Source organism: Vidua macroura, chromosome 17, assembly GCF_024509145.1.
Source record: "Vidua macroura isolate BioBank_ID:100142 chromosome 17, ASM2450914v1, whole genome shotgun sequence".
NCBI lineage: Eukaryota > Metazoa > Chordata > Aves > Passeriformes > Viduidae > Vidua > Vidua macroura.
Window position 1 is genome coordinate 3,240,100 of NC_071587.1, and position 283,481 is coordinate 3,523,580.

General features: G+C 48.6%; 7 protein-coding genes across 19 annotated transcripts; 2 read left to right on the forward strand and 5 right to left on the reverse strand.

Annotated features, from left to right (window-relative positions):
* Positions 1-2,153: 2,153 nt before the first annotated feature.
* Positions 2,154-30,349, forward strand: CEP250 (centrosomal protein 250). The gene is made up of 31 exons (XM_053993149.1): positions 2,154-2,270; positions 2,874-2,930; positions 3,625-3,707; positions 4,273-4,438; positions 5,100-5,206; positions 6,440-6,652; positions 7,230-7,326; positions 7,802-7,900; positions 8,650-8,811; positions 9,103-9,281; positions 9,739-9,921; positions 10,048-10,192; positions 10,473-10,619; positions 10,798-11,028; positions 12,346-12,539; positions 12,897-13,024; positions 13,202-13,371; positions 14,100-14,279; positions 14,867-15,001; positions 15,278-15,421; positions 15,886-16,166; positions 19,045-19,204; positions 19,780-20,092; positions 20,532-20,659; positions 20,921-21,041; positions 21,642-21,796; positions 22,741-25,254; positions 26,870-27,025; positions 27,416-27,529; positions 27,660-27,710; positions 28,732-30,349. The coding sequence occupies exons 1-31, from the start codon at positions 2,154-2,156 to the stop codon at positions 29,020-29,022; spliced, it is 7,221 nt and encodes a 2,406-aa protein (XP_053849124.1). The 3' UTR covers positions 29,023-30,349.
* Positions 30,350-38,655: 8,306 nt separating this feature from the next.
* MAP1LC3A (microtubule associated protein 1 light chain 3 alpha) lies at positions 38,656-56,706 on the reverse strand. The gene is made up of 4 exons (XM_053992650.1): positions 56,139-56,706; positions 46,056-46,111; positions 40,387-40,493; positions 38,656-39,849 (listed from the first exon to the last, which is right to left on the reverse strand). Exons 1-4 carry the CDS (start codon positions 56,176-56,178, stop codon positions 39,687-39,689), a joined length of 366 nt encoding a protein of 121 aa, XP_053848625.1. The 5' UTR covers positions 56,179-56,706; the 3' UTR covers positions 38,656-39,686.
* A 4,261-nt stretch (positions 56,707-60,967) lies between these two features.
* On the reverse strand, positions 60,968-64,890 carry DYNLRB1 (dynein light chain roadblock-type 1). The gene is made up of 4 exons (XM_053993269.1): positions 64,806-64,890; positions 64,022-64,097; positions 62,558-62,725; positions 60,968-61,472 (listed from the first exon to the last, which is right to left on the reverse strand). The coding sequence occupies exons 1-4, from the start codon at positions 64,878-64,880 to the stop codon at positions 61,429-61,431; spliced, it is 363 nt and encodes a 120-aa protein (XP_053849244.1). The 5' UTR covers positions 64,881-64,890; the 3' UTR covers positions 60,968-61,428.
* Positions 64,057-161,404, reverse strand: ITCH (itchy E3 ubiquitin protein ligase). Of its 8 annotated transcripts, none has more exons than XM_053993259.1 (25): positions 127,891-127,951; positions 102,344-102,434; positions 99,761-99,899; positions 97,766-97,890; positions 96,415-96,552; positions 94,225-94,267; positions 91,890-92,059; positions 90,536-90,770; positions 89,247-89,342; positions 87,846-88,020; positions 86,922-86,988; positions 85,348-85,432; positions 83,696-83,824; positions 82,993-83,065; positions 81,535-81,606; positions 80,822-80,910; positions 79,995-80,154; positions 79,578-79,711; positions 77,275-77,415; positions 75,451-75,571; positions 74,381-74,485; positions 74,059-74,155; positions 73,622-73,694; positions 72,828-72,966; positions 64,057-64,097 (listed from the first exon to the last, which is right to left on the reverse strand). In XM_053993259.1, the coding sequence occupies exons 2-24, from the start codon at positions 102,411-102,413 to the stop codon at positions 72,867-72,869; spliced, it is 2,637 nt and encodes an 878-aa protein (XP_053849234.1). In that variant the 5' UTR covers positions 102,414-102,434; positions 127,891-127,951; the 3' UTR covers positions 64,057-64,097; positions 72,828-72,866. The 8 variants fall into 8 exon arrangements, with proteins under 8 accessions (XP_053849234.1, XP_053849235.1, XP_053849233.1 ...); XM_053993260.1 differs by lacking the exon at positions 64,057-64,097 and adding an exon at positions 69,584-71,989; XM_053993258.1 differs by lacking the exon at positions 64,057-64,097 and adding an exon at positions 69,584-72,523.
* On the forward strand, positions 156,146-167,261 carry GSS (glutathione synthetase). 2 transcript variants are annotated; one of them, XM_053993268.1, is made up of 13 exons: positions 156,146-156,214; positions 157,084-157,219; positions 158,335-158,480; positions 159,713-159,788; positions 160,589-160,728; positions 160,843-160,959; positions 161,093-161,173; positions 161,453-161,530; positions 163,115-163,181; positions 163,788-163,982; positions 164,364-164,445; positions 164,783-164,972; positions 165,631-167,261. In XM_053993268.1, exons 2-13 carry the CDS (start codon positions 157,091-157,093, stop codon positions 165,752-165,754), a joined length of 1,425 nt encoding a protein of 474 aa, XP_053849243.1. In that variant the 5' UTR covers positions 156,146-156,214; positions 157,084-157,090; the 3' UTR covers positions 165,755-167,261. The 2 variants fall into 2 exon arrangements, with proteins under 2 accessions (XP_053849243.1, XP_053849242.1); XM_053993267.1 differs by lacking the exon at positions 156,146-156,214 and adding an exon at positions 156,373-156,400.
* A 447-nt stretch (positions 167,262-167,708) lies between these two features.
* Positions 167,709-199,259, reverse strand: ACSS2 (acyl-CoA synthetase short chain family member 2). Of its 2 annotated transcripts, XM_053993027.1 has the most exons (19): positions 199,085-199,259; positions 198,676-198,871; positions 182,300-182,391; positions 181,708-181,811; positions 181,364-181,436; positions 180,504-180,579; positions 179,490-179,604; positions 177,919-177,957; positions 176,063-176,200; positions 175,649-175,819; positions 174,105-174,238; positions 173,743-173,875; positions 173,279-173,335; positions 172,923-173,003; positions 172,299-172,407; positions 172,090-172,158; positions 170,792-170,968; positions 169,985-170,059; positions 167,709-169,470 (listed from the first exon to the last, which is right to left on the reverse strand). In XM_053993027.1, the coding sequence occupies exons 1-19, from the start codon at positions 199,206-199,208 to the stop codon at positions 169,343-169,345; spliced, it is 2,091 nt and encodes a 696-aa protein (XP_053849002.1). In that variant the 5' UTR covers positions 199,209-199,259; the 3' UTR covers positions 167,709-169,342. The 2 variants fall into 2 exon arrangements, with proteins under 2 accessions (XP_053849002.1, XP_053849003.1); XM_053993028.1 differs by lacking the exon at positions 177,919-177,957.
* Positions 199,260-205,929: 6,670 nt separating this feature from the next.
* Positions 205,930-234,644, reverse strand: SOGA1 (suppressor of glucose, autophagy associated 1). Of its 4 annotated transcripts, none has more exons than XM_053992843.1 (16): positions 234,244-234,624; positions 226,240-226,464; positions 224,520-224,678; positions 221,942-222,004; positions 218,105-219,322; positions 216,995-217,114; positions 216,706-216,831; positions 216,150-216,380; positions 215,892-215,999; positions 215,449-215,616; positions 214,196-214,447; positions 214,000-214,071; positions 213,559-213,629; positions 211,871-213,317; positions 211,634-211,775; positions 205,930-210,724 (listed from the first exon to the last, which is right to left on the reverse strand). In XM_053992843.1, exons 1-16 carry the CDS (start codon positions 234,373-234,375, stop codon positions 210,696-210,698), a joined length of 4,563 nt encoding a protein of 1,520 aa, XP_053848818.1. In that variant the 5' UTR covers positions 234,376-234,624; the 3' UTR covers positions 205,930-210,695. The 4 variants fall into 4 exon arrangements, with proteins under 4 accessions (XP_053848818.1, XP_053848816.1, XP_053848817.1 ...); XM_053992841.1 differs by having other exon boundaries at positions 216,995-217,111; positions 234,244-234,444; XM_053992842.1 differs by having other exon boundaries at positions 214,000-214,065; positions 234,244-234,444.
* Between the last annotated feature and the right edge of the window lie 48,837 nt (positions 234,645-283,481).

Consider the following 283,481-nt stretch of genomic DNA (forward strand, 5'->3'; position numbering starts at 1 on the left):
TTGTAAGAATTCAATATCTTTAAAAGGTTGTTTGCTCTATCAAGCTTGGCTGAGATTTGCAAACAGATTTAAGAGATGGAACGTGAAAGAGCAGGAGGTTGGACAATGTGATTACATGGGCATTGTCTTAGTAAATCAAATTAAAGCATGATCATTGATATATTCAAAGAATATTTACATTTCTGAGATTAAAAAATCTTAGTGGGCTGGACAGAGCTAGACAGAAGGAAAAAGGAAAAGCAAGCAAAACAAGGTGTGCAAATTAATCTCTCTCTTTAAAAGAGGCTCTCTTGAAGCAAACAGCATCTCAGTGCTTGGAACCGAGTGCACTGAGCCCCACAGACCCCAGAGTGGAATGCTGACCCTGAACAAGACCCACAGACTGGGGGGTTCCTATGAACCCTACACCAAAGTGGAGTCAATCCAGCTGGCTAAACTCAAACTCCACTGATATGTTCAATATGTAGCTAGAAACCCTCCTGCTGGTGAGGCTCTGGACACAGTGGAAGTGGTGTTCCAAGCCTCTCACTGCTCACCACTAGCCAAATTTCTGTGCACCCTCAAGTGGCCAGGTTCATGTAGCCCACCTGTCCTTCTGAGCCTGTTCTGTGACAGCAGCTCCTCCCTCACACGGTGTGAGTAGGGATTTGAAAAGGGAGGGCCACCTGCGTCCCTGCTCCCTGGAAGTGCCTTGCCTCCTGTTCTCCATATCCTGAGGTCATGCCTACATGAGCTGTGACACCTTCTCAGACAATCTCAGCCCTCCTGGATGTCCTGCATGGTCTAGAGGAAGGGATCACTCTGGGGAGCCAAAGGAATATTTCATAGTGTTGAAAACACTGCCATTCCCTGAGGATGAGCAGCTCCATTGGAAATGTGATGCCAAGAGTTAGAATTTGCTCTGTGCTGCAAACTTGCAGTTGAAGCTGAACATGGAAGTCTTTATAGTGATCTATCAGGAAATTCATTGTCCTTTCCCAGGTGGACTAATTTCCAGAAAGGACTTACAAAATTGAGTTAACTCCATATATTAGGCTATTTGCTGTCACATTGTTTTGCTTATTGAAACTAATTATCATTCTATTTCTGTGAGGATTTAGACCTCTGCACCATAGCTCTTGGGCGACTGTTTTTTAGAAGTGTGAAGTTATAATTTAGGAAGGGACTTAACAGCTCTCTGCTTTTCAAAACAAAAGACTGACACAAAACCTACAGATGTTGTAATTAAAACTCGCTGGTCTTGGGCCAGAGCAAAACAAATGTAGTGATGTTTCCACTCCCATGTGAAGGTGGCACAATTTAAAACACTGTGCTACAATGTTGTGATGTTAAATAAAAATTGGAAGTCCAAAGAAATAATTGTGTCATTGGTTATCAAGAAACTTGGCTACATCTGCGAACAGTAGTGAACTACAAAGCACAGAATCATAGAAACATGGAATATCCTGGGTGGGAGTGTTATTTTTGTTTCTTGATTCCAACAGATGTACCTAATTAAGTGGATTTTTTTTTCCTAATTTTTGCTACCTCTGCCTGTTACCAGTTAGAGAAATTCAGCGTTTGTTTCAAACTTCTTCAAGCCTATTCACTAACAGAGTCCCTCCATTTGGTATACAATGTTAATTTCTCTGAGTTGCCTTTGATAGGTATTGTTCACCTTTGCAATAGAAGCATGTTTATATGATTAAAGACTTGAGAGATCCTGAGATCCCAAATTACTTTGCTGACCAAAGAGAATTTTGGTGGCAATTCATTTATTCCAGCTCATTTAAAAAACCCAGAATGTCAGTGCGGAAGCATTCACTGTCACAGGAAAAAGCAGGGACTGAAAACAAGCCCGCGTTATTCAGCAGCCAAATACAAAATGGAACATATTGTTAGCAACGGGCTTAACCAACTCTCAGAACAATTCCCGATGAAATGCGGAGGGTTCACCATCACTGTTTTTTTCTGATTCCGTTCCCTGCCGGCGCAGCAGAGCGGAAGCGCCCACAGCGGCCAGCACTGCGCCCGCCACGGGCAGGCCGCGCCGCCCTCACGGAGCCTGCGCTGCCTCCAGGCGGCCCCGGGGAGCCGCTCCGCCCGCGGCCGGCGGGGCGGGACCCTCGGGGCGGGCTGGCCGGGGCAGGGCAGGGCCGCGGGCTGGGCCGGCCATGGCGGGCAGCGCCGGCTATGGGGAGCTCAGCCCGGGCTCGCTGCGGCGGCGGCTGCGGAGCGCGGAGGAGGCGCAGCAGCGCCAGGCGGGGCTGGTGCGGCAGCTGCAGAACGAGGTGAGGAGCGGGCGGTGCCCGGCGGCGGGGAGGGGGTGCAGGGCCGCCCGCGCTGCCCAGGGGGACTCGGCGGGAGCCCGCGGGGCCGCCCCGGGCGGGCGGTGCCGAGCTCGGGGCGGGGAGGCCCCGGAACGCCCGTCCCGCCGCGGTCTCGCTGCCGAGCCCCTCCTGATCTCGGTGCCTGCAGCATCGCTGCTGCTCGGCCCCGTCAGCAGGGCTTGTCCCGGGCAGGAGTCGGGCCGGTTTGCTTGCAGAGCAAGTTTGAAAACTCGTTTCGGTCGCTTCAAGGACCCCCTTGAACAGCCCCCTTGAACAGTTGGCTCGGGGTACGTAGGGGCCGTAGGTCAGGTAGAGCTGCCCGCACCTGTCCCATCGTTCTGCTTGCTGCCGCTGTCTCAGGTGAGCAGACAGTGCTACGCGTGAAAGAAACCCCGCCCCAACCTGTCATATTAAAGTAACGCTTCCCTATATTGCAGTGACTTCTTTTTGAGCGTATCAGAATCACTGTGCTTGGGCTGGACAGAGTCAGAGAAAAGTTAACGTGAGGTGAGCGGAGTCTATTACAAGCTGCTTCTCTCATCTGCATTCTCTCTATTCATTCAGGTACTGCAGTACCAGACCTGGTGTCAAGAGTTGGAGCAGCAAGTGAAAGCCGGAGGGGTGAGTGTGCTGCAGGTTGTGAACTAAAAAGGGTGTATCTGTTCCCAAATGCAGACCAATAAAAACGCTCCACAATCCAATCACAAGAAAGCAAGTTTTTACTGTCTGAGGGTTTAGAGAAACACTGTGTTTTCCCATCCGTGTTTTGTCCCGTTGCCATTTTTAGAGCAGTCAGTAGTCCCAGAAATGCCAGTCCAGAAAATCCAGTTGAAGATTTTAATTTTGTGAAAGAGTGCTTCATTGGAGTTACATTTGTCCTGGGTCTCAGGAGAGGACTGTGCTGCGTGCTACATGATACAGCTGTCCTGGAGAAAGAACCAGTTAAAACACCTTTTTGGAAGTCAGGAAGGCTGGTGGTCAACATACAGAACTGGCTCAGTGCATTTCTTTCTGCTTCATAGCTAAAATAAGCCTAGAAGCCAAAGGGTGGAAGAATAGGAGAGCATTCCCACGCTTCAAGTCCAGATCAGCACTTGAAGTCATGAAGTGAGGACACATAGTAGTGGGAGAGTGAGGAGAGCTGCTCACACTAACACCCTGCCCTTCCCTTCCTCCCTGTAGTCACAACGCTGTTACACCTGGAAGAAGCCATGAGCTCCTGAGATACCCAACAAATGGATAGGAAAATGGTGGATGCTGACAGTGGTGAAAGAAACACTATCAATTTGACTAAACATTTCCTTTCTTCTTAAAGGGATCCCTTCCAGGCAGATGGGAAACCACAGCAGACCACAGCCTGGAGAAAGCACTGCTTCAGGTGGAAGAGGAGCAGCAAAGGTACAAGGAAAAAGCATTTTTTCATATTTGGTGTCCTGGATGCTCACAGAAGTGAGGGAAAACCTGTCAGTGCTACCTGGCCTCCCCAAGGGAAGCGGTTGGGCAAGCTGCTTTGACAGGAGAAAGGTCCACAATCTGCTTTCTGTAGTACAATAATAGTGCTGTGTGCTTAATGGCTCTGCTTTGAGTGGGGAAGTGGGGTGTATATTCTGGGTGAAAGGTCCTTTTCCAGCCAAAATTATTCTGTGGTTCTAGTAGGTGAACAACTCTGGACAGTGCTATAGAAAAGTGATACATTCAGTGACTATCAGCATGAAGAGGGGGCAAATTATGACATGTGGGCATCGTCAGGGTTGAAGGGGAAACCAAAATCATGGATGGAAATTGAAGGCTCAAAGCACAGAGAAGCAAATGAGGTTTTCATCACAGAGAGATCTTAGTTAACCCTGTAAAGTACTTTTACTGCCTCTCAGACAGTAGTCAGTGTTAAGAGAGCTGGGAAAACACAAGGATGCTGAAGAGCTGTTGTTCAGCAACCTCATTGTTGTTTCTCTCTCTTTCCAAGGTGTGAGAATCTGGCAGAAGTGAACACTCTTCTGCGGGAGCACCTCGATAAAGCCAGTGAGGTTAATTCTGCCCTCAAAGAAGATATTGGAAAACTGACGGTGGATTGGATGAGGGCCCGGGAAGAGCTGGAGTTGAAGGAGAGTGAATGGCGCAGTGAGCGTGAGGTGAGGACAGGCCATGGGAATGCCAGAGGGGAATGGGAATGCGTTTTGTTCCTGGCATGGAAAACTTGCTGTGTGGAGGCTTTGGCTCTGCTGAGGATGTACTGGTGCTGGACAGGGGAGTGGGAGGGAGGAGTGTCAGCAGAGGGTGCTGGGGGAGATGCCCACCTTCTGCGACTGCGCTGCTTGGTCGAGAAGATAGAGCTGGGCACTGTAGGGCGGTCACAGGTACACTTGTCTCTTTAATAGTTCCTTAATCCTTGTTTTGAGCAATTGAGACCAGAGAGGTCCGTGTGTGTTCAGATTCAAAGTGGCCAACACAGGAAGAAGACAGGCCTCTTGTACTGACTGCCTGTTGTAAGCCAACCTGGCACTGGGCTTGAAGGAGCTTGTGTTTGTGTTCCTCTGCTGGGACTTTGAGGCGATGAATCACTATCAGCTTGCTTTGCTGCTACCCACTGCTACAGGAGAAGTGTGGGTGATCCCTTCTGGGCAGGTGGTTCCCTTCTGTAGGCCTCTGTGATGCCTCTTCAGTCCTTGATGCCCCTGGTGCAGTAGTTATTAAAGGGCACCTCGTGATGGTGATTTACTCTCTCCTGTCTGAGAGATGTTACAGTGACAGTGAGGGCTGAATTGACATTTCTTTTTGTCTTTGCATGTTTAGCTTTATGACAGCTACTTAAGAGGGGAACATAACCGTCTGCTCAGCCTGTGGCGGCAGGTGGTGACCTTCCGCCGCCATTTCCTGGAAATGAAGACTGCCACGGACCGGTGAGTGGAAGTTGAGGCGAGATCTCCTGCAGCAAAAGTGTGGCTTGCTTACTTTTCAGTCCTGCTTTTTGAACCTCAGTGTTGCATTAGTTACAGCAGAGGTAGGATTTCTCCTTTGGCAGTCAGAAGCAAAGCCATTCAGCATGCTTCGGGCTGTTCTCAGAAGAGTTGTTGGCTGCTGGTCTTCAGATAAAGCTGAAGGGCTTGGGCCATGAGGACAGCAGAGGCTCTGAGCAGGTGATGACTGTGGTGATGTGTGGCCATGTGAACACAGGCACAGAAATGCATGGACACCTGGTAAAACACTCACTGAAGCTGTACATGCAGCATATAGAGTGGTCTCTTTTATGAAATTATAAAAACCTGCCTGTAAAAAATCTTTACCAGGTTTCTTTTCCCATTGCTCATAAGAGAAATGCATATTTTTTCCCTTTTAATTTCCAGCATACATTTTTTCTGGTCAGTTTGTATCCTCTTACTCCTCTTCCAGTATTGCTGAGAGAAAGAGCAGCTTCTCTGCCCTGTTACTGCATTTGTCCAATTTATTTTGCTTAGTTTGATGCCTCTTTTTATGATTGTTTCTTATTCTTGGGCTCTCTGAGGTTTTTTCTCCCAAGAAAAATAGTGTAGCTGTAATAGTACCTTCTGGTGTCAACATGCACTTTCAAATTCTGGGTTACTGTAAGCCATTTGTCGTATTTGATTATAAGTCTTCCCTATTGTGTAGAGTCTGCCTGACCTGCTATTTAGTCCTTGTGTTGTTTGTGCTTTTATGTTACAGCATTTCAGGCTGATTCTTACACCACCTTTCTGAAATGTTTTATTATATAGGTATAGTCTTGAGCTTCTTAGCAGTCCAAGTGGGGATCACAGAGCACTCAAGAGCAGAGTGTATAAAAGCTGGGGATCTTGGTAAAGTTCCTAATTTCTATTAATGATAATTGCAGTATGTTAATAAGAGTAATTAGAGGTGCTTGAGGCCTTCTGGCCTGTGCCATATCTTACTTCTTATATCTGAGAAGAAAACAGACTCCACACTTGGCTACCTGGTAAAGTCATTGCTCAGCTGTCAAGATGTGTCCTGGTCCCCAAGTGTCAGATGAATGACTTGTCCCCAGTGAAGTTGTCACCTTGCCTGCCAGCTCTTCCTGATGCATGATTGCCTGCTTCAGAAGTGAATCAGTTGATAAAGATAGTGGAGTGAACATTGGCTCTTTCTTGGTTCCTCTTCAGAGATTTGTCAGAGCTGAAGGCAGAACAAATGAGGCTTTCTGGATCTATTATTGTGAGCTGCTCTCGCCTGAACTCCTGTGTGCAGCTCAGGGAGTCCATCCCTCTGGGTAAACCTGTCCTCAAGGATCAGGCAGAGCAGCAAGTGAAACCAGCTCAGGAAGTGGTAGCCTTACAAGTCAGGTGTGACATGGAGAAGAAAGAGCTTCAGGACAGGTAAACATGTTTTAACTTTGCTATTACCAGCATTATCTTTTGTGGCAGCTTCTTGGGTTCACAGATGGGCTGTGCTCACATTTAGAACAGCCCTGCACAGCCCTGTGTCTGTCCCCAGTCAAACTCTTGCCTTCAACAGAAAGGATGGAAAAAATTATCTGCCTGACAGAAATTCTTCCAAGTAAGACAAGACTGAAAAAGAGATAGCCTCTGATAGTGCTTTTGCTGTTAACTGATTGTTGGTGAAAAACTGAATTCAGCATAAAGAGAGTTGTGTTTCTTGTACAGCCCTTTTACTTCTCAGGGCTGTGCTGAAGGAGTTGGGAGGAATTTGCCCAGGGCCACCATAAGCACTGCAGCACCTCTGTGCTGACAATTCCTTGCAAGAGTGAGCGGCCTTTGGGGCAAGAAGTGCCATTTTGCAGCATCAAGCCATTAACCTGTAGAGATGAATGCTGCCTTTGCTGTGTTTCCTGGGTTGAACTTTGCTGTGCTATGCTTTGGGGAGCTGCTTCGCTCTTTAACAGGTGCTGGTGTGCAAAGCTTTTGGAGTGGCATGTAGACCTTCTCTTCTCAGGGTGATGGAGCTCTCAGCCTTGCTTGTACAGTCTCAGAAGCAGAACGAGGAGAAGGAGAAGACCATGAAAACACTTAACGACACAGTGGAGATTCTAGTATGTTTTACCTTTACCTGGGAGATAGCCCAGTGTGTGCTCTCCAGCCTGAACACAGAGGTGTGGCTTCCTCAGGAGAAACAGTGGTAAAGATGCCCAGTGTATGGGAACATCAGGCACCTTGGCAAAATATTCCTTGTGTGTTTGGCAGATGTGGAGTCAGTCCAGATGCAGGCAGTGCCAGAGGAACTGCAGACAGTTCAGGTGTCTTCCTCTTAGGGAAAATGCTCTTCTGCCTGTGACTTTAGGTCTCTGGGGATCATAGTTCCTTAGAACTACTGTTTAATAGCAGTCTATAAAAACTAGCTTTTGGTCTTCCTTGTAGTTTTAGTAGAGAAGAAATGGAATAGATATGAACAGGAATATACTGGAATCACTGGAGCTGAGACTTAGCAGTATGACTGCTACTGAGGATGGGAATTCTGCAGATGGGAGCAGCTCTTCCGTGCCCACCCTTTCTTTATTCTGTTCTCAGGAATCAAGTTGGATAGAGAAAGAATTTGCAGCTTCATTGACTAACAGTGCCAAAGAAGAGATTCTTTTCCTTCAAAAGCTCATTAAAAATATCACTGAGGTGAGTACAGACCTGATTACAGGGATGACATCCCTGTAAATTTGATTTTGAAGTATTTGAGGAAGGCAACAGACTGGCTTAGGGACTAGAGATACATATTGTGTACTATCTGTGTTAACTGCCATTGCCTGTTTAATTTTTAGACTACTTTTCTGACACAGAACCTGTTCTAGCTTGTGAGTTGCTGTCCTGTGACAATTTAGTGAGTCAGTAGAAGTTTCAGTACCTTTGCCTTCACCACCCTGTTAAGGTCTCTCTTGGACTGTGTTTTCAGAGTGTGCTACTTGACATTTGCTACTTGACATTCCCTCACCCTCTTTGAGCAATGAGTCTGTTGTTCTTCAGATCTTTGTGAAAGGTCAGTGACTCAGTTGATGCACTTGCCGGCTCTGCTCCTTCCCTCGGTGTTCACTGACCATTATAATCTCCCCAGAATCACAACTTTCAGGGGTAACCTTAACTTAGCCCTAAAGTTCTCTTAATAGAGATGAGTTTAGTTGTCAGCTCTTCTACACAGCTGCAAGAAAGTGAGTGTTCAGGCAGCCTCCAGCCACCGCACACTTGTGATGAGTAGCTGTAATCAGAAATCCCTGGAGTACTTGTAGCCACAGGGACAAACCTTTGTGGACTGAAGAAACAAGAAAATTGAGTTTTTAATGACTCCAGGGTAAAGTGGAAGGAAAACGAGAACAAGATAAAGAAAACCAAGTAAAATGAGCAAAGGCTAACAGCTGGATGTGGGCTTTCAGATGGTGTTAGACAACAGTGACAGCATGGTCAGCATTATCTGCACTGGCAGTTCCCAGCATGCAGACTCTGGGGACATCGTCTCAGCTCCAAGATCTGTTGATACAGGGCATGCCTTTGGATTGGTTCTGGAAGCACTGGCAAGGATGCGAGGGGCAACACGGGTGAGAACTTTGTGCCTTCCCCGATAGCCACAGGCTCAGTGCTGAGGCCTTGCTCAGCTCGACACCTTTCCATTTGCTCAGCCACTTGAGGCACTTTTTTGCACCTTCATACTCATGCTTCTGCACTGCTTTGCTGTGTTCTACTGCTTTTCTTTCCTTGATGCCCACCCTCTCAACACAGCTTTTGCCTTCTGAGGAGCTGTCTCTGCTAGCTGTTTCTTCCAGCTCTCTGGAGCCACCTTCCCTGGTCCTTATTGCTCATTTGTGCTCCTTCCCTACCTGTTTCTGCAGGCCCTGAGAGAAGAGCTTTCTGCTAGGCAGGACTCAAACAAATTCCTGCTGCAGCAGCAGAGATATCAGGAAGAGAAGTGCAGGGAGGTGCAGCAAAGGCTTGAGCAACTGGAGGAGAAATGCAAGAAGTCCAGCAGCCACCAACAGCACCTTCAATCTTTAGTAGAAACACTCAGAAGGTGAGTGTCTCCTCCTCCTCCTCCTCCTCCTGCATTCCAGAAACAATCTGCTTCCAGGCCTGGGAGTTCAGAGGCGTCCTGGGTGAAGAAGTCACCTGCCTACCATGTGTAGGCCTCAGTGTGGCTCTCGAGCATTGTCCTGTCTGGGTTTTTCATGCTCTCCTGTGACTTCCAAGGCTGTCTGGGAGATGCAGAGCCATGTTGGAATAGAAGACTCCTTCTTCTCACAATTCTGCTTCCCTGAATTCTGTTCTTTGCGTGCCCCTGCTCAGCCACTGCTTCTCACTGAAGGAAGGCAAAATCCTGCCTTTCCCATTGCCTCTGGAGGATTTTCTTGGGAGGGAAAGAGCAAGGTCTTCCTTAGCCCACTGTCCCCAGCTCCATCGTGGAGTGCTGAAAATGGCATTGCTGACTCTTCAGGCCTCTTGGTTCTTCTGACTGAGCCTTGTCTCTGCAGTGACTGTACAAACCTCGAGAAAACTAGGGAAGAACTACAAGAACAGCTTGGATTAAGGGAGCGAGAAGCCTCATGTCTGCATCAGAGTAACGCTGAGCTGCAGATGAAGGAAGAGTCAGCCCAGGCAGAAAAGGCAGAGCAGCAGGACAGGATGGAGAGAGCACGCCGTGAGCAGGAGCTCCTGTGAGTGTTAAAGCTTTCTCTGGCAGTGCTGGGCTTGAGGAGGCCCAGTGTGAAGGAACAAATGGCCTGCTCCTCTCTTGTAGCATAGACTGTTGTTCTATAAAAACCTCTTTCTCCTCCTCACAGAGTGAAGGACTTGGCTGCACTTGAGGAAAAACACTCATTACTGCAGAGCGAGTTGGTAGTCAAGAAACAGACAGTGGAGAAATTGCAGCTTCAGAAGGATCTGCTGGAGCAAGAGAAGGATGAATTTGCCATGGCTCTGGAGAAGGTATGGACACCTTATTCTTAGGCAGCACTTGTGGGAGTGGGAGCTGTGCCACCAAGATCACCTGAGATGCTGCTTCTGGCCGTAGAAGAGAGGGACAATGTTGTTGTTCTTGGAAAATGGTGATCCAGCCAGACAGGCTCTTCGGGATCATTGGTCCCCATGGTCTTACTGGGAGCTCTGCCCTAGGAATAAGTCAAAGACATGCAGGGAAGGTGGAGTGGCTGCCTGCAGTCCAGGATTTTGCTGCCCTTGTTGTCCCATTGTTGTTTTGCCTCTCCAGGCAGAGCGGTCAGTGGCAGAGCTGACAGGGGCTCAGAACAAGCTGAATGCTGAAAGAGCCGATCTACAGGCTGCAGCAGCAAAGATGAGCAGCATCAATGAAGCTCTTGCATTGGACAAAGTGCAGCTGAACAAATATGTGTGGCAGGTGAGCAGAGGTACCAGAGATGTGCCAGGTGTTTGTCTCCAGCTGCTGCTGTTTCTCAGCCTTCTTAGCTTGGCATGGTCTGCCCAACTGACTGTGGCAGTGTTCCTTTTCTGTCTGAGCCAATCTTTCATAGTAATTCTTCCTGTACTTTATTTCCTCTATGTTTTTGTGACTCTAGCTGGAGCAAGAGAAGGAAGTTTTGTCTGCTAAAGTGGATGAGATGGAGAGAGCAAAGATCTGTGAGCAGGAGAAGCTGAACTTCTGTGAAAGAGCAAACAAAGAGCTCTGTGCAGAGAAAGCCCGGCTAGAGCAGCTGCTGAAGGAAGCAGAGGAGCAACGGGAGGAGCTGTGGCTGGAACTTAGGACACTGGGAGAAGAGAAAGCAGAAACCCAGGAGAAATTCCGTCAGGTGACCAAAAGTATGGTGCATCCATGTGAGCGCTGGGCTGCTTGGTTGAGGGAATCTTTACCTGATGGATTCTGCAGTGGTTTTGTCAGGGGGACATGTGGTAGTGCTAGAGGTCACAAGGCTTTGCTTGCTTCTTTTTGGAAATGTGTGGGTGGCTTGCAGAGCTGTTCCACAGTTCTCAGAGTTGTCCTCTGCTTCTACAGAGTCTTTTACTCCATCTGTCTTTGTTGGCTTCTTTTTTGGCTCTTGATAACCTGCGAAGAGATAATTGTGTTGTCCATGAATCTGAGTGGGTGGCAAAAAAATCAAACTGTAGCAAAAGGATCAAACTCTGTAGCTCTGAATCCTTTTTCTGGAAAAAAACAGATCTGTATGTTTCTGTTGATGCTTTTTGTCATGAAGTTGGAGCATGTCCAGAGAAGGGAACGGAGCTGGGGAAGGGTCTGGAGCACAGGTGTGACCAGAAGCAGCTGAGGGAGCTTTGGGAGCTCAGCCTGGAGAAAAGGAGGCTCAGTGGGCAGCTTCTTGCTCTCTATAGCTCTCTGTGACAGGAAGCTGCAGCCAGGTGAGGGTCAGGTCTGCTCCCAGGGAACAAGGGCCAGGACCAGAGGAAACAGCCCCAAGCTGTGCCAGAGGAGGTTTGGATTGAGTGTTACAGGATAGCTGCAAGAGAAGGCTTTGTTTCTCATGGTCCCTGTCAGACAATCTCAGTTCTGGGGAATGTGATAAGTTTGGCAAATGCACAGCAGACGTTTTGCTTTGGCCACGTCAGCCAGACGTCCATCAGTCACAAAATGTCTGCTCAGCACAAGAGCCATTTCCCTGTGAGGCGTCCTCTCCTTGCAGAGAGTTGCTATGAATATGTGAAGAAAAGACACTTTGATGTGAGTTTTGTTCTTGAAGGGGGAAATCCTGTATATTTTCCCTTGATTCAGCAAGCAAATTTGTTTTCCCAAACCTTCCTGAAAATGTCCAGCAAAGAAATAGATCCAGAGAGAAATTTTGTTTGCCAAGTGGCAGTTGTGGAAGATGCAGTGTTTTTGGGTGACAACACAGAGTTTGGAGTAGGGATGTTTGTTGGGAAGGAGCTGTCTGGTCCCAGGCAAGCCAGCAGGGCCTGACACAGCACTTCCAAAGTAACAGTGCCAGAGGCTTTTGGCAGCCCAGGCTATCAGAGCTGCATAGGGCAGATGCTGTGAAACTTTGAGCCAGAGCACAGGTGCTCCTTGTCCTCTGGCTGCCTGCGGAGGTGCCACTGGCTGGCTCTGCACAGGGCTCCCGAGGAAGGGTTCGAGCTGTACCTTGTCCCACTTCCAGGTTTCCCAGGAGCAAGAGTCGTTGAGCAGGGCTCTGGAGCAGCTGCGCCAGGAATCCTCTGGCCAAGGGCATGAAATGGCTCAGGTGTGCAGAGAGAAGGAGCTGCTGGGCCGGGAGAAGGCTGCCCTTGAGGGCCGACTGGCAGCCACAGAGCGCCACCAACATGACCTTTCCAAGCAGCTGGCAGAGACCAGGTAAAGGCAGGGAGCAAACCCTGGGCAGGACAGGGCTGAAGAGCTGTAATGATAAAGGTGGTAAACACTGCACAGGGGTTTAAGGTATCCTCTGTGCTTTTCAGATGTAGATTTGGCTGTTGAGGTCAGGTTGGGCTGGGCTGTCTGTGCTATGCCAGGCCATACAGAAGGCCTGGGCAGTCCCTCAGAGGGCTCTGCTCTGCTATTGAAATGGCACAAATGTGCCTTCTCTGGGCGAGTTTCCCCATTTCCCGTACTCAGGTGTGGGGATCTTGAGCCACGTCGTCCTGGAATAACCAACCGGCTGTGGGTGTCTGGAGCAAGCAACTCATGTCTCTCCATATGTGCAACTTGTAGGTCAGCAAAGGAGAGCCTGGAATCCAGGCTGTTTGCTGCTCAGCAGCAGATATCTCAACTGGAGGTGACCAGGAACCATCTGGAAGCTCAAGTGTTCACAGTCACACAGGCCAAGGAGGTGATAGAAGGTGAGAATCTCGTGTGCTTTCTTTGTGGTGCTGCCCCTGCCTAGAGAAGCTAAGCACCCTGTAAAGCTGCCTCTGTCCACAGGGCTTCTGAGGAGTGGTGGGGCTTCTGGCAGTGAAGGGGCTGAGGTCAGTAAAGTCAGTAAAGACTCTGACTCTTGCTGTTGGTTGTGTTTGCAGGAGAAGTGAAGTGCCTGCAACATGAGCTGGAAGCAGAGAGAGCTCTCAGGAGGCAGGAACAGGAAGACACAGTTCAACAGCTCCTGCAGGCAGAGCAGCAGCATCACGAAAGCCTCAGGCTTCAGGGAACTGCTCAGCAACTGGAAATAAAGAAGCTCCTGCAAGACCTGGTAGGGGACAGTACACTTCTGAATTGTCCAAGCCAGCCCTGTGGGTTGGTTTAGCACAAGCAGAGCCTGAGGGTGTGAAAGGGCAGCAATCCTCTGCCAGAGGCCTCCCGCTGCTGGGCTGGGCAGCAGAGCCAGCAGCTCAGACTCGGAGGTGCCCAAAGGCCCCCAGGATGGTGCTGGGACAGTAAATGCAGCCACGGCTCCAGTGAGGGTGTAAGAGGAGTTCCAGAGCGGGTTGGGCAGTGCCCACCCAAAGCGTGGCAGCCCAGGGCAGGATCGTGCCCGAGTCCCACATGCCACGGAGCAGATGCCAGTGTGGAGCAGATGCCAACAGTGCTGCTGGCTGCAGGCGTGGGAACTCGGTTCCTTTCTTGCTGTGCTTCCATGGTGGACAGAGGGATTAGCTTTGGGCTGGAAGCAAATGGAACAGGCCCCTTGTCCATGGTCCTTCAGTCCTTGTGACTGGGGCATCAGAGAGGGGAAAGTGACACCTCCTTTTGTGAGTGCTTGGACCCAATGCTTGGGAAGGTCTTTGCCAACAGAAGAGATTCCATGAGTCTGTGATTCTTGTACCTGCTGAGCCTCCTTTTGAATTCCATGACAGGACACGGTTTCTGGAGCACTGTTGTCTTTCCTGGTTGGGGGTTGTGGGAGGGAGAAGCTTCACCTTTTTCAGCAAGGAGCTTGCCTGGCACTTCATCTTGCAAATTTTTCCCTCCCCTCCTCAGGCAAGTGAGTGCAAAGGGCACCGTGCAGAGATGCAGGAGACGCTGGAGCAATGGGAAAAAGAGAAGGCAGAGAGAGAGCAGGAGCACAAGAAGGTGGTGTTTGAGATGAGGCAGGAAGTTGCCACCCTGCTGGCCCAACAAGAAGAGGAACGAACTAGATTTGAAAATGCCAAGCGAGAGGTAATGATTGTGGGGGGAGAACTGGTGTGATTTTTTACAAGGCTGGAGCTGTGGGAGATGGCATGACATGGGGCTGTGTGGAGCATGCCCTCCGTGTGTTCTACATTGAATTGGGAGAGGTGAAAGCTGAATGGGGACCAGGAATGAGCCCTCTCATAGGAAGCCAGGCAGAAACATCAGCTGTCAGCTGAGATTTTTGTGCTGCTCTTGTGCTCTGTTGTTCTAAGATGTACCTTCACTGTTCTCTTTCCGCTCCCCTTTTGGTGTGTACTGGTAGGTGTCCATAGCCAAAGTGTGTTTGTAGCTCTTTTCTTATGTGAGAACAGGGAGAGCACAGCAGGAACACTGACAAGAGAAAAATCTTTTTAAAGACTTGCCTGGAGTATTTCTGAACAGTAACCAAGAGATGTCTTCTGGGCTGTGTTTTAAGTCACTTCCTGGGAAGCTGTGTCTGCCCCGGGGCAGGCAGTAGCCCAGGGGAGCAGCAGCCGAGTGCTGTGAGAGCACGTGAGCCCATCAGTCTTTGCCTCTGCCACACGGATGTTGCAGGAGAAGTGTGAAGCCCTCTTCTCTTTCCTTCTGTGCAGGTGCTGCTGGAAGAGCAGAAGGAGAAGAGTGCTTTATCAGAGGCACTGCTCCAAACTCAGGGAGAGCTCAGCCGAGCCCACCAGCAGGTCCAGCAGCTCAGGCAGGAGGTGAAAGAGCAGCAAGAAAAGGGGCAGGTAAGTGTGAGTAGGCAGGCAACAGAGGGCAGAGCAGTGACAAGGGCACAAAACGCAGCTCCTGGGACTGAGGAGGCAAGGGCTGCTTCAGGCCCTGGGAGCACAGAGCCTGGTAAGCTCCAGAGCTCAGCCCCAGGAAGGAAGGCTTGCAGTGGAAGCAGAGCTGGGTAGAGAAGCCAAAAGAAGCAGCTAAAGGATTGGGATTTTGAGGCAGCAAGTGGAACAAGCTGAGCCTTAGGGTAGGTTCTAGGAAGTTGCTCTGCATTTTGTTGCCAGACCATCAAGGCAAATCTGCAAGCTGAGCTGCAGGAAGCTCGCAGTGAAGTCCAGGCAGCGCAGAGGAGGCACAAGGAAGAGCTACAAGGCCTCAAAGAAGAAATGAATCTGCTCCTTGAGCAGAGGGAGGCTCTACAAAAGCAGGTGAGTGAAACAGCAGTGGCCCTGCAGCCATGCAGCGAGGGGTCTGTGGCCTTCTTGCTTTTCCATGGCAGAGCAGCAGCTGATGGGGTGATCCCTGGGGCTGTCTCGGGCTCTGGGGGCTCCATGGCAGCTCTGCTCTGAAGGACACCCAGTGCTCTGCTGAATCTCAGCTGCTGCTCTGGACAGCTGGGCTAGTCCTCTGGGCTGTTGGCCAGCAACCATCAGCATGGATTCCTGCTGGCCTCTCCTTGCTAGCCTTGGTTTGGGAGGTGCTTTTTCAGGAGCCCTTGGTGGTGGGCCACTTAGAGACTGAAACAAGTGGTCCATATCCAGTGTGAATCTGGAGCTCTCAGGACAGGGAGATGTGGAAAGTTGTCCTTTACCCTTCCTCACAGCCTGTGCTGTGGCTGACAGTGACAAGCTGTGGCTGTAGCCTCTGACTGCTTTGTTCTCTTTGACTGGAGGTGGGAGAGTTGACATCTCAGCTGGCAGCCTGCCGAGAGTCCCAGGAAATTACTGTCCAGAGAGCCCAGCAAGATGTGAGGGAGGCCCAGGAAGAGTCCAGGCAGAAGCTGCTGGAGGTTGAGCATGTCCAGAAGATGCTGGAGGAGGCAGAAAATCAGAACAAGGAGCTGCAAGTGCATCTGCAGAAGTTGGAGAGGGAAAGGAATCAATGGGAAGAAGTGGCACAGCAAAATTCAGAATTGCAGGCTACCGTGAATGCCCTAGAGAAGGAAAAAGCCAGGTAAATGAAGGCCTGTGGGACTCTGCATTGTGGTGAACGGATTCCCTCTTTGCCATCTCTGCACCTGCCAGGGGCTCTGGCAGCATTTCCTAAGTGGCAGATTCTGAACTCTCCGTGCAGTGCAGACACTTCTCCTTGTCTGGATGTTGTCTTTCATTCTCTTTTCTTTTAAGTCTTCAAATAGAGTTTTTTCTGCAGACAAAGGATTTTGGAGTAGCCCTTTCCCTCTAGGGGGTATTGTGTTGTTAGGTGGGTGTGTTGACACTGCCCAAGCTGCATTGTAAGGAGTGGATACATCCATCAGCTCCACCTTGGGTCCTGTAACTTGAAGCCTTTGGGATGTGGATCAGCCTGGTATCTCATGCTTTTTGTTGACATAAGTTGTGTTAAACCCATTATTTTTTATCTAGGCCAGATGAAGAGAATCACAGAATGGGTAAGATTGGAGGCACCACAGTGGCTCATCTGGTCCATCCTTCTCCACAAAGCTGCTGCCCAGCAGGTTGGCCCCAGCCTGTGCAGGTGCCTGGGGCTGTTCCTCCCCAGGTGCAGGACCCTGCCTTGGTCCTTGCTGGATTTCAGAAGGTTCCTCTGCCCATCCCCAGCCTGCTGAGATCCCTCTGAGGGGATGCACAGCGACCCTGGTGGGGAGGGATCGACCGCCTCATCCAAGTCATTGATGAGCAAGTTCAATATTAGTGGGCCCAGGAGAGAACCCTGGGGGACACCAGTAATGACAGGCCTCTAACGAGCCCCTGTGCCACTAATTACAACCCTCTGGCTTCTGCTGTTCAGCCAGTACTCAGTCCAGCCCATTGTCCACTCCTCCAGCCACCAGTGTCTGAGTTTCCCAAGGAGGATGTTGCGAGAGACTGTGTCAAAAGCCTTGCTGAAATCAAGGTAGACAATATCCACTGCTCTCCCTTTGTCCACCCAGGTAGATGTTTCATTGTAGAAGGCAATCAGGTCGATCAGGCATGATTTATCTTTAGTGTATCCATGCTTACCATTCCTGATCACCTTTTTGTCCTTCCATGTGGGGAAGAGGGGACCTCCAACATGAGGTACTCCATCACCTTTCCAGGGATTGAGGTGATTCTGACAGGCCTGTAGTTCCCTGGGCCCTCCTCCATGCCCTTTCTGAAGACCAGAATGACATTTGCTTTCTTCCAGCCCCCAGGCACCTCTCCTGATCTCCATGACCTTTCAAAGATAATGGGGAGTGGCCTCACTCTGGTGTCCACAAGCTCCCTCAGCACTCATGGACACATCCTGTCAGGGCCTAAGGACTTGTGGATGTCAAGTATGCCCAGGTGTTCACTAACCCAGTCCTCCTTGAAAGGAAAGTCTTGCTAAGGTGTCGCTGCAGGCCCCCAGCTGGGTCATAATTAGCATTGACTCCATGATTTCAGAAGGCCGATAATTGCTTTGTTATATCATCTTATATTATATTATACTATACTATTAAGAAATTCAGTAACCCTTACAGCCAGTCTGATACAGCTTTGACCTAATTGGTCAATCAATCCAAACACCATCACCAGTGTCCAATTAAGAAATCACCCTTTGGTAAACCAATCTCCACAACACATTCCACATGTTCACAACAGCAGGTGCAGCAAGTAGAGATAAGAATTGTTTCTCATTCTTTTCTCTGATCTTCTCACAGCCTTCCCCAGGACAATGCCTGGGAAAGTCTGTGCCTGCTCTCTGTGGCCAGAGAGCTGCTGCCACACTAAGGGATAGTCTTCCTTCCAACATTCTTTTAGCCGGGTCTCCTGGGCCAGAGATCCCTGAGGGCTGGTCTTGACCAGTACAGACTGATGCAAAGAAAGGCACTCAGGAACTCTGCCTTCTCTGCATCCTCTGTTACCAGGGTCTCCCCTCTATTTAGGAACAGACAGAGACACATCATCTTGGTTTTCCTTTTGTAACTGATGTATTTAAAAAACCTCTTCTTGATGTCCTTGCTGTCCTTGCCCAGATTTAATTCCAAGGTGGTCCTTGGTCTTCTTTGTCTCATTTCTAATTACTCCAACAATCTCTCTATATTCATTTTAAGTGGCCTGAGCCTGCTTCCATCTCCTCTGTACTTCCTGCTTGTGCTTGAGGAATGACAAGAGTTCTTTGCTTATCCACTCAGGTCTCTTGCCCCCTTTGCCCAGTTTCTTGCTCACTAGGATGTATTGTTGAGCCTGGAGGAAGTGATCCTTGAGTATCAGCTTGGATCCCTTTACCCTGCAGGGCCTGTTCGCATGTGCTTCTTTCAAGAAGGTCCCTGGAGAGACTAAAGTTAGCTCTCAAGAGGTCTGTGGTTGTAATCTTGCTTGCTGCCCTGCTTTTTCCTCACCCCCAGCTGAACTCCACAATCTCATTCATACACAGTGCAGCCAAGGCTGACCTCAGGCTCACATCTCCAACAAGGCCTTCCCTGTTAGGGTAAGGTTGAGCAGCGTGCTGTTCCTTGTGGGATCCTCCGCTGCCTGTGACAGCAAGTTGTCATCAGTGTTTTCCAGGAACATCCTGCACTGTGTTTCTTCTCTAGCTGATGGCAGGGAAGCTAAAGTCCCCCACAAGAACCAGGTCCTGTGACTTTGAGGTTGCTTTATGTTGCCTGTAGAAAGCCTTACCTACTTCTCCTCTTGTTTAGGTGGCCTCTAGCAAACACCCACAGGAATGTCACCCTTACTTGTCTGTCCTTTTATTCTGACCCATAAGCTCTGGACTCGCTCATCATCTACCCCAGACAAAGCTTGACACATTCCAAATGTTGCCTGACATAGTGGTCAGCTCCATCAGTTGAGTTGGAGTTGACCAAGTCTGAGGCACCCAAGGGATATAAATGTCTCTCATGGCCATCTGTTGCCTTGTTCTACAGGCTGACTCTGTCTCTGGAAGAAAAGGATCTGAGTCTCAGAACCCTGGAAGAAAACAACCTGGCCCAGATCAATCAGGTGTCACAGCTTCGTTCTGCCCTTACCCAGGCTGAGGAGCTCCACTCAGAGCATAGAAGAGAAATGCAGGAGCTCAACACCCAGGTAAGCTGTGCAGTGGCATCCTCTTCTCCAGGGACACACAACAGCACCTTTGGCTTGGAGGCCCCAACCTCTTTCCCCTGCCAGCAGCACGCACAGCTGCCGTGTTCTGCCTGAGGCTGCTGCTGCACGCTGAGGCCAAGGCTGGATCTGCTGTCTGCTGCCGAAGTTTTCCCCCGTTCTCTCCCGGGTCCCAGCAGGAAATCTGGGAGGGGAGCAGCAGCAGACTCCTCTGGAGCTTCTCTGTCCCTCAGTTAGCAGTGTTGTCCCAGACAGAGTTGGTGCCTGTGCTGGGCACTGAGCAATGTGGGGACACAGAGGTGGCTATGGCAGGCTGGGCAGGGCACTTCCAGCGCAGCCATCTCAGCTGCTGTTCAGAGCTGCAGCCTCAAGGGTGCCCATTGCCTCCCTTTCCCTCTTTTCTCTACATTTGTCTCCATTGGAATCCTGGCTTCTGTGCAGTCTGGTTTTGGTGTGTTTTTGCTTGCAGTCATTTCTCCTTTGTTGCTCTCCCTACATCCCACTCTGTGGCCTCAGGAGCAGCCCTGTCCCTGAGGCTCTGTGCATCCATCTTCCAGATCTGGGCCCTGCAGGACACAGTGCTGCAGATGGAGGCTTCCCAGGCAACTCGAGAGAAGCAGCTGCTGCAGGAACTGCAGGAGTCTCGAGCAGGAGAATGTGCTTTGAGGGACTCTGTGGACGTGCTGGAGGCTGAGGTGTCTGAGCTGCGTGTGAGGCTCCAGAGCTCTGAGAACAGAGCAGAGGCCTTGGCCACACAGTGTCAACAGGCCAGTGGTGCCCACCAGGAAACACAATCCCAGCTGGACAAACTGCTCTTGGTTCTCCACCACATGATCAGGGACAGCAGAGACTTGGTCACTTGGAGCTCAGGCAAGTGTGGGAGGCTGGGTGAGCAGGTGTGGGAGAGCAGGTGGAGTGAGGGGGTGTTCCTGGTCACCCTGGTATCACACACTCACCCTGTCAGTTCAGGCTGACTCAGGCCTTGGGAAGTCTTGACAGCTTGACTTCCCTGTAGACACACAAGTCCATGTTTGTATATAGAGAAATGATCAGAGTCAGAAGGGAGAAGGGACCAAGTCCTGTCAAGCCCATGCAAGGGCCAAGTCCATGTCAAGCCCAGGGCCCATGCAGTTGTCTCTGAGGCAGTGCTGACATTAGTGGTCATCGGAATAATGTCATCCTGTGACACACATCCTGCTGCAAGGTGAGCTCTAGGACAATGACAAAGGCACCTCCTCCTAGGTAGAGAGGCCTTGTTCTTTGGAGACCACTGGATTCAATCTTGAAACAGAATGTCTTCTCTTTTCAGAAGAGGGTCATGTCCTGGGCCTAACTGCTTCTCAGGCCGGAGATGTCCCTGCAGAGCTCACAGTGGACAGAGTGGCAGCAGCTCTGCAAGACCTGCAGCAGCACCTGGAACATTCCCAGAAAGATCTGGTAATGTGTGTCCAGTGCACCCAGAAATCCTATCTTGCTGTTGGGCTGCTGGACAAGCACAATGCCATGCCAAGGCCAGGATGGGTGTCAGTCCTTGTAGGGGAGTTGGCTCACTGGCATGGGGAGGAAGGAGGATGACAATCACATCTACAGTCCAGCTGCCCTCTCCCACATAGCTATTTCTGCTTTAGTGTTTGTAGCCCTTTGTCTCCTGCTAGCATTGGCAATGACATGTGATTCTGATCCTCTTATCTCTTCCAGAATGATGCAAGGAAGAAGATACAGGCCTTGGAGCTGGAGCTGGGCACAGGGCAGGATCAGATGGACAATCTCAGAGCCAGCAATCAGGAGCTGCAGATACAGTTGGATGAAAGTCGGGCAGGTACAGCTTCTCCTCTCCCACCCACTGCCCCATCCTGTCTCTCCAGTGGGATTCTTTGATGCCACATAGAAAAAAAGGCAGAGGGGAAAAACAACCAGCAGGAGATTTATCCATCCAAGTGCCAGTGAAGGCTTTTTCTTGAGAAAGATGCTGTGGCTGGCAGTGCCACCTGGCTGTGCCATGGCTGATCCCGTGCACAGCTGGAGCCTTTCAGGTGCCATCTCTGTGCTAAGGAGCTGTAGCTGGATGCCTCAGCTCGATTCCCCCAAACTCCAGGCCCTGCCAGAGCCTCCAGGCTATTGGCCTCTCTGGAGCAGGGCTGCACAGGCATCCCCTCGCCTTTGTCTCTCTTGGGTTGTTCACTCTGCACAAGGCCAAGAGCAAACACACTTTCCTATCCCTCTGAAACTTGCCCCTTTCATTCCTGCTTTTTTCTCTGCCTGGAAGTTTCCTTCATTTCTGTCAGCTTTGGAGCCCTTGTGGGCTCAGGGCCTGGCAAACTCAGGCAGGCAGAGAAGACAGTGTTGTTGTCTCTGCAGGATGCACATCAGTTTGCCTTTGCTTTGCTTTTTCCCTTCTCCTTCCCCTTCCCTGCTGCAGCAATGTTGAGGGCAGAGCACCAGAAGACTTCTCTAGAAACTGCCTTGAAGGAAGAAGCCATTGCCCTGCAGGAAGAGGCTGTGACTCTTCGTCAGGAGGGGGCATCTCTGCAGAGGAAATTGGAGAGCCTGCAGAAGGAAAGGAAGGATGTGCTGGTGAGATTGGCAGATGCCACAAAGGGCCATTTCCTAGCTGTGTTTGCACATTCTGTTAATAGTTCTAAGGAGCACCTTTTTCCAGTTAAACTTTTCCAATTGCATTCTTCTGAATAAGGAGGAGATGATGTTGTAGTCATGCCAAAGCCCATTAATGCTGAGGCTGCTGATTTTCCTCCATGCTGGGCTTCTGTGCCGTAGATGCTTTAGTTCTCAATGTCCACACTGTCTCTATGGACATTGCATGGTTTGGGGAATTCCTTGTGTCCAAACCCACGTTCGTATTTCTAAATATCTGGATCTGGAAGGAGGGGTGAGAAGACCAAGTTTGCTGTTAATAGAAAGGTGTTTGGCCTTGGCCATCTGAGAGCAGCCAGTGGGGAGAGAGGAGAGGAAAGCCAAGTGCTGATCCACACCAGGACGTGTTGCCTGCAAGGGGAGAACTCCTCCTGAGTGGCAGCAGAGAATGACAGACTGATCTGGCCATTGCTGCTCCAGGAGAGGGCAGTGGGGCTCTCGGGGATGGAGCCGTGGAAGCTCTACACAGGAGAGCTGGAAAACCACTGCTGTCAGCCCAACCCCAGGGAAGGAAATGCTGGGGGTGTTTGCTCTTCCCTTCCTCCCTGGTGGAGAGCACATCCTCGTGGCATTGCCTAAATCCTGCTTAGCATGGACTTGAAATCCTGGCTGCAGTTCTGGCAGCTCCTCCCCAAAGGAGCACTGGAGTGGAGCTGCAAGAGGTCGGGGAAGGGCAGAAAGGAAGCTGGGACAGGCTGAGTGAGCTGGGAAAGAGCAGCATCAAGGGGAGAGCCAGCAAAGGTCTGCAGCATCCCGAGGGGCAGAGAGAGAGGGGCAGCCTGTGCCTGCCTCTGCAGCAAGAGTCCAGGTCTGGTCTGAAAAGCAAACCGAGAGAGGGAATGAACCTTTTTCCCCTTGTTTTGCAGCATGAACGGGACAGGCTGTACGCAGATAAAGAAAAACTAGAGTACGAGATAAAACTTCTGGAGGAATCAGTCGCAGCCTCTGAAACCCGAGCAAATACAGCAATAGACAAGAATCACTCCCTTGAACAAGAACTCCAAACCGCCCTGTCCATATTAAAAATTAAAAATGAGGAAGTGCAAAACCAGGGGAAGAAAATGGAGATTCTTCAGAAAGAGGCAGCAGAGACCAATGCTTTGCAGGAGCATCTCACTCGTGTGACTGCCATCCTGTCAGAGAGGGAGGAAGAAATGAAGTTGTACCAAGAGCAGATTAGAATGTTGGAAAAGCAGAAAGAAATGCATAAAACTACTCTTAATCAGGTTATTAAGGACATAACAGAGAAAGAACAGAAGGTGGAATCCCAACAGGAACAGATACAGGAGCTGGAAAAGCAGCAAGAAAAGCAAAGGATTGTTTTAAGCAAAATGAGCCAAGAGCTGGAAGAGAAAGACCAAGAGATCAGATCCCAGCAAGAACTAATAAGGGAGCTAGAAAAGCAGTTAGAATTGCAGAACTCTGCTGTCAGCAGGGTGAGCAAAGAGCTGGAGGAGAGACACCTGGAGATCAAATTCCAGGAGGAGAAAATAATGATTCTAGAACAGCATGGTGCAGTACAAGTCAGAAATCTGCTTGTGGATCTTGATGATATGAAAGGAAACCTGAAGGAGAAAAGGTTGGAGCTTCTTTCTCTGACTCAGCAGATTCAAGAACTGGAAAAGGAGAGAGAAGATGTGAAATCTCTAAATGCTAGTCTTGAACACCTCAGGACTGTTCTTAAGGACAGAGAGAGTGAGTGTGACACTCAAAGGGAAGAGTTAAGGCTCTTGCAGCAGCACAAGGAACAGCAAGACAGGCATCTGCAAGAGCTTCTTGGTAAAGTAGAAATCATGACACTTTCTTTAGATAAAAAAAATCAAGAGCTTGAGTCACAACAAAAGCAAATGCAGGAAGTTGAAGAAGTCATGGAGATGCAGTTAAAGACTGTCCGTGACCAACTGGAGCAGACCTTAGCAACCTTAAAAGAAAAAGACAGACTTATGGACATCCAAAAGCAACAAACAAGGAGCTATGAGGAAAAAAAAGAGGAACAGATTAATGTCTTGCACAGAGACTTAGAATACTCTAGGACAATATTGAAAGAAAAGGATTTAATGATTGAATCTCAGAAGGAACTGATTGAGACCTTCCAAAAACAAAAGCAAGACTCTGAACAGCAGAAGCAAATTCTGCAGTGTCTTCAAGTGGAACTAAAGGAAAAAGAGCAGGAAATTTTGTCCCTTAGAAAGCAATGTGAGGCATGCAAGGAAAAGGAGGAAAAGCATGAAGCTGAGCAAAGAAATTTCCATGCAACAACACTGACTCTGAAAGAAAAAGAAGACAAGATTTGTGTTCTGGAGGATGCCATCACAAAACTTCAACAGCAGAAGGAAGAGACAGCGGTGCAGACTAAAGCCATACTGCAAAAACTAGAATACACTGAATCTTCCCTCGAAGCTAGAGATCAAGAGATTGTGTCTTTGCAAGAGTATGTCCAGGACCTTCGAGAGCAGAAGGAGGTGGCAGGCAAGCAGGCCAAAAGTCTAGAGCAGGATCTAGACAAAGCAAGCCAGATATTGAAGAAGAACAATTTTGAGTTCCTCAAGCAGACAGAGCAAATGAACACGTTCCAGCTTCGTGAAGAAAGCATGAAAGTAGCACTAACATCATGCCAGAAGCAAGTGACTCTACTTGAGGAAGTGGTGAGGAAGAAAGATGAGGACAATGATGCTCTTATGCAAAAACTCCAGCATGTAGAAGAAGAACTGAAGACTTTGCAGAATCTCCAGCTTAGGCTAACTGAGAAGAATGAAGAGGTTAGACATAATGGAGAGCAAGAGCTCCTGAAAGAAGCCTTCCCTGAGAGAGAAGGAGAGATCAAGGCTCAAAGTGAGCAAAAGCAGTTAGAAGTGGAAATAAGAGCTCTTCGGGAAGATCTCCAGCATGTTCAGCAGACTCTGATAAAGAAGGATAAAGAGATCAAGTACCAGACAGACAGAGTCAAGTATTTAAAAAATACTCTGATAGAGAGAGAACAAGAGCTTAGGAGGCAGAGTGAACTCCTGAAAGAATTAACATTGGCTTTACAATGGAAAGATGAAGGGGAAACCCTAAAGAAACAAATCCAAAAACTCCAAAAATGGGAGGAAGAAGTAGACAAGAGAAAAATTCTCCAGGAGAGAGACCATCTCTTGCAAAGGCAGAAGGAAATTACCCAACAGTTGGAAGCTGAGAGGGAAGCCAATGGCGAAGAGTTGGAATGTGTGGCTGCTGTTTTGAAGCAGAGAGAAAGCAGAGAACATGAATGGAGAGAGAATGCTCAAGTCCTGAGTGCTGCACTGAGCAAGAGTGACATGGCCAATGGGAATCTGAAGAAAGAAATAACCATCCTGCAGAGAATGATTTCAGAGAGAGACACAGACCGATTTCATCAACAGGTAGGCACTGGGATTGACCTTCAGTGCACTCCAGTGTCCCTGAATCATTCCAGTGCTGTTTCCCATGAAGAGGTGGGTCTCTATCCCTGTCAGTCCAGGCCTGCTTGGGTAAAGCAGCCCGGGCTGCAGCAGGCAGCCTTGTCTGTCTGCCTGGCTCCAGCCAGAGACCATTGACTGCCAGGTTGTTTCCTGGCTCGCCCAGAATGACTGATCCAGCTCTGGAGCTTGCTGTTCAAATCAGCTCCAGGCCAGAAGCTGGGCATGGGGAGCTGCTTTTCTTGTGCCCATGCAACACGTGGGGGTTTGGATTTGGTGTGGGAAGGAATGGAACAGATGAGCAGAGCGATGAACTAATCTGAGCAGAGTTTTGTACCAAGGACTGAACAGCAGCTGCACTGCTGATGCTTTGAGGATGTTTCCTGAGATGGAGATTTCTGAGTGACAGCTTTTCTAGTGTATTAAAAGAAAGGGAATTCTTTTATTGCCTGGTCAGGTTAAATGCTTAGTTATGCATTCAGGACATGTTTGTACTGCAATCCAAAAATCACGGAGGCAAACTTGTGTGTATATTTCCAAAATGAACTTATTTAGGTCCTGCTAGTGGAACAGCTGCAATAGCCTGTGCTGCAGCTTTGCCAAGAATTTGCCTATATTCTGGTTTCCATTAGTATATTGGCATGTAAAAAATGCTACTAAGAAAACACTGTATGTATGCATTATACATTTACTTATGACTTGAGAAATATTATTTGCAGCCTGATCCAGGATGCTGACAAATATTGAGAGCTGTTGATGGGAAGTAAAGATATGACAAGGGCAAGAAATGTGAAAAGAGCATGAGATTTCAGTTACATCCATGTAGGTCAGGTATGCAAGAAAATTCAGACAGTGGCATCCACACAGATTGGTTTACTGCTGATACCAAGACTGCATTTATAGGGGGTCCAAGGAGCAGTTCATGTAGAAAGGCACAAAGGAGGAGGAGGTGGCTCCTGACTAAGTTCCAAGCAATCCTTATGGCCTGATTGATAATGTGGTATTTTCAAAGAGCAGTTCTGTATGAGGATGTAACAGGTAAAGAGAATAGAGAAAAAAACTGTAGTGTTTTATCTCTGCAGAAATGCATGCTTTACCCACACCTTGCATGTTTGGTTGTTTAAGGACCGAGAGTAGAACTGTAGGTAAGAGAATTTACAGTGATGATCAAAGAGGATGACCAAAGATGGTAATTAACTTCCCCAAGAGGAGTAAATGTTTAAGTATTCACAACTGACAACAAATGGTTGAGAGTGAGAGGTGGAGACACTACAGAGCTTTGTAAAACCATGAAGTGTCTGGATAGGAAATTAATGCTTCCAGTCTCTGAAAACCAGAATGGGGAACACTGAAAAAAAAAACTGTCAGGAAGCAGATCCAGAACAAAGTACTCAATTCTCCAAGGGGATTTGGAGGAGGGTCCCCAGAGAGAGAGTGTGTTGTTTTGGCCTATGGACAAGGAGAAGGACCTTAGCACTGTCCATTCCTGCTATGGTCACTCTCCCCAGTGTATTGATTCTGACACCCTTCTAACCTTTATGTGGCACCAACTCATGGAATCTCCTCTCTGAATGCCCAGCAGGCTGTTGCTGAAGGGGAGCAGCTGTCACGGCTGTCAGAGAAGAGACTCATGTTGCAGAGCCTGGAATGTCTGCAGCAAGCAGTTGCAAAGCTGGAAGCTGAAAAGATGGAGCTCAAGCAACAAAACACTGAACTCAGGAGGACTCTCGAGCAGGTAAATTGGGCTTTCGCTGCCTCTGCAGAGCCTCAGGCTCCTCTGGAACTTGGCACGTTAGCCCAGGCAGTGCTTTGGAGAGCTCTGCTTGTTTCCTCGCCTCTCCCTGTCCCTGCTGTGGGCACACCCTTTTGTTTGTCCTCTCTCTTGGGGCAGCCCATGGCTTTCACAAGGGCACCTTCACTCCGCTGCCTCCCTCCCCGGCCCTGTGTCCCAGCACACACACTGGCCCCTCTTGCACAGCCCCCAGCGAGAGCTTTTTGCCCCCAGTGTTGTCTAGTGCAATTCAGGGTCTCAGAGCAGAGATCTCCTTGCCATGATGTCCGGAGGTCCTTTTGCTCCATGTTTGCTGACAGGTTTCTGTGACCCTCTCTCCCATCCAACGTGCAGGTGGAACACGAACGGAGGAGACTGAAGAGATGTTTTAGGGGTCGGTTACTCCCAGATGCCTCTGAATTTCCTCTCTCTGAGTCTGAGCAGTGCAAGTTGGCTGCTTCTAGACAGGTGAGAACAACATTTTCCTTGGTACGAGGAGAGTGGCAGCAGCCCTCCAGTAGAGACCTAATGGAAGTCGAATATTGCCTGTGGATGTGATCGAACAGACTGAAAGAGCATCCTTTCATTTTCTTCACAGGAGGAGTCTCATGCTCACTGCACTCAGCGCTTAGCTGAATTACAGAACCAGGTGAGGAGTAGGAAAACTTTCATCAAAGGCAGCTGTGGCTGTACTCACGGGCACAGCTGTGCATGCTGCTACAGCCTGAGTTCTGTTTGGCTCTCAGGAAGTGAATACAGCACGTGTTGTCAGTTGTGCACCTGTTGGCAACAGCCAAACATCCTTTACCTTGGTCTTATCTCTGACTTGTCTAAGATCAGGCGATGGGAGAGAGAGGATGAAATTCAGAACACTGGAAGTCACCTGAAAATATCAGAATCATAGAATCATAAAAGCTTAAGGTTGGAAAAGCCCTTTCAGATAATCTAATCCAACTATTAAGCCAGCATTGTCAATCCCAACAGTAAACCATGGCCTGAAGTGCCACAGCCATATGTTCTCTGAATATTTCCAGGGACAGTGATTCTACTACTTCCCTGGGCAGTCTGGACCAGGGTGTTCTCCTTTGTTGCCTGTTTCCATTTTCCCTTGACTCTGTAACAGTGGAGAGCTTGCATTTTAGCAGAAATCCAGGGTCCTGAGGCAATGCCAGAGGTTTATTATTCCACTGACCTTAGTTGTCCACATTGTGCTCTGCTCCTGTATGGAATGCTCTGAAGTTCGGGAGAGGGAGAGTTTGCTCCCTGTCCCTCAGCTGCCTGTCCAGCAGCTCAAGTAGAAGAGTCCTTCAGGAACTCAAGGGAGCAGCAGCTCTCGTGCTGAGGCACAGCCTGTGGAGAAAGGGCTCAGTGGCCCAAATGTGTGCTTTGGAAATCAGAGTTGGGTTCCTAAATCCCATCGGAACTCTCTCTAACAAACCTGTGGTGGCTGAGGGATGTACGTGGGAAGGCTTTGCCAGCCTTGAACTGGCCTTGTTGATCATCTGAGCTCTGTTCTGTCTGGGAGCCTGTTCCTTTCCCCTTGCCCCAGGGCAGAGGGCTGGTGAGGGCTGGAGTTGGAGGCTGTGTCTGCCCCGAGAGCCGGTACCGTGGGGCTGCAGGTGCTCCTGCCAGCGTGGGCTTGTCTGAGCCGGGCCTTGTGCCTCTTTCAGGTGTCCCTGCTGCAGTCACAGCTGGCCCAAGACCGACAGCACCGGCAGAACTACATTGAGAGCTGTGCAAGGACCAGCCAGGAGCTGTCAGACCTTCACGAGGAGCTGTCCTGCTCCTTTGCAGCTGTGCTCAAGGAGCCCAAAGCTGCTGTTCTGGAAGAAGAGACTCGGAAGTTGGATCGGTCTCTGAACCTTAACTCGGCACTGACATCCCTGGGCCATCAGTCTCTGGAGAGACAGCCAGAGCATCCAAGAGCCAGACCTGCCAGAAGCAATGATGACCTGAGGTAACAGCATCTCTGGTCTCCATTTGAATGGAACGATTTCTCCTAAGACAAAGAGCTCATGGATGTGAAAAATGGGATCAACTCCTTGGGGCAGGACTACTCCCTGCCTTAAACATCTGTTGGTTTCACATTCGGCTGGTGTCAAACCTCACCTTATGTTGAGGATTAGGATCTATGAAACATTATTTCATGAAGTAGATGATTTCTGGGACCAAAATGTGAATATGTGAGAACAACAACACAGGTAAGGAGAGAGAATGATGTATGGAGAATGAAGCCCAAACAAAAAATGAATAATCCTTGAACAGTAAAACTTATGAGTGACATCTGTCCAAGGGCAGCTACTTAAAAGAAAAGGACACAAAGAGTGCGCTACAAACAATTAAAGTAACATAACAGTTTGTGGTGTTTGCATTTGCAAGCATCTTCTAGGGATGGGCATTTTAATTTTTTTTAATAAAATGTTTTTCAGAAGAAAATTATACTCATTTTCACTGGCACAGTGAGGCTACTGCAAGCTCTTACACAATTTCCCTTCTTGAGGGCAGGGGTGTTCCCTGCAACAAGTAATGGGAATTTGAGGTGTGATCAAACAAAGGGGTGAAGAGTGCACAGCAGGGATCAAAATTCAGTGAGAAATGGGGCTGCCCTTCCCTTCTCCCTTCTCTTCCCTTTTTTCCTCCAAAGGATTGGTGGCTTTGCCCCAACAGCCAGCCCGAGGGACAGCTCAGCTGCTCTCCACAGGCTGTCAGTGCCCAGCTCCAGCCCTGCCACAGCCCGAGGCCACGGACACGTGGGGAGGGTGTCCTGGGCAGGGGGACCTGCTGTCCACCAGCGGCTGAATCCCCTCCTTCCCGTGCTGCCCACGCTGCTGGGAATGCAGCCCAGGACATGGGTACTTTCAGGGCCAATGCAGGGAGAGGTGTCCTCTGACTCTTACCCTTTCAGTCTTATCTTATTCTCTTAGCTTAACTGTCAGCCCAGCAACTCTGTATCTATAGGGTCTCTAGGTCATCTACAGGGTCCCTGAGGAGCTGGCCAGGCTCAAACACAGGTGAAGGAAGCCAGAACCCTCTCCTTGGTCCCCTCATACAGCTGCTTTCCTGCCCTAAACTCTTTTCTAGTTCCCCCAGGATGTGACAGATTGCAGGGAGGAAGAGTGGAGCAGGATGTGGCTGGGGCAACGTCTCACCTCTCACCACCAAGTCCAGGTGTTGCTGACAGCAGACCATTCTATCGAAGCATTGAAGGTGTAGCACTGGCAGCTGTAGCGGCCACTGTCACCTTCCTGCACGAGGGAGAGGTTGTAGTCACCTCGTTCCCTGGGGAGTAGCTGGGCTTGGATCTGGCCCTCCAGGTACAGGTAACAGCCGGTGCTGGGGTGTGTGGTGGTGCAGTGGAACTTCACATCAGCTCCCGGAGTCACCCTGTGCCCAGGCAGGACAGAGAGGTTGGGTCTGGGCAGACGGAGCTCTGTGGGGACAGGAGAGGGAATGAGAAGGTGCAGAGAGCTTTGATGTGCCAGGAGCACCCAGGATCTCTGTGAAGCCACCAATTGGCTTAGGCAGAGGTGAAGATGGTCCCCACCTCTCCAAGCCAGGGAAGAGGAGGAAGAACCCTGCCCATCATGTGGACATGAAAACCAAGCGGCTGTGTACATCTTGGTGTTCCCCTGGGGTGTGTGACGCCACAAGAGGGGAAACAGCATATCCCTCACCTGCACCACCATGGCCATACTCCTATTGCCAGGTAGCCCCGACAGCTGCATACCCGTGGCTATGGCCTGATGCTGCTGGGCCTGTAACAGTATCCCCATGTCCCTGCCCCATAGCCATGGTCCCTTCACCACCCATGAATGTCTTCCTGCTCCTCTGCAGCTGCTATTTCTGAGATAAAAAGCCACATTCCTGTGTGTGCATCAGGGAATGGAAACCGTTGGGCTAAGAGGAGATGCCCGGGCTTCAGTGCAGGGGGCAGAGCAGAGCTGGGCACCAGGCAGCAGCTCCAGGAGTGGGCAGGGGTCCCCTGCAGTGCCCACCATGGCCCTCAAGCAGCCAAAGGTGTGAGTGGGTCTGGGGGCATCACTGGGGGTTTGTGGGGGGAGACAGGGCATGGCTGGAGTGTTCTGGGGGTCACAGGGGGCTGTTGGTGGGCCAGGGGGCTCAAGGGGTGCTGGGGAGAACTGAAGGGCGACTGAGGCAGGTGGGGACTGCAGCAGTCAGGGCTCACAGGAAGGGTTTTTGGGGGCTGCTGGATGTCTTGGTTTTGACTGGGAGAGAGATAATTTTCTCCCCAGAAGCTGCTCCAGTGCTGTTTGGGATTCAAAGTGAGAACAGTGTTTGTAACACACTGAGTTGGAGCCCCATCGAGCTCACTCCAAGTCCAGGACTTTTCAGTGTCCCATGCTCTGCCAGCAAGGGGGAGCATGGCCAGGAGACCCAACCCAAACTGGCCAGAGGGATATTCCAGACCACAGAACCTCCTGCCCAGTACAGAAACTGGGAGGGGGTTGGCCAGGAGCCACTGATTGCTACTGGGGAACAGGCTGGGCATTGGTCAGTGGGTGATGAGTGACTACTGGACACTGCTGGTTTCTCTCAGGTTTTATTCTGTTCTCTCTCCTTCCGTCTTGTTTCAGTTATTTAACTATTCTTATCTACACTCACGGGTTTTACCTTTTCTGGATTCTCTTGCCCATCTCACCAGAGCAGCAAGCAGCTGTGTGGGACTGAGTTCCTGGCTGGGGTTAAACCACAACAGTCCTTGGTGCTCAACTGGGGCACAAAGAGTTGAGATAACAACAGATCCGAGCAGAGTGTGTTAAAACAAAGTTGTTGTGAGCATCTCTTGTATTTATTTAACATCTGTGGGTCACAGTTTGCTCTCGGAGTTCCTGCCCGTGCACTCACAGGTGAATTTTATAAAACCCTTCCTGGTGTGTGTGATCCCGTGGGAATGTTCATCCTCCCTGGCTCTGGGCTAAGGTTATCATTCTGTTGTGGTTGGTAACACGGGGCTGTGGTACGAGAGACCGGCTGGAGCTGGACTGAAGCTGCCGGCTGTGCTCAGCATTGCCGTCCCCGCTGGGCTTCGGGAGCCATCCAGTGGGAACTGTCAATAATTACACCTTAGGATTTCTCCTGCGAGAGCCAAGCCATGAGACAAATCTTCCACCTGGTGTTGCCCTTGCCTTGCCCTCCCTTTCCCAGCGCTCTGCGCCTGCTCAAACGCTGAGGTCAAGTCCAAGAGGATGAGCACGCAGACAGAGCGATCTGACAGAAGCTACAGGGGAATCTACAGGAGAGGGGCCCGGCACAGCTGGATTTCAACGAAGTGAATGGGGGTTGGGGGCCTCTCTTACAATATCAGAATTTCTCCCATAGTCACAAACATGTCGCTGTTTGCTGGTGAATTTCTGTCCCATTTTTGTCTTTTCTGTCCCCTCCACCCTCATGGGATGCCCCAACTTCTTGGGGGAGAGCCCAGAATTAGGAAGAGAGGGCAGAAAAAATACTCTCCTAATAAGAAAAACGTAACCTCCAAAGATGTCCCAATCCCTTTTCCCAGAATTGGGAGGTGCTTCCCAACTTTATGGGGAAGAATTAATGTTGAGGATCCGAAGGAGTGATGCTGGAAATCCCTTCGGATCAGGAGGGTACCCTTAGGTCTCTGCAAGCTCGGCCACGGCTTTGGAAACCAAAACCACCCGCCCATCAGGGATACACCCTGCTTTGGCTCACTTACCCTCTGAGCCCAGGCGATGACGAATTCGAGGATCTTATTAGGGTGCGCCGACCTGGTGGAAAGCCGGTGAACTGGGGACCTTTTCTTTCCCGGCTTGTCACCTCCAGGGACCTGGGTGTTCCCGGTGCTTCAAGGCCCGTCCCCGGAGCCTTGGGCACGGCCACTATCAGTCCCCGGTGTGCTCGACCTGGTGCGAGCGCCTTGCCCTGCAGAGACCCCGATGTACTCCTGCCTTCTGCTCAGGGCCTCGGCTCAGCCTAATTTGAGCCATCCACCAAGCTGTCTCTCTTCATCCTTGGGGTAAGTCCATCCCCCTCAAGGCACCCTCTAGCCTGGGGTGGAGAGCACGCCGGCGAGGACGAGTGAGAGTCCCGGAGCCTCAATCTTTTCCGCTCGGCTCCTCTTAAGAGTCCCAGCGTTCCCGGTCTCAGATGTTCTTCTTCCCCTCTTCTTCCTCAGTGAGGCAGGCGCCCCCACAGATTGGCCCGTTTATTTTAGAGGACGAAGAAGGGAACCATCCTCTGCTACCATTTGTCGCAGCGCGCCCAATGTGGGGCGTGCTGGGCGGCGAGTGCAGGGGCGCGACCGTCCCCCTGCGAGTTCTGTAATCCCAGCTATCGGCAGGTTCGGCGCAGGGACGGATAATGAAGACACGGGTCTTTGGGGTAAAGGCTGGATGGGTTTATGAGGTGAAACCAAAGACCAATGACCAAAGACAAAGCTGGGGGGGGGGTGAACAGAAGTCTTTATACAGTAACTCAGGAGGCGGGGTGCAGGAACATTAACCAATGAGGGTAAAGCTGGGGAATGGTCTAAGGTGGGACTAAACCATTGTAAAGCTATCAGGGGAAATAGGGGAGTGGAATAACACAAAGTAACAAATAGGGTACCAAGTATAACAAAATAGACAGGGAACACTCTGGAAGGAGGGGTATGGATAGGGAGGATTGACAAGGAACATTCTGGAGAAAGGGGTGGGGAAAGGGAGAACTGACAACTTGGAATGGAGGGGGTTAGGGAGGACCTTGGGAAGATTGGCAGCTCGGGAGAGGAGGGGATTAAGGAGGAAAACGGGGCAGACATGAATTTTAAACAAAACACACTACCACATTAAAGGATGGTCCCAAACTGTCAGGAAGCACTGGCACTTCCTGCAGGGCACAGTGGCAGCTGCAGCCTCAGAAACCTTCCTGCCCACCTCCACAGAAGAGCAGAGACGCCCCTGAAATCAGGGAGATTCAGAAGAGTGAAAGTACCTTTAGACAAGGGCCAAACCCACTCCACAGCTGAGCTGGGTCAGGAAGATGCCAGCAAAGCCGATGGCTCCCAGAGGAAACCGGACAACACTGCTGACGGCCTCTTTAAAGCTGTCTTTGAGCAGCTGACCACAGCAGAAGCCCAGAAGCTCCAAGAGCTGGTTGAGACCATTGTGTACAAAGTGTTTACGAGGCTGAAGGTTCCTTGGGACCAGCGTGTCAATTTTTTAAGGAACACTGCTCAGGGGATCAGAGGAAGTGTTTTTGGCAGCTCCGTGAGAACAGAGCCTGCAGAGACACCTCTAGACCGCCAACAGGAAATAGAACTGGTGGCCAAGGAGCTTCTAGCGATGGTGTTGGAGATCTTGGGGGACCATCTGGAGTCCAGAGAAGCTTCTGAGTCAGGGAGGGCAGCCAGGCAGAAGGAGCAGCTTGTTGATGGAGGAGCCACCCAAGCAGACACATCCAAGGAAGCTGAAACAGACAGAGGACGTTTACAGGCTTGCCTTGACTATCTCACCATCCAAGTTGTTAAGAATATTTGCTGCCTCTTGAAATCCATGATAGCTTCTCAGTTTGGAGGAGACTCCAGCTGTGATTACACCAAAATCCTGAAATTTCACAAGGGTAAGGTCTCCAACAGACAGATGCCACCAGGATTCCCTGGAGCATCCAAAGAGGAAGCAAGTGTGAGACTAAAGTTACCTCCCTTAGGACCACTGCTCCAAGCAGAAGAGACTGGCTATGCCAAAGCTATGGAGTCTGAGCATCCTGCAATGGTGAAGGGGAACTTGGTGAGAGAAAGGAATCAAGCATCTTCAGGCAACACTTTGTGCCCAGTCAGTTCCCTCAGGTGATCCTGAACTCTGGCACTGGGAGGGACTCTGCTCTCCCAACACCCATCTGGAAGTTCAGGGACTTGAGAGATGCCTTTATACTTTGTTTAGTTCATATCTCAGCCTGTAAAGTTTACTTTTATTTTTCCCAATCTCCTGTTCTCCAGGGGAGAAAGTAGGAGGAGGTGGGGGGTGAGTGAGTGGCTGTGGTGTTTAGTTACCAGCTGGGATTGAACCACAATGATGGAGACCCAGAATTGTGCACATGAGCTGCTTGAGCAGCCCATGCCAGGGCTCACCCAAAGGGGGGCAGTGGGAGCAACCCCTTTCCAACAGGAAATTGCTGCCCTGCTGTGCCACAAGCTCAGTCTTTGGTGGTTCCTCATCCTGGAACTTCCACTAACACACAGAGCCATCCCAGATGCCTTCCTTAGGGCCACAGGAGCAATGTACCTGGGCAGTGAGGATGGTGGCAACTGACCACATGGCATGGCCAGTGGATGGAGGACAGCATTGGTTCCTGCTCAGCTCTTGCCCACCACATTTCCAACTGTGCCTGCAATTGTAGCTCCCTCATGGCAAGAAACACGGTGCTAAACTGAAACGAGTCCCAGGGACCCTCAAGGTAGAGAGGGTCTGGTGCACACAGCTTGTAACATGGGGCTGTGGGAGCTTGGCTTACCCATCCTGGAGACAAGGGGGATCAGGTGGCCCTGGCAGCAGCATTGTGTGGGTGGGTGTCAAGAGGGGACCACATGGGCCAGCATCAGTCACAGCCCGTGTTAGCAGTCACCAGGTGACACGTTACAGTCTCACGGCTCTGGTTGCTGGTGGGTGCAGTGTAACTCCAGGCTCACAGTTTGTGGTAATTGGGAGCAGGGCAGCTAGAGCTGCACAAGACAGGTGAACAGTATTGAAGGCAGTGAGACATGGCCTGAGGGGTACTGACCAGTCACAGAAGGGTGCAGAGGGCACACAGGTGCAATGCATGTAAGATGAAGGGTATAAAAGGTTGTACTGAGGAAAAATAAAGGGCTGATGCTTGAAGCCTTCTCTGGTGTCAGTTGTACTCCCTACAGCAACAAGTAACATAATGACCTAGGGTGACTTTATGATGCTGAATTGTATTCCCATTTGTCTGTTTAGCCCAGAAGTAAGTTTTGCACCTTTAAAACTAGATCTGAGAGTGAAGGGGGGAGAAGGAGAAGCGGTGGAATGTCTAAGGCGGCTGTATTCAAAAGCATATAGATAAGAGCTTCAGCTTTTCTTCTCACAGACTGTGTTGTCAGCAACACAGACAGCAGGAGAGAGCTCTCCTTTGCTTTTAAATTAGATTTTCTTAGCTATTTTAGTTATTTATTTTATTTGTTTTAGTTATTTTTTCCTAGGTGAGTCAGAGAAGTTCCCCAGACTGTGGATTTTCTTTTTCTTGGAACTGATTGTCCCTGCTCTGGATTGAAAACCCAGAAAAACACCTGGAACTCACACCTGTGGCCCACCAGGGCCCAGGAAGTGGCATTTTCCAGCACAGGAGGGACTGATAAGAGACTGAGTGAGCCAAGTTACACCCCATGAAAAGGACTTTCTGAATTTGCCATCTCTTCAGAACAGCAAGAGGTTTTATTAATGTTATTCATTTCTTATGCTTGTGAATACTTTGCTTGTTAAATAAACAGGTTTTTTGCACTTTCTCCAAGGAAATCTTTTCCCGAACCAGTAGGAGGACAGGCCACTTGAATCTGCTTTCTGGAGGGACCCCTTTGGAAGTTTCCTCCCAAATTTACCTTAAACCAGGACACATGCAGAGGCTTGGCTGAGGTGACTGAGTGATGCTGTGAGGCACAGCCCCAGCGCAGTGCAGCTTCACCCCAGGCTCTTGCACAGCATCTCTGTGGGTGGCCTCAAGATGAACGGACCAGCATCAGGATGTGCAGCTCTGTGCTAAGACAGATGGGGGACTGAAAGTGCCCTCTGAAACTCACACTCATCCTCAGGTCTTCACCGTCTCCTCTGTTATGAGGGAAATGATCAGCATTGCATTTGCATCTTTCCTTGCTAGTGCTCTGCCCTATGTACCCTCGTCCCAGGCTCTCCTGCATTCTGCCGTCCCCAGAGGAACCTCAGCTTCCTCCTACCCTGGTGGTTCCATCGTTTGGCATCAGTCATACAGCTGTGCCACAAAAGCTGTGTGCCTCAGCTCTGCTCAGGCTGGCTGGCTCCATCAGCTTTGGTCAGTCCTTGGAGCCAGTCTGGCACGTGTATCATCCACTAGTCAAGCAATGCCCAAAGCAATGCCCAGAGGCATTAGCCCACAGAAAGCCCAAGCAGGTGGTTGTGTCAAAGCACACAGCACTTCCTGGAGGTTGCACATAAAAGGACAGCAGAGCGGGGTGGGAATAAGGAAAGGACCCACTTTCATCTCCCAAGTGGAAAGGAGGAGACAAGACAGCAGCAGTCCCCTTCAGAGACCTTTGAGAACCTGCAGGTATGAGAAGCCAGGCCATGCAGATCCCAGCTGAATGGATAAACACAGCTGTGTAAGAATGAGCAGGACTGCTGGGTGGCCCTGGGGAGAGACTCCAGGTGTTACTTTTATTTAGAACTCAGTGGGAGCTAAGGGCAGAGTGGAAGAACAGAGAACAGCAAAGAACTGCCTGGGAAAGAGAAAGAGGAGAGATCCTGGAAGTGGTCAAACCTCAAAGACAATGTCACATGGGAAGCAGCCTGGTGCAGCTGAGTGAAGGACTTGGGGATGTGGTGGATGAGAAGGTGGACATGTCCTGGCCATGTGTGCTGGCACCCAGAGGCCCCTCCGTGTCCTGGGCTGATCCCCAGTGTGGGCAGCAGGACTGGGGGGCTTCTGCCCCCCTGCCCCACTCAGGTGAGACCCCACCTGCAGAGCTGCCTCCAGCCCTGGGGCCCAGCACAGGATGGATGTGGGGCTGTTAAAGCACATCTGCCTCTCCTTTAGCACCTCTCATGGGCTGACCTGGGGCCGCTGGTGTACAGCCCCATCAGCTGCAGCACCCATCCCACAGGGAGGTGGATGGGAGAGGACTCTCCCTCAGGGACTGGAGTTTAAATATCATGAGGCTGGTGCAAGGGGCAGCATCCACAGCTGCTCCAGCTGCCAGGACCAGCAGGGCAGCTGTTCTCACCTACACTCTGCTGGCAGCTGTGCTCCAGCTGGCTTCCAACATCTTCCTGCAGCGCTCTGTTGGAGCTGTCCCTCACACCATCTCCTTTCCTGGAGAGAGGATTCCCTGCAAGAACAACACAGTGAGCTGCAACTCAGGCAAGCCCTAAGGTTTTTCAGTGCCTAAACCCTTTTCTGCTGGGTGGTGAAACGGAAATAGAGTGAGCAGAGGAGCAGGGAGACACTGACCAGCCAAGTGACCATCAGCTCCTGCCTTTGCCTGGAGAACAAGTCTGATGGAGTGCTCAGGATAAGCCACCATTTCCTGCACTGCTCAAAGCTTCCCTTAAAAACAAACTTTACAAATGCCTCCACCTCAAGTTTTTGTTCCCAGATGAGGAAGTTTAATCAAAGGACAAGAGACTCTCCACTGGTAGGGCAAGGACAACCACGTTTCCTGTGTCACTATCCAGTGCTCTGCTCTCTAAACCCCTTTGTCCCAGCCCCTCAGTCCCAACCAGCTGCTCTTCCACAGCTTGGATTAACCAGCTCAGAAGCCTGGGCAGGTACACACACACCAGTGAACATGGGGAACACACATCACATTTGATTGACCAGAGACATTGACATGGACAAATGAGATGGGAACAGAACATTACAAGACACAACTTGAATTTATGTTTATTTTATATATATATTTATATATATATATATACCTTTGTATAGATTAAACTGGGGGGGATTTTATCATATACATTTTTTTGTATAATACATGAGAAACAGGGACAGGAACATAGCAAATATAAATCAGTACATTCCTCCAGTGAACTCCTTGACACACTGAGACTGAAAAATTGCATGCAATGGGGAGATAGAGTGAAGGGAAATTAATTTTATTAGAAAAAACAAAGAAACAAGATAATATAGGTACAACTGTCAACACAGGAGCAGCACTATAGATGGCAAACCTGTATAAATTAAAAGAAAATTCCACTCTGACATCTACTATGCTTTAAAGTGCAATGAAGCCTGATTTATTTACCTACAGAATACAGGAAAGTTTCCCCCTCTCCCCATTCCAATCTATCCCTAAAAAAAAACCAACAAACCCAAACAAACAAACCAATAAAATAAATCTAAAGGATATACATTATCCACAGTCCTATAGAGACGCCTACATCTACTCAGTAGCACCAAGAATCTGATATGGGTGTAATTAAAATCAATTAAAACTCGGGAGCAATGGTAACATCTGTTAGCTGCTTCTGCAGACCTCCTGCCCTTTATGAGTGCCTGGGGGAGAGGTGGCTCTCCCTGTGCTGGGGTGACTGGTGGTGGCCCAGCGGGTCTGGCAGCAGCAGAGCACACACAGCACAGCGAGAGCAGCGCGGGGACAAGGGGACACGGGGCCAGGGGGCCAGGCCCCACGCGGGGTCTGCACGGCCGGGTGGGGCTGTCACACACCTGGGCGGGCGCCTGCGGGGAGCGGGACTGACCTACACAGAGGGGAAGGGTTGTGCGAGTCCAACACGCGCCACGAACCTCTTTGGTGACAGGGTGGCGGGAAGGGGAGGGAGGGAGAGGAAGGGGGTCAGCACAGCCCCACTCTTGTGAGCCTCTGGCTGTGTTGTCTTCCGAGGCCAGGGGCCTCTGTGCCACAGTTCATCTGTCTCCACAGGCCACCTCCGAGCAGCCCTCAGAAGCCAAAGGTCTCCTGGGAAGCATAGACCATGTAGAGGAAGCCATCGTCGTCCTTCTCCTGCTCGTATATCTCCGAGATGGGGGTGGACACGCTGACCATGCTGTGCTGGTTCACCAGCAGGAAGAACGCCTGGGTGGGATTCAGCTGCAAGCGGCGCCTGGGGGGGCAAGGGCAGGAGAGGCAGGGTCAGCCCACCTGGGGCTCATAGCCAGTTCCACCTCCCCAGCAATGCTATTCCCTTGGGGCCAGGCCAGCACAGCCAGGGCCTCCTCAGGACCTCCTCCCACCACTCAGGACACGGTATCCATGAGTCCAGCTGAGCTGCCCAAGGCTCCAAGGCCTGCTGAGTCAGGGTTCTGCAAAGCCCCCTTTCTCCAAGTGCTACTGGCAAGGGCAAAGCAGAGGGGCCTCTTCCCTCGGAGTTGAAGAATAAAAAAGAGGGGATGGGACCCCTTCATTGCTCACGAGTGTCCCCTTGAGGGAGAGACCCCAGCCCTTCACAAGGTGCTAAGAACCTGCCCTCCCCTGCCCCCCACAACAGTCTGTAACCACACCCAAGGATGCTGCGGCTGCCACGTCCCCATCCCTGCCCTCAGCAGCTGCCTCTGCCTCACCCTCACCCCACCACCCTGCAGTGAGTGGCCTGTGGGTGAGGACAGGCTCTCAACATGCCAGCTGAGACCACCCCACTCACCGGATTATTTTGACCAATTCACTCATGTTGACATGGTCTGGGACAAGGAACTTGGTCTTATCCAGCACTGGCAGCTGTTTCTCCCCTTTGTAGCGTTCAATGATGACCTGGAGGGAAAGTCAAGGGTAGGATTAGTCATGTTCATAGCGCCCCACACGCTGGGCCCAAGGTCAGATACAAATCCAACTAGCATGGGTAGAAAAGCTGAAGTACAGCCTCACTTTGCTTCACCCTCACAGGAAACAAAACAAAAAAAGGACAAGAGCAGTGACCACAAGGCTGGCTGCAGGTGGCTCTTCATCCACCACCTGTGCCTAAGCCAGGCAGTGAAGAGTGTCCAAAACAATGAACTAAAATACCAAGTGCTCTGGCTGGCTGAGAAACAGTGGGCACCAGTGGACTGACACAGATTCTTGTCCTCTGGCATGCAGGACATCTGAAGAGGGGTGAAGTATTTTAACATTACTTTCTGACTGACCAAACCCACAGGTTTTGCTGGCTTGAGCTACAGACAGCTCATGATGCAGTTTCCTTCCTGCTGTCATTCAGCATCCCTCTGCCTGCTCAGGAACAGCTGTGGATATTCCCAAGCAAGCAGTTTTCAGAAGTTCCAGTGAAGCCACTCAGGCATTCCTTCAGAAAGGGGGCGTTTGGATTTCACCAGTCCCACTCCTTATGTTAACAGTCAGACACACTGACTCCAAGAAGGATCAGAAACCCAGCTGAGCTTCCCAGGCACCCCTGCATGGTGTCACCATGGGGACAACCCAGCCCGTCCTCCTCTGCCAGACATCTTGCTTGGAAAAGTTCTTACCATCCCTACATTCTGAAACGGCTGAATTATGATTTCTGATCCATTTTCCTGCTATTATAGTTAATGATTTTCTTCTGTGAAGCTGTTTGCTGGCAGCTACAATTGGAAAGGTACCTTTTGTATTCTGAGAAACAAAGTGGTAGGAAGTTAAAATAGGGAATATGCTTTTAAGAAAAATGAAAATAAGTGAAGAATATACAGCTTAGTATGTTCCCATTGCAGTAATGCTCTCTCACATCTCTCCAGCAACCTGTTGATTTCCCCACAGAGAGACTCTTGGATAGTCATCACCCCTTATCCTCTCCCACCTGAGACTGAACATTATTTTTCACTATAAGGCAAGGAATTGCCATAATTTATTTTCCCAGGTCCTTTCCAAAGATACTCGAGAGACTGCAAACGGCTTTTGGCAGCAGAGGGACAGAGCAGCGTGCAGAGAGGAGGATCCCCAGGAGATGGCTCTGTGGAGCCAGAAGGACCGGGGAACCTCTGGCAACACGGATTTCCCTTCCCTTTGATCCCTTTGACACATCGGCCTCTGGCAGCAGCAGCAGCAGTGGAACTCCTGCCAGCCTCCCCCAGAGGTGGATCAGACACCCTGGCTGGAACACTGCAGAGTCACCAGTGAGCTGGGAATGTCTGAGGAGCCCCCCAGGCCGTGGGGCTGAGCTGACAGCGCTGGGCTGCAGGCACTTCCCGGAGGAGCAGGGAAGGTGAGGTGCCTTGCTGGGAGATCTGCACCAAAACGGCCTCTGCAGAGCCCACCCTGGACAAATCTCACCCAAGGGCAGCCCAACAGCTGGGCTGGCAGCATGTGAACACCAGGTAGCCCACTTTGGCAAAGGAGGATCTGATTAAAGAACCATTTTCTGCAAGGGACTAAATAATGCATTGGGACATCCCCATTCCTGTTAATGGCCCTTCATCCCTTCAAGGGGGGCACAGGGAGGACAAGATGAGCAGAACCATCCTATTGCATTTAACTTGAGTCTTACAAGGACAGGTGAGTATTCTGGCTGTGGGGAGAGGAGTAGTCTTGAGGGGCTGAGCACTCACAACAGCCACATACAAGGATGCTGCTGGGAAACTCACAGGCAACAATGGCCCTTCAGCTTTTTGGTTTGCACGAAGGAGCAGCTACACAGCAGCTGTTTGTGCATCCACCTTTACCTACAGAGAGGGCCCTGCACACGTGGATAATGCTTCAGTTCTCACAAGAGCAGGACTAGAGGCTGGTGTCTCTCAGCCAGTTCCATCCCAAGAAGAACCACCTTTAGATTAATCCAAGAACGGGATGCAATGGCTGTCCTGGCTCTTGGAGCAGCAGCTGCCTTGTGCCCGGAGCAGACACAGAACCTCTCGTGTAGAACAACTCCAAGAGTTTCTGTTCCCAGAACATGAGCTGCTATTTGGGTAACCCAGCTATGAGAACAGGTGGCCAATGGACAAAACGTTCTTGTCTAGCTCTGGAGGGAAAAGCATGATCAAATGCTAAAGTTACATCCCTGTGGCCACAGGGCGGGTGTATACAGCCACCTCCCATCCCCTATCCTCTTCCAAGCTGCTGCCTTGAGCCAGGGCTTCCTCAGCGTGGGACACCTGCTCTTGCAGAGGGAACCCACCACAGATCTCTGCAGAAATCATGAGTGGGCACAGGTGGGGAGGGGAAACACTCAGGGCAGAGCCTCAAGTCGTGGTACCACTGCAAAGGGGGCTTGGACAGTGTTTATAAATACAGCCTTTGTTCTGGGGCCAGTCTGGAGAGATAGAAAGGGAGTTTGGTAGGGAATATGGCCACATGTGGTGGTCAACAGAGGCAAGGTCCAACCAGGAGTGAGGCTGGGAATGTATTCCCAGCAGACACAGAGGCTCAAATGCATGTACATAACACCTCCATGGCCAGGCACAGAGACTGACACAGACACACAGCACTCACACGAGCACAGACTGCACCAGCCTCACACTGTCCCCCTCTGGCAGAGCAGGGTGCAGGTCCTTTAGTGGCAACAGACACAGCAGCCCTCAGTCAAAAAGGTACTCTGGTGTTGATCCATCCAGTGTCATGTCAGTGCTGGACACTGGATCTGCAACTCCCCAGAACACCCCTCCCAGGAGCCCAAAGAAAGTTGTCTCTTCCTCTGAGTCCATAATTTGGGTTTCCATCCACCCCTGTGCCAGGGCAGGGCATTATGTGGGATCTCCCACCTGCCACTGTCTCTCCATGCTCCTCTGTGGGTGCTTGGATGAACCCAACAGAGCCCTCTCTGCATAGCCCAAATACCCGCTCAGCCCTCCCTGCCAGCACGAGGGGTGGCCCTGCCTTCACCCTCTCTACAGCCCACAACTCACCAGGCCTGCCTGAATTTAGCATTGCAGGGCTTTGGGAAGTGGTTTGCTCCCGTTGCTGCCCAGCACAAGCTGCTCCCCAGCAATTTCAGACTCTCTGAGGGTTCAATCATCTCCAGAAAGATCCCTGGGGCTGAGAGCAGGCAGGGACAGTGCGGGGGACACAGGCTCCCTGTCCTCTAACAGGACAGAAGATGATTTCAAAAACATGTATTGAGGCTGTGGATGGGGGTCCCAGTGAAAAGGCTGGAAGTTCTCTGCTTGCTCTGACTGCCCAAGGAGGAAATGCCCTGTGAGGAGCAGCTGGAGATTTCTTCCCAACAGAGCTGAGCGTGAGCAGCCCCTGCTGCAAACACAACCATCTCACCTTCTCAGCAGGTGTGCCTGTGGTCAGCACCTTCTACCAGAGCAGGCAGCTCTGGGAAATGCAGAGACAGCAAAGGAGCCCCTGGCATGAGATGGACAGGGGACCTGGCTCCTTCCTATGTCCTTATTACATGTGCCAGTGGGGCATCCTGGGATGTGACTTCCCTTGAAACAGAAGCAAAGAACTCCACGTCAGTCCCGTCCTCAGCTTTCCCTGCAAGTACACTCATGGAAACGGGAGAGACGTGCTCTTCCCTGGGCATACAGCCAGGCCATGCCCTCTGCAAATCCCCCTGGCCCCCTCTCAAAGCAGAAGGGACTTGCCCAAGGACTCTGGCTGGAAACTGGAGATGCAGGAGGGCAGCAGGTGCTGCACAGCTTTGCCGTGGTTTCCGTCAGCAGTAAGGGTGTGACCTTGGATCTCCCTGGGCTGGGGGCTCAAACCCCTCTGCTAATTCTAAGTGCTTCTCCAGGGAAGCCAATCACTTGGAAAACACAGCTCCTGTCTTTCACAGATGACCAAGACCTTCCTACAGTGCTTGGACCCATGGCAGTGCCCACACCACACTCCTCCACATGGCTCTGATCACTGTCCAGCACTGAAACCTGCCCTGGGAAAGAAGAGAGACAGCACCAAACTGGTGGTGGGGTCTAATGGGGACCAGGCCTTTAGAGACAGCAGTGACACAAACACGACTGGACCCCACAAGGCCTTCATGACCCTTCTCACCACCTGATTCTTTTTACCCCTCCAGCAAAACTTGCATTCTGGTGTTGACCCCCAACACAAAGAGCACTCCAGCCATGGGAGCTCTCCCACCATGTCTCAGTAATGCCTGTGGATGCACAGCTCTGGCTCCTTCTGTCCATTCCCCAAACAACACACATTTGTGTGCAGGCACATGTGTGCATTTTATGTACAACTTATTTCTAGCCCAGCCTTAGTGCCAGAGCCTGTATGCACTGCAATTAGCTCTGCCACAACTCTGGAGAAATGCAGAGCCAGTCTAATGCCATTAAAACCAAGTTAAAAGCAGAGGTCAATCAATGTGTTGATGACCTGGAGTACTGGTACCCAGGGTGCTGTGAGGGCCAGGCCCTGCTCTGCTGAGCTGGAAACATGTGAACATCATGTGAACACCACAGTGGTGGTGGGAAAAGAGGAGAGGAAAGAATTCTTCTGGCTAGAAGACACTGTGCTAGAAACAAAACAAGAGTGAAACAGAAGTGGTCTAAAATAGGCCAAGAGCAGTTTGAGACATTCAGTCTTGAAGGCCAAATACTGATAGTCTACAATTTTAAGACAAGGTTGACATTCATCCAACACTGAGAGGGAGCTGAACTAGGAATCCTGTCTTTTTGGTCACAGATGCTGTGATATAGCAAATAGGAAGTTGAGCAATCCCCAAGTACATAATTTCACAGAATCATGGAATGGTTTGGGTTGGAAGGGACCTTAAAGTTGAGCAGGGACACGTTCCACTAGACCAGGCTGCTCCAAGCCCTGTCCAACCTGCTCTTGAACATTTCCAGGAACGGGATGTTCCTCTAAGTTCTCCATCTTCTCGGGAAGAGAAGCAAATACTCGGGTAGGAACTCAAAAGCACACTCACAGCCAAAGAGCAACTCAGCACATAAGGAGTGACATGGGCAGGAAGAACTGCAAGTTCATGGTGTCTCACCTGTGCCCATCAACTACAGGTGCTGGGACAGCACAGAACGGGTATGAATGATCCTAAAAGAGACTCTGTGCTTTCAGTGCAGTGAAGATCAGCCCACACATCTTTCTCTGGGCAGAGAAATCCTTACCAGGTTACCCAGGAAAAATCAGGCAGCTACAACAGCCAAAAGAAAAGCCATTTCAGAGTTTTCTCCTCTTGCACTCGCTTGGAAATAGATTTGAGATGAAATCAGTCCCCTGCCTCCAGGGCAGCATGGAGCTTTAGAACCAGGCTGTCCTTTGCACTGCAGAGAACACGTCTGCTACTGAGCAGCTGGCACACACAAGGCACTGGAGGCTCATGGGGACCATCCTGTGTTGATTCCAGGGAGCAAAGTTTTGCAAGCTTCATGGAGGCCACCCAGGAGCACAGAGGGGTCCTGAGAACAAAGTCTGACAGAAGAGTGAGAACAATTCACTTACCGGGATTTTGTTTGGATGCTGCTCTCGGATCTGCTGCACTTCTTTACAACGATCCGCTGGAGAGAAAGAAGTAAAGAAATAAAGTTAGAAACACCTGTGCGTGGTAGGGCAGGCAGACCTGAGGTACCCACCCTGCAAGCCACAGCCTGACCCAGAGAGAGGGACATTTCCCAAGGAATGCACATTCTGCTCACCAGGCCTTTTCTGAGCATGGTCTGCCAGATGCCAGCTTCAGTGACCAACCCTTCATGGCTTCCTACTGCCCCAAGCACCCCACAGGCTGGGACATGCCACTCTGCCTGGTAAAACTGGGCAGCACACCTGGAAATCAGGAGAGTGAAAGGAGACCATAAAGCTAACAAAACTAACGTAAAGCCACCCTAAGCAAAGGCAGCTCCTGGCAATGGGGTGGGGCAGCAGCACAGCTTTGGGGGCTGTGCTCTGCAAGTTCAGGCTCGTTGTGTCTCCTGGATGCTTCCCCCATGGAGACAATTCTCCAGCTGGGGCTGGGTTTTAGCCATTTCCTTCTGCCTGTTGCGCACTTCCAAGCACTCTCTGGCACAGTGCCTGGTTCCACAAGAGCTGCACCTTGCCAAGGAGGATTCCTTCCCTAGCACAGACCTACAGAGCAGCTACAACAGCTCTTGGCCTGACAGAATGGAGGCAGGAAGAAAAAATGATCTCATCCTGCACTGCCATGGGATACCCCTTTCTAGGCCTGGAGGCAGGAAGAAAACCCTAAGCAAGGAGATGATCCACATACAGAAAGATTTTTTCCTGCAGTTGTTCTCACACTTTCTATTCCATTTTCCTCCAGAGTTTATTGACACACACAACAGGCAGCACACAAAGCTTGTGCACTCTTCCAGCTTACTGGAGAATTCCCATACCCCTCACTGCTTTACCAGAGGGCTCTCCTCTTTCCACACCCCAAAGCAGCAGAAAGCAGAGGAAGAAGCAGTACCAGAGCCAGGGAGGCCTCTGTGCATGCTCTTCCTGGGACACTACAGACCTGCCCTCCTTCTGGAACTGCACTACTCTGGGAAGTGCTTCACAGCCTACATCTGAAATGCCCAAAAACTAAGCCAGGGGTGAAGGTCAGTGACTAAGCACTGCCTAGAAAGGAGATGTGGGTATTGCAGGACCCTCATGGGATCATCACGGCACTGCCTCCAGCCCGACTCCCCTCACCAGCTTACACAGCCCCAGCTCCCCATGGCCCACTGGGATAATGGAGGGTAGGATAAATGCCTGTGTCTGAGTGTTTTCTCCTCAGAAACACTGGTAATTTCTCCTCTGAGCACTCAATAAAACCTTATTGCTTATATGTTGAATTTGGCTAGATATGACTTCAGGAAGAAACTGGAGTTCCTTTAAAAGCCACAAGACTACAAAATCACCAGATCATAGAAAGTTTTGAGCACCATTTCTGCCTCCTCTGAGAGGAAAATATCGCTCTGCTAAGAACTGTTAGATCTTTTATTCTGTAGGACTCCATAGGCAAGCAACACAGAGCAAGATTATTTGGATTTCATGAAAAATTCAGGCATATTTGTTTTGGGTTTTATGACTGAACATGCAGTTTCTCATGTTTCCTTTTCATCCAGTCCAGTGCTCCAGGGATCCAGAGTTATCCTTGTGATACAGACAATTTTCCCCTGAGGTACCAATCAGCCAGGGAGTCACACAGACATCAGCAGCACACGTGACACTGGTACAGAGACACCTCCCTGGGAATGCTGAAGGACACAGTGCCAGCAGCACCCAGCCCACAGCACCCAGCTGGAGCACAAGCAGCTGCCCCTTCCCACAGAGCCCCATTTCCACATGTTCCCTTGTGTCCAGGATGGAGCATCCAAAAGGCTGGAGATCCAGAGCTCAACTGGACAACCCTGATCACCTTGGAAATTCCAGCAGCTTGACTGTCACCAGCTCAGACATCTGGGTGTTAACAGAGCCTGCAGAGCTGTGTCCTCACGTCTGGCCAGTCATCCTGGCTTCAGTGTCCACCCTAGCCTGCTTCTCTCTCCATACCATCAGATGGCCATGTCCATGAGCTTCCTAAACACCACGTGCTGCCCTGCAAGGTCACAGGACTGTTTGCACAGGAAGCCCCAACAATGCAGGTAATTGTGAGAAGAGTCAGAGAAGGAATTTGCTGAAGGCATGTTATCATGGCTAGTAAATTAAGATAATCTTGGAGCATCCAGCTAGCCCAGGCTGCGTGTGCCAAAGGGCAGCCACATGCCAGACATCGCTTCCTGCTCCCTGGAAGCATCATCAGCTACAGCAGGTGACACAAGCCATCACCACCTTCGTTTACACAGTGGGAACAGAGGTGCCTCCTGCCCATTACACTGAAAAAGGTGCCACACAGAGAGGAAGAGGGTCCATCATCACTCCAGCTGCACATCAGTGCCTCAGGATCCCACCCCTGGGACCACATTCCTCTGTCCCCCACGGGGAGCAGATGGGGTGCCTTGGACAGAGGTGGCTGCTGCAGAAAGATCCTTCCAGGTCTTGCTGACTCCATGCTCAGGAGGAATCAAGGACACAAGACACCAGTGACAGAGCTCTGAGCTACCCTCAAATCTGCTGGGCCACACTGGAAGCTCCCCTGTCCCACCCTTTAAAACCTGCCACATGCCCAGGACCTGCTCCCTCTGGCCAGCAGGACCCAGGGCATTCACAGCCTTCCTGACCTCAGGGGACCCTGTGGCAGGAGGCTGATCTGCACGTGATCACAGGGGAATGGCAGCAGGTGCTGCTTTACTCTGGGGGCTGCTGGATCCCTCCAGCAGGTCCATGGATTGCAACTACAAACACCTCAAGCACTGCACTTCTTCCTCTGGCCTGGAATTGCTCACTTCAGAAACTTCTTTTGGGAAGGCAGTTGAGAGCAATCCCACCTAAGGTGCTCAGGTTCCTGAATCTACAGGCACAAGTTTCCAGGACACCTAAAGCACTGCTAAAGAGCACACTGGGTCTCATCCTAGCCTTGGAGAGCCAAGGAAGCAGGCCTGGCAATCAGGAAAAGCTGCATCAATCCCTGGGTGATTTCTGTGCACACAGGAGTTCAGGCACAAGAGATCTCTACCAAGAGATAGTGATGGTCACCCACACCCTCCTCAGCCTGGGGTGGGAGCCAGAGGTTGAGCCTGTGACTCATGAAAGCATCAACATCGCACAGGAGGAACAGCTATAAATACCAGCCTTAATTCAGTGTCTATACAGTCTAATCTAAGTCACGGGAATACAGAGAAAATGGTTAAAGGGCACTTCAGAGAAACCTGGCTGGAGGTGCCAGCCCAGCCCCGGAGCCCGCACGGTGCTGAGGACAGGCAGGATCCCCCCAACCCAGCACCTGCAGTGTTTGCACACTCACATTCATACACAACAGGCCTGATCTTACAAGCTTTGTTCTCCTCCTGCAGCTCTCCCAAACTGTGCTGAAGTCGAGACTTTCCCCTTCCCTGCAGCACCTGGCTACAGTTAATCCTTAGCCAATGCACAGAGCAAACCGGAGCTGCTTGCACAGCTCTGTCCCCATCCATGCTCTCCTCCTCTGGTCCCTGCTCGCTGCCAGGGCAGCAGAACACCACACCTGACTGCAGCAGCTCAGGGGCTCCACACAAGAGGGGCTGGAGGGGCTCCAGCCTCCTGCTGCTCCAAGGAGCTGAGCAAAGAGCGATGACCTGCATGAGAGGGAAGAGACCCATCCCTGCTCCAGCTGTGGGCACCACATCTCTGCCATGAGAGAAACCAGACTTCTCCCCAGTGCCAGGATGTCAGATTTCAAGATGGCAGTAAGATGAAACCCACACAATTTTATTGGTTATTCCCAGGGAAACTTCTCTGCTAGGACCTATTGAAAGATAGGAGTATTTTTGTAGCATTGCATATGCTGGGAAATTTCTCCTCCAACTGCTGTTTCAACTGTTAAGTACCAACAGCAACGCTTGCAAATTGCCCAAAACACCAGAATCTTGGCTGTTTTCATGACTGAGGTCCTTCCCAAGCTGTGCTCCAAAAGATGCGAGCACACAGTGTATCCCATGGCAATGCAGGATGAGATCATTATGGCACTTGAGGAGAATAGTGGAAAATTTTAAGCCACACTTTGCAAACATGAACCTTTTTTATCAGCACTGCCCAGGAACCCTGGCCACAGGAGCCAGGTCCCTGCTGTGCTGGGCGCTGTGCAGACACGGGATGAAAGGACAGTCCTGGATGCAAAAGAGCCTCAGCAGACAAAAGATACAGATGGTGGGACAGAAGGAAAACACATGGCAAGTCCTCCAACAGTGCTGTTGCATAAGGGGCACCATTTTTCAGGAGATTTTAGACAAGCACTGCTCAGGCACTGGTGCTGCCCCAAGGCAGCAGATGGGCAATAGGGAGAGGCCCTGCTGCCTGTGCCCAGCAGGAATGCTGTTAGGAAAACACCAGTAAGAACAAATACCACCTGGAAACGTCATCAGCGTGCTACCAGATAAACAGCTCCTGAGCTGGGCAAGGGCTGTGTGTGGAGAGCAGAGACCAGAAATGCATCCATGCGCTATGCCTCTCCCTGTGTCCCACAGCTCCAAAGTGTACAGACATCCCTGGCACCTCCAGCAGGCTGCTGGCCCTGTGGCTTCTCCCTGCCATCCACACAACACCCTGCCAGCCAGCCCGGAGAGGAATCTGCCTAGGATTTGAGGCAGATGCAAAAATGAACATGTTTCTTCAAGAAGCTGCTGTGGTCAGTCCCAGGGCAGAGTGCTGCTAGAGCATGGACTTCTCTCCAAGAGATTTTCTGCCAGGCGAGGAGGAATTGGATGGTTTGAAATCAGGATATGTGTGGGATGAGCTGGCAAGTCCTGGAGACACAGGCCAGTTATGCAGGTCATTCCAGATGAACATCAATGACTATTTCTGTAATATCACACCACCCTAAGGCCAGACACCTCTAACCACCAGGAAACACCCAAATTTGTGAGTGTGTCATGCCTCACGCAGCACCTGACCTGACCTGTCCTTGCCCAGTGCTCCTTCTCAGGCCAGTGGTGCTGTGGCAGGAGTGAGAGGAGACCCCCACGTTCAGGAAGGAAGGAGGTTGTGCCCAGGGCAGGTGTCCTCAGAGCCCCAGAGGGTGCTTGTCCCAGGCTACACAGGACAGCAGCACTGCAGAGTCCTGACAGTGCTTCTGACTGTCAGGTTGATTTTTGTCTGTCTGCAAAGCTGGGTGCTCCAGACAGGACAAAATGACTCAGGATCAAACCTACACTGCTCTGAACCTAAACGCTTTGAACTGATAAAAACATTATCTCTGCATCACAGAATAGGTAGAGCCAGAAGCTCCACTGTCCCTGGAAGTTATTACCAGCAGAAACATGGAGCAGTGGATGCTCTGTCTTCACGACTCTCCATCGCATCACTACAGCTGCAATACCAGATGTGCAGTGTCTGGGAGGATTTCAGAATGCCAGGTTCTTGGGGCCCTGTCACTGCAGAAGGATCTCAGCAACCTTATTCATTTGCGAAAATTCCCAATCTTCCTGGCTCCAGAACAGAGCTTGAAAATGGATTTTTAAACACAAAGAGGAAACACCTTCATTTTTCTTAGCAGTTTAAAAATGTAACAGGAGTAACAATAAAAAATGTAACAGTATGATTTTGAGCCTGACTCCAGGAATGAGCATTTGCATCTGGCAAATCATGAAAAGGGCTCAGCTCGTGATCAAGCAGAGCCACACCACAACTGTGAACTCTAAATACATGTCAAGACACTTGTCCTCTGGCTGTGCAGTACCCACTGGAGTGACAGGACAAGGCGGAATGGCATTAAACTGCCAGAGGGCAGGGTTAGATGGGATACTGGGAAGGAATTCTTGGCTGTGAGGGTGGGGAGGCCCTGGCACAGGGTGCCCAGAGAAGCTGTGGCTGCCCCTGGATCCCTGGCAGTGTCCAAGGCCAGGTTGGACAGGGCTTGGAGCAGCCTGGGACAGTGGAAGGTGTCCCTGCCCATGGCAGGGGTGGAATGGGATGGACTTTCAGGACCCTTCCAAACAAAAGCATTCTGGGATTCTGTGATCCACCCCTGCACTGCCATGGGCCGTGTAGGATGAGCACTGGACCTCCAATCATCCAAACAGCTTAAAACTCACTGCACCCTCTGAGCATGAGGGGGAAACAGGCAGCACCTTCCGTGTCATGTCAGGATAGCAAACAGAGTATTCACATCACAGTTTCAGATAAGGAACTGGTTTTTTGCTCAACATTTAATCACAGTTTCACTATCCTTGGTAAAGGAACAGCAAGTTCCCTCTGTACAAGCCCTCGGGAGGTTGCTGTGCCAGAGTTTCCCTCTGCCTGCTGCGTGACCTTCCACCTGGACAACCTTCCCATCCATCTCCAAGACAGCAGAAACACACTCAGATTTCTCAGAACAACTCAGGACACTTCCAACTGCTCAAAGAAAGACCTGGCACTGCTGGCAGGACTGTATTTGGTGCAGCCCACTGTGCACCTGCAAGCAGCCAGGGCCTTTGCCCAGCACAGTTCACTGCTATTTGTGCACAAACAGGCCTGGACATGCACAGATGCTTTGGGGACATGTGCCAGACACCAGAGTCTTGAATTCATTCCTGCATTTTCTCTCACAGCCTTAAACCACCTTCTGAGGACAAAAGGCAGCAAACAACAGCATGACAGAGCTAGTAGTGTTTACACACTGCCAGTCGACCACAGATTGTCACTGGAGCAGGTGACACACTGTGAGACTTCCCAAGTGACTCTCATGACTGTGATCCCTGCTGGGACTGACCACAGAAGGGACACCAAAGCCAAGGGACATGACTTATCCATGGCTCATGGCTACTCAATGACAGAGGTGGCAAGGGCCTACCACCCTGACAGCCCCTGGATTCACCAGTCTCTACCCTTCTGGCTCAAAGGAAGATCTGAAGTTTTTATAGTGAAAAAAAAAAAAAAAAGTAATGAACAAAACACACAAGTTTTATTATTCCTGGCTGCCAGTCGGGACCTTGTGTTTTATAAAAGAATAATAATAAAAACATCAAAATTTGTGGTCTACATGTCAGTCTGGCTTTTGTTCTGGAAGCCTGTTCAGTTCTTCAACGTTGATAATTACCCCCACATCCAGTCAAGTCACAGAATGTCCTCAGTAACTAATCCAAGACACAGGCAGCTAAGCAGCAGCTTGGAGCAGCATCCTCCTCTCAAGGAATCCCAGCTCTCAAAGCACAACTGCCAGAGCACAGACACCCAAGAACCAGCGAGGGCTCACAGACCGACCTCACATCAATATCCAGATGTTTTTCCAAGCCACCAACGAGCAGAACTGTTGTGATAAGCACAGGATGGTGTGTGAGGCAGACAATTCAGCCACTACTGGTCTCTCAGTGGGTACAGGCACGGCTGGCTCATGCTGGATGAGTCCCCAGGGATGCCGATCCCCAGAGCCAACAGGGGATTTGCTCCACACCCACCACTGCGTTTCCTCTGAAGAGGAGTGGCTTCCCACAACCAAAGGCAGATCTCCCAGAGGATAGAACCTGGGACGGGAACATTCTGTCCACAGAGGCTGAGGTCAAACCTCTGTGTTTGTCACCAAGCCAGGGGCTCCAGCTGAGCCAGCAGGCACACGTAGGTGTGTTCCTGCCTCTGCTCCTGCTGGACACGAGGGCACGGGACCGAGGTGCTCTGGGTCACCTGGCCAGTCCAGGATCCAGGCCCGTGTCCATCACCACGCTGGTTTTGTGCTGCACTGAGAACACAGCTGGCAGCTGCTGCCAGCCCAGTGCAAAACCCGCTTCAGGAGCAGTGGGACAACGCTCCCAAGGACTCGTGTTCCTTTCGGGAAGTGCAACGGTGTCGTCAGGCTGCTGCACGCTCTCACTACTGCCAGGACAGCCTGTTCCTCTGACACAGACCACAGCTTTGTTCTGGGAATTGTTTTGGACTCCTGCAACAGATCTGAACATGGCTCAGCCTCTGGGTTCAGCACATGGATGCAGAGGGTGCTGCCACATCTTACCCCCTGCACCCACAGCAAGGACGTTGTGCTGCCAAGGACCAGCTCACAGACCTCACCTGCCCACCAGGGACAGCACCTGAGAGCACGGGAGGAGTCACTGCTCCGTGCCCTCCACACACCTTGGATCAAACCCCTGGTGTTTCCCAGCCAGTCCCCTTCTCAAGTCTTCAACGATGATGAGGAAAAATCAGGAAATTTTACTCAGAAGAGACCCAAGACCAAGCAGTTGAACAAACATAAGAAATTCACAGAAAAATTCCAAAAATACAAGAAGGGGGAGCACAAGCATTGAGGAAAGTAGAATCTTCACTGAGGAGCAGCAGCCCAAGACCTAAGGCAGCCACTTGCCATGAAACTGGAGCCTGTGTGCCTTTTGTAAACAGCCACAGCCCTGACTCTGCCTTTTCACTGCTCTTTTGGAACTATTCCATTTCTGTAAAGTTTTGAAGCCTTAAAAATTAAACCATTCTGAGGGTACAGAATCACTGGAGATGTTTTCCACTAGCCCTCTCCAACTGCATTGTAAACAATTGCTTCCTGCTCCTGTTGTGTAATGATTCAAAGACAAAAACAAGCCGTATTTACTTTCTCCAACAGAGTAATTCCAGCCCTGACCCAAAGCAACTGCGGGGGCTGCCAGGCGTCCTCCTCCTCCTCCTCCCCTCCTCCTGGCTCAGCTCTGCAGCCCAGTCAGCTGAGAGAGCAAAAGGGCAGAGGAAAGTACAGAGAAACAAGGAGCACTTGCAGTTGCCGGCACCAAACTCCCTCACCCCCTCTGTCCCTCCTGGGCTATTTTAATCCTGCTTTCTTTCAACTACTCTGAGCCTCAGATTTTCTTTTCCTTCTGGCTCAAAGAAATTCTGAGCAATCCACAAAGGCAAACCAGTCTCCTCTTAACCATAATAAGCAGATTCTCACCAATTTAACAGTAGGTAGTTACTAAGGGGCCGATTTAGGACTTTACTGGTTTTAATACATAGCTTAGGAGAACACAGCAGGGTCCCAGCAAGGATCCCAAGGCTTTGGCTCGTTCTTGTTTGTGCGTGTTCCATTGGCTCGGTCCTGTGGCAGGGGAGGGCTGGGTAAGCATTCAAGGCCAGAAGGGTTGTGCCAATAAAATACCAAATATTTACAGTTTCCGAGAGAGCAGCAAGGGGCTGGATCAGCGGTTTTCTGTAGGCCAAAGCTCCAATTTTTAAAACTCATGTAGGAAACGCCCTCACCTGCGTTTGGACAGTCTTTGGCACAATATGAGGTTTTTTTATGGCATGAAAACACTGATTTCAGCATTATACAGCGAGTAAAGTTCAACTGCTACCCCCTCCCCAGGAATTTAACCTGCCAGAAACACACACCTCTCCCTGCGCCAGCTGGCAAAGGTCAAGGGAAACAGCAGTTGGTGTTTCCTCGGATTCCGCTATCGCATCAGGAGATAAAAATCTGGGACTTTCTACAGTCACCTCGCTCACCTACTGAGCCTCCCCACCACGGACCTCTGACAAAGAGGTGGGGAGGATGTGAGCATCGACTCCTGTGTGTCTCCACAACCAGCACAGAGGGCGTGCGACACCCTGGAACAACAGCCGCCCCAACGCCGACGAGATGGGGAGCGCGGAAGGCGGTTTTTGGGGATGTCTTTGTGTTCTGACAGCCAAAAGGGACAACCTGGCCACCACCGCCGTCCCGGGCATTCCACGGCCCTTTGCGGCCGCCACCGCGCCCCAGTGACCCCGGTCCCCGGGAGAAGCGGCGCCACAGCGGGGATGGCCCGGGGACACGGCAGCGCTCGGGCCGGGCGCGGTGCGGCCCCCCCGGTGCGGGGCCGCCGGGATGACATCACCGCGCGGCGGCTGCGGCACCGCCGCCCCCGGCCCGGGCCCCGCTGCTCCCGCGGCCGCGCCCGGCGGGGACCCGCGGCGGCCGAGCCCCGGCCCGGGCGGGGCCGCCCCGCGGGGCAGCACGGCGGGGGCGGCGCAGGGCAGATCCCCACGTCCGTCCGTCCCTCCCTCCCGCGCGGCCGCTCCCGGCCGGTCCCGGCTCACCGAAGGTGCGGCGCTGCTTGAAGGGCCGGTCCGAGGGCATCGCGGCGGGACCGGAACGGCACCGGGACCCGAACGGCACCGGGACCGGGCGGCTCCGTCTGCGCTGGGGCTGCGGCGGAGCGGCGGTGACGTCACAGTGCACCTCCCGTGGGGGCGGGGCTTGACCCGCCCGGGGCCCCGCCCACTCCCGCGACCCCGGAGCTCGCCCCCGACGGGCCCGCGGTGACCCGGGGGCCGCGGAAAGCGCGGAGCCACACCCGGGCTTGGGCTGGAAAGGGCCGTACAGCCCAGCCCGTGCCACCCCCTGCCATGGCAGGGACACCTTCCACTGTCCCAGGGTGCTCCAAGCCCTGCCCCACCTGGCCTTGGACACTGCCAAGGATGGGACAGCCACAGCTGCTCTGGGCACCCTGCGCCAGGGCCTCACCACCTCACAGGGAAGAATTCCTTCCCAATATCCAATCGAAACCTCACCTCTTTTAGTCTAAAACTATTCCCTCTTGTCCTATTACTATCTGCCCCTCTCTTTTATAAGCCCCAACATGGGAGAGAGCAGCTGGTGACACGAGGACGGCCGTGACACAAGGAACACCATGGCAGAGCATCTCCATTTCCTGATGGGACATAATGGTTTATTCAGAGGTGACCCCAAACACAAGCATTTTTCCAGTTCTGATGGAGCAGAGTACCTGAGGGCCTTGCTTAAGGCAGCAGAAGAACACCTGGGCTGGGATTTCCAGAGGTGCTCCAAGGACAGAGGTGTCCATGACTCCGGCCTGCAGTGGCATCTTCTGGACATCTTGGCTCAAACATCTTCCAAGCGTCACTGCCAGCTTTGGGCAGCAAATGTGGCTGTTGTGAGAAGGGTGGAGGAGAGGGAAGGATTGTGTGGGGATGAAGCCACAACAGCTCAGACCACAGATTGCAGCCAACAAACCTGGATGTAAATGACTCTCTCACAGATACTCTGACATTTGCAATTCCCACATCTACCCCAATCATCTCCCCGCTAATGAGCCCGTTGTTTTCCCTCCTGCATTCACAGCCATGGCTATGCTGAATATATTAAAGCCTGCAGCATGACTACAAATAGGGCAGCTATTTCTGGAGCTGGTAAATGAATCAAAAACAACTGCAAACAGAGCATCAGTGTTTCACCAGGTCTAATATCCCTCCTCGCTGCACGCCACAACAGGAGCTGTATCGTGTGGAGCAATGTCTCATTGTTACAGGGAATTGGCACAAAACAGGAGCAAACACAAAATGTTACAGGATTAAGTACAACCTTGGTAAAAAATATATACATGAAAAATGCAGTTTTGAAAGAACTGCTCCGATTATTGTGTCACCAATTTAAACAAATATGTTTAACTAGAATTGAAAAAAATTCTTGTTTCCTTGTTGAGTTTACCCAAGAAAGAAAACACTTCCATGCCCAATATAATGGATTTTCTTTGACCAAGCAGTAGTTAAACAAGCACATACTGGTAAGGAAGTATAAACTCTTCAGATTCACTTTCATAATTAAGATACAAATAGAGATATTAATCTCTGATATAGGTCCTGTTAATCAGAGAATACTGAAGGGAAAGCAGGAATGTTGAATCAGACATGGCAAGTGATGACCTTTACAGACTTCATCCTCAGCAATGGGACTTGTTACTGTTGCTATAAAGTGTGAACCTCTTTTTGATGAGAGGAATGTGAAAGTCTTTCCAATTTCGTGATGCGGCCCCTGGTTTTATCCATGCAGACCTCATTGCAGGACTGGGCCATAATTCTGCAGAATATTATTCGGACACCTGGAAAGGGAGAAAAAACTCCATTTAATAGGAGCTCTGGAGTTTCTCAGCATGTTAGTGTACCTCCAGAAATGGGATGTGGATCAAATAAGTTTGATTTAATTTATACGCATCTTCCTTCAGCCCTCAGCTTCCTGAACAGTTCTGCACACATTAATGCCTTTCTTGCCTGGTCTTACTGATGTCCCTGGCAAAACTCCTTATTTATGGAGGTGCATTTGAGATCCAACCCCCTTCTCCCACAATCAGTCAAAGGTTAAAGGCACTAGCAAGCTGTCCTAACACCCAGACTTATCAAGGAGCTTCCCGCATGCCAGCATTCCACAGTGTAGCACCACTGAAAATGAGCACTCCTGGACCTTGTGAAACCACGGCAATGAGGGAAATCTCCCTGAAGGAATCCTGCAATCCTGGTAAAGGAAGTGTATTTTTGCCAACAGAATTGTGTTGATGCCCAGGCTCCTGCTGGCCAAGGCAGTGTCCAAGCTCCTGCCCCTGTACCCCCAGCTGCTTCTGCTTCTCTTGCAGCTGGTGGGTCCCAGGAGCTGCTGTAGCTCTGCTCACTTTAGCCCAGCCTCTCTTGGTATGAGCTCTTTGCCTTTGTTCTCTAGAGAAGTAGCTAAGACAAGGTCAAACATAAATCACAGACTGGTTTGTGTTGGAAGGGACCTTAAGTCTCATCCAGTCCCACCCCTGCCCACACCTTCCACTGTCCCAGGTTGCTCCAAGCCCTGTCCAACCTGGTCTTGGACACTGCCAGGGATGGAGCAGCCACAGCTTCTCCGTGTCCTATATGTGAAGGACACTGTCATCAGCCACCTTAGGCAGGGGAGGAGTTACTTGGGAGGGCTCTGGAGCTAACACAAATCCACAGAAGGTGTCTACAAGCTCAGCTTTTATTGTTACCACCACTCCTCTGTCAGAGCCTTATCTCAGCACAGAGGCAGCACATCCTTGGGTCTCAAGTGCTGCCCTTCCCAGCCCGGAGCCATGCCCCAAACTCCCTTTCATTACCTTGTTAATCCATCAGGGTTTGTTTTCCCAGCAGCAGTTGTTTCCTCAGCCTTCGACAGGGATCCACCAAAACCAGAACTGACTTTTCCAAGACAGCAAACCAGGCCAGTCTCCAGCCCTAGCACAGAGCAGCTCCAAGGTGCAGGTGGTATAGGCTGCTCAGGCTTCCCGTGATCCTGGCTAGGAAAAAGGACTAGAACCGTAACGCTCATTTTTCTACTCTTCCTCAGTTTGGCAGTAGTTTTACCACACAAATAACCAGGCCCAGACTCACGAAGCACAGGAGCAGACACTGAGCTCCATCCATCCTTTTTTTTTGACCCTGTTTATGATAACGTAGGAAAGTGAAACCCTCCCCTAACTTTCATACATGGAAATTGCTGACAGCTCTGTGACCCTCTAATGGTCCTGATCCAAATAAACTTCAGTTTAATTTATTAGTTTAATTACTATTTAGTTTAGTTATTTTGTTCCATATTAAGTAAATGGAAGTTGTTGTTCTTCCTTCACCTCTTGCCAGTTTTAAAAAATAAATCTGAATTAATTTTGGGTGCTGGTGTAAAGGCAGTACTACATGGCCTAAGTAAGGCCCTGCCCAGATGGATCTGACAAACTCTTTGACTCCAAACCCAGCTTAAGAGCCTTTCATTCAAATTCCCAAGTATGTTTCATGCCAGGCTGCTCTCAATCCCTGAGAAAAAAAAACCCAAACCAACCCCCAACCAACCAGCACATAGCAGGAGATCAGTCATTTCACTGCAAGTTTATGATCTCAACACAACAGAAAAGGGCCAGGATCTTTTGTTTTGCAATAGGTTATTTACTACAGCTTGTTGAAGTAAAACCAACACTCAACACTCTCTGTCCCAAGCTACTGTGACACAAAGCTACTGGTAGGACAGCTATCCTTAAGGAAGTGTCCAAAAGAATGCAGGGTGCTGCAGATTTTTCACTGTTCAGAAAAATAGCACTGCCACCAACTTGGGAAAGCCAAAATCCATAAGCAGGCCACCACCTCCAAGGAAATATTTCTCTGGGTTACAAACAACAGAGAGAAATCACTGAGGTCACATTTTTCTTCTGCCTTGCCTCACTGTTCAATTACCCAGACTTCAGCTTGCTGGAGGTAATTTTTTTGGGAGGCAGCATACAATTATTGCAGATCAAAGGCATTCTGTAAACTGCTGTGTATCAGGAGCTGCTCCAAAGGCCAAGCAGGATTCCAGACCATGTTCCCTGTTTTGATGGCATGGCTTAAACCAGTGTAAAGGGAGAAGCAGCTCATGAACAGCAACAACCAACACTGAGTCACGGGGGCAGCTGGGACACCCAAAGCACTGATGCTACAGGGCTACAGACCCCAACAGGTATTTCTGACCTTCAGGGTCATGGCCACCACCTAGAAGATTATACACAGCCCAAAAATTCATGTCCAGGTCTGAAAATGCACAGAGAAAACCCTGAACATACCTTGGCTGTTTGAGTCCCCACACACCCACCCTTCACGGGGCTCTGAAAGCCACAAGTGCCCAACTCAACACCAACATTTTTACCAAAATCTCCACAGCTGCACTTACCATAGCACTCTCCATCCCTGTTTATTTTTTTTTTTCTTTCTGAAGAAAAGCTCCACCAAAATAACCCCTTAAGCATTTTGGAGTAACTATGTTTTTTTTTTTTTAATCTTTAATGGCATCAATTAAAAAATACTAAAGGAAAATAGCAGATCAAACTGGCTACTGAGCTGAGAAAGTGTGAGATCTCCCATGGGTGGCCTCAATGGCCTTCCTTAGCCATGAAAATTCTGTCTGGAGCAGAGAGAAAGTGGCAGGAAAACACTACAACACAACAATTGTGAGTGCACTACACATGCCTTTGGGCCAAATCATTGTTCAGAGAAAGCAACAGACAAACAACAACAGTCCTAGGAAGGTTCTGGTTTTTGAAGAAAATCTCAATCAATCATGAGAAAACTTAAAATCTTCAAAAGAAAAACACGTAAGACAAAATGAGTTACATGTTGACGCTTTTTAATTTCTTATGGCCAGATTCTTTTGAAGTAAAACCAACAGAGTAAGACAGAACTAGAGGACAGGCAGTCATATTTACAGCCATTCAAAACCAAGAGTGTAAAAGCAGAGCTCAGTGGTGAAAGAAGCACAAAGGAATACAAAGAATAGTATTTTTTTGGTTATTATTAGAATTTTATTATATTATCTTAGCTATTAAAAGAATCTGTTGCATTTTTTACTGCCCAATTCCAACTCACCAGCTCCCACTCAAAATTACTTGTGATACAAAAAGCAACATTTTTTCTGTTTGTAGACAACAAAACCACCTGCTTTAATTTTCCCAAACCTTACTGAAGAGTCACAGCACAGTTAACACTAATGCTCTATCCTTTACCATTAAATAAAAAATAAAACAGGGAAAATAAAACAGGCAAAGGGAAAAACCAGACTGAGTCAGTGTAATCATTCAGTTGGATTCTGGATGACAATCAGGAAATAGTCTTTATCTGGAGAGGAAGAAAAAAAAAGAAAATTATTCTTTCACTGCTGGTATTTGTTCACAGAAACAGTAAGTTCCAGCATTTTCACATCTCTCTGATGCACTGTGGGAACTCCAGAGCCCTCACATTCATTCTCAATGAGCAAAATGGCTCCAAGTGTCAGATAATTTATTTTATGGGTTTTACTGAGAAAAACTCTCAGCTTTAGAAACTGTATGCTCCCAAGGCAGCTGAATTTAACCCAGTTTGTGCCAGGAAACTACAGTAACTGGCACGTGCCACACTGGTGCAAGGTGGCCACTGCCCTTTCTCTCACAGGTACACTGGGGGCCGCAGCTTTTTTTCTGGAGCAATGCTTATTCCTCTTTCCATCCTTCCTGTGGAAACCTGAGGCTGCCTCAGCAAGAACCAGAGCCTGTGTTAAGATCTGCCCTGACCCATGCCCGCCATGAGGAACTGCCACCCCCTTCTTGGCTTCTCCACCAGCCCCATCCCAGCAGGGAGCACGCAGGGACAAGGCTGAATTCCTGCCACATGAGCGACCTGCACTCATCTCGCTGCTTCCCAGTCTGGAATTCAACAAAATACTGAGGATATTTCCTGAAAAGAAGGAATGTATACCATGACTCATGGTATACAATGACTGCTGTATACCATGACTCATGATTACAGCTACAGTGTGCTCTATTACTTTTTCCAGAACTGGAAAGTCAGGACTCTATTGTTTTATCACTCAGTCCATAGTTCTGAATGGAAATTGCTCCCAGAATGTATTTCTTTCCAAATCCTAGGGTTTTATACTGAAAGCATGAGAGGGTGCAGCACTCTCTCAAGTATTATCTAATACTTTTTACTTTGATCTACACAGAATGAGCGAAGGGATTTGCCACATTCAAACATGACAAAGGAAACTTAGATCAGTGATAAAGCTTTCAACTCTCCAGAAAGTAGAACAGCTTCCTGGAGAGAAGGGATTATCCATTGTGAACACAAGCAGCAGGCAGACTCCTTCCAGGCTGACAGTATCAGTCTCAAGTCAAAGCAATCCTGCTGGATTCCCAGATTCCTGCTTTTGCCCTGCTCTCTCCTACCTGGAGCGACCATGATTTCATTTTTCTTGGAGCGGATCCGCAGGAACGTGAGGTCGTTCTGGGGATCGATGTCCCGCACGGTGCTCCTGGCCTTCATGATGAAGCTGTGCATGAGGCCGGCGTACTGAATGGTGGTGGAGTTGTCTATGGTGCTCTTGATGGGAATACCTGCAGGAGAGGGACAGCAAGGCTCAGTGACAAACCACCAGAACCAACCCCACACTCGGCATCACCAGGTCCAACCTCGGTTGTCATCCACCAGGGGTTAGGAGTGTTCTCTTTGAAGGCAAGAGGAAAACATGAAGAAAAACAAGATACAAAAAAGCTGAGATGTGGGACCACAGGTGAGAACTGTTTACCTCTGGTAGCACCAGTGCTTTACTTTTTCATTTTGAGAATTAGAAATATAAATAAATTAAACAAAAATAATCATCTGTAGAGAAGAGAAGAAATACCAATGTTGCAGTTTTTTCTCCTGACTGGGGACACTTTTTTTACTTCAGAAAGGATCCCCAACACCAGTTAAATGATACTGAGCTACACCAGGCTGGGATCAATGATTATGGAGGACATCAGCTGCTGCATCACACAGCTCCAAGGCTGAAGCTCCAACATTCAGCCATAACAGGAGGTGCAGTCCTGGGAGGTCCCTGGTTCAGTGATAACCAGCCTGGAGGGCAGACACACTGTTCAGCCAGAGCTTTACAGAGCTCCCTTGCACTTCAGCCACCCATTAGATGTGTTCTCCCACAAAAGCCAGTTAAACCCCAGCTCCTGGATCAGAACACAGCAGCCAAGTACCAAATTCTGCAGGGCAGAACCAGGTGTGTGTTCCAGTAACTGCAGCTGCAGCACAGAGAGCACAAACCACTCAACCATCGTAGAAAAGCAGTGAGCAGGAGCCAAGCTGCATGATTGATCCTCAGTATATTCACATGCAGCTACTGTCAATTGTTCTAAGGATTACTTCTAGGAAATATTCCATTTTCTGCTCACAGTGTATTGAGAGTCCTCTGAAGAACTTAGTCTGTTGAACTCTTCAGAGACTCCAAAAAGAGACAACTTGCTGATGAGATCCATGAGACCACAAGCACTAGACAGTGCTAAAGAACTGGAGTCTGCCAGGCCAGGAGTGTTCTGGACAGACCCAGCAGCAAGATTTCCATCTTGTGAGAGCCTCAGTGCTACTGATGAAAGTTTTCACAGACCCAGTTTCAAACACTGCCATAACTAAAATATTTCAACGCTTTTGCAAATTATTTTATTTCCTAAAATAATAATGTGAGTTTCCAGAAATTGGAAACCAATTTTCTTTTGTAGCCTGACTACTGTCTGTCTCTTGAGCTGCAGGAAAACCTCTCCCAAAGCCAGACTCTAAGCTAAGTGCAAGTGCTACAAGCAGCAGCCCTCAAAGCGGGTGGTTGGAGTAAGTGATAGGTCAGAAAAGTGAGGCTGACACAGCACCTTCCGAATTAACCACAATGATTCCCTGCACTCCCTTCTGGCTCTGGATTCGCTTCAGTGTTTCCTCCACCTCAGCCTGCAAGACAAAGCACAAATCAATACAGGGTTACAGGGTTACAGCTGCTCTTTGCCTCCCACCAAAGCTTTGGGATAACGTGGCTGAACACAAAGCTGCACAGGGATGATTAAAAAGCCACTGCCTACACTGGTTTATACAGCCAAGTGTCTGTACTTTGGTGCCACCTTTTCTGCATGACCTTTCCAGTTATTTTCCATCTGCCTGTCTTCTTCACTCATTTGTGATTATCATCCTGGAACTCCCCTCTCTCCTCCTCCCCAAGCCTCCTGCTGAAGGCTTGCAGCTGGAAGCTGCAGTCAGACTGCTGCAATTTAAGTGTCAAACAAAAATAATCTTTGAAAATGGACATGGAATTTATGAAAAAAAGTAGGAAAAGATACATTGTGGTTGCAAGATGACCTTCCATTTTAGGAAATGAATGCCAAAAGCAATTACAAATAAGAGAAGTGAGGGGAAAAACAATGAATGAACACTCTTTGTTTGTAAATCTGATTTGTGCTGGGATGGCTGCAAGGCTGTAACCACTGCCAATAATTTACAACTTAAAAAAGGAAAAATGTAAACGCAGGCCAAGGCAATAGTCCTTTGTCTGCTCTATAAAAACCATCAAAGGAGGTTTCAGTACCTTCTGCACAACTTTCCTGCTACAAGACACCCATCTAAATATAACTATGGCATCTGTAGTAGGGTGGGAAACCCTCGCACCTGAGATGATTTCCACAGCTGGATGAGTATTTGGCATTTTTTATTCCCATCACAGGAAACAGAAACAATTAGCATCTTTCAGATCCTGCAAGGCAGAGTCCCCCAGAAAAGGTTTAGGAAGGGAGACCGGAATCACCCGAACCAGGACAGGTGAGACCTACAAGGGGCATTTCTGTGTTCCAAGGCTGTGTTCCCTGGACACCCTGAACAACTCTCTCCACTTCCTCCCACAGCACACGGGCACAAAGATGTCACACGTTCCCTGGGAAGAGACCTTGTCCAACAACAAACACAACACAGCACAATGCAACACCAGCTCAGCCCCTGCACCACCAGCACTTCCCTCAGGGTGCTGTTGGTAACACAGCCTGTGGCTCATAAGAGATGAGAACCCCGAGCTGGTCTTTATAAAGCAGAAGTTTTTCTGTGTGATCCAGCACAGAAAAATTCAAGTATTTTCAACAAAACTCTTGATTCTGAATGCTGGACTGTTCTCAAATGGAAAACAAGCGAAATTAAACAAAGAACAAACAAAAGGGTGGACAAATGCTGCGAAAATATAGTGGCAAAATATTAAATCTATATAAGAAATTAAGATCTGATTTCCTGCCTTCTTACTAGCACTACTGAAGTCCTGATTAAATACTTTCCTTCACAGGACCTTAACAAACCTTTTCAGATGCAAAGCAGCATCCATAAAGAATGATACCAGTTCTTAATTTCTTCTTAACACCTTCAGCAGATCTAACTCACAGGTGGGTGATCTGCTCTGACAGTTCACTGCTGTCGATGTGGGAAGGTCCTGCTCCTCCTATTCCTACTCTGGGGCTTGATCAGCACCTCCACAAGTCAATGCAGCTCACCAGACCAACAAAAATAGTACTGAGAACAAAATTACATATTTAATTCATGAAACACACAAATCCCATTTTAATGAAGGGGTGAATAACTACAAGAGATAGCACATGGAGGAGGAGATGCACTCTATAAAAGGAGAATAAAGATACTCTCAACACCATTTTGCTGCTAAATACCCTTTGCTATATGTACAACAGCAGCCTTTATCTTCATGTTTTCATCTAGAATAATTGAACTCCTAGGTTTGCCTAAAAAATACATCTTATTAGATAATTTCAATTTTCCTTCTGCAACTGTGGTCAGCATTTATTTTTTTAAAAATTTTGACATACATTTGTCCCCAATTTCATCAACATGCAATAGGCAGCAACACATCTGAGCACGGAGAAGCCTCCAATACAATCAGAACAGAACAAACACAGCCCCGGTTATTAAACATCCCAAACCAGTCTCTTTTTCCTGACTGCTTCCAGGTTTAGGGATGTGCCCTGGCAGCCGTAGGAAATGCAGGTTTCGCTGCGAGCGTTTCCCTGGCACAGGGCTAGGCTGGACCGGGTGAAGGTTCGGCCTCTCCCCGCAGTGACTCAGGGCCGGGCAGAGCCGGTGAAGCCCCTCGGAGGCAGCGCCGGGACCCGCAGCGCTCCCGGCCCGGTGCTGGGGGGGCCCGCCCCGCACAAACACGAGCCCGCCCGGGGGCCTGACACAGGACACGACACGCAACCCAACACGAACCGAACCGGGCCGGGCCGGGCACTCCCAGCCCCCGCAGTCCGCAGCGGGGTCTCGCCTTTACCCGGGCCCCGCCCGCGGGGCAGCGCCTGTGCCTGAGGGGAGCCGGGACCGGCAGCGGGACCGCCCCGCCCTGCGCCGGCCGCAGGAGCCCCCGAGGGCCGGGGAGGCACAGAGACCCCCGAGGGCGGCACAGGGGCCCCGAGCGGCCTCCGGACCGGCCTCACCCACCATGATCGAGCCGCCGCCTCCGCCCCGTCTCGGCCCCGGCGCTGCCCCGGAAGCGCTTGGAGCGCGGGGCGGGGCCGCTCCGGAGACACCGCCCGAACCCTCGGACCCCTCGGACCCCTCGGAGCCTGCACAAGTTTTCCCCAAGCTCCCGAGGCCGCTCCCGGGAACGCGGTGTGTCCCTAATCCCGCTTTAGGGACATCAGCGTGAAACCCCATCCTTCCAGTACCTGAAAGGGACTTACAGGAAAGGTGGGACGAGTGTATTTACAAGAGCCTGGAGTGACAGGACAAGGGGGGATTGGTTCACATTGAAAGAGAGGAGGTCTAGATTAGATATTAGGAAGAAATCCTTCCCTGTGAGGATGGGCAGACCGTGGCACAGGGTGCCCAGAGAAGCTGTGCCTACCCCTGGATCCCTGGAAGTGTCCAGGGCCGTGTTGGACAGGGCTTGGAGCAACCTGGGCAAGTGGAAGATGTCCCTGGCCCAGGGCAGGGGGTGAAATGAGACTGCTTTTAAAGGTCACTCCCCACCCAAACCATTCTGCGATTCCATGATAACAGATGTGGGGAGTTCTTTTTCCCCCAAATGGCCGCAACCCCTCAGCTGCTGCTGGAGCCCCCCCGGGACAGAGGCAGAGCCACTCCAAGGCATGGTGCACTCTAAAGCCCTGAGACCTCCCTGCCACAGCCCCGGGGATCCGTGTCCTGAGGGTAAAGGTGAGTGCTGCCCCTGCCAGCGAGAAAGGGAGAGCTCTCCGCTCCCTTGGGGGAAGGACTGGGGATGACCCACAGTCTGATGGCAAAACAAAGTAACTCATCCAAGAACTGCATCCCCATAACCCCAGCTCTGTTCTACACACACAACAGCAACAGCTGGGACTTTTCCCTCTGACCTCAGGCTCTGCTAGAAGGGAAACAGAGAGTCCCAAAATGGTCCAAATGGACCTTAAAGGCCATCTCATGCCCCCCCCCCCCCCTGCCAGAGGTAGGGACAGCTACTATTCCAGGTTGCTCCAAGCCCCATCCAAGCTGGCCTTGGACACTCCAGGGATCCAGGGTCAGCCATAAATTCTCTGGGCAATTTGTGCCAGAGCCTCACAACCTTTACAGGGAAGAATTTCTTACCAATATCCAATCTAAACCTACTCCCCCATCAGTTTGAATTCTCCTCCTTTTGGGACCACAACCCTGGAATCAGCAAACAGACACTGGGCTCATACTGAGCTCCTACAGCAGTCACACAGAGCTGGTATTGGGTGAAATGTAAAACATGCCCTCATAAATAGATTTTTTTTTCCCCCTTCTTAAAGTCAGGATTTGACACAGCAGGTAAACTCACTGGCCTCTCCAATCTGTCAGAGTCTGCTTCTCCTCAGAGAAAACAAGATTTCTCCAATGAGCCCTGTCATTTGTGCACTGCTGGGCTGACAGGTTGAGAATCGAAATTGGATCAGGCATTGCCAGAGATCAGGAAAAAATCCTTCTTTAGGATCCAAGAGATATGGCTATTTCCTCTTCTAGTGGCTATTTACAGCTCTGCAACCTAATTCAGTTAAATTCTAATCTCTCTTACCAGTGCAGCAGTGAGTTTTACAGCTTGGCTACAAGAAGTCACTGTGCCATGGATTGATTTCATTTCTGGTCTGTGCAGTGGCAAGATTTGGGCAATAGTAAGGATCTGGTGGATAATTTGGGCAATAATAAGCAGCGCACAGCTGCCATCAGACACCCAACCAAACACGGGTTTGTTTAAACAACCATTCCCATCCTGCCATGAACAAAACCTTCAACACTCCCACCCAGGGCTGGTGCTGACATTAGCACCCTCATCATTAAAGGAAATAGAAAAAAAAAAGGTGCAACATTGGAGACATACAAAATGGAGATGTACATTTAACATACATTGCATTGTGATTAATTTTTGCCTTTTAACAATAAACTTCAGGTGTATGTGAAATACCCTTGTAGCTGTACTCATAAAGCTCTCAAAGCAGTGTCAAATTTTGGGTTTAGACAACTTACTAGGATGCTTTTAAGTGGTTCCATTCAAAGCTTGGAGGAAGCAACTCCACACCAACCTCCCTGCTGCAGAAAAAGGCAGTTGTTACTGCATGTATTTCCCTGGCACAGAAAATCATCCTTGGGATTTGCTGCCCCTGACAAAATTGAGTTCACCAAGCTTGTGGGAACACCTGGGAAAGTCAGCAGAGGGAGAATCCAGTGGGAAGGTCTGCAGCAGGGAATATCAGGGAAGGATCAGTTTAGGGACCATTTGACCAAACTGGACAGAATCACATCCCTGAGACAGAATGAGAAAATTAACTAGGTTGGAAGAGACCTTTGAGATCATCAAGTTCAGTATTCTGTGACCCTAAGACCTGACGGGACATCCCTGTGAGCACTGAGGAAACTGGAACCTCACTGCAAAGCCCATCTCAATTATCTGGGAAAGCTTATGGCCATCAGGAGAGGTTTTCACAGCAGGAAGAATCTAAATGCCACCTCCCCATTCAAGGAAGATGAGGGACACTACCAGGCTGGTTGGCCTCACTGGAGCTTTTCCCCCCTCCTTTGTGGCACTCTACCAATCCTAACCACTTGCAGTGTCATTCCTCATTGTTGGTATCCCTGCACCAGTGTTGCAAGGAGATGTTACAGCTGTGGCTCCTGCAGGACCTCCCTCCACACCATCTCCCTCAGGCCTCAGCAGCCTCACAGCCATCACTGGCTCCTCAGGGCAGCATCCACAAGCACTAAAAATCCACAAATTGTGTCCAAAATCTCCAATATCCAATGCAATCAACAAGGGTGGACAAGGTCTTGGGAACGAACTATTCCTGAAGAATCCTAGTGGAAGGACAAGTCCAGGCAGCCTGACCCTTGCCCCCAGGAGCACACAGACAATTCATTTCCACTTGGATATTCTGTCACACATGAGGAATAAGGACCAGACCACCAGCTCTTTAAGTAGTTTTATAAAAGTATTTGACTTACTGAGATACTGTTACAGTTACCTGAGTATTTGGAATTACAATGCAAGGAAATATTGACAATGAATTTCAGTACAGTATTTTACAATCCAGTGCTGCTGATCCCAGTTTCTACATGAGTTCACTAGAGCACATATACACAAACAGTGATTCTTGGAGAAGATTAAAAGACACCACAAAAAAGGGGGCTGGAGATACCAATATAACAGAGTTGAGATTACAAACCAGTGCAGCATGTATTAAAATAAAATTAAAAAAAAAAAATAAAAAAGAAAACCCTAACCCCCCCCAAACAATTTTTTATTTTTCTCAAAATAATAAAAAAGGTTGTTTTTTTTAAACACAAGCAACTGGATTAAAAAACCCCAAACTTCCATACTAGATAAAGAATGTATTTACTGTGCATGTCATTAATAAATGAACAGTTCCTGAGCTACTTATAACAGTAAGGCTTTGTTAATTCTCAGTATTTCATTTTCTCATGTCATTCTCATGAGGGAAAACTCTAAATAAAATTTCTTTTAATACTTGGTAATTAGGATCAACTGACAGTTGCATATGAATGTACATTTGTGACATACTAGGAATTTATGCAGCTCAGGTTGCTAAAACAGTTGAAGCAGTGGGAGACAAATTAATTAATCTCTGCTGAAAATCTCACTTGTAAATCCAATCCACAAAAACCTGTTATCTGGGATAGCAGCTGCTCTGGGCTCATCCCTGTATTGCTTCACCAGATCCTCAAAAAGAACTGAAAAATGCACCAGTGACTTGTATAATTCCTTTTAACTTCTACACAACTTGCTGTAAAAATGTAACAGATTTGTTATTATTCACAAGTCAAATGCCTAAGGAATCTGAACTGGTGCCTTCAGAAATATGGTCAATGTAATGCTGTAAAGTTGCTTTAAACTTTTTCTATTTGGCCAAATCCGATGTTTCACTGATTGTTTTCCCCCCTCAATGAATTCTTTATTTGCAATATTTTTAAATCATTATCTGGTGCTTGGAATATCCAGCCCCCTTTCTCCCATCCTGGTACAGCAGAAAAGACATATAAACATGCCATTTAAATTAAAGAAACAATGGGATAAGTAGAATCCTAGACATCAAAAATATATACAAGCAGGTATGTTTTTCCTGAACTAAACATTTCAGCCATAAAAATATTCAACAGCCAAACCCTATAGAACTAGGGCTAAGGCTATTTCAATTATAACTACTCTTTATTTTAAAAATATAGGGCTGACAGCCTTTTGGGTGATATTTATACATGAACAATAGTTCTAGGTTCCCTACACGAATTGTAAAGCAATATGCAGAACATAGACTATTTTTCATAGCTTAACCTTGCATTATCTTGCTTAATTTAATCTCTCTTGTAAATATGTTAGATAACTACATTTCACTGTAAGAATTAATATAAACAGAAAATATATATAAGGCTTTTTTTTTCTCATGAGCTGTATACTGTCATAGATCCAAATGTTGTGGAAGTTGGCAAGTCTCCTCCCAGTCACACCTGAAGGTGAATTCTCACCATCAATGAACTTTAGATGAGGGGCATTTCTGTATCATCAGCACCTCTCCCCAGGCCTTCCTTCAATTAAGCCTGACAAGTCCCACCCTCTTGCCTTCCCAAAGCATTTATCTCTAAGTCCCGACACACCTGTGAAGTCAGTTAAAACCTGTAGTGTCTTGGTTCTTAGGCCTGAATTGGTTTTTCCCTCTTGCAGTTTAGATGGATAAGACAGCAGGAAAGAAATACTGTTTTCCAGACTGAATGTTCAGCTTTACACTTCCCCACTTCCTGTTTCAGCTCTGTCATCTGAGAGAGTCTTAAATGCAGCTCCTGCCCCAGCGCTCTGAGCTGCAGGTTTGCTTTAGTATGTGCTACATGTTATTTCAAGTGTCACGTCTCTTACTGTGGCTACAGCTCATTTCACTGGTGTCTGACTTCCTCCCTTCGGGGGAAGGGAAAGGGCTGACCAGACCCAAAAAGTGCATTCAGTCTAAAGGAGCAGTAAAATGCAAAATGTTATTGTAAACCAGAAAAGAATGAAGAGATTCTGAAAGGAAATAATAGATGTTAATTCAACAGGAACTTGCTACAAAAGTTACTAGCTATAAGCAGCTAAGTGGGTGAATTAGCTTAGAAACCTCCTCAAAAACTTTAGTTTCAAACTTTATAGAACTATTTACTGATGCTCCAGCTTCCCAAAAACCTGTAATCCGTGTCTGAACTTTCTAATCCTCTTGCCTCAGCCAGTCTCACACATCAGTTCATCCACAGAAATGATGAGTAGGATCATTTTCTGAATCCAGTTGTTTTGTGCTTCTTCCTGAGAGCCGAACGAACTCTTCGGAGCAAACTGACTGCAACATGTAGGAAAAACACCGAGGGTAATGTCCATTAACACTGCTGACAAACAGCCTACAAACAGGAACCTCAATGGAATCAGTGCAATCCCAGCTAGGCTTGTCTTTTGCAAAACAAGTGAAGTACCACAGTGTTAATATTGATTTCAAAGTTAAAATGTGTTACACAGCAAAAGCTCTGAACCCTTCAGAGGGCACAGAGCAGTGTTCCAACCACTTTGGGCAGGTGTCTCTTTTGCTCACAGGCGCAGGATTGGGATAAACCAAAGCAAAGCCATGCCCTGGATTTGTGCCACAGTTTGACATCCCCTTAAGAGCAGTTTCAGTCCAGCTGGTGCATGAGCAGACTCCAGGCAAGGAAGAACAGTCTGGCCACACTGGAGTTAGAAAAAGGAGCTTAAGGATTAGAGCTGCTCACAGCACGGAGGTGGATCCAGGCTGGCTCTGACACTGCTGTTAGGAGGCTCAGGATGCTGCTGCAGCATTGCAGCTACCAATGAACTTCCCAGTGCATCAGTAGCAAAAATGCTACTAAAAAGGAAAGACAAAACTATTGTTAAAAATCTGTCAGTCATTAAGGACACATTCTAATTAATGAATGGTAAAACAAAGCAGAGCCCAAAGCTGTATTAAACCTCTACTCTGGTCATTAGTCACTTGTAGCCGTATCGGATTGCGCATTTGATTTCTGAAAGTGCTCAGCAGAAATCCAGAGTTAAGGTGGATAACCTCAGGATAACATCCATTTATTTACACATTAGTACTGTTAAATAAATCCAAGTCATGTCTACTTTACAAGGAAGTGTGCAACAAGCAGAAGAAGTGAAGCACATACATCATGTTGGGTTCACATTCTTCAAGGTGCAAATTTCAGCTACTCTTGCCCAAATCCTTCTGTTTCTTCAATTGCAAATAACAGCTTTTCCTTTAACTGCTCATAATTTTTATATGGTGGAAGGTCTAAGCGATTGAAACTGCAAAATAAAAAAAATTAAGTACTGATGAAGAATTCAATAGGAACAAAAAATCCATTATGAATATGAGTGATTGGAATTTTTGCTGTGGAGATGGATACTGGGATTTATACCCTGAAAAAACCTGACTACTGATATAAATGTATGTATTTCTGAGGGCAGAGGTTAGTATTCAAGTGCTCATACAGTGATAATTTTCATTAACTTTTCCTAGTTGGAGGAAAACCAACTTCTAGGTGGTTAATTAGAGTCATCATTCTGATACAAAATTTTCAATTTGTGTGGTTTTGCCTACCCAAAGAAAAGAGTAGAAGTGACCTTTTCTCTGGAAGTGTGTGAAGGTGGCTATTCTACTAAGGAGTACAGTGATAACAAAAGATAGTCCCAACCTTGTTAAACACTACTGGTAATGACTTTAATTGTTCAGTAATATATTACACAAATCCATGGAATTCCCAGTGGAATCTATTCCATGCCACAAGAGCTTTTCAGAAGTTCAGCTATCATTCAACAACATAGTTCATTGGTGTAATTTGTGTTTGCTTTCACAGAGTCTCAACCATTTCAGCATATTAGCCATTTACTAAAATGTCACAGCAGACTGTGGTCACCAAAACCAGAGCATTAGCAATATTCTGATTTGTTATGTACTCACCAGGTATGACTTCTGGGTAACCAGTTTTCCTTTCCAACTTTTTCGATACAGAATTTTTGAGGTCCATTGCTCCCTGTAACAAATTCCAATAGACAAGGCATAATCCAGCTACCTTTCTATCACTGTAACACACCTGAAGCATGCAAGGCTAAAATAAAGACAGGATTTCCATTATTTGCATGGAGAAGGGACATTTGTCTCACTCTACAGCTCTGCCTAGATCAAAGTATACATGTGGAGAAATGCATCAATTTGAAGTGATTTTAAAGTGCAATAAATAGGTGAAAACATTCCTTCCATCTTTTTCCATCATAGCTCAAGTATATGCATGGCTTACAAAACAGCATTTAATATAAAACTCATTTAAAATGCTGTAAATGTATTATTAGGTTCTTTTTAGAAGTATCTCCTGCATTAGAAGGGTTATCAATACATACCCATAAGGTCAGCAAATCCTCCCACTGGCAATCTGCATGTTCCAGTCACAAACTGCAAGAGTCTCATCCTCTTCTCATTATCTATTTCTTTCACAAACTGAAAAACAGTAATTGAAATAAACATTTAGGGATAGATTCAATCTTCAAACTTTTACATCATCACCATCCACAGATGAACAGTAATGTGGCTGTTGGGAACAGATGGGTTAGCAGTAACAGTTTCTATCTGCACTCTGCAGGTGTGCTCAGTGTTCTGACCACTGTCCACTGAGCTGTGCTCTGTAACTTCTGCTGGTCTGAGAATAAAGCAAAATCTGCAAACCTGCCAGAACCACACAATCTGCCTGCTGGTCCTGGTGTAGTGCCTGTAGATGGTGTGTCTCTGCCAGTCATTCAGGTCAATTTCTTGCATTCCACAGAGAAGCACCTTTGGGGCAGAAAAAGGGAAATAAGCAGAGGAGTACAAATTTCCACTTTCCTTCTCTGACCTCGCACACAGCAAAAGAGAACAACTGGACCCCCACTTAGCAGCACCTGCAATAACAGTGCACCTGGTTTTAATTTTAAACTTCATCCAAAACTTCTATAAACAAAGACTGATGATGAAGTGGTTCAAAGACTGGTTCATGAAGTGTATTTGGAGAGGCCACAAATTAGAGAGCATCTGTGTTGTGAAAAATGGAGTAATTGTTTGCAATTTTAGGAATAAATTCTCCCCTGTGAGGATGGGCAGGCCCTGGCACAGGGTGCCCAGAGAAGCTGTGGCTGCCCCTGGATCCCTGGAAGTGTCCAAGGCCAGGATGGACAGGGCTGGGAGCAACCTGGGCTAGTGGATGGTGTCTCTGCACATGAAAGGGGGCTGGAGCAAGATTATTTAAGATCCCAATCTAAACCATTCTGGGATTCTATGTAGACATTCCAGCCAGTTTATCTTTGCCTAGCCATACAATTCTTCACTAGGGATGGGATGTTTTGTTTTGATGGTTTTACTTTTCAAACTGAACAGATGATTCAGAAAGTGTAATTTTGAGAGATCAAACCCAAACCAAGAACTTGGCCCAGTCTATATGCAACCATCCACTAAATATCTATCTGGCTTTATCTCTCATTCTGTCAAGTTACTCATTCTTTGAACACAGGCAAATCAAAGAATCACAAAGACAAAGTAAGAAATTTCTGCTGACAGAATCTGGGCATTTAGAAATATCTAAGTTGGCTGCAAAAAGGAAAGTTAAGGAAAGCACATTAATCTAATACTATTCCATGAAGTTTCCCCCATATTCCCTATAAAACAGTTGTTAGCCTCAGTGAGTTCTGTTCTTCAGATGCACTGACTGGAGTTTATTTTATGTGTAATGACCTGGATCCAGCAATAGCCAAGCAATCCTTTACCTCCAGTTCCTTTGCATCAAAATACTGCAAATACTGTTGTGGCAGTATTTCATTGAAGCCTTCAAAGAAAGCCTGTGTCTGCTCCTCAACACCTCGGGACAGTCTCCATTCTGCTACTAGCCTGGAAAAGAAGACACACCAAGATCATTTAAATGGCTCATGCTAACCCAAGTCCACATCTTTACCTATTTTGAGATGAACTGTAAGCTAAGTTAAAAAAACATGGAAAGTCTGGAAAGTTCTGGGGACAGAGCACCGTATAATTTTATCAGCAGCCTTTACTCTGTGCAAATGATTGCATTTTTTCTCTAAATTACCCGAAGTGTTAAACCCTTCTGCTACAGAAGTATTTTGGACTCAAAGAGGAGGCAGCATCTCTTCACTGATTACATTAATGAGAGCACAGCAGTCCTAAGGTGTTTGAAGATTTTGTCTGATGTTCTCCCCAGAAATCTCAGTTGTTATCCATGACAAGGTAAAAAACAAGTCAAGTTGTACTGGTGAAGAGCAGCAGGACTGCCAGCTTACCAAGCAGTGACTATGTCCATTTGGAAAGTTCCATATTTGTTTCTGTTAATCATGAAACTGCTCTGTGGCAGAAACTCCACTCTCCATTAATAAAAGGGTGAAAAGCAGGCAGGAGACCCGGAGAACCTGAACCCAGGGAGAAGCAGATATTATGCTGAATTCAAGCCTAACCTGTCAGGAGTGCTGGAGTCTAAAGGAGAGGTGGCTATTTCTCATTTCAGTCCTAGAAACTTGGGGGACTTAAAGCAGGACTTGGAGTAAGGCAAAAGAATCTGAATGAAACTGTTAATTCGAGCTCTCCCTGGGTTCCTAGGAACTAGAGAAGAATGACTTTCTGCAGAACCTCCCTCCTGCCAAATGCCAGTATGTTTCTGGTGCAAACACCACCTCTTTTGTGAATCACTGAAATGTCTGCAGATTTCTCATATGATGAAAATAGAGCCCACTCCCAACTCCCTCCCCCTGCCTATGGAAAAATCCTTCACAGAACATATCATAACAAAGAGGAAAATTCTCTGTGATTCAGTTTAGTTTGTGCCTGCAATGTGTGATGATGTTTTTTGCAAGCACATTCTCCAAGCTTCTATGTTGAAGTTCACACCTTAAATCAGAGCTGCTGTACTGCTGCACACTGAGGAAGGAGGGGACATTTCAGGACAAAGCAGGTCACTGTTCACATGTTTATTCTTTAATCACTCCTAGGCTCCTTCACTCAATCTATTGCTTTAAAACATTTTGGTGCTGCAAATATGATCCTTATTTTATGACAATACAACCTATGACAAAATTCAAAACACTGTTACACCTACAAGACCAGTTCATATAAAACTAACAGCAATTCCAAGTATCTTTGAAAAATAAGAATCTTCAGAAAAACATCCAGAAATGTTCTCAAAAAAACCCACACAAAAAACAACCCCTCAAAACCCCATATGAACCAGAAATGGCTGGCTAGAACACCAGCAGGCTATAAAGCAATATAATTAGAGTAATAAACAGATGTAACATTTCATTAAATATATGACAGTCACAATTCTTGTCATGGTATTCTGCTAAACTGAGATAACTCTAGGAAAAAAGTGGACTTTCTTCTAACCATGATCTTTAGGAAAAGTGGACTTTAGAAACTTAGGTCTATCAATATTCCTGTTTCAAATATGAGATCCAAACACTTGCCACTTGTTGCCAGCATCAGCAATTGTTCAGCAATGCTTTAGATGACACAGACAGTCTTTTGTTGCTAGAACTCAAAGAAAGAAAATAACAGAGTATTTTAAAGTCTTCACTTATTCTTACCTAATGTAGTCTTCTTTATTTTCTTCTGTGACCAGAATGTTGCTACCATTTGGCTTCAAGTCATGGCTTTTGATTTCACCTAGTATTTCTTTATCAACAGAAAAAAACATTTCCAAGCCACATTCTTCAATATCATTCTCTCTGGAAGGAAAAAAATACAGTTTTAAAATAACTTTGTTGAGAACTTGCACACAGCAGAAGAGATGAGTATGAAGAACCTTAAGGTAGAAAGTTTGGAGTTAAATAGTCAAGATAAGGAAATGTTCCTTACACAGTAATTATGGCCTTGCCAGAAGTCCTGGAGTTTATATGTTGATTTATGCTTTTGGAAAGTGAAGAACTGCCTGTATATACAGAGGTTTTGATGATCGTTTTCCTCCAAAATCAAGTGCAAAATCCAGACCCATAACACAGCAATGCCAGTCTTGAAAACATGGCTATGGTTTATTGAGCCCCATGATGCAACTGCACTTCTGAACTTCATCTTTCCAAAATATATGGTACTGCATGAAACCTTGGATGAGGAGGGAAGGCTTCAGATGAAAGGCTGATTTTATTTCATCATCTATCCCTTTTAAAATGAAAGCTCCAGCTCAGTTTGGGCACCGAGGTTTGGTGGATGACCTCTGAAAGTCCCCCTCCAAACTCAGTCAATTTGTGAAATCCTCAAACTTGTGGGAATGAGAAAAACAGCCCTCTGATTCAAGTGCCAAGGAATGCTGCCTGCAAAGTTATAAAATTTTCTTTTTTGTGAGGAACAAAATTATGTCTGTCCTGACAGACATGGCTCTTCTCCCCTGTAAATGTGCAGTCCTTTCCTCAAGGGTACCTCCAGCAGCACTGCAGAAAAGCAGGCTCAGCTACACTAAAGTTTGGGTCTGGATTGAGAGGACTCTGCAGCCCTGGAGGTCTGAAGCCTTTTCTCCAATTTTCACATCCTTAAGTGATTTTTCAAAGGGGCAAAGCCTTTTCTGTGCTTCAGCCTAGAAGATTTCTATCACTACAGAAATTGCTTTGAATTAAAATGAAGGCACATTAGCAGCATATCCATGGAGTGCAGAACATACTACTCTGAAAACCAAATAAAATTCCTTTCTCAATTCTTAATCATCTCATGCTGCTTTCTCTGCTCCTCAGTATTTAATATGAACCTCCCAAGAATCACCACTACAGATTAAAATCTTGGCTTATATATTTAGTTTTGCATTTCAAAACCCAATCTATTCTCACACCTCCGATGAAGTTCTCAAACCATGTTTAAAACCATTCTTAGTGTGATTCGTAAGTGAAATGTTTTGTCTCTAGTCACAAGAAAGACTAATTTTTCTGCAAAATTGTTTTTATTATAGCTGAAGAAAAAAATTTACTCAGTTTGTCTTTCTTTTTCTTCTAATATATTTGTTAACGTTTTTAACTGAAAGAAAAAAAAATCTGTGTTACTGAAACAAATGGTGCACATCAACCATGGACGAAAACATGTGGCATCCTCCTATGACAAAATCAGTACAAAATTACAGTGCTTTAGAAAAAAGAGGTTTTAAAAATTATTTCTTAAAATATCTCTAATATATAATTCCAAAATAACTGTGGTCTAGAAACTCCACATCCTTTTTACTTGCTAGTCTCTGGAGAGGAATTTGCAAAAGAGTGGAAGAGAAGGACTCCACAAGAGCATGGACAGAGAGGTGCCTGACCATGCAGACACAGAAGGCTGCAGGTAGGAATGGTCTGGAATCATTAAGCTTGGGGTAAAAATACCAGGACAGCTAGAACTTCTTTAAAGCATTAAATCTTCAATACCAACCTTGAAGTCAAATTGCAAGTGTGACTAACAGAAGAATTATGTGGTAGTAAATAATAAACTACATTTGTTAACTTTGTGGTCTTGTAGCACTAAACATTTTGTTTTCTAACTAAACCAGTACTAGAGAAACATTAAATGGGTTTTTGCTGATTTCTTTTAATCAGTTATCTGAAAAGTCTCAGTTGAATTTACTCAAGCCATTTTATTTGTAACCATGTTCAACACTGTCACATCTGTATGTCTAACTAGAATTAGTAACAGCCAATAAAAACACAACACAAGATGCTGCACGGAATATTCAATGAACCAGAAAGGCTCTGCATTAGCAAATCATTCTTTGTGTATCTAAAGTCACAGTAAAAATTCCATACTGCTCTGCAACGTTAGATTATACTTTTCGGTGGGGTTGTTAGTAATAGATTTACACCTACTTCTTGGCAGAAGTGAAAACCAAAAACATTGTATTGCTATTTCAAGAACAAAATGAAGTCAAACTCACTTTACCCAGATGAGAGAGTTGTAAAACTCTGGATCAACAGATTCTAAATCCTTGAGTCCTACTGCCTTGTTTAGGATACGTTTATAGAATGGCAGAGAGAAACCAGTGTCGATGAACTTCCCATGGAACAAAGCCTGAGGAACACAAAAACAGACAAAATAATGCAAAGGATGCTTCAGTACTTAATACGACAACATTCTGTTCTCTGGGCCCATGAAATCTGACAGCCAAAGAATTAAACCAACCTGAGTACCATCACTGCCAATATGCTGAAGTAGCTTATACCAACAGGAGTTATAGCCAAAACACCTGATACTGTCAGTTCAAAAATGGATTTTTTTCATTATCCATCTGATGGCACAGTATTTATTCATAGGAAAATTACAGGACAGACCCGCTTCCTGCTTTAGGACTTACCATGGCAATGAACCTCCCGATGAATCTGAAGTATTTCAGGTGGTCTGGGTTGATGTAAGAGGCTGGGTTTATCTGCAAGCAGTAGTTATCTTTCCCTGCATATTCAAACAGGCAATACATGGGGTTCAAGACTTCGTGTGACAATAGAAAGAACCACTCCCTGAAATCACACAAACAATAAAAACACTTTTCAAAATAAATCACAGCAGAAATTACTGTAGTAATTGTAACTGTAGTACTGTAGTACTGTAACTCATGTTGACTCAGGCCCCTGTTGGGCCTCTTTCCCCAGAGAGCAGCTGGCCCACACTGACACCAGAGGGAAACTACAGCAAATTACAAATTAAAATGAGAAGTTACAATGATACACAACTGTCAGTGGCTTGGATAAAACCCACTCTTATCTAAATGAGCACATTACAAGTCTACCACTGATCTAAACATCCAGGGTTAGGGAATGCCAATTAACGTATGCACTTCACAGTCACATTCCAGTCAAGACTTTGGATTTAAATGTAGGTTTCTGTTCACTTTTTCAATAAACTCTACTTTGACATTAACAGTTGGGTCACAGGCTTATGTTAGTTCAGTAAATTGCATCTCTTTAATTGTGGAGTTGATTAAAGTAACTCCTAATGCAAGCTGAAAATCATTTTACACAGTTTTAAGACATGCTAACATCTTGCAGAACTGTCTTCCTCAGATGTTCCAAGCTAAGGAATAAACTTCACTCCTACTGTGAAAGCACTGCAATTAAGTACTTTGGGGAAGCCATCACATCACCACTAGCAGAACAAGTTATTATCTACCATTTCAGTGTAGTTTACCTTGCCACACCTCCATAATCTAAACCTTCTTCACCAGGGAAAATAACCCATAAACGTCTCCGGAGATCCTGAGGGCTGAAGCTCATTATCTTAGTGAAAGAAAAACAATCGATTTTTTAAATGAAAACGGCTATAAACACTGCTTAGAATTATTACTATTTTCTGACAAGCATTAGAGCATTTAATAATTTGGAAAAATTTTAATCAGGGTCTACAGACTTTAACAAAACCTTAACATTTTAACCTTAGGTCTACAAAGGTTAATAAGAATGGCACTCAATGCAAATAGAATTAATAATTTTTGTTTTAAAAAAATTGCTCATTTCAAGACAACTAGACTAAGATCAACTTAATATATTTTTTTGCACATAGCCCATGCTAGTACAACACATTGTGAGGAAAATGCACACACATAAGCACAACACAAAAATATCCTGAGAATGGGGTGCTGCTCTGCCCCAGCAGTCTCCTCAAAATCAACTCAGATTTTAAATCATTCTGAGGAAAAAAAATTACCTTTGTCAGATAAATGAGTGCCAGAACTACATATTTTAGCATGATCATGTAAGTGTGAATGCAGCCTATTAATTTTTTTTTGTTAGTCTGACTTAAAGTAACATTAGCAAGATATCAAAGGTTCAAAAATGACATGTGAGAATAAATTTAACAACACTATTTTTCATGCCCATTACTCCCATGTTTTAACACAATACCTGCTGAAATGAGTCCTCAAATAATGTTTTTCTGCTCACTGTGATCTTTATGTGCTGTGGCATTGCCAGTTGCTGAAACGAAATTTTTTAGATGTGAAGGGTACAATCACTTAAAGTTTCCACTACTCAGTTTGGACTGCTATTTGTTGTATATATTAAAAGGTACAGTTGAATTTCATTAATCAATATAAAACAAACCCAGCAATCAAGGTATCTGAATTGTAATTTAATCCAAGAAAAATTGGTTCCAACATTGCTAACTACAGTGACATGAACACAGCTCCAGATGCTGCTCAGAACAGGAGCACTCCTACAACATACTGGAAAACATGAAGATCAATAACATATTCCAACTGAGGAAGACTTTCTACCCCAGAATTAATGAGACACATGAAGAACCTCTCCTGTAAGAAAAGGCTGAAAGAATTGGGATTGTTCAGCCTGGAGAAACTTCAGGGTGACCTAATTGTGGCCTCCTAGTACCTGGAAGGGACCAACAAGAAAGATGGAGAGAGATTATTGACAAAGGCCTGGAGCAACAGGACACAGGGAACAGCTTCCCACTGCCAGAGGCAGGGTTAGGAGGGATATTGGGAAGGAATTCCCAGCACCTGTGAGGGTGGGGAGGCCCTGGCACAGGGTGCCCAGAGAAGCTGTGGCTGCCCCTGGATCCCTGGAAGTGTCCAAGGCTGGATGGGGCTTGGAGCAACCTGGGCTAGTGGAAGGTGTCCCTGCCCATGGCAAGGGGTTGGAATGAGATGATCTTTAAAGTCCTTTACAACTCAAACTAGTCTGTGATTCTTTCAATTTAATAAAAAAATTAGAATATCCAGGCTATACTGCACAAAATTCCAAGTGAAAAACAAGGCTAATCTCTCCACTATTTTCAAAGGTTAATTCAGTGACTCTTGAAAATTGGAACATTTAAACCACAGGCTTTTCCCTAAACATCAAGTTACTTCATCTCTTGATATAAGGAGCTTAGAGGACCAAGACTGACACGCTGGATCTTGATATTATGTTAGAGCAGCCCATGTGCACCACAGTATATCCCTTAGTGCTTAGACATGTCTGTTGTGTTGCAAGGGCCTTGCATTTTCTGCTAGAAGTGGGTATTCATATAGAAAGTAGATCTTGTATTAACTCTAAAAAAACTGTGCCTCCATATAGTCCTGTATTAACAGCAGCAAGAAAACACTATTCAGAAACCCACCACTTCAAAAAAAGTAGGGAAATTGATGTTTTCTTTTATTCTAAAACATTTTAAAGCCAAAAGTTACATCACTTTAAATCTTACATGGGATTATACATTTCCTGCATTTACTCCCTCCTAATTTAACTCACCTTTAACCTTAGAGTAGTTAGATTCCCTTTATTGGAAGGCACTGAAGAAGGTATTGAAAGCATGTAAGCAAAACCAAAAATGCAAGCAAATATTGCCAAAAAATGAATCCATACCTGACACCAGAATCTGAAATAATGGACCTTGGCCTTGAAATCACGCACATAAGCTATCTGGGGTCCGTTGTCTCTGCAACCGAAAAGGAGGAAAAGAATGAATTTCCAAGTGTTTTTGTAACTGAAGCAAAAGCCTGCAAATGAATTAGTTATACAGCTGTATGGTTTAGCTGGCTATCTAGTCACATTTTTTGATTTTGGGGTGTAATTTCTTGTTTTAAAACTAAAAAGAAAAATCTTCCTTTGTAAACTGTGGAATGCTTAACAGTACATTTAAAACACTACCTGAACATTAACTGTAAAAAAAGATTATAACAATATAGAAGGGATGACATTCAGTTAACTTGGGAGGTAAATTCTGGTTTCAACTTCATTCTGGTTCCTAAAAAAAAAAAAAATAACCAAAAAAAAAGAGAGACTAGTAATGCTAGGAAAGGGATTTGGTCATCAACAGGAGAGATGCAGCTCCTCCATTACTCTCAAATCTCATACACTATGTGGCAAGAAGGATTCTGCAGTGTTCAGAACTCTGCCTTCTTCAGGGACTTTCAGTGAATGAGAAATCCCAGGTAATTAAGCAGCATTGCTCCATGTAGAACCTTCCTGCCTAATAATGTAGTAAGAGGAAAAAAATAAGGATTTCAAAAATTACGTGTGCTAAACTTGACTTTTGAAATCTTAGTAAGATGTTAAGAACACTTACAGAGCAGACTTGCCCGTGCGGGGATCTATGTATGTAGTGGTTCTTCTATTGTGATCCACAAAATAGGGAATTCCATCCACAGTAAATCGCATTTCCCAGCCCTCTGGCAAGGGCTTCTCATTTAACTGACTATGGATACAAGAAAATACATGGGAACTGATCAACTTAATCCATTATGTCAATTGAGTAATACCTGAGACAGTAAGCATCTTGGAAAATCTAGAAAGTCTACAAACTGAGAAAGTTTCTTTTCGGATTTATTTTAGCTTCCCCCCCCCCCCCCCCCCCCCCAAAATTTGCAGTCAGCTCTCAATTAGATGAAAAGGACTGGTGAAGTAAACATTAGCTAATTTGCTTGCAATACCTTAAATAAAGGCAAGAAAAAACCTTAAGGGAAAAGTGTAAGCAAGGTTTATTGTTTTCTTCACAAACAGAATTTTATCTTCTAACTATGAGGCTTTTACTCAAAAACTGATATAATTTTAATAAGCAGCTTTTGGTACCTCATAAGCAGCTTTTGGTACCTCATGCATAATCACAGCAGCCAATAATGTTTCAGAATGACAAAAATAGAAGAAAATGCAAATACTGATCATGTAGAATGTTTTGCCCATTTCCAACTCAGTTTTGCTATACACAAAAGTAGATCTCAATATATCTGGGAGACCTGAGTAGTATCACTGTGAAGTACTCCCCAGTGGCTTCCCTCCATAGATACCATGTTCTGGCTGTGCAGCCCAAACATTCTGTTGCTGGGCTGCTCCAAGAGTAACTGCTCTCCACAGCTGGCTGCTGCAGAGGTGAGTGGCTACAGCTGTGATCCCTCTCACACAGCCTTGGCTGTCCCCCTTCCCCTCCTCCATGGAGGACAGGTGAGGTTGCTTCACCAAACAGATGTTTTCAGCTCAAACAGCAGTTGAGACTGAATACATTTCACCAACACCTTCCTGCCTCTATTCCTTACCTCAAAGACTTTGCAGTGACAGAGCCCAAAATAAACAGAACTGTAGTGTTTCTAGTAGTGCCTCAAATTCTCTGTCTTCTTTATTCCTCCTTTTTTAAAGAGGTGTGAGGAAAGGTGCTACAGTTTTTTGGGGTATGTCTTCTTTCTGTCTCCTATCCATCCCCAGATGTGTCCAAGGCCAGGTTGGACGTGGCTTGGAGCAACATGGGATAGTGGAAGGTGTCCCTGCCCATGTCAGGAGGGTGGAAGGAGATGGGCTTTAAAGTCCCTTCCAACCCAAACCATTCTGCAATTCTATGACTGTGCGGGAAACAACCAAAGTCTTACTCAAGACTCTGCACTATCCCATCATCATACAAAGGAAATCTCTTCTTCCTCCAATGACACAAATGTTTAGACAAATGTAGTTGATTACCTATGAAAAGCAGAAGCTGTCCTGGGGAATGAGTTTATTGCTTACTGTTGACCAAGGCTTTCCTGGTAATTGTAGGATGACACAGTAATATTGTGACAGTTTCCATTTTGGCCAATATCTGAACTTTTTATTGAGCTCTCTGATGTTTGCATAGCACAACCCATGCCTCACCTGTGGGCAGCAATTCCCAGCTCACTCTACTCTCACTTACTTGGCTACATTTTAATTTCGTTTACATTTTCATCATACATGCGGCTTCAACTGATTTCTTACCCCTGACTCCTGGGGTCTTCCCACTGAGTGATTCGTGTGTTGTGATTGACAAAATACACTCTGCCATTGCTGTCAGTTCTCTTTTCTGAAAAGATGTAAAAGGAGAACAAATTCAATTCCCTCTTTAATATATTGCTGAGACTACATCAAATATATAATATCAATCACCAGACCCAGCCTCTCCTGCTGTCAGGTTTCTCTATACCTCCTCTGACCCAACATATTTTCACTTTCATTGACATTACTCCTTACTATGTAATTTATTTTTCAATTGTAGGAGAAATTAATTTGAAACAGGGAAAACTGTGAGTTGTTTTGTCCACAGAAAACTTCAGCTCTGTCAAATACTGTGATGTGCCTGACAAGCAACACAGAAAGCAAACACAGAGGAGGGAACAGATGTACACAGAAGTATCAAGGAAGTACAAGGGGGCTTCAAGTGCAAATTATAGCAGGGAATAAAACACAATCAATGCAGTTTCCAAGAAAACCCACTTATATTTTCTCTCAGATGAACCATGGGCGTACACTGACCTAACACTGCCTATGAGAAATGCCCTGACTTGCTCCTCTGTACCATTCTGCAGCTCTTCATACCGTTTTTATTTAGTGTTGCAAGAGAAACAAGTTACAAAAATGGATCAAAATCTGGCTACCACAGCTCAAAAGCTTCAGTTTCCAAGAGAAGTCTGTAAGTGGGCATTTGCCTATGAGCCTGACAGCAGAATTCCACACGATGTGAAGACTCAGTTTGCCATTTCCTGGACACTGCCAGCCTAGAGACCTTTCTGTGAAATGTTTTATGTACCTAAGCACAAATGTGGGGAATGACTGTTCCATGGCATGAAGTTGCATCAATACCAGGACTAAAAATCCAAATAGTTTGGTTTGAAAAGCAGATGAACCCAAAAACTCAGGTCCAATTCTGACAAGTAATTACTTGCTCCAAATTCCACAAGAGAATTCTGAGAGCTCTGCCTACGTATCATAAAACTTGAATTTTTTTATCTGCTTTATAGTCACACCAGAATGCAGTTTTACACTTCTATTTTTTACTACACCCTGCCAAAATTTGTATTAATTGTAAATTCTCAAGCCTGTAAAGTACAAGAACAAATTTATTCCAGGTAGAGGGCCAAATCAAGAAGCAGTTAATTGTCACGATAAAAAAACATTTCCAGACCAACAGAACTCTTCAACAGTTGTCTTGGAGAAAGAATTTAGCAGTTTGATTTAGAGAGGATTTGGAGCCTGATTTAGCAGGAACAGGATGGTGGGGGGGAATGAAAAAGTCTCAAAAGGATGACAGAAAGCAGATAGTAAAAGCAGATAGTACAGTTGTTATCAGTGGAGTAAACCAGAACACTTGATAGTTTCTAAACCATTTTGAAATAGCATAGTCTACTCAGAATTCTGTTTTAATAGCACATTTGATTAGATCTAATTTTATAATAATTTTAATGTAGATTTTAATTTTTAAAAACTAGCTTAGAACAGCTGACAAATAATTTGGCAGAAGTATGCTTTAATGTTTAATTACATTGCTTTACAAAACACATTCAAGTTAGTCTTACCCCATCCATGTGGCAGAGGGCCAAGAGGATCAAACTCTTTGTTCTGTGTGGATGAAAAGTCCTGGTTCTGCAAGTCACATGAACAAAGGAGGCATTAATGACTAGTCATTTGCTTTCCAGATGTTCTACCATAGCCATCCTGAATTATTGAAGTAAATGCATTTTTGTTAATGTTACACATTAGCAAAGATGCCAACTATTTCTTTTTCTCCACAGAGAAGGCCCATTTTACTGACTTTGGCATGCTTAATTAACTACAGTGCCAAGAAATAATTATTCTTTGTTTAGTACCCCTGCCTACCAGGAGGAAATTAGTACAGTAGCACCCAAAGCAATCAGAAACTTCATTCCTGCACTCAGTACAGTTCTCCCTACCACCACTTACAGGCTCCATTTTATTCTCACATGTACAGCAAATCAGAACCTACATCATTGTTAATGAGCATGAGTAGCATGAGTTGGAGTGACCTAATGTCTGCTACTCAGAGACAAACAATGGAATAAAAATGCTGGAAGGATTATTTTCAATTTCCCTGCTCTCCTAACATCCATTGTGCATAATTTATTTTACCTAGAGCAGAAATGCATTGCTTTCCTCCCATGTTTTTGGCCAGGGTAACACAAGATCCTATACAAATAAACCAGCTTATTACTAAGCTGTAGCTTGTTTTGAGCCAAAGGCTTTATCGATATTGTATATAAATTTTATCCAAAAAGCCCCATATTGAGGTGACAACTAAACCCCATGTGCTGAATACAAGGAGATGAACTAACATTACAATGAGCCCTCCCTGCCATGCTACACACAGAGATACATTATCATAAACCATAACGGAGTCTGCTGCCTTTATGGGGAAAGGTCACCCACAGGCATGGCCAAACCCCAAAACCACCCTAACCCTCAGTCACCCACGTATTCCTTACCCCATATATGAACCTCTGGTTGAACTGCTGCATGGCTCCCTGGAGCTGGCTGCGCTGGAGCTGCCACTGCTCGTAATTCCGGACAGACTCCAGCGTCGGCCTCTGCCATGTCGTCGTTCTGGTGAAGTGGTCAACGTAATAAATCCTCCCCATGTTGTCGACTCGGCGCTCCCAGCTTTGGGGAAAAAGACAAGCCACAGTTGTCAATAGCTGGCAATTTAAGGGCTCAGAGGCACCTGGAGGCCAATGTGGTGGAAGGGAACAGAAAGCATGGGTTCATCAGCAGCTTTTTTCTCCTTGTACCTTCTGCTAAAATTATGCAAGAGCTAGGCTTTTTCATGAGAATCACTTTTATTTGTTGCATACTATACAAAGTCAGACCCATTCAATTTATTGTATTTTTAGAGTTTTTTGAAATAGTTATCAAAAGCTTTCTAGACCACTGTCCATTCTGTGCTAGCATCACTGCAGTTATCCCACCCAGCCCGTAACACAACCCTGCTGGTTTCTCCTACAACACAGCAAACCCACTGACATTTTAAGCTATTCAACACAAGATTTCCTCATACTCTGATCTGGCAGAAAATAAAGGTTTGGGCATGGGGTTTGGTGTTTTGATTTTCTTTGGGTTTTTTTCCCCCTAATTTTCAGTTCATATGAGATCAGTACTACTTACAAAACTTGAAAGAAAACATTCCTATTCTAAGTAAGCTTAAGCAACATACAAGTTCATCTGCACAAAAAGTTCAAAATCACTTGGAACATGACAGGTGGGCTCCATTTATGAGACTGCCAGTTTTTGTTCTTTAATAACAAGCTCTCTTTACCATCCCACATTTTCACTTTGTAATTCTTTATAGTGTGTGAACCATTTGAGGATGAAAAAGTGCAACAGAACAACTCTGGTGCTTTTCTTATATTGTTAAAAAATAAGAAACAGCAACTGTGAGCTAACATCACTGGCTGTTCTTATGCCAAGAGCTGAAGAAGTTTAATAACAAAAGTTGGTTTCTATGTGCATAATAAATTGGCAGCTGGGAGCCCTGAGACAAGATCAAAGGCCTGCAAAGAGTATCCTTGGGATAAGAGGTAACCAAGAGCATTCCTGCTCAAGCTGATAGTTACCTCAGTGCCAAAATACTTTTCTGTGGTTTTTGTTCTCTTTTACTCTTGGGGGTGTCTACTGTCTTTAACTGAAATCTGTTTCTCAGTCAGTAAAGATGCACTTGCCTAATCTTTGACATTCAACTCTTTTCCATATGCATTCCTTGGAGACTACCTGGAGCAACTGGGTGCACATTTCTGTTTTCAAATATTTGTTCCAGCTTTAGCAAACTGTCAGGCAATTAATTCCTGAAAAACCCAGACATGTGAGATGATTGTATGGCTGATCTGGCTCACCTTGGAGGAAGAGGCTCTGGCCGATCCCATGTTGTTCTTTTTTCAACATGATCCACGTAGTACACTCGACCATGCTGGTCTACTCTTTGCTCCCAACTGAAAATAGGTCAAAAAGTTTAATCTTCCTCCAGATCAAACTACTGCAACCATTCATCTACAGCATAAAGATGTGAAACATCTGTTTTCATAAAATGCTTATTTCTAAACAAAATGCTTGAAACTAATCCTTGGCTAATGAGATGCACCAGAACAGTGTGCAGCACACAGCGGTACCATTCATATTAACAGTGATTCTATGCCAACTAAAATAAAAAAAACATTGTACATGACCACCTTTCTGGGCAACACAAGCTCAAATTCATGCCTAGGTGTAAAATTTTAGCACAATTTTGTATTCAATATCAAGTGTATCAATAACTTGCTGAACACAACCAACTACAGATCATAATCCCCTTTTAGAGTAGCTTTAATCCAATATATGCACATTTTTTCAGTGATCAAGTATATGCAGAGATCACCATAAGGGCATTGGTCACATTTTCTGCACATGTAGTATTAGGGATAATGACTTACCCCTGTATCTGCATCAGATGTAACATCACAGGGGGAAAAAAAAAGCTATTTGCCATTTCTGTTGAAATCAAAATAATAAAGCAACAATTGCTGTTTTCAAGACCACTTATTTATTTCCGTTATGCTGTGAGGTAATTCAGATCACTCCTACCTTTTGGTTCCACTACCTGCCAATCAAGGCAGGTAATGCACTAATTTCACCATTGGGAAGCTTTTGATTTCCCTCACTCAGAGAGTCCAGAAATGTTTTTGCTGCTGTTTTTTTAAAGTTGAGAGCTCTGAGGCAAGAGGTCAACCATCTGACAAATTCCACATGTACCCAAAGCACAGCAGCATGTCCATGCTACTCTCAGGAGCTGCAGTATGAAATCCAAACATTCAGGACTGCAATAGCAACTTTTTGTCTACTTATCTGTACCAATATTTTCCTACCTGACTTTATTTTAATTTGAAGACAACAAGCTGTCACACTATTTTAAACTTATGTTTCACTGACATGGGAACGTATGACAAGTATCAGAAGTAATTCTTTCCTTGAATGCCTGAAGACCGACCATACAAAACAGTTACAAACCCTCCAAATTCATATTGGGGGATCTTTGTCAGGCAGCAGAAGGCAGATGTTATCTATATTTTCTTACACCTACTGTAAGTAAAATAAAGTAAGACCAGAAAAGTCAGCACACATGGAGAGAAAGAAGTCATTAAACCCATACCCAGGTGGAAGAGGGCCTTGGCTGACTGTAGTAAGAGCCTGAGGTGAAGGATTTACTGGCTGGACTTGTCTTGACACTGGAGGAGTGGTGAGTGCAGGAGTGGCAGGAGCTGTGGCTGCGGCTGTTGCCCCCTCAGGGCTCTGCTCTGAAGGTGTATTTGAGGCTGTACCTGCCAGTGATCCTGCACTGGCCCCATCACTTTCTGTGGATGTGGATGAAGGACCATTTGCACTTGCTATGACGTCAGAGAGAGAAGAGAAAAAGCCTTTAACTGATATTTATCACCAATCTATTGTAGAAGTTAAACATTACAAAAGCAAACCTGCCAGAACTGCTGCTTCCACAGCCACATCTTGTAGCTCAAACAAAAACTGAACAGCAATTCTGTCTCACTGTAAAAATGCTTTAATTCAAGAACTGCCATCAACAGCATTTTGGTATTTCTGATAAGTATTTACCTTGTCTACATTCTGTAAACATTAAATGATGATTAAAAACTACTTCTTTGTACTAATGAATTAATTATTTTCCATTTATTGTTTGGAATAATAATTTAAGTGATGATAAGCATAAAATTTTCAAGAAGAGATTTGATATTGCATGGAAAGTAACAATCAAAATGGGAACAGGAACACAGACATTCTTTAAATGTTTTCAGTTTTATCTTAATGCCTTTTGGTGGGTGGGGTTAAAAGTTGAACACAGGTCAAGTTCTCATTAACTAACTGCACTGGATTAATCTTTTAAAGTAATTACTGTATTGCAGGGCCCATCCAGACCTAGCATTTATCAATTGTAATAATGAGACTACAGAAACACTGCATCATATGGGGGTAAGGGAATTACCCAAAAAACATCAAGTAACTTTTCAGAATTAGTGGCCTTCAGGTAGTTTTTAAATAACTAGATTTAAAAAGTCTATCAATTTCAGCAGAGAAGAATAATGAATGTTTTAAGTGCTGCAGCTTCACAGAATCTAACTGCAATTGCAGAAACCAATAACTCGTATCTCAGAACGTAGTATTATCAACCTGAGGCAATTCCGTGAGACTTCAGTGGATTTCATGTCACCCTCAGTGGGTGCCCTGGTGCAGCAGCAGCACTCACTTATGTTCTCCTGGTCCCAGCTCTGCTCTCTGTAGCACCACCACTGGCTCCCACCACCCCTGAGCAGACGTGGAAACAAGAAATTTCCAGTAACAGGAACAACGACTAAACAACTTGTACCAAATGCAAGCTAAAAAATACTCCTTCAGAAATGACCTGCCGAAGAATTTACCATCCAAAGTGCAGTTAAACATCAGGAACAGAAACAGTTACATTCACTCAAGGAGTGCCCAGCCGATGGACGTACCGGCGACTGACGTGGGTCTGCGGGGCGTGGGGGGCGGGGGCCTGGCAGGCCTGGGAGGTCTGACAGGTTTGCAGTTTCCATTTGTGAGTAACGGAGAGTCACTGCCATTAACAGTCTTGTTTTCACTGGAAGCAGCATCCTCACCGTTTTCAAGGCCATTTGAGTTAGTCCTTTTGCAGGAAAAGACACAGAGAACTGTTCTAGTAGGGCACGGGTGACATGAAACTTTGCAGATCACAGAATCACGGAAGAGTTTGGGTTAGGACAGGCCTTAAAGATCATCTCGTTCCAGCCCCCTTCCACTAGATCAGGTTGCTCCAAGACCCATCCAGCCTGGCCTGGGACACTTTCAGGGGGGTTAAAAAGACATGTGAAAGACACTAGAATGCAATAGTTAGAACTAGGTGAGATTTATAACACTCACAATAATTCCAAATATATATACAGCTGTATAAACACACTCAGAGTTTATCTCCTGAGGTACTTGAAACCTCAGCTGATGGAAAGGTGGTGAAATAGATGTATTTAACATCTGTCATCAAAATCTCCTCTTTCATTTCCCAATTTGATACACTTGCCCTTGGGTCCAGGTTCTGGATTTTGCTGCTTAGCTATTTCTGCCCACGAGTCCCTAATGGGATGAGAAGCTAACACCTGAGAACAGCCTGCATGCCTTTACTCCACAGGGCTGGCATATGCTCAGAACACACAAAATGCTACAAATTTTTAGAAAACTTATGCATACATATTTTTTCCTCTAAACTCAATTTTGGAACAGACTGGAGAATTTAGCATTAAAGTTTTGACCAGCACCTATGAATATAAACTGCTCAACCTTACAAGAATTAAGAAACTACACAGCAGTACTGACCCATGCTGTGCTATTCACTTACACCTAGCAGAGTATTATTCTGATATATATGTAGCTCCTTAAGCAGAGTTAGAGGTATCTACATCTTTAGTCTAAAGCATTTTATTTTCAGAATATGTTGGGCAAAACAAAAAGGTTGTCAACTAAAATTCTAGTGCATTTACAGGTCAAGGTAATGGCTTTACATAAGGCATCACAAATGAAGGAAGAGGTTACAGTTTCAACCCAGTACCTCTAAAATTACATTCCTTCAAATGTACACAAACTAAAACCCAGTAGGTAAGGCTAAGTAAATCCCAAGTCATAAAGGACCAAGTAAAATCATGTTGATTTAACCTCTGTATCATGGTCAAACACACTTTTGCTCTATTCCAGGTGTGGTGCACGTAATTCATATTACACCAACCACAAAATAAATGGGTCCAAATCATTAGTGACCTCAAATCCATAGGAGGTTTAGCCCCAGTTTTTCAGCCATTCCTCCTTGTCCTTTCACATCATGCCCTTGTAGAAAGTCACTTTCTTGATCATTTACATGACCCTCACAATGACCACTAGGAGCCCCTGGTTGATACCAAAACTAAATAATTATAATTATTATTGTTATTATTCTATAAAATTCAGGCGTTCTGAATATCCAGGCATCTAAAAATGCAAACAGAAACACAAAATTCAAACACAAAAAGAAAACAGAACAAAAACAAACTTTCAAGGGAAGACTTCAGACAACATAGCCAAGAATACAAACTACTGAAAAAAAATGAAATATAGCTTGGTTACTCCAGATGTCATCCAGAGTGCTGTGTTTTGTACAGATCCTTAAAATACTCATAGTACTGGGAATTAATTAAAGTAACATGGTACTGGGCACACTCTTATCCTACCAGGCAGCAAGATTCATAATCTGGTATCAGCCTTAGTGCACTATAAGTGCCAGACAGATTTTGGGATCTTCTTAACAAAGCTAAATATAATTCTGATACCCCCATACTATAAAGCAAACCAGTGTAAAAACAACCAGTGTCATTTGTTTTCAGAGTTTTTAAATATATATTTTACTTTGGGTAATCACTGGGAGAAGGATGAGGAACACAAAGGGAAAAAACAAAAAGCTCAGTCAGGTATGGAGGCAAAATTGAGGCCAGACAATGGAGCTGAGCAACAGCTCAGTACTTTTGTTTAGGGCATGCTTAGATCTTAACAGATACTGCTGCAGGGCATATTCATAAATTTTTCATTGTCTTCTTTACAAAACACACAATTCCTCTCTTTCAAAACTGCGAATACTGAAAGACAGAATAAAAAAACAAAACAAAACCACCACAAAACAACAACAACAAAAAAACTACAACCCCCCCCCAAAAAAAACCAAAACAAACAAAAAAAAAACAAACAAAAAGAAAAAAAAAAAGAAAAAACAAAAAAAAAAAACCCAAAAAAAACCCCAAAAAGAAACCCTCTTACCGTGTATCACTTCTTATTCTGGAGCTTTCACTCTGTGTAGGACCTTAAATACCAGGAAGAAAAAGACAACAGAAGCATAAGCAACACATTTAATAATTTCCAAGGAAAGCAGCAGCATTTAATGCTCACACTTAGTTCAAGTGTGGAGGTGAGACATTATGTGATGCTTATCTACTGGGTTACAAAGCTGTACGTATTTTGCATGTCTCTATTTGTGTGTGTGAATACAATTTTTTAAATCACTGCCAGTGTAATACTTCCACCTAATGGAAAATGTAACAGGACATCATTTGACTGTGTGAATATTCCCAAACACACACACACACTGTCTTTCTAGCAGTATAAAGCAGTGTTCATTCTTTTAAGTGGAGCTGGCTTTTCATACTCTCTCAGTGATGGCAGGCAGAGCAGAAAGGGCAAAAACTTCACTGAAATCTCCTCTCTGATTGGCTGGAGCCTTTGTTTTCTGGGGCTCTCTAGCCCAGACCCTTCCCCTTCTCAGTAAATTATTTAATATAAAGGCATTGAAGCAGGTACAAAATATGGCTGCACTCCAAAAGCATTACAGCAGCTCAGCCTAGATTTGCAAATGTTTTGCAACTGCTTATTCAGCCAGGTTGGAAATATTTGTGTTTTGTGACAGCATTTGCAAACCTTGAATATGCAGCACAGAACTGCTCATTCATGTAGATAGCACCAATACTTTATTTCCATAGAGTTAAACAAATGTCATTAATAAAGAAATCAGTTTTCAGTTCTGATGGGAACTGTGGACAGATCTAGGCCAAAGACAAGGATGTAGTCACAGAAAGATTTAGGATAATGAGCTGTTAGTGGACTGTGCATGGAAGGAATTAAATCCCAGCAAGAGAAAACTTAAAAGCAACTCCATAAACAATGTATTTGCCTGAAGTGCCTTTAGTCTGTACAGTGTGCTAGACTACTTTAACATTTAACTCCTTCCTTATGTGCTCCAGTTCCTTGATTATCTGGGAACCTTCTGCTGAGCTTAGGTCTTGCTGTGTCAAGCCCAACCCTGTAAAAAGTACTCAATTCCACGACCTGCATGACTTCCCCACCTTTTTCTCAGTAGGTGAACTTTGGGAAATCCAAGAAAGCACAGATGAAAATCGAGTATTGCATAAAAGGAAAATTTGGTACTTTCACTAGATATTTCTATCCCTACGCCTCAGCCCTGCTCTCTAAGTTCCACAAAATCCCAGCATCTGGCTTATACTTACAAAAAAGATTCCACACAATCAGTCCATGCAATTGACCCTTTTAACAAGATGCAAAGAAAATGGACTAAAAGCTCTAATAAATAGGCATTACAGTATTTGTGTATTAATTCCATTTTTCTATGATACTCAGATGAAATTTCAAAGCAACTTCCTCTAGGACTTTAACAACCCCCACCCAGCCCAGAAACCTAGAATTTGCCAATTAAATGTTCAGCTGGTCACTACTGCAGACAGTCTCTTGTCCCATGCACCACAGGAGCCCCAGGAACTAGACCTTGGGTATGGTTCAGACTGGAGCCCAGTGTCTCTCTTGTTCCTTTCTAGGAAAATAACTCTTACCTAGTTCTACTTCTCATTGTACAATATTTCAGAAATGCTCCACTGTCCTGCTCCAACGGAATTAAAATTACCTTTTTATTTTACTGTAATTAGATATTTTACATGTATTCAACTTTTCAGTTTAAAAAACTGTACACACCAACTAAACAGAAAGTGGATCCCTCTTCTGCAGCTCTCCACAGGGAAATAAATCTATGAATACATTTAAATGATCTATTTTAAGAAAAATTAATATAAACCCATGTCTCCTAGTAAGCAGAATACTTATTACTAGGATGATGATGAGATCAAACCAACTTTGCATTTCTTCTGTTTATGATGTTATTAAAATTCAGGGAAGCTAGAGGCTTTCATTAACATTTGGGATTGCTAGATGAAAGTTTGCGAGGTGCAGAAAATAAAGATGCTGATCTGGTTTTTTTGCAATAAGGCTGAAGGTCTGCCCTGTGAACTGTGACTCCACCTCAAAAATGCACGAGATTTCTGATCTCTATAAACAGAAATTTACAGAAATTGCTGTTATTGGGCTTATTTAAAGACTGTGTTAAAGCTTCTCCAAAAATGGCTTTGCATAGCAGATATACGTAGATTTGGACTTTAAGTTACTTACTTCTTGTACTTGAGGCTTCCCCATTGGTCAGCAGCTCAGGGTCAACCTGCATCCCATCCAGACAGACTGACAGATCTCCCACCACTTCTGCTGGCTCCCTGTCACCGACAAGGTGCAACGTCACCACTACCTGCTCCACTGGAAAAGAACAAAGAACAAAGGGAGCTTATCTTACTGCGTGAGAAAAAAGGGCCTTTTATTCAAGAAGCCAATTGCAAACCTCAGTGATCAAGGGGAGGAAAAAAACCCCAAAACACCCCACAGAACTACAGCTCCACCTCTCCATTATTTTTTTGTGTGGTAAAACCGAGCATTTTCATACATCATTAGAAAGTTATTGTTTCTACAAAAAGGGCAAAACTGGAGCATAATCTTGTTGCTGCCTAGAAAGGATTATCATTACAGCAGAAATTGACTCTCACATTTTTATAGCAATTAAACAATATTATTATATAGCATTTTTATAGCACCTGCCCTGAATATAGAGTTAGGAAGTGTAATTCACTTTATTCTTGATTAAGAGCAGGTACAATTTCTGTCTTCTGACTAAAAAGCTTAACATTTACCTAACGACATCCAGATTCACATTCAGAACATTTTTCATCATATCCCCAGACCAATGGTATATTCAAAGTTTTCAGTGAAAGAGAACTGTAAATAAACATTCTTGCTGAAAGGGTTTGAAACATACCCCAGTGAGCTCCAACAGGTGCCTGGTGTCAGATGCAAATGCACTGACCCACAGGGATTTTCACCCAGATTCACCCAGGACAGATACTGCCAGGAGAGCAGCTCTCACTGCTGTCAACATTCTCCTTCTGCAACACCCATGTGTGACAGTTGGGAAGCCAACACTTCCTTAAAGGACAGAACAAAAGCAGAACAGCACAGAGCTCTGTGCTGCAGCCCTCTGAGTGCTGGAATGGGTCTGTAGAATTCTGTATTCCTCTTTCAAGCTGCCCAGGATGCACACAGTGCCCAAAGCCTAACTAGATCCAAGATTAATGAAATAATACCCCTGTAGCAGTATTCAGAACAAAAATAACTTTACACATTTCCTGTCTAGCACCAGAATCCCCACCACGGTTTGAATTTTTAAGCTATATAAAAGAAACTCTTTTCTTTCACTCAGTCTTGCACAAACTAGCAAAGCAAAAACCATCTTGTTTCCAGGGACACGATGGCAGCCTGTGTGTAACCAAAAAAGATGAAACTAACTGAAAAAGTAGTAGGAAGCTCATAAAAGCAACCAGTAGCACCACAAGGAACCCTTAAGGGCCATTTCCAGAGGTGCACACAGCATTCATGTTCACTAACAGACATTTCGAGGTACCCTCCATCTCGGACTTACGTTTCATACTGTTGGATTTCAATGTCTCCTGAATATCCAAAGCAGCACTTCCCAGAAGGACATCAGACTTTAATGTTTGATGGCTCCAGACTCGAAAGTTTAATTTACTTACAGGAGTGACAATTCTGAAAAGAAAAAGTTGAGCACTATAAGGGCATTTTTTGGTGGGGAAGGGGGGTGAACTGAGCCATCTACTTCCACTGTCACTAGAAGTAATTCAAGAACAAAAATAATGGTGGTAACATCAAACCATTTCCAATTATCACATTCTCATGTCACCTGGATATGTCATGTCAATCAAGACTGTTCATAGACCTAATACATTTTTTATTATTACTATTTTAAGGGAAATATAGAAAAACTACCAGCATATAGAACACAGTAATACACAGTAAGTTCTGTGACAACAACTTCAAAGTAATTTTTAATGCTGATATTCTTTTTCTATAAGGAATACTCTAACATTTATACAGTTTAAAATTATTTTCATTGTGAGAAATGGGTACAAATGACTGTTTATTTTCTCAGTGGATAATTTCAGCTGTACATGGTCGATAAATCCAGACTTTCATAGTCAGCCAATCCCTCCAGAAGATCCACCTAACAAACTCCATGGAGAGGAACCCCAAGAGGGCCTACCCTCATTTGCAGAAGCCACTGCACTTTTCCTTTTTATCCTGGATCTGAATATAGGCAGCTGTGCCAATATATTTCCTAAAAACCAATTTACTTCACTAAGCTCCATGTAGCTTTAGTGTAATTTGCAACGAAGTTGATATACAGGGGGGTGTCTGTGCTCAGCTCTTACTCAACAAGTGCAATAACGGCCCATGTATTATTGTGTGGATTTGCACAGCACAAACCACAAACATTCCCATTAAAAAAATGAAAGAGAAAAAGGAAAGCTTTAAAAGGTACAAGAAAATTCTGCTCTTCTACACTTACATGCACATAAAGTGCAAGATTTTCTTTTTCTTAATATATCTCAGTGCAAAGTAAGGTAGTAAATAGTAGCAACTAAAACTTCACAATAATCTAAAGTACAATAAAAGTACAGATACAAAAGCAGTTTTCCTCAGGCAACATTCCACATGCTTCAAGAAGAATAATCTACAATTTAAGTACGAGCAAATCACAGAATCACTGAATGGTTTGCATTGAAGGGACATTACAGCCCATCTCATTCCACCCCACTTTCCACTATCCCAGGTTGCTCCAAACCCCATCCACCCCGGCCTTGAATGCTCCCAGAGATAGGGGAGCCACAGCTTCTCTGGGCAACCTGTGCCAAGGCCCCAGCACCCTCCCAGGGAAGAATTTCTTCCTAAAATCCCATCCAGCAGGCCCTTGTGAAAAGTCCCTGTCCAATGTGCAAGTGCAGACTGATCTTTATCCCAGAGTTCCATGTGACATTAAGAAAACCTTAATGTTATAGAACTTGTGTATCTTCTTTATTCACAACACAAATGTCGGGCCAAGCAAACACCAACAGCTGTATTCATCTTGAATCTGATGTTAGTTTTGTACTAACAATTTGCAGAAATTAATTGGGAATTTTGGATTTGTCCTTGAATTTGGAAGTGCACAAGAGAGAGCCAGCTACCTGTGTTATGGCATGGTACACCACAGTGGGACACAAAGAACAGCTACACTTTTTAGCAACAGAACTTCTGAAAGCTGTAACTTTAAATAAGACAACAAAATTGTGTATGGGACCATCAGTTTTAATATTAAATTACTTTCCTGTCCTTACTACTCACAGAATTAGAGCTCCTTTGATATGCCACACATAGCAATACAAAATATAAGCACAAGCAGTGTAATAGTTTGTAAATATCTATTTCAGACTGTACTATATTCACTCTAAAAATTATACAAATGTCATCACCTCATGCAGCACTTGACTCCTTGCTTAAAATAAAAACACAATCTTCAAGCCCACTGTCAATTGCTTTAATTTAGCTGAAATAAATTGGAAAATAAAACCAAACTTACACTGTAAGATGCTGTTTCCACTTTGGACTATTTGTATTGTTGCATTTTTCTGTCTTCTTTGACTGTCCATCTACTGAGACTTCCACATAAGGGCTAGGTCCAAACCATTTATTCTTTTCTTTTAGTTTTGCTGAAATAACTGTTAAGAAAGAGAAAAACCAGTAATTTACTCAGGAAGATTTCAATTACAAATAGTATTTTTCAGTTGGGTGCTTGGGTATTCAAGTGTCAGATCACTGATGCCTGACAGTAACACTCAAGGAAAAAAAACACATTAGATGGATAAAAACCCTCTTGCATTCCAGCTCATTTATACAATGCCACAGCTCACACAAATGCCTAAAACATGCAACAGTACTTTTGCAACATCAGACACTCTTATGAATCATAACTAGTACAAGTTCCACAGAAGTGCTTAGGTGTTGAAAGCAGAAAATATCCTCTACAACCGTCTCCTGTCTATCACCAGCCAAGAGAATTCCTGGAGTTTATTACACTGCTTGTTAAAAAGCTCAACACATGATCTGCCTCTCATCAAGGCACTGTGGAAAATTGCCACAACTTCTCATGGACAGAACATCACTGAGAAAATGCATTTTGTGTGAAGCTTTCTGTACCTAAGCAAACTTACTGAAAAGCTGAATCCAACCCCTAGGTTCCAGTAGCTACCTCCTGTTCTAGCAACAACAAATTTGGACAAGACTTGTAGCTCTAGAGCCTTAATTCTGGTGGGGAGGGGGTGTGGTGGGTGGGGTTTTTTTCTGGTGTTTGGATTTTTTTTAAGCATTCAGTACTACTGACTGCAGCATTCCCATCTTTCCAAACACCACTGCTATGCTGCCTCCTTTACGATGTGTGTCTACCCTGATATTTGAGTCCCAGGTGTTCTTGGATTCACTGGCAACACTGAACTCACAAAACAGTACTGAAGACAAGGATATTATCGTTTCCAGTTGGCCCCTGAATTCACTGTTCTAGCAAAAACCAACTTGCTCTTCTGTGTGTTTGTCACCCACCACAGCCTCACTACATCCTTAAAAAGAAATGACTAATTCAGGCCCATCTGGCTAATCTCCCCAGATTCCCTTTATAGCCTATGCTCCTTTAGAGATTTAGAGAAGTAGCTTAGTATAAACTGCTCTGAACTGCTCCCAAGAAAAACTCTTTCTCTGTGTATTACAGACATCTCACAGAATTCAACTCATTAATTTTCACAAACACCTCCCCATCCTTCCCCTCCTGTCTCCAGTACTTCTATGCTGGAGCACCTCATACCTGAACATCTCTAATTATCTCTAAGACCTGCTTTGGAGCAGCAGAAATCATCAGACTTGTACCTACTTTCTAAGTTTGTTCTTACCCAGACCGCCTGAAACTTCATTTAAAACTAATGAGGGCAGCAGAATGGAGCACTGAGGCTAGGGCAGTTGGGAGGTAACACCAGCAACAGTCTGCTGCAGATCATGGCTGAACATCTACAGAAACTCAGACCTGAAATTCAAATACCTCAGTAATCTCAATTCTAAACACTGAGTCATTTATTCACTGTCTTTGTGTGAGTCTCAGGCCTTTAGTGGGGAAAGCCTTGGACAGCAATCACCACTTCAATCCTTGGCTCTGCTTTCCACCCCGGTGTGGACAAGATACCTCTGTGAAAACCTCTTCCAATTTCTCTCCAACAGTAACTTGTAGGGACAAGATTTCTCTACAGCCTCACAGCCTACTGAGTAAACACAAGCTTGTGACCTAAGAGGGACAGCTACAGCCTGTGCAACAGTGAGATCCAACCTCCTTCCTAGTCTAAAGCTTTCTATCTAGTTTTGACCATTCTTTTCATCCCCACAATATCCCTTTTCTGAAACTACTGCATAGGCCCACAGGTCTTCACACTGAGGATGTAAAATTGACTCTTGATGCTTCTAAACAGAGACCTGCACACACCCCTGGATCTCCCATTCAGTTTTGATGCCCCAGTTAAATTTCCAGAAAGCAAAAGTGAGGAAACCTTAAAAATTAAATTTCAACTGCTGCTCTGTTGGTAAGGCACTACAAAAAGCAAAGGCTGTAATGAAAATCCATCTCCAAACAATCCAGAGGTGTTCAATTACAGTGATATTCTCATCAATGCTTTTATTAAATTTTTTATCCCTTTTTTAACCCATTTCAATGGTAGCCATAAAAACATGTAATAAGGGAGAAGCCATAAGTCAACTTCAATTAACAGCAGTATCAGGAAAAAGTGTTAGATTTGATATTAGGCCAAGTTTCAATAAGTGCAAGCAGTATCATAATTCACTATTACATTTCCAGGAAGACTGCCTGTACAATTTAATTAACAGCAACAAAAAGAATTATTCCTTTCTTTTTAATTTTACACAAATATGTATAATTTCAAAATGCATTTAGATAAAACCCAGAGTAAAGTAGTTGCCAAGTAACGACGGCCTAACATCAATCCTGACTTCTTTTGGGTGTTTTACAATGCAAAACTTCCTGAAATGCAACATAGTAAACTCTGTTTAATTGTGGAAAAACACTATCACATTTCTAAGCAGAAAAGGCAGATAATTTCAGAAGGCTCACCAGTGATCTGAAGCTGTGATTTCATGGACAACCCACTGGCTGGTCCTGATCTGGACCCACTGCCAGCCATAATATGGGCTGGATCTTGAATCTGCATGAAGAGAGAATGCAAACATTTCAATACTCAGAAGATCAAAAATTCATCTGGCTTTTGCCATGTGGATACATTACAGTGCAAACAAACCCACCAGACTTGGTTTTTGTCTAGTTCCTTTCCATTTCCCCCAAATACAGAAAATCCTTTACAAAGGGCTCAGTCTCTATTACATGATCTGTAACTATTTCGGTTCTAGGCAAAAGAGGTCACTTCAATCTGCAAATTAATGAGTGAATAATGTTCTAATTCCAAAGTTTGCTGTACCTCTTATGTCTAAAACCCCTGCTTGTCTTGGTGTTATAAATCCTGGGTAGATTTATCTTTCTGTGCTAAGTACTACTTGGTTTTTAAAAATAAACAAACACCACAATCTGCAAGCATAGCAAAAAGACTGAAAAGAAATTATTACATTAAAAAGGGAATTTCAAATTTAGAGAAACCTGCTTTTGTATATTTTTTGGTTTTATCTGGTCAGAGCAAGTCCACAGGCAGGGTATGAAGCACTTAAAATAAAAAAAGAAACCCATCACTTTTGAAAGAGAACAAGACAACTTTCAGTTACTGCAAAACTTTTCTTCTTGGCACACCTCAACCCTCACACCAAGGCTGGTCTGATCCTCCCAGCCCAACGCAGCACAGGTTCCTCCTTGCAGCATTTGGTTTTGGGGGAGCAGACAAAGTGGAAAATGTGCATCATAGAGCTTCCAGAGAAATTAAATAGTGTACTATTACATTAAACACAGTCATCACTCTGGAAATACCCAGAATACCCCTGTCACCTATTAATTTTTAAAACACATTTCACCTCAGCATCTCTTACCAACTGAACTGCACTACAAAATGAACAGCCTGCTGGATACAACTTCCAGAGCACTTGCTGCATCCCTGTCATGCCACGTTCCCTCCTTTGTGCCACTTCCACACCATCTCCCTGCTCAGAACCTACTGCAAACCATTCATGCACCTCTCTGGGTGCCCCCCTCTTGTGGGGCTCAGCTGCTGTGGCCAGGGAGCCGCTCTTCAGCCCTGAGACCCCAGAGATGCTCTGCTTTGGGCAGCCACCAGACAGGATCACAATGCAGAGCAAACATCCATGCCAGCTCTCAAGCACTTTTCTGCACCCATTACTTCCAACAAGGAAAGGAAAGTGTTAGCTTAGGCTGCTGCTATCTGCATCATGAGGTCAAAAGACTCCATTTATGAACTTACAGTTGATAACACCACAAGCAGTTTATCTAACCCCAAACATGTTCAGCCACACCAAGGAAACCAGAATTTGTACAAGGAGATCAGGTCTCGATATGGCAACTTTCTTTTTGGAGGCTGTGATTTGAAGCAAATGTCTGTGACACTGACTGCAGAAATCGTAATCCCACAGGTGTTTGAAAGTTCTGAAATGAGTAATTCTTGCAACCTGCAGCTTGCTGATGTCAGTATTTCCTACTGAAAAATGTGACACCACCAAAAAAGATACTAATGGCTTGCTCAAATAGTATTTGGTGTTATTTGTAGAGATCAATGCTGCTATTAAATTTCAGATGTGAATCACACAAATTTAAATGTTAGAGTGAAGAAAGATTTTAACGTATTTTAAAAGTAGCCTAAATTTAAATTATTTAGAAGGCAATTCTTAATTCTGCTCCTGTGACTGGTTGTACCAACCTCCCTGAATATCTTTTATACTGTATGAAAGCAATCAGATTACATCTAGATCAGCACAGACACACTGCATAGTCTGAAGGAGTTTGGATTTACAAAAGAGCTTCCAGTTCCCACCTGGAGAAATAATACTATACAGAATACACCTGGGATCCCTGAAGGGGATCACTCTTTACTGAACTCCCACACTAAGCATTTATACCATATGACACGTGTTAAATCCAACTTCCATTTCTAACCCAGCAAATACACTCATTAAAATTATTTTAGTAACATTTGATCATTTTCATTGAGAATATGCAGAAGAAATCTAGCAGCTTAACCACATCTGAAATGAGTGTCCTGCAGTCACCTGCTGAGTTAACACATGTGGATGTATAAATGTCTATGATGGGAGACATGGTCTTCACCAACAACCAGCTTAAGGATAATTCCAGGAATACACTGCCTGCCAAAACTTCTAAAAAAAGAAACTGTACTACACATCGCTTAGTTCTCTCAGCTGCTAGAAAGTTTCTAATTATTTTTGAACAATAAAACTGAAAAGAATTATTTTATTGTAGTCTTGCTAGAATCTAGAGGCTGTGCACCTATGGCAAGCTCCATTAATTAACCAGGAAAAGCAGAGTCCCAGAGGAAGGAGAAGGAAGCAACAATTTACCTCTGCCCTGCATGTCAACATCCCTACATCTTTTTCCATGTTTTCCAATACCTTGACTACAGTGCCTTTTCAACTCTGCCTAAGTGCCTGCTAGAAAGACTCCATGTGAAAAATGCCATTCACTTGTTTAGATGTTTAATAGTAATGAAAACAGTAATAAAAATTAGGACAATAAGAATTTGGACAATCAAAGTTAGGACAATAAAAAGCAAAGAATTATGGATGTCTGGGAGCTTTTGCTCTGCCACAAAAGCACGTTTTGCTAACAAAGGATTAACCCATAAAAGCAATAGTCTATTGCATATTCATATATCCCATACATGATTCAAACATTCCTTTCAAAACTAAGGGTGTTTCTGCATAATGCCTACTTCCCCCCCCTCATCTTGTACATCAATCACCTTGGTCCATTGAAGTCTGTGTTGTCCCAGTAAGGTGGCAATAATTATTCTCTTGGAATCTTGGTGTCTTGTTGCTGTTATCTCTATGCGAAGAATTTCTTTATTATCTTATCCATTCCTTGAGCTAGTTACAAAAAGTATCTTGCATCACATAGTTTCTATATTATAAATATTATGCTATAGCCTAAAAACTGTATTTACTACACTACTTAGAAGATATTAATACAGCACTATTTAAAAGAGATTAATTCAGCATAACTTTCCAACATAACATATATAGTATTCATTTTAACATTTGCAAATATAATATGCATTTTTCACACTCCACAAGCAGAATAGCTGGTTCCATGCCAAGCTTCCAGCAAGGAATAATCACAGAAAACACACTGCAGCTTTTCTCTCAGCTGGGCACTAATTTAAGTCCCTTTCCTGCCATATATGTATATAGTTTATCTGGATTTTTCACAACTCATAGAAATTTCATCAACTTCTCTACCTCCATCATTTTTTAGCTGGAATGGATTAGTAATTTAGAAAGTGTGTAGTGAGACACTCAGGAAAATGGGAAGAGAGCAGGTAGAATTATGAACACCTAATTCTGTTAGGAAACTAAGCTAAAATATACTGATTAGCCAAAGAAGAATCTGCAGTGATTAATGAGCTAGACTTAGAAAGAAGCAAAAGAGAGTACAAAAGGCAGTAATGCCATCAGTCACATATTCAGCTATTGTCTATTTACACTTAATTTTTAACATTTTACTCCTCTTTATTTATGTAACAAATACACCAAACAGATTTTGTTTGTGGGTAAAAAACTACTCTATTAAAAGCTGCAGACCATTTCAACTCGGAATTGGCCTAGGGCTACTTGTAAGCCTAATCACAAAATTAAAAAAAAAACACTCCTCAATCATTCTTAAAGTACTTCCATCCAGTTTTATTATAATAGAAATATATATTATGATAGGAATGTGAAAAGCAAATATCTTTATAAATTCAATACAAGCACTTTCACAAGTTGAAATTGTCATTTCAAAGCTGAGAATGCATATTCAGGTTTTTTTCTGCAGTAGAAAATCAAACACATCTTCATGGATATTTAGGGATTTTGTGTGGTTTGGGCTGGGTTTTGCGTTTTTTTTTTTTTTTTTTTTTTTTTTTTTTGGTTGGTTGGTGTTTTGTTGTTCTAGTTTTGTTTTGTTTGAAATTATAGCAAACTCCTATTGCCATTTTTCTCCCAGATGTTGCAATTCACTTCCAAGAAACTGGCAGAATCTGAAACTTAGGAACATTAGCTGAAAGGTTTGAGAGCTGTGACAGAACGACTGGGGCACTGTAATGGATGTTCAGAGCATAATAGATAAGTATGATTTTCTCAGAAATGAACAAGACAAACTGTTTGGCATATAAAAAGACAGAATAGAGACAGAGTATCTTCTTGCAACTAAAAATAAACCATTGAAATAGTTGTCTAAACTTCCTCAGTGGCTGCATACCTGCTCCAAGGGAGGTTTGGTTCTGTAACATCCTACCATAATATGTAAATTATTAGATAAATTATACTCAGCTTCATAATTGCATGCACCACTGTTGGTACTCAGGCAGGTTTGAACAAACACTGCTTAAAATAAATCTGCCTCACAGCAGGAAATTCAGACCACGCATCCTTTTGGTCCTGTTCTCTGAATCCCACCTGCAGTGCTTTCCCAGCAGCCTCCCCCTTGGCCTGACCCAGGGCTGCTGGTGTACCTTCATCCACGACAACAAATTTCCACCACAGTTTACAGTGCAAGGGGTAAAAGAAAGAGGAGAGTTCAACCCAAATGCTACACTGGGAAAAAGGAAGGCAGCAAAGGAGGATCTCAGTTACTTCTCTAAGAAATCATGAGAAAGCTGCTTTTATCCCCACCCTTTTTAGTGCTTCCTGGTTAAACCAAAGCAAGGGAAGAGCTGGGCAGGAGCTCCTCAACCCACAAAAATCAGAGAGTATAGGCAGGAAAAAATGCTATCAATGGATTGAGAGACCTTCAGTGCCACACCAATTTAACTTTATTGAAGTGACTTTATTCAGCACTGGAATTTAGCTGATAAGGAATCAGCTTACTGAAGAAGGTAATTTTGTTTTGTATTTATTTGGAAGGAAACCCTGTGACTGTATTATATATGCATAGCTTTGGAAATATGTTGGCACATGCTCTTTATAATTTAAAAAACACTGAAATAATTGCACATTGTTGGCTGCTTTAAGTCTTATATTTAGTAATTAATTTTAAGAATAGGCGAAGCTGGCTCTTTGCAGGTGTTCCTATTCAAAGTGCATTTGCAATTTCAATAATGGAGAAAAAAACCTGCATAATGAAAAAAAAATTATTTTAACATACTCAGTAATTTTAAAAATGGTTTTGAGAACCTCACTATGTAACAGGAATACAGACTTTTGGAAAAAAAAACCCATAAAATATACATAAATACATAACATAAAATTTTGTTCAAAAAACTGCATGTAAAATGTAACATGTCCCTTTTATCAACAGGTACATGATAAATACATGCACTTTTTTGTGTGTGAGAAATTATAGACGTGCTTCCTCTCCTTCCCCCCAAACACTGAAGCCTCTCTTTAACTGAAGGCATGCATACTGTGGAAAAGGTTTTTCTCTTTAATGTTACCTATAACTACACAGTGAGTCCAGACAGAGACAGGGAGTTTGGCAACTTACTTGCTTAGCAAATTTGCAGTTACTTTAACTGTTCAAGTTTCATCTTTAAAGTAAAATGTGGTTTGACAAAGCTGGTTTTAGTGGTTTACACATTTTTTTCCCCCTAAAATAAGTTTTAAGGACGTGGTCAGGTTTGCTCAAACAAGTCAAAAGACAGAAAGGAAGAAACTGCTGAGTAATCAACTAGGGAGAAAAGAATAGACACAGATTATAAGAGTGTTGAGAACATGTTGGAAGGGAAGCAATTATGAGGTTTGCATCACGGGATATTTATATAAGGAACGGATCAGAGAGGTTTAACACAGAATGCAGCTTGGCTCCCTTTGGCCATTACTCTGTGAGCAGCACTACATCCATTCACCAAGAAGTCTGGAAAATCCAAGCAGTCTGTGCCAGAATACAACTTCTGGAATTTAAAATGCCCGAATTGTTTTTTGTACAAATGTCAGATACATGATGGGTCTGAAAACAGGCTGTGGGTTGGATTACTGAGCTGTGTGGTCCTGTCTCCCCTGCCATCAGAGCCAGCACAGGCACAGCTTCCTGCAGCCTCCATGCTCAGGTGATCCAGGTACAAGCCAATGTCACACAGCTGCTCTAAGAGAAACAAGAGAGATCCGAACTTAAAGATAAGACTGGAGCCAATTCAAAACAGAGATTAAAAATATGGTTGTGGAGAATACAATTTAATCAATTTAATACAATTTAATGTTTGGGAAGCAAACCAAGTGACATGACCTTCAGAGGCTGCAAGGAGGAACAAGCAAGATATATAAACCACAAAACAAATGAAAAAGAGGTGCCCCACTTCTGTCCTGGCCCTACAGTAGACTTACTAATGAGAAATCCTCGATGCTGAAGTAGAAGCTTCATCTACTATCCTGTCTTAAAATTGTATTTTTTTTTCATACCTGATCCATCTATACAATATATATGATCTACTGTACTCCTGGCTCAACACAGGAATCACTTTCTTGTTACAGCTCCTTACAGATGATCATTTCTGCACCCTTTCCAAGGACAGTGGTATATCAAGAATCAGAAGTTACATCTACTCTAAATCGACAGGTCTAATTCTACAAGTGAGATTATCTGAATCTGTTCTCTAGAGCTGCCATTCTGAACTCTTCTATTGAATCTTTTACTGCTATGAGCAAACATACCTTATAGAGAATGTAATGAAGATGCTAAACTGAGATGAACAAAATAGGGATGAAAATGTGCACAAATCAGCTAAACAAGAGTTAAAATGGCTTTGATTGGTAACAAAGGGCACTTCTTGCAAGAATAAAACAGGAGTCTTTGTGTCAAGGCCAGGATGCCTTCACTCTGATAAGACTCCAGCACAGATGTCTGACCAGCAAAACAGCCTGTGCTTCAAAGAGGAGAGTGCCAACAGGGTTATGTCACATCACATATGTCATTCCATTTCCTGTCAGCCCAACAGGAAAACAGACTGTAACTTTAAAGAGATGGATATTCCAAATAAGGAAAAAAACAAGCAGCACTAGCCTCCACTGAAGATTTATGGAAGCCGAAGTAAGCCAGATTCTGGAGCAAAGGACTAGCAAAAAACAACTCTTGAGTCCCAGAGGATATAAAATAAGCATATGTGAAGTAGTTTGTTATCACCAACAGGAACCTTAAGCACAATAAACAGTGACAGACACCATTAGTTCCATCCTCCGCAAAGCATGAAAGAGACACTGGCTATCCCACCTCAACACATGGAAATGTTCTGGTGTCTGAGAGCACACAAGTGAGAGGATGAGTTAATGAAATGTGTGAGAAGGTATAAGTAATGTGAGACTTTAAAGACAAATACCACATTCTCTGTAGTAAAGAGAGGGATACTCTTTACTCTGTGAAGTCTCATACTGAGATTTGTTTTACTAACTTCCTGTGACCTCAGTGCAACACGAATGACGAGTGTGACACCATATTGATATACAAGAATAGCATCAAAAAATGATTGTCACAAACAGATCTTAAATTACAGCAGCAAACAGTAAGAAATGACATACTATCAACCTTAAACACCTTTTCTAGAAACTATTATTTAAGCAACAGTAATCCTCAGTGCTGATTCCTTGTTCCTAAATACCTACCACTGCAAGAGAGAACTGAGCATGGGAAACTCTTCTGAATCTGAAGTTTTTAAGTTGGAAATGTTGAAAAACATTCATCCTGCTACCAAAGCAAAGACATTGCCCAATGAAAGTAGAACAACTCTGGAAATGCTGCAGCCAGACACCCAGTGATACTCTAACTTTTCCCTGAATACTTGGGATCACCAGGTAGTGTTCCTTGTGCAAATGGCACAGGTTAGAAAAACTGGTCTATCAACTTCAGCCTGAGGAGAAAAATGCTTCCAACACTGCTTGCAGTCCAAACTAAACTGTCTTCAGGCCTCCCAAACTGGAGACTTACAGCAAAATTATAGGGAACTCAGTCATTAGCATTTCTCTGCAACAAGAAGCCTGCTTGTAAAACCTGCACCTCAGCAGAAATCGTTCACACTACTTTTTTTCTACACACATGTGTCATTTCATTCTGAATAAAAGCATGGGGAAAAGATGCGTAAAGAAACAGAACTACAATATAAAAAAATCCAAGAAAGACAAGCATAATTTGACATTTTTTCACACTTTCAATAGTACATCAGAAATTCCCCAACCACAAGCTGTTCTTAGACTAAAACTGTGGCAGGCAGGACAAAAGGGATAAAACTGGCATTGCCACTAACTCAGACCTAACTTCCCAATGGATTTCCTTCCTAATTAGGAGGATGTTAGCTTTTACTAACTTTTAAGAAATGCTCAAAGAAGGGAAAAAAAAGAAAAATGTACATGAACATCATATGCCTTTTGCTTCATTTCCAAAAGCCTGGCAAGAGCAGCCAATGCAGAGAGCTGCACAGGATAATTAAAGCCGTTTGTAAAAACAAAGAGATGGTCTATTTTTGTTTCAGCCATTTCCTTCTCATGGTATAATCCATGAGGACAACAATTCATATATGCAAACCACTAAGCTAAAACTGGTTCACTGCTGTAATCTTCAAAATACAGCAATACTTAAAATGGCTGGTTCTTAAATGCTGCCATTGGAAAACATCTATGAAACCTGGCACGCATGGTAACCCCCAGTACAGAGAATTAAACTAGTATTAAGATGACAGAGGAAAGGCAGTGAAACTGGAATAGTTGTAAGTAACTACCACAAACTCAAAGAGATTTTTGAATTACTGGATTTACCTGTAAATTAATTGGACATTAACTGGATTAACTCTTGCATTTTACAAACCACTGCTTTTAGAAATTAATTTTGGCCTTTAAAATTGTTTGCAAAAAAATCTTTGGTAATCGCATCCTTTCAACACAATACTGCACTGACTCAGAACTGTTTCATTCTAATGCTTCTGTGATGAGGTTTCAGAAAGATTTACCAGTGGGAATTCATGACCAGAACAAAGTTACAATCTGTGGAGTGGAAAGGTAAGTAGTTACCTTGCTACCTGCACAACAAGACAAATTGCTTTTCATTCAAGAAACCAGATATTCAAGCCTGCTCCTTTACAGATGAGAGTTCCCAGGTGTTATCATGGGCTGGCAACAGACAAAGTAAAAGCTCATTTATAGGGGTCTGTGTTCTTTTATCTAGTTCCTGATGGGCAAAACTCTTTCCTATAGGCACCCTTTTCTGGAAGGTCAAGAGTTTTAATTCACTGCTGGCTGCCTTTTCTCAAGGGACACCCCTAAAGGTGTGAGCACACAACAGTTTTACTTGTCAAACACATCTAATCATATTTGGTTGAGGAGGCAGAGTGAACACCTGGCAGCCAGCCATGGTTATCCCACCCCATTGATCTGCTCTGACCATCCCATTTCTTACAGAATAGTTTAAATGAAGTTCAGCTTGCAAAACACAAATTAAACCCACAATCTGAAACCCACCAGGTTGACAGTATTGCGAGCAGGGAGTTTATGCCCTTTAAAGGTGAAAGTCCTAGAATTGGGAATGATTTGACTATACAGTGAAACAACTCCTCAGAATGAGCAATACTCTTCTTCCACAGGGAAATGCCCTTTTAGCATCTCCAAAATCCCTCTGACCTTAAATATTCCTGTTACTAGGACTGTTAGATTGTTATGAAAAGGCATCAAGTTCTAGCAATCAGAACTCTTATATCTTGTAGAAATTAATTACAGCTTCCCCTCTTAATTCTTCCACTGCCTTGCACTATGAACCATGTCCTATATGTACTTTTGAGGAAACAGGTTAGAAGAAGAAAGGAAGAAATATTCTGTGCTGTAACTTTAGGGCTGTCGTTCCTCAGAGAATAAGACAGACTGAAGCAATGTAATCAACAGCATGTATTTCCATATCAGGCAATAAAACATTTTGTATTTCACTTTAAAAAAACCACAACTGTTAAAATTTGAGGTTTCTATAAAGAAAGTACATAGAAAGTATAAACAGTATTTTTTCAGTGGTAACCTTGAAGAGACTTTTCTCCAGGGAAAAGCACACAGTGTGGCCAGACACTTCCAAGCAGTGACTGTTAAACTGCTCTGACACTAACCTGACCAGGTATCTAAGAACATTTAGTGCTTTCTATAAAGTGCAGCTGCTTGATAAACACAATATCCTACACCACACAACCTCAGTTATGGCTCACCCAAGTAACATCCCACCCTGACTGCAGAAATACATCTGTTTTGTAATTCAGAGATCAGATTGCCCAACTCAACTCACATTTTATCAGAAAGGACCAGTCTGAGCCCAAAGAAGCACTCAAGAGAAATACCACGAGGTAGTTAACAAAACAGTTACCCAAAACAATAATGTTTTGTTCCATCTGCCCTGTAAAAGCTTATTTAGCCCTACAGCCATGTTTAGCTTCAGCTGGCTCAGAGGCAGAGAGGCTCCTACAAAGCAAAAATCCCAAGCTTGCGCATCTCAGTCAAATATTCATGGTGCTGCTCAAAACAGGTTATTTTAGACCTTACCATGACAGCATGCAAAGGACTCTTCTGAAGAACTTTGGGTAAAGTCCCTTCCTGACTGTTGCTATGGGAAGGGGAAGGAAAGAATTTATCTGGAGGCCTCTGCTTATCACTGCTTCAGCTGCATGACACAGTAGTGAGAAGAGATAGCCACATAAATCCACAAGCTATAAGCTACTTATTCATGTTATCAAATTAATTCTTGATTAGGGCAATGAAATAATCTTAATGTGATCACTCAAAGGAAAAACACGAAGTCAAAATTTTACATTATTTCCCCTCCTTTAGGCAATTTTCTTACTTATAATCTATTAACTGATGACTGCCTCTAAGAAGTATTTCAACAGTTTTCCTGCAATGTAAAAAGTCAGTAGAAGCTGTACAGAAAAATACAAACTAACAGTTATGTATTTAAAACAAAGGCATTGATGGATTAAAACCATGAAACATGCAACACATGAACAAAATGTGAGAAGATTAAAAGACACCAGAAAAAACCCAAAAATTTTGATTGTTGTGAAGCATCCAGAAAATTATGGACAAGGAGACAAAATACACAGAATAGGCACTGACTTTGAAGTCAGGGTACCTAATCTTGTGAAAATTTGCACTGAGAATGAGAAAAGTATGCTTGGTTTAACTCTTGGAGATTTCTGAAAACACTCTAAACAAGTGCCAAGCTACATTTATATCTTTACCTCTCAGACCCTTTCCATGTATTTCTGCTCTTCCCTATGTTGTGCACTTAAGCAAAACATGATCTAAGAATGATCTGAAAATAACATAAATGAAAATGGGTTACTAAAAGAGTATACGAGGATATTTTAAAACAAGAACACATTTCTAGGAATTGCTTTTAATTTCTTCCTTTTATTTTTTTTTAATAGAAACAAACAATAATTTGGGCTGGAAAGGGCCTCTGGGGGTCATTCTGTCCAACATTCTCCAAAACAAAGAACATCAGAACCCAAGCTGTTCAATTGTCTTGTAGAAATGTTCACTACACTCAACTAGGAGCAAAATACAAGTTATAATAAAGACATCTTAATAGATATTCATTTTTTCAGATACAATGACAACAAAGTGAGTGGCTCTGAGGCTTTACACAAACACATGCTATTTTACTAGGGCAGAAATGTGTATAATGCCTTCCATCCTTAACATGCCAGCCTTTCACATCTCCCTGCCACACTGCTGCTGAAACCTACCACAGAAACTAAAACACATTAAATATGAAATTACAAAAAGATGCATTCCTTAGAAATTTTATTCCTCTTGATATTGGCAAGAGTATGGTAAGAGATTTCTCACAGTCAAGATTGCTAACTTCTGTCAAAACTTCGGACCACAAATCAAAGAGCTTCACTAAAACCACAGGAAAAATCTAACAGTTAAAACAAACAAACCAAACATTGTATATGACAAGATTTATTTTGTTACATGATTTAATTCTTCAAAGTGCAATAATTTTTTCTCTGTATGCTTGTACATTAATTTCAGATGGCTTTCAATTGAAAGACTGAGAACAGTTTCCAAGCTAACTCCTTTGGAAGGATTCACCTGCTCAGTTTTTCAGCTACTCCTTTAACACCTTAGGATGTGTATTTCCCCACACCTTTTATTAGTAACAATCCATATAAATGCTTCACTTATTCTCAATTTAGGTGGGGTTTTTTGGTTTGTTTCTTCTTGAAGACTTTCACTGCTGCTGCATTTTTAAAACTTGTTCATATAGTACACATTCAGAAAAAACTAAAATAAAACCTGCATTTAAGAATAAGACTACTACAGCCTATACCAGCTAACTGCATTGTCACTTGGCTTCTAAGCTTCACTTCAGGAATTACTTGCCAAAACAGATTCCGATTTTCTTACAGACCCATTTTCACCTCCTGTACTTTAATCTTCCTAAAAACTCTGCGCCCACATCTTTCAGAATTACTGTAGTCAACCTGTCTCTCCCTGCTGTAAAATTGTCTCTGTTTTGCTGCAGCCCCTTTCACAACAGCACAGCCCTTTCCAGTAATGGTCTCTGAACTACCCCATGAGGATTTGCTGTGCCCACACCCACAAGCAGTGTAGTACAACAGGAATGGGACCAAGCAGGAAGGTCTGCAGACCTGAAACCCACATGGGATATGTTCTTGGAGTTTTAGTTTGGACCAGCTCCACTGGGATCCCACAGTCCAACACGAGCAGGACCACAGCTTCCAGTTTAGTTTCATCCAAAAGCAACTCAGCTTCCTTGATCCAAGCTGATTTCACAAGTCAAATCAAGTGCAGTCTGTGAGAACATTCAGTGGATTAATTTCCAAAGTGCACTCCTTGTCCAAATTAAAACAATTAAACCACTAATGAAGATTGTTTCTTTTCCTGTTCTCTCTACTATGCATTCTAGCCATGAGGAAAACCTCCACAGGTCTCTCACATTCACTGACTCAAGTTCACTCTTTTTGCATTACTTCTGTTCTCCTTCTTTAATTCCCTGCACATGGACAAGAGTATTTTCACGTGTGACCTTGCTGGGCCACTTTGTTTCTAGACTGCCAACTTTCATTCCATTCTGACAGTTTCAGAGGAGATTCTTTTTCAGAATATTTTCCTTTATAAAATTATAAAAAGGAAATCCCAAAGTTTCTCACTCTCCATCAGTGGGACAGTGGGTGTGCTTTTTCCCTTCTGTGCAACATCAAGGCTAGAAAATTGCTTCTACAAAACTATTAGGAAGTTTAAACTACCGTGCTCTGGTGTGAGAAAAAATAGAGTATTTTTAGCCAAATAGATTAAGATTACAATTAGCGTATATGTCTATTTAATATGAATGATGAATGCTGTAGGTAAAAAGAAAAAGTCTGTCATAAAGCACAACATATTTGTGTCATCAAACAGGGTAACAGATTGTCTCCCTGAGGCCTAAGTGATGAGCCAGACCACAGAAGTGCTTGTTTCAAATGGAAGGAGGAGCAGTCACTGAGTACCACTATCTGTGTAAGGACAAATGGTTTTTTATCACAAGGAGTATAAATTTCCAGAAGTATTAAGCATCTAGAAAGATGCTGAAAAACTGATGTTTCTTTTCCTGTTTGTTCTATGCATTAGAGAAAATCAGTGAAGCCTACTCTGTGCCACAGTGAAGTGAAAAGTCCAACTCCTGTGAGTGACTATCCACACTCCTGGTACTGAAAAAAACAAATGACACTCCTTTCTTTGAAAGAGCAAGAAGGACGATCCAAGAAACTACAGACTGATCAGTGGCATCTCAACCCCAGGGAGCTCGGGGAGCAAATTCTTGTAGGAGCCATTTCCAAACATAATGTGGACAACAAAGTGATTTGTATTAGTCAGCATGGCTATATAAAGGGGAAATAATGTCTGACAGACCTGACAGCTTTCCTTGAGAAGATGACTTGGTAGCTAGGACAACACCATGACCTACAACATCCTCACACAAGGGGATGAAGCAGTGGCCAGGCAGGACTAGGGGGTAGACTGCAAGCCTGGATGAAGGGCAAGGTTCCTGGGGCTGGGATCAGAAGTGCACTGCCCAGTTAGAACCCAGGCATTAGTGCTGTAGCCCAGGGGTACAGACTTGAGCAGCACTGTTCAAGTTCCCCTTTTATGACCTGGACCCAGCTCACCCTCAGCAAATATGCTGATGGAACAAAAATTCCACAAGGGGAAGTGCAAAGTTCTGTACATGGGGAGGGATAAACCCATGCACCAGTAAAGGCTAGGGGGCAGCTGGACAGAAAACAACTCTGCAGAAGACACTAGTGCTGCTGTACATGAACTAGCAATGCTTCCTCACAGTAACAACAAATAAAAGGGTTGCCAGCATCCTGGATTAGGAAAAAGCATCACTAGCAGCATGAGAAAGGTGATCGTTCTCTTTCATTCTAATTCTGGAATTAGGTTCCCCACTCTTTAGGCTCCCCAAATCAAGAGTGACATAGATGGACTGATGTGACACCAGCAAAGGGCTACAGAGACAATAAAGTGATTGGAAAGAGGCTGAGAAAGTTGAGATTGTTAAGTCTAGAAAAGAGAACGACCAGGAGGATCTCATCAGTGTGCATAAATACTTGAAGGGTTAAAAGGCTGAAGGCAGACTCTCCCTAGCAGTACTCAGGAATGGGACAATAGCCAGCAGGCACAAATTAAAATACAGGAAATTCAACTTGAAAACAGGGGATGGAGTTATTTATTTTTCTGTGGGGTAGCTGAAGAGCAGAGAACTTGTCAAGAGAGGTTAAATGACCATTCTCAGAGCCATTCCAAACCTGACTGAACACATTACTGACCACTCTAACTAGCCTTGCTCTAAGAAGATGAATTTGGATCAGACCATGTCCAGAAACCTCCTCCAACTTCAGGGATTCTGTGAGTCTTTGAGTTCCCTAAAACAACCTCAGTAATTCCTGTTGTACCTGTCCTGTTCTTCTTGTTCTTTTTGAGTCTCTGTCCTGTAGCAGATTCCTCCTCTAAAGAGACATCTATCAATCTGGTCATATAGGCTATTTTTTTTTCTCCAAACTAAGGATCCCTTTCAGTGCTCAGTTATTAATATAGCTTAAGTTTTACTAGTTTCAATAGAAAGGCACAGATTGCCTAAATCAGCATTGCACTTTCTTCAGGTTCAGTAATGTTTATCAAGATTTTCTTTTCTACAGCTTTTCCTACGTCTTACACTAAATCCAATGCACAAGTCTGCACCAGGTATTTCTTCTCACTTTTAACAACTACTTCCATTTCCCTTATTGCTGCTGTGTATTATAATGAAGACAGCAATACAGCTTGAATAAATTTCCTACATGTCCAGCACTACACAGACCCAAGTGTTAGCCAGCTCCAATTAATGACAATCAGGTTACACGAAACGGAAAAACATGCAGAAGTCAGCTGGTTCAACTGTCCCAACATAAAGCTGTTACTGTACACTTCATATGCACACTAATTCCCTGGTTTATTTTCATTTTCTTTTGGCCCAATAAGAAATCTCTTAAAAAATTCACATATCACTGCCTTGGTACCTGTGGTATCCCATCATTATAAAAACAACATCAGAGATGAGAAAGTCATTGAATATCATGGGTGATACTCTGTTTATTCAAAAAGATACCATAATTCGTTGATGCTTTCATATATTTCCTTCATATTAACATATATGGCTATTATTTACCCAAGCAAATCTGGACAGTTACCTGCATGCTGCTCCATATCTCTCCCATGCTTCTTTAAAGCCACTGTCCTGGTACTTTCAATCAAACTAATTACTCTCTTTTACCTAAAAAATATCCCATCTGGGACAAAATTAGTCTGGAGAGTCACTTAAAGGATCCTCTAACAGTTTCTAAAAGCTTCTCCTAAGTGTCTTTATAAATTAGTCCAAACCTCAGTGAGAAAGACTGGCACTGAAGTTTCACTTAGGATTCTAAAACTAAACAAAAATGATGCTGTCAAAAATCTTCACAATGTCTACACAGGTAATTTGATTTTGGAGGTATAATATAGATGCACAGCATATCATAGCTGCCTTTCCCATCAATGTGCTCTTCTACCACTTTAGCCTGATGATTTTCACATATCCACTGACTATCCCTCATTTCCCATTTACCGTCCCTAGCACAGACATACCCACAGAGCATCACAGCTCACACTACTGCTTTAAGTTATTTTCCAATTAAAAAGGTGGAAATAGTCAACCTTCATGAGCAAATTTCAGAAACTGCAGAACTTATTTTGATGCTTATTGGAAGAGATAAAAGACTGGTATCACTGGATATGTTAAGAGAACCACCTGAACTTCAACTAATTTGACACATTATTTTGTGACTTGTCATTGGACAAAAATCCATGGTGTTTGTATTACAGCTATTTTTAGAAGTACTACAAAGGCATTACTTTCAAAGTGTGTTCTGCCAATTGATGGGGGCGATTTAAAGGACACCAATGGAAAGAATGGTCTTATTTGACCATTAATATTAAGGTAACACACAAGTAAAATAGTACATTCAATAAAATTACACGCTTGGCTTTAGCAACAAGCAAAAAAAAGCAAGGTAATGCACCTAATAATTGCTATATGAGAGAAAAGATAGTGACTGAGAAAGATACATCACCAATTGCCTAAATACTCCACCATCATCCAGAGCCCAGTCACTGGGGAGCCCCGTTTTGCAGTGATGACCTGAAGAACCCTTCCTGGCAATTGGGAAAATCCCACGTGGTGCACTCACCCACAGGTGAGGTCTCCAAACTCCCGGAAAATGGGTCCAGCTTTTACAGGCCCAAGTCAGCAAGTCAAAGTGATCTGATGATATTTTTAGCACAGAAACTCCAGGATCTGATGGCACACTTCCCGACCAGCAGGGGCCAGAGCTTGGCCAGAGCCCAGGCCTTGGCTGGGAGGGTTTTCCCCTAAAATACCCTACAAACAAACTTCTATTCATGTCAGTTGGGAAAGTTTCTTAAAATGATACATTTCTTGCAGATAACTACATAAGGTTATAGAGAGCTAGCATAAGCATCTGTGTCATTTATTTTTAGCTAAATAATACTGATGGTGTTAGTCACATAATGCCCAGGGTTCATCTTTTAAGTCAACTCTGGCTGAGGCCTGCTGCTCCGGCCTAAGCACATCAAAGTGTCACTAAGAAACTTTTCCTCTGCTGTAAAATAGCACAGTAAAACAAAATATGAGGCCACCACCTTCTGTTTCACCACCTACTTGCAGCTCTGGAACAAGTCCCTCAGACGCAGTTACACATTCAGTTATTAACAGAGGATTTCATAATCTCCGGCCATTAGTTTTACTTCTTATTTACAGCTCAGTGCTTGCTTCACATTACTTCCCCATTCCTTTCTCAGAGCTACATTTCATTATCAATGGTTCATACACACACCTAAACAAACCTGCAAAAAGCTTTTAACTCTGGGGAATTAAAAAAAACCAGAAAGCTTGACCATTCAATTACCCAATTACCTGTAGTCATTACTAAGAATGACAACTTCAGCAGCCATTAACAGTTGTTGTACATGTTTATATGGTTGTAAATTGTACAACTGTAATGTTTTTAAAAGTAGCTTCTGGAAAGACTGTTGTCTACCAGCAAAATGACAACCCTGATCATCTCACCTGGAAGCCTCAAATGGAGCAGATACAATTTTCGAAAGTGCAATGCTGGTGTCTACATGGACTTTAACATGATTTTTCAGGGTGTTCTGTGCAGGACTGTCCAGTACACAATGCACCTTGTTTTAAGTGTCCAACAGCAGCAGTGAAGGTTTAATGAGCACAAAATTACCTCCCTCTGTGGGTACAGCAATGAAGAGAGCCCCAGATACACCTCCACTCCTTTGCTCCCAAGAACACAGATAACAAGACCAGTGGAGCTTTCAGGAGATACTGCCTATAAAAACTTGCTAAACAGATCATCAGTGTAGGTACCTAAGCAATAAACGAAATCGGAACAGACTGCACAGCTCTGCAATTCATCCTGGCAAGGCTCATCAAAGAAATGATGAATCATTCCCTACTACCAGCAACAACCACATATCTGAAATGTGCTGATGACTTGAAATCTCTTGAAAAAGAAAGCTCTTTGTCGCTTGCTGCTTGCACCTGTTTCAGCAAAGTAGATGGTGTAAGACAGTTCCTGTTGATTGACTCAGCTGTGGGAACAAGAACTGCTGTAGGTAACACACTGAAATTCTGACAGGTAAGGTATGACTACACATGCACTGCCCCCTAAGAAAAATAAGCTGCTTCTCTGAGTACTCTTAAACAGTAGAATCAAAGAAAGTAGAAGTGCAAAGCCAGTTTCTTGGAACAAAATTAAGCAATATTGCTGTGTGCAAAATTCAGTGTCAGCTGAAAATAAACATTGCATTTTTCCAAGCTAAATTATTTATTACTAAAGTAAATCCAAAAGATGCAATGAAAATTATAATTTCAGGGAGGGGAGAAAGTATTGAGATTATTTAAGTCAGCCCTGAGGTATCTGAAAGTCTGCTATGGGTCATTGTCTTTTCCAAAATTGCAAGCTGCCACAAGCAAAACTTTTCGTTCCAGAGGAGTCGTCTTCATGCTCTCTAATTTCAACGGAAGTCCATTACCTGCTTCCTAGGAATTTTTTACAAGTGACCAAATGGCAACATCAAACAGCCATGGGTGGACAACAAAGCCACCTCAACCCTGCAAAAACTGTCTGCTTGCTACATTCCAGCTCATGCCTCTCTGTAAAGTAAAACAGAAACTATAGGAGAAAGGTGGCCTAGAACTGTATCACTATTCCAATATTCTCAACACTTCCATTAAACTTGGGTTTTCTGAGGCTGCCCTAAGACTCCTTTGACCTTTATGAAAAGATAAAGCAGATGTCAGAAATCTTAATTCTTCCAACTAAAGTAATAAGTAAATTCCTTAAACAAAAGTTTCAGTCTTTACATCCTAGATCTTCTGTGTGAAAAACTGACAATTGCACATTAAATAAAAACAAAAGAACAAGATCATCTTCTAACAACAAACACTGACGGTATCCTTTAATTTCAAGGGACTTGCCTTACTGCTGGGATACAACTGGAGGCCCACAGGTTGGTGAAGAAGTGCAGGACTGGCTCCTAAACCAAAACTTGTAAATGAACCAGAGGTAACTGCGCCACCCACACGCATCAGCAGTGGAGCTGCTGCAGCTATCGGGCAGTGCAGATCAGGAATTATCCTCCCTGCAGCTGGATACTGGAGGAGTGGGCCCCCCTTCTCACAGTCCTGTCTCACAGTCCTTCCCCATCTTTGTGTCAATTCTAGTCATAAACTGACATTCACTGATCTGTTTAATCCAGGAAATCTTCAGGAAAAAAAGCCTAGGGTGCCTGATAACTGTGAAACTGTGTATTTTTTAAAAACAAAACAGGCATACTTTGCACAGCCTGACAAAATATTCTATGCAAGGAGAGTCATTTATTGTGAACACACTATGCCATATATCCACCCTTCATGGCTTCCCTGGCCATACATCATGTGGTACATCAAAATGGAACGCACATAGTGGAGCAAAAGAACAGGCCCCTAGGGTTATAACCACCTTAATGAGCAAAACATTCTTACAGATACAAACCTTGAATCTGAACCATGTGAGGAGATCTGACAATTTTCTTCTAAATTCTGTTCAGACACTTTATCTAGTTTGCATTACTGTGTGTGAGATTAGAAGTAATGAAGACAGAAATATAGAATTTGAAGTATAGAGTTTACTCTTTTTAAAACAGGAAGTGAAATTCCAAAAAAGCAAAGAAATCCCAGCTGTGACACAGACTCTCTTAGAATAAATCTCATCCCTATTATTACTGTCTATAAGTCCCCTCCTCTCCCACCTCCCACATCAGCCACCCGTATTAACTATGAATTTCATTTCGTTGGTGTCTTCTCCACTCAAACACAGTGCACTGGGCAGCTTCCAGCCTTGAAATGAACAGGCATTAGTCTCAAAATATTTTCACCTCTAATATCCCCCTCAGGATGGTATTATTCTGTTCACATCACAGATGTAAAAGCAAGATGTTGCTTAAATGTTATTTTTTTCTTTAGTAACTGAAACTCTCACTAGTGCCTTAAATCTTGTAGTTCAGAGAGCCTCACGATGAGTGAAAAGGAAGGTAAAGCAGAAAAAAGTCATGATACACCACACCTCACAGGGCTATGTTTAAAACCTTTAAATCATGGAGAATATCAAATAAACCACCAGCAATGTCAACAGGTCTCCACACAGAGCAAATCCACCTGCCCAAACCAGATTTCAGAACAGGAGTTAAACACCCCGATTCAATGGGTGCACAGAAGAACAATGAGAACACCGCTGCCTCACGACAGCTTTTTCATTGACCTGAACTCAATTTGTTTCAGGCAAATGTCTAATAAATGCAGAGTTGCTCTGGAAATTGTTCTTTTTAATATTCACAAAATGCCTTATTGGTATAAAGCAAAAAAAAGATATTCTAAAATCTTACTGGTAAACTCAATTTAACATGCACAAAGTGGAATGTGCCAATTACATGCAGGATTACTGCCCGTGGATCCTAAGTTTTCCTCTGTATCTTTAGGTGATGAGCACTCAAATGGAATTAGAAATGTTACACGTGGTGAGTATCCACCTGAAAACACAGGTGAGGGCTGTTTACTTCGGGTAGCTATGGAAACTTCTTTCAGGTAGAGTGAGGTTATCAAAATGTGTTCCTTCAGCATTTCCCTCCTCTTTCCCATTACCATTATACACATTCCCCTTCAAACAGCTGGAATAAGAAACTGCTCTGAAGGCATCACATACACTGGGTCAACCACAGACATTTAAGGACCAAAGTAGCTTTGTGATCTTTGAACTGGTGACTTTAATGCTCCTTCCAACCCAAACCATGCTGTGATCCTGATACAAAAAGCAAGTCAGTGTCATAAGTCTCACTTTTTATCTTCTAAGCTCACAAATTCTCTTTTCTCTCATTTCTTTATAAAGTGACCTTCACATGCAGGATCGCCTAAGAAGTTTTAATCTGAATAGACAGGAAAGGGTGTTGAGGTAAAATCTGGTGAAAATATGCAGCTCACCACTTTCACAGAAGTTAGCAAGCCTGGTTAAAGATTAGACCAAATACATTACCATTTTATGAACATTTTTATTTATTGGTCAACACATTTCTTATCTAGTCTCTGAAATTATATACTTACAGAAATAGGAAATACACATGTATATATACAAGGCACATACACTCGTAGATATAAGCCTTATTAAGAGAAATTAATCAGAGCAATCCACAGATCACTTAAGTCAGGCTCTGATAAGCCAAAGTAAAAAAACTTTAAAGATGAGGAATCCTTATACAGAACAAACTTGCTCCATCTATCTGCTCTGCAAATAAATGAAAAGAGCAGCACTGACAGAGCAAAAACCTCAGGGTGTCAGAAAAGTAGGAGTGTTCAGAGCAACAAGTCTTAATACATTCAAGTGTTTATGAAGCCAGCAGTGAATAAAATAAAAATCTGGATATCTGAGCATTCTAACTGTTAAGCAAGACTAGTGATTATTAATACATAATTAAACATTAGCTAGCACTGGGGACTGGGGAGGCACTAAGCATGGATACTGACCAAAAGCATGTTAAAAATTAACACATCCCGCTCTCCTGTGTCTCAGTCCATCTCTTCAGCTTGCTCAGCATTGAGCTTTCCTTCACTTTTTCCACTGAATGAGGCAAAGCTAAAAAGGGCAGTAAGTTATAAATGACATGCCCAGGCAAAAGTTCCATACTAATCACATGAAACTGAAGGGATCAAAGAGTCTATTTTATTTTTCTGAAAATTAGCATGCTTCCAGTCACAAATTTTATATTCCTGATGGATATTTCGCTGCAAATAGCTATTTATTTGATGAATTAATGAATAAATCAGAAGCACACTGCAGACCTGTCTTACCATGTCTTTTTCTGTTTCAAGATCACCTTAAATCTTTTACCTGATCTTCCTTTCCTTAATAATAAACTTCAAAAAGATTACTAGGTATCCAGCTAATACTTAGAAAGAAAAAAAATATGTGCAAAGGCTACCATTGAAAGAAAAATAGACCTATAAAAATAGAAAACTGAGAACATGAAGATTTTATACAGGCTGATAGCAACACACTCCTCTTGAAAGCTCCAGCTTCTGTATCATGGGCTACCAAATCCAGAACCTGAGACCTGCACATTTCAGGTAAAGGTAAGTCGCCTAACTTTCACTTCCTGATTAGAAACAAAGTTCCACACAATCAAATTGGAACAATCCACCTGAAGAGACTAGGCCTTTTCTTGCTGAGCAACACCATTTGAGCCTGAGCTCCAGCTTCAGAACCAGTGATGTAAATGCAAACATGACAGGAGTTCTGTGCCTGACTGAAACAATAGGCCTCTCCCAGCAGCAGAGTTGAGAATAGCTCAGGCAGGTGGGTGGAAGGCAGGAATTATCGGTTCCTAAACAGGAGGACTAAAATAAAACTTTTTTTTAAAAAAAAAAAGTAACAGCAACATACTGCCAAGTTTGAAAAACTATTTGAATAACCAGCACAACAAGATGTGGTATCATGTTTCCTCAGAGGGAAGAAAAAAACCTGCTGTGCTTTGGTATAGTAAAAGCAGAAATTCCAGGCATAACTTGAGAACTGGTCATATGAAACAGGGCCTTGGCTTCTTCAAAACACACTTTCCCAGTTTGCTGCAATACTTTCATTTATATTATGTGTACTTTGCAATTCTTATGAAGAAAAATATCAATCCTTCAGCTCCAGCAACTCTGCACTACAGTAAAGCCTGAGGGTCAGGCACTTAGAAAATTGACCAAGTCTCTATTGCTTTAGTCTTCTGAGAGAAGACTCTCACCAACATGTGCACACAGAATTAGCTCAGCTAACAGTCCAACCAAGCCCAAGAAGGACTGCCTACAGTCTTTAAAAATACTCAAGTTATGAGACAGTAAAACTAAATATCTAGAATACTCCCAAGCTAGACTATAATCATGGCTTGTCTACTTCCTCTTCTGAGGCAAGCACTGACTTCAAAATGCTTCTGCAGCTGGGCAAAGTACAGTTACAGTAAGGAGCTGTGGCCAACACTCCTCTGGGTTATGCACACACCTTCACTTTCCTCAGTTGTGAGGGCACAAAGAAGTTCCTGCAATTACATGTAAGTACAGCAGAATGACAAAAACTAGAACATTACATGAACATAACTGGACACCCAAACAGAAAAGCTTAAAAATAAACTCCCAGAAGCTTCATCGTTACCATGTGCAAGGGGCTTTTTCTTTTACTCTCACCCTGCAGACTCTTTTCCTTGCTTTTAAGAAGAAATCAAATTGGTTTTACTGCTTGAAAAGTACTTCACTATGGCTGAATATATTTATCACTTTGTTTAAACAGCTTAAACTCACAAAAGATGCTTATTTAGATGCTATCATTGACTGAGACTGATAATGCTGCTGACAAGCATCTTATCTCTTTCACATGTTGTAAAATAGAAGAAAATTTCTTTGTAAATCTCTCATGAAACATTTTTCAAGCAGTCTATGACAAGCTCTCTTAAAAAAAATTATAAATTTAATCTCCTCAAGACAAACACCATGCTACTTTACTGCCTTTCTTCCTATTACCTTATGCTGCAGTTTTCCCCAAACCATTTTGAAACTTAAAAACAAAAGAATAAGGTAACTCATGTTTAAGATCTGTGTCACAACAGAAGAAACATAATTTTAAGGGAGAGAAAATTGAGGGAAGAAAAAGAGGTGATGCTGCTTAACTAATAAATTCATATAAATAATCTTCTCTCAATCTCTCTTAAGCCCCAAAATAACTTTAATCTTTAAGAAGCTTTCAAAGTTAGCACTCAGAAGTCTCAGTTATTTTCCACTCCAAAATTATCTTTCACATCTACCGTTGTTGTTTTAAAGACAAGAAAACCCACTTTGGGTCTGAATGCTACATATTATTCCAAAGATCATTTGGAGGTGAATGCATTCAGTGCAGTGATTAAATGCCAGCTAAATCACAACTAAGAACGCACACTAGACACAGTCCAGATTTAAACAGCTGTAGTGAGTAAGGTAATTGTAATGAAATTACAACTACTTTGGACTTTCACTTCAAGAAGACAGGAAAGAATTTACTGGTTTTTCAAACAATACATTTTTAAGCATTAAAATCCTCAGAAGCAAAGACGGCCTGTGATTTGTGTTTGATTCTTAAACGCCTGTGCTTTTTCTCAGGTAAATACAAGCATATTGCTGAATCTGTCACTCCCTCAGCACAGACTGCCTTCTTTCAAATACCCGTCCAGATTTCTCTCCACTTCTCTTTGAAAAGGTTGACAGGCAGGGTAGCAGAGACCAAGCAAAACAATGAGAAACTCACGACAATAAGCAGCAATATATTGGGAAAAGACAGTCTAAAATACCCTGGTTTCTGACTTCTTCAATTCTAACTAAGTTATAAAGGTAAGTTTTGCCGGGGATATTTCCTGACGCATCAAGGGTAAAGGCTGCCACAACACAGGTATCCCAAACGCTACAGCTGCCCCTTTCACTGCATCACACACACATCAGAAGGTCTTCTGACAACTTAACATCACAAATTACAGCAACTAAAACAAGCTGAATTCTCGAATATTAGAGCAAATTAGAGAAACCCATCCTCGAACACCTTTGTCTGCTTTTATCTCGACAGCACTGGCACACAAGGTCAAAGACAACCGGCGTGGGAGCGGAAGAGTTAACAGCCAGAACTTGTCCGCGTTTCCAAAATAGAGCGGTGGCACCAACGTTGCCATTCTGCCGTGTTTACAAGAGGGAACACAGTTCGGGATAAACCTCTGGCTGTAGTCACGCTTTATCGCTAGGACTCACTCCTTCAATGTCCGGCTGTACCCGGCCGAGATAAAGACACCGAACCCTCGTACACCTGGAAGAAGCCCCGCGACAGGGGGGACACACACCGGGGAAGGAGGCTGTGCTGGAAGGGCTGCGGAAAGCACAGCCCTGAACGGAGCGAGCCTCCGAGAGGGCGAAGGTTTAGGGGCAGATCCTGGCGACCAGGAACAGGGAGAGGCTGGCGGGGTCCGGCCGGGCAGGGACACAACACTGCCGGGGACGGCTGAGGAAAGAACTCGGAGCTGGAGGCACCGGGGTGCGGGCAGGTGCCCCCGGCAACCGCGGACGGGCGGCGGGGCCGGACAGCGCGGGGGTCCTGGGACCCCCGCCCGCGCCCCGGGGAGGGAGCGGTGCTGCCCCGCACCTGGAGCTGCCCCGCGGGGCCCCGGGTGCAGAGCGGCGGGTCCGCCCTCAGCGAGCCCCTCCCGGGGCGAGCGGCCCCTCTGGATCCGGGCCCGACCGCGGGGTTCCCGCGCCTCCCGTATCTCCCCGCCGCCCGCAGGGTCCCGTCACCAGCGCTACCCCCGTGTCCCCTCTCCACCTCCCGGCCCCGCTCCGCTCACCGGCCGCGGCTCTCCCGTCCCTCAGGTCCAAGATGGCAGCGCGGCCCGCCCGGCCTCCGGCAGCGACTTAGCAAAGTCGGGCGCGACGTGCGCAGGCGCCGAGTCCCCAAGTTGTAGTCCGCGCAAGGACTACAACTCCCACCGTGCCCCGCGCCAGGCACTGCGCATGCTCGGCGCGGGGCACGGGGTCGAGGGGCAGGGAGGGGCGGAACGGGAGCGTGAGGGGCCGTGAGGGGCCGTGAGGGGCCGTGAGGGGCCGTGAGGGGCCGTGAGGGGCCGTGAGGGGCCGTGAGATGCGCGGTGACAATGACAGTGCCGTATCCTCCGGAGCCAGCCTGGGCGGGCTGGGGCTGTTCATCCGGGGAAGAGAAAGCTCCAGGGAAAACTTAAAGCGCCTTCCAGTGCCTAAAGGGGTTCCGAGGGAGCTGGAGAGGGACTTTGAACAAGGGCCTGGAGTGACAGGACAAGGGCCAATGGCTTCCCACTGCCAGAGGGCAGGCTTAGATGGAATATTGAGAAGAAATTCTTCCCTGTGAGGATGCTGAGGCTGGCACAGGGTGCCCAGAAGAGCTGTGACTGCCCCTGGATCCCTGGAAGCATCCAAGGCAAAGTTGGACAGGGCATGGAGCAGCAGCCTGGGACAGTGGAAGGTGTCCCTGCCTATGGCAGGGGTGGAATGAGATCTTTAAGGTCCCTTCCAGCCCAAATCATTCCATGAATCCATGATTCTGTAAACAGAGTATATATGTATGTGTGTGTGTGTATACAGAGACTGCAGTAAAAATCTTGGATAATGAAAGTACCCCTGAGGGCTTGGCTGGTACAAGAACACCTTGGGGAACCCACAGCCATCCCTGGCCCCACGTTTCTGCAGTGACACCAGTAATGGGAAATCTCTGAGAGCACAAAGGGACATCCTGGCTAACATGAGTCTAACAGTCAAGCAGCTGGGACATCACTGCTGTCACTGTGGGCTTTGGGGCACAAAACAAAGCCCTTTGAAAATAAAATAACATTTGTGATTTTAAAGTATCTGCTTCAGGTGCTTGAGCCATTGATACTATTTAACATTTACATAAAATCTTTCTTGTTTCAAGTGTATTTTTTCTTAACCTGAACACACTATTGCATAAGTGAATGCATAGAAATTACAATACACTTCCTCTTTTGACAGCGAGGAATGAGAGAGTCTATGCTCTGACATCAGAGGAAAGAATACCCAGTCTTCAGAGAGTAGGAGAATATCCTCAATAATTCTTCAGAAAAATTATACACTTTGCAAGTGCAAAGTTTAGCATTTTCTTACAACTGGTAGGGATGTGAAAATCCATCTTGTCTTCCATGCATAAACTCCAATAGGATCTCACAGCCACAATTAAGTGACTGTTTCTGTTGATAAGGCTGAAGCAAGAAAACATCTCCAACTGTTTCCCTGACACACCAACAGACACATTTCGGTGCCAATCAGCCATCTGTGGTTCCGACTGACCAAGGCACGTGTGCACATCACTTCAGGCACAGAAATGACTTTAATTCCAGCACAGAACAATGTGTGCTGCTCAGCTAGAGGCTAAGTATGGAAAAATCAGGAGCATGCAGCTTTGTCAGAGGTTGGAATTCATGGGAAGCAAGTCTGGAGCCAAGGTTACAGCCCAATATAAGGATAAGCAAATTGATCAGCTGAAATAAGGACTGGAGGGGGTTTTATTTTCTCTAAACCTTTTTCTATGCACTTTTAAGTCTTTATGTTCCTTTAGAGATATTTGACCATGTACCCATACATTTAAAGTTCCATACATTTGGAGTACCCCATAAATGTACCCATACATTTAAAGTAGTTAATATTCTGTTCAAATTAATAATGATAAAAATGAGTTCTACAAGCCTTGCTTAACAGAGATTTCTGTCTCATGCATCACCTACATAAACAGTGTAGTCGAGCTCAGTTCCTGTCCTGGCCAGTGATGCTGGAGTTCCAAAGCTGGGCATCCTTTGCGGTGGGTTTGTTGTCTCCCAGCTGGCACATAACACTGTTTGGTTTTGCAGATTGCCTGTGGTGTGATCCCCAGCGGTGGGAACATTTCTCACTGGACCTTTCTCCTCAGCCGCCTGGGTTAACTTTACCTTTAGCAGATTGAGTGTTTGCAGGAGGAAGCCGGATGCTGCCCCAAGGACACATCCCTGTAGCCCCTGTGGAATCCAGCAGGCGTGCATATACCCATCCCCAGGGCAGTGTGGCCATTTGCAGGCTCTTTTTGTCGTGCTGGGTTTTGGTAGGTAAAGGTTGCTAAAGCAGATGTGAATAACACTCAGTGTCTCTTTGACACATCAGTTGTCCTCTGAGTTACAATCTTCCCGTCCTTTTTCCAACTGGCATTTCAGACAAAGTTCTTGCTTTTCAATCTCAGCAGCCTTAATCTCTTTGTTTTCCAGCTTCTGATGCCTCCAATCAAGTTCCATTTGTTCCATCTGCTCTGTAAAATCCATGAGAAAAAGAATGTATTCCAGGTGCAGACTACTGATCAGTTTGTGTTTGCCAGGACAAGAGGAATGCAGAGCAATCCTCACATTTACACTACTTCAGATATCATTTGCCTGGGTAAAAATCACAGCCTGTCAGTGAACTGGAAGAACAAATAAATAATTAACACAGAATATGTGGTGAGTGAAGATGAATATAATTGAGTGGCAGAATAACTGCGTATCCAAGATTTTACCTTTGGGGAGAGGAGTAGAATGCTTCATTATTGTCTTTTTTTCCCTATGCTTTTTATAACTACAAGATACTCAGGCAGGATGGAATTTTTTTGCTATTCCCTGTCATATCTTTCTTTTGACAAGTACAAACCCCAACAGATAGGAAACCTTCCCACAACAGTGCAGGATGATCTTGTACAAAGGCTTTTCACATTTGCTGGGTTCGATATGGTGAAGCTGTGCTTCTGGGAGATAATTTCTGATAAATAATATTTAATAATTTTCACAATATTTTTCTTTTATTTCTCAGTCCAATCCAGACTGGTCAGTGGGATTTGTGCTTGTGGCAAAATATGTGTAGTGTTTATTCTTTGTTGGGCTATTGCAAGTAATAATATTCACATCCCTAATGGAAACTTACCCTGTTGTAAGAGAACTGCCACACTCAGTGAGTGCTGTTGGTGCTGAGAGCTGACTGGGAAGCCACTGAGGATAAGGGTCTGTGTGGCAGAGTGGTGTAAATGATTTCCATGTTTGAACCTTTTGTGTGATAATAAAAATAATCCTGCAAGATCATTAAAATATTTGGATTCTGTTTTTGAGCAGAAGTCTGCAAATGGACATTGCTCTTTGATACCTCTGGGCCCTGGGTCCCCTCAGCTAAAGGGCTGGGACAAGGCTGTGTAACAGAAGCACTGAACGCTCTCATTATTCTCCTATCCCTAGAGTACAGGATTCCCTCTCCTGAAATAGACCCCACCTTCATTCCCTCCATTTTTCCACTCTCAGCCAACTCCATTGACCTCACACAAGACAAACCTCTTCTTTCCAATGTTACAGAATTTCCTGAGGGTTGCACAGCAAGTCTCTTGTCAAACTTGGAAACAGGGCTGGGTTTCTTAGCTCCTTTACAAATGTTTAATGATTTTTTAGTTTAGTGGTGTGGGGCTTTTTGTTGTTGTTGTTGTTTCGATGTTTGTTTTGTTTTGTTTTGTTTTGGTTTTTGTGAGAGGCACACAAAAATCCTGACAGAATCACTTAAATACAAAATAATTCAGTAGGAAGGAACCTCTGGAGGTCTCTAGATCCATCCCATGCTTGAACCAGAACCAACTTAGATAATGCAGCATAGGTAAGAGATAAATACCTTCAAGGCTGGAGATCACACACCCTTCATGCTCTAGTCCAGTGTTTGATGCCCCTTAGTCCATTTTATTTCCTTACATTTATTTGTGATTTCACAGCTCTGCAAAGAGTATAGCTTGTCCTCCTCACACCTTCCCAGCAGGCAGTTTTAGGCAGCAGTAAGGGGCCCCTTTGCTTTCTCTTCTCCAGGCTGAACAAATTCAGCTCTCTCAGCAGCTGCTCGTGTGTGAAAAGTGCACATTATATGATTGGCTCATTGCAAAGGAACACTATATGTGTTACGTTGTATTAATTAGTATTACTGTATTAACCTTTTTTTAAATAGTGTGGAAGATATAGTTTTAGGTTATAACATAATGTTAAAATAGAAACTATATGATGTAAGATTTTTTTAAACTAGCTCAAGAAAGGGATGAGATAATCAAGAAATTCTTCACAAAGAGATAACAGCAACAAGACACCTAAAGAGTTACTGCCTCCTTATTGGAAAAGACAAACATTCCTCCACCTCCTCTCTGTCTTTAAGGAGCCACCAGGATTAAGGGGAAGAAGTTGACAATAATCAGAGAACACCCTCTGTTTGAAAATAATTCATGCATCATGTATGAGATATATCAATATGCAAGAGGCTGCTGCTTTTAAGGGTTAATCCTTTATTATCTGTCTCCTTTCAGGGCTCAATTGCCCTAGGAAGGCACCCAGACTGTCCATATTTCTTTGGTTTTTATTGTCCTTTATTGTCCTAACTCTGACTGTCCAAATTCTTATGACTATTTTTATAACCATTTTATTACTATTAAACTTTTAAAATTTTAAGACAAGTGATTGGCTTTTTTCACATCATGTGTCCTGTGCTCCGTCCCTGATAGCTTGGTGGCCTCCTCTGGACTCTGGTTCATCAGTGCCTATATAGGAGAGGCACCAGGGAGCTTGGGCTGGTCCCAGCACTCACAGGTGAGTTCTTACCACTGCAGAGTAAAAGGTGAGGTTCCTCACCCACTGGCTGCACTCTTGGTGACATAGCCCTGAATGTCCTTCTTTGTCACAGGCTGCTCAGCTGGGGTCCTACTCAACTTATTGGGACCACAGCACCTCTTCCACCAAATTGCTTTCAAGGCAGCACCCCATGTTCTTGCTGAATTTGAGTTACTCCCTCCCAGAACCAGAACTATCTTTGACTACCTGCATTTGTCTTTGATGAGTTTCCTAAGGGCTTTTTTCCACCTTCCTGTAGGACCTCAGTCCCTATTGCTGATTAACTTGACAACATGAAGCTGGTCCCTGTACTGGGGAGACCAGAATGACCATATCTCCATGGAGGCAGTTTTGGTAGCGTGGATGTTTACCTGTTTTGGGATAGACACAGCCCCGAGCAAGTATCTCACAATGACTGTGGAACAGTCATGAGGTGTCATCAGCACCCATTAGCGCCTAAGCAATTGTTAGTCTTTAACTATGGCTTAATGCTGCTGTCTGACTTAAGGCTGTGTAAAGTTGGTGATTTATAAATGCAGGACTGCTTTGTTTTCACATCATTTTTCTGTACTGGTGTTAAAGCACTTTGTAAGTACTATAATGTCAATCTTCTTATTCTTCTGGAGCATTTTGTTAGTTGGGTAACTATTCCAGGAAGTGCTTTATATTTTAAAATCTGACTTCTTGTCTTGAAATTGTCACCCCTAGAAGGAGAAACTTTGTTAAGCTGCCTTGTAAGGAGAGTCTGAATTCATTTCACTCATAAAGATAACAGTGTAGTGTCAGAGTGTATCTATTTCTAATTGACTTTAAAATCAGAATTGATTCCTTTGATTTAGGATTTAGAAAAATACCAGTAGGAAAAGATAGATTACTTCCTGTTATCTGCAGAGGGAATTAATGAACCCTTCAGGTTGGTGAGAAACTATTATTATTTCCAAGTAATCTAATTAAAGGGTATAAAAAAGAAATGTGGCTATTTAATTAAGTGTTTTATTACTCAATTGCTCTACAGTGCATAATCAGAGAAGTGGGAGGGAGTGATTAGGTGTCTTGAGAACGGAAATGACACAACCAAGATATGTAGATGTTTTAAAGGAAGGAGAAGCTACTGGGAGAACTGAACCTCTCTTACCCATGCAAAAGACTGAAGATTATTTTTCCCTGTGAGTGAAGAACATAACACTGTAAATGTGCTGCAGGGTTTTCAGAAGCAAACATGAGATGTTGGTGCTGGGAAAGGTAAAACACACCCGGTAGTGCTTAACTGGTGGCTCTGTCCAGCTCTTGTCTCCACAGGGGCCTTGCAAGCAGGGTCAGCTGGGCCTGTGGGAGGCACCACAGCAGATCTGCAGGGTGTCCACAGGCACCACTTGGATCCTAGTTACTGTTTTCCCCTCTGGATGATGCACTGAGGGCACACGATGGGAGCAGATGCTCAGTGTCAGTGTGAGTTGGATGCCTGCTTCTGCCAGGCTGAGAAGAGTTTTTGACATGCAGATGTTTGTGGAGACAGAACTTTTTGTTTAGAATTTCGTCCCACCCTGATCACCTTCCTCATTTATACAGTGGTGAATTATCTACATCTGAAAGGTTGACTCATCCCCTGAGTGGTTTGCCTCCTTGCAAATTGCTCTGGTATAAATCAGCTTGTGTTTCAGAGCAGAACAGGTACTGAAAAAAAGCCATGTAACATCCAAACTAATACAAAGAGAGGAGGTATGATTTAAATACCTGGAGCTTGATCCAAAGCCAAATAAAGCTAATGAGCTGGTTTCCATTAATAACTCTTTAATAGTCCTTATCAGCTTTAGGGGTCTGTACCTTCCTTACCTTATGTAGCACCTTGTAACAGGATACCTGAATGTCCTTCACTAAAAATTAAAACCCTCACAAGCTATCAATTCTGATGGGTGAGAGGTGGAGTTACATATTTCACTATGTCCCTCTGTCTCTTGGAGCTGCAGCATTACACTTGTGAACTCTGAACAAAGCCTCTGGTCTTGGACTGACAGTCCAGGTTTGGGAGATTCCTGGCTGAGCAAAAATCTTTCTCATTCACTCGATTTCTTTTATCCAGCCTTTCTTATGCTCAGTGTGCAGTGAGTAACTGGGCACTGAATTGCAGTCTGAGAGTGAGTAACAGCAGGGGCAGGAAGGTTGTTGCTGTACCAGTCCCATCACATGTCATTAACATACCAGGTGCAGTGCTCATGATTTCCCAGACTGGATTAGGGGAGAATTTACTCAGTTAAACTTGCTCTGCAAGGCCCAGGGTTTGGTCCTCAGCCGACGTTCTGCGCGTGCTTGTTACGACTGGAGAGGGAGGAGAAGATGATGCACTTGACTTACCACCAACCCAGAGCCTGGGGCTCTCAGGGACTGAACCAGCCTCTTGTGTAACAGGCTGGCCCCAGGATTCCCATAAGGAACAAAATGTTCTGGTTTTCCGCTTGTTGAGGGTATAAGGAAAATAAGAGGCAAGAGGTAATAAAATTAGTCAAAGCTTCCCTTTGCATCAGCTCGTTTCTTGTCTTGCTTCAGTTTCTGCCTGCACCGGTGTACACACAGAATGTTCGTGAGTAAATAATTTCTAGTGTTCTTGAAACAAAAACACAGCCACCTTTTAACCCTTGGACTAACTATGCTCCTCCCAAAAGGCATCAGCTCAATCATACCCAACTTTTGAATGTTGCTCATCCTCATTCCCAGGGAAGCAAAATGAAGGCTCTCTCTGCCCTCTGTCGGACAGTTCATGGTAGGAGGGGATGGTACCATTACAGCATTAGGACCTAGCATGGTGCAGAAGCCTTTACTGAGGACAGGATGGGAGAAAGTCAGCTGCAGTAAAACTGGAATGTGTTAAAATTAATATCACTGGGAAAGTGGTATAATCATCACAATGCAAATGCTTGCTACAGTAATATAAACATTTCTGTGGATGGAGACTGTATTATCTGAACTGGATCCCAGCCATTCTGTACTGCTGGCTGGGGCCCTCACAAAGTGTGAGCACCAGTGACAGCATCACTGGTGTCTTCACTAGGCACCTTGTGACATTTGCCATGGTGTGATCTAACCGGATCATCAAACACTCCATGTGTCCCTCTGCACAGGACAGCTGTGCTGGCTGGAACAGCAGTTAGACACCTCCTCTTTCATCTGCATCATTCACCATGGGGATTCTTCTTCACTCCTCACCAAACCACTGTGCAGGGTAAAACAACACTGATTTCCTAACCAGGGTCTCCACAACAATACTGTAGTGCCCAAAAGGCAGAACTGAATTTATGTTTGCAATTGTGCATCTGAGTTTGTGGAAGGGTGAAATCATTGCAGTTTGCATGCAAGGGCAACCTGAGGTACAGAATATAACATTAAGTGATTTTTTTCTCTGTGGGTACCACTTTGAGACATGCAAGGAGTGCTTTTGTCAGAGTATTTGGCATTGTGCTACATTTACTAAGGTCCATGCAGCCTGACAGACATTGATCAAGAAATAGGAAAGAGCAGAGGACACTTGTAATGAATACCTAGAAAATTAGTATGAAAATAAGGATCACAGCAAAGCCTGTCCTAGGGGCTGAGGCAGCACCACAAGGGGATGATGTGCTGTAGGGGGATAGAACCCTGTTCTCCATGCTCACACAGCACTCTGTTGTCAGACCATCCTTACCACTCTTTGGTGTCCATCTTCTGCCTGCTGTGACAAATGAAATCCTGTGAACAACAGCCTCATTTTCTGTGTTTCTAATTCACACTCATACAGATCGTCCCAGTGTCCTGTCGAGTGAAAATCAAAACAAATTATTCTTTTTGTTATTGAACAAATTATTCTTTTTATAATAAAAAATCAGATTGTGCAAAATCCTTCTCATAATGTTTATAGCATATAAATCGTCCCAATCAAGCCACTAAGTGGCTTTGTATGGAGCACCTGTGTCAGTATCACCTGCATTACAGAGGCTCGACTGATGTTTTCCTCTTCGTCTTGACATCTATAGCACTTTCTAGCCATACCAGTAAGCCCAAAAGTATATATTTTTTAAATATACTTCTGAAGAAATGTCATATTCTTAATTTTAAAGCAGTAGGACTTTTCCCCGAGTTCCACAGCATTTCAGTGACTGTGAAATATGTAAATTTACGTCCCAGAACTTCCTTGCTTGAACTCCTACAGTAAATGAGACAGTCAAAAGATATATAACATGAATAACATTCTGTTATTGTGTCATGGACTCTGTTGGGTATACTCTTCTTTTTCCTGTTCTTCTTTTTCACTACATCTTGTTCTCTTCCTTTCATGACTATCTGGTGCCACCTGGTGTCCAAAATTCACCAGTGACAGCAAAAATGAAAGGACTAGGGTGTGCAGGAGCAGTAAAGGCATGAAATACTTACATGAAAATGTAGTAAAATAGTGTGTGCTGTGAGGTATGAATCACTTAAATTAGAGGGTCAGGATGAACCACGCAGCTAGAGTGGCTTCTCCTTAAGCATTCCTTATGCACCCAGAAACTACTGAGAATGTTTTGTCACACCAAGTGGAGCTGATCTGTCCTCATTTAATAAAACAAATGATTGTGAACATAAGAGAAAGAACCTGTAAATGCCAAAAGAGAGCATGACTCAACACCACTGTTGGCAAAAAAATCGTTTGCTGTAGTTTTTCCATGGCCTGTAGTGCATCCAGTGGGATCTGAGGAGCTGGCAGGGCCCCAGATCCCTGCTCACACTGCAGAACACACACCCCACTAGGTACAGCTACCTGTGCACCCAGGCTGGGCACAGAGCTCCAGCAGCATCCTTAAAACACAGACTGCCTTGGCTGCCCAATACTACCTTGGCTGCTGTGTTTTTTTTAACATACCCAGAAAATTCTTGCAAATATTTCTCTGTTCCAGATACTTCCATGCTTGTACTGAAGCTGCAAAACTAATAATGCTCTGAGCCACAAAGGAGACAAAGAGAGACTGTGCTGATGAGCAAGAGCAAGGACAAAAGACTTTTGCTGTGCTGTTGTCTCTACAACAAACTTTAATATTCTGGAATTACTCATTCTACGCACAGAGCTGCTTACAAGTACCTTAGGGAAAGTTTTAAAGCCAAAGAGTTGCTATAAATCCCTTTTGTCTTGCTAACTTGACAACATTCCCTCTCCCCCCAAATATTTTTGACCTTTATATCCTTAGAAAAGGGATTTACACATAACACGGGAATTACTCAGGAATCCAGGTGTGTGCAAGAGAAGAAGTCATGCAACTGTGATTATTCTTCAGCTGGGGTTTCACCACGTCCTCAAAGAAAACAGTCCAGTGCAGGGTGGTAAGGTCTCCTGTCAGTCTGTGACAGGACAGACGTCATCCCTTGCAGCTCAAAGAACAGTGCTAAAAATGCCCATTTATTTTCAGTGCCTAAATCAAACACTTGGAGAATTGATCTGTTAGAAAGAGTAATGAAAATAAACAGGTTTCCTTCCAGTAGCTATGGAAGAGTACAAAAGAGTCTAGATTCATAATTTTTCTAGAATTTGTAATTTTTTCCCAAATCCTCTGCCCTGTATCTACAAATCCCCAAATTCTCCACACAGTCAGACCTGTGCCTTCAGCACCAGACATCATGAATGTCCTACACAGTTGGCAAACAAAGGCCCACCATGTCTCATTTATCACTTTCTTCAGGCTTTCTCCAAGCAAAGTCAAGGGCAAACAGGAGCACAAAACACAGAGAACAAGAGTTCTGACAGAAAATTGCAGCTTTAACTGAGGTATGGGCAAGGCAGGAGGAGTTATCCACTGTGTTCTCATTAGATTCATCCCAATTCATCTGCTGGGTACTACCTGGACAAGTAAAAGCTGTTCAGTGGAAAGAGGCTTTTGGGGACCAACAAAGAAAAACCCAAGACAGGCAAAGAAAACCCACAGTTCTGTGGGAATAAACCAGGAGCCTCTCACTGAAGACACACCTGGCTGCTTCCCCTGTAGACAGCAATGCTGCGGTCCATGTTTATTTCATTAGGTTCTGTTAAACTAAATGTTCAGTGGTATGTTCTGTTATCCCCCATGGCTCCCCTAGCTGGTTCTTCTCTGAGTTGTGCCCTCTCTTCCAGCTGCCTCTCAAGTTGTCTCCTCCCTTTGTTCCAGACCCTTCCTTGCCTATCAAGGCAACCCTGCCCCTTCTGCCCTGTCTGTCAAGGCAACCCTGCCCATAGTTCCAGAATGATCTCCTGTTGAACATTTTCTCCTCCCCTTATCCTGATTCGATGTTAGCCCAAAACCACACCCTGAGTGTCACCTTATTGGTTGTTCCTTTGTATCCAGCCTGTTTTTTGAGACTTTATAATCCTGTGCACAGAGCTCTCTCTGCCTCTGATCCGTTGATTTTCTGTACCCTTGCTCTCCAATAAACAGAACTTCATCACAGAAGAGTCTCCTCTGCCTTCTTCCCCCAGTCCCTGCCGCATTGTCTTGGAGCACTGCTGTAGAGCAGTGAGCTCTAAGGTTCTGCCCTTGGCAATACCTCAGCCAGGACAGTTCCCCACACTCGCCACTGCTCCAGAACATCAAAAGACCTAGCCTGGGCTCTGGGAGGCAGTGGCACAGCAATTTTGATTTTATTTTCTCTTTCAGATCCAGAGCTAGGACAAGGCAGGAAAAAAACCCACCAGAAGTGGTGCTGAAAGCCACAGCCTGGGAGGAGACTCTCTCAGGAAGAACACTGTTGTTGTATTGTGTTTTTACATCTCTATAACAGTTCTGTAATGGTTTGCCCCTTCACCCCCCATTTTCTCCCAATGCTTCCACCCCGAGCTTTCCCGCCTTTCCCTCAATGCCGATCTCCCTGAAAATGCTCAGTCATTCCCCTGTCCCCTCCCTGGTGCCCTGTCCATCACTCTGCTCCCCATCCCGCTCTCCCAGAATCTTCCACCTTGGGCATCGAGTGAGTGGACAAGGGCCAGGGGTCCCTCCCTTAAACTTTCCCCATTGGTTTGTGTGTCTGTCTGTCCTTCCGCCTTCCACTCCCCCAAATTCCCCCATTGGGTGGCGGGCATCCCTTCCCCCTCGTCACCGCCCCGGTACTTAAGACGATTGCGAGAGCCTCGAGGCCACTTTTGGCCGCTGGGACAATGGCATTCAGAGCTCCCTGGAGCTTGCGTTAAACCTGAGACTTTTTCCCCGGCCTTGAGTCGACTCCCTCATTACCTCCTCGGACGCCACCTCTCCTCCATACAAGGCAGACAGCGAAACGCTCTGTCTTAGCCGCTCCCCGAATCTCCTTGAGAAACAGGGGAGTGTCCCCTGCAGCTCACTGTGCCTCGGCCGGGCAGGCGAAGCCAGGGAGCTTCAGGGTAGGCACAGTGGCAGGCCCATGCAGGGGAAAAGGCCTCAGATGCACAGAAACATCTTGTGCAGGCCTTTGCAACCTTGGGGGTCCCCAAAACCATCAAAACAGATAATGGCCCAGACTATACTTGCAAGACGTTTGGTGAGTTTTTGCAGGAATGGGGAGTTCAACATTGGACTGTGATACCGCACTCCCCCACCAGCCAAGCAGTGATAGGACCCATCAAACACTCAAAAAAGTTCTCACCCACTAGAGAGGAGATGTCCAGGTCCTGTCACTGCAGCACAGGTTGTGTAAAGATTTGTTTACTATCAACTTTCTTAACTGTTCTTTTGAAAACTCGAACCTGCCAGCCCTGAGGCATTTTTACCATCACCAACAGTCAAGGAAAGACCTCCTGTTATGGTGAGAGATCAGACTCTAAAGACATCCAGGGTCCCTTTAAATTAGTGACATGGGGCCGTGCATAGGCGTGTGTGTCCACGCCCTCAGGAGTAAAGTGGATCCCCAAGAAGTGAGTGAAACCATACACTCCCACAAGAGAGGAAAGTGAGTTGGAAATTGTCCCTTTAAATCCCCAAAATGACCCCGCCAATGATGCAGTTGTATCAAACTGAATGCGGCACAAGGGAAGAGGAAGACCCTGACCCTTTTTCCCAGAACGTGGTGTTTGGTTGCCTTTATTTCATGATTATGTTGTCATTTTTCCTAGACATTCACCTGACCAGCTATGAAGATTCAACTCCTTTGCTTCTTCCAATTTGTGGCCCTCTTCCAGTCCCTGGATGCATGGATCATGCCTGAACCCCGAAAGAATGTCTGGGTAACCCTGGCCCATGCCCTCAATCAAGACCGCCTGTGCCTTTCCACCAGTGCAGCAGAAAATCCGATGTCAATGTGACTGCTGGGGATTCCTTCCAAGACAGCTGACTATCCCACCTCATTACATGTTATTCAGGATGATTTTAATAAGAACAATCCACCAAACCAGTGGGCTGAGATTTATAGGTACTGGGGGATCGTAAACTACGCTAAGACACCCATTACCCATCTCCTTGTCCAGGGTTGAAAATGGGTATACAGCCTTCCCTACAGTGACCAAGAGCCCCAGGAGTTTAAGCTCCTGGGCTCTGCCAAGGCAGATTATTGTGTACAGTTCTCGTGTAGACCTTTATGAGAATGTAAAACAACATAAGGTTCAGTTCCAAGCTGATGGGTGGTGTCAGAATATCACAAAAGTGGGAGCTCCATCCACAGATGGTTCATACGCAAGAAAGCTCGATAAGGGCATATTCCTTATTAGTGGAGATCGAGCGTACTTGGGAATCCTCTCTTCCCTTCTAGGAGTTCCATGCACCCTGGGGCATCTTTCCCTCACTTCCCCCAGTATGACCCAAATTCCAATTTGGCATTCAAAAGTAAAGCAAAAGTTTCAAAATGAGGTGCAAGCCAATTTGATGAACATTGTGATACAGAAATTTACCACTGGGCCAAGTCTAAAAATGGTTACTGTGTCCGTGTTTCTCCCATGGGTGGCAGCAGCCAGAGCACTGAGTGAATCGGAAAATCTTGAATGTTGGGTAACGAAGCAGACCAATTTAACATCGGTGGCCTTAAGTAACCTCCTTGAAGACAAGGAAATAACCAGGAAGGCCACATTACAAAATCGGGCGGCCATTGATTTTCTGCTGCTGGCACACGGGCATGGGTGCCAGGAGTTCAGGGGGCTTTGTTGCTTCAACTTGTCCAGCAGAAGCCAGAGCATCCATGCGTTCATCTGGGAAATGAAAGACCTTATTAGAAACATGGAGCAAGAGAATGAAGACCGGTTCAGAGATTTGTCAGGCTGGATGCTTTCTTTTGTAAAAGACATTAGTTGCTTTATAGTTGTTATATTTTTAGTTTCCTTAGTTTTTGGAATCTTAAAATGAGTTATTTCCACTGCCACTGCCAACCCATCCTCTTCAAAGACTGTGGTAGCTGCTACCACCGTGGACCAAGAGTGGTGGAAAGTGCCCCTGAAAGCACAGAAGTTTAAAGAACTAAGTTCCATGATTGAGTTGGTACACCTCCCCAGCTGTTTTTTCAACTTTATAAAACAAAAAATGGGGAGATGTGGTAATCTGTTGTTTTACAGTTTGTTCTTCTGTAGTATGTTTTAATATTCCTTGTTATACTGTAATGGTTCGTTCTATGTACCCCATTTGGCGTCCCTAATGGTTCAGTCCTGAATTGTTTACCACAGTTTTCCCTGCTAAAATGTATGTCAATCCACATGTCAATCCACATGTCAATCCATCTGTATACCTCCCTTGTTCCCTTGTCTTACCCCTGTCTGTCAAAGACAGCACACTCCTTTGGTTCTGGAGTGTTCCCTGTCTTTCATCCCTTCCTCGAAGCACAATTGCATTGTAAGGTTTGCTCCTTCCCCGTGTTGGCCTCTATTGGGGAGCCCTTACCCTGCACCCCTCCCCTGATGCCCTCCTATTGGTCAAAGGTTGTGTCCTCCCCGTGTTCCCTCTACTCTTTAAAAGTAGTCTGTTCAGGTTCAGATTTGGCACTTGCTCTGCCCCCACTTCGGGAATTAAATCTTTGGAGACTCAGACAAGTATCCTTCCCTTATTCCTTTGCCTCGGTTTCCTCCTGCCCTGTGCCTTTGCTGTGCTACCCACGCTGCAGCAATCACTGCCACCCGCAACAGTCTCGGCAGAGACTCGGGGGCGGCCACTCGCGTGTTTGCCCTCCGGCCACAAGCAGGACAGTGAGCCAGCCAACCTCCATCCGTGGCCACTGCGAGCCAGACTCACTCAACCGCCAAAGAGGAGACACCCAGATTGCTGCACCACAGCAAGGTTATATAAAGCACTGTTTACGATCAGCTTTCTCAGTTGTTCCTTAGAGGACCTGAATCCACCCATCCTGAAGCATTTTCATCAACACCACCAGCTTCCGTTGGAAGAAAAACCGACGGTTCTGGTCAGAGACCCAGAATCGGGGGAGATCCAAGGACCCTTTCAACTGGTAACCTGGGGACGTGGGGACGCGTGTATGTCCACGCCCTCCAGAGTGAGATGGATCCCCTGGCAGTGGGTCAAGCTGTATATTCCAGCTAACAGAAAAGACCAACTAGCTACAACTCCTCTGAACCCTCTAAACAGCCCTACAGATGGCGTGTTTGCCTCAAATCGAAAGCTCCGCAAAGAAAGAGGGGAGCCCTAACTTCTTATTGAAAACCCTGGTGTGTGTTTAACCTTAAGTCATTGTTTCCTTTGTTCTAGGCATCCACCCGACCAAGCATGAGTTTAAGAACTGGGGGTTGTTGGGTTGGATGCTCTCTGTTATAAAAGATATAGGTTATTTTATAGTTGTCGTATTTTTAGTCTCTTTAGTGTTTGGAATTTTAAAGAGAGTTATCTGGAATGGTACCAACGGGTCATCTTCTTCAAGAGTCATAGTGGCAGCAGCCACTACAGAACAAGAATATTGGGAAGAAAAAGCGCCTGAAAGAGACTGAGTTTAAATACTAAGTTTCTAGGCCTCCCCTGCTTCTTTTTCAACATTATGAAGCAAAAAAGGAGGCGATGTGGTAGTCTTATTTTACAGTTTGCTCTTCTATAGTAGGTTTTAAATATTCCTTGTAAGAAGTTTGTAGTGGTTCATTCCATGTAACCCATTTGGCTTCCCTAATGGTTCAGTTCTGAGTTGTTTACCCCAAGATTTTCCCTCCAAGTGTATGTCACTACACCTGTCAGTCTCCTTGTACCTCTCTTGTTCCCTTCTGGAATGTTCCCTGTCCTTCATCCCTTCCTTGAACCAAGACTGGGGTGCAAGGTTTGCTGCTTCCCCTTGTTGGCTTCTATTGGATAGCCCTTACCCTGTACTCCTCCCCTAATGCCTTCCTATTGGTAGAAGGTGTTGTCCTTCCCTTATTCCTGCCTCTCCTTAAAAGCAGTTTTTTGCTCTCAGCTATTGTCACTTGTTCCTAGCTCCTCTGGGGAAATAAAACTTCCTTGGTGAAGTGATGAAGAGGGTCCCACGGAGAGCCGGCCGAGTAACAACAATCACACCAATATGGCTACATGCCGTTCTACAAATTTTATTAACAAACTTACCATACCTCTATGCTTTGTTCACACAGCAGTTATCTAACACTCATTGGCTAACTGGCTGCAATCACACGTACGTGTTACTTGTTGATTGGCTGTCATGCTGCAAGCGCTTGGTCAGGGTTTGCTAACACAGCGGTTCTCATATCCTGCATTGTGCCTAGTTTTGTACTTGTACAATGGTCTATTTTTCCTTGTTCTGCTTGTTCAAGGATGGTCCAAGATTGTTACAGTAACTGTAATCTGCAGGCCAGGATTGTCCAGTCCCTGCAAAAGCATAGCATGTGCCTGTTCTGCAAGAAATTCCTCTACACATCCCTCTCTCTATTCCTTTGCCTTGGTCCCTCGTATTGGGCTGCTGCTGTATCACCCACTCCACAGCCACCTGCTGCAGGGAGCTGCGAGCCCCTGTAAGCACTGCCACCCGGGGAGTCTCAGTAGAGGTCTGGGAGCAGCCACTCTTGTGAATGCCCATTGGTCTCGGGGAGTGAGCTGGCTGGAGAACGTCTTCCCTGTGACTGCAGTGTGCAGTTACAGTGTGGTGAGGGCAATCCACTTGCTCCATGTGGCATCGGTGGCATGGTGGCTAGAGGGAACCTTTCCTTTAAACATCCACCCCAGCACTGGCAGTTGGGGTGCCAGGAGAACTTGTACCTCTATGCCAGTCACCTCTGAGGCAGCTTGAACTCCTTCAGAGGCTGCCAGGATCTCCTTCTCTCTAGGAGAACAGTTGGCTTCAGACCCTCTAACTTCAGCTCCAGAATCCCAGTGGTCGGCCTCAAGTCTCCCCAGGCACCTTCTGCCAAAGGCTCCAGGACAACCCATTGTTCCCGGCTGCAGAGTAGAGCACATTCCTCACGTCTTGTCCAATCCTGACTGTGAGCGGGTTTTGCTGACCACCCCTTGGCTCTCCAGCTCTTGGATCATCTTATGGATGGAAATCACAGAATCTCGAGTTGTTCTGTACTGTGGGCGATGCACTGTCAAAGTGGCAATTGGCACCTGTAGCTCTTCTCCCTTCAGAAGTCCTCCTGTAGATGGATTCTCAGACAGTCCAGGCAAGGTGTTCAATTGCTGGATGCCCTCTGTCACTGCAGCTGCTATCCCAGATGCCCACCTGAGTCCTTTTGGGCCTTTGAAATACCCACTTCGGAGGTAATCTATGCCCAAAATGCATGGGGCCTCTGGGCCAGTCACAATAGGGTGTTTTTTCCACTCATTTCCAGTCAGACTCACATCAGCTTCCATTAAGGTCAAGTTCTGTGATCCCCCTGTCACACCAGCAATAGAGACAGATTCTGCCCCCACGTGTCTTGATGGGATTAATGTGCACTGTGCACCAGTATTGACCAAAGCTTTATAGTCTTGTGGTTCAGATGTATTACGGCTTGGGGTTCCCGGGGTCCGTCCGACCCCGGCTGCCGTGGGTGTCCCGGGTAGCGCTGGGCTGATGAGCACAACCTGTCCAAGTGCCTCAGGCAAGCTCCCAGCCACGGGCAATCTTAGCAAGCAGCTCAGCTCTTAAGTGAGATCAGCTCTTTGGTGAATTCAGCTCTTCAGTGGTTTCAGCCCTTTGCTCGCTGAGTGCCTCGGCAGACGCAGCGAGAGAGAGGAGAAGGCTGTGTGAGGTTCCACAGAGGTGTCTTTATTGGCAGCTCCTGCCAAGGGTTTCAGTGACAGCTCTTCTGCCAAACTGGGCAGAAATGGGGCTTTATACAGGGTGCAGGGGTTTGGGAAATTGTCCAGTCGCCAGGGTCAGGCGAATGTGACCCATGGTCTTACAGAGAGATAACGAGGGTCCGAGGGCAGAAGAGGGGCTGCTTTGGTCCAGTCATCATGGCTCGGCATTTCTTACCTTAGGCAAGTGACAGCCAGGGAGGCTTGCAGGGCCTCTGGCTGCTACACAGATGTACCAGGCCAACCTGCTGCTCTTCAGAGCAGCAAATGAGTTTTGTCATCTGGTATTGTTCATTTTTTGTGCGGGGCAATGCTTTGCCTGTCAAATAAACAGGTTTTTTTTCCACTTCTCTCTGAGGAAATCTTTCCCAAACCGGTTGCAGGGATGGGGCTGTGAGGGTTTTCTTTCGAGGGGGGGGGGGGGGGCCCTTTTGGAGGTTTTCTCCCAGATTTGCCCTAAACCAGGACAAATAATTGGCGCGCAACATGTGGCTCGAGAGAGTGGGAAAAAACCCTGTTGTGATTGTATTTTGGTTGCAATTACTCTGTATTGGGATAAAACAGTTAGTAGCCATGTTGTTTGAACTCATGATGTCTCTTGGGGTGGAGGCTTGCATGTGTTTCTGGTCCCTGGGTTTTTTTTTGAGGTCTTAATACCTCTGTGCTCCCTAGGTTTATTTTCTTATCTAGAAATAGCTTTGGTATTGTAGGAATGTGCCCCCTATTGATGGAGTGACCAAATTATCTCCTTAAAAAGGCAAAAGGCCCAGAAGTTTCTCTCCTCAGTTTGGTAAAAAGACACCTCATTGGACCTTTGGGACTTCACCTCAAACCTAGGGTTACCCAATTGGATAGAGGCCAAAAGGTCCCACAAAGGTAATTCACTAGAAAAAGAAGAGAACCTCTTGCCCCTGGCTTGGTTTTTCTCTGTAAGAGCTTTGTTATTTTGCCTTTTATTAAAGCTCTTCTGCTTCCAACACTACCTCAGAAGCCATCCTGCTAATTTTATGCCATTCAAGGTAGCTGAGCTGTCTTGGTTGTGATAGGTTCTCTGAGAGCTCATAAGACCTGACTTGAGGAGAAACCCATTGTCCCTAGTACGTAGTTTTTTGCAGTAGAGGGGCACAGACTAGAATAGCTCTTGGGCTGGGCTTGGTGGTAATGGCTTGTAGGAAGTTTATAAAGATGCTGGGGTCTGTTCAGGTCCATTCTGTCCAGGAATGTATGGTTCATGGTTATGGTTATGCAGCCAGTTTGTCAGAGGAGGAGTAGGGGATGAGGCTTTTCAGCCTTTGCTTTCCTTCTTCTCCTCTGAATCTGTTACATCACTATTGGAGAATGTTCAGTTTCCCCTGAATGTTAAAGAGACCATCTTTCTGGTATTTAATGTGGTACGCTTTCTCTATACAGTCTGCAGCTTCTCTAGAATGAGGGCTGAGATTTCTAGAGGGGCTGATGAGACCCCTGACCCAGGAGTAGACCCAGGAGTGGAAAATCCTGAGTGGTGTGGGAAATGGGAGGATATGGGCCAAATCCTGAAGGAATTTTCTGACCCTATAATCTGGGACTTTTCACGTGAACAAATTCAGAACCCAGCTGAGGTGGGGAAATACCTGAAAGAGAAGTGCCATGATGACCCTAAGGAAAAAAAAGATCATTGCAGTGAGCTGGGCCCTGGCATATGCTTATGGCACACTGCTAGGTACTGTCGGGCAGCAGACAGAGGAAGGGGGGCAGGGAGATAAAGCAGCAGCTACCCCAGTCACTCAGGCTGCAGCCAACAGCCCAGGCTCAAGGCCAGCAGCTAAACCAGACTGTAAGCCTAAGCCAGCAGCTAAACCAGATTAAGAGTGAATGTAATTTACCACTGAATTGATGATGGTGTTCACAGAGTCCTTTCACTCAGCCCTTGAAGGAATAACTGCAAGGCGGCATCCCAGCTCTGGGTAGAGACCCCCACATATTTCCAGGGAATGTGCAGAAAACTTCGGCTTTTTGCAAGTTTGATGTAGCTTTCATAGTTTGTAAAACAGAGTGTTTGTCAGTCACAACTTGCAGCTTATCTCTCCACATCTCGCTTCCACAGCAAGATGTTTACTGTCAGCTACAAGTGTCACTTCTATGGCGCCTGACGAGACAAGGGGTCTTTAGAGAGTTATCCCACCAATTAGCAAGAACAAGCAATAGATAAGCTCTCGTGGCAGGGGAGATGCCCTGCCACACCAGGGCACTCTGCTGCACCTTGCTCGGTTTCTTACGGGCAGAGCCCAGCGGATGCACGGCCTGGGCTCTGCTCCAGCTCTCAGGCAGCCCTGTTGTTAAGGAAACTTCCCTGTCTGAGCATCCCCGAGGCACTCTGGCACTCACACTCCCATCACCAGACTGTTCCTGCTGGGACCAAATCCCCTTTGCAGTGGGCGGCTCAGGTGAGCCGAAGGGTGCCCCCATTGACTCCCTGCACTCCCCCCACTGTCACACAGTCAGACCAGGTTTCCCACAGCAGAGTCTCACCTATCTCATTCCACAAAACAATTTATTTGCAGTGCAGGAACACAGAAACAGCTTGAGCTGGTGCCTCCAGGGAGGGACCTTGAACCCCTGGGCTGTTACGCCTTCACAGTCCGAGCACAGCAAAGTGTCAGATCTTCCTCCCGAGGCTTGGCATCTGCCCTGTCTCTGAGTGGCCACTGACCTGGCTGTGCCACAGGTCCTTGGGCTCTTTGTCCTGCCAAGGGTCAGCAGGTCATGGGCTCTTCCCTCGGGCTCCTGCCAGCCAGAGCTCAGCCTGGAGCTGGCACTGCAGCTGCACCCCAAGCTACCTGCACCAGGTGTATTCCTCGGCACCTGTGCTTTGCAGCTGCCCAGGAACTGCACACAGGACCTCCTGCTCGGCCTCGGGGACCGCACGCTGGAGCTGCTGGAGCTGCCTGAGCACTGCCCCAGGTGCGGGTGTGGGTGAACGTGCTGCGGGGCTCACGGCCCTCGTGGCTGAGCAGGACATGTGGCCCAGGGGAGCTGGGGCACAGCCGATGCTGCTGCTCCCCTGGCCAAGCTGGAGAAGAGCTGCAGCTGGAGCGTGTGCCAGAAACTGCTCTGGGAGCAGAGGAACACCATCCCTGGGCTGCGCCCCTCGCTGTTTCCCAAGAGCCCCGTGGTGATCAATCACTGCACCTCCAACAGATTGCTCTGCCTGTCTCTTGCCTTTGTGCAAAGAGCGAGGCTGGCAGGGCTCTGCGGTGTAAAAGCTGCCCCAAGGAACCAGGCAGGCTGGAGGAACGGGCACCAGAGACCTCGCCAAATCCAGCCAAGAAGGGGTAGGAAGGGACAATGTCACCAAACAGGAAAAAAGAAACCTATCCAATACCAGTTTGATGTGAATAAGCAGACACTTCTTTATTCAGGTGCTGGGAAGACAGGGATAACTCCTCTGGAAATGTGTTCCACTTAACAAAAAAAACCCATCAATTTTATTTACTTTTTCTGATGAATGATCAATATGTGCCTTCTTTTACATACTATGCATACTATGCCCACTCTTAAATTTAACCTTTACATTGATTTGTTCTAATAGTTAATAACTTCATCAATATTCTTATTCTAAAACAATCATTGCTCATTTCTCCTGAGGTCTACGGACTGGAATCATTAATCTTAAAATCAAGATGGGAAGGATAGTGGGTCTCCAAGCAGTGTTACTGGTGAGCGTGACTGCAACAGAAGGGTCCAGTAACTTCTACGGTTACATTCCAAACACAGCACTCCTGACATTTCTATACCTTATATTTCACAACTGTCTACTTATAATCATAGCTAACCCTTTTATATTATCTGATTGTTTGATCAAAGCATTCATAACAAGAGCAGACAGGAACAGCAGAAGCCAGGGCAGGAGAGACTGGGAAGGCAGCAGAGAGGTGTCTGGGCTGAAGGGGATCCTGAGGAAAGGGGAGGAGAAGGCTTTCCCTCAGCCTGTGCTTCTCTTCTCTTTCTCAAAGCATGACCAAGGAATCTCATGTTGGCAGGGATGGGCCAAATATCCAGTTTGCTGCAATTTCCCCAGCTGTGGCTGCTTGGCCATGACAGGGAAGAAGGTCTAAAAAGGGAAAGGAGGAAAAGCAGCCCCCAAACTGGGCATCTTTGGAGTGGTGATTCCTCCCGTTCCTTCCTGTTGGTGAGGAAGCTTTGCCTGACAGAATGACACAACAGGGGAGGGGGGAAGGGGCCCATGGGCAGGAGCTCTCATAGCTGGGTCACACAGAGGGGGGGTGGCCCACAGGGCTGTCCAAAGGGGCCTCCAGGTGGGCCCCCCTCCCCCAGGTGTGGTGGGCAGTTTCCGTGTGACGCAGTGTCAGCGCGGTGATGTGACAATGCAGTGATGTCACATCACCATGATGTAACAGTGCCCCATCGCTGGGAGACCTCTGGAGCACGAGGAGTCAGCGTGGGATCGCAGCACCACGAGAGCTCTTGGAAGGAGCTGTGGAGCTCCATCTCACTGCTGGTGTCCTGCCAAAAGGCAGAGGCACTGCTGAGTGCACTGGGAATTACGGGGAGGAAAGCAGTGGGCTGATAGAGCTTAGCCGGTGAGCCTGGGGCTTGGGGGTCTGCTCTAGGCCTAAGGACCCTCAAGATGCTCAGCTCCTTCTCTTACACCTGCTGTGCAGGAGGCTTATTGAGCTATTGCCCAAGTGTCTGTGTCTTCACAGATTGGCCCTGGAACTCCACACCGGGAGACTGAGCCACCAGGCTGATGAATTCTGACCTGCTGGACCTCCCACTTGGAGTCAAGATCTATGTGCAGCCCAAGTCCAACTCTGTTGTCTGCAGGGGAAAGCTGGGGGAAAAGGTAAAGGAAGTGAAAGAGCACAGAAAAGCTCTCCTCTTTCATGGGGTCCCCATCATGCACAGAAGTTCTTGTGGCCACGTCCTCTGCAGCAGGAGCTGCAGCCCTACAGTCAGGCAGGGCTGGGCAGCAGAGGCAAGCTCCAGGCTCCCTGGAACACAGAGAAGAAGCACTTGTCAGTCTCCTCACTGGTTTCTGGCACTCTGCATGTGTGTGGCCGGGCCCCTGCCTGCAGCAGGCAGCTCTGTTTGTCCTGGTGTCCTGGAGGGGCAATGGGCCCCTCCAGCTCATCCTGCCATGTCGAGCCAGGCTCTGGTGCACCTTTGAGGAAAACTCCAACCTTCTCCTGCTTATTCTGGTGGCATATTTGGAAGAGCTTGGGTTTCCCTGGTTGGGGAATGCATGCACTGTCCTCCTCCTCCTCCTCGTCCTCCAGCTTGCACTGCACCTTCCCAAGGCAGAGACTTGCCGGAGGCCAAGGCAGAGGCAGCTGGCACAGCCCTTGGGCCTGCCTAACCCGAGGAGACTGGTTTCATCCCCTCTCCACTGTCTGCATTTGAAGCACTGGGCCCGACCTTTTCAGTTGGAAGGTTCATTTGTGGGTGGGTCAGCAGTTCTTCCTGGTGGCCTAAGCAGTCTATTTGCTGCTGGGATTTGTCTTCTCTCCCTCAGCCCATCCCATCACAGCCCAGCCTTGCCCAGCACGGCCCCGCAGTCTTTCTGTGAGGGTCTCCGTGTCTTCGGAAGGATGGAGAAGAGTGTTGGTCTTCAAAGTACCTTGCTCTTTTCACAAGTACTGCATGGCACCTCTTTACTGCTCTCCTGCCTCCTTCATACTCTGGGAAATGTCTCTTACAGCTTCACTGGCAATGTCCTTCTTTCAATCTGGACGATCCCTACATGCATCACCTGAACCTGCAATACAACTGCCTGCATGACCCCCACCTTCAGGACTACCACAAGCGCAAGGACATCCTGTGGATGCTGAAGAAACAGGGCTTTGTCACCAGTGACAACAAGGTAGGTTTGGACATCAGGCTGATCAAGAACAGCCCTTGCTGCAGCCGCCTGCTGCTGCCAGAGGACAGAGCTGTGCGCTGGTGTCCCTGGGAGCAGCAGCAGCACCAACATCGCCCTGGCAAGCCCCAGTCCTGCCCTTCTCAGCCTGCCCCATGCTGCCTCTTCAGCCCTGGCTGGGGGGACACCAGTGGTCCCAACACCGGGGTATGGGGGGAGGGCTTGGGGGCAGCTCCTCTCCCGCTGGGGTCAGGCTGTTTTGGGGAAGGCTGACAGCATGGCTTGACAGTTTTGGGGGGATTCTGCCCTCGTCCCTCCATAGGTGATTTGCACTGTGAAGGAGTTCAACGAGTACAGGCAGTACCTGACCAGGACCAAGCTGCAGTCAGAGCAGATCTTGAGGCAACAAGAGGTAGGCAAAGCGTTGTGTTCAGGGGCACAGGACTGTGCAAGGCTGTGCTGCTGGGCTGGGTGCTGTGGTGAGGAAAGGACTCCACAGCTGGGAGCTGAGCCAGCTGAGCTGGGCACAGGCAGCAGGGCCATGTGCAGGCACACCCTGTGCTGAGGGAAGCCCTTCTCTCCTGCCCTCCTGGCCTGGCTGAAGCAGAGCGCCAGCCTGGGCCCGCAGGAATCCTCAGCACGCAGGGGCTGAGTGCTTGTCCAGGCACCATGACCCACAACCTGGTGTCACCTTTCAGGAAGGGCTTCTGCCACTTTTGGCCAAATTAAAGGATGGTCCCAAACTGTCAGGAAGCACTGGCACTTCCTGCAGGGCACAGTGGCAGCTGCAGCCTCAGAAACCTTCCTGCCCACCTCCACAGAAGAGCAAAGAGACGCCCCTGAAATCAGGGAGATTCAGAAGAGTGAAAGTACCTTTAGACAAGGGCCAAACCCACTCCACAGCTGAGCTGGGTCAGGAAGATGCCAGCAAAGCCGATGGCTCCCAGAGGAAACCGGACAACACTGCTGACAGCCTCTTTAAAGCTGTCTTTGAGCAGCTGACCACAGCAGAAGCCCAGAAGCTCCAAGAGCTGGTTGAGACCATTGTGTACAAAGTGTTTACGAGGCTGAAGGTTCCTTGGGACCAGCGTGTCAATTTTTTAAGGAACACTGCTCAGGGGATCAGAGGAAGTGTTTTTGGCAGCTCCGTGAGAACAGAGCCTGCAGAGACACCTCTAGACCGCCAACAGGAAATAGAACTGGTGGCCAAGGAGCTTCTAGCGATGGTGTTGGAGATCTTGGGGGACCATCTGGAGTCCAAAGAAGCTTCTGAGTCAGGGAGGGCAGCCAGGCAGAAGGAGCAGCTTGTTGATGGAGGAGCCACCCAAGCAGACACATCCAAGGAAGCTGAAACAGACAGAGGACGTTTACAGGCTTGCCTTGACTATCTCACCAACCAAGTTGTTAAGAATATTTGCTGCCTCTTGAAATCCATGGTAGCTTCTCAGTTTGGAGAAGACTCCAGCTGTGATTACACCGAAATCCTGAAACTTCCCAAGGGTAAGGTCTCCAACAGACAGATGCCACCAGGATTCCCTGGAGCATCTGAAGAACAGAGCCAGGAAGAAAGTGCAGGAGTAAAGCTGCCTGCCTTAGGACCACAGCTTCATGCAAAAGGGACTGGCTATGCTAAAACCATGGAGCCTGAGCATCCTGCAATGGTGAAAGGGAACTTGGTGAGAGACAGGAATCCAGCAACCTCAGGCAACACTTTGGACATAAGAAGCATGGCAAATTGGATCGTTCAGTCTGTATTAGGGCGGGTTGTTCGGCATAGGCGTGCACCAACCCCCAGACAGAATTTCCAGTGACCTGTCCCAAACCCAGCCACATGCCAAGGTGGACAGGAGAGCTGTGCTGCTGAGGACACTCTCCCCTCCTTGGGCCCACATTTTTCCCGACAGCCCATCCCTCCAGAGGGTCCAATGCCCCCTGCCAGAGCACGGCGCAGATCAGTGCACCCAAAGCTCGTCTGAGGCGAGCAAGGCGTGTGGCAGGAGAGCTGAAGGGCCTCTAGACAGCAAACTTCACACCCTTGTTCCATCAATAAAGAGTTTATTCATAAGGCCTTGCTTGTGATTCCTCCAAACCAGGCCAAACTGCATCCATGCATTTTCCCTGTTCCCCCACATCTCCCCCTCAGTCTGCTCCCACAACCTGCCCAGAAGCCCCCAGGATCTCCCAGGACCTCCCCAGAGCCACCCAAGACCCTCCCAGGACCATCTCCCCTCCTATATCTCCCACCCAGGACTCTGTACTACCCACATGCCTCCCATGTATCTCTTCCCAGCCCATCCAGGACTGCCTGAAACCCCTCAAGGAATCCTCAGCTCCCTGTGCCTCTCATATCTCTCCCATGTCTCCCCTCCATGACACCCCCAGGACCCTGTACCCCCTGTATCCCCCCCATTTCTCCACCCATATCCCCACTCGGGACCCCCTAGCTTCCTGTATCCCCTCATATTCCCCCCATATCTCCCCCTGTTTCCCCTACCAGACCCCTGAAGGACCCCCTCAGCCCCCTCCAGATAGTCCAGATTCCTCTAGCCCTGCCCTAGGACTGGCCCAGGATGGCTTGTACCTGATGGTGGAGAGCCAGTGTCCCCCATATCTTCCCCCACAGAGCCCCCAGGATCCTCCCCAGATCCCCCCCAGCACTGGAGTGCCACCCACAGAGGATGAGGGTGTGGGAGGGGGGTGGAAGACCATGGAGTAGCGGTGGTGGGCAGGGGGCTTCCCCCTCCCCCAAGCCCCAACCACTCCCAAGGGCCCCCCCTCACAGCGGGAACTGGAACAGCTCTGAGGAGAAAACATCCTCAGATGTGCGGCCTGGGGAGGGGACCCCAAAATCAGGGAGGGACCCTGGACCCTAAGAAGCTGGGACCCCTAAAGCCCCCACCAAGATGAGAGGAGAAAATGGCCTGAGCTGTGTGCTCCCCACCCAAAAATCAGGAGGGGCCCCAAAATCAACCTCCCCAGCCCCCTCCACACCTCTGAAGATATAGAGCAAGTCGCCCACCAGCCACCCCAGCCCTCCCATATCTCCCTTATTCCAAATTTCCTCCAGCCCCCGAGATCCCCTGAAGGTCTCCCAGCCCATTTAGCCCTGCCCAAAGCTCCCCAGAGCTCCCCTCAGACTCCCTGAAGCTCCGCACCATCTCCAAACAAGTAGACCCAGTTGTCTCCTAGCGCTTCAAAACCGCCCAACCACCTGTCCCCAAATTCCTTCAGCACCTCCAACCCCTCCAGCCCCCCTCCATCCTGTAGAACCCCAAAACTTTCCCTAAACCCCCCTAGAACTCCCCTCAGGGCTCCTCCTGACCTCCAATCATGTAGATCTGCCAATCCCAGCCCCCAGACGCCACCATCTTGCCCCCATTCTGAATTTTCCCTGACTCCCCCAAACTCCCCAGGCCCCCTTGTCTTGTAGCTGCCCCAAATCCCCCTAGAATTCACCCAGGACCCCCCGAGCCCCCCTCCCCACCTCCAAACACATTCATCTACCAGTGCAGCAAGGGTTGGGGGGGGTCTCTGGGGAGGTTTTGGGGGTCTGGAGAAGGTGACACGGGAGTTTGGGGGCCTCTAATTAGCTTTAATTCCACTCTGGGGGGAGAAGTTGTTATAGATAGGTAATGTGATGGATTGGCTTTCGCAACTAAGGGATGAAAATTGTATCTATGTTAAAAGAGATGTAGTTGTGTTATCGTAGTCTTGTTCTTTAGACATCCTCTGTTCTCCCCATGGTCCGCTTCCCCCCGCAGTATTGTTGCTGCCAGCCAGCCTTGGTTGTGAAAGTCTTGTGAAGGGAGCTCTGGACAGCTCCACGGGAAGGACAGGGGCCATCAGCCACGGGCCCGCTCCGCGGAACCCTCGGCCAGCCCTGCTGGGGCCCTGCCAGTGCAGCGCAGCAAAGGCACGTGGCTGAGAACAGGGCAGGAAACGGAAACCAGCGCTATCCCAAACTCCTTTCGCTTCCTCAGGCAGGTCTGCAGCTCCTGTCTTCCCCCGCCTGCCCAGGGTGAATTCAGCTCCCACGGGGGCAGCAGACGGCGGTGAAGGTGTTCGCACGGAATTACAGGATCGCTGATGTTGGAAAGGGCCTGTACGAACAGCGCGCCAACCCTTTCCATGGCTCCGGGCTCCCAGCAGCTCTGGCCCCGAGCAGCCCCTGTACACAGCGGTCGGATTTCACCAGCTGCAGCCCCAGGCGCGGGCGAGCAGCCCCACCGCCCTCGTCGCCCTCACCATGTCGCGACATGACGTCACACCGCCGTGACGCAGCCCGGCGCGTGCGCGCTGCGCGCTCCCAACGCGGCTCCTCCTCCTCCCGCCCCCGCTGCGCGGCATCGCACACGGTGGGAGCTTTCCTCACGCTGATTGGTTTATTGAGCTGCCAATCTGCGTGAGGGGCGGAGCGAGGGGCGCGGCCCGTCCAATCACAGGGCGGTCCGCAGCGCCCGCACCGAGCGGCCGGAGCGGGTCCGGGCGGCGGGACCGGGGGCGCCGGGACGGACCGGGGGTCAGTGAGGGGCCGGGAAGGACCGGGGGTCAGTGAGGGGCCGGGACGGGCCGGGGGTCAGTGAGGGGCCGGGAGGGACCGGGGGTCAGTGAGGGGCCGGGACGGGCCGGGGGTCAGTGAGGGGCCGGGAGGGACCGGGGGTCAGTGAGGGACTGGGAGGGACCGGGGCGCCGGGACGGACCGGGGGTCAGTAAGGGACCGGGAGGGACCGGGGGTCAGTGAGGGGCTGGGACGGACCGGGGGTCAGTGAGGGGCCGGGAGGGACCGGGGGTCAGTGAGGGGCTAGGAGGGATCGGGGGTCAGTGAGGGGCTGGGAGGGACCGGGGGTCAGTGAGGGGCTGGGAGGGATCGGGGGTCAGTGAGGGGCTGGGAGGGATCGGGGGTCAGTGAGGGGCTGGGACGGACCGGGGGCGCCTGGAGGGTCTGGGGGCAGTGCGGTCTGGTGACCGCGGAGAGACAGGCGGCATCAGAGGGGGCGAGGGGTCCAGGAGCGGGAGTCGGGGAGGGCGCGGTGCTCGTGGGTCAGTGAGGGCCTGGGGACCGGAGAGGGACAGAGGGTTCGGGGGTCAGGGGACAGCGATGTGCCGAGGGCTGGGGCTCAGGCAGCGGGGAGCGGGAACCAGGAAGGGACCGGGGGTCGCGGACCAAGGTTGGGGGTAAGGGCGCACTGATGGTCTGGGGACCGGGGACCGGCGAGGGCACAGGGAGCGGGGACAGCCAGGGGCCGGGGGTCCGGGCACAGGGAGCGGGGACAGCCAGGGGCCGGGGGTCCGGGCACGGGGGCTGGGGACAGCCAGGGGCCGGGGCTCAGGGTGCGGGGCCGGGGCTCAGGGCGCGGGGCGGGCGGTGACGCGGTGCTGTGCCCGCAGCGCTGCCATGGCCGCGGGCTGGCAGGACGTGGTGCGGGACGCGGCGGCCGTGCGGGAGGCGGCGGCGGTGGCGGTGGACGCGGCGCTGCTGGCGGGGGTGCTGATGCGGACCGGGGAGCAGCCCAACGCCTCGGATGTGAGTGCGCGGCGCGGGGAGGAGCTGCAGCTGTGCCGGGGGTCCCGGAGCCCTTGGCAAGGAGCGGCTCCCCAGCGGACAGCCTTTGCTGTCCCTACACTGGGGCTGCAGCTCACAGCCCATCCCGCTGATGAGCGCAGCTCCCCAAGGGACAGCCCTGCCATACAGATTACCTTTTCCAAGGAGAGAGATAGATCTGGGAAGGCTTAGGAGGTTGCCTGTTGTGGCGCTGGGAGTTTAATCCTTTTCCCAGCCTCTCACCACCCATGTGAACCTTTGAACCAGAGGAGAGTCTCACGGAGGGGCCTCTGCTTTTGGCATGTTCCCAGCTACAGTCAGCCTTTGTCCCATAACTGGGGTGAGGTGACAGGGGTGGAGGTGGCTGAAATTTGGGGTTTGCCTCTGGGCAGTCCCTGGCGGCTGGCTGGGGTGGGAGGGCTCAGCCTGTTGGGGCAGAATGCCATGAGAGGTCGCAGAGGAAGAAGTACCCCTGTGTAGGAGGGGTGGGGCACCATTGGGAAAGGGTCCCTGAGGAGCCTGGGGCCAAGCAGGCAGCTGGCAGGGGTACAGGGAGGGAGGTCTTCACCATAGCACTGCTCCTTGATGTCAGGTCAGGGCTCTGAGAGATCTCAAAGGGTGAGAGGAAGAGGGAGCCTGGGAGGAGAGGCCAAACATACCGCCAGTGTCCCTTGTTTCATGTAAAAATCCAGGTAAATTGGAAACTTCTCTGTGGTGTAATAGATGGACTTTGAGTGTGACCCCGTGCCTGAGATGTGGGATGAGCCAGGGCTCTGGAGCAGGGATCAAAGGAAGTAACTGACTGGACTGGCAAATTATCTTTTTCTCTGCCCCTGAGAAGTTCTGGAGACAGTGCTGTCCAGTTCAGGTGGAGACAGGAGGAGGCAGTCAGCCCAGCCCAGGCGCTGGAGCAGCAGTGCCCCGTGGGTGGTTCATAAAGCAGAACCCTCAGAAGTTAGGAATCAGCAGGGTTGAGGCCATGTGTCTGCCCTGCAGGGCTGGGGGTGCCTTCAGCCTTCAGACAAGCAGAGGAAGCACATCCTTAGCCCCTCTTCAGCTGCCCAGCCCTGACTGCTCTGCTGTGTCCCTGCCTGCAGGTGGTGAATTATGCACCCTTCACGCTGCTCCCATCTGCAGTGCCACGGGCCTTGTTTGAACAAGCCTATGCTGTCCAGCAGGATTTTAACCTGCTGGTGGATGCTGTCAGTCAAAACAAAGAATTCCTGGAGCAAACTCTGGCCAGGTAACATTTTTGCATGTTGCATTTTAATGAAATATTTTAAATGTAAAGCCTTTATCACCCTTGTGGCATCCCTACCTTTCTGAGGTCTTGTTGGGCCCCAGAAAATGGGACATCTGGCCAAGACCTGATTCTCTGCTATCATCTTCAACTTCTCCACTTTTTCAGGCTTATGAATTCATACTTGTAAGCTTTTTGGCCCCTGGGCCTTAAATGCAAATCACTGGAGTCTTTGAGTACTGGATTTAGGAGTCTCTTTTAGTCTTATTCTGCATCTGCCTGTGTCTGTCCAGTAACCACCAGTTCTGCTGCAGCAGTCATGAGAAGGAGGTGTCTGTTCTGTCTCCATACCCTCCATCAGTTACCCCCATCCCTTCTTTCCCAGCCACAAGCTCTGGCTGCAGGAGGGCTGTCCAGCCATGGCTCCTGGGTTCTGCTGAGTTTATCTGTGGCTGTTTCCCTGGGCAGCAGTGACCATTTGTCGCTTGTAATTGTGGGGCTGATGCTTCCACAAATCTCTCTTCCCTTCCCACTCGCTGTTCTGTGCTGCCTGTGCACGTGCTGCTGCCTCTGGCACTGGGACAGAGCAGAGAAGGCTGTTTTCCAGCATCCTTTTGTTTTGTTAAAGCCTGACCCCTTGGAGCTGTTCCAGAGCTGGCTGTAGCCAGAGCCTGTGGGGACATGTTTGTACCTGTGGTTAAAGAATGCAGTACCTGGGGCTTGTGTGTGCTCAGGTGCCTGCCCTGTGCCAGGGCAGCTCCCTGGAGGTGCTGCTCAGGGATTTGGGGCCCTGAGGAAAAGCCAGATCTGCTCTAGCAGGGCCACAGTGTGTGGGATTTGGAGCCTGACAGGACAGGGGGATTGCATGAAGCTTGTGAAACTTCTCTGAACTGTGTGTGCAGGCCCAGAGAGACCTGTGGTTTTCTTGCCTGAACGTGCAGAATTCTGCTGCACTTCTTTGCCTTTACTTGTCCCATCCCTGCCCTGTCCGTGAGTCACCTCTGCACAGGAGGGTCTTTGTGGAGTGGCTGTGCTTGGCAAACTGGGTTTGTGTTGTGGTTTTGCACTGAGCATTCGTGGGGAGGTGTTTCACAGTGCTACAGCACTTGGTTGAGCCTCAGCCCTGCTCTTTGCTGGAGAATGCCCCTGCTAAGGGCTTTTTCTGCAGAAGAATTAATTTTCTTGTTCCTCTGTGACAGCAGCAGCAGGCTGACGTGGTCTGTGTTTCTCTCTAGCACCATCAAGGTAGATGACTTCACAGCTCGACTCTTCAGAATCTACATGCAGGTTTTGGAGGAAGGCTTGGCTCAGGTACCTGGGCAGGGGATCCCTGTGGTCTGTGCCCCTTGGCAGTGTGGTGGGGGTGCCTGGGCTCTGGCTGCAAGCTTTGGCACTGTGGACTCTGAGCTGTGCCAGGCTGGTCACTCCCTGCCCTGCAATGTCTTGTGTCACAGGGGGTGAGCTCAGGACCTTGTCCCGTTGAACAGCTGAGCTCTTTGGTTGGTGCTGCTGGAAGCAGCCTGGCCTGGAGAGGGAGGATTTCCTGTGGTTTGTCTTTGTCCTCTGGGAGCCTCAGAGTGTGCAGGGACATGTGTCCTGTTGGCACCTGCACCGGCCAGGCCATCCCTGCAGAAGTTCCTTTACTCTCAGGAGTGTTGGGAGCTCCTCTGGAGCTCTTAGAGGGCTGTGGGCCCAGGGCAGGGGGCAGAGCACCCAGGTGTGTGACCTGCAGTGGTTTGTATCAAACTGAGGGTGACAGGACAAGAGGGAATGGCTTCAAACTGACACTGAATAGTTTTAGATGAGATATTAGGAAACCTACTGTGCAGGTGGTAAGGTGCTGGCACAGGTTGCCCAGAGAAGCTGTGGCTGTCCCATCCCTGAAAATACTCAAGGCCAGGTTGGACAGGGCTTGGAGCATCTTGGTCTAGTGGAAGGTGTCCCTGCCAGCTGCAGGGCCTGGGATAAGGTGGTCTTTAAAGTCCCTTCCAACCCAACCCATTGTGGGATTCTCTGACTGGATCTGCCCTGGGAGGATTTTGAAGCAAGGTCATCAAAGAATTTGCAGTTGAAGGTAACAGGAGACCCCAGCTTCCCTCCCTGTGTTCCAGACTGTGTTTTTGGGCATCAACCGCTCGGACTACATGTTTGACTGTGGGCTGGATGGCACAGCAGCTCTGAGGCAGATAGAAATAAACACCATTGCTGCCAGCTTCGGGGGGCTCACCTCCCGCACCGCCGACGTCCACAGGTAAGGAGCACCTCCCACTGCAGCAGCTGCACTGCATGGCCCCTGTGCTCTCCAGGCTGCTCCCTTGGTCTAGCTGGGCATGGACATGGCATTTACAGCATTTGTGTTCCACAGGTTGGTGTTGAAAGTGCTGGGAAAGACCGAGGAGGCATCACAGCTGCTGCCCAACAACCCAGCGAAGGAGCTGGCCTTGGGAATTGCCAAAGCCTGGGAGCTCTATGGGTCCCAAAGGTAAGGACAGAGGAGGAGAACATGAACAGGAGCAGTGCAGGGAGCCTGAATCACAGAGATGGAGAGCTGGTGATCCAGCTAGGAGCATGTGGAGTGTTTATGGGTTTAATGATGTCCTTGGTATCTCTTCCAGGGCTGTGGTAATGTTTCTGGTGGAGGAAGTTCAGAGGAATATTTTTGATCAGCGTTGTGTAGAAAATGAGCTTTGGAACAGGTAAAGTTTGAATTTTCCTGGGATGGGAAAGGAAGGAGATGGTTCAGTTTCTGGTATGGAAAGCTGAGCAAACAGCTGGCAGATCATAGGAAACATAGGATGGGTTCCTAAACAGGGAGTTTTTTGGGCTGTAGGATTTCTCTGGCTCCACAGCACAAAGCCTGTGGCTATTTGTGAAGGAACCTACAGATCCTCCTTGCTGCAGCCACGGATTCCACCCGTGATCTGCAGCTCAGGTACCTGTGCCCAGCCTGGTGACTCTTGCACTCCTGTTGGCAGGAATATCCGTGTGGTCAGGAAGCGGTTCCGGGATGTGTTTGAGCAGGGCTCCCTGGATGCCAGCAGGAGGCTGTATATGTGAGTATGAGCCAAGGTGCACACTCCTGCCGGCTCTCGGGCACGCAGGGCTGCCAGTGGGAGCTTGCAGCCAAAGCTGACTGTAAGAAGTGACTGAGGAAAGCAGTTCTCTTCCATGCTCCAGGCTGCTGCTTCCTCTTGGAGCTCAGATGGCTTTGTGCTCATGGTGGTGAGATTTTGCAGACACACATCAGTGCCTTACAGCTGCAGTCATCATCTCCCTCCTTCAGCCTTCATTGCTCTGGGGGATCTTTACCTCCTCCACAAAGGTCTGCTCTGAGCAGCCCTGGCTGTTTGAGAGGCTTCCACAGAGCCATTTCCTATTTACTGTTCCCTTGCTGCTCTGCCACTGGGAGCTGGGCTGGGTTGTTAGTGCAGGAGGAGGAAGCATTCCATGTCCTTTGGGGATCTTTTGGGTTTGAACTCTCTCAGTGTCTTGCCTGCTCCCTGTGGAGACCAGGATGGGAGGATCACAGACTCCCAGTTGGTCCCAAGTGTGACGTTTGTCCTGTTTCCAGGTAATGTGCTGGGAGCTGTATGAACCTAAGGGACAGACTCCTATGAGCTGGAGTATGAACCTAAGGGAAGATGTATTTTATTGACAGTGATTTTTCTGTAGTGAGGCTGATTTTTTCGACTTTTGGGGTCTGTGCTGTGTTTAATTAATGAATGTATTGTTATGGCTGGATAGTGGAGGGGAAAGTGTATCCCTTGTTTTTCCTCCTGAGCATCCTCCCCTGTCACTGCTGGATGCCTCCTGCCTGCCTGCCAGCAGCTCCCAGACCAAGTGCACAGTTCGGAGGCCAAAGCTTGGGTGTGTGGTGCTACAGCTGTGCTGCCAGCTCAGCCCTGGCAGGCTGGTTTGGTGCCTCTCATATTGTTGAGTTGATGTCTTACCTTGAATTGCCACAGGACCTTGTTCCCTCCAGCTTCAAGAATCACAGAGCTGTTAAGGTTGGAAAAGATCTCTGAGACTGAGTCCAGCCTGTGACCCAGCACCACTGAACATGTCCCCAAGTGCTACAACCTCACATCTTTGGGTCCCTCCACTGCCCTGAGCCACCTGTCCTAGTGCTTGACCACTCTTCCAGTGAAGAGATTTTCCCTAATCTCCAATCTAAACCTCCCGTGCTGCAACTTGAGGCTATTTCCTCTTGTCCTGTCCCTGTTCCCTGGGAGCAGAGCCCAAACCCCCTCTGCCTCAGCTGTCCCCTCCTGTCAGGGAGTTGGGCAGAGCCAGAAGGTCCCCCCTGAGCCTCCTTTTCTCCAGGCTGAGTCCCCCAGGCCAGTGTGGGGTAAAAGCTGTTAAAAATTAGGTGCTTACCTCTCTGCAGAGCTGGGTGTCAGAATTATTGAGCCTTTGGTTAGAGCAGAGGCTGGGTGTCAGTTCCCTGTGTCTTGGGACAGGCCAAGCTGTGGTTCAGTGGAGAGGAGCTTGCAGTGTTCAGCTTGCTCTGGCAGAGCCAGGCAGGAGCAGAAGGCCAGAGGCCAAGGAGAAGGGGCAGGGGGCTGTGATCCCCCCTTGGTGCTGGGATGGGGCAGGGCCTGGCCTGGCTCTGTGAGAACTTCTGGTTTCCATTCCAGGGATGGCCAGGAGGTCGCAGTGGTGTATTACAGAGAGGGCTACGTGCCCCAGATCTACAACGAGCAGGTCAGTATCTCAGTATCTCCCTGCCCCAGAAACCATCAGCTGGGCACTGCCCAGGGAGCTCCAAATAATCCCAGGGGCAGCCACCCTATCTGGGGTGGGGTCAGTCCTGCCCTGTGTGGCTGGGAGCGTTGGGAAGCTGTGACTCGAGAGCAGGTGGGTGACCCTGCAGTAAGAAAGATGGGTGGCTTTCTTCTCCAGGGGGTGATCCTTTAGTGCAGCACTGAATTGTGTCTGTACAAGTAGGGGTTAACACAGGTATGAGCACCTGCTTAAAGGTTTCAGATTTGGTCTACAGATCACTCTGTGCTCTCTTAGCACGATCAGGCTGCAGGTAATAATAGCACAGAGCAGATCTTGCTGGTGTCTCGAGGTGGCAGCACTGGACAAGCTGGGGAAGGTGCACACAGTGGATTGATTTGACTGTGCCACCCAGAGGTGGCGGGAAATTCATGTCTGCTTTTCTCTGGAGTGCTACTCCCACCCCCTGTCCCTGCCAGCAGGCAGGGAGGAGACAAACCATATGTCGATAACTGCACAGAAAAGAGCAGAGCAAACCTTTTGTGTGTTGTTTTTCCTCATGGTGTGGCTGCTCCTTTGCTGCCTCAGAACTGGGCGGCGCGGCTGCTGCTGGAGAGGTCCCGGGCAGTGAAGTGCCCCGACATTGCCACGCAGCTGGCGGGCACCAAGAAGGTGCAGCAGGAGCTCAGCCGGCCAGGGACGCTGGAGAAGCTGCTGCCCGGCCACCCTGCGGCCATCGCTCGGATAAGAGCCACCTTCGCAGGACTCTACTCCCTGGACGAGGTGAGTGGGAGTGGGGCTGGAGCAGGAAGGGACGTGCACACCTGTGCTCTTTGCTTGAGAAGAAGAGAAGGCTTTGCTGTGGTCCTTGGGGAATTTGTTGATGCCTCTGCTCAGAGGGATCTGCTGAGGAGCCCCTGCTGCTCCTTGATGCTTTGCTGTTCGCAGAATTGTCTAGGTTGGAAAAGCCCTCTAAGATCACAGAGTCCAACCTTTGACCAAACACCACATTATCAACTAGACCATGGCACTGAGTGCCACATTCCATCATTCCTTGAACGCCTCCAGGGGTGGTGACTCCATCCAGCTCGTTCCCGTGCGAAACCACCTTGTGCATGAAGAAATTATTCCTGGTGTCCACCTGTTTCCATCCTTTCCTGCCAGGGTGAAGAGGGTGACAGAATAGCTGCCACAGCCATCGCTGACCCCGACCGCTTTGTGCTGAAGCCTCAGCGTGAAGGTGGAGGTATGAGCTGGGCTGTGGAGGTGTCAGCTGGGCTGGGCCCCTGGGGGTTTCCATTGTGGTTTGTGCTGTATTTGGGACAGGCAGTAACTGTGCCAGCTCCTGGTCTTGTGCTGAGGGATAAAGGGTGGCTTATGGCTACTCATAGCCATGGGGACTAGTCCTGCCACTAAGGCAATTCTGCTGGAGGAGCTCCCAAGGCCCTGGTACTGGGTGTGGAGAGCCCAGGCAGCACCTGGGGAGACAAAGGCTGGGTCATTTGGGCTGCCAGGGCCACAGAGCTGGGGCCAGGGGCTTCTGCTGTCCTGGAAGGGCTTGATGTGCTGGTTTTGTTTGCCAGGGAACAACCTCTACGGTGAAGAGCTCAGGGAGGTTCTGGAGAAGATCAAAGACAGCCCTGAGAGAACCTCCTACATCTTGATGGATAAGATCAAGCCCCAGCCAGCACTGAATTACCTGCTGAGGGCTCATAGCCCCCTCCAAGTGTCTGAGTGCATCTCCGAGCTCGGGATCTTTGGTGTCTATGTCAGGTGAGCAATGTCCTTGTGTTCCAGGGCAGTTCCCTGCTCCTGCCGTGGAGCTGGAGCTTTCTGCCCTCTGTGCTGCCAAGCCACAGGACAGGTGTCTGGGGACGTGCAGGTGCCAGGGACAAATGTGACCGTTCAGTCTGTGCTCCTGGGAGCAGCTCTGAGCACGTGTGCACATGCTGAGCTGCAGCTCTGAACTTGCTGCCAAACAAGCTGTTGGAAAACCACAGGGCTCGTGCTGGCAGTTACTGGTATAATGGGGTCTTCTTGTGGATGTGTCTCATCCCTGATTTCTGGGAGCACTTCTTGGGTTCTGAATGCAGCCCCATGTGTGGCTTTTCCAAAGCCCTCTGAAATACTTGGAGGCCTAATGCCTGTTCAATCCTAATAGGAGCTGCTTTTGGTTAAAACCCTCATAGGCCACGTTTTCCATAGGGTATAAAAGTCCTTTTCACACAGTTTTGGGAACAAAGGTGCTGTGGCAGCATTCAGCCCCTGGAAATGCCCATTTGCAGAAGGGCCAGTGCAGCCACCACTGCAGGGCCCCCAGGTTAGCCCTGGGGCTCTGCCCTGCCCTGTGTGCTGACAGGAAAGGTGCATCCTGCTGCCCCAGAGAACTGCCAGGTGCTCTGCAGGGGCTCAGTTTCCCTCTCCTCTGCAGGCAGGGCCAGGAGCTGGTGCTGAACCAGGCCGCGGGGCACCTGCTGCGCACCAAGGCCATCGAGCATGCGGACGGCGGCGTGGCAGCCGGGGTGGCCGTGCTGGACACGCCGTACCTGGTGTGAGGAGCCACAGCCCCACCCTCCTCTCTCTGCTGCCTGAAGAGCTGATCTGTCCCAGGGATTTCTCCTTAGGGTGCTTGCCAAGGTCCGACTGCTGGAGGCTGTGAGGACGGACTGTGTGATCCAGCTGCTCAGAGGTCCTGGGTGCCAGCCCCAGCTTCTTCTGGTGATTCCTCCTCCAAGGAGAAGGATTCCCTTGCTCTGCCTGCTCAGGGGGCCCTGCCCTGGGCACAGCCCAGCTGTGACTCCCAGGACTGCAGGGTTCTGGATGTTCCCTGGGCCTGGCTTGGGGGCAGAGGGATGTAGAGCAAAGGATCAAGGTGCCAAAACAGGCCTTTGTGCTGCTCCCACTTTTGAGCTCCTTATGCTGCATGATTTCTGGAGACATACACAGCCTAAGGACTGAGAGGAGAAAGGTGGATGGGCAAGTATCAGCCTTTATCTTCATCCAGTGCCTCAGTGCTCTCCAGCTTAAAGAGGAGAGCCCAGCTCCACTCACCATGGCCCCTCCAGCCTTCCTTGCCATGCTGCTGCTGTCCTGATTTCTATTTTCCCTTGTGCCTGAGGATCCTCAGGGTTCCTGCACCAGGCACAGCTGCCCTGGGTAATTTGCCCAAGGGCCTCTTGCTTGCTCTTGCTTTGCCCAACTCCTGTTTTATTGGACGGGGTGCCTCTGTGCCACACAGGGCAGGCAGCAGGGCAGGCTCCTGCTGCATCCTGCAGCCCTGTCCAACAGATCTCCACAGGCTGGTGTAAGAATCCCTCAAAGATGGAGGCAATTCCCAAGGCAGCAGAGAATTGGAGCCCTGTGTGTGTTGATAAATCCCAAAGCACCCTGGCTTTGTGCCAGTGCATCCCACTACAGATCAAGCCCTGAGCATCTTCCTATCAGGGAGCCCCAGCCTTGGGAATGCTCCTGCTGAGACTGGGAGCTCTCTGGTGAGGAAGCAAAGGAATTGCAGGGGAGGCTGGGCAGCACAGCCCCAGCTCCCAGCACCTTACTCTGGGACCAGTACCAGCAAAGGGGGAGACGTGGCTCCCTCCAGGTTTTATGGATCAGTGGGAACAGCTCAGCAGTGGAGGAGTCTGGGCTCTCCTGCTCAAGATCGTCTGCCTCTTCCTCCAGCCTTCCTCCTCAGCCCTAAAAGCTGCACCTTTCTGGCAGTGGAGAGCCCAGGCAGCCTCAGCCCAGCCCTGTCAGTTACACAGAACCAGCACAGAGGCAGAATTCCTGCAGAATGGATGTGCTGAGTGGCAGAACCAGCACAAAAGCAGAATTCCTGCAGAGTGGATGTGCTGAGTGACAGAAGCAGCACAAAGGCAGAATTCCTGCAGAATGGGTGTGCTGAGTGACAGCCCTGCTGGCTCTTTGCTGCTGCAGCACCAATCACCAGTCGGTCACCTGGGAAACTGCTCCATTCTCCAAGTGTGACTGAAACTGGGCTTCCTGGGTGTTTTGTTGGGGGATTGATTACCCCAAGCCAGAGATTAAAAGGAATGTGCAATCTGACTGCTGTTTGTGCCAGGTTTGTCCAAGCCCAGGGGCTCACCTGGCCAGGTGTGCAAAGATCCATGGCTGTGCCTGGAAGGGGACCAGGCCTGGGGTGGAGGAGAGGCAGCCCTAAGCTGTGCTGACAGCCCTGAGCCTCCTCACCCAGCTCCCTGGCACTGGTGCTGCATGAGGGGGTCAGTGACACATGGGTGTCACACTGCCTTGTGCTTTGCACGAGCCTTAGAGCAGCACTGGCTGGAGACCAGGGAGAAACTGAGGCACAGGCTGCATCCCTGGAGCCAGCCACAGTAAATCCCAATGCATGGAAAAACATCATGCTGGCAGGAACATGCCCCTCTTCATCCCAAAAGCCAATCCTGGTTTCTGGCATGGCCACTCCAGCTGCACTGAGCACCCTGGACTCAACAGCACACAAGCACCTACCACCCACACACTCCAAGCCTGTTTCCATTTTGTTTTCTTGAATTTTATTCCATTTTGCATTAAATTCTCGCTGTTTTCCAGCCAAAATGACATAGCTGACAGAGTAACAGGAGGAACGATGATGTAGGAATCCTTGTCACCAAGGTGGCACAATGCAGTGGTACAGAGCTGTGGGGGCACACGGGACACAGGCAAGCACCGAGGTTACAGGTGACACAGGTGCTGTGCCAGTGAGAGCAGCAGGTAACAAGTGAGATTTGGGACTTGGCCAACAGCCCAGCAGAGCACCCCAACACCTGCCCTGAGCACCCTGACCCAGAGGCAGCTGCTCCTCCTTTCCAGCCCCAAGTCAGCTCAGGTTGCAGGTAATCCCTGGCCACTGGCACTCCCCAAAACGGCTGTTGCAGCAAGTTTTAAAGCCCAGTTCTCCTTTGGTTTAAGTGCAAAATCAAACAGTTCACATGCAGGTTTCATAGAGACATTGCAAAGGAGGTATGAGCCCCAGCTCAGCCCTGGCTGGAGTTAAATGTCCTTCACTGGAGGAAGGATGGCTTTGGCAGGACCCTGGTGGTGGTCAAGGCTCTTGGGGAAAAGGTTTGGGGGCCTTTAGCTCTCATCATCCTTAAACCATGTCAGATTTAAGCAAACACTGACTTTAAACATCTCCCACCATTTTTTCCTGATGAGGAAATGTGTAGGACTCCCACAGCCCTGCCTGCCTTGGTTTCTCTGCTGTGGCAGTGGTCATGGTGCCATGGGAAAGGTGCCTCTGCCTGGCTCCGTTTCCTCTCCATCTTTTGGTGTAACAGCTCCCAATCCTCACCCAGGACACAAAAGGAGCATCCAGCTACTCCAGCTCTGCTTCAGCTGTGAGCTGGTGGCAGCAGGGCTGGAGGAACCGGGGCTCCACAGAACATGTCACACTAAGGTTTTTCCCTTCCTGGCTCCAGTGGTGTCCATGGCCAGTGAAAGACCCTGGACTGGGGACAATGCACCAGCTGGCACAACACAGTGAGGAAGCAGCAGATCTTGGTATCAGATTGCCCCAAAAACCCTGTTTAAAGCCCAGAGCTCCCTGGAGCTTTGCCCCACTCCCCTGGAGGCTCCAGGCAGCTGTGCTAGCAGCAGGCCAGTGGATGCAGGATGAGCACAGCTGTGCAGTGATGATGTGCTGCTGCAGTGCTCCTGCAGCTTGCAGCACTCCAAGCACAAAAGGAAGCTCAGCTGCTCTGTGGGCAGTGGTGGATGCTCCTCCCAGGCCTGCCTGCATTGAGTAACTCCAGCATCACTTCCCCTCCAACCCCCAAAGCTCCTTCCCACTGTGCACAAGGTGCCAGGACATAAAGTAAATTAACACCCTTTCCCCCACCCCCCAAATTAAATTAAAATCAAGAACGAGGTGCTGAAAAAGGAGGAGGACGAGTCCCTCTGTGCACCAGGCTGACCCTCAGATGTGTGACATCCATCTGGAACACGACACACACCTCATCCAGGGCATGGACACGGCCTCTCCAGAGCCAGACTCTCCTCGTTCCTACGATTGGTACATTCAATTCAACAGGTGAAGGTTTCCTTCCCGGGCAGGCAGTGGCTGTTGGAGGGACCTGCTCATCAGAAGCCACTGCCACTGTTCTCAGCAGGGACAGGTCCTGCTGCTACTGCTTAGTGTCACATCTGCTGTTGAAAAGGTGTTTGATGATGCCCGGGTCTGCCAAGGTGGAGATGTCCCCCAGATCTTGGTCGTTTTTGGCAATCTTCCTTAATATCCGTCTGGTGATCTTTCCTGTAATGACAGCCAAGAAAGGGAAGGAGTCAGAATCCCAGAATGGTCTAGGTTGGAAGGGATTGTAAAGATCAGCTCTTTCCAACCCCCTGCGAGGGGCAGGGACACCTTCCACTGTCCCAGGCTGCTCCAAGCCCCATCCAACCTGGCCTTGGACACTGCCAGGGATCCAGGGACAGCCACAGCTGCTCTGGGCACCCTGTGCCAGGGCCTGCCCACCCTCACAGGGAACAATTCCTTCCTTATGTCTATTTAATCTACACCTGCCTTCCACTAGTTTAAAACCATCACCCCTTGTCCTTCATTGTCTGTCCATATAAAAAGTCCCTCTCCCCAGGAGTCAGGATCTCTTCAGCATCCTTAGCAGAAGTGGGAAGTACCAGACCTGCACGTCCTGCTCGCCCTGAGCTTGTACCTCCCCTACTCTGACAGCCCTGGACAAACAGAGCAGGGCTGATCAATTTCCACTGGCAGGAACTGTCCAGTCCTTCCCAGCACCACCCCTGGAACTCACCTGAGCGGGTTTTGGGCAGGCTGGGGGCATACTGGATGTAATCAGGTGTTGCTATGGGCCCGATTTTTTCTCTGACTGCAAAAAAAAAAGAGATTTTCATTGCAGGGATGAGGAGAAGCCACACATCCTTTCCATGATAGAAGAACAGAAGGTTAAGACACAGAGCCCAGCTCCTGAGACACTTGGCAGGGCAGTGCCTGGGGCTGCTACACCTGAGCCTCTACATGGTGGAAGGGGACAACAAAACCTGCAATACCAACACCAGAAGCACAGCTCCCCAAGTGAGAGTACTCATTTTTTCACTCCCTCCATCTTCCAGAGACCTTCCTAACAGCTACAACCAACACCATGACCATTTTGATAGAGCAAGGATTGATTCAAATTCACTCTTGGGTTCCTCCAGAGAAGAGGCTGCCATGGGTCTGTTTCACATATTCAATGCTGCAGTTTGCAGTGAAACAGCTCCTTGAGAGCAAAACACCCAGAGCACCACCCTAAAGAAACCCCATGATCCTCTCAGGATGTCCCAGTCTGCCAGGAAGAGCCCTGCTGCAAACAAAAGCCTGCTGAGCACCCCAGTCCCTCACAGGGCTGCCAGCTCCCACGAGGCAGAGATGGCATCACATGAGCAGCCAAAGGCTGGCAGAACTAATTTTAGTCTTTGTCAGCCGTGCTCTGTAATCAAGAGGCACCTTGTGGCAGTTGTCCACGCTGCATTCCCCAGACCACAGGCAAGCACCCCAAGCCCTTAACCCCTCCAGCACCTGTCCTCCCCCTGCCTGCTCCCCAATATTTGGCCATTGCTACCTTGTTTTTTGAGCTCATCTGTGAGGTTCTTGGTGAACTCGTGGCCCTCTCTCAGGGTCACAAAGCAGTAGAGGCACTCGCCCTTCAGGGGGTGGGGGTGGCTGACCACGGCGGCCTCGGCCACCGCCGCGTGCTCCACCAGGGCTGACTCCACCTCGGCCGTGCTCAGCAAGTGGCCTGGAAACAAGGGGGAGACAAAGATTTACAGACCTGCAGGAAGAGGCCTGAGGCTGTAAAACGCCCTAAACTACAGATGTGAGAGCATCAGTTTGATGTGCTTGGGAAAGGACCACAGTTGGAGAGTGAACTCATTTCCACAGTGCTCTGGAAGCTGCCAGGTGTCTCTCACCAGCAGAAGCCACCTCCCTTGGCTGTTCCCCCTCCCATCTTTAGGCTTCTTTCTGGAACAGATCATGAACAGTTCACAGTGAAGCCTTTCCAAGGCACAGGCTGAGGAGGAGCTGGATTTGGCAAGAGGAGACCTGCCCACATAGTCAGCCAGAAGGTGCAGAGGAAGAGGTTGGATCTGCAGAGTCCAGGCTCCAGCCCAATGCTGTGGGGAAGGGCAATGACACTCCACATCTTGGGGCAGGGGCACAACTCAGTCCTGCACACCTCTGCTCCTGTACCTGTGCTCTGACATTCCACCCCAGCACTGCTGTCACAGAAAGCCACAGCAAAGTGGCCAACTCCCAGAATGATCAGCTGGGGGAGAATCAGGCACTGCTGGTCAGGTGAAAGGATCTAATTTGATCCAGGGACAAGTCAAGCAGCACCTCAGAGCCAGCAGGACATACCTGGAGGATACAGGCTCCAGGAAAGGAGGGAGGGAACTATTAAATAGAGTACATGGAAAATGATGGGCTGAGAAGCAGCTGAATCTCAAAGACTCAGCTGAGAGAGGTGGGAGAATCTTCAGAGCTCTGTGCAGCCTGATGCAGCTTTGAGGTGAGCCCTCCATGGAGCAGCAGGCTGGATTAGCAACCCCATGGTCCTGCCCAAACTCTGTGAATTCCCTGTGGCCCTAAATCCTTCAGCAGAGATGCCCTGGCTGGTTGCAGAAGGTTCCTTCCCTCCAAGGCTTTGTCTCCAGGGAAAATGGTGCTGGAAGTCACCAAGTCACAGGCTTGTGTGTCCCTGAAATAACCTTGATCCAGAAACTGGATCCACCTTGAGGACAAGTTGCTGAGCAGAATCACAGGTGCAAAACCATCCCCATAAAGCAGGTGCCTTTTGAAATGGATGCAGAAGTGTCACAAAGCACATTGGTCCCCACTGAAGACAAAACTCCTTCTTACCAGAAACATTCAACATGTCATCAATTCGCCCTGTGATCCAGTAATAACCATCTTTATCTCTTCTGCAACCTAAAAATAGCCAGAAATGAGTGTGAGGCAGCAGTGCCAGCCCTCGGAGCAACTGATAAGGGATTCTGAGAGCTGGACAGAGCAAGATTTGCACTGCTGTCCCCAGGCCCCTATGACCACACCAGGCTGGACCCCCTTACCATCGCCTGTCACGTAGTACCCAGGGAACTTCTTGAAGTAAACGGTTTCAAACTGCTGGTGCTTTCCATAGAGGGTGCGCATGATCCCTGGCCAGGGCTGCTTAAACACCTGGGGGTGAGAAACACAGAGCTGGGGCCGTGAGAGCCAAAGCAATAACCCAGGTTTGCACCACAGTGAGAGACATGTCACAGACAGCCATGAGTAGCACTCAGACACTTGCTGCAAGTGCTGATCCACTGGGAAAGTCTTCACCAGGGGGAAGGAGCTTGGCTGAGCAGTTGTTCCCACCCTCCTGCCTTGCCCACATGTGCATTTAGTGATCAGCTGTAAAAGCTCCCACAGAGTTATGGCCTTGGAGGGAGTTCCCACCACCCTAGTGTGTGTGGACCAGAGTTAGTGGAGGTAGAATCACAAATTATTAAGGCTGGAAGAGTCCAACCATCACCCACATTCACCACTAAACCATGTCCTCAAGTGCCACCTCCACACATTTTTTGAACACTTCCAGGGATGGTGACTCTACCCCTTCCCTGGGCCAAAAGATGTGGGTATTACACCAGGAATGTCCCAGAGCTCACAGGGAATGGACAAAGGGAGGGTGGGGAAGATCAGCCCTTCCTTACCAGGTAACCTTCTGCTTCTCCTTCCAGCTCTTCCCCTGATTCGCTCAGGATGGCAGGGACCACACCGAAAAAGGGGAATGTCTGCCATGAGGACCAGGGAGAAAGGAGAGATGGAGGTGAATCCCTGCATTAGACCCCCATTAACCAGAGGGAGTGGGAGGCAGGGCAAGGACAGCTTTGGAAAGCTGTGGTACATGGGGCCCACGAGTGTGGCTGCACGGGGCCTGGGATTTGAGTGGTGGTCACCTCCCCACGTGCACCACTGTCCCTCTGCCCCCTGGCAGGCTGCAACCACCCAGCCATGGCACAGACAGGGCCCTGCTGAGGCTCCTGGGAAGGAGAAGTCAAGTACTCACAGCAGAGCCTGGCTTCATGGGGGTGGCAGCAGGAAGGGGTGTCAGCATGTGGCCTCCCTGCAAAGAGAGGCAAAACCCAGTGAGTTTGGGCCGTGCCAGCCCATCCCACAGCTGTGCCATCAGCTCTGGGCACAGCACATCCCAGTCAGGGCTACTCAGGGCAGGTGTGGAGATGGGAAGGATATGGCAGTGGATGGGGAATCTGGGCACAAAGCTTTGGAGCTGGGGGAGAGAAAGAGAGGCAGGAGAGCAGTGTCCAGAGCAGACTTTGGAAGAGACCCTTTGGAGAGGAAGGTTTCTCCTTTGGAGCTTGCTTGAGTTCCAGGATAGAAAGAGAAGGGGCACATCAGAGTTTCCTGGGCAGGGCAAACAAGTAGTCCCCACAGACCCCAAACCCCACTATGGGAAACCTGCAGGGAGCTCAAGGGACAGAGAGGTGCCACGGACACCCAGCAAGGACTCACCGTCTCTGTCTGCCAGAAGGTGTCCACAATGGGACACCTCTCCTCTCCCACCACACGGTAGTACCACAGCCAGGCCTCGGGGTTGATGGGCTCACCCACGGTCCCCAGCACCTTCAGGGACTTCCTGCTGTGCCTGCAGAGAGGAGGGGGCTGGCAGGGGCTCAGCAGGCTATGGAGCTGTGAGCCTGCTGCACAGCAGAGCCTGTAGAAACCCCTGGGCTACCCAAAATGGACTTGCCAGATACAGGTCAGAGCTTTCTCAGCACTCAGGGGAAGAGAGGAGACCTGGGTCATTCTGGCATCTCCCACTCAACCCTGCTGTGCAAAGCCAACGTCTTCCTTCCACTGGGACTGGCACTCACTTTTTGACAGGCTCCTCGCCGTACTTCATCAGCAGCCGGATGGCCGTGGGTGCTGTGTAGAACTTGGTCACCTTGTACTTGTCAATGATGCTCCACATTCTGCCAACATCTGGGTAGGTGGGGACACCTTCAAACTGAGCAGGAGACAGAGCAGTGACACAGCTGTTCCTCACTGCTCCCCCCCTGCAGCACCTGCCCAAGTAGGAGGAACCAAACAGCAGCTGGACCCCAGCATGTCCCTATAGGGGTATCACACAGTGAAACCAGCCCAGGTCAAGGATCCCTCCTCACTGGGCAGATGTCATTCCCCTCATCCTAGCAGATGTCCCCTGACACCCCCTTGCAGCACAGGCACTTGAGTGGCCACCACAGTGACACAGTCCCACCAGCCCAACTGACCCTGCCCACGTGGCAAAGGGCAAGAGGTCAAAACACTGTGACAGAATCACAAGCCAAAGAATCAAGAACTCCCAAAAGGCTTCCCCCAACATAACAGTGATTTTCCTGCTTGTATTTCCCTGGGGATTCTTGGGCACAGGTCTCTGGCTCCCTGATCTGTTACACTGCCAAGAGAGATACAGGCACAGGAGTTAAACAACAAGTTGTCAAATCAGCATCAGCAGGGAAAACATCACTCCCTGATTGAGTTTTTGTGTTAAGTCAGAGCAGGCCCGGCTCCATTGGTACACAAGGCTTGTACTTTTATGGGAAATAAACAGGGGAACATTTGAAAAAATTAACCAGCCAAAAGCCAACCACAAACTACTCCCCCGAGCAGTCACTATGCCCTCCCTGGAGAGCACCACTCTTGTCTGAGTCCAGGACATCCCTCTGGCTGCCCTGGCTGTCTCGAGACCCTGGCAGGGGGCTCGGGGACCTTGGCAAGAAGTCAAAAACACCTGTGGCTTCCATTTTAGCCCATGGGAGAGGCTGCCAACTCTGTATGAGGAATCACAAGTCACAAGGGTTTGAGTAGTGTAATAGGGGAATTGACACAGGGTGGAAAAGTAGAATTTTGGGGTTTTTAGAATGTAATTCAGGGGTACAAGATGGAGGAATCTGGGAGTGTCCTAGCCTTTTTCTCCTTTGTCTTGTCCTCCATGTCCTGCTGTGATGGTGACACTCTTCTACTGGTTTAAGGTAGAGATTCACTGTCTAACATAGGTGGTGGGCATTGGCACAAATCTCTCAACATGCAACATGTAATTTTGAGTATATAATGTGGGAGCCGCCCAAGGCTCAGGAGAGACTTCTATGGTTTCTCTACTAGACGGACCTCGGCAGGTCAGAGAGAGAATTTTATAGATAAGAAAGAATAAACGACCTTGAAAACTCGAGTTCACGCATTCCAGACCTCTTTTTCAGCTGCCAGGCTAGGGGAACAAGGACTTCTACGATTTTGGGGTCATTCCAAGCAAGCAGACCCCGTCACACCCTTCCTTACAGAGCCCTGCACACCATCACAGAGCAATGCAGGGATGCAGCTCAGCACCACCATCTCCCTTTTCCTGGAGTGAAAGCAGCCACTGGCACCCAGCACTCACCAACACGCTGGTGGCCCCGTTTGCCAGGGGGCCGTAGGTGAGGTAGGAATGGCCCGTTATCCATCCGATGTCGGCCGTGCACCAGTACACATCCTCAGGTTGGTAATCAAACACGTATTTAAAGGAGGTGGCAGCAAAAATCATGTACCCACCCACGGTGTGCAGCACACCCTGCGAGGAGAAGGCACAGGAATGTCAGGGTGAGCTCCCACTATCACCCTCACCCTGCCAGGCCCAGCTGAGAGCATTGCTGAGCTCCAACAGCAGCTGAGCAGGAATGAGCAGCACAGCCCCTTTCTAAGACCTCTGTGGCTTCTCTTCCTGCTGGGGCCTCCCAGCTCCCCTCTCCCCAGTTCCCCCAGCTGAGGGGTTCCTGTGGCTCAGCCTGTCCCGTGCAGGGAGCTGGGAGCACACCTTGGGTTTGCCAGTGGAGCCGCTCGTGTAGAGGATGAAGAGCTCGTCCTCGGCGTCGCACCACTCGGGCTCACACTCTGTGCTGGCACCACGCATCAGCTCATGCCACCACACGTCCATGGCTGGGTTCCAGGGGGTCTGAGGAAAGCACAAGATTAGAAACAGGCTTGTCCAAAAACAAGAGAGGGGGGATGAGGAGCACAGCCCAAACCTCGCCCCCCTCACGGGCCATCGAGGGGGATGTTCACAGCACAGCCTGCTGCAAACCATGCACCAGAGCTGCAGCTCCCACTCCCAAAGCTCCTTTTCACAGCCCACAGCCACGAGGAAAACCTTCAAACATGGTCTGGCTGCAAGAGCGTGTCTGAAGCAGTGTCCAGACCACAGGTAATGGTGATGAATCCCCGTGGGTGGCAGCAGCAGCCAGCAGAGGCTGGCAGCAGCTGCCCTGGGCTGTTCCCACAACCAGGCTCCTCCTGCCCTGTGGGGCCGCCCCGAGCTGCAGTCCCACAGCCAAGCAGCAAGCACAGCCACACGTCCCACACACCTTGTGGGGACCCTGATGGCAGCACGGCTCGAGATGAACAGCAGCATTGTGGGCTCACACTGCTTGGCCCTGCAGGCCCCCAAAAATATCTGTTCTCTGGGTTTTTAGGTAATAACTACCCAGGTAAGAAGTGACTGCATCAGTGCAGAGCCATCCAGCACTGGCTGACTGAAGATGCCAGAACTGTGACAGAGCCACCAAGTCTGTGGCTGATGGGCAGAGGTCACCCTGATGGTTGTTCTGGCTGCCCACCTCTCCAGGTGGTGGCACAGTTCAGGACAAGACAACTTCCCCTGACCTTCTCACCTTTCCTCAGAGAAGCCTGGGGGAAGCTGGGCAGGGGACATGCCCCAGCCTCAGCTCAGACCTGCACTTCTCACATCTCTCTGAGAGCAAGACCTGACCCAGAGCCCTGCACATTTCCTCCTCACAAAGCCAGACTCGCCACAGCTCCCTCAGCTGGGGTGCACAGGGAGCAGCCACAAGATGACTCTGCAGCCCTGAAGATGTTCATGAGACATTGGAGGCACATGAGACATCAGGAGCACACAGATCCTGCAGATGTGGTGCAAGGGACACCAGCTGCTTGACAGTTTGGCACAACTCAGCCCACTTGGAAAGCTTTCATGGACCCTCAGGGCTTCTGGTTTTACCTGGCAAAGCAGTTTCCACAATTCTGTCCCACCAGCAAGCTCCCAGCAAGGCACCAGGTAAACAAGCCCAAGGCTATCTAGCAGTTTCCTCTCACATCCCTCCTTGAAGGATTCCTGATTTAGCACCCAGCCTCCAGTGCCCCGGGGAGGAGGTCAGACCCATGGCACTGTGTGTCTCTGCCTGCCTGCCCTGGGGGTCCAGAGGCTCCTTGGATGAGGCAGGCAGAGTCCACACGCTGGGTCTGGAGATCCAGGTTTGCTGCCTGTGGCCAGGAAGCTGCAGGTGACCCCTGCCAGCCTCCCCACAAAGGGAAGTGCATTGTGAGAGCTGCTTTTGAAAGGCAGAGAGCCAAACCCTGGCCTGGATGCTGACACTGCAGCCCAGTGGCTCTGCACTCCCCGGGCAGCACACTGGCTGTGCCCAGGGCTCACGGATGTGGCCTGTTTCTGGAAGCCCTGGTGGCACTGCGTTCACCCCCACGCCGTGGGCAGCTCTGCCAAGCTGGGGAGGGTCTATCACTGACATGCAGCTGCTGGCACCACGGTTAGGAGGGCACGTGTGGCTGGGCAGCCAGAGCAGTTAAGGGAGGTGGGGAGCTGCATGGGAAGCAGAAGGGAGGTGCCAAAAAGAGGAAGGCAGTGCTGTGTGTAAATACCTTGGGATGGAGTCTCTGTGAGCTTTCAGTCTTTTTTTCCTGTTAAAAATCCACAAAGAGGGTGTGAAATCTGAGAAGGGGAGGATCCACACCAAGCTTTGCAGGCAGGGAGCTGGAAGCCCACAGGCCTGGATGCTGGAAATCACCCTGGCAGGCTGGAAAATGCTCAGATCCAGGGCCAGCCCAGGAGATGCCCTCTGAGCAGAAGCCTGCCTATTTCCATCACCTTCCCAGGGTACCAGCTGCCCCCAGGGCAGGTCCCCAAGGCTACCCCCTGCACATGGCTGGCTGGGAACAGAGGCACAGAGCCAGCACACAGCCCACAGACCATCCAATAGCCTCACACAAGCCAATGGCACAGTAAAAACGCATCCATGATGGAAAGAATCCTTAATAAAGTATGGAAACGAGTAAAGAGAGCCAAAGGGTAAGAGACACCCTTCAGCCTCTCCCCAGGACATTCTGCACAAAATCTTCACCTCACCTACTGGAACCAGCACAGAGACAGGCTGCCCTGCAATCACCCTACCAGGGAAACCTCACCCAGGAAGGCTGGTCTGCTCCACTTTTCCCATTCCTTTGCATCTACCTTGCCCTCACAAAAGAAAGGGCAGAGCAGGCCAGGGGACATGGCCAGGCTGTCAAACAAAGAGCAACACCCCAATAAAATTAACATGGATGAACGAGGGAAAATAACTCAAAGGCAGAGAATCTGCTGGACTTCTTGTTCCAGGGATGTGCACAGACCACTCCTCCTGAAAGCAGAGTCTAAAGCTCAAACACAACCCATTTCTGAGCCAGCAGCAGCCTGGGGGTAACTCAGCACAAATAATCACCCAACATAGAGGGACAGAAGACAGCATGGCCAGATTTGGAGCTGTGGGGTAGCTGAAAGTAACCTTTGGAGCAGCTAAGGGCTGGGCACAGCAGGGCTGCTCAGCAGCCTTGGGATGTCAGCAGGCAGCCAGAGCCCCACGACACCTTCTCCTCCTTCCACCCCCTTCTCACCACATGCCTCTGGGCCACATCCTTTCATCTCTAGTTGCAAAGGAAAGCCCCAGCCTAAGAGCTGTCAGAGTCCCTGTGGCAGCTGCACAGACCCTGCACTGCTCTCAGCAGAGGATTGCTGCCCTGTCACGGGGCTGCACTGAGCTCACACTCAGATGTGAGCACAAATCTCCTGGGCTTCCTCTCCTGCTGCCACTGCCACAGCTACAGTGCAGCACAGCATCGGTCTTTGCACAAAAGGGGAGAGAGACAAAGGGTCAGGAAGGAAAAGCCTTGTACTAGGCAGAGGAAAATGGGTCTCTTGTCCCTAGTGGCTCTGGAAGATGTACCATGGGGTCCTGTGGGCTGGCAGCTTGTGAGGGTGTTAAAGGAAGTAGCAGGGAGAGGATCTTGGTGAGGAAAATGAACCATTTTTCAGACCACTCACATGGCAACTTCAGCAAGGAGGGGTGAAAACAGAACAGGAGTGTTCAGGGAATCACTGGAGTGGTTTTGCACTGATCAGTTTGCTGGTCTCTGGCTCATGGTAATAAAACCCCCCTCTCATCCCACCAGGAACACACCTGCACTTCCTGGCACAGCCTTTTCAGAGGAGGAGACTTGCTGCAGGTCCCGTCCACTGCTATCTCTTCCCTGCCCAGGTGCTTCACCACGATGCACTTTTTCAAAGAGGATCCCCTGTAAAAGGCAGGAGCTGTCACACTGGGCTGCTCAGGGGCTGAGCCAGTCCTTCCTGGGATTCACAGGCAGCACAGGAGGCAGGGCAGGGGCCTGGAGCTCCTTTTGTTGAGCTGGAGCATTTGCTGCCATGCAAACTCCATGGTACACCGTGAACTTCCAAGGACACCAGCCACAGGACCAGCTTAAAGAGCAGGAACAGTCTGTGTACAGCTTACTGGGGATTTATCAGGTGTGATTCCTGGGAGGAAGTGGGGGTCTCACAAGTCTCTCTCCCAGAATACTGCTGTGGAGATTCCTTACAAATCCCAAATTTGCCTGCCTGTGACCAGGAACAAGCTCTCCTACCAGGAGATGTTAGTGGCTGCTCCAACCCCTAGGCATGACTGACTGTCTCACAGGGAGGAAAGGCTTCCAAAGCCTGATTATACATCAAGGAAAGGTGTAGGTGTTTGCCCCCTTATGAGGGAAAAGACAGCCTACAGAACACTGACAGAATGATCTTATTTCCCTTCAACCCTGTTCAGGGTATCAGCACAGTCTCCACCAGTTAATTCCCAGCTTCAGGATCACTCCTGTCCTCCCAGGTACCTATTTTTACAGACATAAAGACTTATGTTTTCTTAAAGAGTTTGAATTTCTATTGTGCAGATTATGTGCCCTGAATTTCCATGTTTGATCTAACACACAAACCCACATTCAGTCTCCCACAAGCTACACAGATGCTGTGTCTGTAAGCTTGGCAAAGTCATTCCACCAGGATTATTTCCCTTTCTGTAACATCTGATGACTGTTTGTGTCAGACCTGCTGCAGAGTCTGCCCACCTATGACAACTCCCACTTGTGCAGAAGCAGATTCTGGCAGCAATGCCCTTTTCTACAAAGGAATCCAAACTTACTTGTCTATACATTTCCGGATGGCTTCGTCTGCAATCTGCTTCAAGTTGACCAGTTTGTCCCCTCGATAAAAGGCATCTGCAAAATGGTGAGGGAAACATCAGAAGGGTTTCCCAGCCAAGGCAGCCTGGGACAGCTGGAGCAACAAGCACTTTCAGGAGGGCAGAGCAGACTCATGCACTGGAGTGAGAGGAAGCAGACAAACAGCTGATGGGAAAGCTCTCCTAATGCACCCTTTTAGCCCAGAGAAACAGATGCCAGAAGACACGGTGGAATTCCTTCTCTGGGAGAGGTCCCAGTTTGACCTGGAAAATCTCTTGGGAATATGCTGTGGAAAATAATCCAATGCATCCAGAACATAGACTGCAGTTTAGTGGGTCCTTTTCATGCCATGGGAATTAATAAAAACACTATTTCTTGCACTTTTGGAAAAAACAGCTAGGAAATGCAGTGGGTTTACATGCAACTACTACCACACTCTTGATCCTTTGCTTTACAAGGCTGAGAGCTGCAGCAGAAATGTCATTACAACTGGGAAGGGTGGGAATTCTTACATTAGGCCTCCCTCATGATACATCTTGCAAACATCTGGCTGATTTTCAGGAGAAACATGGATGAGAAGTGTTTGGAAACATTCTATTAGCAGCTGGTGACATCAAGCTTTACAGGACAAACTGAGGGGCTGCTCAGAGGCTTCGCCACGTTTGGAGTGGGAAGCAGCATTCAGGAACAGCTACAGCACTGCACCTGCTTTGGGAGGCTCAGCTTAGGCACTGGCTTTCTCTCTTCCACTTCCAAGCTTTTAAAATAAAGATCTTTCAGCCAGACAACAGGAAGAGAGTTGCTCAGACGTGTGTTTTACCTGCCGTGATGAGGAGAGAGCAACCGCAGTCAAGGATCCGATCGCAAAGGGATTCTGCAGAGAAACCTGCAAACTGCCAGAGAGCATACAGCAGAGTCAGCAAGGAGACACAGAAACCCAGCCCCACACCCCACAGCTGCTGTGCTGTTCACCCAAGGCAAATGATTCAGCACCAGGCACTGATGGAAAGAGCCAAAGGAGCTCACTGCACAGTTAATGCAGGGAAACGGCAGCGTCTTAACTGAGCTTCCATCCATCTCAGGGTCAGTACTCATCTTTCCAGCCCCTCTCCCAAAACCAAGAGCTGCTCCCCTCAGAGCTCAGCACCAAGAGCTTGTCCCTACCACAACAGAGTGCAGAGCTCCAATCCTGGCACAGGCGAGCATGGCTACGACCAGCTCCAGGATCATTGGCAGGTAGATGGAAACCCGGTCTCCTTTTTTCACCCCTATGGAGGGAAAGTGAACATGGCATTTGTCAAAATGAACATGTTAAATGGCAAAAGAACAGGACATAGAAATAAATAACTTTTTTTAATTCCACATTTACATGCACACAATAAAGCTTCAGCTGGAGCTGGAGTTGAAGCAGCCTTGGATTTTGCCTTTCAAGCACTATGGCTCTTGACAGATGATGACTAATGATCCATGTTCTCATCTACCTCCCTGAAGGAAGCAGGAAAGTAACCAGAGCCTACTGCTTGTTGGAAAACCCCAGAGCACAGAGTTTTGAGCACTGATTTCTTCCTTGTACAGCTGATATGATCAGCACTATCAGTTTTCACAGACAGAGCCAGGAATGAATCTGTGCATTGCAGAACAAATTGATGAGAATTACTCAACAGACTGGCAACCACACAAGCAGTGACCCCAATCTCCAAACCCTTGGCCAAATGCCTCCCCAGTATCCAGTGCTCCTGCTGCCCCAGCTGTGTACCTTGGCTGCGGAGGACATTGGCAAACTGGCAGACTTTGTGCAGCAGCTCACGGTAGGTGATCTTCGTGGAATCCCCAGGTTCATTCCCTTCCCTGGAAAAGCAAGATAATCTTTGTCACTGTGCAGCAGTACAAGGTAAGAGTGACACTGAAAACTGCTCTGGCCAACAAATATGTCCTCACCTGCCCTTCTGAGCATAGAGTAACCAAACTCCAGAAATCCAGTTCTGGGCTAAAGTTCCATAATAGTAGGAAAATTAAGTTCAAAGTGCCCAGCGCTGTGTAGATCACTACTGAAAGCAACTGAATGTGTGAAATGGAAATACCAGCACTTTCAGAGAGGTAAGAAGAGTCCAAAGCTTAACAAAGAACCCAAGCTAAGAGTGCACAGGCTCAGGAGCACTCTGGGATTTATGGCATGGCTCCCTCTCTCCTGGGTGCTCACTGTGCCTGCAGATATCTCGCCATGAAACATGGCCCATCGTGCAGCAACACCCAGCCCCCAAATACCTGACATCTGATGGGCTGTGATGGCATGCCAAGGCCTGTCTTGTTTTCCAAGGTCATATATAAATACACCCATGTATGTTTGCTCACTGTCATGCCTTATTCTCCCTGTGCTCCTCTGTGAACCAGCTCCAGGTTCCTGCAGCCCAGACTGTGATGGGAAGGAGAGCCAAGGGACAGGAATGTCACATCCCCAGGGAAATGACTTACTACTGAAGTAAAAACCAGCTAATTTTGATGTGACTCAACACTTCAGCCATGCAAATCAGGTGGCACTCCCAAAGTATCAGGAGATTCATAAACAATTTGACATGACTTCACAGTGGAGAAACAGCAGTCTCCTACGCCCTGGAAGGACACAGAGTGTCTCCAAGGCAGCCAGCACAGAAACTCTTGATCCATAGATGAATAGGGATATCACATCTCTCTCAGCTGCCAGCGCTTCTGGAAAAGTGTCCCCTTAGTGTGTGCAGCCAAATGAAAAGTGCCACTGGTGCTGGGGAGAGGCCAGGAAGCACCCCCATGCCATGTGCTCCCTCAGGATTGCAGCCAGGCTCTGCCTAGCTCTGAAACAGAAACGTCACCTCTTCAACATGTCAAACAGAGCACTCCAAAACTAAGTACGGAATTCTAACAAAAACCAACCGCTTCCCCCAGCAACACAAACAGCAGGAAGGCTTCTGGGATGCAGAAATGCATAAAGCAACATCCTAATTTCCCAAGTAATGCTGTAAATCATGCCATTCTGTGCCAGCACAACAGTGACCACATGCTCCAATGGCAGACAAGGTCCTGGTAGAGAAACCACAAGAGCTGGGAGAGCCTCACTGATACAAGCTCTGCTCCTGCCCCATGTAGAACAGGGGTTCCAAAAGTGGTGGATACACCTGGATCATCATTTGTGGATCTGCTGCTTACACACTTGCCTTATCCCTCTTGACACGCAGCTATACTCCTGGCTTCCACAGTGCTCTGCAGCAATTGGGACCATGGATACCTGCACTGACACAGGACAGGGAATTTTCCCACCACTGGCTGCTGGAAGGGTGATTCCCTGCTTGATATTTTATGCAAGTTTGGCCCCTTCTGAGTGCAAAGGGGAGAGACACAAGAATACAAAGCTAAAGCAAAGCGTGGGAACGTGAACCAAGTGTCTAAGGCAGGCGGCTCAGCCTTGACATCCCAGCATTTTCCTCTCCTTTTCCCATCACAGCCAGAAGCATCACTTTGAGCTAAATGACATGTGAAACTATTAGTCAAGGTCCCTTACAGCAGGACTCTCAGCTAGGAAAGGGAAACCAGGAAATCAGTTTCCTTTTTCATTCTGTTACTTGAGGTCAAAGATGCAAGAGCTGATTCCAGTGCTGGGCTGAGCAGCTGTAACTGATCAGGCTCACAAGAACAGCATCTGCTTCTGCTGTGTCTGGCTGCACACTGACTGCCTTCCCTCACCATCCAGGTTTTCCTTTGTGCACCTACATCAAGGCTGGTGCTGTGCAAACCTGCTTGTGTCCAGATGTACGGGATCACTGTGTGTGCAGCTTTCCCCTCAGCCACGAGCCTTGCTATGGAATAGCTCTTAAAAGACAATTACAATGCTTCCAAATGCAAGCTGGAGCATCCCAGCCCATTAATCCCTCATCTAAAGGTCACTGGGGTCTGCTGGGCACCACAGGCAGGCCCTGTGCAAACCAGCCCCCAGGTCAACAAACAGGGCAGGAAGGATGTCCCTTTGTCCGTGCTCTGGCCCAGCGAAGGATCTAATTACAGCCTTTACTAAGAGAGGAACACATTAGGAGGAAAGACTAGCACAGGCTGCCCAGGGCCCTGTGTGCTATTTGGGGGCTGAGCAGCCAAGGGGAGAGGCAGCCAGGTCAGCCAAGCTGTGGGTTCCCAGGGGAGCAGCCCTGCACACGGTGCCCATGAGGGACACAGAGCTGCCCTGCGCCACCCGGCACGAGGCACCGCTCGGACATTCCTGCCCTCCCTGCACAAGAGAGGCACATCTCAAACACGCCAGGTCCTCCTCCTTGGCAGGATTTCGGAGGGACACTCAGGCCAAGGAATGTACCCAGGCTCGTCCTGAATGCTGGAACTAAGGCCTCTTGCATAAGGCACTGCAGGAAAAGCACAGAGCAGAGTCAAAGAGAAGTTAAAACTTTTGTAAGGATTTTCAGGGGGTTTTCAAAGTCCTTTCCATCCATTTGCGTGACTGCAAAACAGCTCCCCTACCACCAGCAGGCAAACCTTAGGCTTCAGATTTTAAGAAGACCTTTTGTTCAATGGGAAACAAATCATGTCCTTGTTTCTACAGGACAAGATGCCTCCTTTCAATGCATCTCCAGCCAAGGCTTCGAGCAGTCTCCCAAGAGCAGGCAATTGTTTTACATCTCCCTGCCTCTGAAAATAGTCTGGAGTGCCCACAGCTGTACTCAGCAGGCTACAGCAGCACTCAGACTGCCAGGGCCTCTGCTCTGGCACAAAAGCCCAGTGAATGATGGATTTCAGACAGGACATTTAAAGGAATGCCCACTTGCATGCTATTGAGTACTCTCTGCGTCAAAACCGAGCCTGTAAACTCGTGGCATCCAAGTTCTGCCAGCAGCATCTTCCCAATGGTGCCCTTCTGACATAAGCAAGAGCTGTCAGCTCCGAGCATCCCACATGGACTCCTTTATCCAAATTCAATTGAAAAAGAAATGAAACTTCAAAAATAAACCTCACTCTTCTGAAAACAGCACCGCAGAACTCACCTCCGCTGTTCTAACCCCACCAAATCCAACACTCCCCAAATATATATTTTATTAAGATCTATTGGTGAAAATAGTTGGCAGCAGCGCTGCTGCAATTGTTCATATGCAATCTGTGTTCTAACAGCAAGTATTCTTCTGAAAGGAAAATCTAATTCTCAGCTCCCCAAACATCCCAGATATATCATTAGATGAAATACATGGTGAAGCACAGTGAGTCTGACATTTTTTTCATCTTCAAATCAAGTCCTACATTTAGCAACTGTAATCCAAAATTTTACAGTATCATCTGGCTCATGGCAGGAATGCATTTGAGACTTTTAGCACTTGAGAAGCCTGTGTTTTACATATTGCATGTTGTGTGAATGCTCAGCTGGAGAAAGACAAGTCTGGCCATATGGAATACATAAGGAAGAAATTCTTCCCTGTGAGGGTGCTGAGGCCCTGGCACAGGGTGCCCAGAGCAGCTGTGGCTGCCCCTGGATCCCTGGAAGTGTCCAAGGCCAGGCTGAACAGGGCTTGGAGCAGCCTGGGACAGTGGAAGTTGCTCCTGACCATGGCAGGGAGTAGAACTAGGTGACCTCTAAGGTCTCTTCCAACCCAACCCAGTCTGATTCTAAGATCTCCACTGAACCACCGGCTGACTCAGTAAATGCAAATTCTTCAACTAAACACATAGATGCACAACTGGAGGCCCTCTGAGGCAGGTCTTCTCCTAGAAATTGTGATTTGTTGAAGAAGTCAGGTTTCCTGCAAAGAGGAGAGTTTTGTATCTGCCTGCAGCCAATCCTTGCCAGACACCCCTGGCATCAGGGACCACCACCACTGCAGTGTGCAGGATGGCAGTGCCCAGCCCTGCTCAAAACAGAGCCCTGTCAACATATCAAGGGCAGCCTCGCTCTGCAGAGCTCCTACCCTCCTGCTCCTTTCTGCCAACAGTTAAAACAAGGAGCTTCCCACTTCACAGCAGACGCTGTGACACACACAAAGCCTCATGGCACTGACCCTGCCAGTGTCTGAGCAGGGAACAACTGCATGGAGAAGTCACATGGACAGGGAGGAAGAATACACCAGGTGGGAAAGATGAACACTTGTCACCTCTATGGCACTGCCACACTTGCAGGGGGCTCACAGACTGCCTGCTCAGCTGGGAGTTTGACCTTGGAGGTGCAGAGCCACAGAGCTGTTTCACCTGATGCCCTGGTAGTAAATCAAGGTTAAGCTTCCCTGTTAGAGCCACCACGCAGGTGAGCAAGTGATTCACTGCTGTACATACACAGTGTAGTAGGAAAGGTGGTTTGTAGGAGCAGGCAAGCATTGCTGCAGAGCCCCATTAGCTCAAGCACTGACCCTGTGGAGCAGTCAGGGATGCAGAGCAGCAGCGTGGGACAGGGACGCTGCTCCCAGATACTCTCCTGGATATTTGCACCAAAGCAAGTTAAGAAATTACTGTGCTCTGCCAAGCACCACAGCTGACTGCAGGACTTTCCAAAGCATGGTCTGCTTCACCCACCCATCACCTAACCAAGTGAGCTGAGCCCATCTCAGCTATAGGGTGACAAACACACAGGAGGCACAGGAACTCAATGGCCATGGGGACACACACTTCCCAGAACAAACAGACCCAAACCGACCAAGCAAAGCTGACCTGCAAATGAGTCACCAACACTGTTTGGTTCTTCTCTTTCACCACATTTCTAAAGAAAAGTTATTTGCATTACTTGTTTGAGTAACAGATGACTACGACTCCCTAGGCAAAGCTGTCCTGGCATTGGCACAGAGCAGCAGGAAGCACAGGTTGCATCAGTGGCAATTACAGTTTTCAAAGGAATTGAAGATGATAATTGTGGTTTACAAGGGCTACAACACCAAGAAGAAGGTGATGTACAGGAGAAAAGGAGGAAATGAAGCCAAGCAAGTGAAGTGTTAGAAGGTGTCAAGATCTGCCAGACCATCTGCAGATCTGTACAGTCAGAAATAGAGAATCGCAGACCAAACCAAGCTAAGGACAAAGCCAAAGCCTCTCTGATCCCTGGAAATGCTCCCAGTGAGGACCAAAGGGGCTGCAGATAATTTAAGTTTCTCCTCTAAGCTCCTGTGAACACATCACTCACTCCCCCTTTTTGAAAACAATGGCTTTAAACTGAAAGAGAATAGGTTTAGGTTGGATGTTAGGAAGAAATTCTTCCATATGAGGGTGCTGAGGCCCTGGCATCAGATGATGCCATGTCACAGGAACAATTTGCATAGTGGGGAACCACAGAGAGACTCAATGTCTCAAAGGTCTTTTCCAATGTAGTTAATTGTGTGATTCTGTGACTCCAGTAGAGCAGAGATGGGGAATGCGGGAATGTCCACCGTAGAACATCTCTGTTGCCATCTAAACTAAAACATGCTCAGAGCCCAAAATCCCTTCTAAACATGGAACCAAATGCAGCAGGAGAGATCTCCAGCTCCTGCTTCACCAGCAGCCTGTCCACAGAGCAGGGTACAAGGTAAAGGAAGGAATTTTCCTGCTGTGGTGACAGCTCTTCACGTGCAAGGTCACCAGAGGCGGCCAGGAGGGCTCTTGGGCTCCCTGATCCGTTCCACATCCAGAATTAGAGCAGCCAAAATGCCAGGCAGAGCTAGGCCAGCCAGGCTCCAGCCATGTGGGGAATGTGCTCACGTGTGAGCTGCATGGGCAGTGAGAGCCCCCAGCGTGCTCGGCCACCGTGGTGTCAGCTGCTCACACACCTCCTGCCACGACCTAGCCTTGGCTGTTCTTAGGACAGCCCCAAAAACTGCTGCCTGAAAAGGGTCTGCCCGGACATATCTTGGTTTCTCAGGAACAACAGCAGCCAAAACTGAAAAAAAAAATAGGATTTCTCCCTACGCCGCAGCCTTGCTTATGTCATTTGAGTGAGGAATGGCACTCAAGTAAAGACAGACTTTAAAATCTGTTTTTGAGAAAATAGATTACATTGAAACATGAAGTTTGGGGAGAGCAGCTGTGCAAGATAATCAGAAAAAGACACTTTTTCATCAGAAAAAAAATCTGGTATTTGCATGGATTGTTCAATATGGAAATGCTCTTAACTGCACAAACAGATGGGTCTGCAGCAGGTCTGCAAAAAACCTCCATGAGAACATTTCATAATAATGGGGCAGACTGCCCAGCCCATGCTTAATGTCACCATCTCCCATTGCAGTAATGTAGAATTCCCAAAGGAGTTCTGGGAAGCCTGAGGTTTCTTGAGCAGCAGGTTTACAAGAAAGCTCAACCCCACCGTCACCACGCTTAAATCCTCTTGCATCACAATAGGGATCAAGAAAGAAGAAGTTGCATAATGAGAGAGCTCAGCTTGGGAGGGGCTGGTGAAAAGGTTTTCCCAGTGTGTTCAGAAATATTTGGCAGCACTGAGAGAACATTGTTGAGAAAACCTGGGAACAGAAAGCCCAGGGAAAAGAAAAATCTTACCATCACTGCCTAAATCCACACAGTTGACTCTGACAACTGCATTAAAACCATCCATCCGTTTTACACTCCAGTGTCCTCCATACATTTAGGTAGGGCCTAACAGAGAGCTCTACTCTCAAATCCATCTCTGAGCTAAACCATCCCAACTTAAAGTTAATAATGTATCTAGCATGAATGGGCTCCTATTGCTGTTAAGAAACCCAAATCAGCTGGTCAAAGCAGGAGCCCTATGCTCTGCAGGGAACAATGTTCTGTGCTCAGCCCCAGGCCCATCCCCTCCAGCCCAATTGACTCCAAAACAGGCACTATCTATTTCACAGAACAGCCAAAATGGAGCTTATTTCTACAGGGATACTGGGTCAGCATTTGCTCTTTGATCAAGGAATCAATCCTCTACTCTGCCTTTAAAAACAGTTATATGGACACGCAGCCTACAAAGCAAACACCCAACACCCTGCACAGTTGTTACCGTCCCACAGGAAAACCACATCCATCTTTCTGTCCTTCCTCCTCATTAAATACATTCCCAGCTGCTCTTTGTATCTGCAGCCTTTCAGAAGCTGAACAAATACCAGATGCATCTAAAGAAATAATATTTATCTTGTGCAGCCCAACCACTGTTCACTCTGCCGTACCCTGAGCGATCCTACACCACAGAGCCCAGGTGGAAATGGACACTGCTCCAAAACCACTCTTTATTTATCCACCTGCCAAAATTCCCTCCAGTTATCCCACTCACACCAGGCTATGTCCCAAAATCTACTTCAAGCCCCTTTCTTTAGGCAGTGGAATGCTCAGACATCTCTAAAGGAATCAACATCTCCCAATGCTGCTGGTTCATCAGCCGACATGGGCAAGTGAACTCAGTGCCATGGGATTTGTACACTTTGTGCTCACACCTGAGAGCCAGAACACTCCAGAGGAACAGTTTTGGGGAAGACAGGATCGACAGCAGCCAGGATATCCCTCTTCAAGGGAAATGTACTCTCACCCTGACTCATTTGACAAGATAAGTAATTTTACAAGTTGTACAGACCACATGTAAATACCCTGGTGACGGTGTCAGCAGCCACTCTGTGCTGATAGGCTCAGCAAGGAGAATTTGCTCTCTGTGGCTTCATGATTTTCCTACTTGCTTGATACTGAGTAACAACCAAGTCAAGAGGAAAAGCCTTAACTCTAACTCATACTTTCTGAAGTACTTTAAAACACAAGAAAACAACCAGTGGAGAAAAACAACCGCTTTTTGCCTATTTTATTTAGGGGAGAGGTTTTTTAAAGCAAATTTTAATTACTTTTTAAGAAACAAAACAATAATATGGCGTTGCAACAGAGGTCATGTGCAAGACTCACCCAGAATGTCATGGAGTTTGCCCTCAGCCAGCACTTGTAACCCCATCAGCCAAACCCACTGAATGCTGCAGAAGAATGTGCGAGTTTGACATGAGAGGAAACATTTTAGAAGTTTACCATCAGCTGGGTTTTCAAAGGAGCATGGACTATTTTTACCAGTCCAGTGGGAGTAGGGCTTATATTCAGTACAAAACAGCTGATTGCTTGTTCAAACAATTTACAGTTGGGCTGTTGAACAGACCCTGGATGAAGCTTCTGTAAGTAAAATAATCAACAAGCTGCCTGCCGCTGGGAAATGCCCCATTTTGGGAAATAGATGCATCTCTGGCGGGAACATTCTACCAAATTTTGAAGAGCTTTTAGAAACACAGAAAGCCAGGCAAGGCAATTTCAATGGAGGCTCAAACAATATCCATGAAGGGCATGGTAGGAAATTAAGCTTTTAATCAGATTTTTGGTGGACATTTCAATTTCATGCATCGTAAACCTCGAGAGGTGGAGGCCAGGTGTCACCTGCTGGAATGTCATTTAGGGAACATCTCTTAGAAGATGGTCAGTGGCAACAGGAATGGAAAACATGCTTCACTATCACTGAATGAATCATAAAATTAATGGTCTAGGTTGGAAGAGACCTTAAAGACAATCTGGTTCCATGGGCATGGACACCTTCCACTAGATCAGCTTGCTACAAGCTCTGTCCAGCCTGGCCTTGACCACTCCCAGGAATGGCACAGCCACAGTTTCTCTGGGCACTATCAGGTAGCCAAGTGTGACAAAGCAAACAGGAAGGCCCTCAACTTCCTTGAGGGATTCCCCTGAAGAAGGGAGGTGACATCTATGAAAATGTATTAATGGCAAACTGCCAGGGCTTACAATTTCCTACCGCACCTCATTTCAACATTTCCAAGTGATGTGCAGAAATGCAAACAGAGAACTGAAACCCTGCTCCAAAAGGGGGGAGGTGAGAGCTCTTGTGAAACCACTGGCCATCAACACTTCAGCCCAGGAGCTCCGGGCACAGAGAGTCCCCCAGGCACAGCAAGTGCAGCAACCCACCAGAAAAATGCCATGCTTTGAACGAGCACCCACTCACACTTCTTTTGGCAAAGCCTGAGCATGTTGTCCCCTACTTGGAGCAAGTCTCACCCACATGTAGCTGGAGTCCTTGTCCACTGCTGCTCCATTCACACCAGGATGCCAAAGGAGAACACACAAGCCATTCACACAGCTAAAATAATCAGGTTTTCTAGTCCAATGAGCAAACTGAAGGCTCTGATCTTCTGTGTCCTGGATCCATACAGAAGTTCACCATCCTCTCTGTCCATGAACTCCATTTATCCACCGCAAGTTTCAAATCTCCAGCCAATATTTGCAATGTGCCATCACTTCACAACCGTGGGGCCCTTCCCTAAAGCAACCAAGTATTTTTAAAACATATCCAGTTACCTGTAATAGCTGCCAGCAGAACAAGACAAAAGTTTCACAGACATGAGAAAATCCAGTGCCATTGTCTGCACACACCCACTCCTCATACTGCCCCAGGTAGTTATTGTAACAACCACACCCCCAGAACCATGCAGAAAGGCAGCACTGCACAGGGCATAAACCAACATTTTCAGGTAAGGCTCTAGATTCAGCACGAGTTATTAAATCCCTCATGCTGAATCTAGAGAGCAGTCAGAGCAATGAGGAGGATGAGGAAAAAGTACTAAATAAGAACATAAAACTGTCACTGGTGTCATTAACACAGCAGCATTGCACTTGTGCTCACAGCAGCTCAGCCAAGAGCCTCTCAGACTAAACCAAAGTACCATGTTGGGTCAGAACCACGGCTGATGTTTGGCCTCCAGGAGCAACAGCAGCAGGAGATGCTGCTTCTGCAGCATGGGAGCCTGGCCACCATCAGCAATTCTCTTTCAACACTGCCCTTGGCAGTCCTGCTGCTGACCCTGAAGAGTGTCCACTGAAAGTGAGGAAGTAAAGGGCAAGGCTAAACTAGCTCCATAAAAACACTGTTCTTCCAGGCACACTTGAATTACTTTCTTGAACAACCTTTTGTGAGAAACCTCCTGAAGGTGGTCTGAGAAGAGCCATCTCTGTGTGCTCAGTGCCACCAGCCTCGTGCTCCGGCAGTCTGCCAGCAGCTCCACCACCTCTCCCAGCGACCCTGTTCCACTGCACCCCTAGGGATACAAGTCAGATTTACTGGTTCCCAGGACCCTCTCCATTGCCCTCTCTGGGCAAAGGAGGACTGGCAACCTCCCAGCCCTTGGCACTGCAGCCTTTTGTAAATACCACAGTATACCCTGGCCACCAGCTCTGCAATCCCACATTCAAGTTTCTGCCCCTATCTGGGGCACATGCCATCTAATCCTGGGTACTTATGGACATCCCACTTGTTTATCTGGTCCAATACTTCCTGGATAATCCCTTGTATTTATATGGATGGATGCTGTATCCCTGCCAGTAGCAGCTACCAAAGGTTTCCTGAGCAAAAGGCTGGAAACGAACAGATCCAACAAAACTCAAATGAAAGCTGCTCCCCTGATTCAAGGCAGCTAAGCTGCTCTCCCAGGCAGGAGAGGTGAAACAACCTCTGTCCTCACTGCTCTGCCACGGAACAACCACCCAAGTGCTACCTGAGTGCCTTCTCTCTTAACAGATTTGACTTAACAGAGAAGAAAAATCCCACTCTGTCTCCAGGAGCAGGATTAGGTGTTATTTGAGCTCAGTAAAAACTACTTCCAGAGAAAATCTTCAATAATGTGGAATGTCCTCCCATGGAAGCACACATCCAGGGATGCTTCTGAATGGGCAAAACCACAGGAGACCATAGGCACTGGGTAATCAAGTGGTCACCAACCTTTAATAGCTGTCCCTCTCCTTCCTTGCACTGCAGAGCAGAACAGCATGAGGCTGAGAGCACTTGCCAGCTCCCTGCTCCTGCCCTGCCTGGCATCCTAGGATGGAAGATGCTCTGCAGAGCAGGAATGGGGCTTGAGATCTCCAAAGCATCAAACTAATCACCCTTCCCAGCATCTCCCTACAAACCAGCAAGTGTACCTGACAGGGATGAGTCAAGTTCTGCTTTCAAGTAGTCCTTGGAATGGAAAAACAACAGTGACTCTGAGCATGCCAAGTGCCTGAGCACCACAGTGCTCAATCTGCTGACTCACAGCATCCAGGAAAGCACACCCCACACATGCCTAAAGGAGGTAGTTTACTGTTCTCAGATATTTATTTCATCTCTTTGGCACAACCGCTCACCTGGGAACTACCGTGGAGATTTCACTAGTAATGAACAGAACAGAGGATGCAGCACATGAGTACAACAGAAACACTTGGGACACAAGAACTCAAGATATGACAGGAGAAAATGGGTCTCAGCACACACACAGAGCTCTTGGTAACAAGTTTTAGACCATGATCCCTGTGTTTCCCTGCCCCTCAGGCCAAACTGACAACCTCAAACCCTTAAGCAGGCATCACCATGCTGCCCTGGAGCAGCATCATCTTTGTATCTCATCTGCAACCTACAGTAGGGAATTCAGAGCAGTTACATGAAATCGGTTAATTTTAAACCCATCACGACCTTGCTCCAAACAACCCACAGCCAAAGTTGGAGAGTCCATCCACCCATGGAGAAAAGTCAGGGAGCTACACCTGGGGAGAAGCTATGAGTCCCTCCTGTCCCAGCCTGTACTTAATATATGAGTGTCCAAACACAGTGGCTGCTTGTGCTACCACACAGCACTAAACACACTGCTTGGTGACTGCCCAGAACTGCGAGAGGAAAAATGGGAAAGAAGCCAGGAAAGCACATGACTTGGACATGCCTGGGGTACTACACTACTCCCCATACTCTCTGTTTCTATTGATGCTCCCCCCACCCCCACTCCTGCACTACCCACACAGCTCAGTCATCCCCACGATGCAGGGATATTCCCTTTTGGAAGGATGAGAAATGCTGTCTGAAACACCCAGTTTTGTCACCCTCTCCCACACTGGCAGATTTCAAAGCCCACCAGAAAAGAGCTACACTTCCTGTGATGGAATCTACAACTATCATTGCCCTTGAAGAAGGTACAAGATTTATAGCTTCATGAAACACTAATACATTCAATGTAATTTATTACCTGTTTTAGGTGCACATAATGTGCCTGATTTCCAGAAGCAGAGCATTGTACTGTTCAGCAGTGCTTCCAAAATAATTGATATCTGCCAAAAGCAGCAATCTATCCTTCTGCATACACAACAGGGAGATGACACGGATTGCTGGGGAGGCACCTCAGAAAAGGCTGAGAGGGGCCACCCCTTTTCCCATGGAGGATCCCCATCAGGAAAGGGGCTGTGCTGAGCCTGGATAGTGCTGTGGGCATGAACCAAACCATACACACACCTGCAAATGTGGATCAGTAAAAGGAACCTTCCCAGGGGTGAATTTTGTTCTTTAAACAAACTGTGATTTAGGAATGTGCTCTCATCACCAGAAGAACACTGAAAGAGGCTGCATCACTGGAAGGATAACAAGTCATCCAGGAAGTTACCAAAGAATTGATTGGTCAGTGTGACACAGGATGATCCAAAATCCTGAAGCCAGTGGGAGCAGCAGAGCCAACTGCATCACGTAGAAGCTGGCTCCAATTAAGCCCTTGGAAAGGCTGGATGTTAACAGCCAGCATCTTCTGCCACGGCATCTGTGCATATGACAGATGTGTGAGGCTGGTTTGTATCTTTTATTTATTTATTTTAAACATGCTCTCATAGTTGTTTGCTTTTTTCTTATATAAAGTTTTATTGGAAGAAACTCAAGGCTACAGGGCCCTAAATCCATGATTACATTTTAAAGTCAAATCATATAAATAAACCCAAACCAAACAAACCACACCTCCTAATTTCGTATTTGCATGTCCTATTTATTGTAGGCCCAGAAGAGGAACCATAGGCACTTTATTACTTTGTTAAACAAAGTTCCAATAAGCTCTGGCAGCCTTTACTATCTTTATTCCTCCTTTCTAGATGGGTAATGTCATATACCAATATAAAAAAAAGCAGAAGATGAATACATTCTCCCAGAGATGGCAGAAGCCAGGAGCACTGGCCAAGCCCCATCTCCTTGGCTAGAGGGACTCTAAAAACAAAGCTCTACCTCCGGCCCCTGTCCCTGGTCCCACCAGGCACTACCAGCACTGCAACTGGGGTAACTGGTTTGAGAAACAGAGGCGCAGGTTACACACAGAACAGGCCTCATCCAAATACTTTCACACCCCAGGGTCTAATTAGAGAGTTTTGCAATAGGTGGTGGTTTTTTTTTTAATTCCCTCATGGTTATATTTTTACCTCCACAGGCTACCCAGGCTGAAGTTTATACAAGATTATTAACAGACACTTCAGCACAGAACTAAGGGCTGTCCAAGTGACTTAGGCACGTCTACAGCAGGGTGAAGGAATACTGTGCTCCTGCCCTAATTAACCACCCCTCACAAAGTCCTCAGCACTGCTGCAAATCCCCTTAATGTCCAAATACTGGTCTAGTCCATTTCCCCTGCAAGGCCCACGAGAATCACCACAGGTACCCACCTGCACAGCAACCATTGCTACTGACCTCAGCCTTTACACACCATTATGAAAGAGATTTGACTTTTGAGAGCAGCACTTCATCAGAAGCATTTCCTGGAGTTTCTGTTCCTTTTTAAGGCCACATCAGCAATACCAAGCAGAGAAATAGGAATCAGAAGCAGAGAAACCAGAAATATTTGTAACAAGCAGCCCGTGATATCCTAGCGAAGCAGGCAACAGGGAAAAATCCATGTTTCCCACCAACTCAGGATGGCCATTTGGAACTACACAGTCCTAACAGCACCGTGAGGACGGCACCACGACAGCAAACATCACCTATGTACAAGTTCTGCAGCATTAGGCAATCCCATGTACTGCTCTTTGTGCTGAAAATGCAATTCCATGTGGCTTGGGATTAGGGCCTCTGAGTGGAGCCAATTTGGGCAGTCCTGGACTGCTGGTGGTGCAGGAACCTTTAGTGCAGCTTGGCCCTAACAAACCCAGATGAGCTGCTCGCTCCCTCCCATCCAAGCAAGACTGGAGACAGTCACAGCCAGCAGTTCTGAGTTTTGTAAGGACACGTCGCGTCTCAGGGATGCTCAGCAATGTCTCCAAACGTTATTCAACTTTTCCCTAATCTCCTCCTCTCTGAAAGCAAAGACCACAGTCCTGTATCTTTTCAGAGCTCTCAGAGCTGGGCAGTCAACCAAACCTTGGTGTAAGTTCAGCACCTCTCCCATCTAGAAGGCTATAGACTTTCTTAGATACAATTTGGTGCCCCAGGTGTTTAAAAATAAAAAAACCTCTTCACCTTTCAGAGGCTTTAATTTCTTTTTCGACCTTTCATACAGTAAGATAAGTCTCAAGGGTTTTAGGGAGCCAGGCTCATTCCAGAGTGTTATGACAAAAAATGGGAGAGGACAAGATGAGAGCAATTAGTTATTGTTTTGTTTTGAAGAAAACCATGTGCCCAGAGAGGAGTAATTTTATGAGTTGCAACCCTCAGCCCCGCTTTCCCAAGTCCTTAGTGCCATAGGTTTGTCACAGTGTCCCTCTTCCATCGCTCCCACCAGCATTCCTAGCTGCCAGCTCCACTCTACAGTGCCTGGTCACCTGTGACAGAGCCACACTAGGAGAGTTTGTCCCAAAATAGTCAGGGGAAATGCTCTGCTTAGGAGGAAGAGAGACTTTTATTTTTTAGCACTGTGAACACCACAACTGACAGCCACCCACCATTTCCATATCCACCCCAAGCTTTCCTCAGCATCAAAAATACCCCTACAAAGGCTCCCAGAATAACCGACAAGAAAAATGTTCACCAAGCCCAAATTAAAACTGTGGGCAGCTGCCTCACTGTCACACAAACATTTATGTCCATGAAGAAACCAGTCCCTCAACAAACCCCAGCACAGGGCCAGCACTGGCTGCCAAATGGCTTTGTTTGCTTTACACCTTTACCTGCAAGAGTTTACAAAGGATTTTTCATTCAGAAGCTGCAGTCATTTTACATCAGAGTCAGCTATAGAATCTATTTAACTAGCAGGGAAGTAAACACTTTCCAGCATTTCACCTGTGCCTTATCAATATGATTATCTACCAGGAGGTGTGTGCAATTCTTTCACTGAAGCAAAAGGGCTATGGATAGAAACTGCAGAAACTCTATGAAGCCAATTTTACAGCCACAGCCAGAGCCACATTGGTATAACCATGTTCCTTTCAGCAGCGGGGTGGCTCCCCAGTCAATTTTACACCAGGTGACTCAGGGAGACCTTCAGCTGCACAAAAAATCCCTTTGAGTATCTGATATTTTTATTGCAATGACAGTAAGATTTCTCCATCTGCTCTGCTCAAGGGACTCACCATATCCCAACGAGTTATAGCATGCCTACTGCGGGGTACATTTAATTGTGCTTCTGCTCTGTCACATACAGTCACAGCCAGGTTACATGAGCACAAGCTCAAGGGAAACAGCAGAACGCACAGGAGAGCCAGGCACAGCTCTGTCTGAGGACACAGCTGCGCTGCCAGCTGAGCTAGTTCAGGAGTGCACTACTTCTGGAGCTTGGACATCACGAGTGAAACCTACTTTGCACCAATATAAAAATTAATGGATTTTAACACTAGTAACTACTCTGGTAAAAAAACTGAAAACATACTTCAGATAAGGCTGGAAGTAACTTTTCTTCCTTTTCTTCCCAAAGGTAGAGAGGCCAGTCTGTCTGAAAGCACCTCACATTCAAGTGCAATGAATCCACATATAAACTCAGGTATTAGGAGAACCTTTCTGCTACAGGAGTGGAAACTCGCCAGACCCACAAAACATAAACACGGGAGATAATGGGGTTTATCAGCCTTTAGCTGTCGGATGTTGGCTGTTCTCATCCCGTGCCTCTATCCACATCTACCTCCTTCAGCAGGCAGTTGTGGCACCTGCCTGACTCTGACGGCTCGGAGCTCACAGCAGGTACAAGTGCAGAGGCAGAGCTGGGAGTCAGGCGCTCCCCACTGCTACGCTGGGCACTTCAGTGCATCCCAGGAAGGGCAGAGAAGCTTCCCGGGAAGGGCAGAGAAGCTTCCTGGCACAGCTCTTCCCAAGGACACTGCAAGCAAACACGTGCCGAACCCATCTAAGGATTAGCCCCTCTCAGGTTTTATGTTTTCATTCACCTCAGTAGAAACTGACACTGTTTGTACACTTTAGGGTGCTATTTACACATCCTCTCCACCACAACAAAAACAGAAACTTACCAGTAAAAAGCAACTTTGTCCCCAAGCTTCTTCTCATTGACATTTCTGTCCAGGAGGTTGTAGCAGATGTTGGTGGTCGCTCCTTTCATCCACTCGATGAAGATCTTCCCCTTGGTCACATCGAAGTTGTAGTTCAGGAAGGGTCCCGTGTGCTGACGCTTCCAGTAGAACTCTTTCGCGATGTCCCCCCAAAATTCTGCAAAGGCAACGGGCACCGGAGCCCGTGAGCGGGAAGCGGGGATGAGGGACACGGGGATGAGGCAGGTAACATCCGTGGGGACACTAGGGGCACCCCCCGAGCACCCCACCCGCGGGGGTTCGCCGAGAGCTCCCCGCGCTCCCCCCAGCCCCGCGGGCAGCCCCCGCAGGGCCCGGGGAGCCGCCGCCCCGCCGCGCCGGCCCCGCTCACCGTGCGGCTCCTCCACGGAGCGCTGGTACAGGCGCTGGTAGTGGGGCAGCGAGGGGACGTGGGCCGCGGGCAGCAGCTCGGGCCGCGGCCGGTAGAGCCGGGCCTGTTCCCCCGGCAGCACCATGGCGAGGCACCGGGGCTGTGAGCGGGCGGGGGCCGCCCAGCCCCGCTCCGCCGCCGCGCCGAGCCGGGGGCGGGCACGGCGGGCACGGCCCGCCCTCACGGCGGAGCGGGGCGGCGGCCATGTTCCAGAGCCTGTGCGGGTGTCGCCGTGTGTCTGGTGTCCCCGTGTCAGTGGTGTCACCCTGCCAGCAGTGTCCCTGTGTCAGTGGTGTCCCCTTGTTTGCCTTGTCCTTTCTGTCAGCGGTGTCCCGCTGTCAGCCGTGTCCTTGTTTCAGTGCTGTCCCGTGTCAGTGGTGACACCCTGTCAGCCGTGTCCCCTGTGTTAGTGATGTCCCCTGTGTCAGTGGTGACACCCTATCAGCCAGGTCACCCTGCAGCTATGTATCCTACCCACCGTGTCAGCAGTGTGTCCCTCACCAGTGGTGTTCCACTGTCAATCATGGCCCTTCTGTCAGTGGTGTCCCCCTGCCGGCCATGTCCCCACGACCAGCAGTGACCCCTGACAGCCATGTCCCGGTGTCAGTGGTGTCCCCTGTCAGCCAACACCCCCCTGTCCTGCACCATCAGCCCTGTCCCTCCATCAGCCCTGTCCCTCCATGCCAGCAGTGTCCCCCTTTAACAGCCCTGCCCTGTCAGCCACCTCTCCCTCGCCAGCAGGAGTTGTGTCCCCTCTGTGCCAGTCCCTGCCACTTTGCCAGGCAGAGGGAAGAGCCCAGGGCACCGTCCGTGAGCTGCTCCTTCACCAGCCCCAGCGCAGGCCAGCACTGGGTATGGCCACACTCCGTGCCTTGTCCCCCTGCGGAAAACAACTTTCGTGTGTATCCATGGCCCTCCACTTCTCCTCCACTGATCTGTGTGCGCACAGCGAGCTGTAGCAGTTCACTGAGCACCCTTTTTCTGCAAAAACTTTGTACAGACCTTTTGAGGTAGTGAGAAATTAAACATTTTTTTCAGCAAGAACGCAATCAAATGCTAGAACAGGATCCCAAAGTAGGAGCAGGGCCACAGTCTTTAGACACAAAATTCAACAAGATAAGCCCCTGAGTAGCCATGCCCCATTGGAGCAGGAGGCTGGAGCTGAAATTTCCCAAGGACCAACGTGATTTCATGTGTCTGGTCTCAGAGCAAGAGTTGCCTGTGGTTTTACCTCCTGCATCAGACCCCTTGTTATCCCAATCCTTAACATTCCCTGCATTGAGCTCAACTGCCCCAACAGCATTGCCTGCCCTATGACATTGCCTTCCAAGAAGATATTTCTTAGGCAGGCTGACAAAACCTCAAATTCCTTTACGCCACTGGGGAACTCACCCCTTGGAGGAAGCACTGCTGTGCCCAGGCCGCCACCTGCCCTGGGAATTTTGTGCTGGTTTGGGCCAGGGCCAAGGAGCACTCAAAAGATTAAAGTGCATAAACTTGAAGTTGGCACAGTGTCAGTGAGCAGGTACAGCCTACTCCGGTACCCTTGGGTTTTCCATGCTTTTGTGCACTCCCTGGGAGTGTTGCCCTGCTGTAGACTGGAGGAGACAGAAACCTGTGGGCTGGTTGTCTGCCACTCCAAGCAATGTTCTCATCAGCAAAGTGGCCAGAAACAGCTCTATACACAAAAGCAGCAGCATTGGTGTGTGTTTTTCATTAAGGATGTTCCCTAGTTTTGAAGGGCACAGCTGTGCTGCAGCTCCCTGCTCTGGTGTCAGTTTGCTGCCTGCCCACACTGCTTCAGGGCAAAGGTTCTTCTGTGACTCGTTTGGGAGGACACAGCTGGTTTACTCCGAGGTGAAACCCAGGAGTAGTTCAGGTAATACCTCCCTCCATGGACTGTGTCCTATGGACAGTATCACCCCAGAGATATTCTCTACACACCTCCAACATGAGCTCAGCAGGATTCACATCCCAAATCTGTCAGCCACACCATGCTGTAGCCCATGTAAGAAAGCTTCCTCAGCTATGTGCTATGAAATTTCTGTCCTGGACAGCTACAGTGTGGCCTCATATTATTCATTTCATTGTTTTTAACCAAAAAGATAAAAATAAAAATGAAAAAATCACAGGAAGGTCAGTGTGCAGGGTCTCAATCTCAATCACATGAATGAAGGTGAAGTCTCCAGCACAAGCCCAATGTCCAGGTTTAGCCCATTCCTTTTTTTGACTTTCAGCCTGGGATCACTGGTTTCTGAGCCCAGGCTTTATCTGTAGGGAGACCAGTAAGGATACAGCTAAATCCTGCAAAAAATTTACCTTGACCACCCAGCAGTATCATTACCTTCAAGTTCCCTATTACAAAAGGGAAAAAGGGTTTTTTAAAAGAAAAAGTCAGTTTGGCTCTGCAGCCTAGGCTCTTGGACAGGGGTATTTTTGAAGCTCCTCAAGAGCTATGGGAATTGCACTCCAGCACTCCCCTTGGATTGATGGTCTGGGAACAGCTCCATGAGTTTCTGGGTACACTTGGCACATCATTTAACCCCAGTTGGAAACCACTCTGATCCTCTCCTGAGAAGTGGGACAAACCCAGCACCTCTAATGTCCTTCACAAGCCACCTCACGCTGATAATTTTCTGTTACAAGTTGCCAGCCTTCAGTTCCAGCAGCCTGTGTCCCAGGGATTTTGCATTTACCAGCAGGTCTCTAACAAACCCTCTGCCCCTCTAGGTGCCAGGAAGGGGGCTGTCATTCACCCCACTGCTGGGAAAGGGCTTTGTCACTCTCCTTGTCACAGGACAGTGTCCCAGAGCCAGTGAAGAGGTGGTTTGCAGATCTGGGAGGTGCTCTCTGCTTCCCTTCTCATTGGCCTTTTGCTTTCAGTGATTTGGCCAGCTGAAATCCCCCACCAGCCTCAGTGACAGTGATTTCTGTCCAGCAACTGTTGCCCGTGTGTGTAGGGCATTCTGAGCCACAAGGTTGGGGCAGCACCATGTCCCACAAGCCCCACAGCTGTCCTTCATTCAACATTGTCCAGCTTGGGCTGCTGCAGCCAGGGAATTTTGTTTTGTGCTGCAGCTGTCCACAGCTGTGGCCCAGGAAGCTGCCTGATGTGGAGAGGGTACATCTCCTCTCAGAAATGCACCTGCAAAGCAGAAAATTCCAGATACTCTCCTGTTGTTTTCTCCAGCTCTCTCCTCTTCCAGTAAGTCTCCAAGCAGCGGCGTACAGGGTTGTGAACCACAGAGGCGGTACCATCAGTCAGACCCCCGTGGCACAAACACAGCCCTCCTCACATTTTCATTTCAGTGTCCCACAGCTGAAAAACCACAGAATCGTGGAATGCTTTGAATTGGAAGGGAACTTAAAGCTCATCTCATTCCAACTCCCTGCCATGTGCAGGGACGCTTTCCATTAGGCCAGGTTGTTCCAAGCCCTGTCCGACCTGTCCTTGAACACTTTATGGATATGCCCAGCCTTCCCTTGGTGATTTTATAGGATCTAGGAAAGGGGCTCCTGCTGTGTGACCATGCTTTGCTGCTCCAGTTCCTCCACCCCAGGGCAGTTTGCATCCAGCTGGGCTCCTGCCCAGGGGCTGGTGTGTGCTGGAGCTGGATGCTGCAGGGTTTGCTGCCAGCTCTCCTAACTCACCAGGCAGTCCTGGAAAATCAGTTGCATTTTAGGCCCTTTATTGCCTCTTCCTGTAAAGGAATAAAAGTACTTAAAGTGTATATGTTAATTAAATTACTTAAAGTGTATATGTTAATGTATACTAAGGTCTCTTGAAGAGACTCAGAGGGTCAAAAAATATATTGGCCAGGATATGTGGCATCTTGCTCACACTCTGCTTTGGATACTCTAGAAACTTGGGATACTCTGGAAACAGCCTCTCTAGTGCAGCACCCACAGCAGCTCAGCAGTTGTGGTGGGACCCTTCACTGCATCTTCCCTGACATGAAAGATCTCAGTCCTGGAGATGCTGGGGGTGGGGGAAAGAAACTGGAAAGTGTGAACTGTTTTGTACACCTCAGACCTCCTGGTCCTGGTGGGGTGAGCAGGAGGCAGCCTCACATGGGAAACTTGTGCTAAAATTTGGGGAAAGTACTGCTCCAGGTGAGCAGGTGATTTACCTGGGGGTCCAAGAGGGGTCACAGGGCATTGCCTTCTGACTGGCCTTATTACCAATGAATGTGGGAATCACATCCCCTTTCATGCAAATCGCTGAGGGGATCAGGCAGGAAGGATGCAGCCCACAGCAGTGGAGGAAGGAACCCAGGAAGGCGCGGAGGTGTCTGAGCTACACCAAGGCACCAGTGTGATGGCTGAGGCTCATGGGCTTGTCTGCAGGAGGACAGCAATCCATCTCCTCCCCCCCTGCCTGTCCACTCCTCCCAGAGCATCTCCTGGGCAGGGCAGCCTGGACCAGGACCTGGTGAGGCAGATTCAGCAGCTTGGTGTAACACCTGTCAGTGATGCTAATCAGAGAAGGCATCATTTTATCATAGATCTTACTCTTGGTGAATTTATCACAGCACAAACAAGTTTGTGCCTTGCATGGCCATGCCAGAGGCACTGGGAGCCTTTATCAGAATATCCTGCAGTGGGAAGGGAAAGATTTCTTTAACCACAGGCAAGGGCAGAGAATTAAGGGGCAGAACAAAAGAGCAAAGGATCTGGAAGGAATCACAAGTGACACCAGCAAAAACTCCTGGGACCTGCAGAGCAGGGGTGAGATGGAGTGGGAGGCACAGGAGATGGACTGAAAGGATGTGACCAGGTTGTGGATCTTCCTGCTGGGGCTTTCTGGGCTAATTTAGAAATTAGCTAGGCTGTGCAGCCCTTCACTTGTGCTGGATGAATCAGCACTCAGCAGCAACAGGGTTAAACACCGGGCTGTTCCCTCTCCCCACTGAGGACACTCCCCGTCGTTGCTGGCTGCAGAGGAAATTTTAATCAGCACCGTGATAAGAGCCCTTCAGTCCTGCTGGTAGTTATCAGCTCCTTTGTTTGTAAATGTAACTGCTCAATACCAATACACTTGGCTCTGGGTTCCGGCACTGCCCTGCTCCACAGCCCTTTGGCTCAGGCTGCTCCCTCCCTCCAGCCACCCCTTAATCAGGGTGTTAAAACAGCCCAGGTTGTGCTGAAAACAAGGATCAACCCTGAGCTGTATCCTTTCTACCCCTACTGTCACTGGGAGAGAGAGTTCTGAATTTGAGGCGGTTTTAAGCTTCAAGGAGTAGCTGATGAATATCAGAGCCTGGTAATTTAGCCCTCTGCAGAGTACAGACAATATATTCATAATCATTCTATATGGAGATGAGCAAGTAGTGCAATCAGGCTTATAAATCAAACCCAGGAGACATGTTAGTGCTGTTTGCCTGAGCTTCTTGAGCGATCTATCCACAGGAAAATGTCTGTCTGACTCTTAGATGGGGCCAATTAACGTATAAAGATGCTCTCTCCTCTCACAGTGGCTCATTTGTTTACTTGGGCTCTGCCAGCTGGTGCTATTTTCATTCTGGGAGAGGGGGCCAGGTCGGTAAGAGATTTGTTGGAAGCCTGGGCTGCAGAGGAAGGGAAACTGCCTCAGGAGAGAGGCATCGGCTTCATCAGCAGCACAGCAAGGAGACTGGGGTTTAATAAACAGCTTCCCTGTGTGAGCTGTCCCCAGGCTTCAGAGCGTGTCCTTTCACTCCCATAAACGTGGCTGCATCCTTTTGTCCCTGTTTTATTGAGCAGGGAGGGATAGCTGGAGCTCTGGGTTAGGCTCGGTCATGCCCAGGGTGAGGTCGTGTGGACACACAGGAGCACATCCCATACTCTGGCAGATTGGGAAACAGCACCAGTGGGGCTGTGAGGGTGATGCCAGCACCCAACAAAGCAGCTCTGCTCTTGCTTTGCTTCCTCCTTCTGGCTTGGCAACATCCTGCCCCACGCCATGCCCATGTGCTGGGAGCAGGATGGGATCTGCTTTGACTGAGCAGGATTTAAGGCGGTGCAAGGATGCACTGGCAGCCAGGCAGAGCTGGAAGCAAAGGGACAAGGCTGGAGCAGGACCAGCACGGAGCTGAGGTTGCTGCTGACACCAGAGGGTGGTGTGGTCTCACGCTGGAAAGCCACCGCTGGAGACACATCCCTGCTCTGGCACGTTTGTAAGGAGAGGACTTGGAGACAAGCTGACATTTATTTTTTCATAGAGATTTTTATTTTTTAACAGACTTGGTTTAAATTTTTGTTTTCTACAATAATTCAATGTAAAAATCCCAGTACAATATACAACAGTTTGAACATTTGGAATAAGAAATCCAGCTTGGGGAGACACGTAAGTTCAGCTAGTTCCTAACACAGGTAGCAAATTCCCTCCACCCTCCCCCAGATTTCCCAGCCAGGAAGGCATAAAGGCAGGAATGCTTTACAAATGTCACACCCACCCTATAAAGACACTGGGTGCCGTGTCCCTGCAGTGGGATATCCCCTAGAAAAGGGCATCCTCCCCTCCATGGGATGGCTGGCAGCCTCCAACACGGCAAGGCAGAGTCTTCAGGGAAGCGAGGCTGGCCGGCCCTTGTGTGAGTGACACGGGATGCTCTGAAAAGGCCCTGCATGCAGGTCCTGCAGGGTTTGGAGCTCCCTTGGCATGGAGAGATGACCTGTCCTCCCCTTGGCAGCTCTGCCAGCAGCCTGGTGCCCTACTGCAGCCGTAAGGCTGTTGGAAGGGGATGGCCCTGCAGGGCCCAGCCTAAGGGGCAGAAAACAAGGACGATGAAAGATCCCTGTCTCTTGGGTCTGAGGGGACATCACTGGCCTGGGAGCTGGCAGCTTTTTCAAGAAGCCTCTTTGGGTTGGTCCACAGTACTCAAGCAGCCTGGGAACGTTCCTGCTTGAACAGCCTGGAGTGGTCCTGCTCAAATGACATGGGGTGGTCCTGCTTGGGCAACATGGGAAGGTTCTGCTCCAGCTACATTGGATGATCCTGCCCAAGCAGCCTGGAAAGGTCCTGCTTGAGCAGTTTGGGATGCTGCTGATCAAGCAGGGTGGGATGGTCCTGCTGGAACAACATGGAATGGTCCTGCTGGGGTGGTCCTGCTCACGCAGCTTGGGATGGCCCTGCTTGAGCACGGTAGGATGGTCCTTGTGAGGCATGGGATGGTCCTGCTGGAGCAGTGTGTGGTGGGTCTGCTTGAGCACCATGGAGCAGCTGCAAGTGGCAGGGATAATTCTTCATGTTCTGCAGCATCCCAAGCAATGCATTCAAAGCCATTCCTGGCCTTTCTCACCCCTCTTGAAATCCTTCACTGCTGGAAGTGATCCTAGGGGAATCTGGTCAAGCTCCATGTTCCACATCAGTTATTGCTAATGTTAGATCAGGACATTGGTGACTTTATCTGGCTGAGTTACTGAAAGCTTCCAAGGGCAGAGGTTCCCTTTTCCCCTAAGACCAGCTCCAGCTGCACTAGCCCTAAGGAGAAGGGCTGATGTTAGGAAGGGCCCTTCCTGTGTGCATCAGGGGTAGCTGAGCTGGTAGTGGCCTTCCTGGGTCAGTACAGGATGGGATATAAGGCAGGAGAAGCGGGAAGAGAAGCAGAAAATTGTAGCTGAAGTCAGATGTGCTGGGAGTAAAAGAGTGCAGGGAGGAATGGGAGAGGTCAGGCTGGGAGAAGATTGGAAGTCAGGACAGAGGTAGGAGATGAAGGAGAATGTAAGGCCAGTTAGAGAGGGAGCTGTGAGGTAAGGAAGGATGGCTGGAGGTCAGGGAGGGGTGGAAAGGGAAATCTGTGAGGTTGGTAGGACACTTAGAGAATAAAGAGGGATGGGAAGGTGGGGAGAAGTGGAGGAGCATAAAGAGAAACAGGGACACTGTGGGAGGCAAATGACAGAGGATAGTGAGATAGCCAGATGTCGAGTGTGAGAGGGACAGGGAAGAGGTGAAACTGCAGGAAAACGTATGGAGAACAATGGGAAGTGGAGGGTCACGGGAAGAACTGAGGTGGAGGAAGAAATATGAGATGGAGGGTGAAGGAGATGGAAGATGGTGGAAAGGACAATGAATATGAAGAGTGAGGTTGGGGAGGATGAGGAGACTGGGCAGATGGTAGGAAGTGGAGGGTAAGGAAGGACAGGCAAGTAGTGGGTGGTGTGGGGCACGGGGAAGGATGGAGGACAGTGGGAAGTGGAGGATGAAGAAGGTGGACAAAATCAAAGAGGAAAACAAGGAGAGTTAGATGGCATGTGGTGGAGGAAAAGATGAAGGGGAGGTGGAGAAGAAGAGGAGGGATGAGGAAACACTAGGAGATGAACATGGATGACAGGAGGAACAAGAGACTAAGGGGACAGAAGAAGACAAAGACTGGAGGGCAGTGGAGGAGGATGAATGAGGAGATGGGAAATGGATAAGCACAAAGAGGGATTGTAAATGTGGAGGTGGAGAAGGTAAAATTGGGTGACATTAGCAGTTGAAAGAATGGTGAAATTGTGGGAGGTGAGGGTGGATTTTGGGATGGGGAAGGGAAGAAGGTTGAGAGAGGAGACAGGAAGAGAGAAGAGGATGAAGAAAGATGTGGAGAAGATGAGGAGCAGAGGACGTTGGGGTGAAGGTGGGAGCCAATGGAGAATAGGCAGGGGTAAACTGATGGTAAGATCTAGAGGACAGTGGTGAGAGCTGAAGAAGACAGTGAGATGTTGACATGAATATGAAAGGAAAAGCTGAAGGCAAAGCAAGGCAAAGATGGATGGGGCAGGGTGAAGGTGAAGATGGAAAAACACATGAGAAGAAGGTGGTGAATGAAGGTAAGGAACAGGATGTGGTGAATGAAGGAGCAGGTTAGAGGGACGGGCTCAAAGTGTGGCAGGAAGACTGGAGGGTGGAATATGGAAGGCAGTGGAGGAGCACAGGAAGGAGGGGTGGGAGGTGGTGGGTGATGGAGAACAAGGAGGGATAGGATGCAGTGTAGGATGCAGGAGCACAAGAGGGCGGGAGGGGACATGGTGGGTAATGGAGGAGCACAGCATGGTGGGGAGGGATGGGACAGCTGATGAGAGCACACTGGAAGGACTGTGGAAGGAGGGATGGGATGTGAAGGGAGTGGGGAGAATAGGGAGGGATTGGAGGTGGTGAGTGACAGTGGAGCACAAGAAAGGGTAGGACACAAAGGAAGATGCAGGACAGGAAGGAGGGACAGGACAATGGTGGCTGATGGAGGAGCACAGAAAAGGATAGGACCTGGTGGGTGATGGAGGAGGGTGGCAGGGAAGGATGGGACACAGTAGATGACTGCAAGGAAGGAGGGACGGGTGAACAACAGAGAAGCAGTGGGAAAAGGGTTGGGACATAAAAGAAGGTACACAGGAGGGATGGGGTTTGGTGGGTGCTGGAACATGGGAAGGAGGAATGGGATGGAGTAGCACAGGAAGGAGGAAGGAGGGCTGGGTTGGGTTAGGGTTGATGAAAGCACAATAAAGAGGGATGGAACATGGCAGATCAAAGAGCAGGGATGAAAGGGATGGGACATGAAGGATGATGGAAGAGAAAAAGAAGGAGGGTGGGTTTTGATGGGTGATGGAGGACCTCAGGGTCAGAGAGATTAATGGAGCGAACCTTAGGGGAGGCTGGGACCAGCAGGTGATCAGGGAATCACAGAATCATTAAGGTTGGAAAAGATCTCTGAGATGATCGAGTCCAGCTGAGGGGCACAAGGGCAGGGAGCCACGGGCAGCGGAGGAAGGGGGAAGTGGGTGTGTGTGCAAGCTGGGGTGAGCTGCTGGACAGGCTGGCATGGGACACGGCAGCCGTGAGAAACACCAGCATCACAAGGACAATGCAGAGCTGAGGGGAGCCTGGTGTGAGGTGGCAGTGCTGGCAGTGAGGACCCGTGGGAGTTGACAAGGAGCCCTGGTGGTGTGGCACAGTTGGGGTCAGCATGTAGGGATGGTGTCAGGGACAGACGGGTGAGGAGAACATGGGACACCATGTGTGGGCTGGGCAGCAGGCAGGATGGCAGGAACAGAGACACAGCATCATGTCACCCCACACCTCCCTCTGCAGCAGCACTGCCCCAGACAGGACAGGCAGCACAGCCCCCCCACCACAGCACGGGAAGACAGCACCAAGGGTGGGGGTGAGGGGTTGCAGGGCCTTTATTCATCACACAACAAGCAGGCATGACACAGGGGTGCAGGATGGGGTGGGCAGAGAGCCTGTCATCGGGGCAGGAGGTGCCCTTCATGCGACCTTGGCATGGGCTGGTGAGAGGAAGCGGGAGGACAGGGCAGGGGCAAGCGTGGCTTTACCCAAAACACCTCAGGTTTCACCCCAGGCTGGGCACTGGCATGTGGACAAGGGCAGAATCCATGGAGGGGCTGGAGTAGAATCAGCCACCTCTACACCTCAAGCAAAATTTCCTCACAAATTCCTTGCCGGCCTCATCTCAGCCCCCCTGGGAAATGCCCATCACCACTATTTACAGAGTAAGACAGAACTGACCAATATTACAAATAATTAAAAGGCAGTTGTAAAAATGAGAAACCACATTCCAAAAAGTAGAGAGTCTTTAAAAAAAAAACCAAACCAAACCAAAACCCCAATTATCCATGAAAATGCTAAAAACCACCCCGAAAATATCTATGTACAGCAGGAGATTGCCCGTGGCAGTGCTGGACCCAAGTCCTCCGTGGCAGGCAGGGACACAGCCTGGCCCTGGCTGCTGGTGAGGGTGGGCAGCACCTGCCCTGAGTCCCCCACCCGCGTGATGAGGGTCCCCCAGGGGCTGGCCGGGTGCCGCAGGAGCAAAAGGCCATCGGTGCTGGGCCTGCTGGGCCCTGGCTGATGCTGGTGTGTCGGGGACACAGGCAGTGAGCGGCTGTCGCGGAGATGCTGACGGAGGCTGCGACGTGGCAGTGATGCAGCAGCTGCTGCGGGCAGCGAGCGGCCGGACAGGAGAGGGCAGCAGCCTCGGCAGCACCAGCAGTTCTTAAGAGAAACTGCGAGATGACAATGTGCAGAGGCCCTGGAAGCAGTGTACAGAGCTCCAGAGCAATGCACAGAGCCCTTGGAGAGGTGTACAGAGCTCCTGGAGCAATGCACAGAGCATTTGGAACAGTGTACAGAGCCCCAGAGCAATGCAGAGCCCTCGGAGCAGTGGATGGAACCCCCGGAGCAATGCAGAGCCCTTGGAACCCTGTACAGAGCCCCCAGAACAAGGCACACAGCCCCAGAGCAATGTGTTGAGACCCAGGCACCTGCAGGCAGCTCCATCTGGGTGAATCCCTGTCTGGCCCCTGGCAGGCGGCTCGAAAATAGGTCAGGCAGCTGCCTCAGTAATCTCTGTTCTCTCCTGGAGCTGCACAGAGGCACCAAGGCTGCTCTGTGTGGGACTGGGTCGCAGTGCCCCAGCCCCAGGAGCTCTGCAGTGCTGTGGGGGCTGTGGCTGCTGCCCCCTCCCTCCCTGGGTAAGGCTTTTTCTGGTGGTGACAGAGGGATGTGTGGCACAGACCATTGGCCACGCTGCAGCCTCCCAAACCACAATCTCTTAATCCAATTGGTGCCTCTCCAATGTAGCTCATTTCGGTATTTTTAAAATGCACTTGGTTTTACATTGCAGGCTGTCCGGAGTTGGGCAGAGCCAGAAGTGGAGGGAAAAAAAAGAGAAAAGGAAAAAAAAAAAAAAAAAAAGAGAAATATGTATATTCAGCACTTGGAGAAGAAATAACTACAAGTGGCCCCAAGCAGGGAGGTGGGTGCAAGGCAGGGGCACCACAGCCCCTTGGGAGCAGGGGATGTGCACACACACACACAGAGGCACAGGCCACCTCTCCCCACGCTGTGCACCCAGCGATCCCAGCTCTGCAGCTGGAGGAGCCCGGAGACCACCCGGACCCCTCCCAGCAGCCAAGGGCCAAAACAGCACCCTAAGAGTAGCAGGGTGGCCGAGAAGGGCCCCAGCCAGCCCAGCCCGGGTGACCACAGGGAGCCTCCCGCCTCCTTCCTGCCGGGGAAGCACACGCTGCCCGCGGCTGATGCAACCGCGCGGCAATCGCCCGCGGGATGCCGGCAGGGCGCCGGAGCCAGCACCTCCATCCGCGGGGCGGGTGCAGCATCACCCCTCGGCCAGTGCTTCCCTACGGCGGCCCAGCCCTCCCTGTCGACACCAGCAGCCTCCGCTGGCTGCTCTCCCTTTCTCAGCGCCTGCGACCCCTCGGCCCGGCAGGGTCTCGTCTGACATTGCCGGCGCGGTGGCACCGGCCAGGACCCCCCGATGCTGGCAGCGGGTCTCTGCGCAGGCAGGAGGTGATGCAGCCACCCTGCCAGGGTGTCCCCGCACTCCGGGGCTACCGGCAGCCTCCGGCTCCACATCTGCTTCGTAAGCGTCCCCGGGGCCGAGGGGACGTTTAGGAGACAGATGAACCCGTGCCGCCTCCGAGAGGCGCCCCGCGGGCTCAGCGCGGGCGCTCTTCCGGCAGGACAGTGGATGGCAGGCACGCTGCGTCCCCCGGCCCCCCGTCCTCACTCACTCGAGGCCCCCGGCTTCTCCTCCGCCCTGGGGGGGTCCGCGGGGTGCAGTTTGCACTTGGAGGGGGAGTGGCGGACCGCGGAGCGGGATGGCCGGGCAAAGCAGGAGGTGAGGGACTGGGAGCTGCAGTCACACGCCGTGTCCTGCAAAGATAGACAGGGCACAGCGGAGTTAGAGGGGTCAGGCACCCTGTCCCCCGCCACGGCGGGACACCCCGGGGGGCTCTGTGCCTCGTTACCTCGCTGGCTATAGCCGAGATGAGGTCGGGGTCCCGCAGGGCTGCGTCCTTACTGCCCTGGCCAGGGGACGAGGGCTTGGGGTCCTCGCAGCTGCCCTGCTTGAGGACCTTCTTGTTCAAGACACGGGAGATGTTTTCAGCTGGGTGGTGGGTGGCGGGGCTGGGGTGCTCGGCTCTCTTGCTCTCCTCCCCAGTGGCCTCCTTCTTGTCCTGGGGGGCAGTGGGGCTCTGCGCCCGCCCGCAGACGTTCCTGAAGAACTCCTGCACGAGGCCATACTTGGGTGCTTCGGGCTTGGCCCGGCTGCTGTCAGGGCAGCCCGGCTTCCAGATGGACTCGGTGCTGCCCGCGTGCTCCACGACGCTGAACAGGCTGGACAGGCCATCGTTGATGTTGCTGAGGACGGGGCTGTCGCGGGTGGTGGTGGAGCGGGCCCAGGCAGAGCCGTTCTGCTTGCTCTGGTGCAAGTTCCACAGGCTCCTGTCCTTGGAGGCATCCAGCTTGGAGGAAGACCTCCTCTGGAGCTTTGGAGAGCCGTATTTTGGGGAGCAGCATGGCCGCTCGATCCTGGAGTGGACCTTATCCAGGGAGGAGGAGATCTGCTTGCTGCGCACGGACACGAGGGAGGAGCTGCGCGGGGACCAGCTCTTGCCATGCATGCCGGCGCCGCGGGGCAGGTCAGTCTGGAGGCCCACGCTCACCGTCTGGATGGTCTGCGTGCCCACGTGGGCCAGCCCCACTGTCTGGCTGGAGGTGCTTTTCACCTTCCTCTCGAGCGAGCTGGAGCGGATGGCCTGGCGCACGCAGTTGGTGATCTCCTTCATGTCGTCGCTCATGTTGCCGGAGATCTCCAGGTCGTGCAGCGAGGGGGGGAAGCGCGGCACCGGCGGCACCGCGCTCTCCCCCGCGCCACTGTCCAGCAGCTCCTGCTGCTGCTTGGAGAAGTTGCACAGCCACTGGCTGTAGGTGCCCTCGGCACTGGCCGACTCCTCCGGCTCCTTCGGCTTGGCCATGGTGAACAAGAATCCGGGCTCGATCATGATCTTGCCCTCCTTGTTGTGCACCAGAGGCGCCTCCAGCCGCCGCACCACCGGCGGGCTGTAGTAGATGCGGATCCCTGTCTTGTCGGGCGCCGTGTAGCTCCTCTGGATTTGTTTCTGAGCTGGGTCGTGCCCGGAGAGGCTGCTCGCCCGTGAGTAGTCCCAGGAGGAGATGCCCAGCTTCTCCTTGGCCAGGCTGTCAGGGGCAGGTTGTTCGATATTCACATATGTACAGTTTGAGGGAGGAAGGCTGGCGCTGTCCCGGATCCCGTTGGGCAGCATCTGGGTGGTTGAGGATGCCTTTTTGCACCGGGCATGGTCACCCAGCCCTGGCACGGTCTTTCCAGAGAGGTAGGGAGAACAGTCGAGCAAGCTTTCAAACTCTGACATGGAGGAAACAGACTTGGTCCTGTGGGAGGAGAGAGGATAAGGATCAAAAGGGGGCAGGGAAGGGGATTGGGGGACAGCTGAGGCACTCTGCTTCCACCCCAATGGGACCTTCCTGGGCACCCAGTCCTGCTCCTCACAGGGTGCCCTTTGCTTCCAGGACTACCCTGGAACAGGATTGCATCTCCCCTGTGAGTCTCAGGGATGTCAAGCCCAGGGGGCCCTCTATGTTTCAGGGACTATGGAGGCACCAGCATACTCACCTTTTGAGGTTGGTTCCCTTGGCTTCTGCTTCAGAGATTGTCTCCTTGTCTGTGATTTTCTCATTGAGGGCCTAGGAGGGCACAGGAGAAAGCTCCGGGGTCAGCAAGCACAGGACCAGAGCACAGAGATGGGCTGGAGCTCAGGGGCTGAATCCCATTCCCCTACAGCACCACCAGCTTTCCCACACACTGAGGCACAGCAGCCCCAGGACTGCGTGGGGTTTGCTGCAATCACATCTATCCAAAATCAGCTTTTTTATAACCCCACAGAAGCTCTTGGGGTTCAGCCATGCCCTTCACACTCTCATTCTCCTGCTGCTCTCCCTTGCAGCCTCATTTGCTGTTTAAGGGGGTGTTAATTTGGGTTCACACATCTTCCCATCTTAGCAGAGACCTGATCCCTAAGAACATCCTGAGAGCACTCCACCCTCTCTTACCCACCTCCTTCCAGTTGCTGCCATGCTTCTCCATTTCAGAGTGCTTCAATGCCCACGGATTGGATCCTTTCTGCAACTGGAGAATGTATTGGTCACTCAACAGGTGCAACATGAGCCTCTCTGGGCAAGCAAAAGCATGAAACATTCTCAGGGCAAGCAGCAGAGGCTGGAGGACATGTGCAGGATGGGGGACACCATACCTGGTTGAGTTTGTTCTGCAGGTCCTTTGCTTGCTGCTCTGCCTGCTGCTGCTCCTCCTTGAAGCGAGCCAGCAGCTCCACCTTCTCCTGGTTCCAGTTCTTCTCGCTGATCTGCAGCTGCTTGGTGAGGTCCATGACGGCGCTGTAGGACTCGGCCAGGAGGTGCTGGTGCTCCTCACGCTCCCTCTTCAGTGCCACCTTCCAGTCTGGCAGCGCACGCTCTGCGATCCCTTTGCCTGCCTTTGACTCCAGCTGTGGGGACACGGTGGTGGCTGTGAGGGACCCAAGGCTCCAGTGTGGTGCTGGACATCTCCAGCAAATGGGCAGGGCTGCGGGCATCCCGCTTGCCAGAGCCAGTCCCATGCTGCCAGGCTGGGCAATAAGAATGTCCCCAAGGACGTGACACACACAACACGGCTTGCCCATGGCACAGCCAAGCCATGGCCAGCCCAGGCTTGCAGCCACATCATGCCAGCTGGCCCAGCAGATGGTCACCCAGCAGGACACAGGCTGAATGTCCTGCCTGCTTGGCTGTGCTCCTGCCTGCAGGACATGGCTCCTCAAGAGGGGCACCATCACCTGCAGCACTGCCTGAGCAGCCCCCAAGGATGCAGCACCACTGGGGTGCTGCCACCATGGCTGCTCTGCTCACTTTTGAGGAGGAGATATGGGATTTGGAGACTCATGCTCTGCCAGGAGAAATCCTGCCTGGAAAGTGCTGGCACCTGGGCTGAGGAGCAGAGCTGATGTACAGTCATGGGCTGCTGCCAGCACAGCGTAAGTGGGAATTTCTCAGCACTGGGAGGGCAGGGCTGAGGGACTGGTGGGACTCATCCTACATGCAGGAGCTTCCCCCAGTGCCCGGGCTGCCCTCCCTCCACCTCCTGCCTCCCTGCAGCCGTGCATCCCTTTGGCAGCATCTGCAGGGATCCTGCGCTGCGACTCGGGGTGGGGGAGAGGTGGGCTCTGATGCTGCTCTCAGCTGCCTGTGCTCAGGAGGGATGCTGAGCCCCTGTCCCATCCCACCCTCCCCAGACAGAGGAATAAAGAGCATCCTTTGCTGCTCCACAGTCAGATTTCCATGCCAGCCCCGTTGCCATGGAAACTCTCCTGCCTGAGTGGCTGCTAATTAAGATTCCCACAGTGCCACCCTGCTCCCAGCCCAGTGCTTGGCACAGGGCACAGGCAGGCCCCCAGCCCCCCAGCAGGCATGGGGGAGCTCTGCCAGCCCGCGAGGTGCCCGGGGCTCCCACCTGGGCAATGTGGCACTTGAGCTCGGCGCGCTCCATCTCCCAGGCAGCCTTGGCCTTGGTGAACTGCTGCTGGAGCTCGCTGGCACCGCGCCGCTCCTCCCGCAGCTCCGTGCACAGCTCCTTCAGGGTCACCTTCATGTCTGCCAGAGTCTTGATGCACTCGTTGGGCTGCAGGAGAACAGGGGTGAGCACAGGCAGCAGGAGGGGACCCAACAGGGTGGGACTCAGTGGGAGCTCTGCATCCCAGCCCTGCAGGCTGCTGCAAAGGTGAGGGACAGGGGAAGCCACCAGGGCAGGAGACCATCCTCAGGGGTGATGTGCTGGGGAGGAGCATCCCCACCCAGGCACGCACCCCGAGAGGAGCCACCACCCCATGCCACACAGCCACAGCAGGGGCTGATCCTACCCTGATCCACCCCCTGGGCTGTGGGGACCCTGCTCACCGTGTTGGGGGTCCAGGTGTCCCCGGCACACATCTTGTTGTCTGCCTGTTGCTGTGGGGCTAGCTCTTCCTCTTCCAGCAGCAGGTACAGCTCCTTCATGCTGTTCACCTGTGGGTGACACCATGGCTGGGGTGATGATATGAGGACCCACAGCCCCTGGCCAGGGAGGGGGGACACCCAAACAGCCCTGGGCAGGGCAAACAGGCATGAGGGACACACCTAACAGTGCGGTCTCCCCTCCATGGCAGCCCACTGTACCTCCAAAAAGTCCTCGCCCTCACTGTGCACCACCTTGCCCTGGCGCCAGCGCTTGAGGAACCACTTGAGCTTCATGAAGAGCAGGAGGAAGCTCTGCCTGAACTGCTGTGACTCTTGCACCAGCAGGTTCTTTTCCTGGCTCCAGAACTTCTGCTCCAGCCGCCTCTGCAGGTTCAGGCTTTGCAGCTCAAACTCCCGCCGCAGCAGGGCTTTCTGGTGGTCCTCCTTCAGCTGTGGAGAGATGAGTGGCTTCAGGACAGGCATTGGTGATGCCTCCTCCCCAGGGTCTGGGCTGAGCCTGGTGCCAGCCCCATATCCCCATCCAGGGGAGCTGCACCACCCTGGGATCATGCTGGGGACAGCAGGGCCATGGGGGCAGCCCTGCATGGCTCCATGTGCAAGGAGGAGTGTGCTCAGCCTTGAAAATGGGACATGCTGTGTGTGCTCCCAGGTGACACCCAGGTCCTCATGTGGGTCATAGGGCTGGGCCTGGAGGTGGCACCTCCATAGGTTGAGGACAGTTGTCTCTGAGGGGCAGAGGCTGTTACCTACTCACCTGGCAGATCTTCTGTGAGAAGTTGTCCACCTCGTCCTTCCTCAGCTGCCTCTCCTGTGAGAGCTGCTCCTGCAGCCCCCGCAGGCTCTCGTTGGCCTCTGACAGCACCAGCTGCAGCTCCTTCATCTGTAACAGCCAGAAGGGGATGGGAAAGCTGGCCTGCACTTCCCTGTGTCCCTCCCTGACCAGGCTCTGCAGCTTCCCTTGTCCCCAGCTCTCAACACCCTGTCCCACAGCCCTGTCCCCAACCCCGCTGGCCAAGGGGACATGGCTCCTGCCTGTGTCGTACCTCGGTGGCGTAGGAGTCGTTCTCCTCAGGCCGGCAGGTTTTGTAGCTCCGGGGATGGGCAGGGTCCAAGTCCTTGGTGTGGGGGATGCGGAAAGGGTCGGCGTCCCTAAAATCAGGCTGCTGCATGCGTGGGCAAGTTAATGAGAACAAACCAAAAGAGCGGGAAGAAAAAAAAAAAACAGAAAACAAAACAATGGGTCTCCGAAACAGTAAAGAACTACAAGACAACAAAAAGGATGAGGAGGAGAAGGAGCTTCATCACCATGGCGGGAGACAATGCGGAAACCAAAAGGAAACACAGGATGAGGAGACACGTGGCCTGGATTGTTCGGGGAAAGGGGAAAAAAGAGAGAAAGAGGGAAAAAATGTGCAAACACCAGTTACGGTGCCATGCAGTGACTGGGGGAGACTGGGACCTCGGGCTGGGGGGACCACATGCAGAACAATAGGACTCTGAACAAGCGAGTGTGCTCCAGAAAGGGACTTGTGCCTGCAGCCCCAACCACCACTGACACCCCTGGCCCCCAGCACGAGCTGGGACTCCTGAGAACAGCGGGACTGCAGGGCATGAGCTGCTCTGCACTGCTCCAAAGGTGTTCTCCCTTGGATGCAGATTTGCCCTGAAGACTTTGCTCTCCAAATTACTCTGCCTGGGTGCCTCTGGGGATGGAGGATTCCTGCAAGTGGGGTCCCTGCAATTTGGGCTGCTTTTGGAGGCTGCAGGCTGCTCTCCTCCCACCCAGCTCATCTCCGACAAGCAAGAGCTTCTGAAACAAAATGGTGGCTAAGCCAGGGAGAGCAGCCAAAACATCAGCCCCTGCTGAGGTGGGATTGCACCTGAGAATCCCCGGCCATGGGCAGGGCAGCCTTGGCACAACCAGCCAGTGCCAGGATGTCCACTGCCTCCTGCCCTGGGCACACTCTGTTGGAGCAGAGTCCTACCTTGTCCCCGGTGCCACTGGCGTGCAGTGAGGTGTTAGTTTGGATTTTGCTCTGGAGAGGCAGGAGGGAGGTTACACTGGGTATCAGGGTTTGCTCCGTAAAAGCAGGAGGAAACGTGGTGGCAAATAAAGCAGCAGCTGCTGTGAGGGATGTGGGAAGAAGCCGTACCTGGAAGTCAGAGGCATGCTCTTTGGTGACATCGTGGCTGCTGGGGCTGGAGAAGGGGAACGAGTCCGTGTGCTCCTTGAAGCCACCGGTGAGGTGGTCCACCTTCCTCACAAAGCAGCCCAGGTCCTGCTGGAGCACGCCCAGCCGCATCAGCAGCACGTTCATCAGCTTGGCATCGCTGGGGCTGTCACCACCGCTGCCCACTGCCTCGCCCAGCAGCACCCCCGCACACTCGTTGTCCAAGCAAGCCTTCAGCCCCGAGGTGAACCCATTGGCATCCGAAATCAAGACATCGATCGCTTTACTGACCAGCGTCGCCTGGTCCCGGATGCCCAGCAAGGTCTCCAAGTCCTTGGGCTTGAGCAGTTTGGCAGGGCCATCAGGCACCTTCCCACTGCCCAGCCCCCTGTCCTGCCCGTCGGCCTCGCTGCCGCCCACGCTGTCCCTCCAGCCGGCGGTGGGGACGCACTGTGCCGAGTCGCCGGCCTCGGCGTCGGTCTCCAGCATGGGCCGGGTGGTCTGGCAGGAGGCCAGGTCGCAGCGCTGCAGGTTGGAGAGCAGCACCCTGTTCTCGTACTGCAGCTTCTTCACCTTGCCACTGAGCTCGCTGATCTGCACCTTGGCCGTGGCCAGCTCCTCCTGCGAGGGCTCGCTGACCACCGAGCAGCTGTCCTCCGACAGCGTCACGTCCAGCTCGTGGTCCGACTTGTACTTGGTCAGCTCGTTCAGGAGCAGCTTGTTCTGGTCCTCCAGCTCCAGCAGCGAGCGCCTCAGCAGCTCGGCCTCCTCCTCCACGAACTGCAGGTGCCGCCGCAGCTCCGCCACCGTGTCCCCCGCGTCCCCGCAGCTCGAGACGCCCACCAGGAACCGCGTGTCCTGCCCCGGCAGCTCCCTGTCCCCCTGGCCCTTCATGTCGTCCATCTCCGCCCGCAGCCCGCGGTTTTCCACCTCCAGCTCCACTATCCTCCGGCTCAGGATGTTGGCTTCCTCCTCCACCAGCTTGAGGTGGACCTTCAGCTCGGCCTCCCGGGAATGGGGAGAGTCAGCCAGCTCCTCCACGGAGAGGGAGCTGTCGAGGTCCCCGTACAGGGACCTGTACTTCAGCAGCTCCTCCTTCATGCCGTCATTTTCCTTGGCCAGCTTGGTCAGCTTCTTGCACATCAGGGCTGACTCCTCCTTGGCAAAATGCAGCTGGCACTTCAGGTCTGCGCTGTCCTCCTGGGGACCCAGAGGGGGTGGGTATTAGAAAGATGCTCCCAGGGGCCACGGTGATCCCCAGAGAGCCCTGGGGACATGCCACCCTCCCACGCCAGTCATCCCAGGGAAGCTGCTGGCTCTGCTCCTGGAGGAGGAAAAGCTTTGAGATCCATCCTGGATCTCTTTCAGGGTGAGCCTGGAGATGGGATGGATGAGGGGACCTTGGGGTCTTGCCCCAAGAAGGACACACACCACCAGGGATGTGTGGAACAAGTCCAGCCTGATCCACAACAGGGCAGAGGGGAAGAGAAAGCTCTCTAGATTCCACAGGGTTATTAAGGTTTCCTCCCCAAAACTGGCACCGAAATGCCCTCGTCAGGGCCCTGCTCCTCTCGCTCAGCCCCCCACTCTCATCACAGGGCAGAGAAGCAGCTGAAAACCTCTCGAAGTCCCAACCCCCAGCCTCGCTGCCACCACCTTGCCAGGGCACTGAAAACCCAGGCAAAGCCTCAGCATCAGCTCCCTAGTCCCTTCCCAAGCCCCTCTGCTTCTCAGGACCATTTCTCCATGTGTTCTTTTTTTATTTAGCAGTTAGGATCTTGGCTGTTTGCCCAGACAGAGCGTTTCTCTGCTCTGGGAGCTTTTTGGATGGAGGGCCAGGATTTCCTGACGTCCAGCTCGCAGCTTCCTGTGCCCTGGGGTCACTGGAGTGCTCCGGGCTCCGGCGTGGTCAGTGCCAGGAGGGGACCTGCTGGGCTGTGACCCTCACCTCACTGCACCCACTGGAGCTGGGCAGTGCTGCAGGTGGCCAAGCCCTTTGGCTGGGTGGCTGCTGGCCCTGGTAGCCCTCTGCCTGGCTGAACTCACCCCCTTTCCCCTTTCCTTGCTGGAAAAAACGAGCTGTCCCCTTCTTTGGGTGCTCTTTGGGACCCCCAGCTCCACCCATGCTCACCCCAAACCCCACAGCCGTATTTACTCTGCAGACTTCCTGGACTGCTCATAACAAGGCCAGGGGTGATGGAAAGGGGGTTCCCATGAGTTTGGGGTGCCATTTTATTCCCTAAATGTCCTGCAGTGACCACAGGAACTACCCTGCATGCTTGTGCACCGGGACACGACCTCACTAAGGCGCATTAAAGCTGTGCCCCCCTAATTAGGTGAGGAGATTAGGGGAGGGCTGGTGCAGGCAGGGCAGACATGACCTCAGTTCCTGTTTTTCCAAGGGAGAAAAAAAAAAAGCAGCAACCCAGTGTGTCCCTCTATGCCTTGGCATCAGCAAAGAGACACACACATGTCCCCAAGACCACTTGGAGTGCTCCTGGGGTCTGGGGAGACCTCAGCGTTGAGTCTGTCCCCTCCAGCTCCATTTTTGGGGACTGCTGATGCTCACCCAGCGCAGCCAGGCAGGAAAGGGGCCCAGGAAGCCACAGATGAGTCACAGCATCTGTGACCACAGGGCCACCAGCCACAGCTGAGCAGGGACAGGGAGCTGATGGGGGCCACATCCAGGGGCCTCTGCAGCCGGGGAAGCCCAGAGTTCCTGGAGCATTGGTCCCACCACAGACCTGGGGCCACCTGGCCCCAAGCTGAAGGGTCTTAGTTCCATGGGGAAGCAGAGGGGCTTGGGATTGTTTCCTGCCCCAGAGGGGCTTCAGCCTCAGGAAAGGGGTGATGGAGGAGCCCTCTCCATCAACTCAGGGCAGAGCTGGCTGTAAGTGCTCTCTGGGGAGATGAGGGGAAGGATGCTGGGACCATCAGCTGGCCAGAAAGGGCTCTCAAGAATGGAGTTAAAGGGAGGTGATAAATAAAGACTTTGAGGGCCTGGGGGTCTCTGTCCTGTGACTGCACAGAAGGGCCTGTGCCAAGGACACAGGTCACCCAAACCCCTTGGGCTGCTCAGGGTTCCTGCCAGGAGACACTCAGCAGCATGTCAGGAGTGTCTTTACACGGTCTGCCTCTGTGTCCCAGCTCTGGGGGAGCAGATCTGTTCCCCAAAATAAACCCTTCAGGTCTTTTGCCTTTGAAAGAGGATTTTTCCTCTTGCCTTTCTATCCCTGCAACAGCAGCTCTGCCTCTCTGAGCCTGGTAACAGCATTAGCGAGTCACAGCAGCTCAGCTCAACAGCAAGTGACAGCTGAAATCCTGCTGCCACTGGCAAATCCCCTTCCCTGTGCTGCCCCAGCAGCCTGGGAGGGCAGGAGCAATGTGGCCTCCAGCCATCCTCACAGGGACCCTCCGCTCCCCCAGACCCCGTGAAGCTCCCAGAGCACCCTCAAGCACAGCTGCTGGCACTGGCAGGAGGGACACAGGCTGCCAGAGCCACAAGAGCAGAAGCAGCTTTGCAATGTAAAAGCCAAACTCCTTCAGCTCCTTACACAGGGAAAGGGTTAAAGCCACTGCTGCTCCATTGATAAATGAGACAAGGGAGCGGTTGAGGACAAAGAGGATGGCCCAGCACATCAATCCCTCCCTTATGCAGGGGTTCTGAGTGGCAGGAAAGCTCTGCAAAGCCCTGCAAGGAGGGGATGGCGCTGCCATGCCCGGATTTACTCCTGGTCTGGGCTCAGTCTCCAGCTGGCACCGTGACCTGGGGTGTTGGTGGGTCACTGTGGCGTGCCCTGGGTGCTCAGGTGCTGATACCTGCACTGAAGGCTTCTTCTCAGTCTTGCCCAAGGAGCGAGACCCCCGCTTCTTCAGGGAGTTCTGCAGGAAGAAGAGAGAGTTATGATCCACAGTGATGGCCCTGCACCCCAGCAGTGACAGACAGACAGATTCAGTGTGGATGGACATTGGTGCTGACATTCCCAGATGCTCATGGACCCCAGGAAAACACCCGAGCCCTGAGCCACGGTGGGCTGAGGGAGGCCCTTTGCTTTGAGGGAGCTGGACTAGCAAGCATCACATCATGAGGTTTGGCCAGAAATTCCCCCTGCAGGCAAACGAGCAGTGAAAAAGCAGGAGTGAGCAGGAAATGAGCCATGAAGAGTGGAGAGGCTGAGTCACTGTCCCTGTCAGGGCTGCATGGAGCAGGGAATCCAACCCCCAGGCCAAGAGACAGCTCTCACGACATTCCAGTGTGGGAGCAGCACATGATGACATTCCCCATCGCCTTTTCTCCAAGCTAGGGACATGTCCTGGTCCCTCAGCACGACGCTGACTCTGCTGTCAAGGTCACAAGGGGACACAAGGGACAATGTCCAGGCTCGTGGTGGGGACAGCTGGGAGGTGGGGAAGGCAGACAGAGCAATAAGGCAGACCAAAAGCACAGTTAAAATGCAGGTGGAGAGAGCAAAGCCAGTTATCTGGGGAAGGGAGCTGGGGCAAGACCCTCAAGAACATCCACATAGCCTCCCATGAGTGCTGGCTGATCCCTGCAGCTGCCCTGGACCTCTTTCCAAGCTGGTGCTGAGGCCCAGCAGCCAGAGAAAGCAGCTGCTTCCAGAGCTGTGAAATGTAAGCTGCTGCCTGTGCCAAGGTGCAGGGCTCCAGGCTTTCCTATTAAGGCCACAACCATCCCTGGAGTTGCTGGAGCTGCAGAGCCTCTCCCAGGGGCTGGTTGTGCCACATCACATCCCTCATCCCCACCGTGCTGGGGACTGCAGCTGGCAAAGGGCAGCAGCAGCCCCAAAGAGCCCCGGGCACAGCACCCTGGGGCAGACGTGGCTGTCACTGCCCCACCCTGGGAGCAGCCTTGGGGTGGCCATGCCTGAGGGTCCTGTCACAGCCAAGCTTGGTGTGGCAGGCTTGGCATGGGGTACCCAGATTGATCCCACTTTTTCTGACCCCTTTAGGAGACAGAAGAGGGGAAAATGCCTGTGCCTTTGGGAATGATCCCCAGACAATTATCCAATTATGGGAGAATCCTCTTGGAAGGGAGGAATAATCAGCCCCGAGGGGTGAGTGCAGCCCTGCACAGTCCCTGGCTCTAGCTGCTAACAAGCTCTGCCAGGCTCTGTGCCCTGCAGCAGCAGGAACGAGGAGGGCTTTTAGCTCACTTTGTCTAATGTTTGCCTAATTAGCACTCTGCAATCAGTGAATAACCCCAGCGCCCTTGCTAGCCTGGGGATGTGCCATCCCGAGCTTGGGGACAGCCAGCAGTGTCCCCAGGGCTCAGGCAGCTGCAGGAGGGGCCAGTATCCCACCCCACCCCTTCAGCCAGGGCAAGGCAGTGCCTGCCTCTCCTGACCACAGAACCATTTCCCTGCCTGTTTCCCGAGTGCGGGAGAGCTCCAGCCCAGCTCCCGCTGCTGCCATTTGTTATTCAGCCCGTGCTCTGGGCTGCAGGGAAACCCATTTCACGGCTGTTAGCAGGGCTGTGCAAGGCACCCCGTGTGGGGGATGCTGCTGAGTGTCACCAGCACGGGCATGGATGAGAGGGGATGGGTACAGCTGGATCCTGCAGCTTCCCAGGAGCTGGGCTGGGCTTTAAGCAGGGATGGCCCCAGAGATCCGGAGCTGCCGTGTGCAGGAAGCACAGTGGGGGAAGTGAGAGCCTTCCCTTGGCTGTGCCTCCTCCCCCACACTGGCCTGACGGCTCAGCCAGAGATGCATCCCGAGGCTCCCCGGGGACCAAAGGCATCCCGGGCAGTAGGGAAGTGGGTTACAAGGGCTGCAATGGATCTCAAGTCCATGCTGTCACCAGGATGCCTTTCCTGTCACCGAGGCTGACACAGATCCTGGCCAGAAGCTGGTCCCAAACAGAGCATGACATGGAATGCCCAGGACCTGTGCATATGGGTACATTTGTGGCTGCCCAGAACACAGAGGGGATTGTGCACCCACCCAGCTCCACAGCACCACTGGGACACTGCTGGGACATCTCAGCCCAGTTTGAACCTGGATGTGGTCAGGATACAGCCAGCACCAGGAACTCTGCCAGGGACAGGGACCCCACACATCATTTGGAGCTTTGCCCAGATGGAATCGGGCATGGCCCAGGGGGCTGGGCTGAGCAAGTGGCCAGGGACATAGAAAGTGCCCCCAGAGCAGCGGGGAAGTCCCATAGCCCCCCCTGGATGGGGCACAGCCAGCCTGTGCCCGCAGGGTGGGATGGAGCATGCGAGGGCAGGTGCTGCTCGGGTTTCACAAGCATCTGCGGCACGGTTTGGGTTTCAGTGACTCAGGCAGGGCTGGGGGATCCCACGATCCAGGGCCAGGACACCTGCTATGAGCACAGCATTGGGGACACCTCCTGGTCCCCCTCCCGTGTCCCACTCACCTCTCGGAGCTTGTCCATCTCGTTCTGCACCACCTGCTTGGCCAGCTCGGTCTCGATGAGCCGCTGGCGCAGCTCCTCGTTCTCCTCCTCCAGCCTGATCCTCTTCTTCTCCACTACCTCCAGCTCATTGTGGAGCCGCACAGAGACGTCCTTGGCCACCTGGGGACACAACAGGGCTCTCATCAGAGTGGGCACAATGTGCAGGGGGCTGAGACTAAGGCTCCTGGGCACCCACAGTCCTCATGTGGAGATCACCAGGCAGTAACTGAGACCCTCTGGGAGAGACCATGTGGGACCCAGGGTGACCCCCTGGCCCTTGTGTCTGTCCCCTCAGTCATGTGCTGTGACTGCTCTTGTTCCTTCACCAGCTGCAAGGCTGCCCTGCATCCCCATCCCCTGGCCAAATCCTGCCTTCCCCAGCCCTAGCATGGTGCTGGGAGATATTAATCACCATTTTCTCATACCACAAAGCTGGAGAAACCCCCAGAAGGCTGGAAGAGCTGGTAGGCAGCAGCAGAGCAGGCAGCCTGTCGCTGCAGGCAGCAGCTGTGCTGGCCAGGAGAAAGGCGAGCTGCTGCATCACATTACAGAAAAACCAGCAGCTGCCCCGGGGTGGAGGATGCCTACATCCATCCCAGAGCTCCCCCTCTCCAGATCCCTGCACAGGAGCAGTCCCCTGCATAAAGGGAGCTTAATAACACAAAACATTCCCTCCTGCATTTGCAGGACAGCAGAAATTGTCCCAAATGCCACTGGTCTCCTGCACAGCCTGGGATATCAGCACTGTGGAGGCAGCAGCAAGCCCTGCTGCAGGATCTCAGGCCGTGGGGTTGGGCTCCTGTTCCCCCGAGGATGGGCTGTGCTTTCTTTCCCAGAAAGGGAGAAGCTGGAGGGGGTGTTTCTGGCAGCAGCCACTCAAGCTGGGGGGGAGCTGATGGGTGGTTTGGGGAGGGGATTGGGGCCCCAGCAGGGATGGGCAGCGAGGCAGGTTCACAGCCCCATGCTTGTGGCATGTCTTGGCTCCAGGACCAGCTCTTTTCTGCTCAAAAAACAAAGTTAGTCCTCAAGCTGTTGCACATCCATCCTGAGCTGTCTCCGACTGCCACCGCACCCCTCTTGGCAGCAGTCTCGCTGGTGAGAGCCCTCAGCAAACACTCACCAGGCTCCTCGAGGGCGAAGCAACGTCACCCTGCAGAAATCCTCTTGTCCCTGCCCCAGCCCCGCGTGCCACCATGCCTGGGGCTCTGCAAGGTTTTCCCGATGGCCGAGAGAAGCAGCTCCCAAGCCTGCAGGGTCCTGGTCCCCATACTCCCTCCCTGCACACTTGTGATGTTCCATCCTGCCGTGGTGGCCCCATCACATTCCCACAGGAGTAGGATAAGGGAGCTCAGCCCCAGGGCACAGGGCTGGGCTGGGCTCCAGCCTGCGCAGGATGAGCCTCACATATGGCACATTCTCAGGCAGTGCTGGTCCTCTCCATCACCAGGACCCCCTCAGACCACCTGTGAGCTGAAAGCACTCCTCCCCACCTCCCACATCAACACTGCTAGCAGGGAATTACAATGCCTCCAACAAAACTGCACATTATCACAAACTTCACATCCTCACAGAGCTCCTTGCGCCCTGACATCCCCTGCCACTTCCATGCCCACAACTCAGCAAAACCCCCTGTGGGGGCTCTGGTGGCTGTCTGGGTGGGGAGGTGCCCTCCCAGGCTGACCTTGACGTCCTGCTCGAGGCTGTGGATGAGCTCGCCGTCCACCTGGCCGGTCTGTGCCACGCGCAGGCTGCGGCGCTCGGCCTTGCGCAGCCGGTACTGCAGGATGCGGCAGGTCTTGCTGGCCTGGTCCAGCTGCTGCCGCAGCTCCTGCAGCTGGTACACGTCCTCCTCCATGTAGACATCCCGCATCTCCAGCATCTCGGCGCGCAGCTCCTCGATCTCATCCTGCAGGGAGATGTTGGGTTAGACTCTGCAGCTTGCTCTGCCCTCTTTTCCCCTGCGACACCTCCCCACCACCATGGCTCCCCATCCATCATCCATCCATCCATCCATCCATCCATCCATCCATCCATCCATCATCCATCCATCCATCCATCCATCATCCATCCATCATCCATCCATCCATCCATCCATCCATCCATCCATCCATCCATCCATCATCCATCCATCCATCCATCCATCCATCTATCCATCCATCCATCCATCCATCCATCCATCCCATGAGCCATTTTCACAGGTCTTCAACCCCTTGGGCCAAGCCCAATCCTTGCAGGAAAAGGCTCAGAGCCAGCTGGATGCCATCACCCAGGAGTGAGCCAGTCATGTGAGGGGGAACAGCCAACAAAAGCGCCTGAGAGTATTTGTGGTAAAAGAAAGAGGAAGGTGGGGGAGGGAGAGGAGCTGCAGGAGCAGCTCAGGCAGCAGCCACGGGGAGAAAAATTAGGTTATCTTTGGAAAAGATGTGTCAGGGAGGCAGGCGAGGGAAGGAGGAGATGGCAGGCGAGGACAGCTGTTAGGGGAGGCAATGTGGGGACATGAACCAGATGCCACCAGTACTGGGGACCAAAGGTTGCCCCTTGTTTTGCCACCAAGCAGCAGTCCTTGGCCTGGGTCCTCTGTTCCACCTCTGTCCAGTCTCATCAGCTCTGCCAGTGACCTCCTCCAGCACAGCAGAGCCTCTGGCACAGAGCAATTGCATCACTGTCACAGCAGGGCCAAGGGTGACATCCTGCTGGCACCAACACTGACCCAGAGCCTCCTCCACGGCTGTGGCACACGACTACTGTGGGGTCCCCAGTGCCACCTCCTCATCCAGAACAGGACTGTGGTCACTGGAGATGCTCAAGGACTGTCCCCTCTGGTCCCTGGGGACTGACCAAGCTCTGTCCACGTCACCATGAACATGGTGTCAACCCAAATCCCCCAAGCAAAAGCTCCACCCACCACACAGGGTGTTCTCCTCGACCAGACCCAGTGGGACCAAGGATCCCTCCTGGGAAAGGATCAGGCATCTGCTTTCCTGCCAAAACCCCTGCCACTAAAGACCTCCTGACATTGCTAAATGCAACTGCCTCTTGAGAAGTGAGTGGCTCACACTGCCGCTCTGCACCGCGGCATGGTCAGGGAACAAAAGGATCTGGCACAGGCATTGAGGATGCTCAGCCCTGATTCACCCTGGGCAGAGGGGACAGGGGGCTGTCCCCTCACTGCTGTGACAGTGACCCTAGAGCCCGAGATGGCAGCTCTGTGCTGGCTCAGCCAGGCGCTGGCACAGTGGCTGCCACACTCACCCAGCCTGACAAAACCCCAGCTGCAAGAACTCCCCGAGAGAAGCCAAGCCTGGGGAAAGGGCCGGCAGCTGCAGGGACAAGTCACAGTCGCTCACTGTTGGCTTTAAACACTTTGTAACAAAGAAGGAACCTCAATTAGACAATCCCGGATTATCTGATGGCCTGGGCTGCCAGCGGCACCATGGCCACCAGGGCCCTGTCACCCTCTGCTGCTCTGCTTCTCCACAGGGGGTCTTGAGAACAGATCTGCTTCTGTTCTGTCTCAGAAACAGCCCCGAGGCTTTGGGATGAGCACAGGGGTCCTGGGGACACTGGCTGTTCCAGGGACAGCCAGAGACTGTCCTGTGAATGGGCATCACTGCAGACATGTTTGAGAAAACCTCCTGGACATGTCAGGTGTGAAACCCCCCAGGGACGAGCCACACGTTCCTGCAAGGGCTGGGATGCACCATAGGGTGACAAACTCGATGGGAACCCCCCCACCAGCACTGCCACCTCCCACCCTGGCAGGGCCACAGCCCTGGGGGCATCAGCAAAACCCCAATAAACCAAACCAGCCTGGAGAGCTGGTTTATGGCATCTATTCCTTGGAAGCTTTCATAGGAAAAAAAAGCATTATGTTCTGCAGGTGAGCAGGCGCACTGCAGCGGGTGGGGGAAAACAGCCTTCCTTTCACCACCAACGAATCGTGGCTTGAATACAACTGCAATCCTCCTTCAGTGCTGACCGTTCCAGCTCTCACTTGCCATGTGGCTTTCCCAGGCAGCAGCTGAGCAGGGCAGGGAGCAGGGACCTTGGAAAAAACCCAACCACATCTTGCATTTGCTGGAAGAAAGCCTGGGCTTGCCCTGCTAAGAGCTCCTGCTTGTTTATGCTTTGGGTTGTAGCAACCGTTATTTTAGGGGGAGGCTGTGTCCAGCCTGGGCAAAGCCTGGAAGTACAGCCATGGAGTGGGGCTGGGGGGATTTGCAGCACTGGGGGCTGGGAAAGCAGTGCCTGTCTTTGCTCCAGCTGCAGGAATTCACCCACATCCCATAACCTGATAAATCCTCTGAGTGGATGCAGCCTGCAGGCGCACAGCCTGCCCCAGTTTGCCCCACGGAGGCAAGCCGTGCTGCTAAGCCACAGTAAAGGGATTAGGATTGGAGAGTGGAAAAATGCCAGCAAACTGGAAGAGAGCTTGGAGGACAGAGCTGATCTGCCAAGGCAGCACATGGGGTGCACTGGGGTCCCCTCACAGCTTCAGGGGTCCATGATGGCCACAGGGCCTCATGCTTTGCACATTTTCTGGAGTTGATGCCCAACCCAGCAAAAAATATGTTTGGATTGAGGTGAGAGCAGAACCAGGAGAGGGGAGGAACCCCACAGAAACGTCCCACATTCAGGGGTGGCATTGAGCATGGGGCACTGTAAAGTGATGTTAAATGAAGCGTGAAACGGTGACAGGTGGGCAACACTGAGGAGGAGATAAATGACTTCTCTCCAACACAAATGCCTCTGGGGACTGCCCTGCTGGGCCACTTGCCCTGTAAACAACAGGGTGCCCATCCCTTTGTGGAGTCACAGCCTCCCAGCACCCCTGGGCTGCTCCCCTGCTTGTCCTTCAGGATCATCACTGCACTCTGCTCATCCCATCTCTGTAGCAGCAAAGATTTCACAGGGTTTTTATACTAGAAATCTGTCTCAGAAGAAACGCTGGGAATCCGCAGTCCAGAGAGACTCATTTGAATGCCCCAGGGATTGTCTGCAGAAGCAAACACCCCATTTCGTGGCTGCAGGAGCCAGGTTATGCTCAGTGGAGGAGCTCAAGAGACAACCTACCTTCAACCTCCTCCACACAAACCTCGGAGACACTGTCTCTCCCTGGGGAGATTATTAAGGAAACTAAGAAGCGGAAAGGTGGGATGCAAACTGCCTGTTTCCAGTTCAGGAAAAAGAATCCATGCATTTTTAGAGCAGGAGGAGGCAACAGCTGTGTCCACACATGCACTTGAAGGACATCAGCTCTTTCAGGAAGGGCTGAGCTTTAGGGTGATGACCCTGAGCAGTGACAGGGCAGGAGAGGGACCAGTGGAGATGGCAGAGCACGCCTCAGAGTGCAGACCAGACTCGTTACAGGTTGCAGAAGCAGAATTAAACCCTCGGATCTCCTACCCAAGGGGAGTTACACACTGACTTCGGTGCCTGCAAGAATGCAGCAGGCTCTGAGCAGAGCAGGGGGCACACAGTGTGCAACCCAGCAGGACCTGCTATCTCCAAGAAGCAGAAAACAGCAAGGGACACAAAACAGGCTCATGCAGCGCAGCCACGGCTGGCTGTGGCTGGTTGGCTGTGGCAACCCTGGCAGCCCCAGGTGCTGGGGCACAGCCAAGCAGCAGCAGCCTGCCCGTGGGGGATGGGCAGCATTTTGGGGGGCACACCCTCCAGCTTCACCCCCAAACCTCAGCAGAGGAGGAGGAAGGGTGGGAGCTGCCGGGGTGTTTGGCAGAGGCGCCTTTGTGCGGAGCTGGGCTGCGCTGGCAGGGGTGTGCCTGCGGCTCGCCGCGATCCCCGAGCAAAGACGGGGATTACCGTGCAGGAGAGCAACAAGCACGGCTTCCTCCGAGATTACAGCACAAAAGCAGCAGCTTTCAATTAACTCTGAGCGCCCGTCAGGCAGCACAGGGAATTATGCCTGATTTTAGTAGGGAAAAAAAGAAAAACCAGAGGGGATTTTTAAAGGAAGCTGCCCAGGGTGCTCAGGCATGTCCCCTGCCAGCAAGGGGAACGCAGAAAATGCAGCACACCACAAGCCTGTGCCAGGGTGCAATGGGTGGAAGGATGGGCGAGGCACACCCATGTCACACACAGGGGTTTCTCTGGGTGCATTAACAGCAGCTCTGGCCCAGCTCTGACAGCAAACACCGGCCATCCATGTCACGCTGGAGCTCAGTGCAGCAGCCTGTGTGTTGATCCCTGCCCCTGGCTGGCATGGCAGCTCCCCCTTGGTAATGGGAGTGAGGGAAAAATCAACATTTCTCAGCTTTACACCTGCCTCCATAAATTACCAGGCAAACAGCTGGGAGCTCTCTGCAGCCCATCCCATGTTGTGCAGCATCTGAAAAGGCAAGAGGCTGCAAAACCCCTTCCAGGGTGGCTGCCTGACAGAGCTCTGCAGGTGGTTTCTGGGACTCCCAGGCATGGTCCCTGCCCCTGTGGCCAGGCAGGATCTGGGCAGCAGCAGAGCAGGGATTCAATGCCAACCAGGCTGCCCAGACACAGCCCCCCATACCCCTGTGGGATGTTCTCACAGAGCCTTGCTGGTGGCATGACTACCTCGGGGGAAACAAGGCACCCAGCCACTCGAAATGTTTCTCCACAGAGCTGGGAAATGCATGTGAGCCCCAGGGCAGGAACCAGGAGGGGGACAGGCAGCAGGGAAGGGCAGGCAGCCCAGCATTGCACAGCTCTTGCCTAAACCCCTTCCTCAGAGAGGAGAGGAAAGGCTTTGCAGGCATCCCCTCCCCTTGCTCCAAACCCTCCCGTGCCCACTCTTTGTCTGCCTGTCCCTCTGCAGCTGCTGCCGTATCACATCTCACATTTTCCAGCCTGCTGAGCAGGGCTGGGAGCTGCTCTCCATCGCATGGCTCAGCAACAGCGAGACGGGGCAAGGACACCAAGGCACCTCCTCCCTCACCAGGCTGCCAAGCTGCCTGTGAAAACAGCCCTTTTTGGGGAAACGCTTGGAATAACCCATTCAGGGGGGTCGCAGCAGGTGCACAGCCCTGAGAGCAGGGGCAAGAGGAGATCCCAGCCCGCCCAGTACACCCAGAGTGGGAGGAGGAAAGCAGAGCCTTGCACAAATGTGGGTTGCAAAGAGAAATGGGTATGGTGTGCTTAAACAAGTCGGTTTTCTTATGGCAGCTGAGGAAAGATGGGACGTGAGCTGGCACTGCTGGAGCTCTGCTGGGAAGCTCCCAAACCCAGCGTGCATCACACGGGCGTAGTAGCACCACACACGTCTGGCTCGTGCCAGAACGTCACCAAAGCCCTCCCACCCCCAAAAATCCTCATCTCGCTCTAAATACGCACTAGGCTTTAGCTGATGCTGATGAATACATGGAAAAAATATTCATTTGCAGCTTTTTGGGTGAGTCCTAGGAAATAAGTCACCTGGGATAGTCTGATTCATCCATACCAGAGTGGAGGAGAGCTGCATGGCAAGATGGGCAGTGCCAATCCCTCGGGTTAGGGCTTTATTTTTGTTTTAAGTCCTGAAATGGCTGAATTTTTAGCACAGATGGCACAAGCCAGCACTCTGCTGCAGCCCAGCCCAGTTTTCTGCTCCTTGCTGGAAAACCTAGGCAAATCTTCCAACATTTTTTGGAGCACAAGAGGTGTGTGCTCTGGGCTTCTGCCCAGCTGGAGCCAGGGTACCACCCCAGCAACCTCCTGCTCCAGAGTCAGGAGAAGCGAGCTACAACACGGAAACATGGATATAAGCAGGATGCACATGTCAGGGAGGAGACACAAGTGCTGGCAAAGAAGGGACGGTGCCACCAGCATCCCCATGGCCATTCCTGGTGCATGCCTCCAGCAGCTCTCCCCTCTCCCACTGTCCCTGGCCAGGGGATTTCAGCTGCCACCCCTCAGGGCAGGTAAATCACTCACACTCTGCTGGCCTGCAGCTTGCCAGGAAGGAGATCACGTGGAAATGGAGGAAGCAGGAATGGCAGCGCTCGCACGCGTGTTCTTGGAAACCCAGGGGCCTCATCTGTATTTTTCCAGCTCCCAGTAAATCAAAGCCCTTAAAGCTGTTGCTGCTAATTTTGGCAGGAGTTGGGACACCAGCCGTGAGCTGGGGCTTTGCTAATGGACAAAGGGCCTGATTGAGCATCTTCCAGGGCATCACCCAATGCCCACCTCGGGGCTGGAATCCTGACACTTTCACAAACTTGGGCAGCAGCAGAGGAGAGCTGGCCTGACTTCCAACCTGCAGCACCAAAGAGCAGCTGGGGAGCCTTGGTACCCAGCCCTGAGCTCACCAGCAGCTGATTGCCCAAGCAGCTCAGCCACAGCTCCACCCTGAAGGAGAGCAGAGGGCAGAAAATGCCTGAAGCCACCCCAGATGTGGCACCTGGTGGGTGCTGGTGCCAGAGGTGGGATGGCTCAGTGTCCCTTTCCCCTCACAGCATGTCTGCCCTGGCTCAACCATGCCCCTATGAACCAGGCAGAGCCGGAAAAAGGCCCCGGGGAGCACAGGAACCAATGGGAAGAAGAGAGCTGGAAAATGTCCCCAGGGTCTGGCAGTAGCAGCAGGCAGGGAGAGCAGCAGGGAGCCATGCCCAACTGCCAGGCCATGCCCAGCTGCACGGGGTCAGGTTATGCCATACTGTGTCCCAGGATGCCCAACCAGGCTGAGCACATCCATACCATGCTGAGCTGAGCTGTGCCAGCCCAGGCTGTGCCAAGCCTTGCCGTGCCAAGCTGGGTCCACGCTAGGCTTGGTCGTGCTGCACCCAATGTGCCGTGCCAGGGCAGGCCATGCCCGGCTGGGTCACGCCTGGCTAACCCGGCCCATGTTGTGCCAAAGGCTGCCCTGTGCCAAGCCATGCCACGGAACGTTGAGCTGAGCAGCGCCCAGCACGCACACCACGCTGGACCATGCCCAGCTGGGCCACGCTGTGCCAAGCTGAGCTCTGCCCTAAGTTCAGCGTGGCCATGCCAGGCTTAGACTAGCCAGACCCGACATCTGGTCATGCTATGCTGTGCCAAGTCAAGCCCAGCCACAGCATGCCAGGCCACCTCTGGCTGTGCCATGTTCAAGGGATGCCATGCTGGGCTGAGCCGTGCCAAGCCCTGCACCCAGCCATGCTGTGCTGTGCTGCTCATCTGAGCCAGGCCAGGCTGAGCTGAGCCGTGCCCCGTGCCCAGCCATGCCCTGGGATGCTGAACTGCACCAGGCTGGACCCGAGGATGCTGTGCCACATGGAGCTACACCCTGGGATGCAGTGCCATGCCACGTCATGCCATTCCCAGGGATGCTGTGTCATGCTGAGCCATGCTTTGGCATGCCATGCCATGCTGTGCCATGGCCAGGGATGCTGTGCCATGCTGCACTGTGCACAGGGATGCCATGCTGTGATGACCACGGATGCTCGATTGTGCTCAGGGATGCTAAGCCGTGCTGACCCCTGCCCTGGGATTCCACACCATGCCATGCTAAGGCCAGGGATGCTGCACCGTGCTGAGCCATGCCCTCAGATGCCGTGCAAAGCTCTGGGACGTTCAACCACGCTATAGCCAGGGATGCTGACCCTGACTGACCCATGCCCTGGGATGCCATGCTGTACCACTACTGCCCAGGGATGCCATGCCACACTGAACCGTGACAGGGATGTCACTCCACACCGAGCCGTGACAGGGATGCCACGCCACGCCACGCCGTGCCCACCTTGAGATAGTCGTTCTCGGAGCGCAAGTCCTCCAGCTCGCGGAGCAGCCCGTCGGTGCCGGCGTCCAGCAGCTCCTCGGTGAGGTCGGAGAAGGCGAGCGAGGTGCTGAGCTGCAGGCGGCTGCTGGCCATGGAGGCGGCCGAGGGCTCCTCGGGCAGCGGCGACGCCTCTCCGGCCGAGGGCGGCGGCGGCGGGGCGCTGCCCGGGGACTCGCCATCGCTGCCGCTCAGCCCCAGCTCCAGCGACAGCAGCTTCGCCTCCTCCGAGGCGCTGCAGTCCGACACCTCCGAGCTGCTGTCGGTCAGCCCGGACCCCGGCCCGGGCCCGGGCACCGAGCGGGGTCCCGACCCGGTCCTTCTCGCCCCGGGGGCCGCCGTCTCGGCTCCGTGCCGCCGGCCCTTCGGCCGCGCCGCACCGCGCCCCGCCGGCCCCTTGCCGCCGGCCCGGGCCCCCGCCGGGCCCCGCTTGTCGGGCCGCCCGTCCTTGCCCCCGCCCGGCCGCCGCGGGTGCGGGTGCGGGTGCGCGCCGCTCGCCGCCAGCCGCGGGGCCGCGCCCGGGTGCCCCCCGCCGCCGCCGCGCCGGCTCTTGGCCAGCGACCAGCCGGGCACCTCCTTGGGGCGGGCGGGCGACGGCGCCCGCTGCGCCTTCTTCTTCCTCTCGGGGAGCGGCGGCGGCGGCGGCGCGGGGGGACCCGGCTCTGCCGGCGCGGCCTCCATCTCCCGCTGCGCTGCGCTGGGCTCGGCCCCGGCTGCGGCTGCGGCCCCGGCCCGGCCCCGGCCCCGGCTCCGCCCGCCGCCGCCGGGCGGGGACGAGCGCGGGCGGCGAACAAAAGGCGGCGGAGGGAGGGTGGGGGGAGGCGGGGGGCGGCCGCGCTGGCGGCAACAGCGACCCCTCCGCCCGCCCGGAGCCGCACGATCCCACCCTGCCACCCGAGCGCCGGCATCCCGGGTGGATGAGGGCATCCCCGGTGGATAGGGCATCCCCGGGGTGAGGGGTCCCCCGCCGGTGTCTTCAGCAACGCGTGTTCTTTGGGGAGCCGTGACATGGCAGGCTCTCCCCAGCGGGTCCGTGGAGCATCCCTGGGGACAGGGTCTCCGCGTGTATCCCCTGCAGAGCAGCTCTCGGGGGTACCCCTGCGGAGGAGGGTTACTCCAGTGCATTTCAGCTCCTGGGACACGCCTGAGGGTAAGTGTCCCTGAGGACAGGTCTGGGGAAGGAGGTCCCCAGGGTGTCCCCATAAGCGCAGGTCCTCCGGGGCAGTCTCAGAGGTGAAGGTCCCCGAGGGACACAGTCCCAGGCACACCCTGCAAACTGACATCAGGGACTTGGGGTGGCAAGTTTTGTTTCACAGGGAAAAGGGCTGCCATTCGTGGTCAGGGGCCTGTGGCCCTGACTGGGTGGTTGCCTCCTGAAATTCGAACGGCGCAGGATGTGTCCCAGACCCAACCTGCCACCACCTCAAACTTTTGCTGCCCCTGATGGTGACTTTCCCCCGGGGCACCACTGTCATTGCAGGGCATCCTCGGAGCTGGGAGTCCCCCATGTGCCCCATGGGTGGGAGGTCCCTGGGGCCCCTCTTGGTGAGGTTCCCTTGAGACACCTCCGCTCCCCGCCACGCTGCCCAGGGCCAGCTCCAGCTGCCTTCCCAACTGCGGGAGCGCGCACAGTGCCTCTCCAGGGGGAAGCCTGGAGCAGCGAGTGCCTGTTCCAGTCTGCTCCCACCCGCCCGCCGCGTCTGTCGTACGTTACCAAACGGCCCCAAACCCACTGCGGAGCATCCATAGGCTGAGTTTGAAAAACGCTCTTCGGCTCTATTTGTAAAATGCTCCTCTGTGCTTTCCTGCCCGGCAGCACGGCTGCCGTGGCCTCAGCACGGGAAGCGATGCTCTGCTGCATCACACAGAGCCTGGGACCCCCTCCCTGCTCAGAGTCCACTTCTAATGCTGGGCAGCACAGCCCCAAGGCAGCGCCTTCTTTTGCCCGGGGCAAACCCGAGCCTGGCAGAGGGGCAGAGCGCGCTGCACGTCTCGGTCCTAATCTGCCCAAAATAAACACACGTGGGTTTCATTAGAACATTGCTCAATACCCCTCTCTGTTCAGCTCACAGCCCCCTGCCCTCCTCCCCAAGCAGCCTCTGGACACAGGCTGGGGTTGCACTCCTGCTCTGCCCTGAGCCAGCTGTGCATCCAGCACAGGAAAACCAAACCGGGATTGTACAACAAACCAGGAATGTAGTGATACCTTTTGTTGCAGGTATCGCTCCCTGTGGCTCGTGGGGCTATAAATCGATGTGTGCCTCTGGCCACGGCTTGCTGATCCCCCCGGTGGCTCCATGAACGCCAAGGTGGTGTCTCCAGCCTGTCAGCAGCTTATAAGCCTGACAAGGGGGGGTGTGGGTGGAATAAGGGACCCCATGAAAAGGAGAGAAGCTCTGTGTCCCAGCCCCATACTGCAGCACAGCCCTGCACTGGGAAAGGAAGGTTCCCGGGCATCCTGCCCTTTCCAGGATAAATCGCAGCCACAGGTGCCATTTTCCAGGCTCTGGCACGTCGCCTGGCACCACACCTTGCAGGAAAGCAGGGCCGGGTCCTGTCCCACGGCGCAGGGCACGAGGGACGGACGGAGGGTGGCACGGACCTGCCCTCCTGTACGTGCTGCAGAGCAGCCCGTGCCCAGGGCTAGCGGCAAGGCTGCTGTGCCCAGCATCATTAGCAGCGCCGTGACTCAGTGCTGCTGCGTGACTGCACATGCCCCGAGCGGGACGGCGCTGACCGAGCAGTGCTGCGCTCATTAATGATCATCATTAGCTCTGCTCCCAGCAGTGGCTAATTGCGTAACGCCGGGCACGCGGTGCGCTGCCCTCGAGGAGCCGCACAGCTGCAGGGCAGCGAGGGATGAGGGCAGCATGTCCGCAGCCTGCTCCTTGGGAACAGCCCCCAGGATGCCATAAGGAGGGACGGGACACGCCCCAAACTCTGCTTGCGGCTGAGCACAGGGTAGAAAGGCTTTCCCAGAGAGCAGCCTCCCTCAGGGAAGCCCACCTCTGTCAGATCTCATCACTCACAGCCCCCTTGCTGGAGCCAGGTACTCATCCCTGCCCTCCCGGCCTGGCCCTGGCTTGTCCCCACTCCTGTCCAGGTGGTCTCGGATTGTTGTACCTCTACTGGGCTTGTGTGGCCAGGTTTTGGTGGGGGGGGAAGGGCTACGGGGGTGGCTTCTGCTTCCCCATGTCCATCAGAGCCAATCCCTGGTGGCCCCAAGATGGACGTAAACCCTGGCTGTAAACCTGGCCATGGAAACCCAGCGCAGGACCCGAAGAGGACGTGAATCCCATCACAGCAGGATGTGCACCCCGTGGTACCCGTGCATCCCCACAGGCACGTTGTGTCTCACCCCCTTTGCAGAGCTGGCAACAGGCTTTGGAGGCAGGTGAGTGCTGAGCCCTGATCTGGGACTGCTGCCCAAGGGAACGGGGATCAAAGGCAGGAGGAGGTTTGGGGTGGAAGTGGGAGGGATGTTAACAGACCTCAGAACATCCCCTGGGGCTGGGGGCAATGCAGACAGCCAGGTTTAGAGCTGAGCCAAGGCTGCCTGGGCCAGGAGCCTGGCCCTGTGCTCACCACCATCACCCTGGCACTGCCACGGAGCTGTGCTGGAGGGGACAGAGCACTCAGTGCCAGGGCCATGCCAGCTGATCTCACTGATGGTCCGTTGTAGTGGTTGGTCCTGAACTAGTCGTTCCCAGGAGAATTATTCAATAAATTTGAATTAAATGTGGGCAGGCGGCTTCCTGAAGCTTCTGAAAGGAAAGCAATGAGCTTAAGCAGCCCCCTGGGCCCTCGGCAGGTCTGGCTGGCAGCCAGGCAGAGCCAGGATCCAGCACAGCCCTGAGCAGTGCAGAGGGAAAGGTCTCACCAGCACCATGCTCTGAGATGGGGCTGGGGCTGAGCAGGGTTCTCCCGGCCACCCAGCCCATCCTGGGCTCGTCAGGGAGTGGAAAGGGGCACAGGAGAGTGGCCAGAGGCAATATCAGCCTGTGCTGGCTCCTGGCACAGGGACCAACCCTGCAAGCCCCAGCTGTCACCTCCAGGGCTACCAGCACCAATCAATGGCACCACTGGTGTGCACAAGGGCAGGAGCACCCCAGGGGCTCGGGGGGGACATCCAAAAACCTGTGTCCCCAGTGCAAAGGGCAGGGCCCAGGGGAGAACAGGAACCAGCAGCAGGTGTTGACATCTGAACACTCTTCTGGATCAGGCTCTGGGCTCTGCACACTCCCTGCTCCTTCTCTGGCTCCCAGTGGCAGTGCTGGCTTCTCTCCAGCCCTCTGATGAGGCTGTCAGGTGTATTACAGCTTAGGGTGCTAAACCTTGTAGCAAAGTGCAGCAAGCCCTGAGGAATGGCAGGAGGCAGGGCCTGAGCCCTCAGTGTCCAAGGGTGCAGATGGACCCAGTGAACCTGGCCCAAGCTGTGTTGAGCAAAGCCAACCCCCCCTCCCTTAAGCTGATGATTCTACAGTTTCTTAGGGGAAAAAAAGATGTAGAAATGGTTGTCATGGTCAGCCAACATTCAGCAGCATTTGCACCTGCTCTCCAGCACTTTATATAGACACACACACAGTTTGAATGACAAATATCCCGAGTGCATTATTTTTAAACACCTACATGCATTGTTTACTGTTTACTGTGCTCTCCCATCCCCAGTGCTGCTTCCACTGAGGGGATTTTTGCTGCTAGGGAGGGTCCTGAATAGGGACATGAAGCCAAGCACCCCGGGGGAGGCTGTGGGAGCACAGGGGACTCTGTGTGTCCTGCCTGGCCATGCTCACACCTGGGGGAATGACTTTGCTTTCCAGCTGTGGCACATCTGCTTGCAGAGCTGCTTAACATGACGGTGCATCAGGATGGTCTGCAGCAACCATAGCAACGGGGCTGCCTTGGATTTCCACCTTCCCCAGCAGAAATGATACTGATTTCTCCCAAATTTGCTGTTACCTGAGAGACACCAGCAAAAACCTCTGGCCAGGCAGGAGAGAGGATTTCTGGAAAGGTGCCCAGGTTGAGGCTCTGCTGTCCCCTCTCAGGTGAGCAGCTCCAGAGGCTCCAGGCAATCCCACCTTCACCAGTTAGACCCTCCACAGAACCTGAGCTGCATCCCAAACCCTGCCCCCCTCCTCCAGCATCAGCAGGGTGGGAAGCACGGCTTCTCTGCCCCTTCAGCTTGGATTCTACAGGAGGAAGGAGGAAGCACCAGCCATCCAACACCTCTGGCTCAGCAGCAGCCTGTGGACAGAGAGCCAGGCCAGCCCAGTGCTGTACAGCAGAGCACGAGGGCACTGCCCTCTGAAATGGCTGCTGCCCTTTGGAGATGGAGGCCCTGGGGCCAGGAATGGTCACAGGGATTTAGGGAGTCAGAGCAGCCCTCCCAAATGCTGAGGGCACCCTGTGATAAGGGCAGCACCCAGTTTCCATGGCACAGCACAAGGTTCTCATTGACTGGCAGTGAAGGATTAAAAAGCTGCAGGTGTAGGGAAAAAACCAAACACGAAACACTCTGGGCTCTCCTTCCCTGGCCCTGAGCTGCACCCACTCCTGGGCCAGCCAGGATCAGCACCCACTGCTCTGCCACCAGCCTCTCCCTGAGCCAGTCCCACCTCCCAGCACTGTGCAGCTCACACTCTCCTGTCATCACAGCTTCCTCACCCAGCTCTCAGAGCAAGTCCAAGAGCTCCACTGAGCCCCCCAGCCTGCTCTGCCCTCCCCTCTGGGCTGTTTTGTTGCTGCTCAGTGCTCCTGGGCCCTGCTTTGGGCAGGGGGTGAGGAGATCTTGCTTTTGGGGTAGAAGATCACCACACTGAGGTCCATCCTGCCCTCCCCTTGCCCAGCTCTGCTCTCCCCCACCCTGGGCAATGTGGCTGTGCAGGGACAGCAGTGCAGGACCCCGGGGCTGGCTGTCCCCAGCACCAGTGTGGCAGGGTGGGGATGTTTGTGAGCAGAATCCTGCTCCAGGAACGCAGCACAGCACTCAGCACATCCCACTCGTGCGGGCCCAGGGAAGTGCCACACTACAGGACCTTGGCAGGCAGCCTGGAGATGGAGATGGCTGCCGTGGTCCGGGAGTGGCTGTGGGAATTTAGGGCACCAGAGTGGCCCTAGAAATGCTGAGAGCTCCCCCAGCCCAGATTTCAGGGGCTGCTGTTTGGGACAGGGACAATGGCCATGGGCCAGACAGGTCCTGTCACCCGTGAGTCTTCTCGTGACCCAAAAGCCTAAAGCAAACCGAGGTCCTTAACAACAGAGTTCTGCAAAAAACTCCAAATTTCCGTTTTCTGCCCCATTTCTGCTGCGCGGGAGCTGCGGGGCTGCGTCGCCACCTGGTGGCCACAGGGAATAGCGCAGCCGCCTCTGCGCGGCTGTCGGGAAAAGGGAAAAGGGAAAAGGACGGAAAAAAAAAGAAAAAAAGAGGTGAAAACAGCTTTCAACACTGCAGAAACAGCAGCCTTGTAGAAGCACGGTTATAAGTCATTATCCATATAAATGTTATTATGTTTGCCTTTATGTATAAAAGTGATACAAAGTTCCTTCAGATTTTATCCAGTGTTTAATTTCAATTTTGTATCCTTGTGCTGCTTACCTTCAGTGCTTTTATGCCTTTCCCTTGGAGACAGCAGCTGTGCCCCAACCCTGCCCAGAGCACTCCAACCTGTTTTAGGCACTACCAGCAACATTTTAGCAGGGCAAAAAGCCTTCCCTTGGCTCCCACCACACTGGTGGGTCTGTGCAAGGAACATTAACACTGCAAAGAGTGGGCTCATAGTGAAAGGATACAAGTTATTATTATTTTTTTTTCTGGATACCCAATAGAACATTTTAACAAGACTAGAAATGTAAAACTCAGTCAGAGCTGAGAGCACAGGTGTCCATCTCCCCTAGAGCCACCAGAGACACCTGAGGATGTTCAGCCAGGGGTCCAAGCCAGGGAGGGAGGAAGGACAGCAACTCAACCAAAAGCTGGAGAATACATAAAGAAAAACCTAAATAAACTCTTTCCTATTGTTAACCTGGCCACTGAGAAATTACAACCTCCTACTATGTGAGAATTTTCAAGGCTAGACACTTCATTGATGTACTGACCCCAAACTGGCTTTTGAGAAGTCTCCAGTATGCATAACAAGCTTTTAAAAATGTATCTGTCAGAAATGAAAGAACTAAACAATCAAAGCCTGAAGTTTTAGCAATATTCTGAAGCCACTGCAGTATTCTGCAGCTATAGCAGTGCCCAGGAGCTCTGACCCCAGTGCCAGCCCAGCTACACTTGCACTCACCCTTCAGAAAAGACTTTGTAATCAGAAACCCGGGGCAGGACTTAACAGTGATAAGGAAGAGAGCTCCTGAAGCCGCCAGTGCTGTCCCAAGTGCTGTCTTCTTCCTAAGAAAAGCAGGAACTGCACTTTGTAGCTTTAAGAACAAACTGTCAGCATTTACTAATTGCATAGAGATAGCAAGTGACCCCAGAGGAGAAGGAAATAACCCGCTCATATTTAGTCTTCCTTGTGATCCCCGAGGTAATTTGGCTTTCTCTGTCAGCTGCACTGACCATTATGGGGGCTCAACTCATCCAAGCAGGGTCTCTGCTCAACCAGCTACCCCTGATGAGCCTGAACTGCCCAAGAGCCTCACCTGGGACCCACTCCCACCCTCCACACGTAGTGCTGGAGTTCTATTTAAGTGCAAACCCTGGCTCCTCCTCTCAGTTCTTGCCCGTGGCACTTTCTGGGCTGGTTTCTCTCTTGTGACTGTTCAAGGGTGATGCTGTGAGGGAATTCTTCTGCAGTTGTTACCTACCTGGGCTGTTTTCTAGCAGCCAGGGAGTGTTGCAATGGCTTTGCTGTTTGCAAACAGCCACATTTACATACAAAGGAATAGTCTGCAGCTGCCAAGGGCAGTTTCCAGCCCTAACACAGCTGTGGGCCAGTGCTATTCCAGTGGGAAGCCCTAGGGAAGAGCTGTGTTGCAAGGAGCATTTCCCCTACTAGAAGATACAGCTCTTGAGGGGAATATTCCTGTGGTTGCTGTGCTGCTTGTCCCCTGTTTGGCGAGTCCAGGGATGCACATCCTTGGGCAGCTCATCTTGGAGTTAATTTGGATGAGCAGAGGTCTTGCTCAGCTTGGCTTTCCTCTAGGGAAAATCTGGGTACAAATTGGAAGGGCTCAGAAGAAGCAGTGAATGGTTCTCACACTGCTGTGGGTGAAGCTCTTTGTGCTGATCAGGCTCAGAAAAGAAACTTTCTGTCACCTGTGGGAAGGAAAAAGGGCTGGGACTGAAGGCTGGGCCAGCAACCTCCTGCAAGGAAGAAGAGGAGCAAGGGAAGAGACTGGCTGAGTGTGAAAAGCAAGCCAGAAAACTTTAAATGAGTTGTAAATTTAAATGTGGCAAGGAGGTCTCTTCTCTCTTCGATCAAGTGAGTGGCCTTGTATTGCTCCATTCCCTGTGCCCTGGATGTACCATGTCCTCATCATCTTTCAAATCTGTTTCATGTGTTGTTTGAAGAGTGTTTCTAATTAGCAGAGCTCAGACAGCAAAATCCAGAGGAGAGCCAGTGCAGAGAGCAAACCCTCAGAGTTCAAGGGGATTTAGTCCAGCCAAAAATGAACGGCACACTTAGAAAATTCTCCTGAATTCAAGTTTTGATCAGTCTGGCCCCAGGTGCTTGCATTTGGAGTATGAGGAAGGCTCTGTCTCTGGCAGTTTTCACCTCTGTAGCAGCTGGGTCCTGCATCCCTGCAGGAGCAGTACTGGAAATGTGGCTGCACCACTTTGGCCTGTGCTCTCAGCTCCTCTCAGCCAAGATCAGCAGCTTTCTGCCAGGTCACTGGTAACTGGGAGAGTTGGGATTTCTTGGCATGAGTGTCTCTTCAGAAATAAAACTTACACAGGCATCGCTTTTTCTTGAGAGGTGAGCAAAATGGGATTTTTACAAGTTTTATTCATTGTAGGGCCTTCAGGCCATGTAATACCAGTAAAGCCAAGGCAACTTTTAAGCAGTGCAACAGATCCATGCTGAATAAGAAACAGGTAGATGATAAAAGGTAGATTCTCAGGTTTTTTACAGCTTACCCCTGTCTCAGCTCTGTTACTCCACCCTGTCCCCTGGCACCTGTTCTGTGCCCTGTGGGGAAGGCCACGCTGCTGCTGGTGACAGGGGACAGTCCAAGGCAAGGTGCCTGCAGTGTTGTCTGCCCTGAAGGTGGCAAATGAAGCCCCTGTAATGAGCTGGCTGGGGCACAAGGGCACAGCCACTACCCCCAAATGGGCTTGGAATTGCTTGGCTTTGAGCAGCAGCCCTAATTACTGCTCATTAATGGAAAACCCATTTCAGTTTAATTGCTGAGAGTTTCTGCTCTGATTTAGAGGGTCTGGTCTCTGATCCCCTGCTCCAAGCAGGTCCTGCAGTCTAGGGAGGAACTTCAGTCTCCATCTGGTCACAGCAGACTTTGAAATGTGACTGAAGCTTTTCCATGTTGGGCTTTAATTCCCAAAGATCGAATGCCAACAGAAATCCTTCCCATCTTTGCCTCTTAGCCACTTCTCTGAAAAACAAAGCATCAGCCAGGCTTGATTTCAGTGAGTTTGAGGGGTGGAAGCACTGGGGAGCTGATGGGCTGGTGGTGTGATAAATAAATGGGTTAATAAGTATTGGGAGTGGACCCTTGGAATGTTTTGGGAGTTTCAGCTTGCAGCTGACTCCCTGTGCAGGCAGGTCAGCCTTTCCTGGGTGGAGACAGCACAAAATGCTCGTGGCTGAGACAAAAATCTGTGCAAAACAGCCTGCAGGACATGAACTAAACAAACTTCCCTGCATGGGCTGGCTCCTTCAGGGGATGGAGGAAGCTGTGGGGGGAACCCTGGACTCTGCCCTGCTGAGTGGACTCACAGAACTCACAGAATTCACAGAATCCCCAGGTTGGAAGAGACCTCCAAGATCATCGAGTCCAACCCAGCCCCAACAGCTCAAGTGAACCCTGGCACCCAGTGCCACATCCAGGCTTTGTTAAACACACCCAGGGATGGTGACTGCACCACCTCCCTGGGCAGCCATTCCAGAGCTTTATCACTCTTTCTGTAAAAAACTCTTTCCTAATATCCAACCTGAATTCCCCTTGGTGCAGCTCGAGGCTGTGTCCTCTGGTTCTGTCAGTGCTGCTGGAGAAAGAGCCCAGCCCAGCTGAGCACAGCCACCTTTCAGGAGCAGTGAGAGTGCTGAGGTCAGCCCTGAGTCTCCTTTTCTCCAGGCTGAGCACCCCCAGCTCCCTCAGTGGTTCCTCACAGGGTTTGTGTTTCCAGCCCCTCTCCAGTCTCGTTGCCTCCTCTGGACGCGCTCAAACATCTCAAATCCTGAGCCTTGCAGAGCAAAGAGCACCTGGTGCAGAAGAGGAGGATGGAGAAACCACTGCAGAATCCTCTGTCTGCTGCCCCCCTCTGCAGCCAGGGCTGAAGGGGCAGACAGAGGTGCTGGCTCTGCTCCCCCTGCCTGGCCTCAGGGTGCACAGTGCTTTCCCCACCAGCAGCTCACTCTGTTTGCAAAAATAAACCATCCTGGAGGTTGGCTCAGCAGGACACCTGGAAGCTTCCTGGCTGCCTGACACACCCCATTTCCACGTGCTGGTGTAAATGGACAACATCAATAACCCTCCAGGGCTGGGCTCTGGAGGGACTGGAAGCTCCTACAGCTCCAAGCTGGAGGCTGAACTCTGCTTTTGGGTATGGAGGTGGGAGGTGCAGCCAAACCTCTGGGGCTCCTCCCTTTGAGTGCAGGCTGCCGCTCCCAAAGGGGATTCCCAGAGCTGTGGGATGTGGGGGGAAGAGGCATTCTCTGCTAATTTGATGTGCTTTATGTCAAATGTTTGCAGCAGAGAACAGCTCTTTGCTACTGCCACTGTTCTCTCACTGCAGTATTGGCTAAGAAGGGTGAGAGTTTCTGAAAAGGGTGAGAATTTTATTAAAGATGCAGCAGAAGATGTTTTTATGGGATATGGAATATCTGTGGGGAGGCCCATCAGGGAAAGCATTGCTGTTGAAACAGGCTTGGGTACTGCTTTTCTAGCAGGTGGAAGGTTTTGTGTGTCTCCATGGCCCATGGTGGGACTCAGCTGATGTCTTGCAGCACCCAGGGTTGGGAGCGCTCTTTCTTCTCTATTTTTCCCCGGTATCCTGCAAATCCACATCTGCAGGCAGGCTGCTGAGATAGAAATCATGCTTTTTCCATGTAGAAAATAAGAAAAATTTCATTAAACAATGTTTTTTAACATGGTAATTCCACCTTCCAGTGTGCTCTCCAGGAAACCTCAAGAGAAAGAACAGCCTCTGAGTCTAAGCCTGGCACATTCTCTGGGCAGAAACCTCACCCACATCCAGGGTCTGGACCCCTCTTCTCTGACACCCAGCAGTGCTGCCGTGGCAAGTCTTGTAAATATTGGGAAAATCATCACAGCAATAGCTGGTCCACTTCAGTCATGGCCTCCAAAAGATGGAACCACAAATACAAACATGTTCTTGAGATGATGAAAACGTTCTCTGTTCTAAGCTTCTCTTACATATCCTTCAGGCACATGGTTTTGGGCCCACTGAAAGATCTCCCAGACCAGGCAAGGAGAGACTTTATGAAATTATTTTATTTCTTTGGGGATTCTTTTCAGGAATATTTGAGGTTGCAGCTGAGGAGGTGGAGGCTTTGTCAGATCTTGGACTCGAGTACAGGTCAGGGGCTTGCCTGGATCCTTCTCTTGCTGATCCTGTTGTGAGAGCTGAGCAGACAGCACTGCAGGGTCTTCTGTGAAGGATGGAATTGCAACAGGGCACTTAACACATGGGCTAAATAGTTCAAATAATCCAATAACTCAATAATAATTCATGTAATTCAAAAGTTCAATGATTCAGTTTGGAAAACCTTTTAAGGTTAAGTTCCAACCATTAACCCAGCACTGCCAAAGCCACCACTAAACCACGTCCCTAAGCATCACATCTACACCATTTCTAAAAACCATTTCCAGGGCTGATGATTCCATCACTGCCCTGGGCAGCTCCTTCAGTGCCTGGCAACCCTTTCAGTGCAGAAATTTTTTTGTAATATCCAATCTAAACCCCACTGGTTCAACTTGAGGTCGTTCCCTCTTGTCCTGACATTTGTTACTTGGGAAAAGAGACCTGGATTTCTTTGAAAAGACCCAGGTGCATTTCTGCACCACTGCTCCTGGAAAGATAAACTCGGGGTGAGGCTGTGCCATGGAGGTGTTTCCCTGTCACTTCTTGATGTTTTAAAGGAAACACTGCAAGCCCTGCAAAGATGCAGCGTTTATCCTGCTGTGCAGAGATTTGGAGCTCAGGGAAGAGCAGTGGCATTCTTGGAAGTGGATTTATTCCAAGCTGGTGGTTTTGCTGGTGGGTTTTTCCAAGCTGCAGTCTCCCACGAGATGGTGCTGTGGGATAGGGGACACTGTCACTGAGCCACAACTGCGGGGCCTTCACTGCACCTTCTGGCTATAACAGAAAATTAATTTGTGGCTTTGTCAGAAACTGAGGGTTTTCTTTGCAAAGTCTCTTCAGGGAGAAAAATGGGGAGTGAATAACATCAGCTGCAGCTGGAGAGAGTCTCTTCTGCAGGAAAACCCAATCAGAGGGAAAGGAGTCACCTAATCCCACTAAACAATTCACAAATGGCACCTTGTACTGGGCCACTCAGAAATTAGTGCTGCTGATGTTCTGCTTTTCACAGCATCACAGAGGGTTTTGTGTTGGGAAGGGACCTTTCAGATCACCCAGTGCCAACCCCTGCCATGGGCAGGGACACCTTCCACTGTCCCAGGCTGCTCCAAGCCCCATCCAACCTGGCCTTGGACACCTCCAGGGATCCAGGGGCAGCCCCAGCTGCTCTGGGCACCCTGTGCCAGGGCCTCAGCACCCTCACAGGGAACAATTCCATCCCAATCCCTCTGTCAGCTTAAAGCCATTCCTCCTGTCACTGCAGGTGAAAAGGAAGCACATTCAACATGTGAGGAAAGCCTCACATATTACTGGTATATTTGATATCTTAGTAATTTAATTAGACACAGAAAAACAATTAGATTAGATTGCAGAAAAACAATTAAAGTATTTATACATGCACTTGGCTTTTACCGCTCTTTTGTGGGGAGGGGTTTATGCTCATCCCTGCCTTGTTCCCCTGGCTGGGGAATGAACCCTTGGTGGTTTCATTCTGGGAGAAGTGAGGGGTGTTACAGCAATTTGTCAGTGCCTGAATCCTTTGCTAAGGATATGATGTTCTCAGTGGTGATTTTGGTTTCCTTGCCCCGGGTCAGTTCTTTGTTTGCTGACACACCTTTACACCTTTGCTCTCTCTTTGTTGACTGAAGAAACCTTTAGAGCACTGCTGCTTCGTTCATGGTCTGCAGCTGAGTTATATCTAAATTTATCCCACGCACTTGTCATGTTTTAGTTGCTGATTCTGCCTTCTCTGCTGCTCCTAAACCCAACCCTGCCCAGCCCTGCATTTCCTTATCTGCCCATTACTGAGGTGTTTGCAGTCCCAGAGCCAGCCTGTGCCCCTGCTCCTGGCACCCCTCTGTGCTGCAGCCCATGGCTCTCTTGCAGTCCTGGGCTTTTCTTAACTTGGTACAAAGCTTTTGCCCTGCTGTTGGTGATGGCACTGCTGGGTTCTTACCCTGTGGGAGTGCTTACCCTGTGAGATTTCTGTCCCACAGCCCTTTCAGTGCCTTTTTCCTCCACTCACTTTGTGCATCCAGCATATTTTTGGGGCTTTTTCAACTCTGAGCTGCTGATCTGAGAGTCTTGTTAGGAGAAAGAGATTATTTTTGAACATGCTCTGTCCAGTGATGCTCCTTGTTAATAATGATACCTTTCATCAGTGCCATGGAAAATGTGGGCAGTGCCTAGAAGATTTAGTATTTTGCAGAGAAACTGCAAGAAAGTGAATGAATGGATAAATATTTGCCACAGGGATCCTGCTTTCTTTTCAAGCAAACATCTGGGTTATTCCAATTAAAAAAAAAAAAAGGTACTGTGGCAAATATGAAAAGATCCAGGAATTTCATGTCAACCTGTGGTTTTATTTTTTAATTTCAGAGCTTCTCCATCTAGAAATAAAAGTATTACTGGGGTTTGATCTGGAGTCCTCTGAAGTCAAAGGAAGATTTCCCCTCCGAGTGCTTCAGTAACAGTAAATGCTGGGTTGAGAGAGGCTGAATAATTTAGGCAGCAATTCCCAGTGCTGTGTGTTTGCTGTCCAAACATGCTGCGAGCCAAAGGTGTCCTGAGATGTCCATGAATACCGAGATCCCCTCCACCTCCAGTGCCCTGGCTGCTTCCAGCAGCAGCTGAGCCCCTGCCAGCCTGCCTGGCTCCTTAAACCCTCCCTTTGTGGCAGCTCCAGGGTTTTGCCCACGTTGCCACCGTGGGGATGGGGTGGGATTTGTCCCTCCTGGGTGTAGATTGATGATGGGCAGAGCTCTGTGCTCTCACCAAGTGATATTTGTGTCTCCATACCCCAGGGGAGCTGTGGGTGACTGCCAGAGGCAGTGGGGTTGCACTTTGCAATTAATTCAGTTAGCTGAATTTGCCTTTTTCTGTTTGTTTTTATTTTGAGGAATAGGCTGGCCAGCTAACAAGTAAAACACAAGTTGCAACCTACTCCTGTAATGTGCCAAAAGCAAAATCATCTTAGTTTGGGGCTCTTCTCTTGCTCATGTTGATTGGCAGGGCCCTTCATTACTGTTCACACAGTTATTTTAAGCTGTGCTTCTACAGCAGTAAAAATGATGATCAGTTGTATTTTTCACCAACAAATGTGGTTAATTTATCTTGCCCAGTCACTCAGGGGTGACCGGTCTTTCCTTAATGAACTGATTTGTGATATAATGCACCTCTGCTCTAAGGCTGCAGGGAATTGTTACCTGCTGCAAAGGGGGTCACGGTGGATGGAACTTGGAGCAACCTGGGGTAGTGAAGATGTCCCTGTCCATGGCAGGGGGGGCATGAGGTGAACTTTACATCCCTTCCAACCTAAACCCTTCTGTGGTTCTAAGAAACACTCAGCTCCTGATTTTGTGCAGATGAATTCTATCTCTGGTCACTCCACTTGTGTTTCCTCTGTCCATACAAAAATCTCAGGCTGTCTCTTCAGTGTCCTCTGGAGTTACAGCCTTCAACCCAATCTCCATGTGGCAGAGTCCTCAGCCTCTTCCCTGTGCCCTTCCCTCCCTGATCTGCTGCCAATGTCTTGATTATCATTCAGGTCAGCTCCCTGTTGCTTCCTTAGACTCAGATTTCCCTCTGGGTCCTGATGTTGAAGCTACTTCTGAATTTTGGAGGATTTCTGCCTAACGTTTCTATAATCCAACCCTTCTGGTCCAGCCGTGCAGGGCTGCTGTGTGTGCCTGTCAGCTTATCTAGGAATCCAGTGTTTCTTCTGGGGCTGCCAGGGACGCCCAGTGCAGGGGGAAGAATTACAAACTTCCACAGCCACAGTGGGTCTGGGGCTTCTCCAGCTTACTGCAGGTTTGCAGGTACCTCAAGCCAACTCTAATTATTTCTCTTAATGGACTTCCAGAGAAATGCAAACCTGGACAATGGCATGAATCCTGTTTTCATCTCCTCACCAAGACTTTTTTCATCGAGATGGAAAAGAACACCACGACTAGGTGTTCAGGTAAACCCAGACATGTCAGAAAATTGGGAATGTGACTTCACCTCTACTGCTGCCCTCAGCAAATGAAGTTGTGCCCCACTCTGCTTGGTTAAAACTTCCCTGAGAATCTTGTTTTAGCAAATTTTCTAGGACCACCTCCCCTCTGCCTGCATCCCTGCTGCTCCCATTCCTTGTCACAGCAAAAGCTGCTGTCTTCAGCACCAAAGCTGTTGTCTTCACTCTTCAAGTGTCTCCAAGTGCATTCCTTCCCTGACGCTGATCTGCCCTCTGGACAAGCATCTTTGCAGCCCCTCCTCAGCAGTCCCCCACAGCTGGACAAACTGCCTGTAAAGAATTCCTAGATTCCTCACCACAGGCCTTTTCAAATCTTGACACCATGTAGAGCACTCAAATGGGATTTTTGTCTGTGGGGCTGCTCACTGTAGTCTCCCTGGCTCCTTATTGCTCCTTGCCTCTCACTGAGGGCAGCAGGAGGTCACGGGGGAATGACTCGCCACAGAATCATGGACTGGTTTGGGTTGGAAGGGGCCTTTAAGATTGTCTTGTTCCAACCCCCCTGCCATGGGCAGGGACACTTTCCACTAGATCAAGCCCTGTCCAGCCTGGCCTTCAACTCTTCTAGGGATGGGGCAGCCACAACTTCTCTGGAAACCTGTGCCAGTGCATCCCAGTTAGCACTGAGATTTGTTCCTAATATCTCATCTAAATCTCCTCTCTGTGGGTTTCAACCCATTCCCCCTTGTCCTGTCACTCCAGGCCCTTTAAAAACTCCCTCTCCATTGCTTTGTAGGCTCCCTGCAGGTACTGGAAGGCTGGAATTAGATCACTCCAGAGCCTTCTCTTTTCCAGGCTGAACAACCCCAGCTCTCCCAGCCTTTCCTCCCAGCAGAGCTGCTCCATCCCTCTTGATTATCCTGGTGTTTCCTCTGGGCTCTCTCCAGCAGCTCCAGCTCCTCGTGCCCTGTGATGGAAGGAGGTCACACCAGCACCCTGCCCTGTGCTTCTTGCAGCTCCCAGAGCATGGCCTGGAGACCTGGTCCCAGCTCCCCCTGCCAATCCCACCAGCTCAGCCTGTGATACCTCCATCCTGCGAGGCAGAGCCTCCTTTGTGCCGAGCACAGCCGAGCCACGGGCCCGTCCTTCCCGGCACTTGCGCAAACCCTTGCTAATTGCATCCCGAGACTCTGTCCTGCTTTCCTGCAGGCACACGTCCCTGGGGGCAGCATGCAGAGGGAAATTGGTGTGCTGGACAGGGCTGCTGGTGGCCCAGATCTCTCTGATGTGCTTTGTCTCTGCAGCTCCCAGGCTTTGTTTGTTAGGGCTAAGTCACGATGCGAAGCGGAACAGTCCAGACTTAGGGAAACTGGGTCAAACTCCTAAGGAGGAGCACAAAAGCCCAGTGTGTGAGCCTGGGGGGGCAGAACAAACAGGCCAGGGCACAAAATGGAGAGGGAACCGGGAAGGACAGAGAGGAGGACGCTCTGCACCAGTATGTTAGACACAAGAGGCAGCTGGGGAAGTGTTGGGCTGGTCCTCGGAGCGGAGGGAAGGTTGTGGAGGAGCAAAGCCCAGCTCAACCGTGTTGATGTTGATGCAACTCAAATGTGCAGCTGCCAGCAGGCAGCCAACTCAGGGAAAAAGAAATTAAAAAGTGTGGATTGTTGTTCTTGAATCATGTAGGTGCTGGGGATAATCACCACTGGGTGATTTGCTCCACCATGGAGCTGCTCACCACTGGTTTTGAGACATTGCATGGTGTGGCTAAAGTGTCCTGGCAAAGATTAAAAAAATATTCCCATTCAAATGGGAAGCTTCATGTACAGACCAACAGTTTAACTTTATCTGCCAGGAAAATATTGGAGCAAACAATGAAAATGTTAGGACATACTGAGGAGGTCAGCAGCATCCTGTGGGCTTTGTCTAGAACAAGTAACTTCCAAAACATTTTGATTTTTCTCCTGTGATAGTATAATTCAGTTTTAAGAGCAAAAGAAAAGCAGTGTTTTTTTAATAAATTGACATTAATAAAGCTTTTGATTTTCTCCAATTTTGTTTTTGATAATCAAGATAGAGAAACCTCATTAGAAGAAAATTTTCATTTGGCGGTTGCAAAACTGGTTGGAAAGCCATGCTGGAAAGTTGTTTCTTATCAAAAGAGAAAACTTCACAAAGTGGGGTTTTGCAAAGGGTTTGCTGTCAATCAGTGTCTTCATTAATGATTTCAAGGGTGAAATAGAGATTGTTCTTATTAACTTTGCAAATGAGGTCAAGCAGAAAGTCTAAGCTGCAAATATGTCGGAGAAGAATTATGTTATAAAACTAAAATGCTCTCTTTGCCCACTGTTCAAGGGAGGAGAAGTCACAGGTGTAGGTTCAGCTATTTAGAGCATTGAGTGAGATTTCCCAACAGGAAAGATAATCCAGGACTGGCACCAGTGGCCTCAGGGCACTTCAGCACAAGCTTGGTGTGAGAAAAGGGAATTAAGCTATGGCTTGTGTAAAGATGATCCTCCCCCAGTGCAGAGGGCTGCCCTTTGAGGTCCTTCCCGCCTCGTTCCTGGCCTGCAAGGTGGGAGAGGGTTGCTGGGATGCTGCCTGGGATCACCCCCACCATCAGGAACCAGCCCTGTGTGTGGATGCTGGAAGGCAAGAACTTGCAGGTTCCCCTGCCATGACTTTCAGATCTTTTCTTTTCTTTACAGAGAATCTTCTGCTGCCTTGAGGACCACCAGGGTATTTAAAACTGCTTTTGCTGTTCCTCCAAATTTGGGGGTGAATGTGGGAATTCATAATGTGTTTTATCAAGTACACAAGTTAATAATGTGGATCTTGTGTGATTTGGAACACTACCAAAGGATGAATCAATGATGCACAGTTCTAAGTTCACTAAATTCCCAGAAGTAAAAGTTGTTCAAAATATATCTGTATCTTGAGTAGTGTTGTCTTATCCTTTACACTTGTGTTTCTATTTCTGTACTGATACAGCTCATATAACATTTCATTTCCCGTTTTGAACCTGAAATGCAGCAAGATGAAAAACCAATTTTTGGTAAACAGGGATTTTTATTTTGGATTCTATAGAGAGAACAAAATTGGCTGTGCGTGGAAGCACTTGCTGCTTTGAAGTGGTTAATTTGCCTTTATCTTCCAGACACATGACATCAGATTGGATCCAAGCGCGTTCTTAAGCAGACACGGATGAAGCCCTGACACCCCCTAACTTTGGGTTCATTTACAGCTGGGTTATACTCCTGCAGTAGAAAGCAATCCTCCCTCAATCCAGGCAAAACCCATGAGCCTTCCCCCAAACCTTGGCTTAAGTGGGTTTTTTGAAACTGGACCTGACCTGGATTCTAATTTAGCACTATTTTTTTGTGCTTAAAGGCAATGTATAGGCAAGGAACATATTGTGCTCTGTTGTAATAAGATCTGAGTTTCATCAATATTCAGCACTAGCACATGCTGGGTGGTGTTAGGGACTGAGCAGATATTGCGAGCACCAGCTGCTGCTTTTATGCCAGTTTTTCATGCTGAGCAGTAGGAGACTAAACTCTAGCATCATGCAGAAGGGAGAGCTATCACGAGCTGGGAGCAGCGCAGGGAAATTCATGCAAATCCCCCTGTGCCCGTTCAAGGTGTCTGTGATTGGGCTGGAGGAGGGTGCCCGGGGGCTGTGAGGGGCAGAGCCGTTCCCCTGGGCTGTCACAGTGGCTGTGCCACCCCAGGCATGTCTCCAAGGCACAATTATTTTGAGATATTGAGGTCCACAGAAGCCTTTACTTTAAGGTTGACTAATGCATTATAATGTCTTTAAAAACTCCGGCCCCAGGCTTCTTGGCGATGAATCATCTGACTAAAAGCATCTGGCCATGTCCTGTCCCCTGCCTTGTGGGAGGGTCTGCAGTTCTCTGGGCCCTCAGCTGGTGACACAGGGCTCCCCAGGGCCTTGTCCCCGTCTGTAGCAGCCCTCAGGGTAGGCACAAGCAACCTGCCCAATCTGCCTTCCCTGCCTCTGCATGCGGTCATTTGTTTGTCTTAATTCTCAACGCTCTGCTTTGCAAAATGACTTGTAGGTGTCTTTGTCCTTTTCCCAGGTACTTTGACAAAAGGTCTTGCAGCTCTCCTTGCCTTAGATGACTCTGAAAAACCCAGCAAAGTCTTCAAGGATGACAGGAGCTGGAGGTGGAGGCTGTGCTTTATTCTAGAGTGACACCCAGCCAAAGACCCTGTGGTTGTCACAGTGCCCGCCCTGGGCCACCAGCAGCAGAGGCAGGTCCAGAGTCACCAGGAGATTCCATAACTGTGTTGATGATTTCTTGGCTGACTCTGGACAAGCCACCCAGCCCCCCCCCAGATCTCAGCAGATTTTTGTGGAGAGCAACAGTTGTCATTTTCCACTCTATGTCTGCCTTGAGCTGTCAAATTGACATCTCATAGTGGGATGTTCTTCTTTCAGTGACTGATCTATGGGAAAACTCAAATCTTGGTGGCAGGGCAATTTTAGAGCTCCTGGGGTTAAAGTGTTTGGGCTAATGTCTGGAGAACAATTTTTTGGTCCTCTAAAATCCAAGCACAGCTGTTCATCCTCTTTCAAACTTGTATTTACAAAGGATATATCATAACCTTAGGAAATGCTCTTTTGACTAGGAGTGGAAATTGCTCTGAGATTGGAGTCTGCTTTGATTATAAGTCTGTAGTGTGTGTGGTCAGAAATCTCAATCTTTAATGATTAAGACATTTCCCCCCCCAGTCCTGTTATTGCTAGTGGCAGTTTCTTGCCACAATATAGAATTTCAATTTATATATATATATATATATTTTGAGAGCAGGTCTCCATGTTGAATGCCTTTAGGCTAACTGAATTCAGTCATCAAATTACAATTAAATCACAGTTTGGAAATGCCTGTAATTAGGTTATTATTCCTATTTTTGTAATTCACAATACAAGAGTGACTTCTAGTATAATGTTAAGTTTTACTGTTGATTTTCCTATACTGAAAGACAGGAAGCACTGTTGGATTTTATCTCTGATTTACAGGAGCAAGGGAGGTGGCATCAAACAGCAATTTCCATCCTGTCTGGTCCAATGACAAGATGGTGAATCTGCAGGAATGGGAACACACTGGGTTATGTGCCATTTGCCAGGGGAGGAAGCAATTTCCCGTGGAGACTGAAGGCCTCTGTTCCCCCAGCAAGGTCAGCAGAAGCATTTGCTGCCTTTGGCTACATCATAATTGCATTAATAAAGACAGCAGCTCCCATGGGGCAAAGGCTGCAATTAGCAGCAGCATCAGAGGTTTCATCCCTGCCTCTGCAGTGCTCCCCTGCAAGCAGAGAGGTTCTGCTGGAATTCATTGATGCCATTCCCTGCCTTTGAATGAACAGCTCCTGCCATGCTTTCACCACCCAGCAAATCTCCCCACAGCTGGAAATGGCTCTGGGGGTGCTAAGGTGGAAATCAGGTCTGCTCCCTGCAGCCCTCAGCTGGGGGAGGTGGTGGGAGCTCCCCCCAGTCCAGCACTGAAAATCAAATGATCTGGGGAATCATCTGGTTCTTGTGGGGAAGGAGATGATCGTGAGCAGCTTGTTGTGATTGTCTGACTGTGTGGGGTGTCTTGGTGTAACTTCTGCCTGCTCTGCTGCTGTGGATGCTCTTCCAAGTTTAGAGTTGGTCAGGAATGACAATATGTGCCCAGAGCATTCTGTAAGAAACACAGAATCCCAGAATGGCTTGGGTTGGAAGGGACCTGAAAAAGCATCTCATTCCAACCCTCTGCCAGGGGCAGGGACACCTTCCACTAGCCCAGGTTGCTCCAAGCCCTGTCCAGTCTGGCCTTGGACACTTCCAGGGATCCAGGGACAGCCACAGCTTCTCTGGGCAATCCTTCATGCACAGGGATTTTTTTCCCACTCTCTGATCTAAACCTACTCCTCATCAGTTTAAAGAAATTCCCCTTTGTCCTGTCACTTCATGCCCTTCTCTAAAGTCCCTCCCCAGCTCCCTCAGAACCCTTTAGGCACTGGAAGATGCTCTCAGGTCTCCCCAGCGCCTTCTCTTCTCACATCTGTGCCTTCACAGAACCCACTTAGGTGACAATTGCTTGGCAAACCTTGGCTGAATTGACATCTTCATTTCATTGCAAAAATAAATGGTAGAATACAACGTTTGAAGACCCACAACCCACGACATTGACTGAGATTTTGGAAGTGTGGGCCTGTTTAAGCACACACACACAGCAGCACACACATGATCACAAACCCCACGCTGTGACTGTTGGTGACCTGCCAGCCATGGCTCCTGCCAGCCATATCTGGGAGAGCTCTCCAGGAGAGCTGCTGCCTGGCAGAGCTGCCACTGAGCTTTTCTTTCTGAAAACTCCCTCCTCTGTGCTACTGCCTGCTCAGGAGCTTATTAATTTTCTCCAAAAATTGAAGATATGGGGGAGATCTTCAATAGCTGCTTGATCTACCCATTGCATTTTGTGGAGCTGCTGCTCTTCAACATTTCAACTTGAGTGAAACTCCTTTTAAAGACAAGGAAAGGAGTAATGTAGTGTGGCAGTTTACTCACTGCTTCCATGTGGGAAGTGCAGGAGAGCTGATGGGCTCACATGCTCGTTAGCACTCTCCTCGAGCTCCAATGAGGAGGGGCACAGCAGGGATGTGTAGGAGACTTGGACTTGACCCATATCTGGAGTAAATCAGCCAGATCTTTTGTTGGATTCAGTGGAACAGAACATGAAAAAGCTTCCACCCAATTGCAGGAATATATTCACATTCAGGACTAACTTTGGTTAGCCTGCAGTGCTGTTTCATTCCACGTCATACTCCACAAATGGAGGAGAATGCTTCTGGTTCCTCCCCCTGCCACACCACCACCCACCAACCTGCTGCACCACACCGCTCCTCTCCCCCTTTTCCCCTTGCCAGTTTGAGAAACTTTAAATGGAGGGAAAAAAAAAAAAAAAAAAGAAAAAAGTCATGAACCACCATCTGGTCCCCACGAACAGGATCAGCTCTCAGGCCATTTCCTCAGCACAAGCTGGCACAGTTCCCTCTGCAGCAGATCGACTCATCTTGCTCTAGCTTTGGTTCTGCGCCCATATGGTCAGTGCCTAAATTATTGATATTATTTACACTGCTGTTGTGCCTCAGGTCCAGGGCATTTTTGTGCTGGCTACTGTGAAGAATCAAACAACAGCACTCTCTGCCCTGGGATCTAATAACTGTTAGTACCAATTATGCTCAATACCTGGCTGTATTTTTACAAAGTAATGTTCCAGGAGCTTCATACTCTTCCTCTAGACAATGCCTGTCTCCACAGGCCCCCAGCTGGGTCATAATTAGCATTGACTCCATGATTGCAGAAGGCCAATCAATTGCTTTATTATATCATCCTATACTATATTATACTATACTATTAAGAAATTCAGTAACCCTTACAGCCAGTCTGATACAGCTTTGACCTAATTGGTCAATCAATCCAAACACCATCACCAGTGTCCAATTAAGAAATCACCCTTTGGTAAACAAATCTCCACGACACATTCCACACGTGCACAACAGCAGGTGCAGCAAGTGGAGATAAGAATTGTTTCTCATTCTTTTCTCTGATCTTCTCACAGCCTTCCCCAGGAAAATGCCTGGGAAAGTCTGTGCCTGCTCTCTGTGGAGAGAGCTGCTGCCACAAATGCCTGTGGCTCATAGCTTTTCTTCTGCAGCATTTGACCATTTTCTTCAAGTCCCAGGTAGAGTCATGTGCTTATATGAAAATCACTGCTTTTAAAACAGGAAATTGAAGTTTATATCACTATAATTTTTGTTATGAAAACTTCATATCCTAAAGACTCAGACCTCAGGGGTTCCAGCAAGCTGAATGAATTTCTTATAAGATTAAGTTTAAGAAGACATTGACTTCATCAGCCTCAGCCTGAGGTGAGAATTGAGATTAATAATGACAATTCTGTCCCAAGAAGGCCTGTTTATCATGTAATTGTATACAGTATTTAAACTGTGTGTTCTCTTATTTACCTAATAATTGGGGAAAAAAAAATAAATGATGTTCAACAAATGAAATATCCGGAACTCGTTCCCCTACAATAGTGAATGAATTCTCACTAAGCCACTTGGGTGTTCAGGCTGTGGTGTGTCTGTTCTTTCAAGATGTCAGTAATAAAGTGATCTGGACCAGTGGAAATTAAATGGCAAAGAGTTCTACCCTTTTATGGAAGCCTGGGACCGCCTGGTGGCAGCAGCCCCAGCCCATGAACACGGGAAAGCACCACTGGAGCTGTTTTCCCTCAAGGAACCATGTGAAAAAGATGGATATTTTCACATACAGGGAACTTGCTGACCATATCTAGAAGTTGTATCCAGGGTGGTTTTCCCCATTTGGAAGCTGGAGGGTGGTAATGGCTAGATCTCATGACAATGGAGAAGCCAAAGCCCAGTGGATGCTGCTCTGGAGCTTAAGTGAAGTCTCCACAGGAGTTTGGGAATGGAGAAATTGTCTGGAGTGAGGGGAAGAAGAGAGGATTGCTACAAGAAAAACTCAAAAGTTTTTTGTTTTGGTGGATTGATCAAATTTAATGCAGTTAAATGGCATTTATAGCCCCTGAAACAGGAAAATAACTTCAAATTGAATAACCTTTGATTTTTAAACAAACACTAATAATACTGGATCAATGAGTGAAAGTCAATTACTGTTCAGTTAAGCCGTGCCCTTTAAAACATCCCAGAACTGCTCTGCTGTTTCCTCCAGTGATGTATCACAGCTCCCAGGGCTGCTCACACAGCAGGAGCCCATCTTTATTTCCAAAAATCAGAAGAAGACAGTCCTGAGAATCTTTTTCTTCTCTCTTCTGAAAGAAGAAAGAGTTCCTTAACAGCTGAAGAATTGTCAAGGAAAGAAGTGATGAAAAAACCATGTGTCCATCTGAAATGGAACACTGTGACATGCTCCCCTGCCATTTCCCATGGGTATTTCTATAAGTGACAGCCACTTATGCCTCTAGAAATGAAACTCAGTCACTGACAGGGCACTGCAGCACAGACGGACTTTAAAAAAAAAAAAAAAAAGGAAATAAAAAAAATAGCGACCTTTTGACCACAGTCCTGCTGTATAGTCTCAGATTCTACTTTTTGCCTCTGTTATATTTATTTACTCCGTGTTTCAAACCATGTTTTGTAGGTTGTTATGGAAGCTTTTCAGTGATGGCCACATCTTTCCTTCATGATGGAAGACAGAAATGCCTCCTGAGGATGCAACTGAGTATCTGGATTTAAAAGGTTGATATCAGGGTATCTCCAACAAACCTGTTTATCAGCAACATGAAACAGTCTTTGTAGACATCAGGCAATTTTTTTTCCATGTTTAATTATATTAAAAATCAGTCTCATACACACTGAGGAGCCAAGCTGGAGAAGAACCTTGTGAAGCCCCCAAATGAAAATCTGGCCTTGTGAGAACCTTGGATTTACCCAGCACAAGATGAAATGCTGTAATTATTTAACTGAAAGCACAAAACTTTGATTTTCTTTGTGCTGTTGAACTCTTAGACAGTTCTACTGTATGAACTGCATGTAGGAAGGCTCAGGAGGTGGTGGGAGGAACAGGGCATCTTGGGCCTGGGGTGTGGTGTTTCCATCATTTCATCCCTGTGAACCATGAAAATCCTTTTTCTTTAAGTGTTGCCTCTTAGAGAAGCCACAAAACTTTGTTTCAGAGGACATCAGGATTGAGGGAGTGTATCTGGCACTGCATTTGCAATTACCACAAGCCAGCAAGTGCAAGGAGGTTTCTGCTAATCCAGAGGCTGAATTTGATCTGTAAATTAGGGGTTAATACAGATATATAAAAGTAGTAGCATGTTACAGTGGAACCATTTTGTGGTTAAGCTTATTAAAGAACTATTTCTCAGCCAGTCAATGTCCCAGGCTGGATTTGCTGGGAGCCTTTCTCCATTTCCATTTCCTTGTGTGCATTGGTCAAGATGGAGACATCATTTTATGTGTGGGACAGGCTGAGTCTTGATGCTTTTTATGATAAAGAGGAGAGAAGACAGATCTCTAAGGCAGAAAGAGTTAATCCATTAACATCCTTTAATTATGCTGCTGCCAACCAGCCTGGTTGTGCACCTGACCAGGTGAACTTGGAATGCTTTTTATGCAGCAGAAAAAGAAGCTTCTGGAAAGTGTATCTACTGTGCTTTCCAATTACTGCTGCCCTTTTTGTGCTTTGTTAATTTTGCATTAATTTAGATGAGTTCAGAGATATCAGGTTAGCCAGCATGATAAATAAATTAACCTTTATTAATTAGACTCTTTAGGACTGATTCATTTATTTTGTTTCAGCATTTGTGATTCACCGCAAATGAATGTGCTCTGTCTCTCTGCCTCACAATCTGTTTGTCTTGAATTTCAGTTTATTGTTGCATCTGTTTGGGATCTTTCAGTACGGGAGAGAGCTATGATTTAAAGATTATAAACATGTATAAACAGTGTAGGAATAAACAGAGAGGCTTGGCATGTTGCTTTGGGCTCTGTGCCCTGCTAATGTGACTATTGGGTTTATCTGGTCTCGAGCTGTCTCATATCTGTCTGCTTTGGGGATGGTGAGAACAGGCAGCTGTCTCTGCCCATGCTGAATCATTCCTCCCTGCCAAAATTAAGCAGCACTCCCTGCTGAAGCACCAGTGGCACAGGAAACAGTCCAGGCTTGTCGCCCTGTTATTTTAAAAGTTTTAAAGTTCTTTTAAAAGAAGTTTGCTATGCCTTCTGATGTTTATTTCTACTGGAGTTTCTCACGCACTGTCATGTAAATAATGATTGTTTTGCATTCTTCTTTATTAAAAAAAAAAAAGAATTGATGGACTGTTGGTTTGACCGGTGTGATTGGAGAGGTGGCAATTTCATCCTCCAATCCACTGCCACTTTTGGAATTCTATATATTGTGAGATCAGAAATAAAATTCCCTCCTTTTGCTTCCTTTTGCTCTTTTGCTCTTAGTGTGTGTGTGTGAATTATTTCGTGTCGTAGTGTGACACAAGCTGCCTTCCAGTGAGCAGATTGTGACTCTGGTTTTGGTTGGATGGACACACATCCTGCAGCGTGTCTGTTGGACACACCTGCCACTGAGCACAGCATTCCTGCCTCTCAGTCTTGCAGAATGGGACTGAGGATGGGCTGAGCTCTATTTCTCCCCTGAGAAGAGGATCACAGCTCTGATGTCCCCTGGCTGGACACCAGCCAAGCACCCCAGAAGACAGGAGGAAGCAGACAGGCTGTGCTGCCCATGTCTCCTGCTGCTGGGGCTGAGCCTGTCCCTGCACAGACACTGTCACAGACATTGTATCTTCAGCATGGCACCAGGTTTGTGCCTTGACAGCCCCTAATAAAGCTATTTTTCTTCCCCAGCCTCCACCAGGCAGGCCTGCTCTGGATGCTGATCAACAATTTAGCTTTACTTGGGTGACTTGGAACAATCCTGGCTCTTTCAAGGCTGAGTGGAAAAATGTTCCCAGCATATCTAAGGGAAGACCTGGAAGATTTGTCTCTAGTTGTTATTGCTGGTGCATCCCACTGGGCATTTGATTCCCACGTTTAAATTCTGAGCAGAGAGCACTTAGTCTTCACCAGAACAGTCTTTTTTTGCAACTCCATCAGCATATCAGAGAACAATATTAATGCTTTAAAGTGCAAGTCCCTGACACCCCAGCTCTGCCTGGAGCAAGCAGCAGGCTAAAGCATCCAGTGGTAAATAAGCTCAGCAGATTCCTGATGGAAAGTAAGAGAAGGGGCACATTGGGAAAAAACAACAAAATGTTTGTGAAGCCATTTGACTTTGTAAATTTGCTAGAAAAAGACATGATTTCCACGTGGCACTTTTGGTTTGTAATTTGTGTGTCTCCAGCTTTCTGGTTTGCTCATATCAATGTTGGTTTGTCCAACAGAAGGTGTATTATACCTTGCCAAAATTGCCTCACTCTTTAGGCAGTGCCATGGTATCAACTGCAGCCCAAGAAGCATTCCAGGCTTTGTGTGTGATTTCTCTTTTTCAGTGTCTGTCTTTAGACATTCCTCTAAATAAATAGATCAAAATTATCTCAAGCTGCCTTTATGTAGGGAGCAACTGGGCATATAATGCAAATTTTGTAAAATACTACTGAGATGAGGACCCCTATTCCCTCTGAAAGTGCATGGGATTAATTACTTTTGGGTAGCAATAGCTGTTGGGCTTTAACTTAATCAATGACTCTGTTTCAAGTTTGAAGTTTCCATTTCTTATTAAAAAATAGCATTAGGACTCAGCTAGAGTGATGCTCTCAGAAACCTAACCTTGGAAAAGGATTGCTTTCTTTCCTGGACAACACAATGAACTCACAGTTCCTTCTTTTAAATGGATAACATAAAAATGCATGTAAAAAAACCCCTGATATTAGCTCTCAACAATTTTGAAAATTACTTGTGGAATGCCAAGGTTGTTTATTGTCAGGACAGGCTGGTGAGACATAAGATCGTGTCAGACATGTTTGTAGTTTTGTGTGTTGAGTAGGTGAGAGGGTGAACCAGCATAAACAGAGGTAGTTTGGGCAGATTTGTTAATGGCACTGGTAACTTTCTCCTACCCACTCATCCCCTTCATACAGGCTCTCATAGGTAGAAGTCACAAAGCAAGACTTTTTTTCTCTTCCTGCCTGTCCTTTACAACTTACCTTGAGCTGTGGAACCATCTGGAGCCATAAAACAAAGAGCAAATTCTCACTGGAGCTCCTTTGCTTCTGTACATGTCACTTTTATGGGCAAATAATTAATGCCACGTGGGATTTGAAAACAAAGGTGGTAGTTGCAAAAATATTTGCAGGCTGTGGTTCATTTCCAGCAGCCTTTGCTTTATGCCCCAGGACTGAGCAGCAGAGATTGTTCCTCTCCTGAAATAGCCACAGCCAGACGTGCCTGAGGTGTTTTAGCAGCAATACTGAGGAGGAATTGCTAATGTGCTTTTTCATCTCGAGAGCAAGTGGCTTCTGTGGCGTGTGCCTTGCAATTAATAGGGAAAGAGACACCTTGTATGAAGCTGGCATCCTCAGACTTAAAACACCACCCCTGTTAACCATTCTTCTGCTGCATTTTGGTTTGAATGCCACTTCAAACCCCCCAAACACAGATGGAAAGATATGCTACAATGCAAGAACGAGATTTTGATATGCAAATCTGTCCTATCATTAAAATATAATGCTTCCTTGTCCTTTATCAACAGGTTTGTTCATCTCTGAGGCTCAGCTTGTCATGTCTAATCGTGTGCTATATCAGCTGTCCTCTGGGGAGGGGGAATTTTGAGACCAGACAGTTGGTGTGGCCAGCCACATCTACTTAGATCTCAAATATTTCGGCCTGTGCCAGCATCAGTGGCCTTGTGGAATGTCCCTTTCTGGCCTTGCAGCCGCTCTTGCTTCTCTGATTTCAGTGAATTGCTCCTCACTTGGCTGGAGCTGCTCTGATCTGTATCTGTTAAAGCCAGATCAAACTCCAGCACTGCTTTTGCCTCCTTAATTTGATTGATCTACCCCAAAGTTTCAGAAGAACCAGCTCCGTTCTTGCAGACAGGCACGGGTGAGTAATTGCAGAGAATGTGACATCTTGCAGAAGGATCTGTCATCTCAGAAATTCCTCTAAAAAGTTTTTTTGGCATTGATCTCTCTCAGACACAGCAGTTCCCAGCCTCCAACACCACATACCTCAGGGCAGACTGGATTGCAGTTATTTTCCTACCATAACCATTCCTTACACTTTCCTTTAACCTCTGCTGAGATTCCATCACATGATACAGACACTGCTTAGAAATAATTTATTTTATTAAACTCATACATTTGTGGCTACAGAAAGCAAATCAAAAGCTTAAACTTATCATACCACAGGCAGGAGTGATTTGGGGAGCAGCACATTCACCTGCCATCAGCTCTCCAGGGAAAAAACCTGGAGAGCACCACGCAGACATTTCGTGGCTGATTTTATCTACTGGGATGGATTATTGGAACAGCAAGATAAAGGGAGAGGAAGGGCTCAGAACATATTTCCTGTAATATACATTTGCATTTGAGGCAATTTTTGGCAAGATATAATACACCTTCTGTTGGACAAACCAACATTGATATGAGCAAACCAGAAAGCTGGAGACACACAAATTACAAACCAAAAGTGCTATGTGGAAATCATGTCCTTTTCTAGCAAATTTACAAAGTCAAATGGATTTGCCATGAGTGTGCAGAGTGGGGTTATTTTAGCTAATATGCAGTAAGATTCCCAGCTGCACGTTTTCCATGCTGATATTTGTGACCACACTCATCCTCTCTCCCTCTCCTATTTATCTCCATCCAGACAAAGGCCACACATGCTCGGTGAGTTGGTGGCATCACTGCACAAAGCCTGTCTGGGCACCAGGAGTGACACCTGGGGAAGCAAAATCCATCTTGCAGCACCCCGTCCTCCAGGTCTTGGCTGAAGGTGGGTCAGGCAAACAGCCCTGGCCAGCAAAACAAATCCTCCCTGAGGAGCAGCACGTTGTTCAGGTCTGGCTGGAGCAAAGTGCTATTGATCCCACATTAAGGCATTTAGGAATGGCTGTAATACAATGGAATAAATGTCACACTCATAAATAAAGAGTTGAACTAATTTGAATTATCCTTGCAAGACAATTAGAAGCTGTTCCAGCTCTGGATCTGTGTGCCCCATGCTTGAGATAATTTGGAAGCAGACAGCCCCTTGCTTCTCTATTTGTATTTTTTTGCAAGGTTTCAAAGAGCATAACAGTAATATTGGATGGAAAAAAGAAAGATGCTTATAACATGGATTGTACTTTCCTATCAGGCACCTAGGAAAAGCTCTCTCCTCATTCCATGTCAATAAAAAAGCTAAAGATAGAGGGCAGAGAAACAGAGCCTTAAGCTTTCAGAAGCAATCTTTCTAAACTTGCTATTCCATACTGGCTTTTAAATTAAAAGTTTATCCTCCAAATTACTTCTGGTTTCCGTCTGATTTTGGTTTTTATTTACCCTTTTTGACTGGCTCCTATTTTGGCATGTGCAGCAGCACAGAGAGGGGTGGGGGTCAGTCTCTCCATTGGTTTGTGTGTCTTCCCTGTTTACCTCCAGCCTTGCATCTCACTCCTCTGCTGCATATGCTGAGCATCTGGCTGCTACCCAAACACGTTTGACTACTGTCTGCAAATAACAGGATTCCAAATATAAAATATTCTGTGACTCGCATTAATTACAAACAGAAAAAGAACAAAAGGGGGGGTTGAAAAAAGGAGAGAAAAAAAATTAAAGGAGGGTTCTAAAGAACTGGAAGTTTTCCTGGGAAGACGAAGACATCTATCTGACTGCCAAGAGCCAAGTAAAGAACAAGATAAATCCACAGAGGAAAAGAGAAGTCTCAATTACAGTTTCAAAGACAGTGAGCTATGTATTTTAGATAATAGATTTAAAATTATACTGTTTTACACTAGTCTCTGATCACATCCCACCTTGCCTTGCACTGTGCCCTTTTCCAAAGCTGAGAGTAAGCCCAATTTATTTGTTGGCGCTTGGCAATGTAGATACTAAACCAGTTCAAATTTATTTTGTGCACCCACATTCCTTAAAGGTTGGGGTATCATACCAAATTGCTGCAGCTGCCCTTTCCTCTGCCCTCCCACACTAGGAAATGTGACTTTTCTCTGTCCCTCTCCCAGACTGCCTGGGCTACCTGTTTGCAGGTAAAAACTCCACAGAAAAGCACATGGAGAAGGTCACTCTCAGTGAGAGAAATATTATTTTCACCTTATAGTCAAGTACTGCAAATAATTACAAATCAGAGCTCTGTATTTATGTAGCTTAATGTTATTTTAATGTGCATTGATCACTTGTGCTTGCTCCAAACCTTTGCCTGGAAAATTCTGTGGAGGGCAATCCTGAAAGGTGGCTGTGCTCAGCTGGGGTTGGGCTCTTTCTCCAGCAGCACCTACAGAACCAGAGGACACAGCCTCAAGTGCCCCAAGGGAAATTTAGGTTGGATATTAGGAAAAAGTGTTTCACAGAAAGAGTGATAAAGTTCTGGAATGTTCTGCCCGGGGAGGTGGTGGAGTCACCATCCCTGGGTGTGTTTAACAAAGCCTGGATGTGGCACTGGGTGCCAGGGTTCACTTGAGCTGTTGGGGCTGGGTTGGACTCGATGATCTTGGAGGTCTCTTCCAACCTGGGGATTCTGTGAATTCTGTGAGTTCTGTGAATGCTCATTCACCACAGTTCCATGGGCAGGAACAGATGCTCAGGTGATCCAGGCTCGATGAGCCCCTTTAAAGCAGGAATTGTTATTGTGTGCCTCTCAAAGGCTCACAGGGAGGAGGGAAGGAGCTCTCTGAGACAACAGCGAGCTGATTCAGGAGCTGCACGTGAGGCAGGCTGGAGGTGCAGGATTCCCAAGGCCAGCCAAGCATCCACATGATGCATGAAATGCAAACGATGCATGAAATGCAAACAATGTGGATGAAAGGAGAACAACTTGCAGAAATAAAGGATAGACCAGCAAAGGCCAATTAAATTGAGATGGATGCAAATCTTTGCGGGGCTTTGGAAGGGAACCAGGACAGAGCTGTTTGCTCACAGATTGGCAGCTGGGACAGTTAGCTGGAGAGTTGATCTCTTAAAAAAAAAAATGCATGTTTTTGTGTGTTTCTGGGATGTCTTAACAGACTTACAAGGCTGGATGAAGCAGAGACTTGTTCTCCAAATCAGATACCGAGTCAGGCTTTCTGAACAAACACCACTAAGCCTCAGTTAACTGTTTTTATCCAAGGAAATAACAGCCAAAAAATTGTATTTTAAATGTCACACTAGTTTGTCTTGTCTGTATCACAGTACCTGAGCCTCTCTCTGAGCTGGGAGCTGCTTTTCACAGGAGAACAAAATGGGTTAGGCAGGGAAGGACCTTAAAGATCTCTCCCATGCCATCCCCTGCCACGCCAGGGACACCTTCCACTAGCCCAGGGTGCTCCAAGCCCCGTCCAGCCTGGCCTTGGACACTTCCAGGGATCCAGGGGCAGCCACAGCTTCTCTGGGCACCCTGTGCCAGGGCCCCCCCACCCTCACAGGGAAGGATTTCTTCCTAACATCAATTCTAACCCTGATCTCTGTCAATTTAAAGCCATGATCCTTTGCCCTATCACCCAATGCCCTTATAAAAAGTATAATTTTGAATTATAATGGAAGCAGCAAAAAGTGCATCCAAATGTTGCACTACCCTAAATACCACCAGGAAATGGCAGCACAACGCAGAGAGGTGATATCCCAAAGTGCAAAATCCATGGAGGTGTTCTGGGGGCTCAGGATAAACGAGGTGTGGAACTCTCCCTTGAGTCAATTGTCACTGAATGAAACCCTTTTTTTTGTCCTGAATGCCATTTACTTATTGAAGTAGTTCATGGCTCGGAGGGGGTGAGACAGCGAGGATGTAATTAGATGTGCATTCATCACTCCTGCTGCTAATTGTTTTCTAAGAATGCATGAGAAGAGCACGGATTGCTTTCTGAAGTGCCTCATCCCGCTGCAGGAACCACTCATGGAGCATGTGGAGCCGGTGAGCCCAGCCCAGTCCCTCCTGGGGCCCATCTCCACCACGGACCCCACTGCTCTGTGTCCACAGGAAACCTGTGAGCCATGGCAGGAACAATGGAACACCGCTGGGAGGGTCTGATGGCAGCCTCCAGTGCCAACAGAGGGCCCACAGGAAGGATGGACAGGGGCTTTTTGCCAGGAAAAGCACTGACAGGACAAGGGACAATGGTTTAAGGTGAAAGATGGTAGATATTGATTCTTTATCTTCTTTTCTGCCTGGGTCAGGGTCAGGATTGAAAGTGCTCAAGATGGTATTTCGTGTTTAGACTCAGATGTTTATTAATTCTTCTCTACATCACAGTCTTACAAGTAGTTCTACAGCATTTCACTAACAAGCTACAAAATGGCCCCGTATCTATCTCTGCAAGGTCTTTTAAGGAAAAACTGTCCAATTAAGAAATTACATCTAAATTATTTTTACTTTTAACCCAAAAAACGAATCACCCGTGTCCCACAGTGCAGATTTTTCTATCCAGTTACACCAAACCACCCAAACCCATGGAGAAGAAGGTAAAGAAGGTGAAGAAGGAGCAGCCTCCACCCTAAAACCTCCATCTTGCCTTATATCTATTACTATATTCTAAACCCTTAAACTCTAAGTTTTCCACCCTGTGGTATCACACACTTCTATTCAAACTCCACACCCACAATCCCAGTGCTACCATTCCATTTTGGAAGCTTCTCCACGGCCTCAGGTCAAATGCAGTGTTCTCTTGAGAGTCTGTGCCTAAAAACAGAGAAAGGCTAAAATTTTCAGCGTCCAGGGTTCCAACAGGTAGATTCACCTTGGATATTGGGAAGAAATTCTTCCTTGTGAGGATGCTGAGGCCCTGGCACGGGGTGCCCAGAGAAGCTGTGGCTGTCCCTGGATCCCTGGAAATGTCCAAGACCAGGTTGGACATAGCTTGGACCAACCTGGGACATGGCAGGGGGGTGGATGATCCATAAGGTAATTTCCAACTCAAGCCTTTCTGTAATTCCAAGCACTCTGTGATTCTATGGGGCTGGGAGGAAAATGCCTGGATCACACCTGGCTCCAGAACTCACCCAACTGCTGAAATATGGGGCAGAATGGGAAAGTAAAGGAAGAGAAAATAAACCAAGTTACTTTCTTCAGATTTATGATTCAGCCTCTGCCTTCATTGTGAGAGCATGCATCAACCCAAATTTATTTTAGAGAACTCTGACTGCAAATGATGCATTTTGTGATCTGGCAGGGAAGGGTTTAAAAGTCTCCCTTGTAAAAACGAGGCCAGTTGATCTGTGCCTTGGCTGTTTATTCCACAAAATCAAAGTGTGTATAAAATGCTCCTGAATCAAAACAGCAACACTTGCCTCTGATCAGTGCCCCAGTGCTCATGTCTGCCCTGAAGTTTATCTTCTGCTGGGTGACCCAAAATGGGCTGCAGATGTGGTCTAATGATGACCAAGTTCTTCCTCTGAATTGTTTCTGTGGCCACAGCAGGGACAGCCAGCCAGGGCTGTTACAGGGTTTTCTCAGATCAGTAATAAATACATTAAATAGTGAAGGATTTTGGCCCATCCAACCCCTGTCCATCTCCCCTGTGTAATGGGGCTGCCCTGACACTCCCCTGCCCACTGGCTGCAAAAACCCTGGGAGCCACCAGAAATAATTAAAAAGTATCACTGTGGGTTTAACAACAAAAACCCCCAGACTGTAAACAAAACACAAACACCCACCCCATAAATAAATAAATAGCATGCTGCCCCCTCAAGCAAATCAGAGCAAAACATCTAACTAATAACAGAACATCAAATAACATAATAATAATAATAAAAAAAATACCATTCAGGCAAGTGCTTCTCCTGGCAGGCTGAGGGCAGGTCACTCAGCACAGCCTGGAAATGATGGATCCATCCCTCCAGATGTGCGATTCCAGCTCCATTTTTACATATACTCTTCTGTCTGGAGCTGACAGAATACAGGGTTACCTGCTCCTTCTGCTGGTGTTCAGTAAGGTTATGTCTACCAAAAAGTGCAAGCCAGTGTTTTGTGTTATCACCCCTTTAATTGGTTGCATGATCCATAATGTGCATTATGGCACCCTGGAAATTAGATTTATTGTTTATTGCACCCGGTGCCATTCCGAGGGGCTCGCTGTGCCCCTGTAAATGCTGAATTTTGCTCGTGATGTAGGTGCTGAATAGAAAAATCCGCTCCTCTGTGAGCCTTGCTTGTTAGTAAACTCTGAAAAGCTGCTGAACAGCATTCAGTGCACCAGTCGAGAAACCTGCCTGCAATGAGAGCCTCTTCTCTGAGCCCCAGCCCGGCCGGGAACAGGAAATCCTGCCAGGCACGACAGTAGATGGTGCTCTTGGTTTGCTTTAGCTGCCTGCAGACACAGCACCAGGAGATTCTCTGCTCTTTGGCCTGTTCCCACGGAAATGTCCTGCAGGAAGCAACACCTGGGATGCCCGAGCATCTTATTAGCCTTAGTGAGTGTCCCAGTGGCCACAGCCCCCAAATGACCCTGTGTGCAGTCCAACACGTGCTGAGGCTAAGTGAGTGTATTTCCCAGAGAAGCTGTGGCTGCCCCTGGAACCCTGGAAGTGTCCAAGGCCAGGCTGGCCAGGCAGGGTCACCTTCCACAACCTGGGCTAGTGGCAGGTGTCCCTGCCCATGGCAGGGATGAGCTTTAGGTCTCTTCCAACCCAAACCATTCTGTGACTCCATGATATAGACAACAAGACAGCTTTTCCATGGCTTCTCTTCCAAGCACCACGCCTGGAGAGGCCCCTGTGCAGAAGGAAACACCCAAAGAAGGCACATCAGTGCCTGGCCATGCCAGGGGGGTGGTGTGGCTGCTCCCATGGGTGCAGGAGCTCTCCCTGCTCAGCTGACAAGTGGTTACAGCTCTGCAAAACCCTCCTCAGCTCCAGCCAGCTCCTATTGACAGCAGGTGTGACATTCACATTGTCTGGACAGAGAGACACAATTCTGTCTCCCGGGAGAAGCACAGAGAGAAGAAGAGAAAACAATCTTTATCTCTGCTCCTCTGTTTTCCCCATGTGGAATGTGGTGTGGAGATTGTTCACCTGCAGTGATTGCTGGGCTGGATTCTGGTGAAGGTTGTTTGGGGTCAGTGACCAGTGGGATCCAGCTGTGGCTCAGGCTCTCAGCAGAGTCACGAGTTGGAGTTAGCTGATAGGTAAGTAACAAGTAAGTGTGTAGAACAGGATAGTCTCTCTTTAAATAGCATATTAATGTAATATAGTATAGTTTTAATGAAGCAGATCCTTCAGCCTCCTGATCTGGAGCCAGACATCAGCATCTCTTCCCTGAGCCAGGGTTCACCGCATTTTTTTACTATAAGCAGGAATAAGGCAAGATTGCTGGTTTATGGCTTTTAATCTCTGTAGGAAGTGGAAAGCCAGTAAAGATGGGTGTGGGCAAAGCTTGGTGTGGAGAACACACCCCCAGCAGCCAGACCCCGGCACAGAGAGGCTGCTTGGGGGCTGGTGGTGCTCTGTACTGAGAGGATCAATCATCAGGCAGGCAAGGGAAAGCCTTAAAAATACTTTCCAAAAGGATAAACACATGTGTGAAGTCTTCTCTGGGGACTTAAGCTCAGGGCGAGAATGTGATAAAGCCTTAAAATGCAAGGTGAGCTGTAAAAGGCTTGGCTGCCCAGCGCTGGTATAAACAGCTCCTTCTCAGTCCAAACATGTGCTCCAGAGCAGAATGTGCTTTCTGAGACTTATTGATTTATATAAACTCTATTCACCCACTATAGGCCATGGCTGAGCACCACCAGTTTAAGATTACACATAATCTATAAAAATATTTCTACTTCAACAAGTGGTGCTCCATCATCAAACAGAACAGCTGTGCCTGGGTGGAACAGAGATGATTTTACACATGCAGATGTATATTGCCTGGATGTGCCTTCATGCCTGTGCACAGGCACAAACTTATCTTTTAAATAAGCCCTGTTGCCTGGACATTAAAAGGCTTGAAAAAAAGTAAGGAAAAATGAATGCTTCTGCAGCTTCCCCGGCACTAATTGAATTTCTGTCCATAACATTTACAGACTTTAAGAAGAGCCCACTTATTTACCTTTTCTCTTGGAATTTTTTTTCTCTCCATTTAAAACTCATTGTGTTGTGTCATTTTATAGGCGCCAGGAATAAATCTTTTGTCAACTCTATTGCATTATTATGCAAAGTACACCAAAAGTATAGGAATAAAACAGCCTGAGAGAAGCAGAGTGCTGTTCCTTTCAGCCCTCCCAGTCTGCCCCAGCAGCAAACTCTCCAAGTTTGCTAACACAATCATTTTCTCAGGAAAACTTCCTCACCCTTGGTCATTGATTGCAAAAGAGTTCACTTGACCATGCTAATGCCGGATGCAGGGAAGTGAATTTACTGAGGGAAGAAAGACTTGATGAAGGAGCCATCAATTACATCTCCAGAATTGATCCTGCGGGATGAAGGAGCTGCTGGGCACCGGGAGGATTTCTTGGCAGCAGGAGAGAGGTTAGCTGCAATAAACTCCCTTCTTCCCCAGTGCTGGAGACGTGTCCCAAGAAGAGTCAATTTAGAGAAAACCAAAATCATTGCTGTTAAAAATATTTCAGAGGGCAAAGCTTGAGGCACATTTCAGCTCCTACAGGTGCTGTGGTCAGGCTGTGCTTTGTGAGAGGGGCTCAGAGCCAGACCTGAGCTGTGAGAAGAGGGACCTGAACCTGGAGCTGACCCTGCCAGCAAACCCCACATTGCTGGGGGCTTCAGCTGCTCACCCAGGCTCGTTAACATTGCTGGGACAGAGCTTTGCTCCCACAGCACAGCCACCAAATGGAATTAAGTAACTTAATTAGGCTGGGCAAAGCACAAAGAGGGATTGAGGAGTGAGGGGACTTGGCGGCTTCTGCAAGGTGACGTCAGGGGCCGCTGGAAAAGCTCATCCACACAGCTTTGACCCTGGAAATTTCCTCTGCTGGAAAAGTGATGGAGAAGGATGTTTGCCCGTGATTTGTTTGGTTTGGTTTGTGGATATTTTTTTTCTGTCCTACCATAAAACATTGCAGAGAGCTGGACTGATGGCATGAGAAAGTCTTGGCACTCCTGCCACCCATTTCTCTTCCCCTCCTTGTTTATATAAATAAAGGCCCTTTGCTTAGGAGAAGACAAGTACAGCAACTGTCTGTGCTGGTGGAAAAAAGAAAAATGGAGGGAGAAAAGAGTCAGGAGGGAGCCAAGAGTAAACTTGTACCTTCTGGGAGGTAAATAATAAATCTATGGTCACTTGGGGAGCTCTGTCAAGGGGGTTACTCAAACTTATCCACTCTCATCCACCTATTATTGCCCATTTTTTCCAGGTGACAACATGGAGCTTGCAATGATGGGAGAAACAGCACCCTGCCAAATGGAAAAGTGTGAAATACTTTACTCTTTGTTATTCATTTAGTCAAGTATATGTTTAAATGAAAGGCTGAGGACTCCACACACACCTCCTGGAGCCATTCTTGGAGCACTTTTCTGGTGGAGCACAGGAGCTCTAGAAGACCCTGCTTAGTGCCTGGGATCTGTGCAGGGTGGGATGAGGTCTGGGAGCCTGGAGCAGCTGCTGGCTGTTGGCTGTGCAATGCCTTGTCTCTGCTTCAGAGGTGCCAGAGCACCGTGAGGAAAGGTGGAGGAGCTGCCAAGGGAAAGGTCTCACTCTATTTCTTGGACAAATGTAATTCTTCTGGAAGTTCAGATGGAAACGTGCTTCCCTGGGAAGAGTTTGCCACCACTGCAGGCATTAATCTCCCAGGGATGTGTTGGACAGTGGATGGTTGGGTTGCTTCACCTTTCCTTGGCATGAGCTGACCACTTCTAATCCCACAGGGATCCTTGCCATGAGCCCAGCTTGCTCCTCCCCTGCCCCACATACCCATGGCCCCAGCTGGCTCCCCTCCTCCTGCCCTGAGGAGCTGTTTTAGTCATTTAAATTCCTTCAATATTTATTCACTTTATTCCTTAAGTACCAAAATGGATATTTTAGCTGAAGATTTTTCATTATTTTCTTTTATCATCTCCAGCTATTTTTTACCTTCAGTCGAGCCCCTTTATATATAATGTCACCTCTCTGCACCTTGCCTCAGGTATCCTGGCACCCCAGACTGTACTGATAAAACATCCCACCTGCAGACCTGAGAAAATGAGGAGAAACCACCACATTTTAAAGCGGGATGATGAATTTAAATTCATCAAGCCTCTTGATATTACCTTATGTGACTTGGCAGATCACCCCACTGTGAGTCCTGAGCCCTGCCACTGAACTCTTTATCAAATCAAACACTAATGAGAGCAGGCTAATCCCATTTCTTTGGGATGGAAAGACATTTATTGCTGTGCCTTATCTTGCCCCTTTCAGTACAGCTGGTTGCAACTGTTTGCTCTGCTTTTATGCTGCTGTTTGCAAATAGAGATGGAAAAGGGGCTGGGAGCATCATTGCACCAACAGGTTTCTGTTTGTGGAGCTGTGCTGTGCATGGCCCCCAGGATGAGCAGAAACAAGTATTTATGAATTATTCACATTTCTTTAGTTGCTGTTCATCATTTTGCTGTTTAAACAGTTTGTCCTCTGTTCTAGGAGCAGAAAGAAAGCCAAAATGACTTCGGTGACAGCTCAAGTATCCCACAGAATGACTAGTAAGTAATCAAAGTAAACAACTTGTGGGGAAAATACAGCCTGAAAAATTATTCATCCCATCCACACAACAAATCGGTCACTGAAGAGGAATTTTTATTCTACAGAAAACCATCAAAATTAAAAGCAAAGTGAAGAAAAATGGTTTACCTTTTCCACCATAGAATGGGCATGTTCCAAAAAAGTAGAATAAATATTCAATATTATTGTGGTTCTTTGTCTCTAAATTGCAAGAACATCTGAATCCTGCAGAAAAGTAAAGAATTTAATCGAGTTAGCTAAAGAGATGATGTTTTTTTCCTTATCAAAATGAGACAGAAGCACTTTTTATTGACTTTTTCCCATCAAAAATGTTATGGAAATCAGTGATTTCCTTTGCAAGATTTTGATGAAAATGAAAACTCCATTTGCTAATGAAATACCAGCCTGCAGTGGGTGCCTACCAGTCGTGGGGCTGTTCCTGGTACCAGCTTTCCCTCAGCACAGGCCTGTGGAGTTCCCTGGGGCTGCTCTTGGCTCCAGCAGCTCAGAGATACCTCACAAAATCCTCCTGAGCCGGGAGGGGGCTCTGCTCATTGCTAATTTATTCCCCATGAATAATTCACCCACTTCTTGTCATTGCTGTGCCACACACCACACTCGATTTTGTCCCTGACACCTCCAAGTGGAGATGGGAAGGGCAGAACAAGGGTTCCCAAGCCCTGGTGTGGAACATCCCCTGTGAGGTGTTGGTGTGGGGTGGAGATGAGAACTGCAGAACTGCAGAACTTCAGCAGCTCAGGGCTTACACCTGCAATACATCCCCCAAACCCAACCAAGCATGGGCTGTGGGTAACTACAGCATGACTGGGTTCAAATATTTGTATTTCAGCCAAGTTTACTAAAAAAAAAAAAACAAAACCCAAAACCAAATCAACTTGTTTCTGCACATGGGCAAGACACAGCTATGGAGCAAATGGCATTTTTATGTAAATAAAAATTGCAGAGAAAAATCTATTCTTCCTCTGCCCAGCTTATATTTGAGGATACGCTCCAGGGTTTATTTTGCAAGTGAGCTGCTGGAGCTTTAATTCTATAAATAAGATTTATTTGGCTCCATTGATCTCAATGGCACGATGCTGATTGACACCTGCTGAGGATACATGCAAAACTATTTCTCATAACGAGCTCCTTCTGAGCCCACGAGTGCCAGTTGATGTGGCAATTACACATTAATACATGTGACTGCACAATCAAACTGGGTGAGAAGGGATGCAACCTTTTGTTTTTTAAAATTAATAAAATATTTATTGCAATCAGCTCATACCTCCCAATTTGTTGCCAATTAACTAAAGTGTTTAGTGTGAAGCTGATTGAGGCTGCAGCCACAGGGCTGCACTCGGGGAACAAATTGGAGGCATCTTGCCCTGAGTTTCTCTCTGTTTCATTCTCTCCAGGTAGGAACAGAACAGCAGGATCCAGGAAATGGTGAGGACTTTCCTCTCCAGAGAAAGACATCTCCAGTCATCAAGAGGAGACAAAGCCAGCAGACAGCTAAAACACCCCACAGATTAAAACTCTGAAGTGCATCAGGCTAAACTCCTGTTGATGAGATTTCAGCCAATAAGCTGAAGTTGACTTTTAAATTTTTTTTGGTGTTTTTTTTTTTTTTTTTTTTTTTTTTTTTTTTTTTTTTTTTTTTTGAATATTGATTAAATGTGGAGCTGCAGAACAGAATGATACCAAGTTTTGAAATATCTTTGCCATGGAAATTCAAACTTTGATTTTTAGCTGGTCTGGTGTATGAGGTCTGTTACTCTAATCTGAGGAGATCCCTGTAGTATGGGACCTCAAGGCATGGCAGAAGATTTATATAGTTACACAGAGGCCAAGAAAGGACAGGAAAAGTACTGGAGATGATGTCTTGGACTGGCAGAGAGCCTCCTCAGCTGTCGTGGGCTGCACTAATGCTGCTGGGAAGATGACTTGGCTGCTTGGATGACACGTGGTGTAAATCTCTTCTGGAAGTCAGCAACAACAGAGCTGCCTTGAACTGGAGACTCTGATGAACATCTACTCCTGTCCAGTGCTTTGCTCCTGCTCCTTTTGAGCATCTTTCTTCTGGCACAGCACAGCTGATGTCCCTGGGCAAGCCAAAAAAACCCAACCCCAAACCCCCAAAGGCCAAGTTATTCCAATACTTGAATTCTCACTTGTGTCCCATAGAAGTTCATTATTTAAATCACATTCACAGCCTCGGTGCCTTGATGACTCCTTCTCAGAGCATTTCTTCCCATTTGTTTATTTTTAATTTAAACCAATGAACTCTTCCTGCGTTCCTTCCCTTATGTCAGAGAGCAGGACAGATTTGTTAGAACTCCAGTGAACTCTGGAAATGAGTTTGTAAAAGCTTTACTTGGGATGTTTCAGTGGAGCACAGGCTGCGTCAGAGAGCCAGGTTCTGTGCCAAGAGGAAGAGCAGGCCCTGGGTTTTGTTTATGGGTTTTGTTCAGCTTGTTCAAATTCTATAATGAGGGACTGTCTCTTCATCAAATCTGTCTAATGGGATCTTTGATCTCCATTAGGAGCTCAGTGAGAACAGAATCAGCAGCAGTAACACGTTTTATCTGAGGCTCCCCACTGATACAAAAAAGGTGATTCATCCCCAAACTGGGCCATTTTTTTTCAATGAGCTTGCCATTCATGGGAATTAGGTCTAGTCCTTGCTGCTGCAGCTCACATAATTATTAATAAACTGAATGTCTGCATCTAAAACAAGATCAAATCACATCTTCTTTTCTAAGAATGACTGGGCAGAGCAGAGCTGGCTTTGTTCTAGCTGAAGGGTGGCAGAGAGCCAAGCCCTAGCAGAGTGAACATTTAATGATGGCTCACACCAGCAGAGTAGGAGGTGCCAGGGACACAGGAGGTGGCAGCAGTGCCACAGGTTCTCCACTTGCATCCTTGTTGGAGCTGAGCTGGGTTGGACAGGGCTGGATCCTTGTTCTGTAGCATCCCCCAGGGTCAATGTGTCTTCTTGGAGTTGCACAAATGTTTTCCAGGAACATGGAAGGAGACATGATGGCTGAGGAACTGGAAGAGGACGGGGAATGATCCTTTGAAGTCTCTCTTTTTGTTCTTACAGCGATCTGAATTCATCATCCCCTGATGGAGCCTCTCATTTTCAGAGGAGGTTAGCACTTCATCCTCTTTGCACAGAAAATTATCACCCACAGGCAGAAGTACCCTGCTGGCACAGGACCAATATATTTTTAGGTGATTCAGGCTCAGGTGGAGCTCAGCAGCTCCAGCCCTATCCCCTGATGGTGCTTTCAGCCTTCCCAAGGGTTCTGCAGAGCCTGGACCTGCTCCCTCAGCACAGCTGGAGAGTTCATCCAACACAGACTGTGACAGGCTCTAAATCCACACGTGCAGCTCCACTCCCCCTGGAAATGGGCACAGATTGGGTCCACGACAGCAAGATTTATTGCAGTGTGAACAGCGGGGTAGAGCAGAGAAAGAACATTGGGAAGGAAACCTCTGGCCAAATATCTTGATCTGCCTCTTTCTATTACTTTGTTGCAGAGTGCATAATGGTGAGGCAAAAAATTCTTGCAGGAAAATAAGGGAAAAAGGAATATTTCCATCATTTCACAACTTGGTGGAAATTCAGGGAGTAAACAAATTCCTGCCCTAGTGCAGGGGTCATTTAAATGAAGTCAGTGCTGAATCCTGTCATGTGGAAAAAGCTGTCCTCCACTGCAGAGGCCAGGTGCTGAAAGTGGGATCAGGGGGATTCTGCCTCCTAAAACTGTGAATGTTGGAGGATTTCTCCCAGAGTAAAACTGCCAAGGACAAAGGGTCTCTCTGGCCCTGCTCTCCCTGGGGATGCCTCTCAGCTGCTGCCAAGACACTTGAGCACCAGACTTTCCTTCCTGTGGAGAAGAGCTGTCCTCCAAGGCAGGGTGCCTGGTGCCAGATGTGGGATTTCACCTAAAACTGACAATGTCCAAGGATTGCTCCCAGACAAATGCTGCCAGAAGGGTCTGGCTGGCCTTGGCCTCCCAGGGGCCACCTCAGGTCACCAGTTCTGGGACACTGAGGGGCCTGGTTGACATTCCTGTGGAGGAGCCATCTTTATCAGCCATGCATCCGTGACACAAGGTGGGATCCTACCTCCAAAAATTTGGAATGTCACTGACCTGTTTTAATTTATTTCTGAGAAAATACAGGTAGAATCTTTGAATCCTAGAAGAGTCTGATTTGGAAGGAACTTTAGAGATCATCCAGTGCCAGGGGCAGGGACATGGGCAGGGACAGCTTTCACTGTCCCAGGCTGCTCCAAGCCCTGTCCAACCTGGCCTTGGACACTTCCAGGGATGATCCAGGGGCAGCCACAGCTGCTCTGGGCACCCTGTGCCAGGGCCTCCATCCCTCCTCAGTAAAGAATTTCTTCCTAACATCAAATCTAAACCCACTCTCCTTCAGTTTGAAGCCATTCCCCTTTGTCCTGTCCCTACAGCTCCATATGAAGAATCCCTCTCCATCTTCCCTGTAGGTTCCCCTTGGGCAGGTTGATATCTGAGGTGCATCAGAAGAAGGGAGAAATGCAAATATTGTACTACTCACCAGCAGATCAGAGAGAGAGTGACACAGTTACCATACATTGAATTTCTCACTTTGAAGCAAATATTAGGAGATAAATATTTCTTTGAGGGTGGGTTTGTACAGAAAAAAAAATAATAAACTTGCAGACAAATTCAATATCATATTAAAATAGAATTACAGTTACTAGCTGAAGGGGATGTGGTGGGTGTAGTCTATTTGAAATTTAGAAAAGCATCTGATGCAATCTCTCATAAAATTTTAATCTCAAAATAAATTAAAACTAGCTTTGATATAAGCACAGCGACATGGATCCATAACTGGCTAAAGAATCATAAAAGTAAGAATGAAAAGTGGCATTTACATCGCACTGGAGGAAATCATCTTTCTTACTGCAACTCCGATAAGAATAATTGCCCTTATTTATTATCTGCCCAGCGATAGAGAAGGGGAAGCATTAACAGCACATTGCCAGACTAAACAGGAAGGCATATAATGCACATGAACTTTGGGAAAGAAGTAATATAGTGGATTTCTGTCCATGGTGGGCAGTTAGAGCAGGAAAGGTGCTTTAAATTCATGGCTTTGCTTGCTCAGAGGTACCTTGGGCAGCTGAGGACCAGCAGGGAGGCAGCTCTCCTGCTCTGAACCCACAGGCAGCAAAGTGAAATGCTTGTCTTCCACAAGCTTTAATGTGCATGATATTCATGATATTAACAGAGTAATCAGTGTTTTCCCTTAATTGGATGCAGCCTGCAAGAAGGAGCTGCTGAGTCTCATTAGGAGGCTCTGGTGCCCTGCTGGGGCTTGGGGCTGGCCTGTCCTTCAGTCACCTGTGTTTGGGGGAAACGGAGCTATTCTCCCGTTTGATGGGTCCAAACTGGATGGACTGGAGCTGTCAGTAACTTGTCCATACAGAAGGTGGGAGTGAAAAGCCATTGGTGACTTATCCTGCACTGCAGCATTTGCAATTTGGGGGTTGGTGTAGACCTCCTTGCTCTAATTAATCCATATGCACAACTGAGCCAGTTTGCCTGGGAAAAAAAAAAAAAAAATTAAAAAAATCTTTGAAAGTTCTGGGACAGCAAAAATCTGGACAGAAAGTCCAGATGAGGCAGAAGTAGATATCATCTCTGCACAGTGGTAATTGACTTTGAAGACACTATTCATCTGAATTACTCAGTTTGCAAGGGTTCCCATCCATTCCATCTTCACAGAGGAATTCAATATATTCAAGAGTAAAGATGTACAAAGAACTGATTTTTCTGTCATTTGCACAACCCAAATGAGGAAATGTAAAAAGAAATCATTTCACATCAAGCTGAAGCAATTTATGAAATTCTTTCAGGGAAATTAAAGTAAAAAAAATCTTTCTCATGAAGCCAAAGATTCTATTATCCATTTTTAATTAACTTAAAATAAAATAGATGTCTTGTTGTTATATAATGTAGAAATATTTCGTTCAAAGGCATCGAGAAAAAATACCCTAGTTTAGATTTTTCTCCGAAGGATTTCTTTTTCCAACACAATTTCTCAACCCAAAATTTATTCAAAGCTTTACTTCAATTAATAGTTTCATTTTTCTGATGGGAAATGTTCCGAGGAAAGCCTTCCCCAAGTCTGGCTGATTCTGGATGTTGCTGGGTGCTCGCTTTCCTTAGTCCAGTGATGCTGTGCATGGATGGGCACTGCCTCCTCACGGCTCTTTCTGAGGGACAGCATCATCACCCTCAGCACCCAGGAGGGCAGAGGCAGGTGGTGGTGACCCCTCAGTGCTCTCCACAGCAGCATCTTCTTCAGGAACAAGCTCCCACTGCGTGATGGGGGCTAACCCTGCACTGTGCTGGCTGGAACTGTCACTGACCCTCCTCCGTGTGGGTTTTGGGGACCATTCCTTGCTTTGCATGAGCTGCAGGGTGCAGACAGAGTTTGGAAATTCAATCACAGAGAAGATCTCTGCAGTGGAGGTATTCCAGAACCTCACCGTAGCTATGGAAGTCGACTTCAAACTCGTGGAGATTTCCACAGAGGTCTTATAACTCTTGGCATTCCAGCCTTCCTCTGTCCCAGCCTTCCATGCCGAGGATCCCACTGAGCCTTGGACTAGAGCTGGGCTCGTTGTTATTGATGCCACAGCCCTGGAAGTGTCCAAGGCCAGGTTGGATGTGGTTTGGAGCAACCTCTTCTAGTGGAATGTTGTCCCTGCCTGGCAGGGAGGAGGAGTGAGATGTTCCTTCCAACACTCAGATCATTCTGGGATCCCATGTTTCCACAGGGAGCACATTCATTAGCTCTGTTCACCTGGATGAAAAGAAAGTCTGTGGGCTCCTGGAGCAAGCCTGTCCCCGCTGTGACACCTCAGCCTGGTGCTCCATCTTCCTGCCCCATAAAGCACTGCTTGTCACATCTGGAGCTCCCTCCTCCAGCAGCCTTTACTGCATCCTTCATTTTGATGCCTTGTTCCAGGTTTTAAATAGCTGCGAGTCCCCCATTGCTCATTAGCAGGCTCAGAGAAACAGCTTTTATAGACCCATGTATTAAACAAATAAAAGACGTCAAGGAAACTTAAAAACACATCCAGCTGCTCGCAGATTTACTGCGCCAACATTAAACTCTCATTAAATGTACTTTTACAAGGGGTGGCTTTATTTTTTGACTCTGAATACCTGTGACAGCGGGAAGTGGGGGTTATCGAGATATACTGGCTAAATGAGAACATTTATCGGCGTGAGGTTTATTGGGCACGCCGTGGTGACAGTGCAGAGCATGCCAGGTGTTTTGTGGGCTGTCACGCAGGAACGCACTGCCGGCCCGGCTAACAGGGAGTTTATGAAGCAAATAAACATTTTCTTGCTATCTGGCTTCCTTGCTTCCCCCTCCCCCCACAGTCTCTTTGTCTCCTAGGAAGTTATGCTAAATGTTTCAGGGCACAAAAAATTTTACTGTTTCATCCAGAGGATGTCTCTGTGCGTCCAGAAGTAACCTTGTCTCAAATCCCACATTTTGAACTCTGAGGTAGGTGAGATGGGGATTTCACAGGAGAACAGAACAGTTTGAGTTGGAAGGGACCTTAAAGATCAACTCATTCTATCCCCAGGGACACTTTCTACTAGCCCAGGTTGCTCCAAGCCCTGTCCAGCCTGGCCTTGGACTCTCCCAGGGATCCAGGGGCAGTCACAGCTTCTCTGGGCACCCTGTGCCAGGGCCTGCCCACCCTCACAGGAAGAATTCTTCCTAATATCTGATCTAAACCTGCCCTCTGCCAGTTTGAAGCCACTCCTCCTTGTCCTGTGACTATCCCAGCAGTGACCACCATCTCCCATCAGTCCTGCACAGAAATACCTTGAAACCAGATATTTCTGCCTCTGGTCCTTACTGCAGCCAAGGCCAAAGGTGCCTCATGAGGTTTGCAGAAGGGCTGGCTCTTACCTGGCTCCCACAGCCGGTGGGGCAGAGGTTTTGATGGACACACCCTACAGGACAAAGCAGTGACACCTGTGTTGGCACCTCTCTTTCTCCCTCACTGCCGAGGTAGAGCAGGGAATCTGCTCACTGCAGCACATGTACTCATCAGATGCTAGATTGATATGGACAAATGTGAACAAACCAAATTGGTTTATGCCATATTTGAATTTTTATCAGCAACAATAATCCATTTATTAGTGAATAATTCAGGGTATTAAATACTAAAACCACATCTTTGATGCTGAAAGTCACTGAGCCCCAGAGTGCTGGAGGCTGAGGGAGTGGGCTGAACCAGGCCTGGGACATGCTGCTCATCTTCTTCATCCTTCAGCTGGTACAGACGTGGTAAGACTGTGGACAGACCTGCACTCTGACCCAATGTGACCATCCTAGTTCTCTGAAAATAATGTATTTTCTAATATGACTTATATATATTCCATTTCTTGTTTCAAGTAAAAAGTAATTTGATGGCAGAAGAAAGGGTTTATGTCTTTGGGGCCCAATTTTCTGAATACTGCACAAAAATATACATGCAATTCTTGGCAATAATTGAGATTTTGTATGCAAATTGGGTCATTCTGTGTGTGTAATTGCCCTTTCAATGCATAATTGCCCATGGGCAGGTTTTGCAGAAGATCATATCAACTGCATGTGCAGATAAGTCACACATTTATTCACTTCAGGAAATGTGCACAAGCAGGAATTTAAAACCAGACACCCAAGAGGGCTGGGGACTTCTTAGCGGTCTGGAAACAATGAATGCTCAGGCTGTAATCAGCAGGCAGGATTTGGTGAAGATTATGAACCTGAGAAACAGAATAAATATTTGTGATGGATGTTGAGAACATCCCGTGGCACCGGAGGGGACAGCACGGGGATGGCTGTGCTGGGAAGGCCTGGCTCACCTTAACCCTTCCTTCTTCTGTGCAGGTGACAAGGGAAATTAATTATTTCCTTTATTAATTAGCACCCCTTAATCACTTTGCAGGAAGGATGACATTTGGACAAGCATCCCATCCCTCATCCCCTGTGGAAACCTGATTCTCCATGCACAGCAGAGAGCAGAGCCTACTGAGAGTTGAGCCCGTGCTTAACTTTAAGCATGTTTGTTTTCTGTTCCAATTAATACAAATGCTGATTACTTAAGAGCTTTGCTGAAAT

Bases quoted from the DNA above. Each gene is read 5' to 3' on its own strand.
- CEP250 (XM_053993149.1), top strand. From the start codon at position 2,154: ATGGCGGGCAGCGCCGGCTATGGGGAGCTCAGCCCGGGCTCGCTGCGG. The intron at 3,708-4,272 runs GTACAAGGAAAA...TCTCTTTCCAAG, and splicing joins GTGGAAGAGGAGCAGCAAAG to GTGTGAGAATCTGGCAGAAG. The intron at 13,025-13,201 runs GTGAGAATCTCG...TTGTGTTTGCAG, and splicing joins GGCCAAGGAGGTGATAGAAG to GAGAAGTGAAGTGCCTGCAA.
- GSS (XM_053993268.1), top strand. From the start codon at position 157,091: ATGGCCGCGGGCTGGCAGGACGTGGTGCGGGACGCGGCGGCCGTGCGG. The intron at 161,531-163,114 runs GTGAGTATGAGC...TTTCCATTCCAG, and splicing joins GCCAGCAGGAGGCTGTATAT to GGATGGCCAGGAGGTCGCAG. The intron at 164,973-165,630 runs GTGAGCAATGTC...TCTCCTCTGCAG, and splicing joins ATCTTTGGTGTCTATGTCAG to GCAGGGCCAGGAGCTGGTGC.
- DYNLRB1 (XM_053993269.1), bottom strand. From the start codon at position 64,880: ATGCTAATTGTTTCTGTTTCCTGTGATGGGAATAAAAAATGCCAAATA. The intron at 64,098-64,805 runs GTGCGAGGGTTT...TTTGTCTTGCAG, and splicing joins AGCTGTGGAAATCATCTCAG to GCTGAGGTGGAGGAAACACT. The intron at 62,726-64,021 runs GTGCTGTGTCAG...CCTCTCCTGCAG, and splicing joins CATTGTGGTTAATTCGGAAG to GTATTCCCATCAAGAGCACC.
- ITCH (XM_053993259.1), bottom strand. From the start codon at position 102,413: ATGGCTGGCAGTGGGTCCAGATCAGGACCAGCCAGTGGGTTGTCCATG. The intron at 75,572-77,274 runs GTAAGAATAAGT...CTTCTTTTCCAG, and splicing joins AATAAAGAAGACTACATTAG to GCTAGTAGCAGAATGGAGAC. The intron at 74,156-74,380 runs GTTTGCAGATTT...ACTGTTTTTCAG, and splicing joins AGATTGTGTGGTTCTGGCAG to TTTGTGAAAGAAATAGATAA.
- MAP1LC3A (XM_053992650.1), bottom strand. From the start codon at position 56,178: ATGCCCTCGGACCGGCCCTTCAAGCAGCGCCGCACCTTCG. The intron at 46,112-56,138 runs GTGAGCCGGGAC...CTTTCTCTCCAG, and splicing joins CAAGCAGCGCCGCACCTTCG to CGGATCGTTGTAAAGAAGTG. The intron at 39,850-40,386 runs GTGAGTGGGGTG...TTGCCCCCCCAG, and splicing joins GAATTGGTCAAAATAATCCG to GCGCCGCTTGCAGCTGAATC.
- ACSS2 (XM_053993027.1), bottom strand. From the start codon at position 199,208: ATGGTGCTGCCGGGGGAACAGGCCCGGCTCTACCGGCCGCGGCCCGAG. The intron at 173,876-174,104 runs GTGAGTGCCAGT...TCCTCTCTGCAG, and splicing joins GGCGAGGAGCCTGTCAAAAA to GCACAGCAGGAAGTCCCTGA. The intron at 172,408-172,922 runs GTAAGGAAGGGC...TCTCACCCCCAG, and splicing joins GAGAAGCAGAAGGTTACCTG to GTGTTTAAGCAGCCCTGGCC.
- SOGA1 (XM_053992843.1), bottom strand. From the start codon at position 234,375: ATGGCCAGCAGCCGCCTGCAGCTCAGCACCTCGCTCGCCTTCTCCGAC. The intron at 219,323-221,941 runs GTATCAGCACCT...CTGGGTCCCCAG, and splicing joins AGAAGAAGCCTTCAGTGCAG to GAGGACAGCGCAGACCTGAA. The intron at 216,381-216,705 runs GTGAGTAGGTAA...ATCTCTCCACAG, and splicing joins TCTCACAGAAGATCTGCCAG to CTGAAGGAGGACCACCAGAA.